The sequence below is a fragment of the Sciurus carolinensis genome, chromosome 8 (assembly GCF_902686445.1).
Source record: "Sciurus carolinensis chromosome 8, mSciCar1.2, whole genome shotgun sequence".
Lineage (NCBI taxonomy): Eukaryota > Metazoa > Chordata > Mammalia > Rodentia > Sciuridae > Sciurus > Sciurus carolinensis.
This window is the reverse complement of record NC_062220.1, coordinates 41,111,272-41,399,629: the sequence shown is the minus strand read 5'-3', so window position 1 is coordinate 41,399,629 and position 288,358 is coordinate 41,111,272. Positions and strand designations below refer to the sequence as shown.

General features: G+C 33.8%; 2 protein-coding genes and 1 non-coding gene across 6 annotated transcripts; 2 read left to right on the top strand and 1 right to left on the bottom strand.

Moving 5' to 3' along the window:
• Positions 1 to 47,341: 47,341 nt before the first annotated feature.
• Positions 47,342 to 53,356, bottom strand: Ndufa4 (NDUFA4 mitochondrial complex associated). The gene is made up of 4 exons (XM_047561724.1): positions 53,195 to 53,356; positions 52,011 to 52,099; positions 51,441 to 51,501; positions 47,342 to 47,556 (listed from the first exon to the last, which is right to left on the bottom strand). The coding sequence occupies exons 1-4, from the start codon at positions 53,234 to 53,236 to the stop codon at positions 47,500 to 47,502; spliced, it is 249 nt and encodes an 82-aa protein (XP_047417680.1). The 5' UTR covers positions 53,237 to 53,356; the 3' UTR covers positions 47,342 to 47,499.
• Positions 53,357 to 74,455: 21,099 nt separating this feature from the next.
• Phf14 (PHD finger protein 14) lies at positions 74,456 to 274,455 on the top strand. Of its 4 annotated transcripts, none has more exons than XM_047561584.1 (18): positions 74,456 to 74,628; positions 75,145 to 75,255; positions 83,071 to 83,852; positions 90,407 to 90,551; positions 110,324 to 110,483; positions 116,014 to 116,125; positions 121,386 to 121,523; positions 125,948 to 126,094; positions 126,707 to 126,977; positions 127,281 to 127,387; positions 128,467 to 128,562; positions 130,691 to 130,794; positions 132,686 to 132,817; positions 139,243 to 139,411; positions 168,423 to 168,473; positions 168,588 to 168,709; positions 218,741 to 218,858; positions 274,024 to 274,454. In XM_047561584.1, coding segments are annotated over exons 1-18 (2,841 nt in total). In that variant the 5' UTR covers positions 74,456 to 74,627; the 3' UTR covers positions 274,099 to 274,454. The 4 variants fall into 4 exon arrangements, with proteins under 4 accessions (XP_047417540.1, XP_047417541.1, XP_047417542.1 ...); XM_047561585.1 differs by lacking the exon at positions 274,024 to 274,454 and adding an exon at positions 229,852 to 230,296; XM_047561586.1 differs by lacking the exon at positions 125,948 to 126,094 and having other exon boundaries at positions 274,024 to 274,455.
• Positions 140,669 to 140,774, top strand: LOC124992094 (U6 spliceosomal RNA). Its single transcript, XR_007110089.1, has one exon. It is a non-coding gene; the product is annotated as a U6 spliceosomal RNA (small nuclear RNA).
• Positions 274,456 to 288,358: the final 13,903 nt, after the last annotated feature.

Below are 288,358 nucleotides of genomic sequence, written 5' to 3'. Positions count from 1 at the left end.
TTAAGCTAAGTACTCGGGAGATCAAAACAGCTTAAGCGTCACCGTCACCGCAGAACAGTACTACAGAGTAAAAGAACAATAAAGTCCGCAGCACCGGCTCCCAAGGACAAGGTGTGTGCGTTCTCATCAGTGCTAGCACCACGATGTTCTTTGAGACTTGAGAAGAATTCTCAGGACTGTTATTGTAAGTCTTACGTTTTGCTAAATGATAAAGGATTATATATTTTCCATCATGTTATTTGCTAACAGTCTCTGATACCCTGAAGGACAATCCATTGTTTCAATGCATGATAAAGTGTAATTCATCATACTGCAAGAACAATACTAATCACCCTTCTTGTTTGCATCAACCATCACTCTTCAAACCTCAGTGTATCTGATCTAATCTAAGCTCATTTATATTATTCATGACTTGTCTGTATAGAAAGAAGTCAACTAAATTCACAGTAATATTGTACCTCGGAAGAATAATTCACGCCCAAGGGTCTTGGATCTAAAACTCAACAATGAAGAACTTAAAAGCTTTTAAAATGTAATCTTAGGAATATGAGGTTAATATTAGGTTATCATGAATATGAAAACTTAGGTTATCTGCAAGAATAAAAATTAGCATTTTAATAAATAAAATTTGTTAGATTTTTGTAAACCTATTATTTTTAGAACAAGTTTTAAAAACTTCCAGTGTCCTGGAAAACTGAAAAAAAAATTATACCAAACCAAATGGCAAGTAAGAAACCTTTTGAAATTGTAAAAAGTCAATTTAAAAGTCAAAGTTATAAAAATAATAATATCAAGGCAAATTGTAACCCAGTTACAAGACTAATATTTTAGGGGCAATTTGATTTAGAAAATAATTTAAAATCACCCAAATGTCTGTGAATTGAAGAGTAAATAAATTATAGCAATTCACACAGCGTAATACAGGTAGATAAATTTAACAATCCGTAAGAGACTACTCTACTGCAGTTTTTGTTCCTTTTTTCCTTTTGTTAGTGATGAATATCTCTATTTACTGATATGGAAAGCTTCCCCAAATGAATTGTAAACAAAGTGGAGGATAGAACAGTGTGCATACTACATTTGTGTTTATGATTGTAATATCACATATATGTGATATATATTATGCACATACATTACAGAGAGGTATATATTAAAATATCACAATAGGAATACATGAGGAACTAGCAAGAAGTTTTGCCTTGAAAAATATAAGTAGACACAAGACTTCTTTTTTCACCGTGTATCCAGGCAAACCATCTTAATAAGAAAATTTTTCTTTTTGGTCTGCTCATGTGTGATGACAGAGACATAAAGGTATACAGTTCCTTTTACTTACTGAGATAGAAAGAATGCATAACACATGGTTCTCTCTAGATCTCAAGAGTTGCACAGGTTTATCATAAAAGACTGACTTGCAATAATAAAGCAAGGAACCAACAGAAGAAAATTAGATTATGTGATTTCCAGTCCAATCTTCCATCCACTAACCCAAATGTTAGAAAAGAGAATTAATAAGACTTCACAATATTAAAGAGTAGTACTTTATTTTGAAAGATTATTTTTCTTAGATCTGAAACCTGGCTTTTAATAATTCTAACAACAGAGGAAAATTTAATAAGTAATTACCCCAAATCAATGCAAAAAAATCAAACCTATTTTAAGTGACTTGTTATAATGCCAAAACACCATAAATGTTTCATACAATAAAGAAAGAGAGGGAGAGAGAGAAAGTGGGAGAGAGCTCTATAGCAATGCTTTCTAAAGAACACCACTCCCATTAAAAGTCACCACATTAAAAGGTTCCATGGTTGAATAAGTTAAGGATACTGTACAGTATGTTTCTAAAAAAAAGAAAAGAAGAGGAGGAGTGGGAAAGAAGGAAGGAAGGAAGGAAAGAAAGAAAAGAAAAAAAGAACAAAAGAAAGCACTAAAAAATTAGTATATATTGGAGATTCTGGGCAATTGATACAATAAAGAAATTTGAATAACTTTGACCAGAAAATCATTTTCATACATACAGCTATTAAAATTCCTACTAACTAGTACTTCATTGATTCCATCTGGGGAAAATACTGCTCTAAGAATATAAAAGGCAAATTGATGACCTTTCCAATGAGGGAAAAAAATCCCTTTTCAATGAATCAGTAAGATAAATATTAAAAAGCTATGACTAAATCAATTGGTGTGATCTCATTGGACATATTCAGTTATTTGCTAATGTGTTTAAATTAATTTTATGAATAATTAAGCTATCTTAATCTACATGCTATCATACCACTCTTTTGTTTTCATAGTATTTATAATACCAGTTTTTTAATTTATCTTTGTTATTGTCTATCTCCACTGCAACCTAGGCTCCATAAGAGTTGCTGTCTTGCCTGTCTTACTCAATGCTTCATCTTCAGTACTGTGAACAGCATTAAAATATCATTTCAGGGGCTGATGTGTAGCTTAGTGATAGAGTACCTGTCTAGCATATGCAAGGTCTTGGGTTTGATAACCAGAAGCACAAAAACCAAAAGTCATTTTGGGTTCATACCAGTTTCTCAATAAAAGCTGACAAACTATTAGAATAAATCTAATTCTTTTCCCTTTGTTATCTAAGTCAAAAGAACACATCCCACTTTGTTTCCCAAGCCATGAGTGGTTAAAAGAATATTCTATCCTGATTTACTAGCTGTGTTGCCATGAATAGGTCAACTACTTTATGTCACTTATCTCCTCAGCAATAATAAAATTGTTAAGACAATAAGTTAATATACAGAAAGTATTTAGAACAGTGGTAAGCACTTAATAATTGTTGGCAATAATAATAATAAAGTTTTCTAAGAAAAAAGTCTTTGACTCAAATGAGTTGAAGAAATGCCATACTTACAAGGTTAAACAAACATACTGCATTTTTCAGAGTTTTTAATATGCAATTAATGTGATTTTGTGAATCAATAAAATGTAGGTACAGATGGAACAGTTCTAATACTTGACCTAAACTGTTTTTCATAGAACACATATTACTCGCACATATTTCTGGCATTCCCAACAACACAGCTTGGGAAGAACTCAATTAGAAGTTCTTGCCTAACATAAACACAGAGGAGGACCTTGCTCCACCCACCCCAGCACACACATGTTCCTATGACTGATAAACCAGAAAATGAGTGGATGCAAAAGGTACTTATACCAGGACCTAATTTACTTATTACCAATCTCTTTTACCTTTAGCTCTGGAAATCGAGAATGCTTTTCATGTCACTGTTGCCTTTCCTTGAGGTTCCCTGATTTCCCTTATCACTTTAGCAGCTGAACATATTCATATGTGACCAAAACCTGAACTTGCATTTTCGGACTTCTCTACCCTGGAGCTAGTTTAGGACTGTAGCTTGAGTCTCATCTTCCAGTCACCTTGTCTTGCACAAGATCTAAGTTAATATTCTTCATCATAGTTTTTCCAGTCAATGAGACTTCAAAGGATTAAAGAGAATTTTGCCATGATCAAAAGACTAAAGTTGTAGTAAAAGAAAGAAAATGTGAAGGTCTTTCACCTAACAAGTTTCTACATAAATGAAAAGGATTAAGGGTTGATTTTTAACACCTTTTAGAGGAAAAGAGTTTTTATTTAAACATAGATCAAGGCAGAATCAGAATCCCAGGGGCAAATGAAGATACCTCCTAACAAGAGGGATAGGAGAGCAACAGAGATGAATCAGAGCATGGCAATGTGGCATAGTGAGGACAAGGGCTCTGAAGTACAGCAGACCTCAACGGGAATTTCAGCACTACCAGTGACCGGATGTGAACCCTCTCTGAGTTTCCATGTACTAATCTACAAAATTAGAAAATGCTATTAAATAATATTCATTGAGCAATAACTAGGAATCAGCTCTAATCTCAATACATTACATGGATTAACTCATTCATTTCTCATGCCCTTACCCCCTAACCAAGGACCACCAGGAACACGCTTAGAGTCAAACAAGGTTGGGTTTACTGACTTGTTGCAACAAGGAAGACAATACACCATGGAAAGCCACATGACATCTCAGAGAGTGGGTATTAGAAAGGACTAGGATTTGGACATTTGTTCAGTAATTAGGGAAAGTTCATAGAAGTGAAAAACTGCTCTGGATTTAAAAGAGGGATAATTAGGGTAATTCTATAACTGGATTTCTAATAATTCTTAACTAGAAGGCAATCAGAGTAAGACTAAATTTGTAATTAGAGACATTATAGTCACTCATTTTAATCAGGAAAGGAGAATGCTTGGTAATTTTTGTGGTTTGGGCAATGTTCTTTATTTTTCTGTGTTGAGACATGATTTTAGAATGAGTGGTCAAGTTTTTATCTTGATTCAATACAATTGCAGAGTGGCCTTGCCTAACACTGATGCTCTATGAACTTGTTTATGTCCAGCAAGCAAATACCACAACCCAGTCGCCAATGTCAGGCCAGCTTCCAGCAACACCAAGTTCTAGCTGATTACAGTCAGGTCAGATTTTGAATGCAGATGCTACTTCCTTTATCATTCATGCAATCCTGTTAGATAGTGTCTATTGATCTAGACCCTTCTATTTTAATTGACAAAATATAATGCATATTTATCACGTACAACATGATGTTTCAAAATATGCATGGATTGTAGAATAGCTAAATCAAGTTATTTAACATATGCATTAATGCATATCTTTTTGGAGGATGAGAACACTTAAAGTCTATTCTCTAAGCAATTTTCAAGAACACAATTGCTAGGCACAGCATGCCTGTAATCCCAGAGACTAGGGAGGTTGAGGCAAGACAATTGCAAGTTCAAGGCCAGCCTGGGAAAATTAGTGAGACCCTGTCTCAAAATAGAAAAGGCTGGGGTATAGTTCAGTGATAGAGCACCCCTGGGTTCTATCCCCAATACCCACCCCCCAAAAAAAAAACAATATTTCCATGTTATACAATAGATAGATAACTTGAATTTATTCTTCCTAACTGGAATTTTATTTCCTTTGACCAACATCTCTCTCACCCCCATACCAACCCCTGATCTTGCTCTATATCTAGAATTTTCAGAAGAAGAAAACAAGCCTACTCAGTCATTGAATAGCTAAAGAATAGAATTTAAATCCAGAAAGGTACCAGGCACTGTTCTAGGTGATTCTGAACCTCTGAGGTATTTGATCCATCAGTGACAGGTACCACCACCTTAAAAGATGCTTGTCACCAATTGGTAAATCTTGTCACCAATGCATGGACATACCTGACTTATCACAAGTCTGATTAAAAGGTAGGGGGGTCCCTATTATAACTAACCAGAGAAATTGAAATATTTTAAATTTAGGCTTAATTTCAATTTTCCAAAAATGTTACTTTATGAATTGAGTATCTCAGGAGGAGCAGGAAACTTGCTTCTGAGCTAGATTTTTCACTAGTCAGCTACATGAGAATGTGCTACAGCATTCTAAAAAAACCTGTGACATTCTGTTTCTTCAGAGGACTAAGTGTTTTCAGTCAAAATTAGTTCAGTTTCTTTTTTGTTTTTTTTGTTTTTTTTGTTTTTTTTTTGGTACTGGGATTGAACTCGGGGTACTTTTTGAGACAGGGTCTTGCTAAGTTGCTTAAAAACACTAAATTAATTTTTCATTAGCGATAACTGTAGTATTAAAAGCAAAGTCTAACAAAAGGGTGTCCCCGCTAGGTCAGTAGTGCTGGAGGCAGATACAAAAACATGACACTTTCAAATGATGTGTCTTTAAAGGCTTGGTTCGCCTCAGAATACAAACATTATTATCAAACCAGCCCGAGCAAAATTACAAATGAAGCAAAACTGCTTTCTGTGTCATGGCATCATCTCTCCACCAGTGCCGGTTATTTTGATTCCAACCCCAGTCTCCTGTTCCTTCACTGTCGATCAGTTGTCACTCGGGCATTCAGAGTTCCCTTATCCTTCATCTCACCACTCCTTCAAATTTGATCTTCCCTATTGCTCATCCCTGCTCTATGGTAGCTCACCTAGTTAACAAAACAGATTATGTGGACTTGGATGTGCTGATAACAAATCTCTGCGTTAACCCACCAAGATAATATTTTCACTTAATTTTTTTAAAAAATCTTTTTTGATAGAGAACTTCCAGGCACCATGGCAGGAACGGCAAGAGATAGATCTGGCTATGTATTTATAAGCAAAAAAAAATGAAAGACTCGACTCTAAATAGAAAGAGCAGATAAACAGGGCTTGTGTTACTGCTCGGTGGTAGAGCGCTTGCCTGGCACATGTGAGGCACTGGGTTCGATCTTCAGCACCACATAAAAATAATAAATAAATAAAATAAAGTTGTTTAAAAAAAAAGGAAGAGAAGATAAATAATGCTTTGCTAATTTAGGGGTACTCCAAGTAGTTTTCCTCCCTTACCTCTAAAAACTGTACCTGTATAACATGTTTATCGGCATGGACGGGGGAACTGCTTGTGTAATCAGCAAATACAGACACACAATATTGTCTTTGGCTTCTACACCATCGGAAAATCATGATTTTCTGTTTTACAAGTGAGTTAGTGTTTAATAAAGTACAAGTAATGAAATGAGAGTGACACTGACACGCTGCTAACACAAACAGATAACCTCTCAAAGAACAACCTCTCAACCATTATTCTTGAAAGATTCCAAGAAGAAAACCACAGTAAGGAACATTACTTTATAACTTGTTTTTCAGGGGGAAAAAAAAAAAAACAGAATTTAACTCTGAATCTGATTCCTGAAATATCTTCTAAACTTAGATTTGTTAATCTAAGAAAAAACAACTCAAATTTCTGGATTCACCTTTTGTGATAAATGTGAACTTAACTTCATTCATTACCATAAGTTGTAATGATTTAAGTCTAAAAAGGAGGGAAAGTCTAAAAGTAGTGTAGTTACAGCACTGGACTTGAATCAGTGAGTCTTTAAATAAGAAATTGAGTTATTGATCTGCAGATTAAGAGGGTTAAAAAAAAAAGAAGTTGCTCCTCAACTTACTTTGGAACCACCTCCTCAAAATCCACTACGTAAGCAAAAAATGCATCTAATAGCGCAAACCTGCCAAACATCATAGCTTAACAACACAGTACCTTGTAGAGTATCAGTCATTTCTCCTGTGATCACATGCTGACTGGGAGCTACAGTTGGCAGTCACTGCCCAGCGTCACAAGAAAACATGATATTGTATATCACAAACCCAGTAAAAGATCAAAATTCAAACTCTGAAGTACTGGTGCAAATTCTACTGAATGTGCATTACTTTCACTCCATCATAAGGTCAAGAAATCATAGGTGAAATCTTTGGAAGTCAGAGACTATCTGTATGTCCTCAGGCTCGGTAGGAGTCCTGGAGCTATTTTCAATTTTTCAAACTCATAATATAATTAATGTATTTATTTACAGTGAGTCTACATTAATTACTAGCATTTTTTTATTTGGTTGAAATTCATCATCTTGGGGTGGTGTTATTGCTGAACCCAAGTTACAGAGATCAGCAGTTGTATGTGTTTCCAATTAATTTAAATTGAAAAACCTAATTATCATTGAAAGAGTGGTTTTGCTGGTGAACAGTAGACAAAATTTTTACAATGCTAAATCATTAGAGAGAAAAAAATAATAATAGTTAAAAGAACTCTTGGCAGTGAAAAGGTCAAGGACTACTCATACCAGACAATGTCTATGATATTTTCCAAATTTAAAAATCAATTTGACTATGTATCACTTCTAATCATATTTTGAAATTTTTTGTATTAGATTAGATGAAAAAGCAGATTCAATTTTTATTTCCAAATAGTTTTATAGTCATTCGATACTTTTGTGTCTACATTTTACATTTCTTAATTTGTACTCATAAGAAAGTAAATTGTCAAAAAATATTTGTAGTCTAGCAATAATAAACAACCTCCTCAAATTTATTCACTAAAATATTACTGAAATGAAATTTAAATATTAATAACTCCCATTTGAATAAAGTTACAGATAAAAAGAAATTTGAAAACATAAATCAAAAATAATTTTTAATCATATAGTGATTGTTGAAGAAAAAGAAATAATGAACATTTTGACAATGTGTTTATCATGATCTAGTACTTCAGAATTCAAAACTACAAAGTCTGGTTATAGAAATCTAACATACCCCTAAGATACTTAAGATACTTTAAAAAGTTTTCCTACATCCATGATCCAAAGTGTCAACAAATAAAGATTTTAAGCTGCATTAATGATTTTTTGTAATTCTTTCACATAATCTTTAAGGACCTTACAAAAACACACCTTAGTCTATTTTTAAAAGGATCAAAGAATCCTAGAAACCTTGCTCCTTCTTTCTTTTACATGAATACACAGTATGAAATGTCAAGTATTCCGGCTTCTGTTCTTCATATATGTACAAAGACATGGCGGGTTTGCAACACTCCCAGGCAGCCACAACAGGACAATTATAGAGACTAAGCAAGGAATAACGTGGGACTTTTAACCTACTCAGTCTACACAGTTACTTGTTCATGGTTTTGATTACTAATCACAAATCAACCCAGCCATAGAATTTTCGATACCTTACCTATCTTAAAATTCATCCCACCTCCAACTCTCTAATTTTTCCAGGAAAACCAGAGGCCCAAGAAAGGGACATGACTTGCTCACAGTCATACACTAGTTTGTGGAGACTTAAAATCCACTCTAAGGACTCCTGACCAGTGTTCTACTGCCAAAAGTTAGAAACTGTCTTACTAAAATGTTGCCTCTTCCTATAGCTTTGGAACTACCCACTTTCGCATTTCCTTCCCATTTGTTGTTCCCTTGTTACCCTTCCATGTGCTCTCTTTTAATGGAGGGTCTGCTTAGATGATGTCAGAGCCATGTTTTCATACCCTTCCCACATCCCCAGTTCTTTTCAGATATCTTGCTTCTTGATCTTGACCACAAGTTGAACTCTACCCTCTCCTTCAGTAGACATCTAGTAGCCTACAGCTTTTTGTTTGCACTTGGTAATTATTCTCAGTCTTCCAAGGTTTGTTTCAGCCCTCCAAAAGGTTCAAGGGAAGAACATGTTATGCCCTTCAATCTTTGTGGCACTCTTGGTATTCATTTATCCATTGGCCTCTCGAGTTACTGAATAGAACCTTTATCGCAGACTTCTTGAACCCAAATTTCTGTCTCTGCCAGGAACAGATGGTTCCCAGGCATGGACAGTGTCTTCAATCTATTCAAGTTAATGCTTTTCCTGATTGTTCCTGGCTTCTGCTGCCCTCTAGCAGCCATTAGTAGCATAGCAGGACTGGAAACAAAGTTATATTTTCACTGAATTGAATTAACTAGATGGATTGTTTTGGCTTTATGCAACAACATCCCACAAAAAAAAAGTATATATATATATATATATATATATATATATATATATTTATAATCAGTGACATATAATCTATATATATAATCAGTGACATATAATCTGTGCCACTATTCTGTGATTCTCCTGTCCCTGTGTCTGAATCGGAATCCAGCTTTAAAGTTAGAGTTGTCACAGGGACAATAATAATGTATAGACAAGCAATAGATGAGTTTATACCTGAATTTATTTGCCCAACTCTGATGACCACCTGTGGTTCCTATCAAGATCAGTTCTTTAAGACTCCTGCCTTCACATTTGAAACCCTTGCAGAGGAAAACTTCAAAAGGAATAAATGATAAAAAAAAATCTTAAATGTTCAACTATGAGGTTACTTAAATAAATTTTGGTATGCCCTTCAATGGCATATTTTGTGGCTGTTAAAATGTTCTCAAAAGTTTCCAAAACTAGAAGGAAATTAAAATGCCATATTCAGGGCACCACTGAATGTTTTTTTAAAAGAATTATTGTAAAATATCAATAATAGAAAAGGAAGGGAAAGGGATAGTCTGAAATGTTAATGATGGTTGATATTTGTGTTATCTGATAAGCACAAGTTACTGTCCACAGTATAAAAGCTGATTCTGTGGGTACAGAACTGGGAGAGTTAGATCTCTGAAAAGAGCTGTTGTGGTCCATGCCGTTCATCACAGTGATGGCGGCATCTTCACAGCCCAGGACACAGGTCATAATAGTGTGGGAGGAAGAAATGTTACAAAGGCAAGACAAACTACAGCTATTGTTACTTTCTCTTGTTACCTAGAATTTGAAATACTATCCTTTCTGGCAAATCAAACCCACTTCATTTACCAAAAATTTATATAAAGGTAGCTCCTAAAGTGAGTTACAAAATGTCCTAATGCTTTGAGCAAGCAGAATCTTAAGTAATTTACATGAATTATATGAACTTTTTACACTAAACATGACCTTTTGTATACCAGGCTGGTGAGATTGGTCAATCTATTTATATAAACAACACTGACATTATCTTAGAGTGGAAATTATGTTGTCACTCATCATAAATATGCTTAAGGTTTCCTGTATATAGTCAATTTCCTTCTAGAAAGTTTGTACCGATTTTTACTAAGCAGTGTGAGTTGCATAAGACAGGCTTTGGGCTGTGTACATTTTCTAGCACACTCACTAAAAATCTGCTTTCTCTCTTTGAATAAAAAGGAAGAGTGTAGCCAGGCACAGCAGCACATGCCTGTAATCCTGGCTATCTAGAGTCTGAGGCAGGAGGATCACAAGTTCAGCCTGGGCTACTTAGCCAAAACTTGTCTCAAAATAAAAAAGTAAAAAGGACCGAGGATGTGGTCCATTGGAAGAGCAATGCTGGGTTTAATCCCCAATGCTGCCAAAATGGGGGGGGGCGGGGGCGGCGGGTAATTGGGATAAGAAGTCATCTCATTGTTCTTATATTATTATTCTAAGTAAATCCTACTCGAATTTTTGTTCTTTCTTATTGTGAATAACAAGTTTCTTGCATATATAATACTCTACATCAAGAAAACCACTTGCACATGTAATACAGTACATTGAAAAATTTGCTGCTCTCAGTGAGGACCAAATGCCTTCATCCAGAGCAAGTGCTGCTGCCCTGGAGTGAGCAGTGCCTGAACATAATCGGGATCCTTTAACTTTCTTTGTTTTCATTTTCAGAAATATTTTGATTTTAGAAAGTCTCGGATAAGGGCACGGCTTCCTTTTTCCTGGTGGGGCAAGGTAGAAGCAAATCAGAGAAGACTGTCCACACACTGTCACCACCAAGTATAACCACCTGCTTCCTTCTGTGTTCACATACTCTGCCTTGTCCTATACTGCTACAGATGCATTTTCTGTGTTCCTAAAATGGTTAATCCTCTCCATGTGTCTACCAGACTCTATTCCCTGTCAGCTACTAATGGCCATGGTTCCTGCTATGTTCCCCTCTCTACTGGATCTTTTCCATCCACACCAAAACATACTTTAATACCTACCATCTTAGCAAAACAAACTCTCTTAACCCCACTTTCTGTACCACACCTCACTGCCTACATCAGAAATCTTCTGAAAGATGGTCAGTACTTCTCCTTTTGCAGTGCTATTCTTCCCATTCCCACTACACAGAACCAGCTCTCTTCAGCCATGACCTCTACATTGCTATATCTCAGTTCTAATAGGAATCTTAATATCCCTACCCAACCATGCTTTTCCCATAGGCTGCCCCATTTCAGTAACAGGCAACCATCCTACCAGTCAGTGAAACTGTGGTATTAGCATTGGCTCTTTGGTTTTTATAGTCTACATCTAATGGTCACAAATCCCATCAGCTATATCCTCAAACCTAACCAGTTCTCAACACCTGTAAAGCTACCATACTTAGTCAATTTATTTTTTCCGATTATTCCTTAGTATCTTGGCCATTCTTGTTTCAACTTCCCTCTCTCCCACTCCTTGCCACCACACACACACACACACACACACAGTCTGTTCATAAGACAGAAGCCAGTATAATTCTTTAAGACCACAAAGTCAGATCATATCACTGAACTGCTCAAAATCCTCCTGTGATATTCCAAGTGAAAGCCAAGATGACAATATTTTACAAAGCTTTACAGAGTCTTGTCCCCTAGCACCTCTCTGGCCTGATCTAATTCTCACATCCTTGCTCATGGCACTTCAGCAATGGTGGCCTCCCTAATAGTTATTACATTTTTGTATTTGTTCTAATTGATTATACATGAATAGTAGAATGCGTGTTGACACATTAGCACATGGGATACCTTTATGCCTCAGGGCCCTTGCGCATGTTGTTCCCTATATCTAGAATATTCTTCCCAAATACCCACATGATCCATTCCCTCCCTCAGATCTATAACCTCAAATGTAATATTAGTGAAATGTTACCCTACTATTCCATTTAAGCTTGCAAATTCATATACTTCCTGCCTTCCTAAACAATTAAGTCTAAAAGCTCAGCAAGATAGTCATTCATGCAAAGTGGGAATGGGGAATAACAGCCTTGTGCATTGTGTCAGAGGCTACAAAATAAGGAGACCAACAGCACAGGAGAATAGGCAAAGGACGCTTGAAACAGGACATTGGAGTCTAAACAGGATAAAGCAGGCAGAAAGAAAAGAGCTCAGCCCTATGGATGAAAGGGACTGGCAGCAGAAACAGAACACTGATTCCATTCAGAGAGGATTCATCTAGTATGTAAATATGTTAGGGAAAAGTGCCAGGGTCCAGCCCTAGCAGCAGTCGGGGGTCCAAGGTGGATGAGAGGTTTCGGCGCGGTGGAGAAATAGCACACAGAGACACCAAGTGTTCTGAGGCTGGGTCTGAATCTTTATTGTTCACAGAGTCTTTTTATATGTTTTTTCTTTGGTATTGATTACATCATTTCATGGTTAATACAAGGAAATGTTAAGTAAAAAAATCTTCAAGAGTATAATTAATGATCTTATTCAAGAAACATGTTTACTGTATGATAGCTTAAATAAAAAGAAAAACAGTTCCCAGCAAGGTAAAGGGCACCATGCTCCGTTTAGTTTTAATTTCCCTGAAAGAATACATCATTAAGTTTCTATAGAAGTTACCCCTTTCAAGAATGCTAATGTTAGTTATTAACAGTGGAATGGTTTTGTTATTACTAACAGAGAATAGAGGAATCAGGTTATAGTTAATATCTATTCTATTTCACATACTCAATGATGGACTAAAACTCTAACTAGACATAGGAAGAATACAAATTGTACCTATGATTAACCTATTTATTTATTAACTGGGAAAAATATCCTTAAACTTAATCATAAACACTAAGAAAGCAATGAAGACCAAACACCACATCAAAGCTCAGAGGAATACTCTCACATGTATAACTTTTAGAGAATTTGTATACTAAAAGAAATCATAGGCTCCTTACAAATTTGAGCAAATCATAATTGCTTAATTATAATTTCATCTAAGTATTAATATTAAACTTTATTGTATGTTATTTTGTGTCCCAGCACTATGAAATCTCCCCAGTATTCTCTATAAACTAAATCTAAGAATATATTAATTATTAATATTAAAAGCAACTGCACATGGAGACATGCCATGCCTATGGCCCCCAAGAGGGAGGATGATCTTTCAACAGAACAGTGTCAAGTGTTAAATCCTCTACTCCAACCATGTCAAGTGTTGGAGTGGTAGGAAATAGATGCGGCAGGTAAGAGCAGCCAAGTTTCTCCCTGTAGGAAATGAGGGAGTTACAAATATGGAAAGAGAAAAAAAGAACGACCCCTGTGGTGCTGGATTGGAATCAGATGCTACAATTCTTAACTCATGTTTTCAGTATATTTAGCTACAAAAATGAATATGTATTTATGTATGTATGCATTCATACATATACCCCAGCTCTGTCCACCAGGAAGATATGCAAGCAGAAATAGCCTATTCATGACAAGCATGCCTAGCATTCAGAACCTGATTTCCAAGTATCAAAAATCATTTTTTGAGGTTTCAAGATGGCGGACTAGAGGGCGGATGCATTTCTTGTTGCTCCAGGACACAGGATTCAAAAGAGGAGATAGTGAGAGACTTGGGACCAACTCAAAGCCGCCAGGTGAGTCTCTCCTTTTGGGGAGGCGTCCCAGATGGGGTGGTAGCCCCGGAACGCAGGGAACTTTGTGAAATAGAGTTGCTCGGCGAGACGCCCCTCCCCCTCTGCTGGAGCGGTAAACACAGACAACTGGGAACATCGTAGAGGAGGCGGCTCAGCACAGCACTTGGACTCGGAGCAACCACTGGGGCTCCGGGCAGCTGCCTGAGGAGGAGCTGCATGGCTAGCTGTTTGGACTCAGAGCAACGACTTCTGAACACGGGGGGGGGGGGGCTTCCCGGAGGAAGAAGAGGAGAACGGCGGGTTGCTTGGTCTAGGAGTGACTGCATCAGAGCCACAGGCAGTTTCCAGAGGAGGAGCTGCATGGCGAGCTGTTTGGATTCAGAGCGACCGCTTCTGAACACCGGGGGGGGGAGGGTGCTGCCCGGAGAAAGAGGAGGAACGTGGCGGGTCGCTTGGTCTAGGAGTGACTACATCAGAGCCACAGGCGGTTGCCAGAGGAGGAGGCTAGTGGTGAGTTGTTTGGACTCAAAGCGATCGCTCCTGAACACCGGTGGCCTGCCTGGAGGAGGAGCGCGGTGGGTCGCTTGGCCTCCGAGCGACCACTCCTGAACACCCAGGGGGTTATCCAGAGGAAGAGGAGGAACAGGGCGGGTCACTTAGACTCGGAGTGACTGCCTAGGGCTACAGACGGTTGGCGGGAGGAGGAGACACAAAGTGAGTTGCTTGGACTCCTAGTGACTGCATCAGAACACCAGGCGGCTGTCCGGAGGAAGAGGTGTGTGGTGGGTCTCTGGGTCTCAGAGCTATTGTATGGGGCTCCAGGTGGCGACTCAGAGGAGGGGCCGCAAAGCCAGGTGATTAGGTGCAGAGCAGGGTCCCAGGACCTAGGCGGCTTCTTGCTGGAAGAGCCGCACAGAGACACGCCTAGGAGCGGAGTGAAGTTTCCAGGACTACGGGCAGATTCTCTGAGGAGAGGCAGCCTAAGGAGACTCGTCTGCAAAGGGTGAGGCTCCCAGGTCCAGGAGGTAGGTCCGGGCCCCTGGGAACATTGTAGAGGAAGACAGCCCAGCCCAGGCAGTAGTTGTAGATTGAGGGGAACCTCTAGGAGGGGAACTGACCAGCGAGACCTCCCCACCGGGTGAGTCTTTCCTGCCGGGTGAGGTTTTCCCACAAGGATGGTAAAACCAGAGACACAGGCCCAAACAGGCCTTGCCTCAGCCCGCAGCCTAGTTCCCCTTTGGATGACCATTGGTCAACCAGTGGAGGCACCTCTGCCCACTATCAGGGAATAAACCCCACCTGAGGGTCACCAACCCTAGAGAGGCAGCTTCCTTGTGGAGAACCGCATTATCAACTTCCTCCAAGACTTCAGGCTACTGAAGGATAAGAGGGAATATACTAGCAATCTTCAGGGACATTATAAGTCAATAGAGGAAATCTGCAATATCTTAATGATCCACTGATTCCTGAACAATATGAGAAAACAAGGGAAGAAAATGCCCCAAACAAATCTAGATGTTACACCAATGAAATCCAACGACAGCATGGCAGAAGAAATGACAGAAACGGAGTTCAGAATGTACATGATTAAAATGATCATGGAAGCAAATGAGATGAAAGAGCAAATGCAGGCATTGAATGATGAGATGAAAGAACAAACGCAGGCATTGAAAGATCGCATCAATCGACAGTTAAAAGAGCAAATACAGGAAGCAAAAATCATTTCAATAAAGAGTTAGAGATATTGAAAAAAAACAAACAGAAATCGTTGAAATGAAGGAAACAATAAACCAAATTAAGAACTCCATAGAAAGCATAACCAATATGATAGAACACCTGGAAGACAGAACCTCAGATATTGAAGACAAAATATTTAACCTTGAAAACAAAGTTGAACAAACAGAGAAGATGGTAAGAAATCATGAACAGAATCTCCAAGAACTATGAGATATCATGAAAAGGCCAAATTTCAGGAATTTTGGGACTGCTTAGAGAAACAAACCAAAGGAATGAACAATCTATTCAATGAAATAATATCAGAAACTTTCCCAAATCTGAAGAATGAAATGGAAAATCAAGTTCAAGAGGCTTATAGGACTCCAAATACACAAAATTACAACAGACCCACACCAAGGCACATTATAATGAAAATACCGAACATACAAAATAAAGACAGAATTTTAAAGGCTGTGAGAGAAAAGAAACAAATTACATTCAGGGGGAAACCAACATGGATATCAGCAGATTTTTCAATCCAGACCCTAAAAGCTAAAAGGGCCTGGAACAACATTTTTCAAGCTCTGAAAGAAAATGGATGCCAACCAAGAATCTTATACCCAGCAAAACTTACCTTCAAATTTGACGATGAAATAAAATCATTCCATGATAAACAAAAGCTAAAAGAATTTACAAAAAGAAAGCCAGCATTACAGAATATTCTCAGCAAAATATTCCATGAGGAAGAGATAAAACACAAAGAAGCAAATCAGCAAAGGGAGGAATTATCCTAAAGGAACTGTCAAATAAACGAGGAACCAAGTTGTGTCAAAAAAATAAATAAATAAATAAAATTTTAAAATGAACCAAATGACTGGGAATACAAATCATATCTCAATAATAACCCTGAATGTTAGTGGCCTGAATTCATCAATCAAAAGACATAGACTGGCAGATTGGATTAAAAAGAAAGATCCAACAATATGTTGCCTGCAAGAGACTCACCTCATAGAAAGAGATACCCATAGACTAAAGGTGAAAGGATGGGGAAAAACATACCATGCACATGGACTCAGCAAAAAAGCTGGAGTATCCATCCTCATGTCAGATAATGTGGACTTCAAGCCAAAGTTAGTCAGAAGGGATAAAGAAGGACATTTCATACTGCTTAAGGGAAGCATAAATCAGCAAGATATAACAATCATAAACATCTATGCCCCAAACAGTGGCTCATCCAAATATGTCAAACAAATCCTTCTCAATTTTAGAAACCAAATAGACCGTAACACAATAATACTAGGTGATTTTAACACGCCTCTCTCACCACTGGACAGATCTTCCAAACAAAAATTGAACAAAGAAACCATAGAGCTCAATAACACAATCAATAATTTAGACTTAACAGACCTTTATAGAATATACCATCCAACCAAGAGCGAATACACTTTCTTCTCAGCAGCACATGGATCCTTCTCTAAAATATACCATATACTATGCCACAAAGCTAATGTTAGCAAATACAAGAAGATAGAGACACTACCTTGTATTCTATCAGATCATAATGGATTGAAGTTAAAAATAAATGAAAGAGTAAAAAACAGAAACTACTCCAACACCTGGAGATTAAACAATATGCTATTATATGATGAATGGATAACAGAAGATATCAGGAAGGAAATTTAAAAATTCTTAGAGGTAAATGAGAACAAAGAAACATCATATCAAAATCTCTGGGACACTATGAAAGCAGTACTTAGAGGAAAATTTATTTCATGGAGCGCATTTAATAAAAGAAGTAACACTCAACAAATCAACGACCTAACACTACAGCTCAAAGCCCTAGAAAAAGAAGAACAGACCAACACCAAAAGTAGTAGAGGACAGGAAATAGTAAAACTCAGAGCTGAAATCAACAAAATTGAAACGAAAGAAACAATACAAAAAATTGACAAAATAAATAGTTGGTTCTTTGAAAAAATAAACAACATTGATAAACCTTTAGCCACACTAACAAAGAGAAGACGAGAGAAAACCTAAATCACTAAAATTCGGAATGAACAAGGAAATATCACAACAGACACGACTGAAATACAAAACGTAATTAGAAGTTATTTTGAAAATCTATACTCCAACAAAATAGAAAATTTTGTAGACATCAACGGGTTTCTAGAGACATATGAATTGCCTAAACTGAACGAGGAGGACATACACAATTTAAATAGACCAATTTCAAGTAAGGAAATAGAAGAAGTCATCAAAAGCCTACCAACAAAGAAAAGTCCAGGACCAGATGGGTTCTCAGCCGAGTTCTACAAAACCTTTAAAGAAGAGCTCATTCCAATACTTCTCAAAGTATTCCGTAAAATAGAAGAGGAGGGAACCCTCCCAAACTCATTCTATGAAGCCAATATTACCCTGATACCTAAACCAGACAGAGACACATTGAGGAAAGAAAATTTCAGACCAATATCCTTAATGAACATTGACGTGCAAAAATTATCAACAAAATTTTAGCAAATCACATACAAAAACGTATTAAAAAGATAGTGCACTTGGTTGGATGGTATATTCTATAAATGTCTGTTAAGTCTAAATTATTGATTGTGTTATTGAGCTCTATGGTTTCTTTGTTCAATTTTTGTTTGGAAGATCTGTCCAGTGGTGAGAGAGGCGTGTTAAAATCACCTAGTATTATTGTGTTACGGTCTATTTGGTTTCTAAAATTGAGAAGGATTTGTTTGACATATTTGGATGAGCCACTGTTTGGGGCATAGATGTTTATGATTGTTATATCTTGCTGATTTATGCTTCCCTTAAGCAGTATGAAATGTCCTTCTTTATCCCTTCTGACTAACTTTGGCTTGAAGTCCACATTATCTGACATGAGGATGGATACTCCAGCTTTTTTGCTGAGTCCATGTGCATGGTATGTTTTTCCCCATCCTTTCACCTTTAGTCTATGGGTATCTCTTTCTATGAGGTGAGTCTCTTGCAGGCAACATATTGTTGGATCTTTCTTTTTAATCCAATCTGCCAGTCTATGTCTTTTGATTGATGAATTCAGGCCATTAACATTCAGGGTTATTATTGAGATATGATTTGTGTTCCCAGTCATTTGGTTCATTTTTAAAATTTTATTTATTTATTTATTTTTTTGACACAACTTGGTTCCTCCTTTATTTGACAGTTCCTTTAGGATAATTCCTCCCTTTGCTGATTTGCTTCTTTGTGTTTTATCTCTTCCTCATGGAATATTTTGCTGAGAATATTCTGTAATGCTGGCTTTCTTTTTGTAAATTCTTTTAGCTTTTGTTTATCATGGAATGATTTTATTTCATCGTCAAATTTGAAGGTAAGTTTTGCTGGGTATAAGATTCTTGGTTGGCATCCATTTTCTTTCAGAGCTTGAAAAATGTTGTTCCAGGCCCTTTTAGCTTTTAGGGTCTGGATTGAAAAATCTGCTGATATCCATGTTGGTTTCCCCCTGAATGTAATTTGTTTCTTTTCTCTCACAGCCTTTAAAATTCTGTCTTTATTTTGTATGTTCGGTATTTTCATTATAATGTGCCTTGGTGTGGGTCTGTTGTAATTTTGTGTATTTGGAGTCCTATAAGCCTCTTGAACTTGATTTTCCATTTCATTCTTCAGATTTGGGAAAGTTTCTGATATTATTTCATTGAATAGATTGTTCATTCCTTTGGTTTGTTTCTCTAAGCAGTCCCAAAATTCCTGAAATTTGGCCTTTTCATGATATCTCATAGTTCTTGGAGATTCTGTTCATGATTTCTTACCATCTTCTCTGTTTGTTCAACTTTGTTTTCAAGGTTAAATATTTTGTCTTCAATATCTGAGGTTCTGTCTTCCAGGTGTTCTATCATATTGGTTATGCTTTCTATGGAGTTCTTAATTTGGTTTATTGTTTCCTTCATTTCAACGATTTCTGTTTGTTTTTTTTCAATATCTCTAACTCTTTATTGAAATGATTTTTGCTTCCTGTATTTGCTCTTTTAACTGTCGATTGATGCGATCTTTCAATGCCTGCGTTTGTTCTTTCATCTCATCATTCAATGCCTGCATTTGCTCTTTCATCTCATTTGCTTCCATGATCATTTTAATCATGTACATTCTGAACTCCGTTTCTGTCATTTCTTCTGCCATGCTGTCGTTGGATTTCATTGGTGTAACATCTAGATTTGTTTGGGGCATTTTCTTCCCTTGTTTTCTCATATTGTTCAGGAATCAGTGGATCATTAAGATATTGCAGATTTCCTCTATTGACTTATAATGTCCCTGAAGATTGCTAGTATATTCCCTCTTATCCTTCAGTAGCCTGAAGTCTTGGAGGAAGTTGATAATGCGGTTCTCCACAAGGAAGCTGCCTCTCTAGGGTTGGTGACCCTCAGGTGGGGTTTATTCCCTGATAGTGGGCAGAGGTGCCTCCACTGGTTGACCAATGGTCATCCAAAGGGGAACTAGGCTGCGGGCTGAGGCAAGGCCTGTTTGGGCCTGTGTCTCTGGTTTTACCATCCTTGTGGGAAAACCTCACCCGGCAGGAAAGACTCACCCGGTGGGGAGGTCTCGCTGGTCAGTTCCCCTCCTAGAGGTTCCCCTCAATCTACAACTACTGCCTGGACTGGGCTGTCTTCCTCTACAATGTTCCCAGGGGCCCGGACCTACCTCCTGGACCTGGGAGCCTCACCCTTTGCAGACGAGTCTCCTTAGGCTGCCTCTCCTCAGAGAATCTGCCCGTAGTCCTGGAAACTTCACTCCGCTCCTAGGCGTGTCTCTGTGCGGCTCTTCCAGCAAGAAGCCGCCTAGGTCCTGGGACCCTGCTCTGCACCTAATCACCTGGCTTTGCGGCCCCTCCTCTGAGTCGCCACCTGGAGCCCCATACAATAGCTCTGAGACCCAGAGACCCACCACACACCTCTTCCTCCGGACAGCCGCCCGGTGTTCTGACACAGTCACTAAGAGTCCAAGCAACTCACTTTGCGTCTCCTCCTCCCGCCAACCGCCCGTAGCCCTAGGCAGTCACTCCGAGTCCAAGTGACCCGCCCTGTTTTCCTCCTCCTTGGGGTAGCCCCCCGGGTGTTCAGGTGTGATCGCTCAGAGACCAAGGGACCCACCGCGCTCCTCCTCCAGGCAGGCCACCGGTGTTAAGGAGCGGTCGCTTTGAGTCCAAACAACTCACCACTAGCCTCCTCCTCTGGCAACCGCCTGTGGCTCTGATGTAGTCACTCCTAGACCAAGCAACCCGCCACGTTCCTCCTCTTCCTCCAGGCAGCACCCTCCCCCCCCCGGTGTTCAGAAGCGGTCGCTCTGAATCCAAACAGCTCGCCACGCAGCTCCTCCTCTGGCAACCGCCTGTGGCTCTGATGCAGTCACTCGTAGACCAAGCGACCCGCTGCACTTCTCTTCCTCCGGGCAACCCCCCGGGTGTCAGAAGCTGTCGCTCTGAGTCCAAACAGCTCGCCATGCAGCTCCTCCTCAGGCAGCCGCCCGGAGCCCCAGTGGTTGCTCCGAGTCCAAGCGCTGTGCTGAGCAGCCTCCTCTACAATGATCCCAGTTGTCCGTGTTTACCACTCCAGCGGGGGAGAGGGGCGTCTCGCTGAGCAACTCTATTTCACAAAGTTCCCTGCGTTCCGGGGCTACCATACCATCCGGGACACCTCCCCAACAGGAGAGTCTCACCCGGCGGCTTTGAGTTGGTCCCAAGTCTCTCACTATCTCCTCTTTTGAATCCTGCATCCTGGAGTAACATGAAATGCAGCCGCCCTCTAGTCAGTCATCCTCTCGAGACCTTGCATCTTATAGAAGAAAAAATAGGTCCAGAGCTTCAACATGTCAGCTTAGGACCAGACTTCCTCAACAGGACTCACATAGCACAAGAAATAAAAGCAAGAATTAATAACTGGGATAGATTCAAACTAAAGAACTTTCTCTCAGCAAAGGAAACTATCAGCAATGCAAAGAAAGAGCCTACAGAGTGGGAGAAAATCTTTGCCAATCATACTTCAGATAGAGCGCTAATCTCCAGAATCTATAAAGAACTCAAAAAACTCTACACCAAGAATGCAAATAATCCAATCGACTAATGGGCTAAGGAAATGAACAGACACTTCACAGAAGAAGATCTACAAGCAATCAACAAACATATGGAAAAATGTTCAACATCTCTAGTAATAAGAGAAATGCAAATCAAAACCACCCTAAGATTCCATCTTACCCCAATTAGAATGGCGATTATCAAGAATACAAGCAACAACAGGTATTGGCGAGGATGTGGGGAGAAAGGTACACTCATACATTGCTGGTGGGGCTGCAAACTAGTGCAGCCTCTCTGGAAAGCAGTGTGGAGACTCCTTAGAAAACTTGGAATGGAACCACCATTTGACCCAGCTATCCCACTCCTTGGCCTATACCCAAAGGACTTAAAATCAGCATATTACAGAGATACAGCCACATCAATGTTCATAGCTGCTCAGTTCACAATAACCAGATTTTGGAACCAACCTAGATGTCCTTCAATTGATGAATGGATAAAGAAAGTGTGGTATATATATACAATGGAATATTACTCAGCCATAAAGAATGATAAAATTATGGCATTTTCAGGCAAATGGGTGAAATTGGAGAATATCATGCTAAGTGAGATAAGCCAATCTCAAAAAACCAAAGGACGAATGATATCACTAATAAGTGGATGATGACACGTAATGGGGGGTGGGAACGGGTTAGTGTTAGGGTTAGAGTTTAGGGTTAGGGAGGGGGGTAAGAATGGAGGAAGGAAGGACTGTATAGAGGGAAAAGAGGGGTTGGAGGGGTGGGGGGGAAGGGAAAAAATAACAGAATGAATCAAATAACATTACCCTATGTAAATTTATGATTACACAAATGGTATGCCTTTACGCCAGGTACAAACAGAGAAACAACATGTATCCCATTTGTTTACAATTCAAAAAAAAGAATCATTTTTTACTTAAGGGATCCAGAGATTCTTGAGAAACGGCTGATTCCAGGACTAGGACAGAGATATTGCAAGCCTGATGGGTGTGCCAGAAAGGAAAAAAAAAAAGGAAGAGTTCAAAATGATACAGAATCAGTTTAAAAGGGCACCCACTGCCAAATTCAAGGAGATGTGAACCTTGAATTTAACAATACTAAAAAAATTAACCTAGTACATAAAATAAAGCCCATGAATTTAAACTGATATGAATTTTAAAATAATAAATAAAGAGAAGAGATTTTTCTCTACAGTAGAATGATGACTGATAAATGTAATGAACCATCATATACAACCAGGACATCCACAAATGCCAAAATTAGCAGACAGAGTTGACATGGCAGGGGATAGTTACATACTCTCAAAATTCCTCCCCATAAGATAATGTTTAATTGCAAAGGAAAAAACAGAGCAATTTTGCAATGGAGATAATTGATAGATACCTTTGTAATGAAGTGATCAAAGTTAATACTACCAGTTATGAGACGAGTTGAAATCGCCTATCTCTTGATAGGATGCAGAAAGAACATGGCGTCACTTAGGTGTCGTTTTTGCCTGAAATGTAGGACTGGCATCTGACTGCGAAAAACATCAGACAAACTCATATTCTACAAAATAATTGGCTAGTAATCTTCAAAATTGTCAAGGTACAGAGTCAAAGAAACACCAAAAAACTTATTTTAATGGAAAGACACTAAAAGACATGAAAATTTAATCAACATATCATCCTAGGGAGAATTCCTTTGTTATTAAGAACTTTATCGGGACAACTTTCAAAAGTGAATAAGATGACAGTGAAAAAAGAAAATCAGTGATGACTTCCTGATTTTAATGGTTGTCTGGTTACATTCAAGAAAGTCCTTGTTAGTAGTGAGCTACTCACAACTGATAACAATTTAGCTGAAAATAGTTCACGAAAACAGAAGTTTCTTAAACCATTCTTGGATTTCTTTGTAAGTTTGAAGTCATCTCTAAATAAATAAAGTGAAATTGTTAGTCCACCTTTGTTAGTCCACTTCTTTATCCTCTTCTCCACTATATTTTTCTCCAGAGTACTTACCAACATTTGATATGTTGTTGTTTTCTACCTCCCTATACTAAAATATAAACTATGTAACTTTTTATTATTTTTGTATTCTAGCATCTCCAACATGTCTGGTGCATAGATCGTGTTCACAAGTGTTTGTCCAACGAATTGACTCTTGTTGCCTTCAGGTGTAGATTGTCTGTTGCCAAGGAAGCAAGTATGCAGTCTTCAGCAAGTAGGCATCATTTCACCTTCTTACATACACAGAGAAGAATCCCTTCTCCCAAGGAAACACTTTCAGCATAAGAGCAAATATTTCCACTCCTAGACAAAAATTGACACCCAAAAGGACGGTTTAACCCCTTAGAGTTTCCAAACTCCTTCAATTGCATTGATAGTTGTACATAACAAGAGAGTCTACAGCATTTTTCCAGAACAAAGAAACTGTGTTTCTAAATCAATCCATGTTAACCCCTTTTCAAGTCTGGTTTAAAAAAAAAAGAGAAAGAAAGAAAGAAACCTTCTGGGTTTGAATGGACAATATTTCTCTCTTCTACCAAAATCATTAAAGTTTTCAACGTTCTTAGAGCAAATTGAAGACAACACATTTTATTAAATCATCTATTGATGTTTTTAAATGTACAGTGGGGGGGGGGAAGCATATAAAATTTTCATTTGAAAGAGTAGAATTAATCTTATTACTAATACAATTCTCTAGGATGTTGTTAAATGAATGTGAGAATATTATGGGAGGCAAAGGAAAATTCAGCATAAGAATTTAAGTTTACAGTTAGAAATACAACTTCATCAATTATTAGCATAATAATCTTGGGCACATTATTTAACCTTTCTAAGTCTCTGTTTTCTTATTCTACAACACAAAAATAATGATAGTCATTTTCTTATAAGCTAATTGTAAAGATTTAAAAAAGTGAAACACTTTATATGGGACCAGTAGTACATGTTTATAAATATATGTTAGCCTTCATTTTTTTAATGTAATTTAAATGTAAAATTCATCATAAAATATAAATATGCAAAGAGTTTAAACAGAAGAAAATATATAAACTTGTGGATTTTTGCTTCCAAGTTTCATTTTGGTAAAATTTTACATGTGGAATCTCATTTTCAGTAACTCATATTAATATATCATTGAAAAATAAAATCATAGCTTGATATAAATATAAACAGGCACCTTTGACTTTGAGTTGTTAATGTTTATACGAAGCTCAAATTGTGTAAAGAAATTATGTTATTTCAGTCTGAAATTGATTTGTACAATATGACATTTCATTTTTGTTTGCACACATTTTGTCTCTCACTGATTAAATAAATAATTTCCTAAATCAGCTTGAATTTGTCATCTCTGTTTATAGCTGAGGGTAACAAGCAAATTGCTTTGGACTAATTTACATAGTAAGCATACTGGAATTTTTATTCTACATAAAGTATCAAGTATAAATATTAGTTCAATAAATGCTAAAGAATTTAACAATGGGAATTACTTATATGATCTGTATACATGTGGATTTAAATCTCATTAAATGTTAAAATAACAAAAACAAAGTAATTGTTAAATTAGCTGCTCTTTTCTTATTTTTAGTTAACATGATGATAACTTATCCCTAGTCTCATACTGAATCTGGTTTGGTAAAGCTAGTTCTAGTTGTGACTAATTTGCTTCACTCTAAAGTTAGCTGATAAAATGTTTCCAATTCTCAGGCACTTTCCTGACTTACACCAAAGCCAGTTAAAGCAGGAAAGCTGAAACTGACAGATGAAATAAGTAAGGAGGGTCAGTCAGTACCTCAGAAACTACAGCTCATAGGTTCAATGCATTGTTATTTCAGTTGTGCCTCAGTTTTACACTAGAGTGTAAACATTTTTAAAGGAGTGGCTAAGCTTATAGCAAGAATGAGATTAACTTAAGTTTTTATTGTTTGTTCTATTTAGTTATACACGACAGCAGAATGCATTTTGATTCATTATACACAAATGGAGTACAATTTTTCATTTCTCTGGTTGTACACTATGTAGAGTCACACCATTTGTGTAATCATACATGTACATAGGGTAATGATGTCTGTCTCATTCCACTATCTTTCCTCCCTCCCACGCCCATCCCTCCCCTCATTTCCCCTCACACAAACCAACAATCCTCCACTCTTCCCTTACCCCTCCCCTGGTTATGTATCAGCATCCACTTATCAGTGAAAACATTTGGGCTTTAGTTATATGGGATTGGTTTGTTTCACCTAGGATGATATTCTTCAACTCCATCCATTTACCTGCAAATGCCATAATTTTATACTTCTTTATGGCTGAGTAATATTCCATTGTGCATATATACCACAGTTTCTTTATCCATTCATCAATTGAAGGGCATCTAGGTTGGTTCCTTAATGTAGCTATTGTGAATTGAGCTGCTATAAACATTGATGTGGCTGCATCACTGTAGTATGCTGATTTTATGTCCTTTGGCTATAAATCGGCGAGTAGGATAGCTGGGTCAAATGGTGGCTTCATTTCAAGTTTTCTAAGGAATCTCTATACTGCATTCCAGAGTGGCTGCACCAATTTGCAAACCCACCAGCAATGCATGAGTATAGCTTTTTCCCCACATCCTCACCAACACCTATTGTTGCTTGTATTCTTGTTAATAACCATTCTCATTGAAGTGAGATGAAATCTTAGGGTAGTTTTGATTTGCATTTCTCTAATTACTAGAGATGAACATTTTTTTCATATATTTGTTGATCAGTTGTATATATTCTTCTGTGAAGTGTCTGCTCAGTTCCTTAGCCCTCTAATTGACTGGGGTTATTTGTATTTTTGGTGTTAAGTTTTTTGAGTTCTTTATAAATTCTGGAGATTAGTGCTCTATCTGAAGTGCATGTGGTAAAGATTTTCTTCCACTCTGTAGGCTCTCTCCTCACATTATTGATTGTTTACTTTGCTGAGAATCTGTCCCATTTATTGATTCTTGATTTTATTTCTTGCACTTCAGAAGTCTTGTTAAGGAAGTCTGGTCCTAAGCCGACATAACAGAGATTGGAGCCTACTTTTTCTCCTATTGGTGCAGGGTCTCTGGTCTAATTCCTAGGTCCTTCATCCATTTTGAGTTGAGTTTTGTGCAGGGTGAGAGATAGGGGTTTAGTTTAATTTTGCTGCATATGGATTTCCAGATTTGCCAGCACCATTTGTTGAATAGGCTACCTTTTCTCCATTGCGTGTTTTTGGCACCTTCGTCTAGTATGAGATAACCATATTTATGTGGGTTTGTCTCTGTGTCTTCCATTCTGTACTTTTGATCTACTATCTACTTTGGTGCCAATACCATGCCATTTTTTTACTATTGCTCTGTAGTACAGTTTAAGGTCTGGTATTACGATACCTCCTCTTCACTCTTCCTGCTAAGATTTGCTTTGGCTATTCTGGGTCTCTTATTCTTCCAAATGAATTTCATGATTTATTTCTCTATTTCTGTGAGGTTTATCACTGGGATTTTAATTGGAATTGAATTGAATCTGTATAGCACTTTTGGTAGAATGGTCATTTTGACAATATTAATTCTGCCTATCCAGTACATGGGAGATCTTTCCATCTTTTAAGGGTTTCTTTAATTTCTTTCTTTAATGTTCTGTAGTTTTCATTGTAGAGGTCATTTACTTCTTTTGTTAGATTGATTCTCAGGTATTTTGTTTATTTTTTGAGGTTATTGTGAATGGGGTAGTTTTTCTAATTTCTCTTTCAGAGGATTCATCACTTATGAATAGAAATGCATTAGATTTATAAGTGTTGATTTTATATCCTGCTACTTTCCTGAATTAAATTATTAATTCTAGAAGTTTTCTGGGATTTTTTTGAATCCTCTAACTATAGAATCACGTCATGGACAAATAGTCATAGTTTGAGTTCTTATTTTCCTATTCGTCTACCTTTAATTTCTTTGATCTGTCTGATTGCTCTGGCTAGAATTTCAAGGATGATGTTGAATAGAAGTGTGAAAGAAGACATCCCTGTCTTGTTCCAGTTTTTAGAGTGAATGCTTTCAGTTTTTCTCTATTAAGAATGATGTTGGCCTTGGGTTTAGCCTAGATAGTCTTTACAATGTTGAGGTATGTTCCTACTATCCTTATTTTTTCTAGTGTTTTAAGCATGAAGGGGTGCTGTATTTTATTAAATTCTTTATCTGCATCTATAACTTAATTTATATATGCAGAATTTTTTTAAGTTTTCAAGAGTCACTAACCCAAAAACCATTGTTATCAGTAATGCTAGGCTAATAAGAGCAATACACTCACTGTGATTTATAGAAGGTCAGCAGGGGATGGCCCACAGAATCTGATTTCTATGTTCCAAGTCAGGAGGAAGGGAGCATTGCAAGATACACATTAACTCTCAACTTCTACCCAGAAGTGACATATTGCCACTTACATTTTATAAACAAATATAAGATAAATAGTCCCATCTAATTTCAAAGGTGTATGAAAATGCAATCCTATCATGTACCCAAAAAAGGAGTGAACTGGAAAGATTTGAACAGCATAATGACTACCATAATATAGCCTGCATTTCACAAATATCCTTCTCATTTTTCCTACACAAGCAACTTATACTCATCACCTTCCCACAGGGACAATCCAAAAGTCCTGACATGAAGCTCAAAGTTCAGGATCTCTGGGTGATATGAGTGATATGGCCATACCCCGGATTGACCTCTAGTAATTTAAGGGTTTAGCAACTACAAAGGCAAATTATCTGTCCCACAAACCCAATCTACAAGTGAAGCAGGATAGGATCACCAAAATAAATACATTCAAAAAGTGAAATAATAGAAGACATACTGTAGAAGATGCTGGTGCCTAGCAGTTAATGAAATCTGCGAGACAGATTACCTCTTTCATTAGGTAAAAGAAGTTATGGTTAATTAGGCCCTGATTTTACTTCCTGAAAGTAACACTCTTCCCATTTTTCTTCTCAGTCCCTGGCTCTACCTTCTAGGATAGTCTTCCTTCCCATAGTTTCTTCTGCCACATGCAAAGTTAACACCTGAGATGAATACCCTTCTTGAAAATCTGAGTTCCTTTCTTCTGACCATAGATGGCATTATTTCAAGTCTCAGTTAGTTATAAATGATTTTTACTCCAGGCTAATGGTTTGTCAGTACCACTTTGTTACAAACAGCAAAAATTTTAATCCATTGATTGCAGTTATTTCTGTGTGACAATAGCCATAGCCATTCTTAATTTATAGACATACTTTGTCATTTGTTTTCTTTGTTTTCTTTCATGCCACAATGCCACACCTTCTCCAATATAATTATGTATCTATGAGCCCATCAATACAAGTAGATAACCATTTTAATCTCTTTTTCCTGATCTACATTGTTCAATTTAAAGGATTTACTGAATCCTTCCTTAAGGAATTCACAAGTTTTAGCAATGACTATAATGAGCAAATACTTAATTTGATACTTATCCTATGGTTGAATTTTAATGGGCTTATCATTTTGTATTTACTAGTTGAGATTGTGAATCAGTCATCTTATCCAATCCTACATGTTTCTGCATTTCTGGACTTAATCGGTTCCTTTTAATCCCTTCTTCTAAGCAGACCAATTCTTTTCTGAGCATGCCTCTATCATGTAATACTTTGTCAAATGCAATCAATAGGAGCTATCTTGCATTTCTAATACATTGTTTAAAACCTCTTCCCTAAGTGTTACAAATTCATTTGGTTCATGATTTTATTCTAAATCACTGCATGCAAGATTTCCCCAAAGTTTTACCATAACAATATATAGATTGCTATACTTCCAATCACCAATATGCATTTTTCCAGGTTATCTTCAAATTTCTACATCAATACCACATAGTTTAGATTTCTATATTATGACAGCCCTATTTTGGTAATAATTTTTATAGGAAATACTCGATTATGCTTTGGAAACTAATATGCAGTGTCTTAGAGCAACAATGTCAATTTCTCAGTCGTGCTACACATTCACTGTGAGTAAGCTTGGGTAGAGAATAGGTAGTGATCTCTGCCCATATTGTCCTCACTCAAACCCTAGCAAGGAAAACCCACTCGCATTTTTCCATGTTCACATATCATTATCTGATGCAAGTCACCTCAAAGTACAGAACAGTACACTCCTATATGTGTCTAGAAATATTCAGGGAATAAAACTTACTACTCTCTCAAATGAGTTTAATGTGCAGGGATGTAATTGATACATTGTTTGGATATTTCCCACTTCCTTACCAACTCATCACCCACGGCTAATTCTGTTTTACAGAAAGATTCTCCTCTGTCATTCAACTTATTTCCTTCTTAAAGCTGATGTTTTCTCTTATAAACATTTATAAGATAGGAGCAAATCTTTCCTTAGTCTGCAATAGCTTCTACATAAGCATAACTATATGTATAAGATCCCAGTGTGACCTCAGAAAAGTATTTACTACTTAATCAAAACAATTCTGAAAAATTAAGAACAAAGTAGGAGGACTCACACAAACTGAACTCCAAATTATTACAAAGCAATGACATGTAAATCAAGACGTGGTATTGCAACAAAGATAAACATACATCAGTGGAATAAAATTGAGTGTAAAAGTAAACTCACCTTCATTGGGGGAACTGATTTTCAACAAGACCGCCAAGACCCTTCAGGGGGAAAGGAATAGACTCCTCAACAAATGTTGCTGGGACAACTGGAGGACCACAGGTAAAAGAATGAAGTTGGACCCAATGTCTTATAAGGTCTAACATTTTATGCACTGCCCTAACAACTTTAAACCTAAAGCCCCAAACACCTAACCATGAAATCCCTTGCTTTAGCAAGATATGTTTTCTCACTAAACAAGAAATGCTTCTCACCTGGTTATATCTTCTATCAACTGGGCCAGCTTCACCCTACCCAGTCCTCAACCTAATGGATTTTCCCTCCCTGCCAACCCAAGAAATTCAAGCAAGCCAATCATACTCACAGTTACCAGGAATCCACTCACCTTCTTGTCATTACAAAGCCTAACCCCCGTGCCTCTGCTTATTTTTTCTGTTCCTAAGTGCTGCCTCTACCTGCCCAGCGAGGCATGCTGTGTTCTCCGTTAGGTCGACTAATATTTCTAATTTATCTTACCACCTGGTGTCAGGTCTCACATATTTAGTCATCTCACAATATTTGGAGTAAGGGATCCCTCACTCAACAACAAGATGAATAGGAGACAATCAATATACCCTTATCTGGAGATAAATACTAAAATTAACTCAAAATGAATCAAAAACCTAAATCTAAAAGATAAAACTATGAAAATAAAAAAAAAAGGATATAAACATCCATGACCTTGTATTTGGCAAAGAATTCCTAGATATGATACCAAAGTCATGAAAAACAAAAGAAAAAAGATAAATTGAATTTTATCAAAATTACAATCTTTGTGTTTCAAAGGAAATCACCAAAAAAGTGAAAAGACAACTCCCAAAATGGAAGAAAATATTTGTATATCCGATAATGAACTCATATTTTAGTCAGCTTTTTTCTGCTGTGACTGAAAGACCCAATGAGAACAATTTTAGAGGAAAAGTTACTTGAGGGTTCACAGTTTTAGAGGTCTTAGTCCATAGAAGGCCAGCTCCATTCCTCGGGGTTCAAGGCAAGGTAAAACATCACGGTAGAACAGAAGCAACTCACATATTGATCAGGAAGCAGAGAGAGAGACTCCACTCTCCAAATACAAAACATATACATGATAGCCACACCCCCAATGAACCATTTCCTCCAGCCACAACCCACCTGCCTCCAGTTACCACTCAGTTAAACCCTCCCATCAGGGATTAATTCACTGATGGGGTTAAGACTCTTACAACCCAATCATTTCTTCTCTGAACATTCTTGCATCATCTCTCATGTGAGCTTTTGGGGGATACCTCACATTCAAACCATAACAACTTACATCGAGAATACAAAAAAAAAAAATCCTCACAAATTAATAATTAAAAAACAACCCAATCAAAAATGGACATATGATCTGATGAGACATTTCTTCAAGGAGGATATACAAATGGGCAAAAAGCTGGAGATATCAGAAAGCAATTGTCCCTTAGTATCTGAAACACGCAGGGATAACCAACATCCAGGAATGCTCAACTGCCCTACAAATATAAAGTGATGAAGTATTTGCATATAACCTATGCACATCCTCCTGTGTAATTTAAATCATCTCTAGATTACTTAGAATACCACATTCAAAGTTTTACATAACTATTTACTATATTATTCAGGGAATGATAACAAGGACGAAAGACGGCATGTGTTCACCAGAGACACAATTTTTTTCACAAATATCTTTAATCAGTATTTGGTTGAATCTGCAAATATACAAAACACACAGGTATAGAGAGCCAACTGTACTCCCACTGCTGGTAAGAATGTAAAATGGTACAGCCACTTTGGTAAACAATTCAACAATTCATCAAAAGTTTAAACATAAAGTTACTTTATGACCCAGCAGTTCCACTTCTAGATATATACCCAAGGGAAGTGAAAATGTATACCAACACAAAAATCTGTAGCCCAAAGAAGGAAACAATACAAATGTCCATCAACGGACAAATGGATAGCAAAATATGGTATAGCCAAACCATGAAGTATCAATTGACCATAAATAGAAATTAAGTACTGATACATGATACAGCTTAGATGAATCCTGAAAATATAGTAGATAAAAAGATTTGATATCAGAAATTTGTGTGTTAATATGATTTCATCCATGTGAAAGATCAGAATAGGAAAATTTATAGGTACGGAAAGTAAATTAGTAGTTGCTTAGGGCTAAAGAGTTAAGGGGAGTAAGCTTGTGATAGGTACAGGGTACAGATTTTCTCTTTGAGGTGATAAAAATATTCTAAAATTGACTATGGTGATAACTGAACATATCTACGAATATACAAAACACCATTGAATCCTATCCAAGTGGGTGAATTGCATGAATGGGAATCAAATCTCAGTAAAGCTGTCTCAAAACTACAGTGACTTTTACTAAGACAAGAACTGCAGTATATTTAAGAAAATTGACCTGAATGCACAGATGACTGCTCTGTAATAGATTGGTTTTTGGTTTTTTTGTTTGTTTGTTTGTTTGTTTTGGTTTGGTTTTTGTGTACTGGGGATTGAACCCAGGTGCACCTTGTCCCTGAGCTACATCCCAGTCCCTTTTGGTTTTTATTTTGAGACAGAGTCTCACTAAATTGCTGTGACTGGCTTTGAACTTGTGATCCTCCAACCTCAGCCTCACGAGTGGATGGTATTATAGGCGTGGGCCACCATGCCCAGCCGATCTGTAATAGTTTGTTAGGATAGATTAGCAAATTTGGTTTTAATTCTTGCCTTAAGAAAATTATATTGTCCTTTGAAAATATTTCTTTGTGCTAGTATCCAAAAAAAATTAGAGATAGATGATCCACTGACTAAATAGATATGGCCTTGTAATTTTTATGTGATTGATAGGAAAAAAAAAGGAATGTTTTTCAAAATTTAAGCTCTGAATTAACAAATTTGCTCTTATTCCTTATCACAACTACTTCTAGTTCTTTGAAATTGTTATCCTCTTTTTAATTTTACTGCCTCTTTATAAAACTTAAGCAGTATTCCCAGAAATTATCCTCTTTCTAACTTTAGGACAACACATTAGTTCCTGGACCTCTTAGGGTATCTTACTGTCACTACAAATTTTGCTGTGTCTGGTTGCATACTATCTTCTTTACTTGCTTCTTAGAGTGGGCGGGGAAGAAACAAAAAGCAAAAGCTTTTCCTCTCCAAAGTAATCCTTCCATCTGCAACCCTCCTACTACAACTTTCCATCAAAAATCCTTTCTCTTTCTTCCTTTCCCCCTGTTTCCTAAAGAAAGGAATTCTCTCTGATATCAAGTCACTTAAGGACACTGAATTGTTAGTAAGAAGCTTGTTTAGTAGGCAAGAAATCAAAGTAAAGAGCGATGAATAGTCTTGAAGAAATTTTTGGACAGACAACAGTGAAATCTGAAGCATTCTCCTTGCCCTTCGCTTGTCAGCTTTTAGTGATGGAAAGAGCCTTTCCCTCCAGATTCACTGTCACTCTCTGTCTGAGCCTAATGGACTAACAGCACTAGATTCCCGGACTTTAACCTCCCTTTTCTAGGTTCTATGCTATCGCCTTCTGTTAATTAATTTTCATCGAGAGATAAGTAATGTAATTATAAACTGGTAAATTTTCCATTTACTCTGATATATTAGGTTGAAATTTAATTATGTTACAACTGTTTACTTTTTAATATGATTAATTTATGCCTGGAGACCCCTATCTATACTCACTATCTTCATTTTCTTATTTTCTACTCATTCCTCAACTCACTCCACAGAAATTGCTATTGCCACAGTTTGTATGTTGCAAGATTCAGTAGTGACTTTTTTTCTTATTGAACTTTGCAGCAGCAATAGCACAATTACCTACCACCAATGACTATACCAGTGAATCAATGAATCAATGAATGAATGCTATTTGGAGACCACACCCTAGTAACTGATAGACTTAAATAGTCTTAAAGTTCATTCTCAAATACACTGAGTCCAGAGAAAGTAATTTCTGCAGGGAGCTAATTTGCATTCATCACCTTTATGTTGTCCAGAATTCCACTCTCAGAAAGTCACTGATCTTATGTACCTCTACTGCCACATGCCCATCAGCTACACTGACTAGAACCAAGAAGGCATTCGTTGCTAAGTTGATGGTTTGAAGGTAGATTCTGTTATCCTTTGGATCTAATTTATTTTCTGGATCTCCTTCTAACCATCCACTTTTATCAATTTTCATACTGATTTTATTTGTTCATTTTTTATAGGTTTTAGTAGCTTAAACCACTACAATTTATCTTATAAATACTGTGATCTGATGCATGGTTTAGCAAACCATTTTGTCTCCATCCTGGACACATGATTAGTGTGTCAGCAATAGTTTTCATTTTTAGTATTCACTGAACATCTCTGACTCATTGTCTTAAGGATGTTTGGTTTGTTGCTCTTCTCATTTTGATTTTAAGCATAGCCATTTGACTTGCATTACTAATGAAAGAAAGGGGAGGGGCAGATGTCATTATTGGATAAATGCCTTAGGAGCCAAATTTCCTTCCCACTGTTGCCATGTTTGCATAGTAGTAACTAATCATCTGAATTTTTCTATAATTGACCTAATCACAGAATGTTCTCTATCCCTAAGGAAGGGAAATTTTATAACATGGAAAGATTTTATGATCCAGAGATGATCATGTGTTTCCATTCTTTCTCTTTCTGAATGGTAGCATTTATTTGGGTTATCTTGTCCCTGTTCTACCATTAGGTATTTTGAGTATGTGGGATGTAGACAGATTGTCCTGTAGTTTTTAAGTCTTTGGATCAAAGAAGCTGAACTTGGACCTAATTTAGATTTTTTTTACATTTAGTTAATTAATTAATTAATTAATTAATTTTACAGTACTGGGGATCAAACCCAGGACTTCTGCCATGCTAGGCAAGTGCTCTACTACTAAGCTACATCCCCAGCTCCCTAATTAGAAATTATAATACATCACTCTCTGGAGTCATAGAAACCATAATGCATTACCCAGGAATTGAACACAACTTTGAAGTTAATTCCATAGCTAGACAAAAATTAGGAGGTGATCACTTTTCTTGACAGGATAATGAACCAACCCAGAGAGTGGTTTAGGAAATAAGATATCCATCTGACTGTGGAGCAGAGTGACTATAAGTAGAGCTTCCTTGATGTCCTGGTCTGGAAATGTTCTATAAATGAGATTAAACTTTAGTTAGTGAAACCAATGAGCTTTTTGGTATTGCTTTTTACCATAGCATAACCTAACTTATCTTGATTAACATGGCCAAAGTAAATATTCCAACCTCCCTTGAAATTAGTTTTGGATGTGTTAATGAATTATCGCATAAAGAGTATAACAGAAGTAATAGGAATGAATCTCTTCCAGGTATGGTCTATAAAACCTCTCATGCATGATCTTCCTTACTTTTTACCCAGTTACCGAATGAACACAGAGAACTCTAAGGCTCTATTAAAGGTAGAACAATAAAACCAAAATTTCCTGCTAATTAGGAACTCCTGTTTTGGACTTTTAATACATTTTTTTTAGGTTTAACCATGAAGATTTGGGATTACTATGGATTTAATGTCTATGTTCCTCCAAAAGTTATATGTTGAAACCCTAACCCCAATGTGATAGCATTTGAGATGAAACATTTGGAAAGTAATTTTGGTAAGATGAAATCAAGAGGATTGAGTTTTAATGAAGGGATTACTGTCCTTATAAGAGGGGACACCAGAGAGCACTCATTTGCATGCACATGTACTCTTGCACACACTTGTATGCTCACTTACTCTCTCTCGTTGGCACTTGATAGCACAAAGAAGGCGGCCATCTACAATCCAGAAAGAGAGCCCTAACCAGAAATCGCACCATCCAGGCACCTTGATCTTGGATTTCCAGTCTTGAGAACTGTGTGAAAATAAATTTCTGTTGTTTAAACCACCTAGACTATGGTAACTTTTATGGCAGTCCAAGCTAAGAAGAGGGATTAGTCTTTTAACAATTAGCATTTCCCTAATAAATATGTGTTGTGTAAGTTATTTTTCAAAAAGCCCTTCAATTGGATTTTCTATTTCCATCATTTCTTCTAATTCACCATGTACAATTATAGCAGATTAATCCCCCAAAAGTGAATCTCTATATTTGTTGTAAATATTCTTCTTCATCTACCACATAAAATTCAATTCTGTCTTTTCTTCCTTTCTTGGACTTTCCTCAACATATACTTTCAGTCTTATCTCTTACTAAGCTTATATACCTTATACTATAAATTATATACTTTATATGCCTTATATCTCTTTTTACTAATAGTAAAATACACCTTATGTTTAGGATAACAAAACTGTCTCCCACAACATACATAAAAAGCATATATAGGTCACAAAGAAGTCATCAGAGTAATGATTAAATAACTAAATTTGAGTTCCTCTTCCTTCCCATTCCTTTCAGCTCACACAAACATCTATCTCTCTATCTTTCTGCAAGCAACATAAATCACCAGGAGGTAATGAAATCTGTAGTAAAGAGGAAGAATTACATTTCCTCCTCTGTTGAGCTGGCACTTTAGCATGGTGGTTCAGTGAGTACTCTGGAGTTACCCAGCCTGGTTTCAAATCTCAGTTCATAAATATATACCCTATGCAACCAAAGGTGGTTCGCTTAACCTGAATGCTCTAGTTTCCTCAACTGTTAAAATATGTATAAAAATGGTATAAAGATGATGAAAAAAGCAAATTTAGGTGAAGTTAAGCCACTACCATCAGGGGTGCAAATTAGTAAAGCCATATCATTTTGCCAGTGACATTAGAACTCAAAATAACTGACACCACTTCATGGGCTACCCCCAAAAGCAGAGTTACAAGTAGAAAGGATCTAACCTGTCAGAGAAGAGGCATAGTGTAGTCAGATCAGAATGGATTTAGGAACTTTGTAAATCCGGATTCAGATATCTGCTTTTAGAAGCTAAAAGTATGACTTTTAATGATTTATTTAACCAGTCTCTCCAAATCTTATTTTTCCTATAGGGAAAAGAGAAAGCAGTAGCAGCTCAATAGAAGTAATGTGGGAATAAAAAGTAAGGTAACTCATATAACAGCCTTGCACATTTAAATGCAAGTCCTTTCTCTCCCTTTCCTATCCATTACAGAAGCAAGAGCAAAATTAATACCCCTAATTCCTTAAGCTTTAATTTTTTTTCTCAGCAGCCTGATTATTCAATATTTCTCCAGTTCTTTGCTTTCTAAGCATTTCTTTCCTCACATATTTCATAATGTTTGTGCTTTTAAGAAGCAGTATAATTAACTAAATATCCCTCTGTTTTCTTACCAGGGAATTAATTTTCACTATATTCTAAATTGCCCTGCATCTCTAGCACTTGTTTATGATCAGTGATCAGGTCTACATGTTGATGTACCAGTAAATGTTGTAGTAATTTTATCCTCCTGACAACATTTATTTGAAATCAAAATCATGCTTATTTGAAGCTTGAGTTCTAAACTAGAATTAAAATTATTTTTGTATCCATATTGGCCAATAATATCTTTTTGTTTGTTTCTTAATATGAAAATTATTAATGGGTAGCAAATTCTTCTATCTCCATGGTGTAACTTATTCTCCTTAACTATCAGATATTTTGTTTTATTTGCCTATAGTAAAAAAAAAACTAAAAGAGAATATTTTACACTCATAAACATTTGCTTCAATATGAAAAACAAGTCTATAAATTTATTCAAGACTGTTAGGCACTGTGGGATTCTATTTTTAAAAAGAAGGGTTATATTACCACATTATAATGATAAACTATAAATGCCTATATACTTATTTTTCTAGAGTAATTCAAATTAATAGCTTCCATCTAGAAACCTCATATAAGGTGTCCACATGGTAAACAACTGTCAGTAATTAGGATTTCTTCAACAGCTATCTCATTCCTGTTTTATATATAATCCCTCGGGTACTTATAAAAACATTTTACCCATTTTATTTTCATTTTAATAACCTATAAGTACTTGAGTCTCCACTTCTAAACATTCATTCAAAATTCAGCTATCATCTGCAAATTAAATTACACTATCACTGAGAAAGTGTCTATATATCAAAAACCTCTGCAATCACATTATGTTCAATATATTCAATCAATACTTGCAGAGCTATTACATACTAAACACTCTGAATCCCTGGAGATATAATGATGAGCAAAAGAGAACTAGACCCTGTTGTTATGGATGTACAAAAAAACCTAAGTACAGCACTCAAGACGTGTGTAAGAGGCAAGTAAGATTTGCACATTTTTATAGGCATCATAAATAGTAAATCCATGGCCATGTGCTTTGGGAGGTGCAAGTAGGGGAAGTTCCAGATAGGCTGGAAGTCAAACTCTGAATTTCAAAAACAAAAAAACCATATTACTCAGTTCATATATTCCCTCTCCTTATCCCTCTACTTTTTCACAGCATATATGGAATTTCTGAATTAAAAATAATTAAAAGTGAATATCATTTTTCTCTCTCTCTGCTGGATAAATGTCCCAAGATATGTATCCTTCTGCCAGAGAATTGCTTCTAACCCTAATGACCAGATATCTCAGTTCAATTAAACCTAACATATCAGCATACTTATTCAATGCACATTTTTCTAATGGAAAATTTTTATGTAATATATATGGATTGTGTGATCTTTTAATGGCAATTTTAGTTCAGGTTGACTATCCAGCAAATGTACCAAAATGACATATATTGACATATTCAAAATGGTTTAAATAAATTTCAAGACTATAGATTCACAATAGTACATTAAAAAGTTAGAATTTCTTAGAGTGAAACCACAGGAAACACTTCATTTCCCAACAAAAATGCAGCTTTTGTGAGTGTAATGGTCAATCTTGTCAACTTGATTAGATTAAGAGATGCCTAAGATTGAGGCTTCTGGGTGTGTCAATGAAGATGTGTCTAGGAATCATCGATGTGTGGGATAGTGAACTGAAGTAGAGGCTCTCCCTCAGCACCCTCCAATTGGTTGGAGGCATGGATGGAATAAAAATTGGAAGAACAAGGAAGCAGCAGCAGATGTAAACTCTATTCTTCTTAAACAGGTTCTTAATTGCTGCTGGGATCACCTTAGGACATCAGACTCCAGCTCCTTCACTCTTCCAAAGGGGACTCTGCCAGTGATTCTCCAGGGAGTTTCTAGAAGCCGTTGGTCCCAGGTTGGGGTAGCATTGTTGATCCCTCTTGTTCTGAGGCTTCAGCGTCTTGAACTGCACAACTACTGGTTCCTCCAGCTCTCCAACCTGCATCCAGTCATTGTGGACTATCCAGTTTTTGATTGTGTAAACTAGTCTAATAAATGCCCTTTTTAAAAAATCAGATATATATGATCTTACATATTTTACATCTCGTTTGTTCTGTTCCTTGAGAGAACCCTAATATAGTAATGTAATACAAGACAAATTAGATCATTGATGTGGCTAAGCATGGCCAGTCTTATTTTATATTTACTTAGGCAACACACATACCCCCACAGAATCAGAATATAAAGCAATGAAATTAAAGGAAAATAAAGCAAACTGTCATTGACTGGCTATTCATTTTCAGGCACTTCGATCATTTTTTAAAATTCTAACAGGAAACAATCACTAAGTATCCATGGGAGACAAGGTAGATTGTGAAGGAGTATATACCCAGATCAAGAGGAAAACAAGGACTAAGGATCCTTAAAATGTAGGAAAAGAAACTTTCAAGAAAGAGTTCTATAGTACCACCTGTGGCAGAAATATGAAAACACACAAGAACCACAAAATGAATGAGGAACATTAGATTTAGAAATAAGGAGATTAATAATGACCTCAGGGAGAGCAGTTTCAATGGGGTGAGAGGGGCACCACAAGGGCCTCATGAGTTAAAAGTAAATGTGAGTGAGGAAGTGCAGAAAAAAATACAGGCAACTCTTTTAAGATTCACACATATTAATTCACTTAATATTGCCATTACAAATTTGTGAGACAGGTACAATCATACAGATATTGAGAAGGATTTCAAAATCAAGTAAAATACCTATAATCAGACACCTCTAGGATGTCCCTTCAAATTCTCTCAGTTTTGTGTTGTTTTTCAGTCACTGCTGCAGCAACCAATTCCAGGCAAGCTGCAAACAGCCTTGTACATGTGCAAACTGACAGCATCTTGTGCTTCTTACCTTGGACAGGGGTTAAGCACCCCTGACTTCTTTAATCCTATGAAAGGCCTAAGAAAGTGCACTTGGCTCACATGCCCAACTCAGAAGAGTAGAGGAATTAATGCCTATGATGCCATCTTTGCACAATGATGGGGCAGGAGCCAAGGGATAAATATTTATATGCCCTTCATTCTCTAGGTGGAGTTTTGTGGTGCACTTACATGACTTCTCAGAAGTCTTGTAACATTAAGTGCCAGTCACCCCAGTGATAAACAACACAATTATTGTCCTGTTTCAATACCCCTCCCGATCCCAAATGAACTACCTTGCCTATAAACTCTGACTCAGAGTCTATTTTCCAGAGAGTTCTGACAAGGTACTACTAAAGATAAACACCTAATAACTTCACAAAGACTCAAACCATGTTTTATCTTCCTTGATGTTCATTTTTTAATTAAGAAAATTATTTTCTAGTCAAAAATGTTTTCAAATCTCAGTAAAGGGCAGCAGCTTTCATATTTGTGTTAAAATCTAAAACCATATTGGAGATATATTATACTCAACTCTGTGGATGTTTGTACCATTGTCTACATGAAAAGTCCTCCTCAAGAGTTTTCAACTGATGAGGATGGCCCTGTACCGGTTTTTTCCCCTCCCTACTTGCTCACTTCCTACCTTCCAGCTGCCTTAGATTTAAAAAAAAATTTTAAGTGAATTCCAGAAAATAGTTTAATTGTAATCATTTTTTTTAAACCTAGCTTGTATGCTACTGAAACAAAAGTGAAAAACGAAAAGAACTTCTTATTTGACTCCATCTAGTGGTGTGCTGGATTCAGCTAACACCAGCTCTCAAGAATTAGTTATTCTTATCTTTTCCAACCTGTGGTCCCAACAGGATAGTACCTTGAGAGTGGTCAACCCTTGAATATATTAGTTTCCTACTCCATAACAAATTACCCTAAATTTAATGGTTTAAAACAGCAAATTTGTTATCTTATATTTCCATAGATTAAAGGCTATCTCAAATTTCATTGAGCTAAACTACTTTCTGGAAGCTCTAGGGGAAAACCATTTCAAGTCTTTTCAGCTTCTGGAGGCCTCTCGCATTCTTTAGTCCATGGTCATCTTTCTCTATCTTCAAAGTCAGCAGTAATGTATTTCTTTGACCACTCTTCCATAATCACACCTCTGACTTCTTCAGCTTCCCTCTTCTACTTTCAAGGATCTTTCTGATACATGAGGCTCATCTAGATAATCCAGGACAATCTTATTAAAGTCAGATGATTAGCAACATTAATTTCATCTGCAAACTTTTGCCATATAACGTAATATAATATCAGGTTCCAAAGATTAGAACATGGACATTTTGAGAAGAAAGCCAACTATTGTGGGAATATTAAATACCACAAAAAATGGCAAATACTAAAAATCAAGGGTTTTCTTTTTCCCCTGAAGAGCTAGCTATTAAATGCTTACCAGCACACCACCACCTATGAGTAATCACAAGAGAAAATCACACAAATTTCTTATTAGAATTATAGAATTAAAGAGATAAAAGGAGTTTTAACAGCATTCGTCAAACAATGCTTTGTAATTTAAATTGTTTAAATATAGTGTGTAACAGGGAAGGATAAATGACTCATTGACCAGTTTAAAACAAATAAGTTAGCAATGTATCTTCACTTAGGATGGGGGTATAAAAATCTTGCATTGCATTAACTCACTTCTTTTTCTGGTCAGGGACAAAAGGGGAGTGGAGAGTTATACAGTATACAAGCTACTGGTTTTTAAGATTAAAACGACAAGGGAAGAGATGTAAGATCAATTTTTCCAGATGTTGTCATTCACATAGCATCAAGGAAGTCTTTCAATATTAGGCATGGTTTAATATAGTACTGCTTTCAAACTAGGAGAGATGACCTACATAAAAATATTTTAATTCACTAAGTCATAATGCAAATCAAAGAGGGTGGAACATTATTATGGCAAGCTATGTGGGCAGATTACTTTAACAAACCTAGAGAGAAATGTCAGTCACAACACTTCTTAGACTTACAGCTCAGGAGTAAAAGCTGTCAGCTTGTCCAGTTGTTAAAATCTATGATATTTACATGAAAAGATCATTTAATTGGATTGTTGATATGAATAAGCTTTTATCAAATTGTCCTTTTCTTTCCTCAAAGTTTTATATAACTTTTAGAAGGTTTCTATTACAGTTATGAAGGAAGAGAGGAAAGAAATACAAGTTTAATAATTATGATAGCTAAAGTTTAAATAATGCTTATTCTGCCAGGAGATATACAAGGTCTCTTAAATATATGATCTCATCTAATTATAAAGAAAACTTTATGAGATAATTCTAGAGGGTTCAGGGCATGAACTCTGAAGTTAGATTCTTGGATCCAAGTCCTGGTTCTACCATTCCCTAGTTATTTGACTTTAAGCATATTTTTATACTTTTTCTTACGTGATTGAAAAAAAAGGAAGTAAACACTATATGCCTTAAAACACTGTAATTTGTAGTAAGGGATATATGTAAAGAGCTTAGTGAGGTGCTTGGCTCAAAAAATCGTATTTATAACTTTTTTTAATGAAATTATACCTTTTGTCTATTATAAATTTCTGTATATTTCTCCCTATTATGTAACTAGGTGGAGATTTCCTCTGAAGATGACTTCTACCAATCATCCTAGAAGGGACAGCCAATGAAAATATTAAAGTATGTTAAAATAATTTTATATATGTGCATATAATATGTGTCTGATAGATTTGACTTGGCTTAAATTTCAAATTAGCATATAATCTGTCTTGCTCAAGGTTCCTAAATGCCACACTTGAACATTTTAAAAAACATTATAATAGCATTCTAACATATCCTTCAAACTACCACAAGACTTGTATACATTTTTTAAAAATGCTTTCTATGAATTATCTTAGTTTTTTTTGAGTATGCACTGTTTTTATGCATGGAAAGAAAAGAAAAAAATGGGAACAAAATAAAATTGATAGTTTTGACAATGATGACCATGGTATTGTAGAAGTTGAACTTTTTTTTTCTTAAATAAATGGAAGGCCTTTATGGTTTAATTTCTGCCTGTATTTCTCTGCTTTAATTAACTCATATACATCTGATAAAAATTCTGAGATTTTAAAAAATGACCAGCCTTCAAAATCCAGTGTAGATGTCCTTAGTGCAAATTTAATGCTCTACTTGAAAAATAAAAGGTCCATTTAAAAACTATCAAGCAGGAGTGGTGAGAGAATACAGCTAAGACCTTTCATAGAAGACCTTCCAACATCTCCAATTATCATTCTCTATCCCTAGTCAAGAATCATTTGTAGATTTGAGACTAGGTACTACATTCTCGTCACTTGATGAATTGGTCCTTTATTCAACAAAATGTTTATTAAACACCAACTATGTGTTACGTGCCATCTTAGCTGTCCAGTATATATCCATTTGCAAACACATTTAACCTTTGGAACTTACAGTTTAGTGGGACAATATTTTTTCAAAAATAAGCAAGCTGATCATGCTATTTGTTCACTGAAGTGAAAATAGAGGGGAATGGGGATAAAAAGTGATAAAAAGTGAGGCAGGGTATGAAATTTTGAACAAAGGTCTCATTGAAAGGTGACACTGAAATGAACTAGAAAAAAATGAAAGTGAAACATGCCTCTATTTGGGAAAGAAAATTCCAAGCGGAGGGAAAGTCAAATATGCAAAACCCTGATGCAGGAACATGCTCCTGTGTGGAAGATCTAAGTCTACGTGGTAGAAATGTGTGAGCCAATTGGATAATAGAAGAAAGTGGGGACAAAAGGCAATTAGTAGTGGGGAGGCAGCAGATTCTGTAGGGACTTCCTTAATACTTCACTTTTATCGAGCAAAATGGAAAAATATTGGTGGGTATTAAGCAAAGATCATTCTGGCTATGTTGAGAAGATACTGTATGCAGAGACAAGTCGAGTGGTTATTTTAACAAGGAGGCTAGATGATAGTGGTTTAAAAACGTCAGTAATTTGAAGGTAGAGTGCGACAGTTTGAAAGTACCCTTCAAGGTTTGTGTGTGAAACTTAATCCCAATGCAACCATTGAGAGACGAGACCTTTAAGTGGTCATTAGGTCATGAGGGTTCTGCATTCATCAATGGATTCATTATTGTGGGAGTGGGTTCATTATCTCTAGAGTGTACATTTTATAAAAGCTCATTCAGCCCTCTTGTCCACTCTTTGTCCTTCCACCATGAGATGACACAGCAAAAAGGCTGTTGCCAGACATTAGATCTTCAGTCTTTAACTTCTTGGCTTCCAGAACCATGAGCTAGTAAATTTTTGTTCAGTATATTCAGTCTGTGATATTCTATTATGGCAGCAAAAATCATACTAAAATATACTGAATATTTGTGAAAAAAATAGTTAATAAGGATTCTGAAGTTTTTAGCCTGAGTTCCTGCAAGACTGGTGTTCTCATTAAGAGTTTTGACTGAAGATTGTGAGTACGGCAAGCTTGGGGAAATGTAGATGAGACTTTCACAAGTTCAGAATTAGACATGTTAGAGTTAAGACACATATGCATTAGAGGTGAAGTAGATTAAAGAGGTGAAAATTTATCTTTGTGTCTATGTGTGTTTGTATGGAAGACCTGATAAATTACTTTGGCCATTAAAAGCATGGTACTTTAGGATATGAATCTAGATAAAGGGATTGCAGATAGTGAAAAGATCCAAAGAATTTCTCCTTTGGGTGGAACATTCCACCATTAGGAGGTCAAGGAGATGAAGAGCGCCAGCAAGATACTGAGTAGAAAAACTAAGGATGTAGAAGGAAAATAAGGTGTTCCAGAGATCAAGGGAGCAAATGTTTTAAGAATGAACTGTGTCAACAATTACTTTTGAGTACTGAAAACTGATTTGAATTCAGAAACATGCTGGTTACTAATGACCTTAATAGAAGTCATTTTTAGTGGAATGATAGGGGTAAAATCTGATCAGAGTGAGTTACTAAATTTGAAAGAAGTGAAATTCAGTATAATTTTGGCTTTTTTTGAAGTACCTACTGGGAAGCTTTGTAAATTCTGAAAACTTCAACTTTCAACTTTCCAAACACATAAATGCTAACCTAAGATATCTATATTTAAATATGGCTTTATCTGGGGACCTAACATAAGGAAGTGACAGTCTATTTTCTGATTAAATAAGCAATACAGTAAAAGCACAATTCTAAATAAATGTATTTCAGTTATAGGGTAAAAGCGCTATCTTCCTTGGCAGCATTTAGGTCTGATGAATTCCTAAGTGACAATTTACTTCTATTATAACTGTAGCTTCTTGAACAGCAGTGAATGCAGTTTCTCCTTTAAGGCATATACTACTTCATATCAAACTTAACATTTATCCTTACATATCCAAGATGACATCAAATATAAAAATGCTATTTTAAAAAATCTTATGGATCCATAAAATTATTCAATACTAGAAAATGCTATTAACTAATTAATATTGCATTTATTTGGAAATGCTTAAAAGCTTTTAAGTTACTTTACTACCTGTAACAGGCAACTATTTCTTTACACAATTTTAAGCTTTGATGTTAGTGATTTATACCAAAGTGTTCTTGATTAGTGAGAATTTTGCCGACCAGGGGACATTTGGTAAGGGTCTAGAACCATTTTTATTTATATAAACTGGGGAGGAAGAGGGAAGAAGTGCTACTGGTCTTTAGTGGAGGAGGACATGGTCACTACTAATGCAAAGAACAGTCCACGACAATGAAGAACTGGCTAAAAAAGTCAATAATGGCAAGGCTAAGAAACCCTACTCTAGAGACTGAGATTATGCAAAGACATGGGAGCTTAAAGTACAGAAAGTAGGATAAGCAAAAATGTACACCCTCTAAATTCAGAGTACATGGGTTTGGTATCTACCACAATTTTTAGTAATCAAAGTCTTAATTTCCTTGACTGGTTAAACATATATAAATATTAGAGAAAATACATATAGTTCAAGTGCTTAGATCAGGTCTTGGCATGTTAAATGTACTGATTACCTTATAAACAATAATTATATACTTATACATTAAAATCAAAATTATATAAGGTCCTTAAGTTTCTAAGATACTATGATTGACACTCACCTATTCTTAATTAGCCACCACTGTTGAGCTGTTTAACAAATAACGTCAAAATATACATTTACTATTTCTCTAACCTAATTCCAAATCCAAAGCTCATATTTAAAAGATAACTGTCCCAAATTTTCCCTACCATAAAATTGCTACTACTGAACTTCCTGGCCTTTGGAGACCTGCCAAGACTCAGCAGCAGAAATTCTCAAAGTCTCTGGGCCAGCAATGCCAGACACACAATCCAACTCTAATCCTAGTGCTACAGCAAATGATAACCCTGAAAACCTTCAGCAAAAATGATTTACAACTACACACACTTCTACATCAACCAGTAACATAAATCCAGGTCTCCATTTTGCCAATGCAGAGGCTTGAAAAAGTTTTCCCATTCTCCCTCTGTATAATTTCCAGTTTTCATTGTTAAATACATTCCAGTGAAGTTACCAATGACCTATATGCAAAATGAAACCTTTATTAAAGCAGTTTCAATTATATAAGTATATATTCAAGAAATTCTTGGGCTGGGGAGATAGCTCAGCTGGTAGAGTTCTTGCCTCACAAGCACAAGGCCCTGAGTTCGATCCCCAGTACCTTAAAAAAAAAAAAAAAAAAAAGAAATTCTTTAAATTTTAATCGTTTATTTCTTATACTCAATAAAGGTCTAAAATGTTCTACATTAAATAGTGACACATATCAAGTTTCACAGATTTATTCATCAGTGTAATAAACTCTAATAAATCAACATGATTTCATGCATTTAAAGGGGAAGTATTTCCTGGTTAAGTGGAAAACTGTGCGGATGGCTTCTTAAAGACCTTCATTCTAAGCAGCTTTATAGTGAAATATTTCAGTTAGAAGTCTGGACCTTCTTTCTTCAGTTTGCTGTAATCCACATTCACTGAGTAGAACTTGGAAAAGAAAAATAATATTTTAGTTAACCTACTAAATACAGAGAGATGGCACAGAAGTTTTAGAATTTTTTATTCAGTTTTCTACAGTAACAAGTACAGATATAAATTTTCAAGAATAGTTATCGATATAAAAATAATTTTAAAAAGATAATATGTGTGAAATTTCTGTCATTTAGTGATGGTTTTGGTAAGTAAAAATATTCAATCTATCTCAGAAGAGCAGTACTAGTACACTTCTAGTTAGAATATATTAAAAAAAATCCTACTTCAAACTGAACGAAGAACTCCTTCTGATATATACTTAAAATTCTATAAACTTTCACTTCATCTTCACTAAGTACATGGAAGAATCTCCAAAACAATAGAGGAATACTGAGAACTACTGTTCCTACTTTGTAAAAGTATTACAATTTTAATGAGAAAGATCTGGCAACCGAGAGATATACTAATATTAATAAGGTAATGACTTGTTTGTGGTTTATGTAACTTTTCAGACACAAACTGGTTTGCCTTAGTAGCTTTTCTACTTTCTGTCTCTGTCAAAGATTTTAATTTCCTAACCCAGACTGTACCTATATCAAAACTGACACTTAGATCACTTCTGGGGATAGCCCTAAACACTGCATTTTTGCAGGTTTGAAATTTCCAAAAAATTCCTTATATTCAATTAAAATTAAGGTTAGAAATAAATTTCACTATGATCGTTTCAAAATAAACTGTCTCTAACTCTACTTTGTAAGAAATGATTTACATTTGATACTTGTCCAGAACTTCTACTGAAAAAGTATTAAGATTTGCACATCAGTCCAAATAAGGGTATAATCTTGGGTTTACTCATTCTTGTGTCAAAGAATACTAAAGAGGTTGTGCTTGTAATTACTTGAAAACACTATCTCTAAAAGAAAAAAATTGCAGAATCATCATCAATATTTTCTTCATAGGTGTTTATTAAATAAGAAGTTCAGGGCTGGTGGCAGAGCTCAGTGGTAGGGTGCTTGCTTACAATGTTTGAAACCCTAGATTCTATTCTCAGAGCCACACACAAAAAAAGTGCTCACCAGTCTGTATTATTTCTTCAAACCCTTTTATTTCTTCATACATACTGTTCTTTATCTCTAATTCAAAACCCCATTTTACTCAATTTTTTTTTTAAAGAAAAAATCTCCAGGTTATAAAGCATATTACCAAGTTATCCTTGATATAAAGATTTTATGGATAGAAAATTATGAATAAGACACAAAGCAATATTCTTTGTTCTAAGAGTTTTCTCTTAAGAAGCATTAACTTAAGCAATAAGACTTTAAAAAAGAAAACTAATTATGCTATCGTCTAATGTTATCAAAATGGTAGAAAGAATATTTACAGAAGGGTCTGCAGATATATACTAAGGAAAATAAAACAAAGATTTACTGGACTTTTCTATAGATGTCAGGCATTGACCAAGTGCTTTTTAATCTTAATCATCACAATCCTACTCATTCTTTATAAAAAAGGGCAACTGAAGACCAAGTTGTATGATTTGCCAAACACTTAAAAAGCAGGTTCAAGTCCCTACACCCATGCACAATGAAAAGTTTGTGTAATCTTTGTCATTCTTCTCAGAACTAAGCAGGCTTCTGATGTATTTGCTTTGTATTCAAATTTTTCCCTTAAAAGTAATTTTTAAATTCTGCTTTACTTTATGACTTTCATGCCCCTATTGTTTTTCCAATTTAATAGTGCTTTCTTTAGAGCCTCTGGAATAACTATCTCTGATTTTGGCTTTGGGGCATTTTATTTACTGAAGAAGTATTGCTGGGACTTTAAAGTTTAAATCTACTTCAGTTCCATCTCTTCCTATTTGTATTAGCTTTTGTTATTTGGCAACAAACAACCCTCTGTTATGAATAAATATTTATGTCCTCCTGAAATTCATGTTGAAATCTGAATTCCCAAAGTGATGATGGTATTTGGAAAGTGGGACACTGGAAGGTAATTAGGTCATGAAGGCGGGAACTTCCTAATTGGATTAGTGCCTTTACAAGGAAGAAACAGTTTCTCTGCCTTGTGAAAACATAATATGGAAGAGAGCCTTCCTTAAAAACAAAACAGAGCTATTCTTGGCAGCACACCTGTAATCCCAGTTATTCAGGAACTCATGGAGGATCTCCAATGTGCTTAATGAGACCATGTCTCAGATAAAATGGCTGGGGGTGTAGATCAGTGGTAGAGCTCCCCTGGGTTCAATCCCCAACACCACAAAACACAAACACCCTAGAATTGACTGGCATCTTGCACTTCTCCAGCCTCCAGAACAGATTTTCATTGTTTCAGCTACCCTATGATATCTTGTTATAACCACCTCAAATCTCAGGGGTTTACAACAATAAAGTTTTATTTTTCATTCACATTATATGTTGCTTATTATTTGACTGTTCCATGTTCTCTTCATTGCAATCCTGGGTCAATGAGTAGTCCTTATCTATCAATTTTGGTCTCATGAGACATGGAAAAGTACCACAAAGGAACCACATAAAGACTCAGAAGTGACAGATATAAATGTAGTCTACCTTACTGTTTTGAGTTTAGAAGCAGTAGTAAGTAAGATTAAGATTAATTCACTACTGGATCTCAGGGTTCCAGATTTACTCCTTTTCATTTCATTAGATCAAATGGCTGATTCAGCTTAGCCAGTGCATTTTTATTTGCTTCTTGGAGGGAGATCTGTTTAAAAACTTAAAAGCCAAATTATAATCAGGTTAAGAGGAAAGCTTGGAACCAGCAAAGGGGTACTGTATGGATGTGTATCTCCTAAGGAGTCCTGGACACACACTAGTCAGGTCAACTCTTCTTGATAGCATTAAAGCAAATTTCCAGTTATTCTCTGTTAATGAAAACAGTTTGTTACTTCACATTAGTAGAAAGTACATGGGGGAATTAAACACTTTAACCAGATGAACCATATGATATGTGAATTATACCTAAATACAGCAATAGTTTTGACACTCTAAGGGTTTGAAAGAAATTTTTACACATTAGGAAGGTTATATTTGGGAAATCGATAAATAGCCCCAATATATGAAATCATTTTTTCAAATAGTAGTTATACAGACCACTTTTCAGGAAAGATGTTAAAAAGATTAAGAGGTTCATGGTAAAATTTAAGTTTCATGTGACTTTAATTTCTTCCTATTAATCCTCACTTAGAATATCTCAATTATACCAATAACAAAAAACAACCAACCAAACTAGCCAATAGCTTATTGCTACTCAGAGTGTAATACATGGATCAAAGCATCAGCATCATCTGAAATGGCACTAGAAATGAAAATTCTCAGTCCCCACGCCAATCAACTGAATCAGAACCTCTGCAGGTGGAATAAAGAATTTGTATTCACAAACTCTATGTACTACAAAATTTGACAACTACTGGGCACACGCCTATGATCTCAAGAACTGAGAAGGCAGAGCCAGGAGGATCACAAGTCTGAGGCCAGCATGGACAACTTCGTAAGACTTTGTCTCAAAAACAAACAAAAAAGAGGTAGGGGGATGAGGATGAGCGAATGTAGCTCAGTGATAAGAGTGCCCCTGGATTCCATCGCTGGTCCTGCAGAGGAGCGGGGAGCGGTATGAAATACAGTAAACAAGCCTATCTAAGAAAAGAAAATAATAAATGATGGTTGTCCAACTTTCTAAGTCAAATCAGTATAGTTTAGACATTATCTTAACTTCACATCAGTCTAAAAATCCCTAGGAAAAATATATTTAGAACAATACAGCTCTTCAAAGTTCATCAGAATGGAATTCTACTTGTATATCCAATTTTAAGAAAAACTACACTATGATCAAACTCATTATAATACACTTCTCAACAATTTGTAAACAATTTTGCATCTTACCTTGTATTGATCATTGGGACCCAGTTTGTTCCAGGGTTCTGGGTTATTCTTCCTGTCCCAACTAAAAGGAATAAAATATTACAATTTCTATAGTAATAAAAAACTATTTTAAATAGTGTTAAGAAACTAATATTTTGACTATATCAATCTCATTTTCTACTAGGTGGAATACAGTATTTCTCTCATTATGGAGTTAAAACAGAATTGATCACAAGCAGTCCCATGTAATCAATTAGGAAAAAAGTAGAACATAGAGCCTCTTGGGACAGTTGTCCTTGTCCCTATCCCCATTCCAGGAGAATTTATACACAGTCTTTATGAAAGTTTTCTATTTTATCATTGAAGTGTTACATTTAAAATTTTTTTTTTTTTACTGTTGAATCAACCTTCTCTTGCTTATCATTTTCCAACTGCAAAAAGAAACATTTCCTTAGTGGGGAAACAGAAACCATGATTAAGTGTTATATAAAAACAATTAGTTCTACTACTTAATGTCACTACCCCTAGAAAGACTGTGGCTCCTAAATCAGCTTGACAAACCACCAGTATTAAACATTTTTAAGGACCTACCTGACATCTGGATTGAACAATGCCAGACGCATCACATACAGTGCTGCTCCAGTCCCTCCTGCTCCAATAAATACGAAGAGGGGAATCAACTAGAATCAAACATAAAATAAGAATAACCATTCGAATTCCTTATATTGATCAGAGAGGCTACAGTAGTTTATACACATTAATTTCAAGTCTCAAACTGCTGTTTTGTTAACTTTAAAACTTAAAGGCAGAACTTAGAGGTTAAGACTGCTTATAACTGTGTTCTAAAGAAACAATTTGAAAAGGATGTCAAGATGGTTCTGCCTTAAGTCTCACTTCTTAATGTGGATAAAATTATATGTAAGTTCTTAAATTTCCTAGAAAATGCATCAAGTGTTATTCATCTCTATAACATTTACACGTAATTCCTGTTATATTCCTTTTAAGTCAAGGCTGGGGGGTAGTTCTTGGCAAATTAAAACTTAGATGTGCCTCCAAATAGATGTACTAAAAACACCAACTCTGTAAAATGAGTCTAAAAACCATACAGAAATAAAAGTACTAAAAATAGTCAAACAGTGGCTTTAAGCATAAATTGAAAACTACTGGTACCAATTCTTGTTAAGTATTTAAGGAACTGGGTTTAAGACAAAGACAGTGTAATTGTTAGGTCCACGGCACACTGCGGAGCTGGGGGAAATGAGATATTAAAAATCCTTAAATGCAATTGAATTCTGCACTACCAAATTCCCAAAATGTCAGGGCGTCCAGGCAAAACGTGGATTCCAACATCAAGAACCTCTTACATTCCAGAAGTCCTGGGTGGTGCAATGCGGTGAACACAAGATCCTCAAGAGGCAGCACAACAAATAGGGACGCTGTCCTTTTTGTGTCTCTAATCAACACAATGTACACCTACCCTTCTTGGACCCACTAATGTGCAAGAAAGCGCGGTCTCCAAATTGTCCCAAAACTATGTTGTCTTCCTCGCAGAAATCCCTCACCTTCAGCCTGCCAACCAAAACTCCACAATATATGTCGCAGAAGGTCACAGGCCAAGGGCCTGGGGCAATCAAGACAACGCAAGGAGAGGCAGGGCCCAGTCTGAAGGGACAGTATACAGCTGTGAAAGGAGAACGCTCACAGGGGACAGTGGTAGCCGCCTCACCACACAAGATGGACGTGGGAGAATACTGGGAAAGGAGTCATGAACTTACGCTTGGATGCTTCTTGGCCTGACCGATGATCTGGCGGAGCATGTTTGCAACTGAGGGCTCCGGCCCCAAAAGCGATAAAAATAACTCTGCGGGGCCCAAGATCAAGCAGCTTCTTCTGCACCCAACCTGTGCCGACGCTCAAAGTCACCCAGAACCTCCTACCTGAAGGACCCCTGGCTTGGAAGGCAGCCTGCGGCAGGAGGGCCCGGATGAGGCTGTCCTCAACAGTGCCTGCCTTGATCCAGCTCCTCACGCGTCCTCTCTAACCTGGCTCGACCATCGCCATTCCATTAAAAAGTGAAATATCCTTCATTTCTATATTACAAATATTTCTTACAGGGAAATTTTGGCGTCGAAATTAAAACAATTTGATTGACCAAACAGGCACTCTCCCACGAGGCCACTTGGCGGGCGGGCGCGCCGCGCGCTGAGTGGATGGGGCCTCTCGCGCGGCGCCTGAGCGCCCGGGTCGCGCGCCGGCGCGTTTCGGGGCACGCGTGTTGGGCGCGCGCCGGCCGGCCTGGACAGCTGCTGAGGGATCGGCGCGGCGCCTCTGGCAGCCCAGAGCATAGCGCCTGGAGGACAGGTCAGGTCTCTGGTCACCAAGGTCAGTGGTTGCGGTTTAAAAAGACTGCAGCTGCTTCCTGTTATAGACTGTCGCTTACGGGCGGAAGTTAAAAACTAGTAAATGACTTCAAAGAAGGCAATAGCCTTGTCAGTGTGATCTCTAAACCCTTGGGCCACAAAGAACTTGGCGACATGTCACCATGCCCTCTCCGTGGTCCCGAAATTACATTCTTAAAATATTTTCAGTGGTAGTTTCCTATACCCCAATTCAATATTTTTTGATTTTATCCAAAGTCTTCCGTGGAAGAGGTTTTATGGGCATTTGTGGTTACCGCCAACTATCTGAACCCTCCAACCTCATACGTAATTTAAAGCATAGATCAAACGATAAAGCAAATGAGAACTAAGAAGAGTAGGACAAGGCTCCTCAAAAAAAAAAAAAAAAAAACCACCAGACTTGAAGAAGTAGACTTAACCAAGTGAAAAGAGTATGTCCAGATGGTCAGAGGGGAGACAAATCCTGTGAAGGTCTGAGACTCAAGAGAACCGTTGAGCTGAATTGGAGGTGTAAGATGGCTGGAACTTGCAGAACCAGGACCTCCTGAACCAGTGGCCACTTCCATGTGGGCTTTATGTTCGGAACTTTGGGAAACTCACCAAATAGAAGTTGCTGCACTTTTATGTGGAATAATTTTTTCTTATGAAGAATGGATTGGAAAGAATAAGTGTGAAAGGGGCGGGACCTGTTAAGAGGCTATTGCAATAGCCCATGGAAGAGACAATGATAGTTTGGACTTCAAAGTGTGGAATGTAATGATGTGGGGTGGGGTGAGAAGATTCCAGAGATATTTAGGTGGTTCACCAACAGGACTTAGTGGTTAGTTGAATATGGGCAAGAAAGGAGAGGAGTCAGAATAACTTCAGTGGTTTGATTTTGACTAGCTATGTGAATGTTTATGTCAATTGTTGATATTCCAAAACAGAATGCTGGATAGGTACCTATGTAAAATTTAAGTGCATTTCCATAGGACAGAACAGAACTTGATTTGCAGAATAAATTTAGAACTCAATTTGTTAATGAGAAATGAACCATATGACTAAAGGGGAATGCTTAGAGAAGGTTGAGTAAGAAGAAAGAGGACATGGAACTGAGGAATGAACACATGGGACACAGTGGAGGATATATGGCCAGCAGGTAGGAAAAAAATACATGATTATTGTTAAGATGATATGTCACAAAGTTGATGAAGTTTCATCCATTCAGCAAATCTTTGTCAAGTACCTACTCTGCACCAGGCATTTTTCTATATGCTGGGGATATAGCAGTGCAGTAAAAAATTGTTCTGTTCTAAGGAAGCTTACAAACAATAAATAAATAAGATAATTTTACATACTATAATCCAGTAGAACAGAATGAGAAAATCAGAAGGGTGAAAGAAAAAAGATTACAGTGGACAAGGAAAGATCTCTTTGAGGATATTTGAGCTAAAACAAATGAAAAGGTGGGAGCTGAGGTTGTGACTCAGTGGCAAAACACTTGCCTAGCATGTGTGAGGCACTGGGTTTGATCCTCAGCACCACATAGAATAAATAAATAAATAAAATAAAGTTATAAAAGAAATCCTTTAACAAAAAAAGGTGGTAAGAAGATCTAGGGAGGACATTTTAATTGGCAAGAGAAATAGCATTGAGATTTTCAAAAACAACAACAGAAGAAAGAATGCACTAAAAGAGTTCGGTGTGGCTGATTCTTAACAAAGGAAAACAGAAAAATGAGACCAGTGAGGCAGTAAAGATTTCTCTGACATTTTATAGATTGTAGTATGGAACATGACTATATTAAAAGTTCAGCACAGGGGCTGGGGAGATAGCTCAGTCGGTAGAGTGCTTGCCTTGTAAGCACAAGGCCCTGGGTTCGATCCCCAGCACCCAAAAAAAAAAAAAAGTTCAGCACAAAAAGACATAGAAAGAAATGAACGTGGAAGATAGGCTATCAGCAAAGAAATTAGAAAGGTAGAGATCTCTTCTTGGTATTTAATTTTGAATGATAACTGGTTGGTAGTAAAATAAGTAAGTAGGTATATAAGAATGTATTTTTCATAAGAAATTAAAATTCAGTGACTTACTTTTATGTCACTGACCTGGCTTGTAGAGGTAACAATAATATAATCAAGTGATATCTTTGGAAATGTTAACAAAGCAGAGTTACAAAATATAAATTTTACTAAATATTAGTCAGCATGTCAAATTGTAAAACTTTAAATTTTTCACATTGAAGTTAGTGGAAAGAGCAGGTGACCTACATTTCATGCAGTAGATAGTAGTGGTGACAGTTTAGAAGAAGAAACCATGATAGAGGAAATATAGTGCAACATTCAATGTGAGCCTCAGAAATAGGTTTGGTATATGTGATAGATTATATTGTATGCAAATATCTACTACCACTGCCTAGGATAATCTTTTGTTTTCCTCATTAATATAGGGCTTAATAAAATGGCTTACTTTATTAGCAAATGAGATATGACCAGTGGTGTATCTTATAAAAGCAGAAGTTTTAAGAGCCTACTACATGTAATGTGTCCTCTTTTCCCTTTGCCACCTGATCAAGCAATGTTCTAGATAGAGGTTGTTCTACCAGCTTGGTGTCAGGATGAACACTACTTGGATCAGTGTTGATTTGCAGTTGGCATATATTAAGAATGAGGAGTAAGCCTTTATTGTTGCAAGTCACCAGATTTGGGATTAGTGGTTTGTTAATGTGGCATAATATGTCTCAAAAAAATTACAGGTGTGGCCATTGGTACATGGTGTTGACTGGGATCAAATCGAAGAGAAGACCACATACTGTTAAAAGGAATATCAACCTTGGATTAAAGAGACTGTTTGATATGTGAAATGTAGTCCCCCTAATCTTCTGGAGGGAAGAAGCAAATACAAAGAGGTGCTTATATTACAAGGAGGTTCAATTTCCTAATGTCCTCCTTATATGGAATTAAGGCAAGACTCCCCAGAATATAAGGCAAGCGCCACAGAGCAGAATGGACTAATCTCCAGATGACAAAATTAGGGCCTAACCAAAAAACTGTCCCCTACCTTCACTCAGCAGCAATCTACCCAGTAAAATTTCAGGACTAGCATATATCTGCCATTCTTTCTCTTTCTGAATAGAATCATTAATTTTAGTTATCCAATCTTAATTCCACCTCATATTTTGGGTATTGTGGAATAAATGATTTCACTTTTTTATTATAGATCTCCAGATTAGGAGGCAACATACCAAGAACAAACATAGTGACTACAGCATTGGGTTAGGGGTATAGCTCAGTGCTAGAATGAATGCATAGTAGGATAGGGATGAGGCCCTGGGTTTGATCCCCAGCACAAGGAGAAGAGAAAGAGAAAGAAAGAGAAAGAGAAAAGGGAGGGAAGGAAGGAAGTATGGGAAGGAGAGAGAAAAGAGACTACAACTTTATCCTTAGATCATGGGCTTTAAGTTGGAATTAATGATAGAACTTTTAGATCTTCTCCCATTGTGAGTGTAATCTTCAGAGAGGACAAGTGACATTTGAATGTCAAAAATAGACCTGAATAAATGTAATCAGGACAGATTTTGCAAGATTGTCTTTTTCTTCACAGATAGTTAATGTCTTTCCTAGGGAAAAATTATTTCCTTAATGATATCAGACTTAACCAGGTGACTTTATTTGGGCAATGAAGAATATGAAAGTCAAAATTCAAATAATACAGAAAGAATTAAGTCTGTGAAGAACTTAGTGAAGACTGACAGGTATGCTAGTATACACCTGTAATTCTAGCAACTTGGGAGACTGAGATCAGAGGATCACAAATTTGAGGCCAACCTCAGCAATATTTTGAGACCCTGACTCAAAATTAAAAAATAAAAGGGATGGGGGTATAGCTCAGTGGTAGACTGCCCATGAGTTCAATTCCCAGTACCTGGGTTGGCAGGGATCCTACACATGGTATCATTAGCACCCAAGATAAAATGTTTCTCTTATGTAGTTTCTGTGAAGATTCATGACTAGAAAATTCTGGAAGCTATGTGATTATGTGTTGTTATTAGTGTGTGACAGTAAAGAAATAGCTTCTTTAGAGAGAAATAATTTGATAAGTGAGCCATGGAGTGTGATTATATTAATATAAATTGAAGACAGAATCTTATATTTTTATTCTGTTTGCATTTAGGCTTTTAATTATTTTTCTAATGGATAAATTGACAACTGGAATTGTTTTTGTGATAGCACAAATGCAAATTATACCTTCACTTGTTAATAAAGATTCTTGTTAATAAAGCTATCCTTAATCTAAAAACAAATGTTTTTCTACTAGTAAAATTATTTAGCATAGACTGTAATTATTATAAAATTTCTATTAGAAAATGAAAACATTTTTGGTTTGTAAAAGTTTACTTCCACTATTATAAATCTCAAAGCTTCACTGTCATCAGTTTAAATACTGGAAGCACTTTGTGTACAAAATTCAATGAATACTAAAAAGCAGAGAAACTAGTAATTTAAAGTAGTAATACCTCTTTCCAGTGAAATCTTTCAGCTAAAGAATATTTTAGGGAAAGTACATATTTGTATTTTTTTGGAATATTATATCAAACACCTAGATCTGCCAATAATAGCCTTTTTTATATTACCTATATTCCTTTCCTCTTCTGTTTATTATTTATTATTTCTCTTCAATTTTTTGTCTTTTGTATGAATCCCTTAGTTCGTTCAGTTATTTGCTCATTCACTTATTCATTAATTAAACTTATATTGAGTGCATACTAAGTATTGTTCGTTGTGCTAAGTTCTTAGGATAAGAAGATTAATACGCTGGTGTCGTCCTTCAACACTTTATAGTCTAGTGGAGCTGACAGATACATAATTATGAGACTTTATGTATGATAAGTGCAGCAGTAGACACTGGTATATGGTTTCACTTACTGGGTATATATTAATGCCATTTAGCAGGATTAGGAATATGAACTAATTTTTGGAAATGTTGAATCTAGTACACCTAAGGAATATCTCCTATTTTGAGACACATAAAGCATGGAGAAACCCCACTTTTGAAATGGGGAAGAGTTTGGAAATAAAGGGCCGGTAGATCAGACTTAATACAAAGAAAATTGATAAACTTATCTACAAAGAATATGTCATAAGGAAAGTATAAGGGTCAATGCTAAAACTTTAGAGAATGTGGGAAAAAATGAGGACTAGAACAGGAGTAGGGAAATCAGTAAAGAAAAGTTAAAGCAAGTCACAAATGTTGGCAGATATATTAGTCAGGGCTCCACCAGAAAAGCAGGAGTAGTAGGATATATATTTGTGTAAAAAGAATTATTATGCAGCTTGTAGAAGCTGTGTTTCCTTTGACACTGAAGTCAGCAAGGGAGGCAGTGAAGAAAAGAAGAGGGACATGAAGCAGAGAAACAAAAATCCCATCAGAACCTGTGTGATTAAGTAGAAACTACGAAGACACAAATAAACTCTTGGTCTCTTATTGCTTCCAAACTCCCGATTTCAATTTTGTGAGTGTTGTGCTGAATAAGCTAGAGACCTTTTTCTCAGAATTAAATATATAAACATAGTCCAGAAGTATAGAAATGGAAGAAAGTTGTTAAGAATAGGAGTTAGTAAAATGTAACCTATAGCACCTTGTGCATTCCAGCATACTCCTCTTTAACCCCATTGAATTGTATTCCCCAGTGTCCCCTGAATGTAACTGACTGTTCTATTGGGAGGTGGTTAAAGCTATAGGAGGTAGAGCCTAGATGAAAGTAGTGGATCATTGGAGACTACCTTTTCCCCAGTCCCTTTTCTACCCTCCCCTATCCTCCCTTCCCTTCCTTTCCCTTCTCTCTTTCCCAGCTTCTCCTTTTCCCCGACTTCTTCTCTTCCTTCCTTCCTTCCTCCCTCCTTCTCCTTCCTTGCTGCCATGTCTTTCTACTGTGAAGTATTCCTCATCACAGGCCTGGAAACAATGGAGCCAACCAACCAAGGACTGAAACCTCTGAAGCTATGAGCCAAAATAAATGTGTCCTCCCCTAGGTTGATTTTCTCAGTTATTTTTGTCCCACTGACAAAAAGTTGACTAACACATGAGTCGAAGTGACCAGGTGGTGATTTCAACTTTTGGTTTAATGGAATTGTTGCCAGATTTCCTAATAGCAGCATTCCTCCCTTGAAATTAAGACTTTTATTTATTTATTTATTTATTTTTTATTTTTTTGGCAAGTCAAAATTTATTTTAACCATATTGGGAAAACTACATAAATAAAGGTATTTTGGTTTATCCTTTATGATTTCAAACAAAGCAAACCCACCAATATTTCATTTCTTTAAAGTTTAGTATATCCACACTTTCATATATTGGCTTTACATATTTATTTACCTGTTAACAAGAAAGAGAAAAAGCCCAAACAATATTGTACATCAGTGAGTACCAAGTGGAATACAGTAAGACAGCAAAGTGAATACCTGAGTACTGAGAAGCTGAGGAACAGTGCGTAACTCAGATCCAAGTGGGGTTAATGAGGGAGAGCTGCATCCCTGGCATGCGCTGCTCTCTGCAACACCACACAATACATCGTCCTAGGATGCAGACTTTTAAATAAGTAAAATTAAAAGTTGCCAGGGCGAGAGGTAAAAAATGTACTAGTGAATCACAGGAATCATAGAAGAGCCACTCTTATACATACCCCTTGAGTAACATACATTGTTCACCAATTTAGGAAATATACCTTATCCTAGAGGAATTATTCCAATCTACTATGGTGTTGCTCCCAAATGGCACTACAACTCATTCATCAAAAGTCAATTCCACCTATTATAATAGAGCATATGGTAAGATCAGTGAATTCCAATAGTATAAACCCATTGCCATATTTCATTTGTTATAAAATGAATGTATTGATCATAAGCAATACTATGCAGAATATCATTATTGTAAGGCATTTTGTAAGTCCACAGAAGCACTGCAGGCAAGGAAATCAAACCCATACCTATAGTGTCTATATCATTCATTAAAACAAAAAAAGCACAAATAGTACTCCTTCCATGATTATTCATATCCTCCTCTACTTAGCTCTTTAATGATCATCCATTTGAAACACAAATATTTTTACACTCTCTGCCAATTTTGGAGACTTTATTCACAAAATTTTTTCCCCAGGTATTCTTGTCACCAACGTTCCAGTTATGTTCCTTTCATATCCCTGGTTATGCAACCAAAACACTTGACACACTTAAATCAGCATATAGCCATACTTCTGGCCATCTTATGTGCCAAATTAAATCAATATTAAGGTAAATTCCTAAAAGTCCTACCCCCTGGGAAGATGATTTTTCATTACTATCTTTTAGGGACAACCCAGAATGGCACAGTACTGCTACAGCTATCTACTTGACAGGTATTGACAGCATGGTATACAGAACTATCTGTAGATCAGGTTCTAATAGTTCCTACTCAGATAACTGGAAATGGGGGTTGTGGCTCAATGGGTAGATCATATGCTTAGCATGCACAAGGCCCTGGAGTCAATCCTGAGGGCATGTGTGCATGCACATGCTTGCACACACACACACACACACACACACACACACACACACATACACACACACACACACACATACACAAACACAAAACTGGAAATGGGGAACTCTCCATAGAGCCGTGTATGCAAGAAGATTGGTGAGAAGGAGGCACTACTGCAGTAGTATGGACCATGGTCAGCTCCAACACTTGCTGGTACAAGTTACTTATGCTTTTAAGAACTGTCCAAACCCATTTGGCTTCTCCTGTTTCCATTTGGTGATGGAATGCATCTGTTCACATACAATCTTATGACTTTTTTGTCATATAATACCCAGTTCATAATGAATAACTCAGGAAGCATAGTAACAAGCTTTAAGAACTAAAAACTATGTCGAGTTAGTTAAAGAGCAATATGCCTGTCAGCCTAGACCTGCTGCAGAATCTTCTCTTCTTTGGGGCCCTACTGAAAACCAGAAACTCTGTAAATAGCTGATCTGTAAATGGGTCATAATAGTATACTGAAATTAGACAAATGCCACCTCAATACAAAGAGACCCACATAGTTTTCTGCTTCACAAGAGAAGACAGAAGCAGTAACATGTTCTTCACTTTGAAAGAGATCTCTTGATATGTTCCAGACCTAAGGAACCCTACCAGTTTCACTAAGGTGACAGAAACTTGACTTATCTTTGTCGGATTTATTTTCTACAAATTGACCTCCACATTTCTTACCAATATGTCTGGAGTAGTTGTTAATTCTCTGTTAGCAGCTCCAAGTAATATGATACTATCAATGATACTGACCAATGTGATTCCCTGTGGAATATAGATCTGAGCAAGACCTTTTCAGGAGTGCTGGAGAATTGACATAGCCCTAAGATAAGACAGTTAAGATAAGACATATTATTAGCAAACAGCAAGCAAACTACTTTCAATGGGCTTTAATAACATGTATAGCTACACAAGCAGTAGCCAGTGCAAAGGTTAAATACCAGGATCCAGGGTATATATTGATTTCTTCAGCAACAATCTAGAACTGTAGCTGCAATTAAAATCACCACCTCATTAGGTTTTCAATATTCATTGTTATTCTCCAAGATCCATCTTTCTTTTCCACAGTCCCAATAGATAAGTTGAATGGGGTCATGATAAAAATTACCACCCCTGTGTCTTTTAAATCCATGTTGTTGGCACTAGCCCATTTCATCTCCACTGAAGTTATCTACCCATTAAGCAATAATTTTCCATTTCTTCCTCCCCTTATCCCTCCCTACACAACCACCATTCCACTTTCTGTCTCTATGATTTTGTTTACTCTAGGTACCTAGAATAAGCAGAATTATACAGTTTTGGTGTTTTGTAGCTAATTTATTTCACTTCACATAATGTTTTCAAGTTTCATTCATAGTGTATGTCAGAATTTCCTTCTTTTTTAAGAATGAATAATATTCCATTAAATATGTATACCATGTTATCTTTATTTTTTTCAGTAATGGACATTTAGTTTTCTCTCCCCTCTTGGCTATTGTGAATAATTCTATAAATAAAACCTTTTTTTGGCATGGGGGAAGGAGAGTGATATGAACACCTGATTTTGCCACGAACCCCAGTTCTGGGTTGGTCTGTTCCAGTGAACCCTAGAGCCAGCTGTTTCTGTGTTCACAGGCTTCAGGCTGGTCCTTGAGGCCCTAGGCTTCAGGATTACTAAAACTACATACTCACTCCAGGAGACACAGACTCCAACTTACCCACCCACTCCACTGAATTGGGCACCAGATGGATCTGCCAAAGGACTCCGGTAGCAGGGCTATCCTTGGGCCCACCAGATGGTCCATTCAGAAACTGTGGACAGGCTGAGTGGGAAGGAGTTGTTGCCCTGCTGAATCCAGTCTGTAAAAGTTAGAAGAGGTGCCTACTTCTTCAAATGTACAGACACCAACACAAGTCCACAGGATCATACATGCTCAGGGGAAAATATTACTGAAGGCATAAAATAAGGCCTCAATTATTGACCTGAAGGAAATGGAGATTTATAAACTTCCATGAAAAGAATTCAAACTCTAGAGGTTGAGAAGAGGTTGGTAATTTCCAGGGGCCAAAGAATGGGGAAATGGGGCTGGGGTTGTGACTCAGTGGTACAGTACTTGCAAGAGTGAGGCAAGTGGGTTCAATTCTCAGCACTGCATATAAATAAATGAATAAAAAAAGGGTCTATCAACATCTAAAAAATAATTTTAAAAAAGAATTGGGGAGATGGGAAGAGCAAAATGGGAGCAAAGGGGACAAAGTTTCAGTTATGCAAGACAGAGAAGTTTTAGAGATCTAAGATATAGTTTGGTGACTCTTGGTGACTCTTGTTAATAATACTGATTTTCTTTTATTTCTTTTTTTTTTTTTTTTTTTTTTTTTTTTTGACCAAGGATTGAACCCAGAGGCACTTAACCACTGAGCCACATCCCCGGCCCATACATTTTGAGTAGTACTGACATCTTAGCAATATTAAGTCTTCTAATCCATGAATGTGAAATATATATATATATATGTATTATATTTTATATTTATATTATATATTATATATATATATATATATATTATTTAGAGACAGGTTCTTGCTGAGTTGCTTAGGGCCTCACTAAGTTGCTGAGGCTGGCTTTGAACTCATCCTTCTGCCTCAGCCTTCCAAGCTGCTGGGATTACAGGTATACTGAATTTTATATTTGAATTTACTAAAAAATTAAATTTTATATGTTCTCACTACAAAAAAGAAAAGGTGATATGAGGTAATGACTGATAGTTAGCTTGACTACAATAATAATTTCAGTGTTTTATAAAAGCATCACATTGTACACTATAAATATATACAATTTTTAACTTGTCCGTTACATCTTAATAAAGCTTCATAAAAAACTGGGTGAAGAGTTTAAATAAGAAAGGAAAAGGCAATCCTAGGCCCACATATGTGAGAGTTTATTTCTAAGCTTTCTACTCTAGTCCACTGGTTTATATGTCTATTTTTGTGCTACACACTGTTTTGATTACACACAATTGGGTTTTTAATAAGTTTTGAAATCAGGCAATGTGAATTCTCCAACTTTTTTTTTTTAAGATTGTTTTGGGTAATCAGGAGATATTGAGTTTCCATATAAATTTCAGGATAGATTTTTCTATTTCTGCAAAACACATCATTGAGATTTTAAGAATGAATCTGTAGATCATTTTGAGTGGTATTGACATCTTAGTAATATTGTCTTCTAATCCATGAACGTGAAACTTCTTTCCACTTATTTACATCTTCTTTAATTTCTTTGAGTAATGTTTCATAATATTCATTGTTCAGGTCTTTTATCTCCTTGATTAAGTTAATTACTATGTATTTTATTCCTTTTGATGCCATTATAAATGGAATTGCTTTCTTTATTTCCTATTCAGATAGTTATGTGTAAAAACACAACTAATTTTCGTATGTTGACTTTGTATTCTGATACATTGATGAATCTATTTATTAGTTGTAACTTTTTATGTCTTTTTAAAAAAGATAATCATTTAGGTTTTTCTAATATGAATTTATTGAATTTATATCATATGCAAATGGAAATGATTTTGTTTTTCTTTCAATTTGGATACATTTTCTTTTTCTTTTTTTTATTCATTTTTGTTGTAAACAAATGGGATACATCTTGTTTCTCTGTTTGTACATGAAGTAGAGGCATACCATTTTTGTGATCATACATTTACCTAGGGCAATAGTTTTTGATTCATTCTGTTATGTTTTTTTCTTCCCCCCCCACCCCACCCACCCCTTTTATCCCTCTATACAGTCCCTCCTTCCTCCATTCTTGCCCTCCTCCCACCCCCCATTATGTGTCATCATCCGCTTATCAGCGAGATCATTCGTCCTTTTGTTTTTTGAGATTGGCTTATCTCACTTAGCATGATATTTTTCTTGACCAATTGATTTGGTTAGAACTTTCAATATTATGTTGTATAAAAAAGGCAAAGTAAGCATTCTTACCTTTTTCCTACTCTTAGAGGAAAAATTTTCAGTCTTTTGCTGTTAAGTATTATATTCACTGTAGGTTTTTCTTATATGACTTTTGTTATATTAAAGTAGTTTCCTTTTTAAGTTTGCATGTTTCTTTGTTTATTGTTTTTATCATGAAAATGCATTGAATATTATCAAATGATTTTTCTGCAATAATTGTGATGATCATATAGTTTTTCCATTATTCTTTCAATGTGTTATATTGCATCAATTTTCATATGTTGAACCATCCTTGCATTCCAGGAATAAATCCCACTGGGTCATGGTGTATAGTACTTTTAATATGCTGCCCAGTTCAGCTTATTAGTATTCTTTTGTTCAGGATCCTTAAGTCAATATTTATAAGGGATAAATATTTATTTTGCATGTAGTATTGAGATAAAGTCATCAAAATATGCATACGCAGTCATGTCTAGGACTTGGAGATTCTCAGCCTGGAGTACTTCCCCAGTTGCATTCCCTGGCCTATAATTATGAGAAGCTGAAGATGGATATCCAGTGGGAAATGCCCAGTGACTACAAGGTAAATCACCACCTCAATGACAACATTCACGAATTGCCACATACCTAGTAACTTGAACCAATATTCTTAGCATATGTTTTAGTCAGCTTTTTTGCTACTGTGACTTAAAGACCTGACCAGAACAACGTTAGAGGAGGAAAAGTTTATTCGAGGGCTCACAGTCTCAGAGTTCTTAGTTCATAGAAGGCCAACTCTTTTCCTCGGGGCTTGAGGTGAGGCAGGACATAATGGCGGAAGATTGTGATGGAGGGTAGCAACACACATCATGGTGATTAGGTAGCAGAGAGAGAGTCTACTTGCCAAATATAATTGTATACCCCAAAACCATGCCCTGATTCTTACCTCCTCCAGCCACACCCTACCACTTCAGTTACCACTCAGTTAATTCCTATCAGGGGATTAATTTACTGATTGGGTTAAGACTCTTAACAACCCAATTGTTTTTCATCTGAACCTTCTTGCATTGACTTACACGTGAGCTTTTAGGGGACACCACACATTCAAACCACACAGCATAACAAGAATGTATCTTCAGGTTCCTTTCTGTCAGCTGAATCTCAAGCAAGATCACCTGGTCCATGCTCTACTCTATGCAGAAAGGAGTTCCTGCTCACAACAGTGTATCTCCAACAATATGCAAGAGTTCTGCTTGCTCTACATCCTCACCAATATTTTTTATCATTAGTTGCACTGATTAATAAGCTATTGTCTTTGAAATTCTTACTTTCTCCCTATCTCAGGTATATGTTTTCTGTGTTCTGTTTTCATGATGCTGGGTTTGGGATTCAGCAACCACATTTCTACTTTGCCAGCTAACTCCCAGTTATGCTCTGCTAATAGGAGAATTAGAAACTGAAAGGAGGGATAAAGGATATGATACTTTTTGTTTTGTTCTCTGTTCCTGTGATCATTATCCCAGAAACACTTCACCCTAGAAGCAGCAATTTTTCAGCAGCAGTAGTTGTTTCCTGCTTGCAGTTTTTTAAATACTCCCATATGTAGCTTTGCCATAATTTCTTGAATTCTTCAGTATAGCCAGTTACAGACTCCTCTTTATAAAATGAATTTCAGCTTCATGGAACCTATTCCAAATTCCCTAGGCATTGGCACCAGTGACCAGTACCCTTTCTTTAGAGACTTGAGTCCAATTTCCATGGTTTCCTTCCCCATATTTTGCAAATTACAGCAGCTACCTGAAGTTACTTACTATGTTTGTGATATAGTCTCTATTAACTATAAGGAAGACTAGTTCAAATAAGGTAAGGATAGTAACATCAATAATGACACATCAAGGAAAGAAAACTTCAAATCAATATCCCTGATGAATATAGATTCAATTTTTCTTAATAAAATAGTAAGAAATCACATACAGAAATACATTAAAAAGATAGTGCACCATGATCAAGTGGTTTTAATTCCAGGGATGCAAGGTTGTTTCAACATACAGAAATCAATAAATGTAATTCACCACATAAATAGACTTAAAGACAAGAATCACATGAATTATCTCAATAGATGTAGAATAGCACTTGGCAAAATACAGCATCCATTCACGTTCAAAACACTAAAAACACTGGGTGCTGTGGAGCATGCCTGTAATCCCAGCTGCTCAGCAGGTGGAGGCAGGAGGATTGTGGGTTCAAAGTCAGCCTTAGCAACTTAGTGAGGCCCTAAGCAACTCAGCAAGACCTCGTCTCTAAAAAAATACAAAAAAGGTCTGGGGGTATGGCTCAGTGGTTACTCACCCCTGGTTTCATTCCCTGGTTAAAAAAAAAATACCCTAGAAAACCTAAAGATAGTATGAACAGTAGGAACATATCTCAACTGTGTAAGAGCTATATATGTGAAACCCAAGGCCATCATGCTAAGTGGAGTAAATCTGAAAGCATTCCCTATAAAAACTGGAATAAGACAGGGGTGCCCTCTTTCACAACTTCTATTCAACATAGTCCTTAAAACTCTAGCCAGAGCAATTAGGCAAAAGAAAGATATTAAAGGAATACAAATAGAAAAAGAAGAGCCCAAAGTATCTCTATTTGCTGAAGATATATACTATATTTAGAAAACCCAAAAATCTCTGCCATAAAACTTCTAGAACTCATAAATGAATCCAGCAAAAAATCAGAATATAAAATTAACACCCATAAATCATTTGCATTCCTGTATGCCAATGACAAATAAACTGAAAGCTAAATTAGGAACACTATTGTATTCATAATAGACTCAAAAAATAAATTAAAATACTTGGAAATCAATCTAACAAAAAAGTTGAATGACCTCTACAAAGAATAGTATACAACACTAAAGAAAGAAATTGAAGAAGAGCTTAGAAGATGGGAAGAACTCTCATATTCTTGGATAGGCAGAATTAATATTGTCAAAATGACCATGCTACCAAAAGTGCAATACAGATTTCATGCAATCCTATTAAAACTCCATGACATTCTTCAAGGAAATTAAAAAAAAAAGCAATCAGGAAATTCATTTGGAAAATGAAGAAGTCCAGCCAAAATAGCCAAAGAAATCCTTAGTGACAAAAGTGAATCAGGAAGCATCACAATATCAGACCTTAAATTTTACTAAAGAGCTATAGTAACAAAAACGGCATGGTATTTGGCACCAAAACAGACATTAAGACCAATGGAAGAAAATAGAAGACACACTGAGAAATCCATATAAATACAGTTATCTCATACTAGACAAAGACACCAAAAATATACTTTGGAGAAAAGATGGCCTCTTCAACAAATGGTGTTGGGAAAACTGGACATCCATATGTAACAGAATGAAATTGAACTATGATCTCTTAGCCTGCACAAAATAACTCAAAGTGGATCAAATTCTTAGGTATCAGACCAGAAACCCTGCAGTTATTAGAAGAAAAACTAGACCCAACACTCCAATGTGTCCGTTTAGGAATGGACTTCCCCAACAAGACTCCTAAAGTGCAAGAAGTAAAACCAAGAATCAACAAATGGGATGGTCTCAAACTTATAAGCTTCTTCACGGCAAAGGAAACAATCAAGAGCATGAAGAGAGAACCTACAGAAAGAAAGATAACCTTTACTGCCTACACCTCAGAAAATGCATTAATTTACAGAATATACAAAGAACTCAAAACACTTAACACCACCATCACTAACAACAACAACAACAAAACCCTCAAATAACCCAATCAATAAATGAGCAAAGGAACCAAATAGAAATTTCTCAAAAGAATAAATACAAATGGTTAATGAATATTTGAAAAAATATTCAACATCTCTAGCAATTAGAGAAATGTAAATTAAAACTACACTGAGATTTCATCTCACTACAATCAGAATGACAATTATGAAGAAAGAAGTAACAATAAATGTTGGTGAGGATGTGGGAAAAGGGTACACTCATACATTGCTGGTGGGATTGCAAATCTGTGCAACCACTCTGAAGAGCAGTATGCAGTTCCTCAAAAAACTTGGAATGGAACCACTTTTCACTTTTGTCTTTTCTTCCTACAGAATACTGATAGCATTTAACATTATTATGTTAGTTAAAGACAAGTTATCTTAAATAGATGGATGAGCCTTGATAATGTTATGCTTAGTGAAAGAATTCAGACACGTAAGATGGCATATTTTTTGTTTTATTTATATGAAATGTCTGGAACAGGCAATTCCGCAGAGACAGAAAGTAGATTGTGATTGCCAGGGTTTAGGTTTGGGAGAATGAGGATTAATTGCTAATGGATGTGGGATTTCTTTTAGGGGCAAATAAATGTTCTAAAATTAGAGTGGTGATACAACTCTTTGAATATACTAAATCCCACTGAATTTGACACTAGAAAAGACTGAATTTTAGGGTATGGAATTGTATCTCTATGAAGATGTTATAAAAACTCAGCTCTGAGCTGAGCAACTTTTTAAAAAAGTTAATCTTGTTATGTCTAGAGAGATGACTGGCCAGAGCATAAAGATAGGATGAAAATTTAGTTTTTGTGGTATTGTTTGTGCATTTACAATTTTTGTACCATATATACACACTATCTATGGAAATTTAGTTGATAAACTTAAAAAATATTTTTCAGTATTATTCATTTTATACATATGTGAATAATTTTTACTCATGTAATACTAGAGTAGACATACTATTTAAGTACTATAAATAATTTTGTAGTAAGTATATTTAACACAATTCAAAAATGGTCACTGAGCACTGTGGCACACACCAGCTACTGGTAGGCTGAAGCAGGAGGATCACCAGTTCAAGGCCAGCATGGACTATTTAATTAGACATCTCAAAATAAAATTTAAAAAAAGGGATGTACTTCAATGGTATAGTTCTTGCCTAGCACACTGAAGGACCTGGGTTCAATCCCAAGTACAAACACAAAACAAAAGAAAAAGGTGACCATCAATGAAATTTTCATTAGAAAACATTGAAGTGATTTTAGAAGTTTTTAGCTTTCCAGAGTTGAAGTTGAGAATTTTTACTTGGAACTAATTTTTGTTTCTTTGTAGAGATACTTTTTTCTCAAATATTTTGTTTCTTTGTTGAGATATTTTTTTCTCAAATGTTCTCAGAACATTCTTGAAGTTTAGAAATTTTAGCACAAGCTTTTTCTACTTCATCAACATTGTTTTCTCTTGAATACCTCTGAAAATACTAACTAGAGCAAGATAAAAATCAGCCATGGATTTTCTGCAAAGGATTTATGATCTCCTTAAGGGATTATAAATGACAGCTGTTTGACCAGCTGCTGTGCTTTGGGATTGCCAAGTTAACATTACTAGGTGAAGGGAAGAGAATTGTTCTGGACAACATACAAGTTTTTTTTTTTTTTTTTAAGAGTTTGCATATCAGTCAAGGTACAGTGCGCTAGAAACAGAAAGCATTGTATGTTTTCAAGCAGAAAATAATTTAATAACTGAAACTTGATGTCTATAAGATCAAAGATGCCCAGAAAAGAATTAAGGGGACATTTCTAGAAATATGACTGCAAGACTGCCAACTGTATTTATGATCCAGTTGTCAGGAAGCTGGTACTCTTACTGCTTTTGTGGCTGCCGATAATAAAGCCACCTCACATCACAACACTCCTACATAGGCAGTAGAATAAGTTGTCTGGTAGCTCCATGTTGGAGCTCATGCCTATTGGAGTTCGCTGCCAGAACTGTAGGAAATGGGATACTGCCTTTTTTCGACTTTCAAACCTTAGAAATTCATCTTATTGGCAGAACCTAAATCGCATCTATAATCCGATTTCTAGGGGAGTCTGAGAAATGTAGTTTTTAATTTTAACAAACCTTTAATATAGACTAAGATGTGGTATGATTAAAAGTTGAGTGCCAGGGGACAATATCTAGCACACTGTTCTTCTTGGTATACTCAGCAGCTACACAAAGCCTTCTACACATATATTTCCTCATAATAAAAATAGCAAAAAAGTCATGCTACCATCAACTTAGGGTCCCTATTCCTAATATAAATGAAAATACTGTCTCCTTCAGGGTCAGAATTTGTCCTTGTCCCTTGGAGCACATTGGGAACTGACTCTAGTTATAAGATGCAGGAAGAGGATGCAATAGAGATGAACATGAGGAGAATCAGCATACAGACTTGCCTAAAATCTCAACTTCGTGGGTTCTGATTGACTGTCGGCTATATCCGTTCTATGATTTCATGGGATGAGATTCTTTTAGAGCAGCGTTTCTCTGTGGAGGTGTGCGTGGGTGGGCAGTGACAGTGATTTTTCTTTCCAAGGGACATGTGGCAATGTCTGGATACATTTTTAGTTGTTACCATTTGGGTGAGGGCGAGCTGTTACTGGAATACAGTGGGTAGAGGCAAGAGAAGCTGGAACATCCTATAAAGCACAGGACAGACTTCCACAAACAAATTATCTGGCTCAAAAGATCCCTATTGCCAAACTTGAAAAATCCTGTTTTTGAGCAATCAGAGAAACTATATTTTTTTTTGGAACAAGTCAGGAATTTCAAACTCTGAAATTATTCTCATTATTCTCATATGTCTCAAAGACTGTTAGAGTTGTTACCCCAATCCAGCCTATTTATTTTTCATTGCTTTCTTTTTGTTCCCATACTTTTTATTGGTTCATTATAATTATACATAAAAGGGGGGATTCATTATTACATTTTGGTACATGCACAATGTAATATTGTATAATCTGGTCCATTTCCTTCTCCAGTGTCTATCTTCTCTTTCCCTCCATTCTTCTCTACCCCTCTTCCTTTCCTCCATTATATTGATCTTCCTTCATAAGATACCTCCTCCTCCTCTTCCTCTTTCTTCTTTTTTTATCCTTCTTCTCTCTAACTTCCACATATGAGAGAAAACACGTGACCCTTTACTTTCTGAATTTGGCTTTATTTCTCTTAACATAACGTTCTCAAGTTTCATCTATTTTCCTGCAGATGACATAATTTTATTCTTCTTCATGGCTGAATTATTTCTCATTTTGATCTTTTTTTTTTTTCTGTTTTCTTTTGCAGTACTAGACAATGAACCCAGTGGCATTCTACCACTGAACTATTTTATCCCTGGCCCCTTTTATTTTTTATTTTGAGACAAGGTCTCACTAAGTTTTTGAGGATGGCCTTGAACTTGTGATCCTACTGTCTCGGCATCCCAAGTGACTGGAATTTCAGGGGTGTGCCACTGTGCCTGGCCAATATCTCATATTCTACTGGTAGTGTGGTCCTCTCTGAATTCAGATCCAAACTATGACAAAAATACATTTCAAATTTCCAGTGTTGAAATTTTCATTCTTTCTTTCTTTTTCTCTTTTTCTCTCTTTCTTTCCCTCCCTCCCTCCTTCTCCTTCCCTCCCCTCCCCTCCTCTCCTCTCTCTCTCTCTCTTTCCCTCCCTCTCTCCCTCCCTTCCTTCTCTCTCTCTCTCTCTCTCTCTCTCTCTCTCTCTCTCTCTCTCTCTCTCTCTCTCTCTCTCTCTTTCTCTCTAACATCTTTATGTACCCAATCAGATACTCAGTCTCAACAGGCTCTCTTAGCCTTGTGCATTTGCACATATCCTTTCCTTGGTCTGGAGCACCTCTGTCTCCTTTCCCTGCTTCCCTAATTCAGATACTTTACATCTGTGAATATAACTTTCTGCAGGATGCTTTTCCTGAGTGCTTCCTCCACTATTAACATGTGTACTTTTTTTCTGGTAGACCTATACACAATATATAGTAATTTACCTAATTGAATCTTCAATCATACCTTAAGCTCTGGCAAAGAAAACACAATAACTATTTGCAGAAGGTACATCCTATAAATTGCTCTACGTAAGTATTTACTAAATATTGTTTGAGTTTAATATTATACAATTAAATTCCAGGTTACTTTTGCAAATAATTCAACACATTTCTTTAAAGAATAAACACCACCACTGCATTTTATGATTTGATTCCTGAGAATTTAGTCTTTCATAACACTGTATTATATATTTGAATGAACTGAATTAGCTTCATCCAAACTTTTTTCTATCCTTTATATTTTAAAAACTATTAGAACTGCTTCATATTCTAACATTTTAATAACATTTAAAAAACATGATTAACTTGTTTGTGAACAAATGTAACATGAAATGGTTGAAAGATTGCCATATCTGGTTGTACATATTGTCCTTATGTTTTCATGGTTTTAAAGAGTCACCTTGAAAAATAAATTCCCTAACTGGATTCAAGACATTCATGTGGACACACATTCTGAGAAAATATACACTATTCTTGTGAGAAGGAATTTTCCCCTGCATGTATTCTTTCTTTTTCTCTTAGCCAAGTAAAATACTGTGTATACTTTATGTGGAAATGATGGTCCACAGTTCAATATATGTATCGAATATAATATAATTAAGTGAATACTCTTTTTTCTCTTAGTAATACTTTTCACAGCAGCAATTCTTACATTATGCTTTTGCAATAAATAACCTTTTGTACATTCCAAGATACTCTATTGAAGCAGCAGGTAGTGTAGTATCACTTATGGTTTTTGGTAGAGGGTTAAGGTAGCAAACGTTCTTTTGTGCTAAGTTTACTCCACGGAAATCCTTAAATAACAAAAACCATAAAAAGAAATTGCTCTTCCATAGATTTGGACTGAGAGGCGGGCTCGGGTTCGGGACGGGCGGGGTCTTGTTGTTATGGGCGGAGCTTCACGGGATCTGAGTGGGCTATCTTCTGCTCGGCACTACTCGGCTACACTCGGCTCGGTTCGGCTCCTACACCCTGGGAGGGGGCGCGGCAGTGAGTACCGCGCACGCGCTCTCAGCTCCTGTTGGCCTCAGGGCCGCACTTAGCCTTGCGTTTTCACTTCCTTCCTCTCAGAGCTGTATCCGGGTCGTTGCTTTCCCTATTGTTTCAGGCGTTCGGCCTCAGACTGCAAATTTTGGGTCTTTTGTTGCTTCTGGTGCAGGCTAATAAAGATTTTCTTTATTTTTTTCTATTGGTTTTAACCGGGGGAAGTTAACTCCCCAGGGCCAGCGGGTTGGCCGGGCTCTCCGGCCAGGGAGCGCCGTGGGAAGGGGCGCGAGCGGCGGGGGCCGGGCGAGAACTGGGGGGGCGGGGGGCGGGAGTGACGGTGGGGCTGCTCTTGGGAGCGTCCCTGTACGGGCGGCGGCGCCGCAGGTTTTAAGTAGCATCTTTCGGACTTGTCTCCGTCGCCCCAGTCCCGACCTCGGCGGTGACCGGGCTGCTTGTGCTCCCGCAGCCTCTCCCTAGGTATTCTCCAAACGACCACCTCACGGATTCCTTAGTAAGTGTATCCAAGGCCTCTGTGGGGAAAGAGATCCGTTTCAGCCCTTCCAAAAGTCAGGGCTTTGGGAGAGCCGGGAGGGGGTGGGCGGGAACTGCTGGAACCTGGAAGGTTCTTGGACGCTACCCTCCTTGGTCCTTAGGAAGGTACCCGACTTTTATTCCCTGGGCTTGGCGTTTTCTGTTGACTGTTATGGTGTTTTAATGAAGGATTACTAGGGAGTCGCAAAAACCTCTCTGTAAGGTGTGCAAGGAGAGGGCCAGCTTTGATTTTGGTCGGCCTGCATTGGCGTTGGCCGTACGGCGGGGCTGGAGGTGCTCATCTTGGCAACTCCTCTTAGGGGGCTGAAGCCTCCCCGGCCCGCTTCCCCACTCCTACCTTTCCCCGACGCCTATTGCCCAGACAGTAGACAAAAGATTCCCTTCACGAGGTTATCTTTACCTTCCCTCAGCATCACAGCTCTCGCCTGTGTTTGCTGTGATGATGAATGACGATGTAATGTTTTTCTCTTAACAGTGGATCGCAGCTCCAAGAGGAGGCAGGTGAAGCCTTTGGCAGCTTCTCTCCTAGAAGCCCTCGATTATGATAGTTCAGATGACAGTGATTTTAAAGTTGGAGATGCTTCAGGTAAATACTTCCTTTCTCTTTCCCTTTCCCAGCTTTCTAGAGTTGGACATATTTAGACATTAAAAAAAAAATCAGTTTTGATTAAAATGCCAATTTAAAGTGAAAGCACATACCTTCATTTATTTTGTCCATTTAATTTACCACATTTCCCCAAGATCCTATCAGTAGAGCCTATCATTGCTTCTGTTTTCCTTGATACTTATACAGAGATAATGAACAGGCAGGGAAAGACTTTTTCCAAAGATGCAAAAGCATTTCCTTTATTCTACACCTAAAATATATTTATGCTTATTTTATGGACAGAGGAAAATGTCTAGAGATACATCAGAGTAGAATAATACCATTAGAGTAATGTGGACTGTGAATAACTGCACAGGGTTCTTTTCAACTCTCTTTGCCTTCTGTGAGGGAAGTTTTGCTTTTTTCTGTTAGCTCTCTTGCAAGAATAAAATTGACCAGAGGAAAAACTGTACTTGAAATTGTAGCTGGACCTTGTGGATTCTACTTTTCAGAAATCTTTGAGGCATTAAATCATGCATGCTTGCTCACTCATTATATTTAGTGATTTTAAAAACAAAACTTAAGAAGGTCATGCATTCATATTATACAAGATTGAAAAACAAAAGTATGGTTTTCCTTTTTATCTTTTGTTCAGTGTGATTTCATGTATATTTATAAAGTTTTGATTGAAGGAATTTCAGAAATAAATTATTCTAAATGAAAAATATTATATGTTATTTGAAATTCTGCCCTTTTTGATATAAGTTTAGGTAAAGTGAAAAATAAATCAATTTCATCCCTTTAATGCCCCCCCCCCCCTTTCCTTTGTGGTGCTGGCAACCAAACTCAGGGCCTCCTACATGCAAGGCAAGCACTTTCTCACTTAGCTACACAGGTTCAGCCCCTTTAACAGTTTTTAGCCATCCTTCCAGAAAGTTTGCTTTGCTTAGCCATATCTTGCTCCTTTCCTCTGGTTTTTCTTTGTTTTTTTAATTTTAATTTTTTCTGGTAGGTATGAAAAAAGGGATGAAATTAGGTTGTGTTGTGTTGTGTTGCTGTTACTTTTAATATTATCAGCAAACAATTTGCATTATTATTGAGAAGTTTTTGTTTGCATATTTCATTTAACTTTTATGATAACTCTGTGAAGGATATAGTATTTTACAGGTAACTGTTGTACTGAGTTTAAGGAACATCTGAGGTCACTGAGGCAGAGAGGGAATGACTTCAGAATTTACAATCCCTCATTGTTTGGATCCCAAGAGTGGATAGATGTAATCTTAAACTAAAAGCATTTGGATATTGTATTTACTAATTGAGTTCACTCCCAACAATTACAAATTGTTAAGTTTATCTTTCTTCACTTTTTTTAACCTTTGTCTCCCATTTAGTTAAGTCTGATGTTTTTGGTACTTTCAAAACAAAACAAAAAAAGGGAAAGTAAATAAAGTTCAACTGTCTTCTCTTTCTGAAGCTTTTTTTTAAATTTATTTTTTAAAATATTTTTTTAGATGTTGATAGAACTTTATTTTATTCATTTATTTATACGTGGTGCTCAGAATCAAACCTAGTGCTTCACACATGCTAGGCAAGGGCTGTACCACTGAGCCACAACTCCAGCCCCTCTTTGTAAAGCTCTTGACAGATAAAAATATTCTTGCTAGAGTATGGTTTTGGTTGTTAACCAGATTGAAAACTGAGGCAAAAATAGTTAAGTCTCAGAAAGTTAGTTCTGAATCAATTCTTTGAATATTATGTGATAAAGTCCAAAGCTTAAGTATTCCTCAATTATTTCTGTGACAGTAAATCCTGATTTTTTTTTTTTGTTGTTGTTGTGCTGAAGATTGAACGTAGGGCCTCGTGCATGTGTGGCAAGCATTCTACCAATGGAGCTTTATCCCCCCAGCCCATAAATCCTGATTTTATAGATACTTTTTTCTTTTCGTTTATTGAAATGGAGTCATTCTCAGGTATTATTTTTCTTTACAAGGGATAAAAAAAATCTTTATCAAACATAAACTTCCTTAGCAAAATAATTTGTGGTATCAAACTTAAGTAGATTTTCATGACCTTGTTAAATCCTAATCAGAGGTGAAGAAAAATATTATACTAGTCTGTTGCACTCATAATTCATCTCCCTGGCCCCTGGGCAGTTTAAATTTGTGATCTAAGGACACAAATTTCTCTGTGTAGTTCTTGGTTTATTATTGTAGAAGGGAAATTAGTAGAAAATAATTTTGTTTAAAATAATTAATAACAAATCGAATTGTATTTCCCCCTTTTGATTTAGGTACATTGACACTCCCCATAGCTGAGGTGTTGTCTTATTCTGTATTACCATTGCTTCCTCTGCAAATTCTTTCTGTTCTCTTCCTGAGGTAGTCTATTTATTAGACTCTTAAGAAAAAAGACCCTAGATGTTTTGCATATGTCCAACTAGTGGAATCCCAGTTCAGCGTATAAATAGGAAATTAAACTAGAAGTGAAGAAACAGTAGATAAACATTTGTCTGGTCATGTCTTTTTCCATGACCTCTAGAATGACTTATTGAATGAACTACTGATTTCCTTAGAACTTAATATTAAAATGATTAGATTGATTGGGCCTCAGTTTTTACTAATTGTACTCCGCACATCAGTTTCTTTTTATTTTCATCTTAAAATCTGAAATTCTGATTATAAAACTTTTTGTATTTCTGTTAGGCTTTAAGAATAAGTACAAATATTATGTGCATGTACAAATACGTAACAACAAATTTCATCAATGTGTATAAATAAAATACACCAATAAAAACTGGGGAAAAAAGAATAAAAATAAAAAATTCTTAAAGGTTATTAACATCGTCATAGCTAAACAAACTTACTCATGTGCTTCTCAGATGATAAAAAAGGAAAACAAATTGCTGTAGCATGACCTGCCAGTAAGATTGGCAAGTGGTTCTTGACAAAGTTAATAATTATAAACCTCTATGTACAAAACTGAATTTATCTTTTATCTCTAATGTGAAAGCAGAGCTTTCTCATTTTTGATTGAGGACAGTCAGTAAATAAGGTTAAAAATGAATTCATCTTAAAACAGGGTATGTGTATATTTGAATTATGCTGATAGCCACCAGAAGAACCATATGTGGAAGTGTTAGGTGGAACCATATGAAATTACCAGTTTTATAGGTCTAATACCATCACTGTTGATGATTTCATGGTTCAGTCTAGTCATAGTGGTTGTATTTGAGACTGGGGCCTAGGACTGATGATAGTTATGAGACTTGCTTACATTTATTACTTACTAAATGAATGGTTTAAATGATATGTGTTATTTTTATCAAAGAAGACAAACTAGCAATGCTATGTCCTGGCTTCCTCCTCCACTGTTCCACCACCCAAAGTACTTTGCACACAGAGAATGCTTAACTCTCCCCGTCTGCTGCCCCACCCCTCCACAGGGATTGAATCCAGGGGAGCTTTACTACTGTCCACATCTCCAGCCTTTTTTATTTTTTACTTTGAGACAGGATTTCACTAAGTTACCTAGGGCCTTAGTAAGTTACTGTGACTGGCCTCAAATTTGTGATTCCTGTCTTAGCTTCCATAGTTGCTGGATTTTCAGGCATGAGCCATCATGCCTAACTTAACTTTATTTCTTGTTGCATGTTTAGTTTAGTTAGAATATATTGCCAGAAAATAGTTTAACTTGAGAGTCAGACTGATACTTGTATTTTGCTTTGGTTATATTTTGTGCTTAGTCTGACTTTGGTTAAATGAATGAAGATATATTCATTGACCAACTATAGTTTGGTTTGGCACTTAACTAGATGTTTTGGTGAATTCATAACAAAATTATAATCCTATTAAAATAAAATAGATGACACAAAGTTGTGTCAGTTGTGTAGTTCAAGTTTTTAAGAGGATATGAGATTACTTTAGATCTAGAATAATTTCACTGAAATAAAAGTTGACCTATGAACTAAAAGAGAAGATTTAGATAAACAGCATTCTTCATGAAGGAAAAATTAAATGTTAAAGGTGTGGTGGTTTGGAAATGATGGACAAGGACTGAATAAAAGAACAGTTGAAGAGATAAACCCGGAAAAGTTGCATGAGGCAGATTCAGACCTTATATACTATGAGAATTTCTGAAACTCAGCCCTGTTGACATTTTGTGTTGGTTGATTCTTTGTTATGGAGGACTATCCTATACATTTAGGATATTTGGCAGCATTGCTGTCCTTTACTTGCATGTAGCATCTTCTCAACCTGCCACCATTACCTTGTAACCACTGTTTCCAGTGGCACCAGACATTGGCAGATATCTTTGGGGGAAAAACTGTTCCCCCTTCAGAATCACTGGATTTGATTTACCCAGAAAAGGTAAGATGATACAACTGGAACTAGAGTCAAAAGTAAAGGATGAGCTTAATGAGTTAAAAATAGCTCTAAGATGGTAATTCTGAATAAGCAATACATAGTGATCTGTTATTTATTTTATATACTTATGATACTAATCCCTGTTGTACTGTATTGATGAATAGAATAAGGTTGATGAAACTGAATAAAAAAAATTATTTATATTGCAAAATTAAATCTCCAAATTGAATTGTAATGCTTTTATTGGTTATATTTATTATGAGCAAAACTTAAGCATTGGTTATAATGGTATTGACAACTGTCATTAGTTAAAATAGTTTTAATTTTATTGAATATTATGAAGGTATTCTTGAAGTTTCATTTATTAAATTGTTAAAAATCCTTAATTATCTGTTAGTTAATAGATATTTGTTGGCGATATTCTGATATTGTGTGTTTGAGAAAGGTTACTTTTTAGTTAACCAAATGGGAAGTAGAATTTGGATTTAAAAGTTTTTTAATACAAAAAGTTTTTTATAGGCTTATAAGTAATTCTGTCCTTATGCCTAAGATAGCTTTATTTGAAATATGTAACTCATTTCTCATTTCTTCACTGTTATTTCTTTTTTTGGTGTTTGAAGTATAGGGATGGTAGATTTGGAGCGTGTTGTAGAGTTGTTCTTTGATTTTGTAGTAATAGGAAGTTTTATCTTTTCAACCTCTAAAAATATAGGCAGCCGAGTATCTTGTTTTCTCATTATTACCCGTCTTTGCTTATAAATACTGTTTATCTCCATCTCTGAACTACATATGTACCAAAAAGAAGTGGTGACTAATCAGCTGAGGAAGTTATTTTTCAGATAGCAAAGAAAGATAAAATTTGATACATTTCTGATTTCTGCAGTTGGAGTATGACTAATGTTATATTTGGTGAATAAAGAATTGGACATACTACTAGGATTTCAATCTATGGAAAAATTCCATATTCTTCTAATAATGTATTAACAAATATAAAATATTATAAAAATTTTATTTTTTAAATAAAAATTTTTGATTATAAAATAAAACAAAATGAAAGATTATCAGTGTACCTCTACATTTAGAAGTAATTAATAATTGGCAGTGGCAGTGGAAAAGAAAACAAATTCACAAAAATCCCTGATAATTGACCAAGTAATAAAATAGTTGTATTGGTCAAGTACCCATACTTCTGTGCCAGTTAATCTTCACTTTTGTGTCCAACGTTGGGTTTTTATTGCTGAAAAGACTTCTAGAAAATTGATCTAGAAGAAGGAGATTCTTCTCTGCCTTTATTTAATCAACTGCTTATTATTTATTGGGTCCTTATTTAAAAACATAGAAATTCTGACTTTTTTATATCAGAGGTGATTCTTCTGGGTTAGATTGTGTTGAATTTTGTTACTGATTTGTAAAATTGAACTGAAAAGAAGTCGCTTATTTGTTAGTGATATCAGGCCCATACTCTTTAAAATCCAAGAAACTAAAAAATTCAAAAGTATTTACTAAATTTGGTACAACCTTATTTAATGGCAAAATCACAGATCATTTGTAGTGTTTATTTCTCATACCCTGCAAATATTCATCCTCTGTGCTGCAGAAATATTGTAATTGATTATAGGACAATAACACCTTTTTGGGAGTATATGGTACATATGCCATGTTACCCTCCGAAAATCTGCAAAATTCTGAAATTTGAAAGACATCTGGTTCTAAAGATTTAAGATAGGAAATTGTTAATCTGCATGATATTGCTTGTTTATGATATTGCTATGCAAGGATTGTTTAGGATGAGTGTTTTTCAGAACACTCCTGAGTAAGCTGTGTATACTTACATGTTATTCTTGAGATTGATGTTGATTTCATAAGGTCAGTTAACATTTGTTACTTTTAATTTTTTTATTTTTTATATTTTTGAAGACATATGTGTTTTAATTTGTTGTGACCAGAAATGCATTTTGCAGTGTGAATTGTTTTGTTTGGTGAGGGTTTTTATTTTTTTGGTATCTATTTTTTTATTCTAATCAGTTATACATGACAGTAGAATGCACTCTGACATATCATACATAAATGGAGCATTTGCAGGATTTTAAAAAATATTTTTAGTTGTAGATGGATGCAATACCTTTATTTACTTATTTTTATATGGTGCTGAGAATCTACCTCAGTGCCTCACACATGCAAGGCAAGTGTTCTGCTACTGAGCTACAACCCTAACCCTGCTGGATATTTTTTTTATCAGGCATTTGTATAGTACTTCTGAGGGGCTTTAGATACTAGATACTAATTACGGACAACTTTTTTCACCTTTAATGCCCAGTTAATTATAGAGACTAAGGCAAGTTGAGTTCATAGGAATTCAAATGGTGTGGAAATACCGACTTTTTACACTAATTCATCATTATTATTTTCTTGTTTTTAGGCACAAACAATTCATTTTCCTTTGGTATAAACTCTCTCTCCTTTTTTTTTTTTTCCCACTTCCATTTATCCTTCCCTTCAAATATTTTAGATTTTTATTTATTTGATTGGGTGAAAAGAGGATTAGATGATTATGGAGTAGTGCTGAATGGGGGACTTAACTGCCCTAGGCAAGAATGGAAGAAACTTGCTAGAAAGTTTGTAGGTCTGCATGAGCTCTTTGTTGTTTATTGCTTATCTTTTCAGTAACTATCATGATGTCTCATTTCTAGGATGGATTCATTTCTTCATCACTTTCTTCTTTCTAGAGCCTAGAATTTTTGAAAGTTTAGGTAATTTTATTATTAAAAATAGCATCTTAAAACTAGGAAAATCAATAATCTCTTTTGCAGTTTCCATTTTCTGTGCCATTGCTATTGTGTCATCATCTGTGTACTTGATCTAAAATTGATTTGGTCTGTTAGGGATGTGGTACAAGTTTATGTATAAATATCTATGCTCATTTGCTAAGGAAGGGTAAAATAAATGAAACAAAACTTTGTGGGGTCAGATTTATCTTGTTTTGGATGTGACGCTTTTGCTACTTCTAAGTCCATATAGTTTATAAAAGGAATATGTAAGGGAGGAAGAATTTTGTCTACGTAATATTATAATTCAGTTAAAATCAAGTGCCCAATTTTTTAAAAAAGTACTTTTACTTTTAGAAAACTATTGCCTCTGGGATACCAAGTATGGCATGAACTATATAACCATATGACACAAAATAGTACTCCTCTTTTTAAAGTATATTTTAATTTATAGTTACATATATTCATCTTCATTAGTGCTATATTGAATTAAAACCATTATATCAACTTCATTGATTTATTATTTAATCAGGTTGGGAATGTCTACCATTCTTTGACTTAAATTTGTTTATATTGTTTTGCAAGTTATTCACAAATTTTGGTGGTTTCATTTGTGTCAGCGTTGTGTGTGTGTGTGTGTATGTATATACATATGTGTGGTTTTTTTTTTCTCATATTTTCAACAGATTCTGAAGGGAGTGGTAATGGAAGTGAAGATCCTTCAAAGGACAGTGGAGAAGGTTCCTGTAGTGATTCTGAGGAAAATATTTTAGAGGAAGAGCTGAATGACGATGTTAAAGTAAAAGAAGAACAACTTAAAAATTCTGCTGAGGAAGAAATACTGTCTTCCGACAAACAGTTAATTAAAATGGAAAAGAAGGATGAAGAAGAAAATGGAGAGAGACCTAGAAAGAAAAAAGACAAAGAGAAGGAGAAAGAGAGAGAGAAAGAAAAAGAGAAAGAGAAGGAAAAAGAAAAAGCAACAGTATCTGATACTGTGGCTGCTTCTGCTGTGGCCACCACACCAGCCACAAGCCCTCCTGCTGTTAATGCATCCCCTTCTGCCCCCACAACGACCAGCACTGCAGAGGAACAAGTCAGTGAGCCAAAAAAGTGGAATCTTCGTCGAAACCGACCCCTTTTGGATTTTGTCTCCATGGAAGAGCTGAATGACATGGATGACTATGACAGTGAAGATGATAATGATTGGCGGCCTACTGTAGTGAAGAGGAAAGGAAGATCAGCATCTCAGAAAGAGGGAAGTGATGGAGACAATGAGGATGATGAAGATGAGGGAAGTGGAAGTGATGAAGATGAGAATGATGAGGGCAATGATGAAGACCATAGCAGCCCTGCTAGTGAAGGGGGTTGCAAGAAGAAGAAGAGTAAAGTTCTTAGCAGAAACAGTGCTGATGATGAGGAACTGACCAATGATAGCCTGACACTATCTCAAAGCAAGAGTAATGAGGTAGATCCACCCAATTTTTATGATATCTGTCTGTCTGGGGAAAAGGGAATTCTTCTCTAAATCACTCATTATATTAAGTGGCTTCCTTGAAATTCTGTTTAACTGTGGGAGTGAATGAGCTTCCTAAATGTAGCATGTATTCATTTGGTCAACAAACCTCTATTGACTATCTACTATTTGTCACCGTTCTCAAGGAGCTCACAATCTCCATCCTCAAGGAGGAACATTTAGAGAAAAATGTTTTAATTGTAAACTTGGGAACGGTGGTTTCCATTCCCATTTTTTATCCCCTCTCCCTGTTCGTAGGACTGCTGGGTGGTGCTGAGTGGATTATGAAAAAAAAAGGTCACCTTTTTAACTACTTAGTTTTGTTCATATCCACATAAAAATGTAGGGTTTTAGAATAGTTTAGAGCAGAACAGAAAAGCAGCATAATTATTTTCTCAGACTCTAGAGATTCATTTTAAAGGTTTTTTTTTTTTTTTTTTTTTTTAAACAGTTGTAGCACCCATCATCAGTATAGTTACCAGATCTTTGGTCAATATGTATGGGAGTAAATATGAAGTATGCTTACATATATTTAGTGAATAAATAATCTCTGCAAAGAAATGAGAAAAAAAAAGCAAACATTTTCATCATAGAACAAACTTTTCTATCATAAAACTACAGTAATGGCTCAGTTCTTCCACTTTCAAGTTCTACTACTGAAAGCTAGGTTTATGCATTGGGTCCAGAGATGCAACATTCAAGATTCTTCAAACACATTTGTGTCCCTTTGTCTGTGTGTTTATGTATATGTATATGTTCTTTTCTTCAAAAGAAAGATTGAGTTGTTGTCTTACATGTAGATGTATCTGTTACATCACATGTAGAACTACTATAATTAATTCTGTCATTTCTGTTAATGTCATCAGAGTTTACTTCTTTACCAAACACTTATTTTTGTTTTTTCATATCACTGAAGTTGCTTCAACTGTAGATTTTCTTTATGCTTTATATGTTTCTTCACATTTTCCTGCTTATAACATTTACATAGCAGTGATTATTTAATTAAGTTTCATGTAAAATTTGGTGATTTTTCTTACCAAAATAATGTTTAGCAAGCTGTCAGGGGTTATATGTTAGCAAAAATGAAACTGCAGCTTCTATGTTGTATTATAAACATTGCTTAACTCCTAGGTTGCCCACTTTGCTATGAAGAATGTTGCCTGCCTCCAATGCCATTCTAATTCTTATCTTTAGGTAAAGGAGAATTGTCATTTGGGAGATTGTAGTAATAGTATTTTTTAATGGTATGGCATAAGCTATTCCATTAATAATGCTTTGGAGGAAGTGGAAGTATGGAAATCTAATTGATTATATTTGGTTTAGGCATGCATTCAGTTTATTTTCTAACATTTAATACTCATTTTTGTCTTTTCAATAAGTTTCCTTTTTTCAATATCTTTGCTTCATTTTTATATTAGGTTGATATTCACAAAAGTAGTCTGGTTAATGATAGAGGCAGTGTGGATTAGATTTGTGGTAAGGTATATGGAATACCTACATATATTTAGAAATGTTTCATAAAATGTATATATAATCTGATTATTAATAACCTGTAATTGATAACGTAACGCTTTAGTGGTTTTAGACCACATTGCATTTAAAGGACATGTGCTGTTTAGTTTTTTTTTTTTTATTTTTCCTAGTAGAAGAGACATTAGTAAATAAAGGGACCTTATAAGTTTAAATTAATAATACCTGAAGGTATTTCAGGAATGAAATTCTAAAGCACATCTTGGAAAAGTACCTCATGTAAAACAATTCATAGAAAGTTAATTTCCCTCACAGTAACATTCTACCTAAAACTTGATAATGGTGTTTGTTCCCCATACACAATAATTTTTAATGATTCTAGTTCTCTTTAAATTATGTCACTCAAAGTAGACATTAAATTTTAATTTAAAAAGTAGTCAATTTAGACCATTACTTTTACTACTGAATTTTCTCTTCATATGATATTGATTTTTTTTTTAAAAAGATGACTGAAGTTAATCCTTGTTGCCTTGTAGCTACTGTTTATGTTTTCATCTTTCTGGTTATCTTAGGTAGTGGTAATTGCTAAATATTCATTAGATAGTTAATAAATACATAGCTGGTATTTGAAGTTTTATTTTTCTCTGCTTTTATTTTTAAGTTTTCAGATACCATTTTGTAGTAGACATAGCTGAAAATGTGTCTTTGGAAATATAAAATAGAATACTATATTTAGTTTATATGCAGGCAGACTTTCTCTTGGCTGCTGTATCAAGTGCATTTTTAGAGAAATGTTTGTGGCCATCATTTGTGCATAAATTATGTCCTGAATTTTTCACAATTTTGAAGTTTCCTAGGGGAACTTAACATTTTTTTGAGCAGGGCCTTCTTAATGCCTTAATATGCCTGTGCCTCAGGCCCTAAAATACTGTAGAGCAGGTTCTCAAAAGTTTTGATCTCAGAACCCCTTTATACTCTTAAAAATTATTGAGGAACCCTATTATTATTTGTTTAGATTTTATCTTTTGATGTTTACTCTTTCAAATTAGAACTTAGAAATTTCAAAAAACAATATGTAGACGTATACAGATTGTCATACTAGTGACAACGTTCCTCTTCACATAGCTTATGGAAAACTTCATACAACTGTGAGAGGAGTGAAAATGGCAGCTAACACCTTAGTGTTGTTAGGAAAAAGCAGCCTTCACCTTCTACACCCCCTGAAAATGAGTTTCCAGGATGACACCTTGAGGACTGCTGCTCCAGAATTGAGTATTGCTTGCACTAAAGAATTTCCTTGAAATATATATGTTCATTAAATAGAGTGTCCTTTTCAGTGTTTTACCTTGAATCATATGAGATTCATTACAATTAAATGATTCTTATTTTTAAGACTTTGAAACTAGAATTTTGGATGAGAATTAATGTAAGAGAAAAATCATGCCAATAGAAATGGAAGGTTTTTGTTTTGTTTGGCAAAAGGAAGAAAATCTCTTCTCCCAAAGAATATTTAGCTTTAGAGATGGCTTGGATTGTAGATTACTTACGGTCCTGTAAATGTAACCTTGTATTCTTTGCTTAGTAGATTTTTTTTTTTTTGTTATAAAAGACTGTTATCTTTAATGGCGATTGTCACCAGATTTTTGCTAATTAATACATATAAAATTTGCCAAAATATATCAGTAGCTGCTTTTATTTGGAATGTCTTACTTCTTGATCAATTGCCTTTTTACAAATTTCAGAGTAAAACAAATTGCTCCAAGTCACATAATAAAAATCAGTTTTGTAACAGTGTACGAATTTTTTTGGGTTTCTTAAGAATTTATCTTTCTTTGAGACTTTGAGAAAGAATTATTGGTTAGGCTTTTGATATATTAATTTTTTTCTCAACTTTTAATTATGGTTTTACACAAAGTATGTTGGAATTTCCTTCCATTAAGCATTAGTTCCCCCCCAGATTAGCCCATTGTATCATTTAATCATTTACATCATCTCTTTAGAATACATGTATAAATGAACAGAAAACATTTAAAGCCTGTGTGGAACACTGGGCAGTATTATAATTTTTGGAATAAATTTTAAATGCCAGTGGAAGAAAATGGAATTAGTAGTCACTGATTTATTACTATAGTGTCCCATTTACTCTTTTCATATAGTAATTATATTCTATTAAATTATTCTATTAGAATTATTTTTTATTTTTTATTTTTAAAATTTTTTATTTTTATTTTTTTTAGGCGAGTTATTGATTTTATTTTATTTATTTATTTTTCTATTGTAAACAAATGGGATACATGTTGTTTCTCTGCACATGGCGTAAAGGCATACCATTTGTGTAATCATAAATTTACATAGGGTAATGTTGTTTGATTCATTCTGTTATTTTTTCCCTTTCCCCCCACCCCTCCCACCCCTCTTTTCCCTCTATACAGTTAGAATTATTTTTTAGATTATACTCTTTTGCTGTCAATATCCACTTTCCTGATTTCTATTTTTATGTAAAGCCATTTTATAAAAATTTTGCATTAAAAATTTTAGCTTACCTATTTTCTCTAGAATCTTGAAAGAGGATAGCTATATTCAGAAAGATGCTGACAGAAACTGGTTTGGTGGAGCATACCTGTAATCCCAGTAACTTAGGAAGCTGATGCAGGAGGATCACAAGTTTGAAACCAGCCTCTGATTTACTGAAGACCCTGTCTCAAAGAAAAAAAAAAAAGCCTAACAGAAATTGAAAATAAGTTGGATTTTATATTCATTTGCTCATAAAAGTGTGCTTAAATTTATATTTGATGCTTTAAATAAAAGGTCATATTTTTTTAGGAGGATATATTTAGCTTTTCTTATGGAACCATTGTCTGCCAGCTATTTGTTTAATTAATATTGTAGGATTCTGGTTTTCTCTTTGCATTACAGTTCTGGTAAGAATCCACCTGATAGTCGTCAGAGGACCAGAAATACCAGTTACTTTTGTTTTCTCTAAGTGACAATGTGAGTAGAGAGAAAGTTGGTGTAGATTTATAATTTGGATGTTTACTGTTTTTTGAGCAAAACAGGAAAATAGAGGAATTAGAGCTGCCCATTAATGGTGTTTTTTCTGACTTCAGAAATTTACTTCTTTGCCATATGAGCAATCCATTTTTTTCAGGGCTGATTATTTGTTGTAAGTCCACCAGAAAAATGTTGTCAGACTTTATTAACATGAATAGCCTCTTGGTTATCAAAATGATTATTTGTTAGGTTGTTTCTTAGTCTGTGATTTTTAAAAATCTCTATGTGATAGTCTAAGAAAAACATTATTTTGTACTTAGCATGGAGATGATATTTTGAATTAGCAGTGCTCTGTGAGGCTTGTACATTTTTTTGGGGGGGGTGGTTCTAAGAGACATCCCAGTGTAATAAATTGTCAGTTCATATTTCTGTTTTTGAACCTACTGAAGAATAGAAGTGCAGAGGACAGGAGGAAAGGAATAAACATTTACTGAGTGTCTAATATGTGCCTAAAATGTTTTTGTTACATATTGCTTTGTTCATTCTCATAACAGCCTCACAAGGTCTTATTTTTATCATCCTCATTTTAAGATGGTAAAATTGCAACTTTTTTGGTTCAATAGCTATTAAGAGAGCTGAGGATGAAACCCAAGAATGTTTTACTTTTTAAGTTGAATGATGTTACCTTTGAAGCATGCTAATGATATGAAAATTTAGTTTTGCTTGTTTATTGTGCCAAAGTACTATAAAACACATCAATTTTCTTCATGAACTTTTTTCACCTTTCTTAGCCATTTGTTAGCTCCAACTTATTTGTTGGGATTTATAAAATGAAATACAAAATTTTGAATTACTGAAATTCTTAAGGAAAATGACATTGCCTCCTTGTTGACTTTTGCGTTCTTTTCTGATTTGTTTTACAGATCAGCTGCAATTTTAGATGTTATGCACAAAATATATTGGAATAATTATTGTGACCTTTCAAGTGTTTTTAAATTATCTCTTAAATTGTTGTTAAAATTCCAAATGTTACCTCTGAATGTTGTTTGGCAGAGTTTAAAAGAATTTAAAAATATTAATATAAACCAAATATATTTAGTGGATGCATGATATGGAACTAATTTTTTAATGATGTTTTTTAATATAGTTAGGTTCATAAATAAAATATATAAAGCAAAGTTCCATCTTTTATTATATGTAATGTTAAGCTCAGTCTATTAATATGAATAGAAGCTTTTCTTATTAAAGTTTAAATCCATAATGCAAAAGATTTAAAAGTTACAGACTCTGCTGCTTCTTGGAATTTTATCTTTTTGTATTCATCTACTATTAAATCTTCCTTTCTCCTTTGTATTATAATTAACCAGGTGTCTTTATTACCAGTTTGCACTAGATATTTCTTGACAAAAACTTAGTAGACTACTGAGTTTTGTAGTAGCTAGTCACCCTGGATCCTTTTTCAGATATTTTTTTGTATCAATATCTATCCAGATATACCTATGTAGGCTCTGATTGACACAGTACAATAATCCTGGAACTTCTGAATTCCCTAGTAGTAATGGAGTATGGACTATAACTTAGTCATCACATGCATACTTGCTTATATGTTACCTTTAACTTATTTCTTCCTGTTTCATATGTTTGTCTTGTCTTTCCTAGGCAGAGTTAAAAACTCCCAAAGTATAGGAACTATTTCTTATACTTTTAAAATCACTGTATAGGATTAATAATCACTTGTGAATTAATTTTCCTTTCTTCTAGTTTAAGGGGAAAAGCAGAATGACAAAGCAGATGAATTGTTTGTATGCCTGCTTTTTCATTTCTTAGAGGAGAGAGAATAATGGAACTTTAAAGCAGGAAACTAAGTGAGAGGGTACTTACAGGGTCCTTTGACAAAGAGGTATATGATTCAACTATAGCATACTTTGAAGTTACTAAAAGAATGGAGAATGTAACATAAATTTGAAACTGAAAAAATAATGTTTTAAAATAAAATGAGAATTTTATTAAAATTGTGATTTTTTTCTGATATATTTTAATATTAGGACTCGCTGATTCTTGAGAAGAGTCAAAACTGGAGTTCTCAAAAAATGGACCATATTCTGATTTGCTGTGTTTGTCTTGGAGATAATAGTGAAGATGCTGATGAAATAATTCAGTGTGACAATTGTGGCATTACAGTCCATGAAGGTAATTTTTCTTCCTTTTCTCTTTTTTCTTTTAAGAAATGACTGACGCTATTTAAATAGCTAAAATCAGCTCTTTTACATTTATACTATTCAAAGGTTTTTCTATAATATTTTGTGATGATTCAGTTGAAATAATACATACTGAATCCTTGAAGCATGTTAGATGTTATTTTTGTGATAATCTTAATTTAAAATGTTTTAAAAATAATTAAAATTAATTAAAATAGAAATATGGAAATATCTGTATTTTTTAAAGTCTAGTGTTATGATATTTTCCTTAGTGGTATTTCCTAAGTAAAATTTAAAAGTAGAAAAAAATACATTAGTTCAATAGAAAGTATTAAAAATTTGCATTCTAAATCTGTCAGTATTTTCTTCTTTCATAGTCATAACTTTTTAATTTTGAACTTGGAAGCTCTAGATCATTTTTAAACTCTGATATAGGGACTACTGTAATTTATCGAAATTGTTCTTTTCCCCATTATAATTTTTGAAACTTTTTAATTTATTTGTTCCTGAAAAATTTTATTTTGACATGAAAAATTTTATTTTTACATAATTATTGCATGGAATAAGATAAAAAACTCCCATGAATTTTTCTGATTTCCTAAATGGTAACATTTTAGTCTATTTATTTTATCTTTTCTCTCATGCAATTTTTTTTCTCATTTCTAAGAGAGTAAACTGCAGACATAATATCCTCTTCTCCCCCTAGTATTTCAGTATTTGAAATTTCTCAATAAGGACATTCTCTTACATTATCAAAATCAGAAAATTAGCATTGATTCAATAGTGCTATCTAATTTACAGACTATATGCAATTGGCTCAGTACTATCATTTCTGACAAAATAATGCCGCAGAAGTTGTTTTCTTAGTGTATTATGTTAGGAAGTATATAATATTTTTATTTATGGAATTACTAGTGATATTGATCAGTTGAGAGAGTATTTTTTTTGTTTTTCTGTGGCAAAGCTTTTTTTCTTATCGGTTAATTTTGTCTTATCAGGACCATTAATTACTACCTTGAACCAGTAATTCTGTGGCTTTGCCCTTATCTGCCTTTCTGGTATTATAGCCCTCTTCTCAAAAAGTTCCTTTTGCCTTCATATGGAGCCATGGAACTGAAGCTGACTGTGAGAATGTGTCCTGTTACTATTATTTACTCATTTATTTTTTCAGTAATGTTTGTTCAATATCTTCAGGGTGCTTGGAATCCTGTAAATTGTATGCACATTAAATAAATAGCATGTACAAATAGCATATACAAATTGCTGACCTTATGGACAGCAAACAAATAAACCAATAAATAAATATCAGGTAGTAGTGTGGACTGGAGAAAAATAAAGCAGGACAAGGGGTATAGAGAATGCTATGGATGGGAGTGGTTGTGTGGATTGAAAGGAGTTTGTATTTATAAAAGGCAATAAGGAAAGTCTGACAAAGTGATAGATGAATAGTGACCTGAAGGAAGTGAAGGAGCAAATATGTGAGTATTTGGGGAAAGAGCAATCCAAGCAGAGAGTAGTGTAAAGGTCTTGAGAAGTGGGAACATTCTTGAAGTTTTTGTTTAATGGTACAGAGGTTAGTAAGGCTGGAACTGAGAGGGCGAGCTGGTTAGTGATGGGAGTAGGGATAAGCATAAACCAGATGGGACCTTGCAGGTTGTGGTACTGATTTTAGATTTTACTATGATAGATAGTTTTGAACAGAGATTAACAGGTTTGATTTGTTTTGCAAGGATCACTCTTGACTGCTGGGTTGAAAGTAGACTGAAGTGGATTTAAGATTGGAATCTGGGGGGCTATGTAGGTGACCCTTCTAGTGACCCAAGAGAGGGATAGTAGATAGTAAATTTTAATTTTAAACAATGTGGAATTTAGGTAAAAGTTAGGACTAGAGATAAAAGTTTGGGACTCATCAACCTGCCAGATATACATAAAGTTGTAAGACTGAATGTGATATTTAGGGAGTGAGTGTATATAACAAAGTAATCCTCTTCAGAGGATATGGGAAACACATGGCCATAAGGAGAACCATGAATGATGAACAGAGAAAAATGTTTCAAAAGGAGAAAGAGAGTAACTGTGTCTAATAATGTTTTTAGAGTCAGATGAGGGACTCCATCATTTGAGAAATTGCCCTAATACAATGGTAGACTTTAAGTACACCAACAGGCAAACTGTCTCAAGAGGTTATGGGAAAGCAGATTTAGTCACAAAATGCCTATTTCACATGGCTTAAAAAATAAATGTAAAATACACATAAAGAATCAAGGGAAAGATGGGAGTAAATTAACCCACTTAGGGTATGATACCAGTAGTTGTAGAAAAATCATGCTACCTAAATCCTGGGGTATACAGTGTTTGGATGCCCCACTTTTTTTCTGCCTAATCAGCCTTCCTTGCTGATGATGTGTAAGGGTCAGAACCCAGTGTATCCTGGGTAGATACATACTGTCAGGGATATACAGGGACAAGTATGTCTGACCACAGCTTTGACTCTCATTAACGTGCTGTACAGCCTTGAGTTTTATTTGTTTCTTAGGCAGTGGACACATGATTCCAAGAATAGATAGCTATCACTGATGGATAGCTAGCTTAGTATCTTATAAATATGAGGTTCTTCATATGTTCCACGCATATTTAATCCTAACTCTTTGGGGCCTTTTGTGTATTTAGTAGTTTCTATGATAAATTTTTCTGTAAAACAGAAGCAAGGAAAGGGGATCTTAGCTAAAGGGGATATGAAATCAAGGGAGGGTTTTTCCTTCTTATGTTGCATTTGTTATCAGTTGCTGTGTAACAAATTATCCCCTAATACAGTAACTTAACAAGCATTCATTACTTGTGTGAGCAGTTAGTTGGGTGGTTCTGGCATAGGATCTCTCACAGAGTTTCATGTAAAAGCCATCAGTTCAGGCTGCAGTCATTTTAGGACTTAATGGAGCTGATGGATTTGCATTTAGTCTCAGTTATATAGTTTGTAGACCTCAATTCTTTGGTGACTGTTGGCCAGAGACCTCAGTTCTGCACCATGTTTGCTTCTTCAGATGCTGCTTGAATGTCTTCACGACAGGGCTGTTGGCTTCCGAATTGAGTGATCAAAGAGAGAAAGAGGCGGAAGTAATTGTGTGAGAGAGCTAGTATCTTTTGTGATGTCATTTTGGAAGTATATACTATCATTATATATTGATGTGTTTTATTGTTCACACAAATAAACCCTAATCAAATGTGGGAGAAGACATTCCAAGAGTGCAAATGCCAGGAGGTGCTAATCATTGAGGCCTATCCTAGACACTGCCTGCCACATGCAGAGACTGTATAGCTTATTGTGTACTGATGGAGATGACCCAGTGGAAAGGGAAAGTTGATAATTGATGTAGGAAAGAAAAAGGATTAATTGCTGAAGCAAGGACTTTTTTGATACTGGGGATTGAATTTAGAAACTCTACATCCCCTGCCTTTCCCCCCCCCACCCCCCCCAGGGGGAGGGCAGAATTTTGCTAAATTGTAGAGGCCGGCCTTGAAATAGTGATCTTCCCACCTCAGCCTCCCGAGTTGCTGGGATACAGGCATGTTCCACCACACCCAACTATGTAGCAAGGGTTTTGAGTACAAGGGTAGAGGGGATGAGATCCAGCCCCAAGTGGAGTGATTGAATAGACAGATTGAGTAGTCACGGTAATTCCAGGGAAAAGAGGGTATATGGGTACAGATATAGGTTGTTAGATGTGATGGTTGGAGCATGTGAAGTTTTTATTTGAATGTTTCTTATTTTCTCAGTGAAATAGCCAAGCTGTTAGCAGATAATGACATGGGGAGGAGTTGGGGATTTGTAAAGAGGTAGGGTAGTGTAAAATATTTATTTGGGAGAGTAGATGACTAAGGAAATATACAAATATTTTTATATGTACACACAAACATATATAGGTACATACATGTACAAGTAGGTTTGTATAAATATATGTACCTGTACATAGCAGCCATAAGGGTTCATTTGATATTAGTAGTGAATCTAAACTGAGAATGGTCAACATTACTGTGTATATATGTGTATTATGGTCTGGGTACAGTTTGTCCCACAAGGTTCCTGTGCTGGAAGTTGGTCCACAGTGTAGCAGAGTTGCAGTGGTGGAACTGTTAAGAAGTGAGCCCTAGTAGAAGTAATTGGTTCATGAGCACTTCATTCTTACGAATGGGTTCATGTTATCATGCTAGAGGGGTCAGATCTTGTGTGACTGGATCAGTTCTCCTGAGAATGGGTTGTTACAAAGCAAGTTTGGCTCTCATTTAAATTGGAGTCTTATTTTTATGAAAGAAGGAAGAAAGGAAGACAAAACTGATGCTTCTAAGTGTAATGCTTTTAAGCTTTTTGAGAGCTGTCTGATATGTGACTCTTAAATAAGGAAATAGAATAGGTTTTCATCTTTTTAGGTGATTGTGTTGTATAATCAATTTGTTGGTAGTATAGTTGACATCACTTATCTGTAAATTCCAAATATTTCAAATGCTCTGAAATATTTTTCATTTTATTTATTTTATTATTAGCACATATAAATTGTATACATTAATGGGATTCACTCTAATATTTTTACACAGGCATCAATTGTTAAATTGATCATGTTCCCTGACCCTTCTTCTACCCTTATTTCCTTTGCAACCTCCCCCTCCTCCCTGCACCCTTCCTTGTCCCTAGTAGTAATCCCTCTTCTAATTTCAGGTCACCCCCCTTGTCCCTGCTGCATACAAATATGAGAAATAACATACGATACTTGTCTTTCTGTGTCTGATTTGTTTACTTAACATCCTATTCCATCCATTTTGCTGCATATGATAGGATTTCATTCTCATTTATGGTTGAATAATACTCCCCTGTGTTGTATTTATACACCATGTTTTCTTTATCTATACATCTGTTAACAAGCTGATTCCATATCTTGTGTGTTGTGAACTGTGCTGCAATAAACGCAGGCATTCAGGTATCTATTTTGTGTGCTGACTTCATTTCCTTTAGATATATACCAGGAGTGGACTAGTTAGAAAAATGGGAGTTTTCTTTTTAAGTTTTTGAGGAACCTCTATAGTGTTCTGTTTTCCTTTCTTTTTTTCTTTACTATGTATTTTTTTTCTTTGTAGCATTGGGGATTGAACCCAGGTCTCACACATGCTACACCAAATACTCTACCACCGAGCTATATCTCCAGGCTCTATACTGTTTTCTGTAGTGATTTTATTAATTTATATTCCCAATTATATTATATAAGGGTTTCCTTTTTTCTACTTCCTCACCAGCACTTGGTGGTTTCAGTTCTTTTTGATAATAGCTGTTCTTACTGGAGTGAGATAACTCATTGAAGTATTAATGTGTACTTTTCTAATGATCAATGATGTTGAATATTTTTCCATATACTTGATGACTATTTATATATCTTCTTGTGAGAAATGTACATTTAAATCTGTTGCTCATTTTAAATTTTTTAAATTTTAATTTTGAATTTTTGCTATTGACGTTTTAGAATTCCATTAGTATCCTGGATATCAACCCCATGTCAGAAGTATAATTTGCAAATATTTTCTTCTGTTCTGTAGGTTGTTTCTTCACCTTGTTGATTGTTTTTTTCATTTGTTGTAATTCCATTTTGTCAATTTTTGCTTTTGCTTCTCATGCTTTTGGAGTCCTATTTGGAAAATCATTGTGTCAGTATCTTGAAGTATTTCCACTATGATTTCCTCTAGTTTTCTTCAGAGTTTTAGGTCTTATGTTAAAGTCTTTGATCCATTGTGAGTTAATTTTTGCATAAAGCAAGAGGTTAAGTTTTAGTCTTCTGCATGTAGATGTCCAGTTTTTCGAGCACCATTTGTTAAAGAGGCTGTCCTTTCTCTAATGTATGTTTTTGACATATTTGTTGAGAATCAATTACTGGACACATGAAATTTTTTCTGGATATTTAATTGTTCCATTGGTCCCACATCTATTTTTACAACAATAACATGCTGATTTTTGCTACTATAACTTTGTAGTATGTTTTGAAATCAGGTATTGTAGTATCTCCAACTTTGCTCTTTTTGCTCAAATTTGCTTTGTCTATTCAGGGTCTTTTATGCTTCTGTATGAATTTTAGGTTTGTTCTTTCTAGTTCTGTGAAGAATGTCATTGGTATTTTGATGGGGATTGTGTTGAATCTTTGTGGATTGCTTTGAGTAGTATGGTAGTATGGACATTTTAACTATTCATTCTTCCAATACATGAACATGGGAAGTTTTTCTATCCTTTAGTGTTTTCTTCAGTTTCTTGCTTTAATGTTTTGTTATTTTACTTCTTTGGTTAATTTTACTACTAGGGTTTTTTTTTTTTTTATGGGCAGCTATTGTGAATGGGATTATTTTCATTGTTTCTTTCTTATTAGATTTATTATTGGTATATAGAAAAGCTACTGAAATTTTTATGTTGATTTTTTTGTCATGCTGTTTTACTGAATCTCTTTTATCATTTCTAATAATCTTTTGGTAGAATCTTTAGGTTTTTCTGTGTATAGAATCATCTGCAAACATGGGTAATTTGAGTTCTCCCTTTCTTATGTGATTACCTCGTGTATTTCTCTTGCCTAATTATTCTTGCTAAAATTTCTAGTACCATCTTGAATAAAAGCAGTGAGAAGGGACACCCTTGTCTTGTTCCTGATCTTAGAGGAAATGCTTTCAGTTTTTTCCCCATTTGGTGTGAAGTTTGGCTACAGATCTGTCATAAAATAGACTTTATTATGTTGAAGTATGACCTGACTTTTCCTAACCTTTTTAGGGCTTTTAACATAAAGGGCTGTTGGATTTTGTTGCATCTGTTAAGATGATATCATTTTTATCTTACATTTTATTTATGTGATGTTTTACATTTATTGATTAGCATAGGTTGAATCATCCTTGCATCCCTGGAATGAAACCAACTTGATCATGATGTATGATTTTGTTTCATTTTTTTGATGTCCTTTTGAATTTTGAATTTAATTTTCTAGTATTAGTATTTTGTTGAGGATTTTTGCATCTATGTTAATCAGGGATATTGATCTGTAGTTTTCTGTTTTTGTTGTGTCCTTGTCATATTAGCTTTGTACAGTGAGTTTAGAAGATTCTTTTTCCTTTCAATTTCTGTGAAATAGTTTGAGAAGCATTGGTGTTTGTTAGTTCTTTAAAAGTTTGGTAGAATTTATCAGTGAAGTCATCTAGTCCTGGGCTTTTCTTTGAGAGAGACTTTTTGTTACTGCTTCAGTCTCATTACGTGTTAGACTATTCAGGTCCCCCTTTGGTTCAGTCTTTGGTAGGTCACAAGTGTCTCCAGAAATTTGGCCAGTTCTTCTAGATTTTCCAGTATATTAGCATATTATTTTAGAAGAGAATTGCGTCCTTTGGATTTCTGTGGCATCAGTTCTCATGTCTCCTTTTTCATCTCTAATTTTATTTGAATCTTCTTTCTTTCTGTTTTGTTTTTGCTAGCTAAGGTTTGTCTGTTTTATCTTTACAAAGATCCAACTGTTTTATTGATCCTTTGTATTGTTTTTAGACCGTATTTCATTTATTTCTATTCTTATAATTTCTTTCCTTCTACTAATTTTAGATTTGGGTTGTTCTTTTCTAAGACGTTGAGAATATACTGTTAGGTTGTTTATTTGAAATCCTTTTTTTTTTTTTTTTTTTTAAATATAGGCATTCATTGCTATTTCTCTCTTACTCCTGCTTTTGTTGCATCTCACAGGTTTTTGTATGTTTTGTTTTCATTTTTTTTGTTGTTTTAAGGAATTTTCAGATTTCCTTCTAACTTCCTCAGTGACCCACCCTTTTCATTCATAGAGTTGTTTAGTCTCCATATATTGTGTGATCCCTAACATTTCTCTTGCTTTGATTTATGGTTTAATTCCATTGTAAACAGAAAAGACACAGGACATGATTTCATTTTTTAAAAAATTTGTTCAGACGTGTTTTGTGGCTTTAAAGTATGATCTTTTCTAGAGAACATCCCAAGTGCTGATGAAAATAGTGTGTATTCTGTGGCTGTTGGGTGGAGTATTCTGTGAATGTCTGTTAAGTCCATTTAATACATCATGTAGTCCCAACTTTGATATTTTATTGTTATTGCTGGTTTTGTTTTTTGTCTGTATGATCTATCTATCCAGTGGTGAAATCCCCCACCGTTGTCTGTATTGGAGTTTGTCTCCCCCTTTAGTATTATTAATAAAATTAGGTGCTCTGATCTTATGTATTTATAGATTTATAGTCATTATGTCTTCTGGATAAATTGATCCCTGGTTCATTATATAATGGCTGCCTTTGTCTCTTATTATTTTTATCTTAATATCTATTTTCTCAGCTATAAGTATGGCTACTCCTGCTTGTGTTCAGATTCCATTTGCTTGGAGCATCATTTTACCCTTTCAGCTTTGAGTCTGTGCGCCCTCACTGGTGAGATGATTTTCTTGTGGGCAATATATTGTTGGGTCTTAAACTATGTTTTTAAATTGGAGAATTAAGAATTAAGACCATTTACATTCATTTATTAATGAAGGTATGGATTTCTGCCTGTCATTTTCTTGATTTTCTTCTAGGTTTGAATATTCTTTATTTCTTCCTTTATTATTTTTCTTTGTGTTTTGATGGTTTATGGTATAGCAAATGGTTTATTCTTTTTTGTTTTTTATTTGTGTAACTAGTCTTTTAATGGAATTTATATTTTTTAATTTTTAAATTTAAATTTTTTATTTTTTTAGTTATACATGACTGTAGAGTGTATTTTGACATTTTGACAGTTGACAAACATGAAATACATCTTACTCTAATTAGGGTCCCAGTCTGTCTTTGTACATGATGTGAAGATTTACAAATGTTTATAGGAAAGTTACGTCAGAATCGTTCCACTGTCTTTCCTATTCTGGTCCCCCTTCCCTTCCCTTCATTTCACTTTGTCTAATCTACTGAGCCTCTATTCTTCCTTTCCCCTGCTTGTTGTGTGTTAGCATCTATACTTTTAACATGGTAGTTACCTTTTTTTCCATTTCTAGATGTGGGACTCCATTAAATGTCTTTTGTAAGACTAGTCTGATGGTCATGAATTTCCTTAATTTTTGTTTATCTTAGAAGGTCTTTATTTGATTTTTGATTCTAAAGGATAACTTTGCTGGGTATATTAATCTTAGTTGGTAATTATTTTCTTTGAGGAATTCAAATATGTCATTCTGTGTCCTTTTGGCCTGTAGGGTTTCTGATGAGAAATCTGCTGTCAGTCTAATGTTGCTGCTCTTAAATGTGCCATGGTGTTTTTCTCTTGCAAATTTTAAAATTAATTTTCATTCTGTACCTTTAACAGTTTGACTACATAATGTGTCTTGCTGAGCATCTTTTCTAGTCACATGTATTTGGGATTCTATAGACTTGCTGGATATCCATATCTTGCCCAAGATTAGGAAGTTTTCTGCTATTATTTCATTTAATAGATTTTTTTAATGTTCTTAACCTGTGTTTCTTTCCTTTTGGGTATGTTGATGATGTGGATGTTTGATTTTTAATGGTTTCCCAAAGATCTTCAATGTTCTTTTCATTTCATTCTTATTGTTTTTTTTTTTTTTTTTTAATTTGTCACCTACCTTCAAGCCCTGATATTCTTCGTTCCACTTAATCCAGACTATTATTGAAACTTTTAACTGAATTTTTTATCTGACTTATTGAGCTCTTCATTTTCAAGATTTCTGATTGGTTGTTGTTTTAGAATCTGTCTCTGTTGATTTTCTTGTTCATAGTCTGCATTGTCTTACTAATCTATTTGTATGTGCTCTCTTGGTTTATCATTTAACTTTTAAAAATCATTCTTTTAAATTCTTTATCAGATATTTTGTCCACATTAATAGATTTGGAGTCCGTTTCTAAAGAGTTAGGATCTTTAGGAGGTATCAAATTACCTTGTTTTATTTATTTATTTATTTTGTGTGTGTGTGTGTGTGTGTGTGTGTGTGTGTGTGTGTATGTTTCTTGTGGTCCTATGTTGAGACTTGTGCATCTGTGGATTGACTATGCTGCTTTTATAGAATGATCTTCATAATCTGCTTCCTCTGGAAGATTTCTTGGTATCAATTCTTCACTTATTTTAATATTTAAAGTGCTTTACACCATGTAACTGAACTGTTATTGCATCCAAAGTACATAAGGTTTTTAAAAATGTTCTAGACTTCATTTACTATTTCAGTTTAAATCTCATTCTTCCCTATTTCAGTAGACATCTGTGTAGGATATCTTATCTTAGACATCTGTTTAAGGTGGCTGTAAGGAGTCACCCTGACATAGAAGCTTTGTCCTGCACAGGAGTCAGCCTACTTTTCAGCAGTTCCATATGCTTATGTACTAAAAGACATACCCCTCTAGAGTCACTACATTTAGGGAATTCCAAATTATGTGTGTATAAATAAGAGCAAAGAATACAGTTTTATAAGTAAATTACAGATTCTTTGCTATGGGTATATTTTTCTATAGAACATACAGTTGGGACAAAACTGTCAGAAGGTTATGAAGGCTAATTTGGTGGCAGAGATGAAAAGTGCTATAATATTTATATTTGTTTTCCTAAAAGATAAATAGTGAAACTTACTTCATTGGTAAAAATAAGTGATTCATGAGTTAATTGCATGTTCTCTTTTGAGCTACAGAAGGATAGAATAGGCTATTTATCTTTGCTCTAAAATATTTATTTTGAATATTGCATATTTTATTGCTTTTTAGTTCTTTGAAATTTTTTTTTTTTTTATTTTTAGTGCTATAGGTATTTATTGAGAGCACTACAAAATAAGCCAGGACTAAAAACGGCTATTTAACAGGAACAGATATTGGTGTAAATCAAACGTGGACTGTATTATACCTATTAATAGAAAAAATGCTAAAGGCAAAATGAGATGTTTACAAACTGTTTTGTAAGCAAACAAAAACCTAAAACTAATCCTAAAATTTTAGGACATAGAATATAGATATAACATGAAAATTTAAAATTTTGCAAGATAAAATTTTTTTACATTAGCAAAAATTTGTTCTTCACTGTGCTTGTACTATAATTACGTGCTTGTTACTTATACACTACACAAAGTCAGTAGTTATCACCAACAGTACAATATAAGTAGATCTGAACAAAACTTCAAAGTCACTGCTCCACTCAAATGAAGAAAATTCAATCCAGGATTAATAACACCTTTTGATTTTAGAGCCAGTGCGCTCGCTCGCTCTCTTTTTCTCATGTCATATTAAATTATTAACATTTCCCACCCATAAATTACAAGGCATATCTACCACCATCTTTTTCTGACACTTTAAAATTAATTTGTAGTAATTGCAGAAACAGTGAAATTGTACTTTCAATTCCTGTAATCAGATTCCTGCTTTGATGCAAAACATACTCCTCTGCAGTGTATCCCACCAGCACAGGGATCTCCTTTCTTTCTCTCTGTTCCTTTCCCTGAAGTCATTTCTGGATTGCTTAATACATGCTCTTTGACTGCCTAGACAGTCAGGACAACTATGTCCATTTGAATTAATCACTCTCTCCTCCTCCTTTTCTATGGCTGTTGCCTCTTTCCTCCTTTCTTTATGTTGCTGAATCTGCAGAGTTGGTGTTGTCATCAGCAGAGACAAAGTTGATTGTGGCTTTGAGCACCTGGTTGATAAAGCTGCATTGCTGGACAATCCTTGTTTCTTATGCAGTCTCTCTTAACCACTTCCTCTTTCTTTTCAGATTTTTCTGAGCTTTCATTCTTCTTTTCTTTATCATGAAATGCTTCTTTCTCTTTTTAAATTCCCTCTTTTCTTTTAAAAAAAGTCTCTTTCTCGCAGAGCTCTTTCTGCTTTAGGCCCTCTTTTTGTCACTTCATTCTCTCTCACAGGCTGTGCTTCTGATCACATTCCTAATCACATTTCCTCTCCCTAGTCTCTGCATCTCTCATCTTCAGGTCACTTTGCCTTTTTGTCTTTAAATTCGCCCTCAGAACACTTGGGCAGTGTACAACTTTGCCCACTGGATCTTTCAGCATTCAGATTCTCTTTGTCCAGTTTCTTGGTTTTTTCTCTTTTGTTCAACTCTTTTTCATCTCCTTTTCTGGTTTCTTGAGCAGCATAATATTTGATTCATCCTAGTTCTGTGAAATTTTAAGGAATTTATGGTTTAACCATCTTTTACTCTAGTAAATTCATTTTTAGTCTGTTAATGAAAATTATTGTTTAAATTTAGGAATCACACTTGTTTAAGGCTACCTTTTATATTCTTGTCTTCATAAAAACAAGCTTGTCTATACAGAGATTATTTTGGATATGTAGATACAAATATAATTCTTGTGAAAAATCTTTTCAGCACACAATTATTAACTTTATTTTTAGAAATCAGAGAATTTTATATTTTACTTATGTATAAATATATATAATCTGATTTATAAAGAGAAGGTGAACTAAAACCTTGATGTATTTGAGAATAGTTCTTTTAGTAGACTTCTACGAAGTTGTTACACAAAATTAGAACGAAGTTGTTACACAAAATTAGAAGTAATATCTTAGAATTGTAACATTTTAAATGGCTCCACAACTTCTTTGCCAGTTATGCTGACACATGATGGTATCAGTGATCCACTTTATTGATGTTCAGCATCCTCCTCTGTAGCATTTGGTGTTATCAGTGTTCTAGAGTTTGGCCAGTGTAACAGGTGTGTAGTGGTATCTTGTTATTATTTTAATTTTTATTTCCCTGGTGACATATGACCTGGAACATCTTGTTATATGCTTATTTGCCTTCTGTATACCTTTGGAGAAGTGGTCTGTTTAGGTCTTTGGCTCATTTTAATTGGATTATTTGTTTTCTTATTGTTGAGTAAAGATCATTGTATATTTTGGATAACAGTTTCTTATCAGATATGTCTTTTACAAATATTTTCTTGCAGTCTGTGGCTTGTCCTTTCATTCTCTTGAGAATGTCTTCTGAAAAGCAGAAGTCTGCATTTTAATGAAATCCAATTTATGAATTATTTCTTCCATAGATCCTGCCTTTGGTGTCATATCTGAAGAGTCATCATCACACTTGAGGTCATCTAGGTTGAGGTCTCCTGTGCTCTTTTCTTGGAGTTTTATAACTCCAAGAAAGCCATTTTACGTTTGGCTGTATGATCCATTTTGAATTAATTTTTGTTAAAAAATTAATAAAGTATAAGGTCTGTCTCTGGATTCATTTTTTCCCATCAGTATGTTCAGTGGGGGACTGCAGTTGAGTCAAATCAAGTTGAGAGGAATTGACATTTGACAATATTGAGTTTTCCTATCTATGATCATATCTCTATTTTTTTGTTGGTCTTTCATCATAGTTTTATAGTTTTCTTCTTATAGATCTTGGCAGTATTTTGTTTGATTTGTATCTGAGTATATGATGTAAAATTTTTTTTTTTGTTTAATTTCAAATTCTACTTGTTCATTGCTGGTGTATAGGAAAGCTGTTTGCCTTTGTATATTAACCTTCTGCAGTTCTGCAGTAATCACTTATTAGATCCAGGATATGTTTTTTATACATTATTTATTTTTATTGCCTATTCTTCCAGATTTTCTACATAGGTAAAAACTAAGCAAATCTGAAAACTAAGACTTTTATTTCTTCCTTTTCAATTTGTTTTTGTCTCATTTCCCTTTCTTGTCTTACATTACCTGATATTGAAAAGCAGTAGATAGAGAGTACATTCTTTTCTTGTTCCTGATCTTAGCAGGAAAGCTTCTGGAGGTTTTTTTTTTTTTTTTTAAAGATGTTCTTTACGCTGCTGAGGAAGTTACCCTTTCTTCCTAATTTGCTGAGTTTTAAAACCATGAATTGGTGTTGGATTTGTCAAAAGCGTTGCTGCATCTATTGGTATGATCACTTGACTTTTGTTCTTTAGCCTGTTTTTGTGATGTATTATATTAGTTGATATTTTGCTATTGAGCACCTTGCCTATTTGAAATAAATCATACTTGGTTATGGTGTATGTTTCTTTATATACATTTTAGATTCAGTTTTCTCATACTAAGGATTTTTTACATCAATGTCCATGAGACAATTGGTCTGTGGTTTACTTTTCTTGCGATGTTTTTATGTGGTTTTGGTATTGGGTTAATGCTGGCTTCATAGAATGAATTAGGCTGCATTCCCTAATTCCAGTGACCCCATCAGGATCTGGGGCTTTCAGTTTTGGAAGATTATAAATTGGTGATTTAATTTCTTTATTAGTTTTAAACCTATTCAGAACGTCTGTTTCTTCTTGTATGACTTCTGTTAGATTGTGTCTTTTAAGGAATTGGTTGCTTTCAGCTCAGTTATCAAAGTTGTTGGTGTAGGGTAGTTCATAGAACTCTTTGATTATCCTTTATGTCTGTGAGGTCTATACTGATGCTCCCTCTTTATTCTTGGTTTTAGTAAGTTTGGTCATCTCTCTTTTATTCTAAATTATTCTAGCTAGAGGTTAGTCAATTTTTTTGATTCTTTGCACAAAAATCAGTTTGGGCTTATTGATTTCCTCCATTGTCCTATTTTCAATTTTGTTTTTCTGCTGTAGTTTTTATTATTTCTTCTGATTACTTTGTTCTTTTTCTAGTTTCTAAGTGTGAAAGCTTAGATGATTGATTTTTAGATCTAATATATACAGTAATTTATTATAGCTAATAAGTGCTGTCAATTTCTCCCTACGCATTGCTGTATCTGACACATTTTGATAAATTATTTATTTTCATTTACTTTAAAATTTCTCTTGTGACTTCTTTGACCCATGTATAGAAGCATGCTATTTAATCTCATTAATTTTTTTTCTGCTTTCTGTTTTTGATTTCTAAATTAATTTCATGCAGTACTAGAGACTTAGAGTTCACATATATTTTTTCAAGTTCTGGAAAATCTTCTTCAATTAAGATTTTTATTATCTTTTTATTTAATTTTTTTTTCCTTTAGGAACTTCTTGATGATTGACTTTTAAGTTTTTGTCATATTTTCTTACTTTTTTTTGTTCTTTGTAATTTCTTTAGTTTTTTAATTCTGTCCTTATACTGATTGATTCTCTTGAGCATGAGCCATTGATTTATCTTGTTAAAGAAATTGTCTCAATGTATTTTTGTTTTATTTGTAACATTCCATTTTGTTTCTGTCAACAAGAGTTCATAGCTATTTTTTCAGGCAAATGATCTAGTTTAGAGATCAGTGTCAATCATCATCAACTGTTTTTAGCTTTTCTCTCTTTTTCTTCTTTACTCAAATGATTACTCCATATCATCATTTTTGTTTGGTTATTGTTCTTTATAAAATGTTTGTTTTTCCTAAAAGAACAAGCTAAAGGGAAGTTGCTTTAAAAATTATTAAATTTATTGTTATTTCCATTGTTGTTATTGTGAGACATTGCCTTGAAAGTATTGAAGTTTTTTGGTGCTTGGTATTATGGTACTTCTTGAACTGGAGATGTAATGAAATATTGAAGGAAGAAGATTCTTGTTGTGATGTATAGTAATTATAGTAATTGTTACAAATTCTGCAAAATGGAGTTCAGAAAACATGATTAGACAATAATATATAATGTGCATTCATGAGTTTTTTTATGAGTTTTTGTTATCACATTTTATTGCATAATCATCACCACCACTTAATGTATATTCATAAATATACATTACATATATATTACATGCGTCCTGCTCTTGTATCAAAGACAGTTTAGTAGTAAATAATTTTTAAGTAATACTGTCACATTTTTTTAAAGAACTTCACATAATGATTGCACCCCACTTTTTTGCAAAAGCAATTTAGGCATAAAATCTGTGCTCATTATGTGGGTGAAATATGGTAATTAAGCTCCTTGCTTTTTCTTATATTAAATATTTACTTTCAGAGGAGATTGGTCTTAGAAAATAAATGTAATTGTTTTTTAATTTTCCACTTTTATCCATATAGCTTTTAAGAATAGAGACTTAAAAAATTTGGGGTGCTTTTTATATGCATCCTTTTATATATGAGAATGATATTCATGTTTTCACAAAAGTACAGAAACTGTATGAAGAATTTGTCTTTCTTTTGGTAAGTAATGCAACTTTATTTTAAGTATTTATATTTTTTATGGTGCTGGGAATTGAACTCAGGGCCTCACACACAGTAGGCAAGTACTCTACCACTGAGCTCTATCTTCAGTCCCCTACATACTACTTGATATCTTGCATTTTAGTATTCTTTTACTCTTTTGGATACTGTCTCTATTAAAATGTTCACTGACCTTATTATGGATGAGATTTAGAATTTTGTGACCATTACATTTTATATTCTGTCAGTTGCCTATGTGTTTCCTATGTAGTTTTTTTTTTTTTTTTTTTCTCTCTCTCTCTTTTCTTTCTGTACTGGGTAGTGAATCCAGGGCATGGTACCATTGAGATAGATCCCTTTTTATATTTATTTTGAGATAGGGTCTCATTAAGTTACTGAGGCTGGCCTTGAACTTGTGATCCTACTGCCTCAGCTTCCTGAATTGCTGGGATTTTACATGTGTGTCTCCTTGCCCAGACCTATGTAATTTCTTAACAGGTTCTATTTGTCTTCTCATTGATTTACTGAAATTCTTTTTCTTCTTCTTCTTTTTTTTTTTTTTTAATGTTAGTCTCTTGTTTTATCTATAATACCAGTATTTTGTGTTTTTTGCAAATATTTTTTGCCATCCTATCCTGTACCTTTTAACTTTGTGGTATTTTCATTGTTTAGAACTTCTTATATAGTCAATACTCATGGATCTTTCCTTATTGCTTTTTAAGTTTCAAGGTGGATTTTCATCTAATGTTAATCCAGAGAAAGGGAAATTTTCTGAAGCAAAACAGGTCATAGTGTTTGCTAGGGTTTTTTGTTTGAAATTTAGGTGCTTAAAGTCATAGACTTCCATCTTGTAATTTAGGCATATAACTTTTCCTTTAACTGCTCGTGGTTGAATATGAACTTCTTGAATGCTTTAGAGAAAATTCTTTGTCCATTGTAATATAATGCAGGAATACTCAATGAAATATGGGAACTATGTAGCAGAGAGAAGAAAAATGATCTTTAAAATTTTTATTTACTTATTAATTTATTTATTGGTACTAGGGATTGAACCTGGAGTATGCTACCATTAAGCTACATCCCTGGCCCTTTTAATTTTTTGTTTAAATTTTTTTATTTTAAGACTGGGTCTCCCTGTGTTACTATGAGACTGGCTAGGAACTTGGGATCCTCCTGCCTTAGTTAGGATTATAGGCATGTGCCACCTTGCCCAGCAGAAAAAAAGCATTTGTAATGCAGATGTTCCTTGAGTTACATTGGGTTACCTCCTATATAAATCATTTTAAGTTAGAAATGTGGCACATTGAAAATGCAATGAATATACCACAGCTTCCAAACATTGCAGTTTAGCAACATTATATTGTGGAGTATGGATTGTTTATCCTCATGATTGCATGGCTGTCTGGGAGCCATGATTCATTATGCTGCCTAGCAGTGATAAAGAGTATTGTACAGTGCATTACTACCCTGGGGAATGATCAAAATTCAGAATTGAAGGGTGATTCTTACTAAATGCCTATGACTTTTTTACCATTCTGAAGTGGAAAATTGTAAATGAAACCCTCATAAGTCAGAGCTGGTCTGTACTCCTAATATCTAGGTAACAGCAATGTTCTGATAGTTTATCTTTGTTCCTTTTATTAAAAAAATAAGAGAAAATTTTTGAGATTTTACTTGCTAAAGATATTGCTCCAAAATGCTTATTAAATTGTGTAATTACTTTTTAGAGTGCTTAATTAATCTAAATATGGGTAAATCTCTTTTCTCTGAACACTGAGGCCTACATTTTGTCACTTGGTATAAACTGTCTTTGTGGCAAGATCTTTCAGCTGACTTGTTACCCTGAACGTGATGTCACTTATTCTGATGTACTGATTGCAGCATGTCTTAAGAAAATGTTGGGTGTGTATCATTGTACGTGACAGAACATTATGGCATATTAACCCCCCACCACCACTGGTGCCCCCAGTTTGTTTAGTATTTTATTTTTATTAGTCTAGTCCTGGGTCATTTTCATTTTTTATTTTATGCCAAAGTATATCCTCATAATGTAGTAAAGCATATTCAAGTTATAACCATTTGGATTTTATAAGTTATTTGACATTGTGGTTCTTTTATGTTTTAGAAAGTATTTCTTACAGGTATGATATATGTTATAGGTACTTTAAAAATTTAATTATTTTAAAATCTATTTTGTGTGGTATGTTTTATAATTAAAGATCTAATGATAGGATGTTAGGTATGGGAAAAGTGTTACAGGTTTTTTAATGTTCTTTTTTATGTTCCTATTTTTTCCTTTATATATCAAGAGGTATTAGGATATATATTGTTAAACACATATTGCAGATAAGTTAACTAAGCCTCAGAGATTGTTTCTCTAAACTTATAAAGCAAAAAAGTATAGATCTTTTGGTCTCTTCTGAAACGCTGAATAGGGAAAATTTCCACTGATTGAGATCCATACCTTTGTAACATTCAAAATAATTGTAAACACATTTTACATTTTTCCTTTCAATATGATTTGTGTAGATTACAAGTGTTATTCAGAGGTTTATTTTAATTACACAGTGATAGGAACATATTTTCTGTATTTACTCATTTGAAAACAATGTGTCAAATAAAGGGCTTTATTTGAATATGTTTCTTATTTTACGTGTTTACCCATGTGAAAAAAATCTTTTTTTCCCATACTTGTATTTATGGAAGAAAGGTTTTAAGATGTACTTGGTCGTTGATTAAAATGGATTAGAATGTATAAAAAGTACTAGAACTTGGTCTAGAGCTTAGTAAACTGAACTATTTCTCCGTGGGGCCAAGAAATATGAAAGAAGTGGAAGGTGAAAGGGGCAAGTGAAGAACTTTATAAAGGTAACAATGTAGTGTGGGTCATTTTTCAGGGGTGGAGAAACTAAAGAAAAAATTCTCATTCACTTACTGGTTGTTCTTTGAACTGGACAATACTGGTATTTGGGGTTCAGGAATATCCTGAAGTAGAGTTCAGAAATCATTCATAAGGTTGTTTGTAAGTGATCTAAAACTCTGTGTAAATATTTGCCATTTGCTTTGTATATTCTTTAAAAGTGAAACTGAAATTTTGCTTTCTTTTAAACAATGAACTGCTGTGATTTGCCCTGGATTTTGCTGAATAAAGTTAATAAATTTGATAGTCCCTTGGAGCCTTTATTATTTTGGTAATTGTTTATCTTATGTGGGTAAAGATTTTATCAGTTTTAAAGAATTTGTTTTAAAGAAACATAGATTCCCCACGGGGGGAGTGTGGAGGGTGGGCATATTGGGTAGCCCATTGAGAAACTTGGATGACTATGTATTTGGTTTGTATATACCATGTTGGTGGGAAAGTATTTAAATTTTCTTTTTTTTTTTTTTTTTTTAGTTGTAGATGAACACACCTTTTATTTTATTTATTTATTTTTATGTGGTGCTGAGGATCAAACCCAGTGCCTCACATGTACTAGGCAAGCACTGTAACACTGAGCCACAAACCCAGTCCTGGGAAAATATTTTTATAAAATGGTTTTACTGGGTTTCAATATCATTCTTATAAACCACTTTTTTTTTTTTTTAAAGAATTTTTCCTTATTTCTCCTCTCTCTTTTGTAATTTTATAAACACAAGTTTAAAAAATTAACCCTATTCAGTCATAACTGGTTTTCTTTTTCTTTTTCCTGTTTTAGGTTGTTATGGAGTTGATGGAGAGAGTGACTCTATTATGAGTTCAGCTTCTGAAAACTCCACTGAACCTTGGTTTTGTGATGCCTGTAAATGTGGTGTTTCTCCCAGCTGTGAACTGTGTCCTAATCAGGATGGGATTTTCAAGGAGACAGATGCTGGAAGGTTGATGTCTTAATTATGTTGGGTTCATATGCCTGCTTTATAACATGTCTGATTTGTATTTTTCTCTTCTTTTATTCATGATTTCCTGAATTTCACACTTCATTTGATTGCTTCTTTGCATCCTCTTTGAGTAGAATAAATGGCCATCAGGCTACAGATGGAGGGGAGGAAGAAAGACCATTTTGGGGTATTTGATGTATTGGTCTTTGTATCATCCCATTTATTTATTTATTTATTTATTTATTTATTTGGTGCTGGAGATTGAACCCAGGGGCATTTTACCACTGAGCTATATCTCCAGTCCTTTTTCCTGAGTTGCTGAGGATCTCTTGCTAAACTGCCCAGACTAGCCTTGAATTTGGTGATCCTCCTGCCTCAGTCTCCATAGTTGTTGGGATTATAGGTGTGCTCCATGGCACCCGACTTCCCATTTAATTTCATTAATGACCTTATGAAGAGACAAGTAGTAGAGTTTCCCAAATTATAGGGATAGTACTTGAGGCCTTATTAGCTCAAGGTCATAAGCTGGTGAATAGTCAGACTTGAGCTCAGATATGTCTCACTGCAGAATATACTATGCAGTGACTTAAAAGGGGAAAATTTAATGTAAAGAATTGTTAAACTATGATAAAAGAGTAAGTGTAAGATTAAAAGAACGCTAAAGAAACCCTGTGGGGCAGGGGTTGTGACTCAGTGGTAAAGTGCTTGCTTCACACGAATGAGTTACTGAGTTTGATCCTCAGTACCACATAAAAATAGATAAATAAAATAAAGGTATTATGTCCATCTATGACTTAAAAAAAATATATATATGTATATATATATGTGTGTGTGTGTGTATATATACACACACACACACACACACACACACACACACACACATCTAGAATACTCTGTGGATGGATGGAAGAGATTATCTAAGGATTAAATTTGAAAAATGATAAAATTGGAAAAATAAGATCAGACTTTTTTTGGAGAAACTGTAGTGATAGTCTCCTGGATGCCAGAAAAATTTCCTCCTTTGCCTGTTGGTTTTCAGTTCTCGGCAAGTGTGTGGCTAGGTGCAAGTTGCAGGGGGAGCTGCACTGTTTGAAAACCTGGGTCATATGGTATCTGTTAGGAGAACCACAGAAGAGTGATCTCCATGTTGGGTCAGGGCTGTGGGACTGAGGAGTGGTTGGGGCAAAGCAGATGTGTTATACCTATTCCTGCTGAGAAGCTGCTTCCTCCCATACTCTCTACCTTTTGAGTTATGGTCACTACCATTGAACTCTCTATAAAAGAGAACCAGAGCAGGTATCGAAGTATGAATTTGAAACTGAAAGGAAGTAACTTGATATCTGGCACATTTAGTCTCTTACGCTTTTTTCTCTTCAGCCACACTCAAGATTATTATCACGTTTGTGCAGTTGTCATCAAAATAGTGTTGACATCATTTGTGTTTTTTTCCCCCAGGAGGTTGTCATTTGTGTCATGTGACTTAAATATGAGACTAATTCTCAACCTTTTGTGTTTTGTAGATCACATTTTTCTTCCTTCCCTTCCCCCACAATATGAGAGGGGGTGCTTAAGTTTTTATATTTTTGTCAAATAAGTTATATTTCAATATTTTTATTAAATATGGTTAATATTTTAACAATAAAACAGTATATAAAAATTGTCACTAAAACATTGAAAAGGGTATTACACATTTTGTCCTAATAAAGGATAGACTTCAATAAATTATACCTTAATAAAAAATATTTTTCTCATTTTAACACTAATTGGTGGGCAGATCCCTGAGAAATGTTGTCATGTAAGATTCCTGGGATAGCCTAGGATCTACCATGGGATCTTGGGAAACCCTATGTATTAATGTCTGGAAAAAAATGATAAAAAATCTTACTGTCCTTCATCACATCCAAAATTAAAAGATAAATGTTTGACATTGACATGAATTTGTGGTCTGTGTCAGAGAAATGGGCATGATTTTATGTTTGGTCTGACTTTGGCCTAGATTTGGGGACTTAAGTAAGCATTGAAACTATATGCTTTTAAATTGGAGTACCTATATTTGGATTCTGATTTTTTTTTTTTAAACTAACTGTGGTATTAGGCAAGTTCTTTAACCTTTTTAGCCTCAGTTTCCTAAACCCTGTTGTAAGGATTAAATGAGATGATTTATGTAAAACAACAGTTTCTGGAGCATAAGTGGTCAATAAATGTCTTCTTACTCCTCCTACTCTTGCTGCTGCCTGCTCTTAGTGCTTCCTTGTTAGCAGTATTACTCCACTTTTTTAAGGTAATTAGCTACTGCATAAATTGTTTCTGGTTACTCTTCTACTCCTGAGAATTGAAAGTTTGGCAACAAATTGTGAAAAATTAAGGCAGCTTTGGAAAATACAGACCTGCTTCTTGGGGAAGAGAATTTGTGTTATTATGTACTTTTTTTCTTGTTAACAGTTTAAAAGTTTTATTGAAGAGCTGCCTTTTCATGCTTTCATAATCCACAAAATTTATAAAGTCCCTTCTGATGTGGAAAAGGGAAACCTCTTCAGCCATTGAGATTTATGAGAAATATTTGTATTAGCTGTTGTGAATATTACATGTTTAAACACCTACCTTGATTTGCAGCCTGGCAAAAATTCTTGTATATATATTATTTGAACACTTTGTATTGATGTCTATATTCACATATAAGCTACAGTGGAAATTGTAGTCCTTTATGTATTTTGTATGATGTAATATCAATTTGATGCAGAACATAAAAAGCCAGGAAATTGAACATACCTTTTGATCTTCTACCTTTAAATGGAAAGCAGGAGCAAAGAAGAGTAATGTGTAGAAAGAATGAAAAAGGCTTTGGAATTGACTTCTATTACATGGCCTTAATAAGACCTTTTCCTTCTCTGTTCTTGTTGGGAGCCATAAGTTCTGCATACAAAATGATGTGATATAATGTGAGAAAACCATCAGAACATTCTAGTTATTAAATTTTTATTTCATTTTCTAGGGAGAGCATTTTACCCCTTCTTAAATGATCTTATATTATTGATTTTCAGAAATATTAGACATACTTCCCTTCTTTAAGTCTTTTGTTAGTTGTCTTCTCATCTATTATGAAATGAAAATACCACTCTGAGCCCCATTCCTTGATTTTTAAAATAATTGTTGTGGTGCAGAAGACAGTATTGAATTCTTTAGGTCTTAATTCTATTACTTACTAACCTTGTTATATTTTGAAATCATTTAATTCTTTTGAATCCAGTTTTTTTTTTTTATTAAACCTTTATTTTTGCTTACTTAGTTTTATGTGGTGCTGGGGATTGAACTCGTTGCCTTACGCTAGGCAAGTGCTCTACCATTGAGCTATAACCCTAGCCCCTTGAACCCAGTTTTTGATATGCAAAATGAGATCAGTCTGCTAGTCATAGGAAACTTTTTTTTTTGTGCGCACACATGCATGTGTGTATGTGTGTGTGTGTGTGTGTGTGTGTAACTAGTGTTCTCTGAGAGAAGACAACAAGCCAGACACTGTGCTGCAAGAATCACATGCATGTTTATAATTTTCAAACTGCTTATGGACTGCTCTGTGCCTGATAGACACTTACTAATTGATTATTGAATGAAGGAATGAAAATAACACACTGGAAATGAATTTATTTTATATACTAAAAAGATACTACATATAAAAAGTATTTAAAAATCATTTGATTAATATAGTTTATGGTCAGAAATGAATCTTTTGAGAAACATTTCTACTTAGTCTGACTTATTAAAATATATGCGTTTAAAGGATCTAGTAATGGTTTGTTTAGAATGACAATTTTTATTATTTTTTGGTGATTCATGTGGTGCTTATTTTCTGCTCTTTTCACTAATCAACATCTGTCATCGTAGCTCCAAGCAAAGGAATGGTAAAGTAACAAGAAAGATTTTTATGTTTTGATTTTATTTGTTTTAATTGCAAAGTATATGCTGCTAAACACACGAATAAACAGTACTTACTGATATTAAGAAGAACTAAAATTGTCTTAGTGATTTTTCACTGACTTTGATATGTACTTTAATAAGGACTCAAGTTGGTATCCTCACATGAGTGGTTGAGTGAAATGGTACACTTTTATGCCAATCACACTGAAATGGCAGTGTAAAATCTGTAGTACTTGTGTGACTTGTTCTAAAACATTTTAAGGTCAGTATGAAGCAGGCAGCCAGCTGTTGAGTTTATCAAAGATAAACTCCTACAGAGTACAGCAACATTTAATGCATCAGCGGAGCATGAAAAAACTGTACAAATTAAATTGAGAAAGCAGCTGCTTGTTGAAGATGTGTATCTTCATATTGAACTCCACAGGGTGCATTTGGGAGGTTGGATTAAAATCAAGAAAATCTCAAAGCCTTGATTTTTTTTCCTAATAAAATAATATTTTTAAAGATTTGTAATTATTTTTCTCAGTGTATCTATAGAATGATTCTTAGTCCTTAAAACTCATAGTGTACCACACAACCAGACCATGTAGTATTCACAGACTCTCAAAGTATGGTAAAGCAGAATTTGTTAATATAATCACAAGGTTAGTAGAGATTTGCCATCTCATTTGTACCCTTTTTCTTACAGAACTGATATAGATATAGATATGCTACCTAAATTTCAAAGATGTTGATTCAACATTTTGTTTGGCAAAACGAAGCAAATGAAGGATACTTAATATATTAAAAATGCTTCAGGGTAGTTTAAAAAATGAAATCAGAACCAACTCTGATTTTTTTCATTGTATTGAAACAACATTTTTTTAAATGCTACAGCATCATTAAAAATACACAATGGGGCATATACATTTTAGTACAAAAATATGTAACGGGGCATATACATTTTAGTATATAGGTGGTATAGTGAACTGATGAGCTGAGTGAAAATGTGACTTCCTTATGTTGTTATAATTTTGTTCTGTACCTTGTTCTAATAGTGAACTTTAACCTGGCAAGAAAGTCACATTGTAAACCAAAACTGTTTCAAAGAGTGTCCTTAAGGATTACCCAAGATCATTTGGAAAAGAGTAATATTAGAGAGCAATTTCATCTAATTACTTCAGAAGAGCTTCACAGTTCTTCAATTAGTATCTTTAATTCTTAAATTAGGATCCTTAATTCTCCAAATGCTTATAGTAATGAATGTGAATATCTTTCCATACATATGAAAGCCATGTTTTGTTTCATTTGAATGCTAGTTTTATGCAAATATTTAAGATAAGTGCAAAGTACAGTGAATTTTAAGTGAAAGGTAATTATAGTTGTTAAATCTAACTTTTGGCTGAGCTGCTGGAAAAGTAGTGCTTATTGCAGTAATTTTTTTGTTGTTCCCCAACCGCTATTATTCTGTAGATGTTCTTTATTCTTCAGTTATGCGTCTGAAATTAAGATTTTTAACATCTGATCACAGATTTCTTTTCAGTAGTATTTTAAGATGGCACATATTTTATATGTTTTTTTCCATGTGAGAATTTCATGAAAGGATTTGATAGCAAAATCATATTTTCTCTCCTTATAGATGGGTTCACATTGTTTGTGCTCTGTATGTTCCTGGGGTAGCCTTTGGAGATATTGACAAATTACGGCCAGTAACACTAACAGAAATGAACTATTCTAAATATGGTGCCAAGGTAAGAAAAAATATTTTGATTATCTAAATGAGAAGATTTTTACTTGTTAGTTTCCATGGTTTTTTATTTATGTTATTGCTGACTTCAAAAGTGCCTATTAGCAGTCATGCTACATGATGAGCCCTTAACTGCAAATCATTTATTATTGATAGTACTTTCCCACCAAAACTAATAATGTATTAATTCTTCCATGTATTGTTAACTTAGAATAACCTGTGTGATAAAATGATAACTGATACTACTACTGTTTCACTGGCACATGACATACTTCCTAGTTCACAGACCACAGTGTTTATAATCAGTTGGATCAAATGTAATCTTAATTTCTGACTACTTTTGAAGTGAAATTTATCAAAATTATGTAAAAGAAATAAGCACCCTTTTTAATTTAGGTTTCAAGAATTTATTTTATCTTTATTACCTCATAACCTTCTGCTTAGTATAACTCTCAGCCTTGATAGTTTATAAAATGACTTTTGTTAATCAGACTCTAGGATTAAGATCAAAGTGCCTACAGATGGAGTCTGGTGAGGGCTTGTTCTCTGCTTCAGAGATGGTGTCTTGTTGCTGCCTCCTTCTATGGCAGAAAGGGGCATTCATGTGGGCTTCTCAGAAGTCTCCACCTTTTATACTACATTGGATATTGGGTTTCTACATATGAATTTTGAGGGGACACCAACCTTCAGATCATAGCAGGACTTATGAATTGTTAAATTTTGGAAATAGTGAAAATTCAGAAATTTGACAGTTTCTGATATTATATCTGGAATATCCTCCTTGGGCTGTAACCCTTCTTGCAGTCTCTACTCCCTTTATTCTGTCTCCATTCCTATCCCAGTATTTTTGTTCTTCAGTTTAGGTAATTGGGATAGTTCAAAAACTATCCCAGAATTAAACCACCAAACCCTGAATTCACTTCTATGGGTGTCAGTATAAAATTACTGTCACTTCTATGGGTGACAGTATAAAATTATTGTCATGTTACTTCTTTGATGCATTTAAGCTATAGTTCAAAAAACAAAACAACAACAACAAAACAACATTTTGTTCAGATTATCTAGTTAATGAGCATTTCTACACATTGTCTAGTTCACTCAGCTTGCAAGTTGAAGTACTACTTTCTTTTTGATAGCACCCTAGAAAAGACTGGTTTAAGTAATTTTCAATAGTCCCATATTTTACTATAAATATAAATCTAGAAGTGATAAAAAACCCTCAAATTTGAAGATCATTCTTTATTTGACAATACTTCCTATGCCGATTTAACATTTCCAATAAACCTAATCAGTTTGATTCCCTCTCTCTCTCTTTTCTCCTCCTCTTCCTCCTCCTCCTCCTCTTTCTCCTCTCCTCCTCCTTCGTCTTCCCCCCTCCTCCTCCTCCTCCTCCTCCTCCTCCTCCTCCTTCTTCTTCTTCTTCTTCTTCTTCTTCTTCTTCTTCTTCTTCTTCTTCCTTCTTCTTCTTCCTCCTCCTCCTCCTCCTCCTCCTTCTTCTTCTTCCTCCTCCTCTTCCTCCCCCCCCCTCTATCTCTCTCTCTCTCTCTCTCTCTCTCTCTCTCTCTCTCTCTCTCTCTCTCTCGACTTTGGGAACCTCCTGCCTCAGCCTCTTGAGTAACTTGGATTATAGGTGTATGCTACCATACCTGGCAGATCTCTCTCTTTTTATAAGGAAAGAGAACAAATTGTTATGGAGTATTTCAGGGGCCCTTTGGGATATCCCAAAGTTAGTTCAAGGCCAGAAGAACTTAATTTAGAATTTCATTTTGGTAAGTTGTCAAAATGCCAGAAGTAAAACACTTGAGTAAATAGGATCACAGATTACTTTGAAGTAATACCTAGTCATCCAAAGGGATAAAAGATTTTATGTGCACATACAGAAAGTTACATAACTGTAAAAAAAAAAAGTCTTGGTTCTTTTAATAGATTGCTCAATTTTTAAAATCAAAGACCTGTTAAAAGACAATGTGAAAGGGAATTATTTTGATGAGACTAAATTTTTTTGGTTTCCTAGGTAGATTACTGGAACCGTGAAGAAAAATCTTTCATAATTTCATTATTTTTTTCATAATTTCTTATTAAGTACAAACTGCTACTCCAAGAAAACCTTTTTGATTTAACAAAGAAAAACTAATTCTAGTTTTGCATCATGATATTGTATTTTTATATGGATGCTCAATTTGAAAAACTTTTAAGGAATTTCCTTCAAATCTGAATAAACTTGATCACATATAAAATTCCTTTCCCAAAATATGTCTTCTACAAACCTACAATTTTCTTAAATCCATTCAATTTTTGTCCTGTTCTTTGCCTCCTTTTCACTGTAGAATAGTCATTCCAACAGTAGTACAAAACTTAATTTCCTTAATAAAACATATTCCTTACAAAAACACATCTTTCATACCTCATAGGTTCACATAACTAAAGCAGTTTCTTATTATTTCTAGTTGTAATTATCACAGATTCATTAGAATTCTTAATTAACTTTAATTTCTAGTGTAAACCAGAAAGTAAGCAATTGTGAATTTCCTGTCACATACCAACATTCTTCAGCTTAACACTCATAATTTCTAGTAGCATGTGCTTCCTCATAATGTAGTTTTTCAGTGTGGCATGGCATATGTTTACTTATAGACCCACATATTTTTAGTTTCATTATACTAAAAACCAAAAGTAGATGCATTCATGTTTGACAATTAGTATTTTAGTATTTTATCTTATCCAGAAATATCTAGATATTTTGTGAATATTCATCATTTAACTCCAAGGGTCTAAGTTACCAAAGAGATTTGTGAAGCCATTTTTAAGTCGATTTATGACATCAAACAGTGACAGCCATGTTCAAGTTATTTTCCAGTTAGCTATCTTTACAGCCACTTTCAGGAAAGCAAACATTTAAAATGTTAAATACATGCAATTTTTGTTTTCCTGCTGTGCTTTAATTACTGATAGCTGTTAAAAGACTCTTGCCTTTTGTAAGGAGTCTTTTAGAAACGTAGTTTTTGATTCATTTAATCTTTTAGATGTTTTCTCATACTGATCAACAATAGCATCCCAGTGTTTTTGAGTCTTTTTGAATCATTACTTTTCTAATGCATCTTGCTAGTGAATAATTTTGTCAAGATTACTATCATTCTAAATTGCCCTTAATAAGGAAAACACACCTATTTTTCCAAATATACTTAGGTTCTAGGCTTGTTACTTTTGTAAATAAAATTAGCTGGTATCTCAATTTGACTCCCAGACTCCTTAGATTCAGAACCCATTTTCAGAAGGTACCTAACTGGGACCTTAACTAGACCCATTTTCTTTGGATTCAATCTGATTCTGAATCTAGTCTGATTAATGAAATTCATAAAGTTAAAGAGGTTGAAAACTCCTTTGCAGAGCCTAAATCTGAAAGGAATTCACCTATAATCTCCAGTTACAAACAAGAGAACAGTGGATATGCTTGTCTGTCTTTCCTCTTTGCTCATTCTTTCTGGGAATTGCTAGAGGTTTTCTTTAGATCCCACTTCAGACAATAAAAATCATTAAAAATATCTGGATAAAATAAGTTTCACCTGGTATATTTGAGCATTAAAGATTTATGAATTAGGCAGCATCGAAAACTGGAAGCGGTTTGGAGAGCTCTGTTTTAGCATTGTGAGCTGAAGGCTTAATGAGGAAGCAAAAGAATTACTTAATGGATTGTAGCTGTGCTTACTAAATGGATGTGAATGGGATCTAGTAGAAAAACCCCAAGTTATATAACTAAAGATTAGTTTTCTTTTTGGTGATTGACTAAAACTCTTTTTTTTTTTAAAATCTGTTTACAAGGACTTTCTCTAAATTTCTCTTTACTTGGGTAAGGATTTGGGATACAGAAACAACTCAAGCTTAATGATCTCTCTTGCTTATTTTGCTTTAAGAAAGTATCATTGGAAAATGAAATTGAAAATTATGTACTCTCTAGCTTATCAATAAAATCAAACACTTTGTTGTTCACATCTATATCCAGAGCCTTGTTCTTATTTTTATATATTGCTAAATGTTTAGCCTGTTGCTTCTACCTAGTGAGTAGTCACTATTATTTTTTTCAAACAATACATTTACTATATGATGAAACTTTATTTTCATCTTTGCATGTTTCCTTCATATTTAGTTTACTTAGAATATATACACTCTGAACACTTCTTTGTCTATTGGCAGTTTTTCGTGGTTTAGCAGGGTTTTTTTTTTTTTTTTTTTTTTTGTACTGGGGATTGAACCAAGCCACATCCTCAGCTCTGTTTTGTATTTTATTTAGAGACAGGGTCTCGCTGACTTGCTTAGGATCTTGCTGGGTTGCTGAGGCTTGCTTTAAATCTGGATCCTACTGCCTCAGTTTCCTGAGCTGCTGGGATTACAGGTGTGTGCTGAGGTGCCCAGTTTAGCAGGTTTTTTAAAATGAAGATTTTTGTTACTAGAGCAGTTTATATTTTGAGACTAGTTTCCTTTCTTTTGTTAAGATAGTTAAAAGTATAAAAAATAAATTTGATCAGAGGATTTTTAATAATTTAGTATTTAATACTTTTTATGGTTTTCCATCTATATAGAAATAAAGTATATATAGAAATAAATTTTCTGTGTTGTATATCACTATTTCACCATATTATCTAAGATTACATTTAGTTCTTTTAAAGGTGTTTTAAAAAGTTCATCATTTGTTTGATTGCACTTGGTTAGTGCTTTTGATGAATAGTCTCTTAATTATTTTCATTTTTCAAGCAAGATTCTGTTAAAAGTTAGTATAGGTTAATGGTAGGCTTTGAAGTAATATCTTCTTGGTTTGAAGCTTGACTCCCAGTTATTTTCTTTGTTATATGGGCAGTTGACTGAACCCATGTCCATCTTAATTTTCCTATGGGTGATAGCAGATATCTATTTCCTATGGGTAATAGAGGAGTAATTATAATTCACTTCTTCAATGTAATAGTTGTGTTAAGTGATTATATATATTAATATATATAAAGTGTTTAGAATAGTGCCTGACACATATTAAGTCCTCATTTTGTTAATTGTTGTCACTGTATTATTGTTATATAAGTTGAATTTTGGTTTATTAAGACTGTATGGCAAATTACCTTTTTCATAAACTCTTGGCTTGCCTAGAGTTGTGGTACTCTGTTGGTTCACTATTAGTATTTCTTTAGCATTTTAAATATTTAGTGGATATTTCAAATGAGAAGTATCTTTGTTTTGGAAATATTTTTGCTGTGAGTTTTCCTATTGTTCTCTTGTAGGAATGTAGCTTTTGTGAAGACCCTCGTTTTGCTAGAACTGGAGTTTGCATTAGCTGTGATGCAGGGATGTGCAGAGCTTATTTTCATGTGACCTGTGCCCAGAAGGAAGGTCTACTTTCAGAGGCAGCAGCGGAAGAGGTTTGTTTATTTAAACTGTAGATGGTGAATATATTTATAAGACTTCTCATGACTCTGTTCTGTTCTATAACAAGGTATAAAGCATAAAAGAAATTTGAAAATTTATTTTTAAAATCTTTCTTACATCACTATTATAAACTATTATTACTATTTAAGAGTAAATATCTGAGTTTTTGAAAACATTAAATTTTTTATGGTGAGATCTAACAGATAACATGATGCATAATCCCAGGTGTTTTAAAGCATTGAAATGTCAGCTTATTTTATATGAGAATCTGTAGATGTATTTGGGTAATTATCTCCTTTGGGTATTGTTACCTTTTTACCATTACTTTTAGTTCTGTTGTATTCCTTAAAGGTTTACTGGCATTGGATTAGGCAATTATTTGTTTTTGAAGTATATTTTGGAAACCTCTTAAGATTCTCTCAAGGAGTGTGAGATTAACACTATATTTATAACAATATGAAAACATTATTTGCTTTTTTAAATTCTGCATGAGTAGTAGAGATTTCCAGAGATTACTCACAGCATAACAAAATAGTATCATGAATATAGAAACAGTTTTGAGAATCCAGTTATCTTTTATGTCATCCATGTAGACATTAACAAGCATTGCAAAAATAAAAAAGTGCTTCTCAATTTTTTATGTAAGTTATAGTTATTTTAATAAAATATGTATTTATGGTAAGAGACTTATTTTAAAATTAATGAACATTAAAACATTTCTCAGTTTTAATTTCTCATATGATAACTATCTAAAAGTATAACTCACATAAATTTTAGGGGGTCTGTAGTAGTTTTTAAGTGTTTCGGAGTCCAGTTGAATTTTTAAGCAGTTTATACAGTCAAGTGCTTGATTGTTTATTTAGTAATTTTTACTGTGTATTCATGATAATATGTAACATGTAATATGTAAATCTATTCTCTTTTTTTTTTGGTTGTAAATGGACACAATACCTTTATTTTATTTATTTATGTGGTACTGAGGATTAAACCCAGTGCCTCACGCATGTGAGGCAGGCACTCTACCACTGAGCCACAACCCCAGCCCATGTAAACTTATTTTTGTTACATTCCTCCTTTCATTAGGTGAATTTTCAATGTCAAATAAAAATATTTGTTATGCTTGGCTTTTTATTAGTACATTTCTTTCATATTCAGGAAACAAGCAAAGATAATCTGATGAAGAAAGTTTATTGAAAAATAATTAGAGGAAGCTATTTATATTTTATTTTTATTTAAGTGGATCTTATGGGAATATTTTATTTTTAATACATGTATCTGTCTTAATTCCAAGCTCTGATTCTGAGACGTTGTAACTTGATTAATTGATGAAGGATACTGGATGAACATAGTATTTTCACAGCTACTGGGCAGAACAGAGTTGTGATTCTACAATAAGTTTGTGTGGATTAGTCATGGCTATTGCTTTCGATGATGGACAAAAGTACAGAAAGGTTTAGTGCAGCATAAGACTCAGATACCAGATAAATTCCCATTGAATACCAGTATCAGAGAATTCGCAGGTTAAGTTTAGTTGTCTACTGGAAAGTTGAGCTTTGTGTTACAACAATTCTTTTGTAGTCATTTCTTTTCAGACTTACTGAGAACGTAACTTTTTATACTGTGGTGGTTTGGGTCCCTTTGCATTGAGCCATATATAACTCTTTTTGGGAAGACAAAGATCTTTTGAGGGAAATGATTTAGAACATATTTACATTTATTTTTGGTTTGTGTTATGCAGAGAATTGGAAAATAATAAAGGTTTCTCAAAATTGTTTTAAGAAAGTCAAGACTTTGAATTAATATCAATGAAGTTTGCTTTTGACAGTAATATTTCTGTTAAAAGGAAAATCATGGTTGTTTGTACATAGTTGTAGATCTGTACATTGGGATTCATGGGATGTAAAAGTATTTTTTAATTAAGAAACATTTTAGGACAGGGGTGTAGCTCAGTGATAGAGTGCTTGCCAAGTATGCACAAAGCCCAGGGTTCCATCTCTAACATCACAACAAAAGTGAAAAAGGAAAGAAGAAAAAGAAACTTTCATATTAAAATGGATATATTGCTTGTGAGCATATCTTGCTTTCTCTGTCAGTTTTATATTCCCTTTATCCTTTCTAGGAGGCAGTTTTATTTTTAGAGACTTACCAAATTGGATTTCTTACTTTTTCCATGGCAGTTTTATACAAGCAATTTAAAGAAAGGTTGAAAAAATAGTATGAATACCTCAGGTTCATCTGATGATATTGTATACCTTACCACAGTTTTTATGACTTTTCATAGCCTCCTGCCATAGTGTTTTATCACAACAGTGAGGAACCATTTTAAATCTTTATTCTTTTTGACCCACTTTGTAAATATTCCAGATTATTTTAGAAGAATAATAGTCAAATCATGTTATGACACAACCTGTATTACTGAAAGCTGTTGAAACCATGTTATGACACATGTTATTTTAAAAACTGTATTATAGCACAGGTTTAGTTGTGATGCCTGGAATTTATAATACTCTGTAGGTAGTCTTAACTTATGGTACCATGTAGTTAGTCTTAAAGTTACCTGCATTCTATCTAAACCTACATGCCGCTTGTCGCCGACCAGCGGGACAAATGACACATACTCTTCAGAAGTTCATGAAGCAGCTCCCGCTTTATTCGGATAACACCCTCAATATATAAGCAGTCTCATGCATAAGCAATTGTAATCAGATATGTCAATCCAATCCTATTAAAGGTCAAGCGATCATGAGCTCAAGCATACATGTAAGATATATCTGTCCACGCGCTAAGCAACTGAACTAATTATCATACAGCCAATGGTAAACCTTCCTGTTTTTCTCAAGGCGCATTCAGCACGCCCTTTGGCTCTCTGCCAGTCGCCATCTTGGATGCATGTGGTGAAACCCTGGGCCCTGGGTCTCGCCTACCACACCTACATAGTAATTTCTTCTGTGATTAAAGTACAATTTTGCTACTATTGAATAGTTGTACTGTTATGTAGAAAATTTTCTATGAAAGTTTTATTGATTTTTTTTCCCACAAACATTGAAATCATTCATGAACTAAATTTTTAGGGCTCAATGTCAACTGTTGAACTGATGCCTCAATACTGCTAGGAGAACTAGGATTGGTAGGAATGAACTCTTGGTGGGGTTAAAAAGTGAAAGGTAGAATTGGATATTTTAAAAGTGTTTTACAATTATTGATTTATACATATTTTGTATGAAAGATATGTCAACTTTTAATAAGTCTGATTTCTAATACTTTTTTTGTAAAATCTGATGCCAAAGATTAATTTTGTTGTCTTGGATAAACCTTATTCGCTAGACTTATTATTATTTGTTAAGATAAAAGATAAATATAAATATAGTATTTTCATGAAAGTCAAAGAAACTGCTAGATGTTTAGTCAGAGGGCAGCTTTTCAAGGTCCTGACTGGGAAGTCCCTGGCAGAACCTCTTCTCCATAGGTGAGACTCCAAAGTCTTATTCTCAGTGGGATTCTTTAAATACAAGTTAAAACACAGAAGTCTTTCTAACAATCTATGTGACCTAGTGAACTCCTCAAGGACACTTCATCCCCCAAAGGACTGACCAAATCCCTGAAGGGAGGGAGTAATAGCCTTGAGATAAGAATGTCTCTTGAGTTCTCCCGAGTGAGCCAAATCCACCTAGAAGTCAGCATTCTTTAGATGTTCCATCAAGGGTGTACAAAGGTCATGACAGACACATGGACAGGAAAGATCTTTAATATTTTCCTTAGTCCTTTACCCTGAAAGAGAGCTGTGTTCCTATTCAAGATTTTGTAAAAGATATAAGGGTATCCCCAGATATTTTATTGATAGGGTCTGGCCTTTTTAATCTGTTTTTGCACTGGGTAAGATCTGCCCACTTAATCTGTGTTGATTAGTCCTATATTGTTGGCATTTATTGTTTTATAGTATTTATCTATATAACTTTAATGTTTACTGATGGTTTCCACCTAAATTTATTAAAATCTTGTTTGTTTTAAACAGTGATTTTTTGGTAAAGAATATACAAATATACCCAATAATATGTAAGATTTGATTTCAACATTTTTTAAATCCATAAGGTTCTTTATTTTTTGTGGTGTTGGGGATCAAACCCAGGTCCTTGTGCATGTAAGGCAAGTGCTCTAATACTGAGTAATACCCCCAGTCCTCCACAAGACCCTTTAAATAAAAAAAATGTTAATTTGAAGTCAATAATTTGAAGTGATATATTGGCTTAAGTATCTAAAGCAATAATCTTTATCATAGTGTATGAAAATTACTTCCACAATTTATTACAGAAGTAACCAACACTAGTAGATTCTTCATAAAGGAAGTATTGTTCTTTTGTGTTTTTTTTTAAGTGACCCATTGGAGTAAAACTGTTCATCCCTCCCCCTTTTTTAATAGGATATAGCAGATCCATTTTTTGCTTATTGTAAGCAACATGCAGATAGGCTAGACAGAAAGTGGAAGAGAAAAAACTATTTGGCTCTGCAATCTTATTGTAAAATGTCTTTGCAAGAGAGAGAGAAACAACTATCACCAGAAGCACAGGTATGGGAATCATGCCAAAGGCATTTTGTTCCTTTTACCATTATAAATTTCAGATCTTGTGTACATTTACCAATGATATGTAACGTATAATTTTGAATTCAGTTAGTTATTTAGTGATCTGTGATTTAAGGTAAATGGTGAGTAGAGTTAGTTGCTGAAGATTTTGCTCTTCATCTTGTCAACACAGCTGCCATTCTAAAGTATATTTCCTAAAGAAAAATGTGGCAAAAATTATTCTATCAGTGCAATTTGCTTTTTCAGTCTGTTCGAATGTGCATTTATGCATATGATTTGATCAGTTTGCCCATTATTTAAAATATATTTTTTTGTACTTTAAGTAAATCTGTGGAGACTATTGCTGTTATTGAGGAGAGAAACTTCAGCTTAATCAAATTTGTTTCTTACAATTCTGATCATAAATTAGAACTGTATTTACTAGATGACTGTATTTAACTTAAGAATCAGACTATACTTTAAGGACCATTGATACATATAATTTACCTTGAATAGGAGTTTTAGTTATCTTTACTTTCTCTAAACATAGAAGTTAAAATCATAAGGAGTATGTTCTATTTTTTTATCTTTTAAAATTTGTGTGCCTTTCTTTTGTAGGCAAGGATCAATGCCCGGCTTCAGCAATATCGTGCCAAGGCAGAACTGGCTCGATCCACCAGACCCCAAGCATGGGTTCCAAGGGAAAAATTGCCCAGACCACTCACTAGTAGTGCTTCAGCCATTCGTAAACTGATGCGGAAAGCAGAACTAATGGGGATCAGTACAGATATATTTCCAGTGGACAATTCAGATACTAGTTCTAGTGTGGATGGAAGGAGAAAACATAAGCAACCAGCTCTCACAGCTGATTTTGTGAATTATTATTTTGGTCAGTATAGACAATGACACACGTACATTTTCACTGAGAAAAGTATACTAATGCAAGTTTTTTTATACTGTTCATTAAAAAAATTCATTAGCTATGTTACTATATCAAAATAAAGGCATATTTATTTTTATAAGTGATATGTTTTTGTAAAAATCTAGGTTCATGTTGTTTTCTGTGTACTTAAAAGTTTTTAAATAATGCAGGTTTATGTGACCATCTCTATAGCTAGTTTCTTTCTTTGTGTATTATTTATAACAGTTTTTACTTTGTACTGAAGTAAAATTGGATATTTAATTTAAATAGAGAGAAATATGCGCATGATTCAAATTCAGGAAAATATGGCTGAACAGAAGAATATAAAGGATAAATTAGAGAATGAGCAAGAAAAACTTCATGTGGAATATAATAAGGTAAGTTGACTCCAAAACGCACAGCAGAGTATAGGAGATCTTAGGATTTCTTTTCTGATTCTGTAGGAATTCTATTTATGTCTCAGTTTGAGATTCTAGAGCTTTGAGGCTCTTCTCTCCTTAGTTCTTCTATTATCATCCCTCTCTCTTAGTACTTTCTGTGTGTCAGGCGTAATTCTGATCTTTTTATACCTCCCAACTCATTTTTTCTTCACCTTAATTTTATAGTATAGATAATGATTATTGCTCACATTTTCGGGGAGGAAACTGAGTCCTGAAAAGTTTAGGTAATTTTCCCAGACTCACATAGTAGTCAAGTGCTAGAGTTGAAGTTTGAAACTCATGCATCTGATTTCATTCCTCATTCCTAACATTCACACAGTACCACTGAAAGCTTTACTAAGTTTGTAGAAAATTTTGAAACTTATTTTTAAATTATTGTTTTTAACTTGAGTTGTATTGTAATATTTTGATATGAAAATACTTCCCAATTTAAATTTTCAGTGTACTTTTCCATTCTAATGAGGCAGGAAATAAAAAAAAAAAAAAAAAAGCAAGGTGTGACTAGTGTCAAGTACTTAGTAACCTAAGTAAAAAAAACTAGTATTAACTTATTGTTAGAGATTTAAAAAAAATGATAAGTGATTTAAAAAAAAAAAATGATAGGAAGTAAGTTTCAGTAGTAGTTAACCACACTGTAGTGAAAAGATTTGGTTAGACTCAGAAGACCTGGGGATTCTTAGTAGTTCTATGATGTTGGCCAATTCACAAAACCCTGTGATTCTTAGCTCTCTCATGGTGAAAATTATGGAAATAATTCTTGTTGGAAACAAGAATTAATTAGCAGAGTATTATGAAATTATATAGCATACTATAATGAAATATATAAATGTGTGTCATAAGACAAAATGCTTACATTCTGTTGATGCTTGTAATTAATTGGATAGCCTTGTCTCTCAGAGGTTTTATGATTTTAATATATTAAAAAATATGAAACATAAATGTAGATATTGCATATTTATTGATAAATTATTTAAATTTCCACATAAAGAGTTTTACTAATTTGACTTACTTTGTAGCTATGTGAATCTTTAGAAGAACTACAAAACTTGAATGGAAAACTTCGAAGTGAAGGGCAAGGAATTTGGGCCTTACTAGGCAGAATCACAGGGCAGGTTAGTTTCTTTCCAATTGCTTTCTTCAATTCTTGTGCACTATGATTTTCAAAGATCAGGTTTCTGACATGACTGTCACTGAACTAACTGAAGAATTTTCTTTGATCAGAGCCTCATCCTCTTGGATAATGATTTCTGCCTGAAATACATCTAGAGCATTGGAAGCTGCCTACTGAAACCTGTAGCTTAATTTTATTGTTTCAACGCTATCTTGTTTGCAAAATTTTTGCTTTTGCTCAAACTGATTGACCTGTCATTTATGATGAACTAAGATTTGTAGCATGAGTTCTACCACGTTCTTTTTTCCTTTAGTTGTATCAGTTTTGGATTCTTTGCCATATTTTTTCTTTCCTGTTTTTGTGCTATATTCAGTTCTTTATTTGGGTGTAAAATGTAAATGTAAAAAGGAAACTGCAGAGTTTCATTTTCATGTTAATTTGCTTTTGAGTTGTATAAAGGATAGTTTTTGAAACTTTAATGTTTAAGTGTAGTTTTTCCCTTCCAACAGTAGCTGTTATTGTAGTTGTGAGAAAAAAGTTCTTTATCCTCAAATACTTTTAGCCCGTTAAAGGTCTTGGTGTTGAAAAGAAAAATAATACTAAGTGAAATTTTTGAAATGCCATTTTTACTACCATGTATATAATTAATAAATTAAGAATTTTTTCCCTTTTTTTTTTTTTTTTTGGTGTCAGGGATTGAACCCAGGGTTGCTTAACCACTGAGCCACATCCCCAGCCCTTTTCTTTTTCTTTTTTTATTTTTGTGTTTTGAGACTGGGTCTCACTGTGTTGCTTAGGGCCTCACTAAATTGCTGAGGCTGACTTTGAACTTGCAGTCCTTCTGCCTCAGCCTTCCAAATCACTGGAATTATAGGCATGTACCGCCATGCCCAGCAATATATACATTTTTTGAGGATGATAGAGACCCACTACTTTCAATACAGAAGTAGTTTTAGGACTGGGGATGAAGCTCAGTGGTAGAGTGAGTGCTTGCTTAGCATGTGGGAGAACCTGGTTTCAAACCCCAGTACTATCAAAATAAATAAATAAATAAAGTTTTATTTGTGGAGACTTTTCAAAAAAGTATATATTTTCACTATTTTTTAGAGGTTTACAAAGAGTCAAATTGATCACACAATTTGCGTAGATGTATTATTTAATGAACTAATTTATTCGGGTTTTTATTGTTGAAAGTACTCTTTTTGTGAACAGAGTTATTCGTGACTTGTATTATCAAGAATAATTTATTTTTAAAGATAAGAATGAGGAATTGGCTCTGGAAGAACTAATCTTTGTTCCTGCTGATAGGTCGTTGATGGATTTTTGAAGATTATAGTGTGTTTTTATATTTGATATTTAGAGAAGGTAATGTCGAGTTCAAGGCTTTAGTTTATTTGCCAAGTTAGCATTGTCTTTTGACTAGATTTGCAAGTTTGTCTCAAAAGACCCTCTTATTTAACATAAAATATTATTTGTTATAAAAGACATTTTCATGTAGTAAATGAGTTTTCACAGAGTTTGCAAATTTCCTCATGCAAATATACAATGCACAACAGAAACAGAATTCATTTGTACTGTTTGCATGACACTTTTTTTTCCAGTTGGCTGAACAGACGTGGACCCACCGGGCCACTAAGAAATGACTTTGATAGATGGTTGCTGTCTGAGAAGCCAGCATTCTACAGATTAGTAGAAACCCAAAGAGAATCTCATCCGCCTTTGTTGAAGAGTTTGGTCCAATAAGATACTTTTTAAAATTAATCTGTGGAGCACCAGTGTTGCTGGGATGTTGAGGAAAATAATCAGCCTCAATATTCTTTTTTGTCAAGTGTATTGTTATTTTTTTTAAACCTTTTGTACACTTATCCTCATATTTCACTTTTTCAAAATAAAGTAGCTTAGTTTTCATAATGTTTTCATATACCACTGAAAATGTATCAAAGTATGTAATTATAGGTTTCTAATGGAAGTAATTGTTAGACAAAAACCCATTTTATTTCTTTTTGTCAATGTGAGGTTTCCCCTCACAATCCTAGGACATTTAGTTGGCTCTAGTGGCTTATAGAGGAAAATGTTGCTTTATATTTCATCTTTAAAACAATATATACTGCATTTGTTCAAATCAATAGAAGTTGAATATACCGGCAATTTTGAGAGCACCCAAGGAGAGAAAACCAAGTAAAAAAGAAGGAGGCACACAAAAGACATCTACTCTTCCTACAGTACTTTATAGGCAAGTAATAAAATTATGATAGGATAATGTTTTGTATTTTTTTAACTAATATTTGTAAAAAAATTACTTCAAATATTTGAGTGAATTATCTCCCTACAAGAATTTAAATTAAATGCATATGAAGTTCATTTGATCAAAGATGATTTCTTGGTTTAGTGATTTTTGTTTTTCTTAATAAGAAATGACTTTTTGTATCTTTTAAGTAATTGGGGATATATCTACATAAGCTCTATGTAAATGAGTTCTATTTTGGGAATTGGAAAGATGCTTAGAAAATGTGATTATTGTCTTAAATGATTAAAGCAATGCACTAAATAAATGGACATTTATATTTTATTTTCCTTGAATGAACTGTGAAGTTTTGTGTTTTTAAATAGTGATAGATATCATGTAGTCTGAATCTACTGTCTTTGTAGGGAGTGGATAATGAAGGTAAATTTTAATTTTGAGGCTGGCTGTACTTTTTTCACTCTATGCTTGGTTGCAATAATTTTGTTTCCAGAAGTGTTTTTGTTCTTTACTTTCTGTGCTCAGTATTTTTACAGTGTTCACCATTATAGTAATTTTACATAGTGAAGACTTGTTTCTAAATTGGGTATGAGCTAACTTTTTTTGGTGTAACATATTTATTACATTAAGTGAGAGCAGTTTAGAAAATGCTATTGTTTATATGTGTATGTGTGCATACAGGTGCTCATATACATACACATAGATTACCTGTTTGTGTGTATGTTGTGTACACACGTCTATATAAATACATAAATGGGCTTCTCAGAACTTCTTTCTTGGAAATAGCAATAGTAGCAACAGTATCAGTCTCCTTATATATTTTCCATTAATTTTTGGAGACTTTCTCCACAGGTAATAGCAAATAGTTTCCCTGAAATATGGAAAGAGCCCACTGTTGTCTTAATGTACAACATAAAACTTAGCCCAAACGTTGCTGATTCATTTGAAACCATCAGGCATGTTACCATACTTATGACTTTTGTTTTAGAGTATATTTTCTATTATTATTATTTTTTTTCTGAGATGAGATACTGGTTTTGGTTTTTCTTTTGACTTTTTTCCCTGGGTGTATTAAAAAAGAATCCAAACATCATGATTTTTATTAATTTTTTTTTTTTGCTTTCTCTATGAATGGATGATTCTTTTAGGTTCTTAACTTTTTCCTTTAACTCCATACATTCCCAGTATAAATTCTAAAATATACACTGAATTTTCAGGTCATGCTGCTTGTGTTCTCAGAAGTAAATTACCTTTTCTACAAGAAAAATTAGATTCCTGAAAAACAAGCAGACGAAACAATGAAGTCTAAAATATCAGTAACAACACTTGTGAAACTCTTAATATTTGCAGAGCATATTAGTTGGTATTTTTTAAAATTCAAAATCTGATTTGAAAAGAGACTTACTTACATATGTAGCTTATTTGTATAATGAAGGCTCTTTGAAAGGTTTACAGTTAATGGCTGAAAATAAACAAGAGTTTTGTTTGTGAAGTAATTTCTCTTGTTTTAGAGAAGTTTTTAAAAATTATAAAACTCTTGTTTCAAAATTTGTTTTTATAGAAAAATTAAACTAATATTAAATAGTCTTTAAGTAATAATTAAAATTAAGATGATGTTAAATAATGAGCTTATGTACCATTTTGAAAGACTTGACTCATTTAAGTTTATACTAGATCCAAGCTATTTTTTAACATTCTTGAAAGTATTTAGAACTAACGGTTAACTGTCATTGTAAAAAGATCTGTGATATTAAAAAAAAGCTTCTCATAACAGAAAAAATATTGTTAATTAAGATGAAAATTTAAAATTTAAAAAATGTTATAGGTAAATTGTTTCAATATGACAATTAGACTAATTCTTATTTACTGACTTTATTTAAAGTTGTGGAATCTGTAAGAAGAACCATGATCAACATCTTCTTTTATTATGTGATACTTGTAAACTCCATTACCATCTTGGATGTCTAGATCCTCCTCTTACAAGGATGCCAAGGAAGACTAAAAACAGTTACTGGTGAGTTAAGTGGAGGAGAGCTAGATGTTAAAGCCAGTTAACTTTTTGTTTCAGCTCTACAAGAAAGGAAATACTTTATCTGATGAATAATATAAAGAATTTCACATATTTTTTAAATCTGTACTTTCATAAATAGTTATTATGATATTACATGAATAAAATTGTTGTAACAGTGTTTGAGAAATGAATTTTCAGATGATTTTGGCTATTTTGTTATCAGTAGTGGATTCCTATTTAAGGGATGAATTCTGTCTGGTGAGTTTATAATTTTCTTTTGGTTTATTGTTAGAAGTTTCTCAAATGATTTATTTTTATTTTGAAATTGAATGAATTTATTAAAAAGTTGCCTCCGTATACATGCTTTTGCTTGGAATTATCTTATTTCTGAATTAGTACCACCAATACTAATGTTATCATTTGTGCTAGTTAAATTAAGTTCACCCAGCCATTCTTTGGAGATATAGATACATTTCACAGATGTTTTTGAATTTTTTTCATTTATTTTGCAACTACTGAATCACTACAGATGTTTGATAAAAACTTTTGATATATAAAGAGTTTCATCCTTTCCTTAAGTCCAAGAGAGAGACTAATGTTCAAATTTTAAAACATTGATTTATATGAAAGAGAATATAAGGAAAGACAAACTTTGTAATGAACATGAATGTTCTTTTTATACAAAATGTGTTTCTAGTTTTAGTAAAGACCCAACCCCAGATCCTTAAATTGTTATCTGTTCAAAAAGTTTTGTGTCTTCCTCTAACACATTTAAGTGTGTTTCATATCTTCAGGCCACTTGCGTTCATTTTATTAGGAAACTGTAGCTGTGCTCTGGAGGTTAGTATCTGTGTTATTGTAGGAAAACTGTACAATGATTGCAACCATTCATATTTCCCCTCTCCATATTCTTTGATGCCAATGTTGGTAGTCTGAAATTGCCATGGTTGGGAGTATTCATATTCATATCATGGAAATTAGCAGATACTTTATATTAAAGCTTTTCCCCCAGAGAGTCCTTTGTTGGACATATACTAGCATATTACTGACTGACTGTTGCTTTAGTCCCTATTTAGTTCTTGGTAATTCTTTTATTAGAGAAAGATTCCTGTTACTGTTCTCTTATTTGGTAACTGTGCCCTAGTGTTTGGCTTAAACTTCTGAAAATCCCATTGGTATACGTTGTGAATGTTACCAGTTTCTATGTTTGCTTGCCTTATGCTCTTCATGCCTGTGGTAACACCCTTACGGCTAAATCCCCATTATGCTAACTTTAGCTAGAATTATTATAACATGTGTTATCTTATGTCTCAGATCCCATATTCTGCTTGAATGACTGTTTCTTTTAAGGACTTGCTCTCTGGTCTTTTTCTGTCAGTACTAGTTCTAATTTCTTGGAGATTCTAGCTGTAGATTTGAGTGCTTTCTGTTTATTCCTCCCATGGTAGTCAATGGACTTTGCTAGACTGATTTGAGACATGTGATAGGAAAGAAGAGGTAGATAGAGAAGTAATTACTAGTGAAGGATAGGGAAGAGGAGTGAGTTAATGTTAGATAGGCTCAGACATTTCAGTGAAAGAGAAGTCTGTTCTAACTGTTGAGGGGGAAATGACCTAGGAAGATGATGGGTCCTGAGAAGACAGCAAATGACTTGTGACAGCTAATGAGGAAAAATATCAAAAACTGATTTGCTGCGGCTATATAGCACGAATGATCAGTGAATAAGTAAATGTTGTGATTGTTTTATTTTTCTCAAGTAATACTCAGCTGCTCAGGGGAAGAAGAGGGAAAAACCCAGGGATTTCTCAAGTTGGGCTGGGGATGGGCAAAACAGATGAATAATAATATTAGGGACTGGTGACAATGATATATAAGTTCTATTTTATTTGCATTTCTCCCTTGTTTTAAAAATGTATTTTATATTACTTTTAGTTTATGTTATTTTGCCTTTTGTTATTAAAAAATATGTATATATGTAATCTGCACAGCCTTATATTCTTTTTTTATTTTTATTTTTATTTTTTAATTTAATTTTGTTTTTATTTAGATTCATTGTACACGAATGGGGTACAACTTTCATTTCTCTGGTTGTACACGAATTAGAGTCATATTATGTAATTGTACATGTTCATAGGGTAATGATGTTTATTTCATTCTATTATCTTTCCTTCCCTACTGCCCCCTCCCCACCCCTCATTTTCTTCTACACAGTCTATCCTTCCTCCATTCTTGCTTCCCCCCATTATGTATCATTATTCACTTATCAGAGAAATCATTTGGTCTTCGGTTTATTGGGATTGACTTGTTTCACTTAGCATGATATTCTCCAACCCCATCCAGTTACCTGCAAATGCCATAATTTTATTCTTTTTTATGGCTGAGTAATATTTCATTGTGTATATATACCACAGTTTGTTTATCCATTCAGCAATTGAAGGACATCTAAGTTGGTTCCACAATGTAGCTATTGTGAATTGAGCAGCTGTAAACATTGTTGTAGCTGCCTCACTGTAGTATGCCTAGGAGTGGGATAGCTGGGTCTGCCATAAATTCTAAGACAAGCCTGGTAAGATATAAATAAATAGTAAGGAATTTATTTGAGTAGCTCAAATAGTTAGTGATTCTTTTAATTTGAGAGTACTAAGGTTGTATTTCTATCACCCATCTGATCAGAATTTAACTTACATTTTCTAATTATTTGAAGGATATTGTTTAAAAGGTGATATCCTTTTATTCTCTGGACATGTCTTTGTTTATTCTTTTAATATAAAAAAATGCAGACCCTTCTATGAAGAGTTTGCAATTTGTTTTAACCTTGTTTTTCTTGAAATTGTCCATTTATAGTATTTTTTCTTCATTCTCTACCATCATTAACTCTTGATAGGAATTGCAGCTTTGTGATGGGGCACTTATTGCATATTAAATAACACACATAGACACACACACACACCTTCAATTAATTTAAAGGTTTTTTTTTTCAGATTTAATAACTACACAAAAGACAAAATTTAGACATTGAGTTAAATTTTTCTTCTTGCTCTTCAGAGAAACACTCCTATCATTCCTCAGTAGGAGGGACTAGGGTGTGACTGGACTAAGGAGATATTTGTTCAAAGTCTTAAGAGTTTTATGTAGGCAGCTGTCTCCTCTAAAAAGAGGGGAGCCGATGTAAGAAAAAAAATGTGGTATGGAATCCTCAGTTCTTATTGAGGACTGAAAGAGGTAATTTGAGGAAAGGAAGGAGGTAAAGTTTGAATTATCTCTAGTATTTGGAAAACGGAGCATTGCTGAAAATTTTCCATTGAAAGATTCATAAAATCTTTTTTTATGTTATTTGACTTACAAAAATAAAATTCTCTAAGTTAAATTAGTATACTTTCTTACCTTAACACTCTTGTATAGTAAAATTACATTTAATTAAGTAATTAACATTCTGAACACAAGTTGCTCTGTGGTACTGGAGATGAAAGTATAGCATATTGAAATCTTTTGGTATTTTAGCATAAAGGTAAAGGTTATTCTTTTGGATAAATTCCTCACATGATTTTTTCATTGTTTATACTTTAAAAATCCATTTTAGTTGATTGACTTTTTTTCTTTTTTACCTAGGTTATCTTTAATATTTTGCCTGAATATTTAAAATTTTGACTTTAATAGAATGTATTAAGAAAAAATATAGAGGCCTAAAGTGAGTTTAGCTAAATTCAAGGATAATAGCAGTATAGTGGATTATTGAAAGAAACCCAAGTGAAGACTTTTCCACAAAATATCATCTGATTGTATCACACAGTAATAGCTGTAACTTTTTTGTAGATTGTTATTTCTTGGTATCTGATGTCATAGCAGAGATACTTTTGTATCTTAAAGGATACATATATATTATATATATGTATCATATACATATGATATCATGTGGCACTTGTCTTGAAATAGGAATAGATGCATTAAGCATCAGCAGTTACAAAACTCTTGATTTTCCGAATTGATCAGTGTTTTGTGGGTTCAGAGCACATTTCTATTATCTGGGTGCTCCAGGGCAAATTTCCTTGACATCTAAAGTGAATTATAAGTTTTAGTAGGAATTTTTGATATGAGCATAATTAAATAATGTCCTCATAATAGCAACAAAAAGAAAATGAAAAAGAAAAAAAAAGAGAAAGAGAGAGAAAATATTTTACTTAAAAAAAATCATTCAAAAAGATGTTTGTTTTTATACCTCAGGGATTCATGTATTTTAAAAATGAATTGGAACTGTTTGAGCAACTTCGACTAAATTTCATTCAACTAATTGAAATGAACTCTCAGCATTAAGATTATATATTTTAAGACTATAAAAGCAAGCATTTTGGTCCTTATTTGTAATATAATTTGATATCTCTTATAATCATATCAGTTTAAATGACTGTGGTATTTATTATTATTTATTAGTATGATCTACAATTCTGTGAAGTTTTCATTTGGACAAATACAGGAACAATTAGTTTATTTTAGTTACCTTTTTATTTTGGTGGTAATTTGTGAGTCTCAGTAATAAAGAGCTTGGTTGCTCTAGCAATAGATATTAAGAATTTCCTCAGTAACATAGTAAGGTATATCTTTATTTTCTCATTAGTTTTTTGTGTTAAAATTTTTGCTAGCCTACTACGCTTAAATAATAAATATTTTTATTAATAAAAATAATAAATTAATATCTTAGTATTGATTTGTATTTTAGCAATTAATGTTTTTGTGTTAAAAAAACAAATGAACTTTGAATTTTTCTATGTTGCCAGAGTTCAGAATTTAAAGCTATCACTTTTAAAACTAAGTATTAGTTTAAGTTGAGCGTGGTGTTGCACACCCGGGATCCAGCAACTCTGATGACTGAGGCAGGAGGATCACAAGTTCAAGGCCAGCCTCAGAAACTAAGCGAGGCCCCCTAAGCAATTTATTTATTTTGAGACTTTGTCTAAAAAGAAAAAAAATAAACAGTAAAATAGGGATGAAGATATATAGTTCAGTGGTTAAGCCCACCTGGGCTCAATCACTGGTTCTAAAAAAAAACCAAGAAAAATTCCCCCACCTATTAGGTTAATACTGACTTTACAGTATTAATGAGGGAGAGATATAAATTTTGATGGAGCATAAATTGAGAAATCTTTAAAAATATTTGATGAATTATAAGTTACATTAAGGATACTACTATAAACACATGTAAATATATGATTTTATGTATTATAATCCTATTTATGAAGAGAATACTGTTACAATTCAGATTGTCATAAATTAGTTTTGATCATTCTTTTAAGTTTGAAGAAAAATTTACTTTTAATAATTGGTTTCAAATTTTTTTTGTTTTAAGTTTTTGAAGTGGGATTTTATAATTGACAACATAAAGATTTTTAGCAGTCATTGACTAGGTTTCTGTGTTCAAATGTTGATCACTAGACACATGTGGCTTTTAAAATTAAATGAATTAAATTATAAATTTAAAATTCAATTTCCTAGTGGCTACTATTCTGGAGTGTGCAGATGGTTAATTCTACCATCATGGAAAGTTCTACTGGGAAGTCTAGGATAGATCTAAGTTTCAATCTAAATTATCTTCTTTATTTTCTTTTTTTATTTTTACAGACTACATTTTGATTCATTAGTTTCAATCTCAATTATCTTCTTTTTTATTTTCTTTTTTTATTTTTACAGACTACATTTTGATTCATTAGACACAAATGGGGTACAACTTTTCATTTCTGTGGTTGTACACAGTGTGTATTCACACCATTCGTGTAATCATATACGTATCTAGGGTAATAATGTCTGTCTCAGTCCACTATCTCAGTCATCTCCTAATGCTACATACATTGCAAATGCTTCATAAATGGTGCTTTACCAAATTCCTTTTATAGGTGAATTTATGTTTCTTCTTTTATAAGTAGCATAGACCACCAATGAAAATTACCATTTATTTTTCTTCAACTTTTCTTAGAGTTTGTTTCTGTTGTTTTCTTTATATGTTTAACACAGCTTGTCATTTACTATAATTGAAAGCTATGATAACTGAGGCAAGAAGTAGAATCAGGGTCCAGGAAGAATTGTGATTTTCAAATGTCATAGTATATATCACTTAAGGAAAAGTTATGATTTCCCAAGGGAAATTACCATTTTTAACTAGTGTTGAATCTCTTATGTTGGTTCATTTAGACATATATAGTATTGTTGTGTGTTTTCTTATGAGACTTACAAGTATACATGTAATTAGTTATATATTTGAGTCATGCTAGTCACTCTGAGAAGAATACATGTATTTCTATATGTTTAGCCTTATCACACTACCTTATGGATATATATTCTTCACATATATCTGGATTTTGTGTTTACAGAATATATAGCTAAAGCTAGAAGATGATAAACATATTATTCTATTTATTTATTCATTTAAATTTATGTAGGCAGTGCTCAGAATGTGACCAGGCAGGGAGCAGTGACATGGAAGCAGACATGGCCATGGAGACTTTACCAGATGGGACCAAACGATCAAGGAGGCAGATTAAGGAACCAGTGAAATTTGTTCCACAGGATGTGCCACCAGAACCCAAGAAAATTCCAATAAGAAATACGGTAATTTATTACTTATTTATCATAACATAACATTCTGAGGTTGAAAGTTAAGAGGGAGAAAAAAAACAAAGTGTAAATATATACTCGGGGGTCAAAGAAAGAATATGACTATTGGTTATTTTTAAGAATTTGTTTTTCTGTATCATGAAATATACCATATTTGCCTGAGAGTTTGTAGTTAATGTGTTCAGTTGAAATTATAATAATAAGGAATTATATCTATCACTCAGCTTAAAAGAGAACATTATCAACACCTTGAAAGTCCCCTGTAAAATCCTTTGGCAATCTCATCCCCGTCTGTCTAGCCCAGAGATCACCTCTCTTTAATTTCATATTCTCATTCTGTAATCTTTTTCTTTATAATTACATTTCAAACCTATTTACTCATAATAATATATAGTTTAGTCTTGCAGGTTTTAAATTTTAGATGACTGGAGTCAAATTTCTTTCTTCTATAACTTGATATTTTTTCCAACATGTTGATTTAATTTATACATATCCACTCATACAGTTGTACTTTATTTCACTAATGTATAGTTTTGCATTGAAAGAATAGACTATTATTGAGTTTTTTCCTTTGTCCTGTTTTCATGTTTTTCCATTAATAATGATTTTCTATAAATATTTTTGTTAACGTTTCTTGCAGCATGGTAACAAGAAGATAGGGTGTGTACTGAAGTGTATATTTGCTAAGTTATAGACTATCTTGGGTTTAACATATGTAGCTTTTACAATGTTGAGGTATATTCCTACTAGTTTTTCTAGTGTTTGAACATGAATGGATGCTGTATTTTTGTCAACTGCCTTTTCTGCATCTCTTGAGATAATCATGTGATTCTTGTCTTCAGGTCTATTGATGTGATAAATTATGTTTATTGATTTGTTTGTTGAATCAACTTTGCATGAAAGACATTTTTTTGCTTTCAAAATCTATCTTTCCTTGAGGGAAATATAAAAATATTTTTAGGATTTGCTGTCATTGTTTTATTACCTATTTCATTTTAGAGTGCCTTTAATTTTTCTCCTTTAAATTAATATTAAAAGTAAGAGTTTTCATAAAAGTTCTTTAAAAAATGCATAATAATTTCTAGATTGTTATCACTTAAAAGATCTTACCTAAAAGAAGTCACTTAGATTATTTTATTTACCTTTTTTTATGAATTCAAGTGAAATTGATGATGCAAATCGCTCTTAGATAATTACTCTCTCTTAGATAACTGAAATAGTTTATTCTCAATGTTCTAAAAAGAGCAACTTGTACTGACTTTGACAGCACATATACTAAAATTGCAAGGATACAGAGAACACTAGCATGACCCTGTGCAAGGACAACATGCAAATTTGTTAAGAGTTACCTTTGTTTTTTTTTTTTTTTTTTTTTGGTATGGCAGAGATCACCTATCCTGATTATTCAATAAATAAAAATAATAAATAGAGCAACTTCAAATAGTCTTGTTTGTAATCCCCACTAGTTTAAAACATTTTTTATGCTTTGAAAATATATCTTATTTATGAAGGAACTAGAGAGGATTTTCCTTTTTAAAAAGACCTGCTAGTTTCTATTTGTAAAATATTTTTGGTAACTGATGCTAGTATCTACAGTTATTAGAAAGGCTCTTAATACTTCCTGTCTTTGTCTACTAAATATTTCCTTCTACAAAACATTTTTCCAACTTTTTATTATTAACGAAATGCTTTTGACCCGTATTACCATCTTTAGAGTTATATATATAGTTACATATAGTTATATAAAGAGTTTTATATCTATATAGATAGAAATTATGCTTGTAATAGTGTTATTTATGTTCCAATAGTGCTCTGTATAACTTAAGATTAAAGAAGACCTTTTAGTAATTTAAAGGATCCTTCTGGATTTTTTTCCCCCTTTACCTGTTTGGTTTGCTGTCTCAGAATTATTGGGAAGTTCTTAAGTTGTCTAATTTAATCATAATGCTTTCATATTATTCATTGTCTCTAGTTTCCTTGTTTAAACATTTTTAGACCTTGTAGATACTGGTAAATGTTACACCAAAGAAAGGATGCCAGTACCAGTTACTTTTAGTATATGCAATATGATTTTTTCCTTATTTGTGGGAATTCAAATGTATATTGAGTCTCCAAAAAAATCTTCACTATTTAGAAACATGATCACTTTTGTTTACTTCTTTTTCTTGTTTAATCAAAGGGGATTTTATTTCAAGTCATTTTTTATTGTAGCATTGAGTACTGTGTGGTGCACCACGTTTGGAAGTGGTACTCTAGAGGCCTTCGATTACTTGGAGTAGGATTTTTTGGAGTGTTTGTGGAAATCTAGACTTTTACCCATTGTAGAACTAATGAATTAGAATTCATGGGGTTAGGATAAAGCAAATTTCTTGGGTGTTATAATTATGTAGAATAAAGTAAATAATTAGATAACATTTATGATTATTACATTTTTTTCTTTCTCTCCAGTCTGTTCTTCCTTTCCCCCAGCAGTTCATTGAGAAAGTCTTTGATTGGCGTGTTTATCTGGTCAGGTAGCATACCAAGCTGATCAAGGAACATGAGAATGAGAGAGAGAGAGAAGATAATTATCAGTCATCTGGTTCTTGATCTTACCATTTCAGCTGAGTTTCTATTGTTACCTTAATTATTTTTATCATTTTTATTTCAGTCATATTAACCTTGTTACATTTATAGGTGCTATTAATTAAAACTGAAGTGCTCTAGTTTCTTTTTTTTAGCAGTGTTAATTATGTGAACCTGGGCCTATAATCACTTACTAAATTGTATAGTGAAGTATATATGCTATAAATAACTAATTTATCTTTTCCTTTGCTATATTTTTATTTGTTGTTTTTAGTATTCTTCCACTTATACTTTTTATTTTATACTTATTTTATTCTCCTACTTATACTTTTTATCCTTCAACTTATTGTTAATTTTAGTGCAGTTTGGGATATTCTATTTTTAAATATAATAGTTCTATTTTTATAATTTTTTCATTTTTCTCTATTATTGAACAAAGTATGGTTTATTTTCACATTAATTTTTTCTCTCAAAATTTTACAGAAAAATTTACCTTCATGACATACTTAGGATAATCATAACATATCCTAAGCTTCAGTCTTCTATTTCAAAATAATACATCTCTCATTAGATTTTTTTTTCCTCATTCTTTTTTTTTTATTGTAAACAAATGGGATACATGTTGTTTCTCTATTTGTACATGGAATCAAGGCATACCATTCTTGTAATCATAAATTTACATAGGGTAATATTGTTTGATTCATTCTGTTATTTTTTTCCCCTTCTCCCCACCCCTCCCACCCCTCTTTTCCCTCTATACAGTCCTTTCTTCCTCCATTCTTACCACCCTCCTTATCCCTAACCCTGTACCAAACCCTAACTCTAACGCTAACCCCACCCACCCCCCATTATATGTCCTCATCCGCTTATCAGCGAGATCATTCATCCTTTAGTTTTTTGAGATTGGCTTATCTCACTTAGCATGATATTCTCCAATTTCATCCATTTGCCAGCAAATGCCATAATTTTATCATTCTTCATGGTGCAGTAATATTCCATTGTATATATATGCCACAGTTTCTTTATCCACTCATCAACTAAAGGGCATCTAGGTTGGTTCCACAATCTGGCTATGGCGAATTGAGCAGCAGTGAACATTGATGTGTCTGTATCTCTGTAGTATGCTGATTTTAAGTCCTTTGGGTATAGGCCAAGGAGTGGGATAGCTGGGTCAGATGGTGGTTCCATTCCAAGCTTTCTGAGGAATCTCCATACTGCTTTCCAGAGTGGCTGCACTAATTTGCAACCCCACCAGCAATGTATGAGTGTACCTTTTTCCCCACATCCTCACCAACACCTGTTGTTGCTTGGGTTCTTGATAATCACTATTCTAATTGGGGTGAGATAGAATCTTAGGGTAGTTTTGATTTGCATTTCTCTTATTACTAGAGATGTTGAACATTTTTCATATCTGTTGATTACTTGTACATCTTCTTCTGTGAAGTGTCTGTTGATATCCTTAGCCCATTTTTTGATTGGATTATTTGTATTCTTGGTGTAGAGTTTTTTGAGTTCTTTATAGATTCTGGAAATTAGCGCTCTATCTGAAGTATGAGTGGCAAAGATATTCTCCCACTCTGTAGGCTCTTTTTTCACATTACTTACTGATAGTTTCCTTTGCTGAGAGAAAGCTTTTTAGTTTGAATCTATCCCAGTTATTAATTCTTGCTTTTATTTCTTGTGCTATGGGAGTCCTGTCAAGGAAGTCTGATCCTAAGCCAACAAGTTGAAGATTTGGACCTACTTTTTCTTCTATAAGATGCAGGGTCTCTGGTCTGATTCCAAGGTCCTTGATCCATTTTGAGTTGATTTTTGTGCAGGGTGAGAGATAGGGGTTTAATTTCATTCTGTTGCATATGGTTTTCCAGTTTTCCCAGCATCATTTGTTGAAGAGGCTATCTTTTCTCCATTGCATATTTTTGGCCCTTTTGTGTAGTATGAGAAAATTGTATTTATTTGGGTTTGTGTCCATGTCCTCTTTTCTGTACCATTGATCTACCTGCCTATTTTGGTACCAATACCATGCCGTTTTTGTTACTATTGCTTTGTAATAGAGTTGAAGATCTGGTATTGCGATATCCCCTGCTTCGCTCTTTCTACTGAGGATTGCTTTAGCTATTCTGGGTTTCTTATTCTTCCAGATGAATTTCATGATTGCTTGTTCTATTTCTGTAAGGTACATCATTGGAATTTTAATTGGAATTGCATTGAATCTGTATAGCACTTTAGGTAAAACGGCCATTTTGACAATATTAATTCTGCCTATCCAAGAACATGGGAGATCTTTCCATCTTCTAAGGTTTTCTTTAATTTCTTTCTTTAGTGTTCTGTAGTTCTCATTGTAGAGGTCTTTCACCTCTTTTGTGAGATTGATTCCCAAGTATTTTATTTTTTTCGATGTTATTCTGAATGGGGTAGTTTTCCTAATTTCTCTTTCTGAAGATTCATCACTTATGTATAAAAATGCATTGGATTTATGAGCATTGATCTTGTAACCTGCTACTTTACTGAATTCACTTATGAGTTCTAAAAGTTTTCTGGTGGAATTTCCAGGTTCCTCTAAATATATAATCATGTCATCAGCGAACAGGGAGTGTTTGAGTTCTTGTTTTCCAGTTCATATCCCTTTAATTTCTTTGGTCTGTCTAATTGCTCTGGCTAGAGTCTCAAGGACAGTGTTGAATAGAAGGGGTGAAAGAGGGCATCCCTGCCTTGTTCCAGTTTTTAGGGGGAATGCTTTCAGTTTTTCACCATTTAGAATGATAATGGCCATGGGCTTAGCGTAGATGGCCTTTACAATGTTAAGGAATGTTCCCACTATCCCTGTTTTTTCTAGTGTTCTGAGCATGAAGGGATGCTGTATTTTATTGAATGCTTTTTCTGCATGTATCGAAATAATCATGTGATTCTTAACTTTAAGTCTGTTGATATGGTGAATGATATTTATTGATTTCCAGATGTTGAACCAACCTTGCATCCCTGGGATAAAACCCACTTAATCGTGGTGCACTATCTTTTTAATATATTTTTGGATGTGATTTGCTAAAATTTTGTTGAGAATTTTTGTGTCGATGTTCATTAAGGATATTGGTCTGAAATTTTCTTTCCTCGATGTGTCTCTGTCTGGTTTAGGTATCAGGGTGATATTGGTTTCATAGAATGAGTTTGGGAGGTTTCCCTCCTTCTATTTCATGAAATACTTCGAGGAGCATTGGAATGAGCTCTTCTTTAAAGGTTTTGTAGAACTTGGCTGAGAACCCATCTGGTCCCGGACTTTTCTTTGTTGGTAGGCTTTTGATGACCTCTTCTATTTCATTGCTTGAAATTGATCTATTTAAGTTGTGCATGTCCTCCTCGTTCAGTTTAGGTAATTCATATGTCTCTAGAAACTTGTTGATGTATTCGAGGTTTTCTGTTTTGTTGGAGTATAGATTTTCAAAATAGCTTCTAATTATGTTTTGTATTTCACTCATGTCTGTTGTGACATTTCCTTGTTCATTCCGAATTTTAGTAATTTGAGTTTTCTCCCTCTTTCTCTTTGTTAGTGTGGCTAAGGGTTTATCAATTTTTTTTATTTTTTCAAAGAACCAACTATTTATTTTGTTAATTTTTCCGATTGTTTCTTTTGTTTCAATTTCGTTGATTTCGGCTCTGATTTTAACTATTTCCTGTCTTCTACTACTTTTGGTGTTGGTCTGCTCTTCTTTTTCTAGGGCTTTGAGCTGTAGTGTTAAGTCGTTTGTTGATTTCTACTTCTTTTGTTGAATGTGCACCACGAAATTATTCTTCCTCTAAGTACTGCTTTCATAGTGTCCCAGAGATTTTGATATGATGTGTCTTTGTTCTCGTTTACTTCTAAGAATTTTATTTCCCTCCTGATGTCTTCTGTTATCCATTCATCATATAATAGTGTCTTATTTAATCTGCAGGTATTGGAGAAGTTTCTGTTTTTTATTCTGTCATTTATTTCTAATTTCAATTCATTATGATCTGATAGAGTATAAGATAGTATCTCTATCTTCTTGTATTTGCTAACAGTAGCTTTGTGGCATAAAATATGGTCTATTTTAGAGAAGGATCCATGTGCTGCTGAGAAGAAAGTGTATTCGTTCTTTGTTGGATGGTATATTCTATAAATGTCCGTTAAGTCTAAATTGTTGATTGTGTTATTGAGATCTATGGTTTCTTTATTCAGTTTTTGTTTGGAAGATCTATCCAGTGGTGAGAGAGGTGTGTTAAAATCACCAAGTATTATTGTGTTGTGGTCTATTTGATTTCTGGAATTGAGAAGGATTTGTTTAACGTACATGGATGAGACATTGTTCGGGGCATAGATATTTATGATTGTTATGTCTTGCTGATTTATACTTCCCTTAAGCAGCATGTAATGTCCTTCTTTATCCCTTCTGACTAATTTTGGCTTGAAGTCCACATTATCTGAAATGAGGATGGATAGTCCAGCTTTTTTGCTGTGTCCTTGTGCATGGTATGTTTTTTCCCATCCTTTCACCTTTAGTCTATGGATATCTCTTTCTATGATATGAGTGTCTTGCAGGCAGCATATTGTTGGATTTTTCTTTTTAATCCAATCTGCCAGTCTGTGTCTTTTGATTGATGAGTTAAGGCTATTAACATTCAGGGTTATTATTGTGATATGATTTGTATTCCCAGTCATTTGACTCATATTTGTTTTTTGACATGATTTGGTTTCTTCTTTATTTGGCTATTCCTTTAGGCTAGTTTCTCCCGTTGCTGATTTGCATCGTTGTTTTTCATCTCTTCCTCATGGAATATTTTCCTGAGAATGTTCTGTAATGCCGGCTTTCTTTTTGTAAATTCGTTTAGCTTTTGTTTATCATGGAAGGATCTTATTTCGTTGTCAAATCTGAAAGTAAGTTTTGCTGGGTATAAGATTCTTTGTTGGCATCCATTTTCTTTCAGGGCTTGGTAAATGTTGTTCCAGGCCCTTCTAACTTTTAGGGTCTCGATTGAAAACTCTGCTGATATTCTTATTGGTTTCCCCCTGAATGTAATTTGATTCTTTTCTCTCGCGGCCTTTAAAATTCTGTCTTTATTTTGTATGTTAGGTATTTTCATAATAATGTGCCTTGGTGTGGGTCTGTTGTAATTTTGTATATTTGGAGTCCTAGAAGCCTCTTGTACTTGGTTTTCCATTTCATTCTTCAGATTTGGGAAATTTTCTGATATTATTTCTTCAAATAGATTGTTCATTCCTTTGGTTTGTTTCTCTAAGCCTTCCTCAATCCCAATAATTCCTAAGTTTGGTCTTTTCATGATATCCCATAATTCTTGTAGATTCTGTTCATGATTTCTTACCATCTTCTCTGTTTGTTCAACTTTGTTTTCAAGATTAAATATTTTGTCTTCAATGTCTGAGGTTCTGTCTTCCAGGTGTTCTATCCTATTGGTTATGCTTTCTATGGAGTTTTTAACTTGGTTTATTGTTTCCTTCATTTCAAGGATTTCTGTTTGTTTTTTTTTTCAGTATCTCTAACTCTTTATTGAAATGATCTCTTGCTTCCCGTATTTGCTCTTTTACCTGTTGATTGGTGTGATCATTTAATGCCTGCATTTGCTCTTTCATCTCCTCCTTCAATGCCTGCATTTGCTTTTTTATCTCCTCGTTTGCTACCCTGATTGTTTTAATTATGTACATTCTGAACTCCCTGACATTTCTTCTGCTGTGCTGTCATTGGGTTTTATTGATATTGTATCTAGGTTTGTTTGGGACATTTTCTTCCCTTGTTTTCTCATATTGGTCAGATGTCAGTGGGACTCTGAGATATTGCAGATTTCCTCTATTGGCTTATAGTGTCCCTATAGATTTCCAGTGTATCACCTCCCAGCCTTCAGTAGCCTGAAGTCTTGGAGGAACTTGATAATGCAGTGCTTCCGAAGAAAGCTGCCCCTAGTGCGCTACTGGTTCCAGGGCTTGGAGCTGGTTCTGTCCGGAAAGGCTCTCATTGGGTGGCCTGCTCTGAGAAGCTGGCCATGTGGGTGGAGCCCACCTCGGGAGTGAGCAGGGCTTCCTGGTGGAGACTCTAGCTGCCCTTCCCTTCTCTGATAAGCCGCCCATATCCAGGCCTGCTCCCCAGTCCGAGCTTCACCCAGTGGGGGAGACTCACCCCGTGGCTCTATTTTAGTCCAAGTCTCTCAATGCCTCCCCTGTTTGAATCCTGGGTTCTGGAGTGAATGGAGATGCAGTCACCCTCTAGTCTGCCACCTTGGATCGGGAAGGAGCCTGGGGCTGGAGGGGGCAGGGCGCCTGGAGAAGTCTTTGGCTGCCCTGCCCTGATCCCAGAGGCTGCCTGTGGGTTGGAGCTCTCCGCTGGGCTCCGGGACTTGTGGCTGGCTCTGTGTAGAAAGGCTCTCACTGGGCGGTCTGCTCTGAGGAGCTAGCCTTGAAAGGCGCCTCCTGTTGGAGGTAGCCGGGCTTCTTGGGGAAGTCCCTGGCTGCCCTGTCCTGGTCCCTGAAGCTGCCTGCGGGCCAGAGCTCTCCGCTGGCGGGACTTGGAGCTGGTTCTGTGCAGAAAGGCTCTCACTGGGTGGCCTGCTCTGAGAAGCTGGCCGTGTGGGAGGAGCCCACTGCTGGAGTGAGCAGGGCTACCTGGAAAAGACTCTAGCTGCCCTGCCCTGCTCTGATAAGCCGCTTGTATCGGGCCTGCCGCCCAGGCCAAGCTTCACCCAGTGGGGGAGACTTACCCCGTGGCTCTGTTTTAGTCTGAGTCTCTCAATGCCTCCCCTTCTTGAATCCTGGGTTCTGGAGCGACTGGAGATGCAGTCACCCTCTAGTCCACCATCTTGGATCGCCCCGTCTCTCATTAGATTTTAAAGGAGTATTTGTTCTGTAACTTTGTGTTAATTTCCATCAAATTTGTTGTTAGGTTTCTTTAAAATAATTCCACAACTTAGAGAAATAGCTTATAGGGTATTTCACCTACTTAAAATGATCTTTCTTGTAGTTTAGCAGTCCATTTTTTTGTGGGATGTATGAATTTAATATTTTCTTAAAATAGTATTTTTAAAAATTCAGTCTGTTTTAATCAGCTTTTCTCCCACCTTGACTAAATAAGCCTACAAGCACAAATGTAGAGGAGGAAAGGTTTATATATTGGGGCTTGCAGTTTCAGAGGTCTTAATCCCTAGACAGCAGGCTCCATGCCTTGGGGCTCAAGGTGAGGCAGAACATCATGGCAGAAGAGTGTAGCAGAGGAAAGCAGCTCACATTATTAGGAAGCAGAGAGAGGTCTCCATTTGCCAAACACAAATATATACCCCATAGCCATGCCCCCATTTCCCAAATCCTCCAGCTACACCCTACCACTTTAATTACCACTTATTTAATCTCTACCAGGGGATTAATTCACTGATTGGGTTAAGATTCTCACAACTTGATCATTTCTCCTCTGAACCTTCTTGCATTGTCTCTCACATGAGCTTTTGGGGGACACCTCACATCCAAAACATAAGACAGTCTTTGCATCTTTATAGCACTTTAATCTCATTATTGAAAAACTTACATCTGTGGAGTTGCTCAGAAATCATCAAAAATATAAAATGATTAGGGTGCTTTATATCGAAGTCCCATTAACAAAATTTTTTTTGTAGTTGTAATATGGACAGAATGCCTTCATTTTATTTATTTTTATGTGGTACTGAGGATTCAGCCTACTGCCTCACACATGATAGGCAAGCACTCTGCCACTGAGCTACAGCCTCAGCCCTGAAGTCTCATTTTTATTGAGTAGTTTTCCTTATCCCCTGCTATTACCTTCTCACTTTTTGTATTTTTTGTCTTTATATTTAAAAATAATATGGAGTTGGAAGGAAGTGAAAGGGCAAAGGAAGAAATTCACATGCTAAAATATTTGCATATTTAAAATATTTGCATAGTTCTGGTATGTTCCTACTACTACTAAATCCAACAATTTTATTTTGTATCTCTTACTATTGCTTGTGTTTTGACTTCATTTCCAGAGGTAGTTAATTCAGAAAAAATGGGGCAGGATGGGAAGAGAATTAGTTTACTTTTACGTAAAATGGTTTAATAATAGTAATTCTCACCTAAAATTAATTGAGGGCTCATTATATGCCAGTGTACCAAAATTTTGCAGTTTGCTTCCCTTCTTTAGGTGAATTTAATTATTATAACTCCTGTTTTACATGTAAAGAAACTGAGGCTCAGAAAACTTGAGTAACTTACTTTTGATCTTCCAGAGAGTAAATAGCACAAAAGGAATCAAACCCAGATAGCCTGAATTAACTCTTATCCTTTTTGAAATCTGTAGGTGAACATTTGTGGAGGCATGAATGGAGCTTTGTCAAATGTTTGATTACTGAGCAGCATACTTAATAACTATGGTCTTTATCTTAATGACACTATAATCTGATTCTGGAATATTCCTTTTTCTTTCCTTAACACGGTGTCATTGGTGGCAAGCCTGGCATAACTGAGTTCATTCTCATTCAATATTAGATTCAGCATAACTTTTCTTTTTACTTTCAATTGTTATTAATATTCCTTGTCAAGTTCATGCAAGAGCATTGACATCACTGTCATTCACAGTGAAGTAGTGTTAAAGTTAATAAAATCTTTGAAGGTTATTCTACCTTGAGGAAGTTGGTAGTAAAAAAGAAAAGAAAAAAATAAGGAGCGATATATCAACAAGCTTGTTGTTGGAATGTGTATATAAGAACTACTAGTATATATTTGTTTTGATATTCTTATAGTTTGCTTCTTTATCTCCAAATTGTGAATACGATGAAACCTGCTGTGGGGAAATTATATAATTTTGAATTGAGAATGAAAATGGAGTAGTGTGTAGTAGTTTTCTTACCCATTTTTTCTTTTTCTTATCTAGTCACTCCAAATCCACTCAAGTATTTGCCTGATTGCATTTCAGCTTTTTTGATTAAGCCGCAAGGATCCTTAGATCTGTTCAGTTGATTTGATCAGTGTTAAGGGAGAGGCCCATAGACTCTATTTGCATACTGTAATGCCTGCTTTGTGTCAAACAAAGTTGGTGTTAGAAGAACAGCATCTACTTTTTCCTGCTGACAGGCAGTTTTCCATTTATCATGTCCAGAGAGTTCAACAGGGAATAGAATACTTCAGCAAGGCACCCTATTCTTGTATTGTTTGGATACTGAGAAAACTCATTTTTCATTTCATTCTACTCTGGTTTCCTTAATAAAGATTTATAGGAATCTGAAAGAGTGGAGCATATTTTGAGACAGTAGTTTCAATAAGATATAGATGGTTTTCAAGGTGAGCAGGCCTGGTATTACTTTTTATTCTACATTTTTTCTATCCAAAGGTGACAAAAAGATTAGCCAGAAAAGTTAGTTGAAAAAAATTATAGTACTGAAGATTTAGTATTAAAAATAATGATTTAAAAGAATTATTGCAAGTGAAAGAATGAAAACGTATATTCAGAGAGTACCCTTTCAGTGCAAACATATATGCTGTCTCTGCTTCTTATTTTAACATTACTTCATGTTTAATTGTTAGGGTACCCTCAGATTTTTATTGTCATTTGTCATTCTGAGCAATTAAATTATTTTTGATTTTTTAAAATTAAAGTAATACATGAATACTTTTTTGTTGTAAGAAATTTAAGAATATAAAGACAAAAGTCTCTTGATTTTCCTTCCTCAATTCATGTGCTTCTTTTATGAATATACATATCTTGAACTTTGAAGAACTTATATTTCTTTTGATCTATCTGTCAAAAGTAAAGGCAAGAAAAAATTATTAGTGAGACATATGGAATAGTAATAAAGAAATAATGATAATGTTGATAAGTAAAAGAGAAGGAATCTGGTTTTAGAAAATTCTTTTTAAACTGTTTCTTGCTCCAGAGACTTGATTTTCTAGTAGCTTAGATTGGTTCTGAAAATACCACATCTCTAGTTATATCATTGTCTCCGTAACTGTTATTCTCTTTTATTACTGGATACAAATAAGAGGACTAGTCTAAAGTAAAGACAGGATTGCAAAGTTTATTTTTATATAAGCTTTATCTGGTATTTACTGTTTACATTCTATTAATTGTCATAACTACCCTGTAAAGTTGACACTAATATTCTTGCCATTTTACAGATGAGAAACTGAGGCAAAAAGTTTGAGTAATTTGTCTTAGACATACAGAATCTAAGTGGCAGAACTGGGGTTCACACTTGGTTAGCCTCAGCCCATTCTTTCACTTCATTGTTCTAATATTCTAGACAAGATTACTACTAATTGTTCCAGGTTCTTCTCCATGGGCCAGAATCACAGATACTACATATTTGCAGTGGCTTAATATACCACTGATGGTTTGATCAGGAAAATTGGTAATTCTGTGGGGAATGAAGGGCTTATACAGTGATGGGCATGTGGGGAATGTTGGTGTCAGGAAAACTATCTGTGTAGGTCAGAGGAGTTTTGCTGAATATCAGAGAAATTGTCAATGAAATATCTCACCCTGAAACACCAAGTAAGTGTTAAGAGATGGCATTAGGACAGAGAATTTGATGGTGACGATTTCAGCCTGAAGAACAGTGTTGAGTAGCTGAAAAAATAGGAATTCATGGGGAAGTCTGTAGAGGGACTTGGACTATAAGTGGGAATTGATGGAAAGATCTCTAAAGCCACAGTATCTAGAAAGCAATATGTCCTTCTGAGATAAATGGCCTTCACTTTACTTACCCATTTCAAATATAAGGTCATTAACCTGAGAGAAGGGAATTATAGGAAATGTGGTTTCCAGCCTTAGATAAGAGAGGTGGTTATAGTAGTGATGGTAGAGGTGTATTGCCAAAACAACTACAGATAATCTAGCAGAGTAACCAAATACATAATCAAGTGCTTGTTTGGCCCATGGCAGGTCCTTGTGAAGTAAGACTTTCAGACTCCTTTGTCCTTCCCCTTTCTCTCTCTCTCTTTTTAAATTCATTTTTATTGTAAAGAAATGGAATACATCTTGTTTCTCTGTACATGAAGTAGAGGCATACCATTTGTGTAATCATACTTTTAGCTAGGGTAATAGTTTTCTCTTCTCTTTGAGGATTAGGATATTGCCTTTTTTATTCCTGTTTTCCATCCTTGAGTATTGGGCAAAACATGCAATAAGTTCTTAATTATAGATGGTTAAATGAATCACTGGTAGCAAAAATCCAGGCAGTGACTGGAAGAGTTATAAAATGCCAAGAGGATAGATCAAAGAAGGTAGACCTGGAGTTTTTACTGGCTCAGCAGTATTTAAAACTGAGAGATTTAATTCCTTCTTGGCTTGCTGGATATCTCTCTGAGTCCTCACAATGTTTGCCATTTAAAGGGAATGAGTCAGGTTCCCTCCTTTCTTTTATGTTTGTCTGTTTTAAAAATTAGTGGAAGAAAGTAATATGAGTGAAGGAAAACATATTAACATTAAGGGTCTCCTGCAAGATGGTATGTTGTTAACCCATTTCGACCCAGTCATTTTCTTCCTTTTTTCCTCTTATTTATAGAAGCTAGGGAATTTCTTTGTAGAACATAGGGATTTTCTTATTAGACACTTTGACAAGGAAAACCCCCTTTATTTTGATTGCATTAAGCATTTTTTCCTTTTAGAATGCTGTGATTTAAACTGTCTATTGTCAATGTCTGTTTCAAAGGTCAACTTTTTAAAAATTTTTCTCTGTGAATATTTTTATTATTAAAACTGACATAATAGCGACTGGGTTTGTGGCTCAGTGGTAGAGAACTTGCCTAGCATATATGAGGCACTGGGTTCAATCCTCAGCACCACACAAAAATAAATAAATAAAGGTATTGTGTCCATCTACAAATTAAAAATATTTTTTTAAAAACCAACATAGTAATATCTACATTAAGGGTTGATGTGAGATTAAGTAAATGAATCAAACCACAGTAAATGGTATTTTCTTTCTTTCTCTTTGTTAGTGTGGCTAAGGGTTTATCTATTTTATTTTACTTTTTCAAAGAACCAACTTTTATTTTGTCAATTTTTTGAATTGTTTCTTTTGTTTCAATTTCATTGATTTCAGCTCTCATTTTAATTGTTTCCTGTCTTCTATTACTTTTGGTGTTGTTCTGTTCTTCTTTTTCTAGGACTTTGAGATGCAATGTTAGGTCATTTAGTTGTTGACTTTTTATTCTTTTCTTAAATGTGCTCCATGCAATGAATTTTCCTTATAATACTGCTTTCATAGTGTCCCAGAGATTTTGATATGTTGTGTTGTTGTTCTCATTTGCTTCAAAGGTCAACTTTAATGTAATTTATTTACTTGTTAATTGTTGAGCCTATGCTTCGGATTTCTACATCCAGTTTATATGATAATATCATCCTACAAAATAACAACTTTCAGATATATAATTGTATATTCTGGAAAAAAAATTGAAAATTTACTAGTAATTTTACATACTGATAGCCAGTTAATAATAATTAGGGATAATTTTTTCATATATTTGTTCATTTATTATAGAAATGAAAATGTTTAACTTTGGGACTGGAATCTGATTTATCATAATATATATAGCTTCTTTTATATTGGGGGAATTGCTTTTCTTCTACATAAAAGCCTGTGTATAGGACAGTGAGGTCTTGTATATATCTTGCTTACTGTTAAATGTAAAGTGACCATATTTTATATATAGTGCATTCCTCTATTTATTGGGTTAAAAAATCTTTTTCTTGAATTTAGTAATATTATATGGTTCTAATCATTCAACTGTGAATTTTTATTATAATACTTCTTTCTACTAGTTTCAAGTAATACTTCTTTTGACATTTTCAGGATCATTACTTTGGCATTGAACCAAAACAACATTGTAATCCATTGACCTTGGGATTACTGTTTCATTGATCTGTACTGCATTCACTATCTATAGATAACATCACAGTCCATTTTATCATTCCATAATACTCTACTTCTAGCATCTCATTGTTTTATTTTTCTTAACTTTGAAGTTATCAGTAATTTTGCAGTTATTTCACCTACTTTGATTTTTTTAATGTTCGGCTTTCTCTCACACCACTTTAAGGGTATATCATGACTTTTGATGCATGTAACTCCATTCTCAGCCTTAGTGATTTGATCTTTAACCTATTCTGTCCTCTTGGGTAAACCTGCAGGGTCCAGTAGTGGGTACAGAATATTTTAAAATGAACTTTTATTTATTATATATGAACACGAGTTTCCATTTTCTTCACAATTTTCAAAACTGGGGGAAATTTTTCTTTTGCATGAGTGTTTTTGACCATATTTATTCCTGAGGTGAATGGTTCTCCATGTCCAAGAATAAAAATTGATTGTCCGGGAATCCAGGTCTTTTAGTGTTCTCTGATCTTTGCTTTGACCCCTTGTCCTACTTGTGAATCTTCTTCAGGTTTATATTTTTCTGTGCCTATCTACTGAGCAACTAATAATGTAAGGCACTAGGCTAGATGATGTATAGGACATTAAAATGAAAATGGGCTGTATGCCCTCAAGGTAAAGTTGACTCAAATAAATGTCATGTAAATTAGAAGTGCAGTTGTCCATTTGGGAGGTATTGTTAAATATATTGTTAAATTGCCCCAGCAGGTAACATGATTGTTATGAAGTGGAATAGAATGACAAAAGATTGAAGTGAGTCACTAAGACTTACAACTTGACTTTTCCTCAGGAAATTTTCTGCTGGATGAGAAAGTATTAATTTGCATCTCAAAACCTGGGTTTTGATCAATTGAAATTTTTAAAATAATGGCAAACTGGATACTAGTAAAAGCATTGGTGCTTCATATAAAATTGCTTGTAAAATTTTTGAACCTCATTTAGGTATCATGATATTTTTAGCTGTTTTACTTATACCTCTGTTTTTATGCTATGCATCTTACATTTTAATTGTAAACAAATGGGATACATCTTGATTCTCTGTTTGTACGTGGAGTAGAGGCATACCATTTGTGTAATCATACATTTACATAGGGTAATAGTTTTTGATTCATTCTGTTATTTTTCCTTCCTCCCACACCTCCCACCCCTCTTCTCTTTCTATACAATCCCTCCATCCTCCATTCTTGACCCCCTCCCACCCCCCATTATGTGGCATCATCCGCTTATCAGCGAGATCATTCGTCCTTTGGTTTTTTGAAATTTGCTTATCTCACTTAGCACGATATTCTCCAATTTCATCCATTTGCCTGCAATGTCATAATTTTATTATTATTTATGGCTGAGTAATATTCCATTGTATATATATACCACAGTTTCTTTATTCATTCAATTGAAGGGCATCTAGGTTGGTTCCACAATCTGGCTATTGTGAATTGGGCAGCTATGAACATTGATGTGGGTGACAACAGCCTTTTTACATTATTAACTTGGCAACCATTTAAAGAAGTTAATTGGGTGAAATTATAATAATAATCTAGTTTTTTTGTAATAAATCTTTTGAATTTTATTTTTTCTGAAAATTTTTTATTTTATTTTTTTATTTTTACTTTTTACAGGCTGCATTTTGATTCATTGTACACAAATGGGGTACATCATTTCGTGTCTGTGGTTGTGCACGATGTAGATTCATACTATTCATGTAATCATACATGTACATAGGGTAATGATGTCTGTTTTATTCCACCATTTTTCGTACCCAACCTCCCTCTACGTAATCTAAAGTTCCTCAGTTCTTCTCTCACCCCACAACCTCCCACCCCATTATATATCCTCATCCACTTATCAGGGAAAACATTAGGCCTTTTGTTTTTTGGTAGTGGCTTACTTCACTTAGCATGATATTCTCTAGTCCCATCCATTTATCTGCAAATGCCATAATATATTCAACATCTGTAGTAATTAGAGAAATGCAAATTAAAACAACTCTAAGATTTCATCTTACTTCAATTAGAATGTCTATTATCAAGAACACAAACAATAATAGATGTTGGCGTGGATGTGGGGAGAAAGGCACACTTTTATATTGCTGGTGAAGTTGCAAATTGGTGCAGCCACTCTGGAAAGCAGTGTGGAGAGTCCTCAGAAAACTTGGAATGGACCTACCTTTTGACCCAGTTATCCCATTCCTCAGTTTATACTCAAAGGACTTAAAATCAACATACTACAGTGACGTAGCTACATCAATGTTTTTAGCAGCTCAATTCACAATAGCTAGATTGTGGAACCAACCTAGATGCCCTTCAACAGATGAATGGATAAAGAAACTGTGTATATATACACAATGAAATATTATTCAGCCATAAAGAAGAAGAATAATCTAATTTTAACACAGGCTCATTTATTAAAGTTATTCATGAGTTTAGCATACCTTCAGCAAAATTTTATTTAATATTTAATTTTTTAAGATAAGTAAGTGAATTTTTTTAGGATCTTTTAATTATTTCTGTGCTAAGGAAACTTTAATCATTAGTGTAATTGACTTTTGCATATAGGCTGATTAAAGGGTCTTTTTAAAACTTAAATTATTTTCTTGTGGTTATACACTTAGAAATATTTGGTGACTGTGGATGTAGCTCAGTGGTGAAGAGATTGCCAAGTATGCTTGAGGACTTGGGTTTCAATTCCCAGCACTGGAAAAAAAATTGTATGTGTATGATTTTTAATTATACCTTAAAATGAACATTTACAATGTAATATTATTTTCATAAAATAATTTTTTGTAACATTATTCCCTTTAGAGGACAAATTGTACAAAATCAAGTTCTTGAGCATTTTGGGTGGCATCAAAAACTGGTTAGCAGCATAGTATAGTGGAAATACCTGGAGTGGGTTTGAATTCTAGTCCACAATCTGCCAGTAACCTTTTATGTGGCCTTTGATAAGTATGCTTAATTTACCTTGTATGTTAGCTTTCTGTCACTCTGACACATTGATTAAGATAATCAACTTAAAGAAGGAAAGAGTAATTTTTGCTCAGTTTTAAAGGTTTCAGTTCATGATTGGCTGGCTGTGTTCTTTTCAGACCTGTGAGAAGGCAAATTATAATGGCAGGGAATGTGTGGTAGAGCTAACCTATTCACCTTATGATGGCTGGAAAGCAAAAAGAGAGAGAAAGGGTCCATGATACTAATATCACCTTCAAGGGCACATCCCTAACAACCTAACCTCTTTCCTCTAGGTTCTACCTCCTGAATGTTTTACCAACACTCAGTAGCACTACAGGCCAATGACCACACCTTTGACACATGACCTTGGGGGACATTTAATATCCAAACAACAACACTTTGTTTGCATATAGTATCCTCATGTATAAAATGAATTAGATGATCTCTAGTCCTTTCTAGAACTGTTGTTCTAAATTTCACTGTTTTATTTATTTTGTCCCTAAGTTAGAAGGTTAACATATGTACATTAAAATTCAGAGATAGGGGGCTGGAGATATAGCTCAGTTGGTAGAGTGCCTGCCTCACAAGCACAAGGCCCTGGGTTCAATCTCCAGCACCGCAAAAAAAAAAAAAAAAAAACAAACAAACAGAGACAGGGAGATAATTAAACTATATAATTAGGCTTTCAGGGTTTTATTTTATTTTTAAAGACCACATTTGTTGGTAATCTTTACTTTTTCCCTTTCTGTCATATACCCCTATTAAAATCATTGTTCTTATTTCTAAAAAATTACCTGCATGATATACTTTTCAACAAATGGATTACTAGTTGTGTACTGCAGTTTGACTTGTTTCCAAATTGTTATTTTCTTTTGAAAAATTCCCTTTGTGCCTTTTATAAAGTGGCATTTAATTGTTTTATGTAGTGAATTTGATATTGACTTCTTAATGATAGTAGCTGTCCAAAGATAAACAGGGTTTATGAATAGTAGAAATATTATAATAGAATAATATAAATATGTTTTCTTACCTTATGAACATTAGCAGCATACTTTCACCCTATTATTGTTTGAAGAACAATTGTAGTAAGTTCAGGTACAAGGATATTAAAGGAGAGAATACAGATAAACTAAATTTTGAGACTTTTAATTCATAAAATTTCCAACTATTTTATTAAACATCTAATTTAGGGAGCACATTTTCTTTTTTTTTTATATTTATTCACTATGATTATACATAGTGACAGGATTTGTTGTTACATACACATAAACATATAACAACATAACATGATAAGTATCCTTCCCCAGTATTTCTCCTTTCCCTTCCCTCCTTTTTCTCCCTGGTTGCCCTTTACTCTACTGGTTGCCCTTCCATTTTCATGAAATCCCCATTGCCCTTTCTTTTCCTTTTTCCTCTCTAGCTCTCACATGTGAAATACACAACCCTCTTTACTTTCTGAGTTTGACTGTTTTTCTCTTAATATGTTCTCAAGTTCTATCCATTTTCCTGAAAATGGCACAGTTTCATTCTTCTTTATGGGTGAATAAAATTCCGTTGTGTATATATCCACATTTTCTGTATTTATGCCTTAATTAATAGACACCTAGGCTGTTTCCATAATGAGGATATTGTGAATTGTGCTGCTTTAAACATAGGTGTATGTATATAGCTATAGTATGCTGACTTTAATTCTTTAGAATAAATACTGAGTAGTGGTATGGCAGGTTCATATGATGGTTCCATTTCTTGTCTTTTGAGGAACCACAATACTGACTTGCATAGTGGTTGTATTAATTTATAATCTCACCAACAATGTTCCTCATTTTCCCCACCTCTTCAGCCTTTATTTTTTGTATTCTTGATGACTGCTATTCTGAGACAGAATCTCAGTGTAGTTTTGATTTGCATTTTCCTAATTGCTAAAAATGTTGAACATTTTTTCATGTATTTGTTGAACATTTGTATTCTTTTGAGAAGTGTCTATTTAGTTCATTTGCCTGTTGATTGATTGGATTAATTGAATTTTTGGTAAGTTTTTTGAGTTCTTTTTATATTCTGAGCATTAATACCCTGTCAGAGGAGCAGCTGGCAAAAATCTCCTGTTTTGTTAGTTCTCTCTTCACACTTTTATTTTCTTTGCTGAGCAGAAGCCTTTTAATTTTATGCTATCAACATTTATTAATTCTTACCATTTCTTGAGCTTTAGGGAATGCTATTGAGGAAATCATAGCCTGCACTTCTGTGTTGGAGTGTTGACCCTACATTTTCTTGGAGTTGCAAAGGCTGTGGTCTGATTCTTAGGTCTTTGATCCATTTTGAGTTGAATTTCATGTAGGGTGAGAGGGTTCTACATATTAATAACCAGTTTTCCAAGCTCCATTTGTTAAAAAGACTGTCATTTCTCTAGTATGTTTCTGATTCCTTGGTCAAGGATCAGATGACTGTATTGTGGGTTCATCTCTGTGTCTTCTGTTCTGTTCCATTGGTCTATGTGTCTGTTTTTATGCCAGCACCATGCCTTTTTTTTTTTTTTTACAGTAGCTCTGTAGTGTATGTAATTTGAAGTCTAGATACCTCCAGCATTGCTTCATTGGCTTATAATTGCTTTGACTAATCTTGGTGTTTTATTATTCCAAATGAATTTTGGGATTGTTTTTTGTAGTTCCTATGAAGAATGTCATTGGCATTTTGATCAAATCTGTACATTGCATTGAATCTGTATATTGTTTTTTGGTAATATGGACATATTAATGATGTTAATCCTGCATATCCATGAACTTGGGAGGACTTTCCATTTTCTAGTGTCTTTTTCAGTTTCTTCCTTCAGTGTTCTGTAGTTTTCATTGCAGAGGTCTTCAACTTCTTGGTTAGGTTTATTCTTAGGTATTTCTTTTTTTTTTCTTTTTCTTTTTTGAGACTATTGAAAATGGGTTTGTTTTCCTGATTTCTTTTGTAGCCCACTTAGTATTGCTGTGTAGGAAAGCTATTGATTATTTTGTGTTGATTTTGTAAGCTGTTTTGCTGAATTTGTTTATTAGCTTTAGCAGTCTTCTGGTGGAACTCTTTGGATCTTTTAAATATGGGATCAATGTAAACAATGATAACTTGACTTATTCCTTTGTCTATTTCTATCCTTTTTATTTTCTTCTCTTGCCTGATTGCTCTGTCTAGGATTTCTGGTTGAAAGCACTTTTTCAAGATTGCTTGAATCTTGAAACATGCTTGAATCTGTGAGTTTTTTGTTTATTTGTTCATTTTTGTTTTTTAAAGACAGGATTTTACTATGTTTTCCAGGATAGTTTCAGATTCCTGGACTCAAGTGATCCTCATGCTTCAACTTTCCAAGTGCTGGGACTATGGGCGTGTGCCACTGCACGTGGCTAATTTTCTTTGGGAAAAAAATAATTTGGTATATGTATGTATTTTATTATTCTTTATTTCCTTTAATAGTAAATATTCTTATTTCCATACTGTTAAGATTTTTATTTCTCTAGGATATTTCTTTTCACTTTTTTTTTTTTTTCTGTCTTGTACTGTTTCCTCTGAGTTCCTTCTTTGCTTTTTTTTTTTTTTTTTTTGGTTACCAGGGATTGAAACTAGGGGTGTTTAACCACTGAGCCACATTCCCAGCCCTTTTTAATATTTTATTTAGAGACTGGGTCTCACTGAGTTGCCAAGTGCCTCAGCCTCCCTAGTTGCTGGGATTAAATAGGCATGCACCACACGCTCATCTGAGTTCCTTATTCCTGCTCATGTTTATCTCTGTCTTAGGTTGAAGCATTCAAATGCCAGGGATGCTTGAATGTCCACTCTTATATTTTAAAAATAACTAAGTTTGTGTGGAATTTGTATATTCATTGTGCTCTCTGGAGGGTAATTTTAGGCTTTTTCTTTGAGGAAACTCCCTTGATATTGATATTTTAGATTATTTTTTCCACAGTATTTCAGTAGAAGTATTCTCTCACCTCCTAACATTTAGATATATTCTTGGGTGTCAGACTTCTGAACATGTAAGTAGGGCACAATGGAAAGCCAAAATTGAATGTTAACTTGCTGGTTACTGTTGGCTACCTCACTCCTCTCTTTTCTGGGTCTGGTACCCACTTTCAGGATCCATTTGGTTATTTTTCTTGAGAGAATATGTTTTTTGTGTCTGGTGGGAGAGTGGTAGTCTCTTGACAGTATGGGAAGGAATGAAATTCCTCATATCTTTATGAATTTTAACACAAAGTCGCACTTTTATTGTGATGACTGTGGAATTTCTTATCTATATGAGTTTGCATGATTTTTATAAACTTAGAAATTTTGTATTTCATTGTTACTTTTGTTTTCAAAAAGTCAGTCACACTGCCCATCTCAGTCTATAATATATGCATTTGATTTCCCACAGTGTGGTAGGCAGAAAACTGGTGCCACAAACATGTCTGTATCCTAATCCTCAGAACCTGTGAACACGTTACCTTTACCAAAAGGACTTTACACTTATAATTAAAGTTATGGATGTTGAGGTGGGACGATTAATCAGAAATACCCATGTGGTCTTCATCTAATCAGAGGACTTTTAAAAGTGGAGGACCTTTCCTTTCTGTAGTCAGTAGAGGGAAATGTGACTACAGATAGTGGAATAGAGATTGGCAGAAATTTACCTTTTAAGGTGTAAGAATGAAGTTCTAAGGAAAGAGCTAAGGAATGTGGGTAACTTCTAGGAGCTGCAAAAGTTAAGATAAATTTCCTCCCGTAGTGCATCCAAATACTTTATATTATTAAAAGATATTGAGTCAGTAGATGGATTTTATAGTCTACTTAGTTTATTTCATCATTAATACATATTGAACTTGCTTTATAAGTGGCATTTTAACTTTACTTACATATAACTTAAATATTAAATTTAATCATATAAGCAATAATGGGAAAATTTGTTGTATTTTAAAAGTTGCCGCAATTAAAATTAACTCTTTATTATGGCTGATGATGCTTTTTTTAAAGAATAGCTTTATTGAGATATAATTCACATATCATACAATCCACCCATTTGAAGTATATAATTCAGTGGTATTAGTGTGCTTATAAAGTTGTATAGCCATTATCACAATGTTTTCTTCAATAGCTCCCAAATCCCATACCTGTTAGCATCCCTATTCCTCACTTCTCACCCTCAAACCTTTGTAGCCACTAGAGTACTTTCTGTCACTGTAGATTAGCCTAATCAGATCACTTCATATAAATGGAATTACATCATAAATTTGTTTCTTAGCAATATATCTTCAAGGTTTATGCATTTGGTAGCATGTATCAGTACTTTTTTTTTCTTTTATTGTTATATAAAACTCCATTTTTAAAACTCTAATCTGCATATGCCAGATTTTATTTACCTCTTCATTAGTTAATGGTCATTTGGGTTGTTTTCACTTTTGGGCTCATACAAATCATGCTGCTATGAATATTGATGTACAAGTTTTTAGGTGAACAAAGGCTATCACTTCCCCTGAATATATACTTAGAAATACTGGCTCATGGTATTTCTGTGTTTAAAAGTTTCGATAAATGCATTTTAGTTGGGATTTTGAAAGATCTGAGCAGCATATCACTTTATTTTTATATTTCTCCTTAGTTGTACTCATATTTATAATAAGTATTTCTGTAAATAAATATTAGCTTGATACCTAATGTCCACATGGGCCTAAACTCCATGTGGACAGGAGTAGTCCTGTTTATCAAAGGGAGTTGGTCCTATTCTCCTTGTAAATGTATCATATTTCATTGATGAAAATATAGAATTTTTGTAAAGGCAGATCATTTAAGACATTTTCTCTGCATTATTTTTTATGTGGAAAATTTTCCTTTTAGGAAAGGAAATTACTTTTGAAGAAAATATAAATTAGTTTGTTTATGTCCCTTTTGAAGTTACTTTAAAGTTGATGTTTATACTTTTGGGCATATTTTCTAACAACTTTAATGTAACTTGAAAGCTTTCAGGTTTTCTTTTCATTTTTTTCCCCATTATACATCATCTGATATCTTTTCATCTTTTATACAAGTGCCAAAGGACTTACTGGGACCTTTCTTTCTAGTCTCTCTCTCTCACACACACACACACATACACACACAAACACCACATCTACTTTCTTTGATCTTTCTTCCTGACTTACAAATTTTTATTGTCTTATATATATCATTTTTTTTTGCAAAATAAATGCAATAAGTAGTCAAAGTACTTGTTAGCAGCTTTGACTGAAAATTGTGTTGTTTTCCAGGATGGACTATTTCTTTTAGATCATTATTTTGGAAAAGAACTTAAACACATTTAATCTGTTTCATGTCTTAACACTGAGCTACTAAGTGTTTTCCAAATGACAGACTTTGAGAGATAATCAGATTTCATAGAGTCTACCTTCATTACACTTATGGTATAACTAGTTATTACACATATGCAAATAGCTACTTAATACTGCTGGGGATGAAATCTTAAGAATCTGAAAATATGGAATATGTTTCACATATTATATATAAATATATATAATAGATACATGTATATATATATTTAGATTCTTATTTAGAAAAAATGTTCAAACATTTGGATTTTATTCTGTTGAAATGTCTAAAGTTTGCTGTGCATTTTGTCTCATTTGTCTTATTTTACTTATCTTTATACTAATCACTTAAATGATTACAGTTCTGTGAAAGAAATGCAATTTATGAAGGTTTAGCTAGCAGAGTTCAATGTTATCAGATTCAAGGAGTCCTTTGACTACTAAACAAATGATTAGAATAAACCTCACAAACAATCCTGTTATGAACTAGAGTGTACTTTAATTTATTTTGTTCACCTGGATGAGATCCGGGCATCTTTAGCTAAAGTAATCTTATTCAGAACCTGAAGGCTTCGGTTTTGACTTTTGCCTGTTGAAAATATGTCAGTTTTATTTATTTCTAGGAATATGAAATAAAATGAAGAACAGATGGCACTTCAAGGTTTTACTTGTATATACCATTATCTATGAGAAGGGTTTTTATAGGAACATTTATCATAAAACATATACATTTTATTTTATATATTTAGTTCTAACATTATTTTAATTTATAGTACTTAAGCCAAATTGATGATGATTTTGTTTTTATAATTCCACTTTTTTTTCCATAATCCTGTTATTAAAATCCACTCTACAGCCAATTGACCAGAAGGGAAACACTCACTTTTGGTGATCACTGTTCCATCTGTTGTTTGTTGATAGCCAACAAAAACAGATGGTACTTTATTCACACCTTGTTTTCACATATACATAGCATTTTTCTTTGAATATTTCATGAACTTTAATTTATGATTTGTTTTTAAGTTAGTTTCATAATTGAAAAACAAATTTGGAGGGAATTATATATACACACATACACGTGAATAAACTTTAGTTTGACGCGGTTTGAACAGCTGCCAGAAAGCTACTGGCATTTATTCCACACCATAACTCTGACAATATGTAGTTTAACAGAGGTTTTTGAGGCTTGACTTAAGTTGTCCTAAATTAACATTGAAGATGGGATTTTGCTCATGCATAAGCATGTTGTTTTTATATGGAAATATGTAGGGAGGCATTTCTTATTCATCTAACCATATATTGCTTACATATTGCTATTTGTATAAATGTTGATTTTTTTTCATCAAAAAGATGTGTTAAATTCAGTTCATGAGTGAGTATGTAAAACCCAGTTTAGTGATATCAAAGATGTTGAAGCACTTACTATCTTTTATTTTTAAAGTTAGTTCATTTGTCAAATCATTCTAAGCTTAGGAAAATCATCTTGCATTTTACTTAATTGGAAATTAAAATAATCCCAACTTCAAAGAATTAAAACTGAAATATTTAATTATTTGTTTCAGATTAATAAACTATTAAAATAATGCTGGTAACTAAAATAATTTTGTTCTTTTACATTGTCTCTAATACCTTTCTAATCTCTTCTGTGGATGTTTTTATTACCTCTTTTCAGGAAAATGTACCATAGACAGATTGAGTCAGGCAATATAAGTAGTTCAGATCATCATTATTCCCTAAGTAAATCAAGTTCTTAAAAAAAATAACAAAAAAATGGAATATGCCAAGATTTGGAATGAGTTTAAAACTTATCATTTACTTTTAATACCTTAATAATTACTTTCAAGATTAAGTGTGATTTAGAATCCCTTAAATGGTTAATCATTTGGAACTTGTAGATAATGTGTCTGTTCTACATTCTAAAGGGCATAATTAAGTAAACTTCTTTCTTCTACACATGGTTCTCATCCAACTGCTTTATTTATTTTGTTTCTAATGCAGTATGTATCAGCCACAACATATAACGTAACTATCCTATTATGAATACTTCTATACTTCTGAGTTTGATAATTATAATTTGATAGATGAGTCAAATGTTTTTATTTTATTTCCATTTGCTTTTTTGTACCATTTCTCTGTCTTATAAACTCCTCTTATGATTCATTTAGGGACACCATATTTAAATACCTTGCTTGTTGTGATCATAGGCAGCTAATGAGTTTTTATGCTTGTAGTTACTGTCAGTTTATTAAAAGCAGAAAAAGAAATTCAAGATTTCAACATTTTCTCATTCTTTCTTTTTTTTACCTTTTTAGAAGTCAAAACATTTCTTTCTTTATTTTGTTTTTTTGACTGTGCTGCAGATCCAACCCAGGACCTCACACATGTTAAGCAAACAGTCTACCACTGAGCCTAGCTTCTCAAGCATTTTCCTGATTGGAGGACTTGGTATTTTGAGTAGCTGTGTTTGCATTAAATCCTCTCTTTAAAAAAAAAAAATTAGTAATTTGACAAATGCTAAGAAATTCCTGTAATTACCTTGGTGATAAGTGATGTTAATCGTTGTACTATATGGGGCTAACAGTTTAGGTAAGAATAGAGTGAGAATTTGTATGTCCTCTCTGTTGGATATCATTCTCTAATTTACTCCTTTTGAAATGTGAAAAATCTTCATGGTGCATTGTGGTGCTATTGTTTATTTAAGTAATGAAGCAGAATAAGAAATTTGCTTTGTAGAAAATTTTACTCATCTCTACTTATGATTAAATTGTTAATCTTGGATTTGACATAAAGGAAAAGTCACTTAAGAGACTGGGGTTTGAGGTTTACCTCTGTCACTTACTGATGTTGCGACATCAGAAATTCATTTCTTTGGGCTGCTTTTTTCAGAGCTCTGAGATGGTGTGATACCATGTTTTTTAAACAACCTTATTTTCCTAGCCAGAATTTTGTTACTTTTGTTTAATTACTACATGAATACATCAGTGATTATCATTTGGTAATTAATGAATTTAATTTAAAAGGACTGTTTTAGATAACTATAAATATACTTGTTCATTTTTAAAATAACACTTTAATAGATGTAGAAAAGGCAATATATGAATATAAGAGTAATGTAAGTACATCATTCAGCAATAGAACTGTCAATTGGTGTTTTACCATATGATACAAATTGCAGTGTAGGTATGAAAGAAGTTTCAGTCAATGGAATGATATCATATGTTAAAGATTTGATGGTTTTTCACAAATAGTAAATACAGGTTGATTGTCTCCAATCCAAAAATATAAAATTGTTGAATGCTCTCAAATTTGAAACTTCCTGAACATCAGCACCCAGAAAGTTTCTAATTTTTGCCATTTCCAATTTTAGATTTTCAGATAGGAAAAACCAACTGGTAACATACATGCAAGTATTATGAAATCTGTATTATTTCTGGTCTCAAGCATTTTGGATAAGGGATACTCAGCTTGTTTTTAAATTTCTTTCAAAGAATTGAAAACATGAAATTGGCGGTTAACATGTGTACTTGAAAATTAATTCAAAACTAAATAATACATTTGCTACTTCATTACCTAAGATGGGTTGAATGAAAAGTATGTGGAAATGTTTGAAGTCCTTTTGAGTATTCTGTTCTGAAGTTCATAGAACCAAAATGAATAATTTGAATACTTTCTCATTGACAGTTTATTCTTCTGAAATTGTCCTATACATTTAAATTATGGAAATTGGATAATAGATTGACATAGAAAGAAAAAAATAATTTAAACTTTTTGTCATTTATATTAGATAGTATAATTGGTTTATGTGACCACTTATAATTTATTTTATTAAAACAAAATTTTAAAACCTTTACATAATAAGCATTATACCAAATTTGACTGGGTATAGAAATATAATATGACATAGTCTTTACCAATGTGGAGATGAATTGTTTCAGGGACAAAAATTAAAGCATTAAATAACAAGAGTATCACATAAAGGAAAGAGATGAATATAGAAATAACTAGCCCTGAGTATTCATTTGGGACTTATTAATAAATACTGTCTCTATTAAGGGCACTTCTACACTGTTGTTCTTCAACTTAAGGTGTATATACCTTAATAGGAATTTTTGTTAAAAGCCAAATTTTCATTCAGTTTGTTGGAATGAACCTAAGATTCTGCATTTCTAAAGGTGCCCCAGATTATGCGAGTACTTAAGGGTCATGGCTGATCTTTTGAAGATCAAGGCAATAACATTTAACAGAGGAAATTTATTTTTATCATTATTTAAACATTAGATATTTTTGTGGATTTTCTTTTAGAGAACCAGAGGACGGAAACGAAGCTTCGTTCCTGAGGAAGAAAAACATGAGGTTGGAATAAGTTAAGCACTTTTTATACAGTTCAAACTTTTAAGAAATTTTCTTCTTAAAATTGTTTTCATTATATCCTGATTTTGTTTTGATTTATTCTCCCTTGTATGTCAGGAAAGAGTTCCCAGAGAAAGAAGACAGAGGCAGTCTGTATTGCAAAAGAAACCCAAAGCTGAAGATTTAAGAACTGAATGCGCAACTTGCAAAGGAACGGGAGACAATGAAAATCTTGTCAGGTAAATTGGATGCTAAGACCTTTCTTTTGGGGATTAAAGTCCCATGTTCATCATTTTCTCATCACAGATAAAATGAAAAAAACAAAAAGAAAAAGAAAAACTGAAAAGAATGTTTATAAAAATCTTATTTAGTGAGAACAATGCTTCAGAAACAGATTTTTTTTCTACTGATTAATCTTCCACACATGGTTATACTCTGGATTTAGACGTAAATAAGAGTGATAATTTGGATCTTGAGCACAAGAGAATTTTCTCTTTACAAGAGAAGTTGACAATGTTTTGTATAAAAAGGCCACCAAAATAATTAATCCAAACACTTTGTACTAAGATTATTGTTTTATCTCATAAGACCATAAAGTTACTAAGCTCTTAGCTTATTATAAATGTTGAAGTTTATGGGCAATGATGATAAGGCAGACTTTATTTTATTGGCAAGAACTTCATTAGCACTTCCTTATTGCCTACTAAAATGAATGTGTTAAATGCTTCTCTCTTATGAAATAAAGAAAGGTGAAAAGATGGCCTAGATAGATTTTGTTTTGTTTTGTTTTTTTCTGTTTCTTTGTTTTGTTTGGGTGCTTTTTTATTTTTAAATCAAGCATAATACTAATCAGGAAGCTAAGCTCATGCTGTAGAATGGCTATACCTGAGGGCTCTGAGATTTCTAATTTTAGTCATTTGCCTCTTTTGCTGAAATGAAGTGCTCAGTGTGGGTGGTTAAAAAAAGGGTTCATTTCAAAGAGGCATCAGTCTTTCCAAAGGACAATGGCAGAGTTCCTGTAGCATGATGAAGGAACTCTGATTTCTTTCAAAAATTGTCTTTGTAAAGCTCTATTAAGTTAACTGAGGACAGAAAAATTAAACACTTGAAAGAAGAATAAATTTATGTTGATGAAATAAATATATTAGTATAATTATGTGATTTTAAATATTTACTTTAAAAATGATGTCATTTGTTTTAGTCATTAAGAATATAATTTCTTTTGTCTTGATCAAATAAAGGCAGGAAGTTTTAAAATTTATTAAGTTTTTATATTATCATTAAGGAAGATGAGGAGAAAGTAAAAATTCCAGTGAAGAAATACAAAGTGCTTCAACAAAGTAAGAAAGCCTGTAATATTTGACTAATTTTTTTGAAGTAATTCTTGTAGAATCTTATGGGAATTGTGAAGATGAAATTCATTTATTTTTAGTTGAATTTGTTCTGAATTCAGGAGATATATAGGAATCATTCTGATCATACTATGAAGAATGTCTGACCATACTATGAAGAATGAAATCCTAAGCTAAGCATAATTTAATGGTATATATAAAATTACAAAAATAAATAAATTCTAAAAATAACAATCTTACATAATAAAAATTCAATCAAGGGAAATGCCATTGAGGTTGGGGATGGGATTGAGGAACATGATTAATTTGAAATCACAGTTAAAAACTTAAAGAACCTGTGATCTTCTTTTCAGTTATTTGAACCTATACCAGTATCTAGTCTCAATTCATTTTTTCGAGATACTAAATTGATTCAGGTGCTTTTACTATGGAATCTAAACATTTTTACCAGATTTTATTTTATTTTTTGCTTATATTTGATGTAACCTAAGAAATGAATATAGCTTATATTTCAAAAGTCACTTTATAATAGGGCATTTCCAACCCACTATATTTTAGGTGTCTTGAAAAGAAGTAGGTACTCTTTTTCTTATAATCTTTATAAGGTTTGAGTAATATTTGCCTTTCTTATTTATTTTATTAGTTTCTGTTGTAAAATTTTCATTCCTAATTGCATGATCACAACATATCAGTATCTGGAGTTTTGTGAAAGTCTTCTTGGAAGGTAAAGATATTTTTATTACTCTAGAAATGATGGATATACAGAGTCCCTTTCCTTGGTTACCTCATAAAAAGGATAGCATCATAAATTTTTAGCGAAGATTTTTAAAGGTAATGAAGAGGAAGTTAAGTGTTTTTATTTTAATATTTTTGAGGAAAAGAGAAGATAGATATAAAACAATGCCATAAAATGTTTTATGGTTATAATATGATTTTTCTTTAAAACTATATATATTTAATTTAAGCACTATTGCTCTTGGATTAAAGAAGAATTTTATTTTGCATAGAATTTCATGTGTTTAATAAAAACAATAGTATAGCTAATATCTGCTGTTTTCCCTGATGTCTCATATCATTTGAAATTGGCACCATCATTATTTGAAAATAGTCCCTCTAAATGTCACATTTTTATGATTACATTGTATCTTAAGTATTATGTATACATGTTCTTTTTTAATTTTAAGATATTTTAAATAAGGCTTTCTTCTCTTTTTTAAAAATTTTTTTTAGTTGTTACTGGACCTTTATTTTATTTATTTATATGCAGTGCCGAGAATCGAACACAGTGTCTCACACGTGCTAGGCAAGTGCTCTACCACTGAACCACAACCCCACACCTAAGGTTTTATTTTCTATAAATGTATATTTCAGTGGTTGATCAGAGATACCAGATACTCATTTTGTTCATCTGTTAGGGTGCTCCTTTAAAAAACTTTTTGAAACATAATAATCTTCTATTGAATATGTTTTGTGTGTTTCCTCGAGTTCCTTTAAACTGATGTCTGCAACTCAGGAGAACCTTTTTTTTAGCATCTTTGAGTTTGAAACCACACTTCTCTATGTAATTCAGGCTATATGGAAAATTTCTATTGATTAATATTATTGCTGTTTCAGTTATTTGTATATGTTTATATGTGAATTTTTTATATAAGAAACATTTTGAGGTTAGGAAATGATCTGTGAAGGTATTCACTTTTACAACTAATTCCACACTATTAAATGCTTGCTAGATTCTCCTTATTTGAGAAATTGTATGCAGTTTTTCAGTAAACTGTAATTTGTAGGATCCAGCTGTTATTTTCTGCTTTGTCTGTAAGTTTTTCTCAGGTCTTTGACAAAGAATTTAGCATTTCTGTGCCTCAGTTTTTCCCTGTGTTGTATGTGATCAAAATCATACTTTGCTCCGTAGATTTTTGTGAATAATGCTAAGTGATGGTAAAATTGTTTCTTTGTAAAATATTTGGACCCATGGTATTGGGAACACAAAGGATACATATATGCCTGTGTTGAAATGTGAGTCATAACTGGTTAATAGACTTCCATTAGTAATAAATAACTACTTTTAACCTTGCAGAAATTGTATGTATCCTGTTTTTGTATAAACTTATTTCTAGCATTTAGAGAACCAAAGAGACTTTTGAATACATCCTTACATGTTCTCTAAAATATGGTTTCCACTGGATGTGGGAATTATGAAAATTATCAAGGTCATTAAGAGAAAGATGGTTTTTATAATGTCTTGTAGAATTTTTAAAAAATATTGTTTCATTTTTTTCCATCTGCTTTTTAAATTTAATTAAAAATTTTCTGTGAAGTTTTCCATTAAAAACATATTCCTTTATGTCCTCATAAATGTGCAATTTAAACGCTAAAGGCCAAATTGATGCTGTGTCTTAGAATTGTGAGATATTTTTCAGGCATTTATTTGTTTCAAGAGAGGTGTTCATTGTGGGAAGTAGTTATGACCCACCCCACTTAGTGATACCTTATTTTTGTTTCCACATTTAATGCTCAATAAGTCCTTGATAAATGAATGATAAATGCTTAATAAATAAACCCCATATGAATAATGACCAATTATTTGCTTCATGAATCCCAAAAAGTTTTACAATTCAATCACTAAATACAAGTTTTTCATGAAATATTTGAAAGACTTTTATACTGTCACCAAGGTCTATTGGTGTTTTTTCCTTTGACAAGATAAAATAGACACAGATTTGAAATTAATTCATGCGTCTCTGCAAAAGTAGAAATGAAGTGATTACTCTCTTTGAATAGTTTTAATTTTCAAAAGATAGATTTTAAAGATAGGTAGATAGATAGGCCTTTCTTCATAAATTTTTATTAAGATATCATATTAGGAATAAGACTAAACTTTTAAACCTCAAATTTTATATTAATTATGTAAATTCAATGTGACAAATTTTATTACTTAAAATAAAGAGAGGTAGGATAGAGAAAGAAGGGTTCCTAAAATTAAGAACTCTAGAATCAGTGAGCCTTCTCACATAGTATCTTTAATTTTGTTTGTGTTGTAGCCATTATTCAGAAATATTGAGGCTAGGAAATGATGTGTGAAGCTATTCACTTTTACAACTAATTCCACACTATTATAATGCTTGCTAGAGTCTCCTTATTTGAGTATATGACAAATTATATAGATACTGAACCATTTTGGTTACAAGGTTAGCATGTCAATTTGTTCTCTACGCAATGTGGTTAGAACTTGAATTTATTTCATATTTTAAATATCTGACTTCTTAATGCTTTCCCCCAAAACTAAATTTTGTGTCATAAACTATTAGAAGCACCAACAAGAAATAGTATATACCAGATTTTTATTTCAAAAATTAGTCTCTATTCTGATTTTTTTATTAATTAATTTTTCTATTCTAATTGGTAAAGATATTTTTAAATGAGCTGGGTCATAATTAGAGGGTTTTACTTCCTGAGATTTGATTAGATTGATAGTAAAGCTAAAATTGGTCATAAATTTCCTTACTGTTTTCATGGAACTGCAGATCACTAAAGAAGAATATTTAAATGACTTTGTAAATGAAGCCGGTGTGCATGCCTTTAACATCAGTCTCTGTGGCGGCTAAGGCTGGGATGTTGCAAGTTCAAGGCCAGCTTTGGCAACTTAGCAAGAGCCTGTCTCAAAAAAGAACTGGGAGCATAGCTCAGTGATAGATTACACTGGGTTAAATCCCCAGTACCACAAAAACAAAGAAAAAATGGAACCTAGCTTTATCTATTTTAAGAACACTTAGGAATACATTTGGTAGAATTTTTAAAGTTATTTTATTTTGACTATAGACTTGCTAGATTACTATTATTCATATAGTTTACCATATGGTAATCACTTTTTAAAAAATAATTCATTTTGCAGTGCTGAAGATTGAATCCAGAACTTCATGCATGTTAGGCAAGTGCTGTACCACTGAGCTGTATCTCCAGTCCCAGTAATCACTCTTAATATGATATATAATAAGACAGTGTATTCCTATGATTATAAATTAATGCTACAAATATATATTATTTGGATACTAATAATTTCAAACTAAGAAACAAATATAGGTCTTAAAATGATTTATATCTGCTAATAAATTTCTTATGCATTAAAAATATATATTTCCTGCACATAGACTATTTGGGATAAACTTATTTCTCTTCATTACCTCTATTTACAATTTCTAGGATAGGTTTTTTTTCTTTTGGTGTTTTGGCTCAGTGGTTAAGTACCCCTGGGTTCAATCCCTGGCATGCTTGCATAAATAAACAAAGCAAACCTCTGGGTCCAATTCCTGGTATAAACAAACAAACAAATAAATAATGCCCCTGGGTTCAGTCTCTGGTAGGAAAAAAGGAAGAAATTACCTTGTGGGATATCTTTAGTTTGGAGGGCTTATTTTATTATTGTTTTTGAAAATCTGCCCATTTGATTGTATTAACTTTTAAAAGTTGTACTTTTTAATTGAATCAACTTAATAACAATTAAAACTCTAAGAATGCCAATATTTCACATGTCATCAGTGGTAGAATGTGTAAACAAATCAGTCTGTGCAGGGAGTAGCAAAGGTTTTTTCCCCCTATTTTAATCAAAGACGAGTAGGGAAAATGAACAAATATTATAGCTACTTTGACTTATAGTATGTTATCCTTGGAGATACACTTTTAAAAATGGTATTTTCATGAACTAGGGACTGACTAGTTTATATCTAGATAATAAAAGATTAAATCAGTTAAAAAATACCAAGGGTGAACCTTTAAAATTTCATCATTTGTACTTGGTTTGAATTTTTAAACCTAGACAACATAAATTAATTAGGAAAACAAAACATAAAACAGTTCAATGTCTCTAAAATTATGATAAAATGACAAAACATACATAAACAGTTTTAAGGGAATATTGTTTCCACTTATTTATTTGTGAATTATCTTATCTAGTGTTCTCTAACTTTTAGATCTCAAGGCAATATATTTACCTATTTCCCCAAATTTAAAATACACCAAAAGTAATTTCAAAATTGCCAACCCAAACCACTGCAAAGAGTAAGTTTACTAAGTTCAATAGTTCTGTGTGTATGTGTTAAAAGTTACATATAGGGCTAGGGAGATAGCTCAGTTAGTAGAATGCTTGCCTTGCAAGTACAAGGCCCTGGGTTCAATCCCCAGCACCGCAAAAAAAAAAAAAAAAAAAAAAAGAAAAGAAAAGAAAAAAAAGTTACATAGAATGAATAACATAAAATTAAGGGAATAAACTAGTCAATATTGACAAAAACATGCACTTTCATAGCCTTCATCCTCCTCCCTATCCTCTCCCAGGGAGGTTTCAAAAGTTGAATCAACCTTGCAACACTGGGATAAACTTCCTTCTGGTCATGTGTTTAGATTTTCTTTACTAATATTTTGATAAGGTTTTTGCATCTCTTTTCCTGCAAGTATTGTTCTACTGATTTCTTCTCTTTTAAAGTCTCTGCCAAGGTTTGTCTGTGAAGTAATACTGGCCTTTTAAAAGACTTTGGAAATTATTCCACCTAATAATTTGATTTTAAAACATTTGTTAAAAATATTATTTCTTTAAATTTTTCTTTAAATTTGGATAGAATTCTCCAATGAAAACTTCTGGACTTGGAGTTTTATGGAGAGGGTTTCAGTGAATCTTTTTTAAAAAATAGATACTGAGTTTTTTTTTCCCCCTCATCTTGTGTCAGTTTCAATAAATTGTAATTTTCAAAGAATTAATTTATTTTTATCCAATTTGTCAGTTGCTTCTTTCCTGTGTATCAATATCATTGTCTTTTCTTTAAACATGACCCTTTCTTGGGTGTACCCTACAATTATTTGCTTAAGACTTTTCTGCTTAATACGTTTTGGAGTATGTTTCCTTCTAAGATTACGTCAGTATTTACTTCTTTAATTATTCTTTTCTTACTTATATGACCTCATGTTGGTCTTCTTTTTGATTAATTAATAATTCCTTGTTTTTGTAGTATTGTTTACTTCACTGAGAATTAAGGAGATCTCAAGTAGTTCAAGGTTGTCGTATGCCATTTCTGTTATTTTAAGCAAGTCTCTTAATCCCTGTGCATCTGTTTTCTTATTAGGAGAGAACTTCAGACTAAATCATCTCTAAAGTCTATTATACCAGCTCTTATATTGAAAGATTATATGCTATTCCAGGTTCCCAAGGTCACATTACCTGTTTGTTTATATTTGGTCATAAGCTCTTGTATGAAATCATACTTTCAGTTGTATATCTTTCCAGGCTGCTTATGTGACCCCATATAATGATGTAGAATGTGATTCTTTTTCTTGATTAAATCTGTTAGAATAAGCCACTTTTCTAGTTGCTGTGTCTCATTTAGCTAGGACAGTAAAAGCAAGTCAGTTCAGAACACATACTTTCTTTGATAAATAGAAAGTTGTTTTGTTTTGTTTTTCATATTAACTCCATTGGGATCTAATTTGCATACCATAAAATTTCACCAGTTTCAACTGTGGAGCTTAATGATTTTTAGTAAATTTATAGTTGTTCAGCTGTGAGTATAATTCAGTTTTAGAGTATTTCCATCACCTACTTGCTATTAGTCCTCATGTCATCTCCAACTCCAGCAATCATTGCATGTGTCCTTTTTCACAGGTCCCTCACCACCTGTTTTTTTTCCTGATCCCCTTTTTGTCTTCCTAGTAATGATAAAGTGTGATTGCCTTGTATTTTATACTGTAAATGTTTTGAATTATCTATAAATTACATTTGTTCAAAGAATTCCCTCAAATTTAATAAGGGAGCTTCTAATTAAATAAATGTTAAAGTGGATCTTTTCTTGTAATGTCAAAAAATTATCCCATCTTATTCCTTCTTGAACTTGATATTTCTAAAAAGACATTAAACAGATTGCCTGTTAAGTCTGTACAAAGAGTCTAGATTTTATTCAATTTTAAATTATCTTTTAGTATTGAGAAGCAATATTGTGTATAAATGATTAAGTATAAGGATTATAATCAATCTTCTGGGTTTAAAACCTGTATTTGTTATTTGTGAACTCTGTGTTTATCTTCCCTGTATCTTAATTTCCTTACCCATAAAATACCAATAAATATTAATTCTTATTGCATAGGTTGTGTGAAGGATTAAATAAGACAATATAAGTAAAGGGTATGGCATAGTGGTTAGGAAATGGTAAATGTTCTACATACATAAAGAAGAATAATAAAATTGATGTAATAACTGTGTAATTCATATAATGCTTACAATGTATCAGGCATGTTATCTGTATATCTTAAGTCATCTAGGTACTCAGGGAGGTAGACAGCATTGTTAATACCATTGAATTGATGAGGAAATTAATGTATAGAGATATTAAGTATCTTCCCCAAAGTTGCATAGCCAGAAAATGACTGAACTGGAATTTAAACTTGGGCAGTGTAGCTCCACATTCTGATCTCAGCATAATATACATTTCAGCATAATATACATTTCATTTGCTTGGTTGGATATGACTTGCCTCTATAAATGTACTTGTTTTGGACTAATCAATGACATCCTTTTCATGATCATATCTGATATTGTTATTTTCTTAATAATGGCTTTCCATACTGTTTGATGTTCTTCAGTGCTATAATCTTTATTCTTTCAAGCATGCTATTTGATTTGTTTTGGTACTAAAGATATATTAAAATGTTTTAACTATTTACCTGTTTTAACTTTAGATATCATTGAATTATTCTTTATTATGTTTTATATTGAATAAGGATCACAGCCCTAATAACAGAACTTCTTTGTAGATACTTACCTGTGGGATGTTTTTTGGCAAAATTATACCTTTTTCAGATAATTTAAGATACATTAATATTTCAGTGGTATATGAATATAGTTACATTGTGTTTACATCATATGCTATAATTAAAATGGCACATGTGTACATATTTTATTGATGTGCAATATATTTAATGTCAGATATATTTATTAAATATGCTATTGGGGAAATCTGTGATTTCATGTACTTTTTTGCTCATTGGTAATTTTAATTGTAGTCATCTATTTACTAAATATTCTTGTAGTCCTTTTGTCTTGTCTTGAAGAATGACACATCATTGCTTTAATTGTAGATTGAAAAAATTCTGAACATACAGGATTAATGATGGGAAAATTTAGAGAAGTGAATATTTGAATTAACTTTTAGTTGTACAAAAAAAGCCAGATTACAAACACACTGTATTTGCATTTTGTCAGTAAAATTTTTAGAACCAGTGTACCTCACGTATATTCAGCCTTTTGATTACCTGTGATCTGAGGGGTCACTATTATTAGTAGTATTTTTGGAGAAAAGAGGTCATTGAAATGAATGGAACAATGCAAGGCAATAGGAATTTTGAAATTTAGTAAGCTTAGCAAATAAGAACATTGTCTGTTTGAGAATCCTCATAAAGTAAATGTCAGTTTGTTCCTCAGTTGAGAAGTTTTACACATTAAATTGATTCTGTTTTCAGCATACAGAAACTGAGAATGTAAATCTCTGGAAGGTATAACCTTAGAGTTACATAACCCTTAGGGTGATCTTGTTCAGGTATTAAAATGCTTCCTGTGTGTGGTATATTTTAGTTAACACTATGATATTTGAACAGACACTTTTACATTTCTGTTTTCTCATTAGAATAGAAAAGAGAATTTATCAAATCTTAATTTTTTCCTCACATTGCATCTTATTCACTCATTCTCTAGATGCAGAGTATGTCATTTAGTATAACACTAATTTTCTCCTTCGTATCATTAATACATATGGAGAGGTTGTTAATTTATGAAACTAGGATGATCATTTTCTAGCTTTTTAAGTCTCTCTCTCTTCCCCACCCTTGTCTTTAGGTCAGTGGTAGTATGTAATATTTATCTTAATAGTAAAGAACAAAAAGTGAACCTCACTTGAAAACTTAATTAACAACCAAGTAGGAGCTGGGCACTGTGGTGCAGGCCTGTAATCCCAACTGCTCAGGAATCTGTGGTAGGATTGCCAATTTGAAGGCAGCCTCACCAACTTAGTGAGACTGTCTCAAAAATGAAAATATGGCTAGAGATATAGCTCAGTGGTAGAATACTCCTGGGTTCAATCCCCAGTATTGCAAAAGAACAACAAGAATGACAACAACCACCACCAATTAGGATAAGATGTGAGGAGAAGGCATAGGGTTAAAATTGAGAGGTTAGGGGCGGAGGGGTGGCTTAAGGATAAGTACTTAGCAGTCTTGTGTAAGGCCTTGGGTTCCATCTCGAGCACCACAATCAGTTAGTCAATAAATAAATATGAGTTTGAAATTTTTGGTAAGACTCTGTAGCAATTCTGTGTAACTGTGAGGAATGTACATAAACTTTCTGGGAACCTGTTATCTCATTTATAAAATGTACAATGCAAGCTGGGCATGGTGGCACATGCCTATAATTCCAGTGACTCAGGAGGCTGAGGTAGGAGAATCATAAGTTCAGAGCCAGCCTCAGCAACTTAGTATTGCCCTAAGTTAGTGAGACCAGTCTCAAAATAGAAAATAAAAAGGACTAGGGATGTGACTCAGTGGTTAAGCACCTCTGGTTCAACCCCTAGTACAAAAAAAAAAAAAAAAACTCAATGCATTAGATTTATTTAATAATCTCTTAATTCTCATTGCATGGTTTTGTAATATTATAGGGATAAGGAAGAGAAAGAAATATGAAAAGATAAAACATTATCCAGATATAAGTAATTCTGAATAATTTATCACATAAACCTTTTACCAGTAGTGATATTTTTAATAATATTAACTTGAAATATATTTCTAATTTTGATTTTAGTTATACTTTTATAGAAAAATGTTTTAATAATAAGGCAGTCACTTTTATTTATTACTAATGAGTCTTATGTTTATGAGAAATGGTTTATAGTAAAAGATGTTTTATTTTCATTTGGGAAGTTTGTCATTTTTAACAAAACAAAATAAATTGAGCTTTTAAATAGAATACATTTGTAGATAAACTTGACTTACATTGTCTGGATGAACATTTATAACATTTCTCATATTTGTATAACTATTATTTTAAGTATGTGACAAGGTTGCTTTTCATTTTAGTTCTTAAGTGTGAAACAGTTTCAAGGAGCAGTTAAATTCATCTTGAACTGAACTGAATCAGAGTTATCAGTTGCTGAGTTAGCTCTTTATATTGCCATGTACTTAATAGAATTTAAAGCTAAATATAGTGTATCTAAATATATAGCAAACTCCCTTTCAAAAGGAGTTTCCTCTAATTCTGTTCTCTTTAGAGTGACCTTATGTTTTATTAAGAAAATACATAACCAGTATTATGGCATTTTCAGGAAACCACAGTGCAGTGATTTTAGTGGTTATCTGACTGAAAGTAGCTTGCTTTTACCACTGCACATAAACAGAGCAGTTATTCTAAATCTCAGCGTCACTTTCAGTCAGATAACCACTAAAATCACTGCACTGTGGTTTCCTGAAAATGCCATAATCCTTCAAATGCCACATTAAGCTGAGAGAGAAAGCCATCAGTAGTGCCTGCACAGTTATATAGAAAGATGAACCATGAACCAAGTGAAAAGATATTCTGGAAGAACAGTAACCTTTCTCTTGATGTGTGCATTTCCCATTACATTTTTGACACAAAATGTTGCAGAATGATTTAATGGTGGCATTTTGTTTTGCTGACTTTCCCTTTTTTCATTAAAAAGAAACCAAAGTTAGGATAGGAATGTAGGGGAAGAGTGACCAAGCACTGAATTTGATAATAAGAATCTGCTTTCAAAGTAGATTAATAAATATATTTTAGAAGCATACCTTTCCTCTTTTGCATTATATGTTAACTAATATACAAATCATGCAGTTCTGTTGTCAAAAATGTTCTTTAAAGTTAATTTTTTCTCTAATGTTCTCATCTCTTTTTTCTTTCTGGTATGCCTTTATTATAAATGACATGCCAGTAGATCGGGAAAGCTTTGTTTTAGTTATTTTATAGACTACATATGTAATGAAGAAAACATTTATGTACTACATAAAAAAGTACACAGAAAGTATGTACTTTTGATTTTTCACTTTGGATATATATTACAAGAGCTGACTATACTAGGAAACAAAGTATGAATAGGCCCAGTGTAAAAAAATGAATGCCTCTTAACTTTGAGAGGAAGAAATAATTGTCAAAAACTTGTCCAACAGCAGCTAGTGCAGAGCTTATTTGTATTATAAGTATAGCTAGTTCTGGATAGAGAAAGTATCTTGTCCAAATACATTTGGGAAACTTTTGCAGCATTAGATTTTCAGTTTAATTGTTGATGGGGAGTTCCTGGGTATGACCCACACAGTTTATTTTAAAAAGCAAATACTTGAGAATTTATTTTGCATGTGCATATTTGATATCTCACTTTTTCACAGAGTGCATCAGATAGTGTTTGACTAAATATTATTATGGTGTTTTCCCCCTTAGAATTTTATGACTATTCTTAAAAGTTGCAGTTTTATTTAAGGAATTGAAAATTTCTCAGTCAGTGTGCCATCAGTTGTTCAGTATCACTCAGTGGAGTAAATTTTTCAATAGGAGATTGTTACTCCTTATGAACTGTATAGGAATAATTAGAGTTAATTTTTTGACATTGACTTCCGTTTTTTTCTCTCAGATGTCCCAAATAGAAGGGTTTATACTTTGTTTAGGAATCCTTTATCTTTTTAAAATTTTATTTAATTCCTTAGAAACAGCTGTTCTGTGGATCATTAAAACTAATTAGGACAGCATACAGTGAGGATGTATGTCCTCTTTGAACTACAAATGACATAAGGGCTTGCTAGTTATGGTGAAAACATGCCCTGCTAAACAAGTAAACATGCCCTGCTAAACCATGTAGGAAGTCTTAAATACAGAAGAAATTTCTAAAGAGTTGGGCAATATACTTTCATTTATCTCATTTATCTCATTGAATAGCTTGTTATTGTAATCTATTTCATGTGCTAACGGTGCTGCAACATTGATCAAGGTAATGTCTAAGAGACAGTTATGCCTTGTTGCTTTAGTTATGGCACTAGTAGAAAATACAAAAGAAGTAGTTGCAAGAAATTTATCACTTAGCTTAGAAAATGAGATAAGTGCATGGAAAATTAATTGTACATTCACACCCTAGTAGTAGAAAATTAAAGTGGTATAACTTTTCTAGAAAAATAGTTTAACAATGTAAATCAAAGGCATTAAACATGAGAATACTGTTTCTGAAGGTCAGTACTTGTAGGAATCTTTCCAAGAAACATTCAAAAGTTAGCACAGTTTTTATAGAAGAATGTCCATTACTATAGTAAAAAATATTGGGAACCAACATAAATGCCTAGAATTAGAAAAATTAAATGAATTATGATAAACTATGCATTTATTTTCTCTTACTTGATCAGTTACTTTATTTAAAAAAGTATTTATGATGTGGAGAAAGCTTCATGTAAGTTGAAGTTTAAAAAATTTATTTTTCTTTAGGATGCATAAATCGAATTAAAGATCTTTTAAAAGCTTATATATGTTTATAGATTTTTATAATGAATATTTTTTACTTTTATAACTAGAAGAAAATAGTTTTTAATAAGCTCATAGTGTACATATAATTTGGAAGGACACTTTGGGGGTTAGGTAAGAGGACAAATCAGATTGGGAAAATTGAGAGTACAGGTGAACCATGGAATCTCTTATGACTGCCTTAGGAAAAAAACATAAGTTTAATGAAATTGTAATGGAAAGGTAAGAAATAAAGTGAATGCTATTTTACTTTGTTTATCCTAAATTAGCATAATGAGTTCATGAATTCTCTTTTCTTACAATTTCAATGCAAATTTGGTGTTGTTTGCAGATAATATACATACTAAGATGTATTTTTCTTTTTTATTCAGTTATTCAGTATTCTTTGCCTTTCCGATTTAATCATTATTAATTCTTGGCTTCTACTTCTCAGTCTTCCTTATATCACAAGTATCAGGAGTAACTGGAGAATTTAAAGTTTGGGATAACTAAACACACTCAGCCGATCCTGGCTGAATAGGTATTTCTCAGTATCCTTCTGAATCACACATGGTAGCTCTACCCATCTATGTCAGGATTTACTCTTTAGGCTTAGTCTGCTTGCTTTGTAGAATTTTCAAGACTTTTGTTTTTCTCTTCCAAGAATTATAGTTCAGACTTGTTATTTTATGTTCTGCTTTACCTTGTAGGTGCATACGTGCCCCTCTCCTTCCTGCTTTTCCTCCCATTTCCTCTCTCCCTTAAATTCCCCTACCCATCTTCAAGACTGGAGAGCTACAGGAAGCTGTTACATAGAAATAATCTCTGTTTCTCCAAGAATCTTGGTGGGTTTAGAATTACCTAGTAAAATAATTGTAAGGATGAGTGATAGCTAATAAAACAAGTGGGGCTCTAAAAAGAATAGGTGGTGTTAAATTTAAGAGGAAGGAATGGAATAATGCATTACAGAAGAGAAGAGGGGCTCTATGAGCATAGGTGGGAAGACAGAAAATCTTTATGGGGCAATAGGTAGATTCAAGCAGAGGTTTTGGAGAGTTATTTTATATGAAACAACATAATTTATGATTGGTTTTACTGACTGTAACATTACATAAATAAGATATAAAAAGGTACTCTAAGATACTATTTTGGCTGGGCATTGTGGCTTATCCCTATAATCCTAATGACTCACGTGGCTGAGGCAAGAGGATCACAAGTTTGAGGCCAGCCTCAGCAATTTAGCAAGGCCTTGAGCAACTTAGTGAAACTCTTTGTCTCAAATTAACAATTAAAAGAACTTGGAGATATAGCTCAGTGGTAAAGTGCCCTGGGTTCAAGCCCAAGGATACTATTTTTATAAACTGTTGTTATTTGCTAAAACTCTCATAGACATAATTATAGAACTCAAACTTCAAAATGTTAAGGGGAGATATATACAGATGTGTGTTCTGAAAAACATTTTAAAATACTAGTGAAATATTTTAAGTTATCAAGATTTTCTTTTATTTTAAAGATGTTTAATGACATGCTGGATTAGAACACATATATTAACTTATTTATTTGATACAAAGTATCACCTATCATTTTTTCTCACTTATTCTAAACCTGCTTCTTTTAATAAATTAATCTATGGTAGTCCCCTTTATCTTTACTTTCAATTACCTGCAATCAGCTGTGATCTGAAAATATAGAATGGGAAATTCCAGAAATCCAGTTCCTAAGTTTTAAATTAACTGCCATTCCAAATAGTGTGATAAAATCTTGTGCTATCCTGACCAGGATGTGGATCATCACTTTCTCCAGCATATCCACCCTCCATGCCCTGCCAGACCATTGGTCACTTAGTAGCAGTCTCAGTTATCATATTAACTCTTGGAGTGTCACAGTACATGTGTTCAAGTAACCCATATTTAATGACCCCAAATGGCAAGAGTAGTGATGCAAAAGAGGCAGTGGCATAAAATGGAAGGTACTATGTGGCAACACTACTGGACAGATAGGAGAAAATATAGTACACAGAGGGTTCAGCACTACCCACACTTTCAGGCATCCAATGGGTATCCGGAACATATCCCCTAAGGACATGAGGGACTACTCTACAACATACATTCTTCTTTCCTCTTAAGTACAAGCAAAATATTCAGGGCTGGTTGGCTGACCTTCTCTTCCTTTCCATTATAGCTATTACCCTGAGACTTTTTATTCCCCCCAAACTTGATTACAAAACATGGTCTTTTTCTCAGTAAATATAGAAAGAAACCAGTTTTTAAAATAGATATAATAGTGTGGATGTACCATAATTTACTGGAATATTTCCTTATTAAGAAAATTGTTTTTCTCCTTAATTTCTTACCCAAAGCGAGTGTGCTAGGTCAACCTGTATGCAAATTTTACATTTTAATACATAATAATATTTCATCTCCCACTCAGCCTGAATGTGTAATGATGTCATAGCAAAGATTTTTGTTAATCTGATAGGTAGAAATTAACATTTTGATGGCATTTTGTAACTATGAGGGTGAACATTTATTTATATATTTATTAGCTATTTGGGTTTTCTTAACTGAATTGTCTTTCCATACTCAGTGCCTCTCTCTAGAGATTTTTGAAAAAATGAATTTAAAATGTCTTTGAATAAGTTGCACATATTTTCTTCCAGACTGTTCAGTTTTTCTTGCTTTGTTTTTGCTTTGTTTGCTAATGCTACTTTTTGCCAAACTGAAATTTAAATTTTTGTTTTATGTACATCTAAAAAAACTAATTCGATGTATTATTATGAAATAGCCAACTAATATTTTATTCATTGCTTAGGCAGTAAATGTATATTATTCATCTTTGCCCATTTAATGATCATGTACAGCTTTATTGGCAATATTCTTAAAGATCTGCTGAAATATTATATCATTTAAGAATAATATGAATAATATGATACATCATGGCATTACCTTAATATAAAAATGCTGTTTTCTTTAATAGTATATGTCATATTCTTGTGTCAATTTAAAAATAATTTATGTTTTCAGAGACTTATTTTTTGATGTTTAAATATTAGGACTGATAATTTTAGAATATGGCAAAGCTGCATGTGAATGTTGTAATCTTTTGCGTAGTATTTTGTTCTGTGGGGTTGTTACTTATATGTTTGGTGATTGATTCCAAAGACAAAATCAGTTTCCACTTGTGAACTCCAAAATTGCTAGATTTAATGGCCTTTTTATTTTTAACTACTCATCCTATTTGCTTCATTTTATCATTAAACTTTTCTTTCCCTTTTTTCCCCTACATTTTTAAATTGGTATGTTATTGTTGTATATATTGATGGGATTTGTTGTTACATATTCTTGCACACAATTTAAAACCTTTCTTGATTTCATAGTGCAATTTTTTATGCTAATTCTTATCAGTAGTAAAACATGGCACATTAAAAAACAAACAGAATAAACAACTACATTAACAACCAAAAACCAGAGTGGTTAAATGCTTAAATTCTGAAGCCAGGTTTTTTTAGTCTCAGATCCTTGTCCAGGGCTTACTGGGTGTGACTCTGAGCTTTGAGCTGACATATCTTTTTGCTTTAGTTTTCTTATCTGTGAACTGGGGGTAATATTTCTATCTCCAGAACTTTTGAGAATTAAATGAATAGAAATACATAGTGCTTATGTACCTTCATCAGCTTTTTCCTGCACTATTGCAATTACTAACACCTCTAGTTTGAATGTTTCTAGTTTTTATACAGTTGTCCTACTAAAAAAAGGAATTTATCTGAGTGGACTTAAATTTGCCTAGGGTCTTCTCATTTCTTGGAAGATAAACCCAGACTTTATAGCATGAGTTAAAAGGTCCCCCAACCTGGCCTCAGTTTATCTTTTTGTCTTCATTTCCAGCCATTCATAAATTTAGGTGATCTATATTTAGACCATGTTGGGTTATTTCCCAAAACTGTCCTTGTATGCCATCTTGATTTTATGTCATATGTTATGTCTTCTTTGTGAAATAACCTCTCCCTGTTCTCTGAGATGGGTGCTTTTCAATTATTTATACTAAGTTCTATGTCTTAGCCCATAAATCTTGAGGGTATAAGTACTATGTCTTAATAGTTAAATTAATTTTAATATTGATGTCCCAAATTAATACTTAGTACATATCTGAAAAGAAAAAGGAGTCTGTGGATTCTAATTAAGGTGCTTCTTACTTAATTTTTTTTTAAATTTTAGATGTTGATAGACCTTTATTTTATTCATTGATTTATATGTGGTGCTGAGACTCGAACCCAGTGCCTCATACATTCTAGGCAAGTACTCTACCACTGAGCCACAACCCCAGCCCCTTACCTAATATTTTCAGTTACAGTGATCATATACTCATGGTAATTTGGCTGACCTATTATTTTTTATATAAAATATTAGAATTCTTGATTAGGTTGGGTTTTTGTTCTTTTTATTTTAATATAGGTTGTATTCAGTTTAGTTTTATAGCTATGTTGCTGTATGAGTTATGGTACATTTTAAATACTTAAATGAGTTTTATTATCCATAATATTCTTCTTGTGTTTTCAAAGGATAATACCTCTTTTATTGAAATAATTATCATTACTTTTTATTACCGTTACTTTTTTTATTATATTGGAAATATAGAGTCAGTTAAATTGTATCTAATTATATCTTAATCTAATTTTGGTCAGCATTAAAGAAATAAGGCTATATTTTGTTTTGTAATGTGCAACTGTCTTTGTCTACTTTACATGCTAATCTGAAAGATATTAGTTAACACGTTGAAAGCTCCTGATTTGGCTTGCTAGGGTGATTCTATGACAAGTGAAAGCAGAGCTTTTCTTTCTTTACCTTGTTATTGTTATTTTATATGTAGGTACTTAGCTATAGAGCCATATTTTTCAACTTCACTCTGGTGATTGACTTCTAAGAAGTGTTTATGCATGCACTTATTCCTTTCAGTGTCTCTTGCTGATTTGGATTATTTTATTTTTTTAAATTTATTTTTATTGTAAACAAATGGGATACATGTTTTTCCTGTTTGTACATGGAGTAACAGCATACCATTTGTGTAATCATACATTTACATAGGGTAATGATGTTTGATTCATTCTGTTATTGTTTCCTTCCCCCCCACCCCTCCCACCCCTCTTTTCCCTCTATACAGTCCCTCCTTCCTCCATTCTTGCCCCCTTCCCACCCCCCCATTATGTGTCATCATCTGCTTATAAGCGAGATCATTCATCCTTTGGTTTTTTGAGATTGGCTTATCTCACTTAGCATGATATTCTCCAATTTCATCCATTTGCCTGCAAATGCCATAATTTTATTATTCTTTATAGCTGAGTAATATTCCATTGTGTATATATATATATATATATATATATATATATATATATATATCAGAGTTTCTTTATCCATTCATCAATTGAAGGACATCTAGGTTGGTTTCACAGCCTGGCTATTGTGAATTGAGCAGCTATGAACATTGATGTAGCTGTATCTCTGTAGTATGCTGATTTTAAGTCCTTTGGGTATAGGCCGAGAAGTGGGATAGCTGGGTCAAATGGTGATTCTTTTTTTTTTTTTTTTTTTTTTGGGTGCTGGGGATCGAACCTAGGACCTTGTGTTTGCAAGGCAAGCACTCTACCGATTGAGCTATCTCCCCAGCCCCTCAAATGGTGATTCTATTCCAAGTTTTCTAAGGAATCTCCACACTGCTTTCCAGAGTGGCTGCACTAATTTGCATCCCCACCAGCAATGTATGAGTGTACCTTTTTCCCCACATCCTCTACAACACCTATTGTTGCTTGTATTCTCGATAATTGCCATGCTAATTGGGGTGAGATGGAATCTTAGTGTAGTTTTGATTTGCCCATTTCTCTTATTACTAAAGATGGTGAACATTTTTTCATATGTTTGTTGATTGCTTGTAGATCTTCTTCTGTGAAGCATTTGTTCATATCCTTAGCCCATTTGTTGATTGGGTTATTTGTATTCTTGGTGTAGAGTTTTTTGAGTTCTTTATATATTCTGGAAATTAGTGCTCTATCTGAAATATGAGTGGCAAAGATATTCTCCCACTCTGTAGGCTCCCTCTTCGCATTGTTGATAGTTTCCTTTGCTGAGAGAAAGCTTTTTGAAGTTTGAATCTATCCCAGTTATTGATTCTTGCTTTTATTTCTTGTGCTCTGGGAGTCCTGTTAAGGAAGTCTGATCCTAAGCTGACATGTTGAAGATTTGGACCTATTTTTTCTTCTGTAAGATGCAGGGTCTTTGGTCTGATTTCAAGGTCCTTGATCCATTGTGAGTTAATTTTTGTGCAGGGTGAGAGATAGGGGTTTAGTTTCATTCTGTTGCATATGGATTTCCAGTTTTCCCAGCACCATTTGTTGAAGAGGCTATCTTTTCTCCAATGCATATTTTTGGCCCCTTTGTGTAGTATGAGAAAATTGTATTTATTTGGGTTTGTGTCCATGTCCTCTATTCTGTACCATTGATCTACCTGTCTATTTTGGTGCCAATACTATGCCGTTTTTGTTACTTTTGCTTTGTAGTATAGTTGAACTTCTGGTATTGAGATACCCCCGGTTTCATTCTTCCTGCTAAGGATTGCCTTAGCTATTCTGGGTTTCTTATTCTTCCAGATGAATTTCATGATTGCTTGTTCTATTTCTGTAAGGTACATCATTGGGATTTTAATTGGAATTGCATTAATTCTGTATAGCACTTTTGGTAGTATGGCCATTTTGACAATATTAATTCTGCCTATCCAAGAACATGGGAGATCTTTCCATCTTCTAAGGTCTTCCTCAATTTCTTTCTTCAGTGTTTTATAGTTTTCATTGTAGAGATCTTTTACCTCTTTGGTTAGATTGATTCCCAAGTATTTTATTTTTTTTTGAGGCTATTGCAAATGGAGTTGTTTTCCTCATTTCCCTTTCAGCTGTTTCGTCACTTGCGCATAAAAATGCTTTAGATTTATGCGTGTTGATTTTATAGCCTGCTATTTTGCTGAATTCATTGATGAGGTCTAGAAGTTTTCTGGAGGAGGTTTTTGGATTCTCTAAATATAGAATCATGTCATCAGCAAATAATGACAGCTTAAGTTCCTCTTTTCCTGTTCGTATTCCTTAAATTTCTTTAGTCTGTCTAATTGCTCTGGCTAGAGTTTCAAGGACAATGTTGAATAGAAGTGGTGAAAGAGGACATCCCTTTCTTGTTCCCATTTTTAAAGGGAATGGTTTCAGTTTTTCTCCATTAAGAATGATATTGGCCATGGGCTTAGCATAAATAGCCTTTACAATGTTCAGGTATGTTCCTACTATCCCTATTTTTTCTAGAGTTTTGAGCATGAAGGGGTGTTGTATTTTGTTGAGCACTTTTTCTGTGTCAATTGAAATAACCATATGATTCTTATCCTTAAGTCTATTGACATAATGGATTACGTTTATTGATTTATGGATGTTAAACCGTTCTTGCATTCCAGGGATGAATCCCACTTGATTGTGGTGCATATGTCTCTAGAAATTTGTCAGTGTCTTCGGTAGTTTCTATTTTGTTGGAATACAGATTTTCAAAGTAGCTTCTGATTTTGTTCTGTATCTCAGTGGTATCTGCCGTGATATTTCCTTTTTCATCACGAATTTTAGTAATTTTAGTTTTCTCTCTCCTTCTCTTTGTTAGTGTGGCTAAGGGTTTGTCTATTTTGTTTACTTTCTCAAAGAACCAACTTTTTGTTTTGTCAATTTTTTGAATTGTTTCTTTTGTTTCAACTTCATTGATTTCAGCTCTGATTTTAATTATTTCCTGTCTTCTACTACCTTTGCTGTTATTCTGTTCTTCTTTTTCTAGGGCTTTGAGCTGTAATGTTAGGTCATTTAGTCGTTGACTTTTCATTCTTTTCTGGAATGTGCTCCATGCAATGAATTTTCCTTTTAGTACCGATTTCATAGTGTCTCAGAAATTTTGATATGTTGTATCATCGTTCTCATTGACCTCTAAGAATTTTTTTATCTCCTCCCTGACGTTTTTTTTTATCCAAGTTTCATTCAATAGCATATTATTTAGTCTCCAGGTGTTGGAGTAATTTCTGTTTTTTATTTTGTCATTGATTTCTATTCTCAGTCCATTATGATCTGATAGAACACAAGGCAGTATCTCTGTTTTTTTGCATTTCCTAAGGGCTGCTTTGTGGCATAACATATGGTCTATTTTCGAAAAAGTTCATGTGCTGCTGAGAAGAAAGTGAATCTGCTCGTTGATGGATGGAATATTCTATATATGTCTATTAAGTCTAGGTTATTGATTGTGTTGTTGAGTTCTATGGTTTCTTTGGTTGTTTTTTGTTTGGAAGATCTATCTAGTGGTGACAGCAGTGCATTAAAGTCACCCAGAATTATTGTGTTGTGGTCTGTGTGATTCCTGAAATTGAGAAGGATTTGTTTGATGAACAGGGATTAACCATTGTTTGGGGCATAAATATTTACTATCGTTATGTCTTCCTGATTTATGGTTCCCTTAAGCAGTATGAAATGTCCTTCTTTATCCCTTCTGACTAACTTTGGCTTGAAGTCCACTTTATCTGATATAAGGATGGAAACTCCCGCTTTTTTACTGAGTCCATGTGCGTGGTAGGTTTTTTCCCATCCTTTCACCTTTAGTCTGTGGATGTCTTTTTCTATGAGATGAGTCTCTTGCAGGCAGCATATTGTTGGGTCTTTCTTTTTAATCCATTCTGCCAGTCTATATCATTTGATTGATAAGTTTAGGCCATTAACGTTCAGGGTTATTATTGAGATATGATTTGTATTCCCAGTCATTTGGCTTATTTTTGGTTTTTAAGTTGGCTTGGTTTCTCCTTTGAGTGGTTTTTCTCTAAGGTAGTTCCTCCCTTTGCTGACTTCCATTGTTGTTTTTCATTTCCTCCTCATAGAATATTTTGTTGAGAACATTCTGTAGCGCAGGCTTTCTATTTGTAAATTCTTTTAACTTTTGTTTATCATGGAAGGATTTTATTTCATCTTCAAATCTGAAGGTTAGTTTTGCTGGGTATAGGATTCTTGGTTGGCAACCATGTTCTTTCAGAGCTTGAAATATGTTGTTCCAGGCCCTTCTAGCTTCTAGAATCTGGGTTGAGAAGTCGGCTACTATCCGTATTTGTCTCCCCCTATATGTAATGTGATGCTTTTCTCTCGCGGCCTTCAAAATCCTATCTTTATTTTGAATGTTAGGCATTTTCATTATAATGTGCCTTGGTGTGGACCTGTTGTGATTTTGTTCATTTGATGTTCTGTAAGCCTCTTTTATTTGATTTTCTATTTCATTCTTCAGGTTTGGGAAATTTTCTGATATTATTTCATTGAATAGGTTGTTCATTCCTTTGTTTTGTATCTCTGTGCCTTCCTCAATCTCAATAATTCTTAAATTTGGTCTTTTCATGATGTCCCATAGTTCTTGGAGATTCTGTTCATGATTTCTTAACATCTTCTCTGTTTGGATAACTTTAATTTCAAGATAAATATTTTGTCTTCATTGTCTGAGGTTCTGTCTTCCAAGTGGTCTAGTCTTTTGGTGATGCTTTCCATTGAGTTTTTTATTTGGTTTATTGTTTCCTTCATTTCAAGGATTTCTGTTTTTTTTTTTTTTTTTTTTTTTTTTTGAGAATCTCTATGTCTTTGTTGAAATGATCTTTTCCTTCCTGTACTTGCTCTTTCAGCTTATTGGTATTATCATTCATTGCCTGCATTTGCTCTCTTATCTCATCCTTTGCTTCGCGAATCACCTTAATCATGTATAATCTGAAGTCCTTTTCTGACATTTCTTCTAACATACTGTCATTGGATTCTATTAATATAGAATCTAGGTTTGTTTGGATCATTTTCTTCCCTTGTTTTTTCATGTTGTTCATGTATCTTCCCCTCTAGCAGTGCAGATCTGGGGTATTGCAGATTTCCCCCATAGGCTTATAGTGACCCTATAGGTTTCCAAAACCCTTTCTTTAAGGGGAGATAAATATTAGCAGCGTCCAATTCAGACACTATGCAATCCTAGACCAAATATCCCCTATGAAGACAATAACAAAATTGTCATAATAAACAGAGTGAGTTCAAATATTATCTTCAGTAAAACAAATAGATTTGCAATAAGGTCTGCAGTTTCAAATGGAGGACAAAGATGCAGAGGGATGTAGAATGTGGCTGTTAATGGGATAAGAAAAGAATATACAGAAGTTTTAGATAATAGAAAGGGTGAGAGTGTAATCAAAAGAAATTGGATGTTAGCATGCAAAAAAGGGAGAAAGAGACTCTGAGGGAACAGGTAAACAAAAAGAAAAGGGAGCAAGAAAAGTAAAGAAATAAAAACTTAAATTTTTTCAATAAGGAGAAAAAAGAAAATCTATAGTATAACAGTTATATATTAATGAAACCTCTGAGTTCAGTAGCCTGATGCATGAGAGGTACCTGACAATGAGCTTCAAGCCTCCAGCAGGCGTCTCAGTATGGGTTTTGCCCCATTTAAAGATTGGAGCTAAGGCTTCCAGGATTATCCAAGATGGCCGCTCTGGCTTTGAAATGTGTTGGCAAATGGGGAGCTGCAGTTCAGGGGTGTGGCCGTGGTCAGCAGGAGGTCCTGGAGGCGGGATGCGGTTGGTCAGGCAGGAGTCCTGGAGGTCCGGTGTGTTTGGTGTGGTTGTGGGATCCTGGAGGCCGGTTGCAATCAGTTGGTCTGGGTTCCCGGTGATAGGGCGCAGTCAGTTGGTCTGGGGGTCCTGGTGGCAGGGTGCAGTCAATTCATGTGAGAGCCCCAGAGGCAGGGAATGATCGGTCAGGCTGCGGGATCCTGGAGATGGGGCTGAGTCAGTCTGGCCAGGGGTCCTACGGGGCCTGACTGTTGTCTCAAAATGGCGGCAGCCACGGGTAATCAAACCTGCAGGTACTGTAACAGTGAACTTCCAGGCAACAGCAGGCAGCTGGTGCTCCACTAGCAGTCGGTGATCAGTTTGCTGACTGTTGTAGGTCGATCGGGAGGTGAACCTCGTGTGTTGGGTGATGGATAGGTGTAAGGCAGGCGATGGACAGGCGAGAGGCAGGCAAATGGCGGATGATAGGTGCCTGACAGTGAGCAATCAAGAAAGTGCTGATTTGGATTATAGCCACAAGCTATCCATTGGACTCCTAGTACGCTTCTTACTTGATAATTAATCTCAAGGTGATTTCCATTTATGCAGTTGGCTTCATTACATTTTCTGTCTCTGTGTGCATATGTGTTTGACGCACACAGACACATATGTGAGACTAATTCTCCCATCATTTCTTGCATTAGATAGGAATTTTACAGGTGTAGGAAGAAATGAATAATTTAGGAAAATTATAATTTTCATAAGTTGAATGGAGTCAAAAGATGAAATAAATTTAAAACTAACATAAAAATTAATTACCTATGGTAATCACCATTATTGGGACATAATATATATAAATATATATATTTATAGTTCTAACAGTTTTTTAACCTCATTTCTTTCAGTATAAAAATTTAATTTCGCATGATTGTTCACTTCAGAAAGAAATGTTTTTTCCTCACATATCTGTGCCCATGTTGACTTATTTTCTTTCATAAGTATTATACAAATTTCCAAATGGTTTGTAAAATAATGAAAAATAATACAATATTTTGGGTCTTCAGGAACTTTAAAAGTATCTATAAATTAATTTATTCCATATATAAGTCTACTTTTCCATTTTAAAAAGAAATTTCAATTTTCTTATTTTGGTTTTGTTAGTTATATAAATATTCTTTATTAAAGATTATAACCCTCTTCCCATTAGTTCATCACAAGGAAATATTCAAAGAAAGAAGTGCTGTGCTACAGAGAAGGACAATGTGTAACATTGATATATTGTAGAGGAAAATTAGCACCACCAGATAAGCACAAATCCCAAAATTAAAAAAAAAAAAAAAAAGAGCTAAAAACATTGTAGAGGAGTGAGATAATAAACTGTAGCAAATCAGTATAATTATGTATCTCTTATAGATTCCATGATAATTACAAAGGAATGAAAACATTTTAGTTCATAAGTGTATGCTACAGAATTGTTACATTTGTATATTGTGTTTAGATAGAAACCAAAAGGGAACTAGGAATGAGCATGGTATTATTTTAGTGTGGTAGATGAGTAAAACATGAAATATTTCACAAAAATTTTAATTGTTATTTCATGAATTTAGAGTTTTGTTTTGACCATACACACAAATATTAAAAACACAGTTATTTTCAGTTCACCATAACAAATAAAAATCTAAGATAAACCTTTGCTCAGAACTACCATTAACTTGGGAAATTTGTATGTAAATGAAATAAACCTCAAATCTCCTCCTCAAAAATGACATTAAAGCCATCAAAAAATAATTTTAAGCCAGTTACATAATTTAAACCAGTTAAGCCATGAAATACTACCTGATACCAATAAATCACACAGTGCCACTACATATTGTCTTCGGAATCAAAACAAGAAGATCTAAGAAATTTATAAGGGTAACACTTTGGTTTTTTTTTTTTTTTTTTACTGAGTATTCAACTCAGGGGCACTTCACCACTGAACCACATCCCCAGCCCTTTTTTCTATTTTATGTGTGGACAGGATCTCACTTAGTGGCTTAGGGCCTCGCCAAGTTGCTGAGACTGGATTTGAACTCAGCTCCTCCTGTCTCATCCTCTTCCAAGAAGCTGGGATTACATGTGTGCCCCACCGTGTCCGGCAAGGCTAACACTTTTATATACAGAATGTGGTAGTACTGATATGTTGGAGTAGAATTTAAAATATGACTATGAAGATGGAAAGTCAAGAAACATATCAGGAACTGATCACCAGTAATACCAAACTGACCAGACTAAATGAATAAAATGTCAAAGAATGTAATTAGCTGTCACAGAAAGGAAATGTGCAAATCGTCACCTGTAGCAAAGTGACTCTGCCGAAGACTAGTATTCATATACTTAAACAATTAAGAGACTTCACAATTAAAGTACACAAAGTCATTCTTTCTAAACAACAACTAAAATAACGAGTGAATACACTAGAAAAAGTGTTTAGAAAGTATATATACTCAAAAGGATTGTTCATAGAACAAGTGAAGATAAAACTGTGCATTCTAAGAGTCCCTTTTAAAGACTAAAATTTTGTAAAAACTTAATAACATAATCTCTAGAAACAGTATGGTATGATATGAACATGAATTCAAGAGGTCTGCATTCCAAGCCTCTCACTAACTCTGTGATCTTTTACACACTATCCCTTCAAAAGATTACAGAAAACCTATATAGTATGCCAACAATTATCCTGACTATTGAGATACAAAACTTATTAAACTCCACTAAGTTCAGGTGAGGGGACTGAAAAAACTTTTAGGACTCTAAAATAGAGATTCAATATAGTGCTACAGGGATCATCACAGAGTCCAACACTACTATGTGCAGTGAAGTCAGAGGTAGAGAAGACTAAAAAAGAATTATCTTGTTAGATAGAATATCTGGGAAAATGGCATGTCTGAGAGTCAAGGGAAGGAATCAGTGAAGAAGGAGCAGCTGAAGATACAGAAGAGTAAGAAAAGAATCAGAGTCAAGGAGGACAGATCCACAAGACTGGTAAAAAAAAAACGCTTTAGCACCAAGTGAGGTGAAACCTGTGGTCAAAGAGTTGCTTGGAGATGCTGGCAAGTTTATAGGTTGTGTTAGAAAGTTTATGTGTTTCTGTCTAATGGCTTCTGTCTTCTGTGCAAAGTGAGGTTATCTGCTAAAGAAAGGAGGAAGAAAAAAGACGATGGAGTCAGAAACATGAGAATGAAAAGAGGTGCTGTTAGGAATCGAAGATCAAGTTGCCTGGGAGAACGTGGAAGGATTACCTGATAATATTGAGGCCTAATTTATGATTATATCTATTTAAAAATAAATACATAGATAAATTAATGAAGTGCTTGTGCCTTCATCACAGTTTTATTTTTGTTTTCATTCATAGATAGATAGATAGACCGATGAGGGTACTGGGGATTGAATGCAGAGGCATTGTACCACTGAGAAACATCCCTGGGCCCCTCCCCTCTTTTTCAGAATTTTAAGACAGGGTCTCACTAAGTTGTCTAGGGCCTTGCTAAGTTGCTGAGGCTGGCCTCGAATTTGTGATCCTCCTGCCTCAGGCTCCCAAGATGGTGGGATTACAAGCATGTACCACTGTGCCAGGCAAATATTTCATTTATTGATCAATAGTCTATCCCTTAATTTGCTTAATGTGACAAACTGCCTAAGTGGGACAGTTGGCAGGACAGCTGTTTTAATGCTTGTATGGGGTTAGCCATTAAATATTTTTGATAGCACATCACAGTTTGAAAACAAATTCATATATATGTGTGTATATATATTTACATATACCTAATATTACTCCTTTTATTCTTTTATATTTCATTGCTTATTCTATAGGTCCATAGGATAAGAAGTAGATTTGGGGTGAGATTGTCTCCTCTATGATTATTTTTATCAGTTACAACTTTGGATTACATTTACTTTATTAGTAGAACTAGAGTTAGAAACAAACAGAAATAAGTGAAATGACTTTCAGAAATTTCAAAATATTTATTTACTATGAAATATGGATTTTATCTTGAAAAGTCTTGCATATTTTCCCAAAAAGGGTTCTCATTAACTTTGTTCCCTTGGGTGTATTGTTACCTACAATTAAAAGTCTGAATTTCAGAATTTATTATCTCTCCCCAAAACAATACTTTCTTTTCATTTACCCAAATTGGTTCTCATAGTATTCATTTTTATCCTAGACGGGGGTACCCTGTTATTTAACCAAAGTTTGTTTCATTGTACCCTAACTTTAGTTTTTTATTGAAAGAAACAAAATTTATAAAAACATTAAAAATGAATAGCTACATTTCCTCTGCTTTCTGTAGATACTATGTCAGTCCTTTAATTTTTATGATTTTCCTGTGAACCTTATTGACTACTCCATAATTTATTTAAGAGATGTAATTCAGAACTCTGGAAACATTTTTTATTAAGTACTTAACATGTCTGAATTCCTAAAATACTTAGGTAAGTTTGAGAAAAATAGTGTGGGGTGAATAGAAGAAGGGGAATTTAAAGACATTAATTATCTTTTCATAACTACATTCTTAATTTGTAGCCTTATGTGTTTTAGTGTAGAATTCTTTTCATGCATTCTTTATGTGTGTACATGTTACTTTCTATTACTGAGTGAATGCATGAAGTCAAGGACTGTGTGATTTAGTTCATAAATCACAACCAGCTGAAATCTGTGAGAATTGATTGATTAAACTACATGAAAGTAATTCTTTAAGAATGTTCTCTACAACTAATAGCAGGCAGAGTAGTTCTGCTTTAAATGAAACTGTTAGGGCACTCTCTGTAATTGCCCAGTGAATCAGATCAACACAGCTGCACATGGAAGATAGGCTCAGGAAGGTCTAAATCAATGGCATTCGGTTACATCCTAGTGAAATTACATCAATCAATAACTTTCCTTTTAAGTGACTGAAATCTTTCACTCCCATACTTCTCCTCTCAGGTTACTCATTTGTGTCAGTTTTTAAAGAATCAGAAAATTGACTGATTATATCAAGGACCTTCTTGTGACATGTTCTGTGAGTGTTGTCTTTTTTAAAAAGAAGCTGAGTTTCATGTAGAGCATACTGACTGAAGAATTCTTTGACTATTCCTCTGAGGCTTTTATTTGTAAAGAAATTACATTTCTTTCTGTAAAAAATGACACTCCTGTATTTGTTCTCACTAGAATTATATTCTAATCAGTCACATTTAAAAAAAATCTGTTTGTTCATGTATTAAATTGTTATGTAGAGGGTATATAAAAGTCATAAGAATTTAGATGATCAAGAAATTACCTAAAAGAATGGTGAAGTCTTTCTAAGGTGACATTTGAGTTGGAGTCTGAAGAGTGAGTTTTAGGAGGTTGAGAAGGGAGGTGGAAGTCCTTCAAGAGGGTGAGTGAACATGAATAAAGACACAGGGTGGGACTACAGGAGTGATGTGTTCACTGCGTTTAAGAGAACAAGGTGGGGGCTTGGGTTCTGGCTAAAATTTTAAGAGGCCTCTTGGAGATTCATCGAAGGTAAGGGTTCATACAAAATGTAGCACTTTGGAGAACTGATAGTGTAGTGGCTTATGTGATGAAAGAATGGATACCTAGAGGTAGTTCAGTATGAGTACCAGACCCTAGACTGGTGGAATTAGAAATTGAAAGGATTGAAGGGTTCCAGGAAACAACCCTACTCTGAGTTACAGCAGATAATTAACCAAAAATGAGGAGGCAAGGAAGAATGGGGAGTGTTAAACTTTGAGCTGAATAATTGGAGAGAATGGTAGACCAATAACATAAAGGGGAGCAGCTGGGTTTTTTTGTGAGAAATAACAGGCAAATGTTGTCATAGAGCATTGTGAGGTTTGTTTTTAAGCCTGTCAAATTAGAAATTTCTAGAAGCACTTAATGTTATGGAATTATAAATATTAGAGGAATAAAACTCCAGAAATAGATTTGGTAACTTAACAGATTTGGTATTTGCCCTTTACCTTTCAAGTATTCAATTCTAATTTTCCTACCTTTACCCTATATATAAAGAACTACCTCCAAGTGGATAGTAAAGGTTGGTATAACATTGTGGGTTCTGTCAGAAAAGAGGAACTGAAAGGCTTTTTGGTTTAGTTGAGCCACAGGCTGACTCTGTGTTTAAATACCAAGTTGTAGATCCTAAAGATGAGGTTATTCGATACTTTGCTATTTGTTTTTAAGCTTTATTTTGCCAAACAAAATGTCTGTGATTACAAATAATACTTCTGCTTAGTTAAATGTCAACTGAACTACCTATATAAAGTAGTGAAACAGTTTATTTTTTACTCACCCCTCCCTTAAATTTTTGTTTTCCTAATTTTTGACTTTTGTTTCCATACCTTTTTCTTGGTGTTATCTTCATACCAACTGAACTTGCTTTACTTAAATGCTCTTTAAAGTTTAGTTCTTAAACTTTAGAATATATTCACATCACTGGAAAGGCTTATTGAAAGTTTCTGTTTTGGAAGTTCTGCAGTAATGACCTAAAATTTGTATTTCTAACAAGTTCCTAGTTGAAGAAGATCTGCTGGCTTGTAGACTTTGAGAACCACTGCTTTTTGTGGAAAGCCATTTAGGCCAATGTTTGTATTCCCATTTAGATTTCATCTTTCTTTATATGCCTGCAGTGCTAAGGAAGCCCTACTCTATACTCTTTCATCTGTCTTTCATTTTTCTCTTTGTAATACTTTAGTGTTTCTCAGCTTGGTTAGATGCAAACAAATCACCTGTAGAAGGAATTATCAAAACAAAACAAACAAACAAAAAACAAAACCGAGAAGAAGAACCAAGAACCAGTTAAATCAAATCAAATCAAAACAAAACAAATAGGCCTGGGGAGGTTCCAAATAAGTCAGTTCTGTTTCTTTGGGGTTTGGACTACTATGACTTTATAAAGCTTCATAGGTAGTAGGCACCACCTATCATATCAGTTTCATCTCTGCTCTTGGATTCTCCCTTTCCTGATGTTAAGTTTCAATTGTTTTGTGAAAATTTTAGAAAAGTATTCATTCATTCTGCAAATAATTATTGTATATTCCACAAAATAGTATTATAAAAAGTTGTCACAGGGATGCTGATAAACAGAATCATTTAACCTTTGCAAGCAAGATAAAAGATCAGTGAAAAAGTTTGTTTTCCCCTTATAATAGTGATCCTTGGACTAGATAGCAGTGCCTCTAGATAGCTCAAAATGATACAATATCTGACAAACTCAGGGGCCATCAAATGTTATTTAAGACCTCTGTTTTTGCTGTAGTCAGAATGTGTGATACAGTCCTGCTCAGCAAAACTAACTTCCAGGTTTAAATTCTAAACATCTAACATTTCTCTTTAGCTCATGAGTTATTTAGAAATGTAGGCTTTTTTTTCCCAAAAAATTTTGAGATATTTTCCATATATTTTTTCTATAATGATTTCTTCTTTAATTTCATTATGGTCAGAGAACATATTCCAATATCCCTGTCATCCCAAACTGTGTTCTGTGGATTGCTTTTTCCTTGACAATGGTCTCTTCCTTGTTCCCTCCCATCTTCCTCTTCTCCTTCTTTTCCTTCCTTGTGTTCCTCCTTCTCTCCCCCCATTCCTCCATCCATCCCTTTCCCCTTCCTTCCTTTTTTCATTTTGTGTGTCTCATAACTTTGGATTGGAATTCTGGACATCATGAGTTGAACAGCAGAGTATTTATGCCTGGAAACAGGTATATCTGTTCTTTTTTTATGCTGTTAGTGTAGGGCTTATATTTTCTTACTGCTTTGCTTACCTCATGTGTACCAAACATTTCAGGTTTCTCTATTATGCTTATGCTTGAGGTTACAGTGCCAAAAGGTTTTTTTGTCAGTGTTTTTGCTCTGTCTTAGATTTCATCTTTTTCTGCATGCTGGTCATATTGAGGAAACCATACCCTACTCATTCCTCTCTCCTAGAAGTAGATTACAGGCACTTGTTGTAAGTACTTGCTAGGTAGTTCTCAGTTTTCCTTATTCAAACTCAGCCTTAAGACTCCAGAGACCCAAAGCTGTGTTTTAGTCAGCTTTTTTTTTTTGCCTCCATGACCAAAAAGACCTGCCAAGAACAATTTTAGAGGAGGAAAAATTTTATTTGTCATGCAGTGTTTCAAAATTTTTAGTCCATAGGTGGCTGACTCCATTATTCTAGACCTGAAGTGAGTCAGAATATCATGGTGGAAAAGTGTGGAAGAGGAAAGCAGCTCAAGACATGGGAATCAGGAAATAGAGAGAGCTCCGCTCACCAGGGACAAAATATAAACCCCAAAGGCACACCCCCAGTGACCTACCTCCTCTAGGCACACCCTATCCTGCCATCAATTACCACCCAGTTAATCTATATCAATGAATCAACCCACTGATTAGGTTAAGATTTATCATAATCCAATCATTTCAACTCTGAAAATTCTTGCATTGTCTAACACAAGAACTTTTGAGGGACACCTTATATTTAAACCATGTCAGCTTGCTTTCTGAATGTGGAACTTTTTCACTGATTTAGCCTCCTTTTCTTACAGCAACCATATCCTCCCTTGAATTCTGAAGATCTTGTATGGGAATTTTCTTCCCCACCTGTGGTGGTAGGAGTTCTTTAAAGATATTTGTGTTAGTCATCTTTCTTTTGCTGTGTCCAAAATACCTGATAAGAACAATTTAGAGGAGAAAAACTTTCTTTAATTTGGGTTTACAGTTTCAGAGGGTATAGTCTATAGTTGACTGGTTCCATTGCTATGGGCCGGAAGGGAGGCAGAAAATCATGGCTGAAGGGTACAGTGGGAGAAAGCTGCTCAGCTCATGGGAGCAAGGGAAGAGGAAGAGCAGACATGCGAATAACTGGGAGCCAGGGACAGTTTATAATCCCAGGGCATACCCCCAGTGAACTACTTCCTTCAACCTGTGGTTACCACCCTGTAGCCAATTCAGATTATTAATCCATCAAATAAATTAATTTACTGATGAGGTTACAGTTCTCATCAGTGACTAAAAGCCCTACTTCTGAACCTTCCTGCATTGGGTGATAATGCTCAAAATGTGAGATTTTCATGTGACACTGAAGATTCAGACCATATCTATGGGTAGTATGTCTTGAGACCAGGACTGCTTCTTATCACTTCTTTAGGAGTAGAAGTTTTTTTTTCTTTCTTCTCTCCACAGTGAGATTTTCTGTGCATCGTGTGGCAGTGGGGTTAAAGCCTTTATAGTATTTATTTATTAAGGGAGAAGGGTCTAGCTGAGGCTTTGTGTCTTTCCCAATATGGTGGCTGCTCCTCTTCTTCAGGCCTATATCAGTAGGCCTGCAATTTTTCTAATCTCCTCCTTTGCCTAAATGTTTTTCTTAAGTAGCTGATTAAGGTCTGTACTGGTTTTCTAAAACTGCTGTGACAAGTCACCATAAAATTTGTGGCTTCAAATAGCACAAATTTTTTTCTCTTGCAATTCTGGAGGACAAAAGTCCAAAATCAGTTTCACTTGATCAAGATGTTAGAAGGGCTAGAGTGTTTTTTTGCTTGTTTTGTTTTTGTTTTTTATCCTTATTGCCTTTGAAACTGGAAATTGATGTATTTCTAGTAGTTCTGTGGTCAAGGGAACTATTTGTGCCTATGTATAAAATATTAGTGTTGGGGCCATAGTCTGAATTCACTTGGAATTCTGTTTTAGGATGCTGTCTAGTGTTTAGCCTTTACTACTGAGCATTCCCAAAGAGTTTTATATCTTTGTCAGAATGCTAACTCTCTAAGATATGTTTCTAATAAGAAGGTCTTCCTTAATAAAAGGATTTTCCTAGTAATGCAAAGTCCATATTGTTGCTCTTTTTTTTGCTCAGTACTTGAATACATGCATCATTAACATGTGCATGTAACCTTCAACTGGGATTAGAGCCCTCTGGTGCCACCCATCTTTCCTATAAAGAGGATCAGGATTTTGCATTATTACTTCTCATCATTAACTTCTCTCAAATATGTTTTTATTCACTCATATCTCAAAAGTTTTTGAGTGCTTATAGGGATATGACAGTTCCATTTTATGAGAGAAATAGAATTGGATCCCATTTTCTGTTTTATATGTAGATATTTCTTATAGTATGTAGCTTCTAACCTTGGGCAGAACTCAACAGCCCTTTAATATGTCCCAAAAGCTCTGTTTGCTGCAGTGCCTCAAAGGAGCAAATTATATGATAAATTTGAGAAGTGAACCTATATCTAAGTATTGTTCAGATATGTGAAGTTTTTCAACCATTTAAAATGAATATAATATGAACTTCCTGCAAGATAGCCATGGTGGTTAATAGCGAACTATTTAGGAGGTAAAGTCTCTTGAGTTTATCAATTTCAGCTGACATTTTTGTCCAGGGGTTTTCTGAAATACTGACTTATCATCATACTACTGAAAAAATCTTCATCTTCACATTATTTCAGCCAATTCATTAGTTTTCATATTGGTACCTATTTATTTCACTGATGGCATTTACCCCAACAATAATAAACCTCAAACTTTTCTTCTGTTTTATTGATATTACCACATCATGGCTATGGAGAATTATTATGACACCTAGAAGAGATAATAATATTTTAGCAATAAAAGTTAATGTTAGTAGATTCAAAGTGACTCTTAAAAGCAGCCTGGTATCTAATCTTTTAAAGGTATTTATAGCTGAATTTCTTGGATTTCTAAATTACTACTTAGAATTACCAATAGGCATAGTAGATTTATTATTTTTCCCAGTTTAATTTCTTTGCAACTTAGAAATTCAGGGCTAGGAAAAACGTTGTAAAAAAAAAAAAAACACCAAAAACAAAACTTAACCTAACTTTTGAAACTCTTCAGCAATATTCTAATATCTCATATTGTTCTTCAGCTATTGTTTTAATACTTTCTCTTACCAGGGATGCTAGCCTAGGGAGAGCAAAATATGCATACTAAGTATAATACACTTCTCAGAATATTCATCTCTTCACATTCTCAAAGTTCATCATCTATACCCATTGTATCCAACTCACTGACTTGTTCAGTATCATTGTGTTGAATAAGAATCAGTGAAGTATGAACATTTCTAAATCATAGCATGTTTGTCTCTTCTTCTATTTCCGTGTGTCTTCTTCATTAGGGATCCCTGAGCTATCAGAGGACTCATGGGGTGAAAATGAACCCTTTAAGATTTAAATTTTAAAGGAATTTTGTGTACATGTGTAAGAGAGAGTATATGAAAATCTGTGTCTTAATTCCAATTGTTTACATAAACCTAAAATTATCATTAAAATAAAGTCTGTTAGTTTAGAGATATCTAAAGGGCAGTGAGTACAAATTTTCATTTTTTAAAAGTTTTGTTCATTATAAAAATATGTTTACAAAAAATACAAAAATGTAAAAAGTAAGCTTAGATCACCTATAATCATATAGCTTCTTAGTATATTTACCTTTATTCACAATTTGTAATGATTGTTTTGAAGTGATTTTAAAAAACTTTAGCCATTGGACATTAATTGAAGCTGACAATATTAGGATATTTGGGCAGCAAGTTTCCACCATAACATTTCCTAATATCTATTCTTTCCCTTTTCCTTTTTTGGGGGGGGTTTTCTTTGAGACCTTTCTCAATGGCCAGTCTCCATTCTCCACTAGGTTACTCTGGTCTGCCTTAGCTGCTTCACTGTTGATCTTGCCATCTTTCTGTTTTTCACTGCTGCTTCTCCTCATGTTTATTGCTAGTGTGTCACTAAGTCTGTGGTTCTGCTGTATGGATTCCTCCAACCTCTCAATCTATCTCTTGCCCAATTTAATAGCCAGAACTTGAACTCCAATCTGAGGAAAGTCCACCAGCATCTTCACTAGTATTCAGATCCTGTCCTCCCCTACCTGCCTCCCCCTGTGTCCTGCTATTCTGTTAATTATGTCAAATCCATTATTCTAGAACTGTCTTTAATGTTAACAGCACATTTTTGTGCAACAGAGGCTTTACAGCACAGAACAATATACAATTTAAAGTTATATGCTTTGTATCATTGTTCTTAAAAGTTACTTGGACATCCCTTCCACCAAGAGTGTTTCCTGCAAGAATGGAGGAAGGAAGGACTGTATAGAGGGAAAAGAGGGGTGGGAGGGGAGGGAGGGAAAGGAAAAAATAACAGAATGAATCAAACAACATTACCCTATGTAAATTTATGATTACACAAATGGTATGCCTTTACGCCATGTACAAACAGAGAAACAACATGTATCCCATTTAAAAAAAAAAAAAAAAGAAGTTGGGAAGACATGCTCTGAGGAAAATTAAGGGAAACTGTAGTCAGGTAAAGAACTATAGCAAAACAGCAAGGATTAAGATCCGGAGAGATTTTCTCCACGACAGATGAGGAAATAGGAAGAAGACTAAATGAGATGCAAACGACTACTATCTCCAACTCTTTGACCCCTCTGGGCTGAGTTTTAGTAAAGAGGGCAGCTAATCTATCTCCTTCTAAGCACCAAGATATTAGTATAATATGGGAGACTAGAACTGCCTCCTATCTTGAGATAGAATAGATAACAACTGATCTCTGAAGGAGAAGGCAGCATAAATATATATAGTCAACCCTTGGTATCCACTAGAGATTGGTTCTAGGACCCCCCTGGATAACAAAAGCCAAGGATGCTCAGGCACCTTATGTAAAATGGTTAAGTATTTGCATTTAACTTACACTCATCCTTCAATACACGTCAAATGATTTCTAGATTACTTATAATATCTAATACAATGTAAATTTAAGTAGTTGTTATACTGTATTGTATAGGGAATAATGACAAGAAAAGTATCTGTATATGTTCAAAAAAAAAAAAAGAGTGTTTCCTTTTTGCCATAGACTTGTTTTATAAAAAACAATGATAAGTGATTTAAGCTAAATATCTGCAAAATTGCAATGATGCTTCATTGTATATTATAAAACCATGATTCTAAAGGAGTTAGAAAACACCTGGATTTTGTGATTGAAACTTTTCTTTAAAGTACTTTTTAAGGAATTATTCTATTAGTAAAGATTGGGGAAGAGATATTTAATTTTCACAATACTCGTATTTAGATAATCAAAGTAGACCAACTGCTACTGACTTTTTCTTACCAAAATGGTGTTTTGATAAAACTTTGATATACACAGTGGAGTATTAGCCATAAAGAAGAATGACTGTATTGCATTTTCTAGTAAATGGATGGAGCTATCATGCAAAGTGAAATGTCAATCCCCAAAAGTCAAAGGTTGAATGTTCTTTCTGATATGTGAAAGCTAACCCAAAAGGTGGGGATAAAAAATAGAAATAGAAGATCATTGGAATAGACCAAGGGGAATGAAGGGAAGGGAGGAGAAATGAGATAGGGAAAGACAGTGGAATGAATCTGACTTAACTTTCCTATGAACATATATGAATATACCACAGTGGATTTCACCATTTTATACATCCACAAGACACTAATTTAAAAAAGAAACCATAAGTAAATAGCAGAAAGATCAGTAGAGTAGAGGGAAGGGAGCAGGATGAGGGAGAAGGGGAGGGAAAAGAGAAGACTTGGGGACAGTAGTAGAACAAATTATATTTGCTGCTTTTATAATTATGTCAAAACAAATCCTATTAAGCTAAATATCTTCAGTCCTGTATAACTGAAAGGAACCAATAAAAATAAATAAAATGCTTATTTTGTATATTTTCCTTCTATCATTAAGTTGATTTGATGATTTTGTGACATGTGGAATGGCTAACCTGCCTCATATATGTACTCTTTACTATATAACATTTTTTATTTTAAATTCTACTTTAAAACACTAAACCTTTAAGTAACTTTGTGTGATTCACAGATATTTTTGTCATATGCTATTAATATTTAAATTTAAAAATTTTCTCTTTATTTTTTAAATAAATGCTGTTTAGACACATAATTTATATTTGAAGAACAGAAGCCTGAAGCTAATATACATTACATAGTGAAGTGTGGTATTTCTGGTTTATTCAGTTCTAGAGTAAACGTAAGTTTCCAGACATGTGGAATGAAATCTTTCTTGTTTCACTCATTTATTTTCATTAAGGTTTATTTTTGAAAAATATTTTTCCTATTTTCCATTGCAGTGTGTTAATACAAAGCAAAGATTATTTCTTGCATACATTAGTGATTACATTAATCACTTGATAAGACCAAGACTCTTACCACAGTTCTGCTAATCACTAGATGAATGACCTTGAATTAGTGACTTCTAAAGACGTCATCTTCCATAAAATTAAGGAATTTAACCTAATTTTTTCTCAAATTTTATAACGCAGAGATTCCAAAAAAAATAATACACAGTTCTGAAAAGGATACTCAAGTGTGTCATCTCACCATTCATTAGATGCTTGAATTGTCTTCCTGGCATCCCTACTAAGCCACAAAGGGACAAACTTCTGCTGGAGGCAGAGGTGTAAGTCACTTCCTTCTGGAGGCAGTTTTGTTCAAAAATTGGTGATTTCTTTTTCCAAGTAAGCTGACATCTTTCCTTAAAAATTTCAACCCTTGGAGTCACACAAAGCAAGGATAACCCAACTTTTAGTATTAGAAGCCAACTATACAGTTTTCCTTTTTTTTTTTTTTTTTTTTTAAATTAAACACCTTGTTTTATCTGTTATTCTTCTAATAAGGTTTTGATTTATATTGGACTTATGAAATATATAATATTAATGGAATAAGAGATGAAATAAGTTTGTAAATAAAATTGGATACAAATTTGGAGTTGATGGATTTTAGAATCTAGGGAATAATGTATAAAAATCTGTATTTTTTTTTTTTAACAATTGTAATTGAACCACAGAGAAATGTTATTTTTGGCCTGGGCATTATAATTCTAATATTAGATTATCACTAGGTCCTGGACTCTGTTGTCTAAATATATTATTTCATTTCATTCTTCTTAACAGTCCAATGAGTTATGCATATCTCCATTTTAGATATAAGGTAACTGAAGTACTAAACAATATGGAGTAGAAATTGTTCCAATTACATGTTAAAATCACATTACACAAGTTGTTATTTATTAAAATGCAATTTCTTTCCTTCCACAAAAGTACTACCATATTGTTTGACAAAGCTACTGGCTTTCACATTAGTTGTCAAGATTTATTGAGGGCTTCTTATATTCAGTCATTATACTGGAGTGTTTCATATTTTATATCATTTAATCTTTACAACAACCCTGTAATGTTGCATATTAAAAAATATTCTGTAAGATAGATACTGACTTTATTTATGTTTTATGGGTAAGGAAAATAACAAGAATTTTCACAGCTAGAGATAGAACTGCAGATGAAATCTAGGTTGTCTTGACTATAGAGCTCATTTGGTAATTAGGCCTGCTAACTCATTACAACGCTACTTTGACCCATTTGGCTTTCTTGGGGCAAAAGTAGTAGATAATGTCCTTTTGGCCTATAATTCCAGATACACAGGTGAAGAATTCATTGATAGTTATTGGTACATGCATGACTGAAGCCCTTTGAAAGTACTTAATTTTCTTTTTTCTACATTATTTTTAACGAATGCTTACTAGGAATAAATACAAAACCAACTTCATTTTTTATTTAAAATACTACACCATCTTTTGTCCTGGGAAGATATGAGCCAAGACAAGTCACACTGCTTATCCTGACATTAAGAGAGATTTGGAATATTAATTGAAATTTAAGATGGAAGAGCATTAAAATAATTCTTTAGTTTTCTTAAACTTCAACTTGGATTTAATAGAGGTTTAAAGCAGATTTTCACGATCTCTAATGTCTCTATATTCAACTTTAAAAATACAAATTTTTTTTTGCAATTGTCTACTCCTCTCCATTATTTGTGCATGTAATTAAGAGTTAATTGCACTTCTTTTATTAATGATGTGGTTGCTTCCTCTTGCATTATGCTTTTCCAGTGGTGCTTAACCTGTAGAAAAGCACTTGCCAAAATACCAGCTTAAGAAAGTGCTCAGAGCATTTAGAGATTGCTTAGAGATTGAAGCAAAGAGAACAGTTAGCATGTATCACCTTACTATTCAAGAGAATCAGTTCTGTTATTTTTCATAAATTGATAAATACAGCATTTCTCTGAAAAGTGTGTTTCACATTATATTCTTTTTTCTTGTACAGTTTTGTTTTCACTTTCTTTGGAGGTTATTCTGTTAAGTGTGGTAGCTCTCCTCAATAGTGCTTTATTTTTCTGTGTGCCACTTTTCACTTTCTTTTTCTCAGCAGAACTTAGAAGCATTCAACACATCTCTCTAATAGTTAAATATTTTAAAAAAGGAACTTTTTCTATTATTTGACTACTTGGCAATTTCCCCTCATCTACACAGATTTAAGTATACGAAGGAAATGACAAATTCTTATATTTACTACAGTCAAAAAAATGTTCTTATCACTAAGCTCTTAAAATTTCTCCTTTGAATATAAAGACACAAAGGTAGTTAATGATGGTAACCCAGTATTTCTAATAAAGTCTTAGAAAGGAAGGCAGTGCAGGCACAGGGGATAAAAATCATTTTGAAAATTTCTTCCCTAAGAGTACTTGAGTATAACCAGCCCAGTAACATACTGATTAGATTTGCTAGTTTTCAGCACAGTTGCATGCTTTCTCAAGCATTGTTAAAATTGCCATATTTGGTGAAAAAAATAGCAAACTGCTATTTGTCAAAAAAACTTATTGATCAAAATGTTTCCCTTTATAAATATAAGCACTTCATCTTTTTACACTTTTTAATTTTAGTAAAACAGGTTTAGTTTGATAATCAAAAGTAATAATAATACAAGAGGAGGCAACTCAGTGTTTCAAAAGATAAAAAAGTTCAGTCATAAGCAATGAGAATTTATGCAAGATCATGGCATTTAGGTTTAGGTTATCTATATCTTTGGATCAGATCATATGTTATTTGAATCTACTGTGGTATTATTAGTATGTTTCTTAAGACGTAGTACAGCGCTGCTATGATCTTTAAATGTTAATGTTCTTTTCTTATCACTTTACTGTGTAGATACCCTTCATGAGACCCAACTCTGCCACAGCTCATCCTCGGAGGCAATCCCGGAAACCTCTTTTATAAGTGTGATTTTAAAATGTGGATAAAACTCTCAATAGAGTACATAAAGTAAAGGAGAACAGCTATCTTGTCCTTTCCATAAGCTTATCACTGCAAAAAGTTGCCTTTGCTTGTCAGGTTTGAATAGTATGTAATTGATTGGTTTGTTACTTGGACTGACAAGGCAGTTAATTTGCTGTGTGGAATTTTTTCTTCCTATCTTCTCTCTCTCTCTCTCTCTTCCTTTCTTTTTCATTTTTTTTTTGCACTAATCAGAAATATTTGATATGTGCATTGTTGAAAAATATTGGATAAATGTCTTGTCAGAATTGTCCTATTAAGTAAATGTCTTTCCCTCTTGCTTCTTTGGCAATTGATGATATACAGTGTTTGGACTCACTGAAGAGTTACAGAAGCCCGTGGGACTTAAATGCATTATGTTCTCCTTGTTGTTGAACAATATCATTAACAAGCAAGAAAGACAATGCTTTCTATTAGTCTGCTGATCTGCTTCGTCCAACTTAATTCATATATTCATAATGTGAAATACTGCTACATTGGGGAACAACTGTAGACTCTTATATTAAACATTATTTCTATTTATAATATTCAGCAAAAGTGAAAGACTTGTGAAGCATATGATGTTCTATTTTTGACTCATTAGTCCTAGTGTGAAAGTACTAATATTATTAGCATGAATTTTTACAATTTTAGATTTTAAGCTCATGAATAAAAAATATGTCTGTTAGTCTGTAGGTTATTTTTAGAAATACCCAAATTTATTCAGTCCTTATTGTTTAATTTAATATGAACTTTCTGTGTTCAGTATAACTTAATATTTTTCAATCCTTAATATGACATTATGAAATAAGGAGGGAAATACAAAGCTTGTTGACTGTACAACCTGCCAGCTGGAAGATCTTCAACAACTATCTTTCCAGAGGTTTACAGATTTAAAATTTGATCTTCAACTTTTAATGATCGTTTTAAGCCAACGACAGAAATATGTTGAATATTCCACCACTCAATCTTGAACTGATTTAGAAGAGACTTTTTGCTGAAATTGAAATGCACATATACATGTAAATTGTGAACATGTCTCTTGGAATTTCTTGATTTATAAATGTGATTTTGGACTTCTTTTCAGGTATAGTGTCAAATGAAAATAGTTTAAACTTTAGGAATAGAATAGGCAGTGTTATAGATATTCAAATGCAAGTATAAGTATAAAGTTGCTATATGCTAGTAATCTATAGTAATAGGAATCATATGATTAGATAAAATGTTTAATAGAAGTAAAACATGTATGAAATTACATATATACAGATTGTTATTGAAAAATCTCATAACAATGAAGGAAAATATTAATAATCTTTTGGAAAACCCATAGGCTTTTTTTTTAAGAATAAGAAAAGACTATCACTACTTAAGTTTAAGAAAAAGTTGGTAATTATTACTATTGCTGACTTCCAGCTCATTTTAAGAAACATGAAAGATTACCATGTTCTGAATGAACTGTGCTAATATATTTTGCCCTCACTGTCTTTTAATATATGGTGAGAAAATACTAATGATTATTTTGTTTATTTATTTGCTTGTTTTTTGAGAAATCATTAGGTGTTGTGGTTTTGGTGTCACACCGTTAATCAAAATTCTTTTCACTTTAGTTTTAATTAAAATACTCTGAAATTGTCATTCTTCATCTTGCAATTTTCAATAGTGGATATTCTCTTCTGTGTTTGGTGCTAACCCTAAGAATCTTTGTCATGTTACAAATATAAACTGCATAATTTATAAGATGATAGGTTGTATAAAAGATTAGAAGAACTTTTGAAGGTAATGGAATGAAGCATTTTCTCATAATAATCTCCTAAACACTCATATATCTGTAGTACAAAATTAACCCCTGTCTGTAATTGGTCCAGTTGTAGGTCAAAGAAAAATTTAATGTGTACTGAGGGTTAATGGTTAATCTTTCACAAATATGTGTAAGAGAAAATGAGAAATCAGTTAAATGACAGTTACTTGCCACAGAATAGGGAAAGAAGGAAACACTAAAATATTGGGAAGGAAACTAAATGTTCTGAAACACAAGAATGACTTAGTAGTAAATAGTAGTGCTTTTCAGATTTTATTATCATGTGTCATTATCAGGAAGGATTTGTTAGAACTCATTTGGCTCCTCTTTTCTCCTCTTGCCCTCCTGTCTCCACCTACTCTTTTCTCTGTCTCCCTGGAGTTTCTGATTCAGTAAGTCTGGAATTAGGCCTGAAAATTTGCATTTGTGACAATTTCCCAGGTGATGGTGATTTTAGCTTGTTAGGAACCTCACTTTGACACCCAGTCATACTTTTTAAAAATCATGTTGTGCTCAACATTGATTAATTGTGGCTTTAATGTCCTTCAAAGTTCCCTTAGTTTTGTAAAACTATTTATTTCTAGATACAAGGGTTTGTAGTAGTTTCAGTTACAACACATAAAATGCAGTTTCCTTTATAAGTTCAGATAGATGTTTATTTTACACTGGAAACACCACTGTTTTATACACATGGAATCAAGGAACATTTTTTCACAATTACTAATTCTTTTGTTTAAAAAAAAAAAAGAGACAGCTTGAAATTAGGGTTATGTTTAAGCACAAAAAGAAAATTTAGCCTTAGCCTTCCACTATAAGTTCAGAAATTATATTTATTCTTCATTTATATGTCATTGTCATTTGTGTGTTTATTGAATACTTATCTGATTTTACACTTATGATGTTAAAAAGATTGTTGACCAATAAACATTACCTTCATTATCCCAGATCCCTGTTTTTATATCCTATTACTTAATAAAACCATTCTTTAAATATTTAAAGTTCCTTCTGTGATAAAATTCACCAGCGTTTTTTTACTTGATTCACAACATGAGACTATTTCATGAGTATTTCACCAAAATCTACTCAAGAAATTCTGAAGGTCTTTTGTAGTAGAGTGGAATATTTATATTCTTCAAAAGACTTTTAAATTTTCTGATACTGTTTTTGCCAATTGAAACTTAAGAGACAACTTAGAATTACATGTTATATGGAGGCAGAATTTTTTTCCTATCCATCTGAATCAGCACTTTGTAAATTTATATAACATTAAGGATTGTGATCTGAGATGGGTATGCTATGCAAATAATTCCTTGTAAAAATGTAGGTCTCTTTCTCTTAGTGCTCACTCTAAGGTTTTCTCTTAGGCCTGCCAATAATATTCACTGCTGTTCAGGTACATAAGATTTAATGAAATTGGGTGCTCATGCTGAGCTTTGTAAATAAAATGAGATTGACCCCTAGCCATTATCTCATTTATCTGATTTACATTGTAAAATCAGGATCTACACTATTGATTAGAGCATAATTAGTTAATTATAAACAGGGAAATACAAAGTTATGTGGAGCTTTAACACAGCAGGTTGTACTGCTGAAAATTTTCCAAGGGCATGAGCAGATGGAGATCAGATTATTAAAGAACAAAACAGACGTGTTTCAGGTATGGAAATGTATACTCATTCCCTCATGCTGTGAAGAGATACTTGACCTTATTTTGTATTTTTATATCAATTATTATTTCATGTTTTATTTTTTCATTTCATTTTTAATCTTGTAACCTGCACATGTAACTGACTGAATTGATACCATTATTTAGCTATTAAATAAAGATTTTGATTTGGATAATTTTCTAAAAATTATTTCAATTAATTTACTTTTATGCATAGAGAATATTTCCCTTACATTTCTTACTACCCATTCATTTAGTATTGTCTGTGATAGAAGTCTGTAGTTCAGTTTTTCCACATTAGTTTGATATTTGTGAAATATTGAAAAGACATTTCTAATTATTTTATATAATTATAAAATTAGGTGATTTGCACTAAAATAGTAACTTATAAGGAATAAAATATTGTATTTATTGATATTACATGTTATTCTGATATTGTTAATTCTAGAAAGGAAAATTTTGTGCAAGTCTGTATTGTTTTAAAAGTGATTTAATGGGCCACAATCCATTTTTTTCTCCATCTATTAAGATGTGTAGTAGAAATAATTGGCCACTGTTCAGTGAAGAAATCCATCACTACTGGTTAATAGATTTGTGTGTTTGAGTTGCTAAAGAGGTTTTAAGTAATGCTAATATCCAAGACTAATGTTTAAAATTTTTTCTTTATGAATTTTTACATAGAAATGATGAAAAAAATCAGAAAAATCCAACCCATCAATTCTCTTGATATTTATTTTTTTTTAAGTGAACAGGTGTAATAGTGTCTATTTTCAGCATCAGTTGTTTTCTTTAGCCTTATATAGACTAAACAAAATGTTCATTGATGTGAAAAAATAGCTATGATTATCAAGAGAAGCTTGCTCATAAGAAATGTGCATCTCTTTAAGTCCATACTATGAATTTTGCTTCTTCTTGAAATTTAGCTTATTATGTGGCTATAAATTATTTGCATAGAAGCTGTACTTGTTTTAGTTTTTGAAAAGTAATTACTTAGTTTATTCCCCTAATGAACATACCAAATGGAAATAAAGGGAGTTAAAACCTTTTGAAGACTGACTGTTAGCCTATCTCCTATGCAAAGAAAGAAGTAAATCAGTTCTTTCTTTTTATTTGCATATTGTCCGTAGTCAATGAACCCAATTAATTACTTGTGTGGATCATATATAGCACATATGAAGATAAATCGCTTTCTTCCTCTTCTTTGTCTAGGGTGCTATCGTAATCATATGCTAAGTAAGTATTTTAAATACATAGAGAACTGTGTTTATTTGGTCACTGCATTTTGTTGAATCATTGTGTAAAAGATCATATGAAGCTGCTGTATGAATCTAATATTAGGAAATTGTCTTCAGTAAAAATCAAATTAAAAATTCAGTTTTATTTTATCATATAAATGGAATTCATTTTATTACACTTACATTTTTAATTTAGAATGCCCCATAGCATTAATGTGCACAAGATGCACAAAAACTTTAAAAATGGTTCAAGTGTCCATTTCCATCTTATTTAGAAAATTCAGGGTTTTTTTTTGTAGGTTAGTTTTATATTCTCTTTTAGTATTTCAAGACATTGCCTTCCTATTTCATAATGTGCTCTTGTTATATTTTTATCATCTAGACATTTGTGTTATTTAATAAAGTCTTTTGTGCTCTATCACTATGTTTTTGTGGGTCAATTAATCCTTTTGCAAACTTTTTAAAAACATTTTGTTCACTTTATCTTGATAAATACATGCTATAGTATATGTTACAATTTATGTTTTCAAATATATTGTAGAAATAGAGATAGAAGCCATAAGTAAAATTGATCATTAACTACTTTATCTCTGTTACAGCTTTTAGGTAGTAGATGATTACAGATTCATATATAAGAATTCTGTTCATATTTTTAAACTGACCTAATTTGCAACATAGCCAGAATTTGTTGGCTAACAGAGTGGTGTATGTGTGTGTGAAGTAAACCGTGCACTATTTTGATCATCTGCATGGTTCTTTAGTTTCTAGGACTCTTAATGATATCTCTTATATTCATCTATGGTATATTAACTAACAAATTCTGCTAGAGTTCACTTCTATAATTCAGAATATTGTTACCAGCCCTTAAAGCTATGAATTTTTTTTTCAATTTAATATTCTAGGGTGTAGAAACAGTTAAATTTTTCCTGCCTTGAAATAATTTTAGAAATCTCTACAAAGAGCTTATATTTTATAGCTATTTATCAACAAAGCAATTGACTTAAGATTGGGTTATTTCCTCCCCCTTCCCCCCTTTTTTTGGATTTTGGGTGTTACTAAGAATATTAACTACTCTTTTTTACTGTTCAGTCTTGGAGTTTCAGTTTTTACTTGCTGGTGAGTAAGCTAGAATTTTAGAGCATTTCCCTATCACCCCTAATCTCCAGATGCATGAAAATACATTAGGGTTCCACTTATCAACTAAGTCATTCTGAAAGGTATTCTAATTAAGAATCAGTCGGTAAGGATTAGGTCATTTCTAGATAGCATATACTTCAGTTTACCCTCTGACAGAACTAGCATATAGAACTTTTTTTTCCCCTTTTTATTCGTTCTTTAGTTGATTTTACAAGTAATTAAAGCCAGCGGCAGATTGGAGCCATATAAATGTTCTTAACTTTTTAAGTGGAAATTCATAGCAATGCCAACAGAAATCACCTTTGTACATGAAGGAGACAATGAATCATAATTCTCTGTTACATTCACTGTGTGTTTGCCTTGAGTTATGCACTAGAAATGACTTGTAAATTGATAGTTTTAAAGCAAATATACAGTAATTAGATTTTAATTTTATATGAAGTAGGACAGTATTACTTCTGTAACTCTCCATTTTATAAGAACTAGGATTCTTATCAGTCTGAACTATGTGGAACATTGCCCACCAACATGAATTTAAGGAAAAAGGACTACAGTTAATAACTAAAATTGAATGTGTGTGCTTAATTCAGTAGAGGTTTTCATTTTCATATCTTGTTACTGTCATTTCTATAGTCTTAATAGTTTTAGTGTTCTGGTTCCCATATCTACAAGTTTGTATCGGGAAAAATTATGCTTAGACAAATACACTGATACAGGACCTGGTCATTTTCCAGCAAGTAAGGACCCTGTTGAACATAAGAATTAAAACAAGATAGTAGACTAATGGCATTCACTCCAAGTATTAGAAGCTGACAGAAATGTAGCAGCATTTGTTATTCACACTGGTGCCCCTAAGATAACAGAGATAAACCATGTTTAATATAGTCTCTTGATGATGCAAATAATTGTGATTCTTTTTAAATTTCCCATCAAAGATTAGTGAATTATTAGTTTCATGTTTGAATCACTGTACCCTCAGCTGAGTAGAAATCTCAACCTTTTCATAAACTCAGAAGCACTTATACTCTGAAGGTTTCTGTGACCCTTATGTTTAATGTTAAAATTTTAGCAATTGGAAAATGAATAAATTATATTAAGAAAGAACATGAAATTGTGTGGGTTTGCCATTTAATCTCTTTATTTTACGTTTGAAGTTAACTATATATTATTTTTTCTTAATACCAGAACAACAGATATTTGAAAAATTTGACTACTTTTAAATCAATTGTTGGGTGGTTTTATTGGCATAGTAAATAAAGTACTTAGTGCTATTTGATTTTATCTATTCTTATAGCTAGAATTATAGTAAATGTTGTTTTTCAAGTTCATTTTTTGAGTCTAAAAGGTTTCAGAAAAGCATGTATATTTACTTTGTTCATAAGGAAAATGTAGAGAAAAAAGTGTATAAACATATGACATGTGTGTTTTAAACTTCTTTATACCCAAAAAAACTTTGGCTAGCTTGCTTGCCTATTCTGAAACTCTTGATTCCCAAAATGGGTCTTTGGGAATTGTTCGTGTGTGTGTGTGTGTGTGTGTGTGTGTGTGTTTGTTTTGCATGACGTGAGATATTTACTAAAACCAGGGATTCATACTTTTTCTTTATTGTGATGATTCCTTAAATTCAGTTGTTTTTCTTCATGTGGTTTTTGTTTAAGAATAGCTCTTTTCCCTGTTTTCCTAATAAAGATTACTGAGTTGTAATTTTGTAATATATTTAGTAATAAATGTTTTATAAAATTTTCCCCTGGCTCCTAGTTGTAGATCCCCTGGCTTTTCAATTCTTAAATCAGTAAGAGATAAGAAATAAAGAGAATCTGACAGATTGATTGACAAAGTATTTTTAATTAAAAAAAAAGCACAAAGAAAATGATGACTATAACTCATTCTATAAGATGTATACATCTTTGTGATTTGTTGTTAAATTTTGGTCTTGTTATTCCAATTGATGCAAAATTCTTACAAAGCACTGGAATAATGCAGATTTTTCTTCATTGTCAGCAGGATGAGATTGTCTGAAACGAAGAATAGGTATGATAGTTTTTTTAGATTTTGTACATCATAGGTGACAAGACACTATCAAAACATTTCTTAATAAGTTTTAAAATGTATTAGATAATACTTTGAAAAACCACATGCACTGAAAAAGTGACAGGTAATTTTGAGAGAATAATATTAAATTCTTAAAGTGGTTTCTTACCTCTTTATATAATTTAGAATTCTATTATTTGACATGTAAGGATTGTTTTTATTTGTTGTAGATTGTGTTAGCATGCTATAAATTTTGTAAAGTTCATTTACACCCCACTTTAACTTAGAGAAACAGAAATGAGGTATAAATTGTGCAGCATTGATTGTAGCCTAGTGTAATTCTGTAGAGTTCCAAAAGTCTTAAAATAATGAAAATGTATTATTGAATTCATAACCTTGAATTATAGGTATCTTTTATTAGTAAATATTTTTAAAACTATCCAGTGGACAAATGATGAATTATTTTAAGTTCAAAACTGAAATTGTTGTGATTTTTAGTTTGGAGCACCTATAATTTATATATATTTATTCATATGTCTTATCATTTCTGCTATTGTAATGTTCTGAATGATATTTGTTTTGTCAGTTTTATTAATGTTGCATTTTTTTTCCCTAAAACATTTATTTCAGGTTTAGTTTGCCTTTGTGATAAATATTAATTTAATAATCTTAGGAGCAAAGGATAGCATTCACACTGTTAACATTAAAATGTATAATAGTTTATTTTTCTATCTTTGAAACAGTCGTTTTTCAGATTATTTAGATATCCCATAAATCTGTTTATCCTGCAGGTGTGATGAATGCAGACTCTGTTACCATTTTGGCTGTTTGGATCCTCCTTTGAAAAAGTCTCCTAAACAAACAGGCTATGGATGGATATGTCAGGAATGCGATTCTTCATCTTCTAAGGTAAGGGGTTTAAGCAAAAATAATCAACATGGTTTAGGCACCATAATGAAAATACTAATAACAAAGATGGAAGCAGACCTCAAATGAGCCAGCAAACTTTTCTTTATTCTGCAGCAGAGTCAATCAGTCAGGCATGGGATGGCTCATTTCTGGGTATAGAGATGGTCCACAGGTTACAAGAGTCTGGGTTTCTAGGTTACAATGAGGGTGAATTAATTATTGGACACTGAGGTAGGACGTGTTGTTTGGGACAGTCAGAAAAGAGGCTATAAAATGTCCAAAACTCATAGTCACTGGGAAGAGCTCAGAACTCGGTGTTCACTGCTTATCTTTTTCCTCTGGGACCCATTGTCACCTAGAGCTTCACTACTTTTCTCCTTCTAGGACTCACTGGCAACAGGAAAGGGTAAAAGTCCAGGGCTGAGCATTTCAGTATTCACCTCTTCCCTTCAAGACCCATTGTGGTTAGGAAGGGGTGAGGTTTGCTTTTGGTGGAGATGCTGGGGATGAACCCATGAAGGGATGAAAGTTTGCTTTTTCCCTTGGGGCCCATCGTTACTGGGAAAGAATCTACTGGGAGAGGTTTAATGTTTGGCTAATTTCCCTCCCTTTTCCTGAGCCACAAATGTCTTTCTGTTTCTCCTGGGTGCTATCTTGCAGGAATAGTATTTTTCATAACCCTGCAAGGGGGAACAAAACCTATAAGAGAAAGAATTGTTTCCCTTCATTTTGACAGCTTTTCCAAATCATACCATAAGCTTCCTAACATTAAAAAGAACTGAAATATGAGGGATTAACATTTTCATATAATTTACAGTAAGAATATATTATTGCATTGATTTTATTGCCCTTAAATTAAGGAAATTAACGACTCTACTAAACGATGTAAATTCCCTCTGTGACATAGTTAGCTGTATTTGTATTCTCTGTATCACTTCAACATATTAAATAGTGTTCCAGTACCCCCCAAAAGTAACTCTGCTAATTTGCCTAATGGAAGGAATGGCAGGAAAATTCCATCCTGAGTCATAAAAAATTGTTAGCCATCAGACCAGCCAGTAAAATTGAATTTATTTTACTGATGATTCATTTTAAAATATATAAAGTCTGTTCATTAAAAAAAAAAATGTGTTTTTATATCCTAAATCTTACTTCTGATATTTATTGTAGCTGAGTAGAAAGGATAAAATTCCAATAATGTTCAATAGTTTATTCCCTAAAATAAACTCTGAAATTATTGCTTTAGGATATCAACATTTTAAATTATGATAACCTATAATTTAAGATTATTGTGTTTATTTAAAGTTTGTCAACCAATAGCTATACTCTTAATGCTTTGACTCATTTGAATGAAGATACTCTGGTCAGTTGTGAACTAATCAAATTATTTTTAGGAAAAAACAATGGAAATTGAATGTCTGTTGTTAGTATGAACATCAAAATTTTCTTCAGTGCCACTTAATGAATAATGAATGTTTCTAGCCCAGAATAAATTAAAATAAGTATAGAATTCCTGTCCGATTGTGGACTCAAACTATTCATTTTCTCAGTTGTTAAATTAATTTGCTTCAACTTGTCTTTTTAAAAACCACAAAAATTCATTTGGGTATAGGAAAGCAAAAGTTTTGTTTTTTTTAATAACCTGAATTTATTTAAAATTCTACATGTTTGTATAATGATTACTAAAAGATAATGTTCTATATATTTTATTAATAATAAATCATGTTACTCAAGATTGTAAAGTATGCAATAGCAGGAATTATTAATACCAGATTAAAGAAATAATTTTTTTGTTGTTGCTGGAGATTGAACTCAGGGGTACTCTACCTCTGAGCTACATTCTCAGCTCTTTTTAAAAATCTTATTTTGAGACAGGAACTCACTAAGTTTCCCAGATTGGCCTTGAACTTGTGATCTTCTTGTCTCAAACTGACATTATAGGCGTGGACCATCAAACCCAGCAAGAAGGAGCATATTTAATATCAGAAAGTTTTTTATGGCATAATTAGAAATGCATTCCAGAAGTTGTATTTAAATGAGAAAAATAGTGAAATACAATAGATATTAAGTAGTTGTCTTTTAGGACTCTATAGTATAATATAGTTTTTCTCAGTGCATATTTTGTTTGAGGTTCCCTCTTTCCCCTAACAAACAAGAAAACAATTTTTGAAAAAGAATTATCTCTTTTATAAATATGCACATTTGCATGTTTTTAGAAAGCTCTATCTGACTCTTAAGTATATAGCATTTTTTAAAGTTCACAGGGTAGCTTTATTAAGTTATGAGTATTAGAAAGGTAAGGGGGCATACTTCTTATTTTTGGAGAGTACCTATATTCTCTACATGCAAGGGGACAGATACCCATTAAATAAGGGTTTGTGTTTATTCTCCTACTAGAGAATGGGTCTTTGGCAATGTATTTGGAAAGCACTTTGTTAGAAAATGTGCATTTTATTTGCTGTACCCTGTTTGACCTGCAGTCCACTCTCTGTAAATAACTTAATATTTTCAAAATTTTATTTAAATATTTTATCTAATTTGTAGAGTATCAAAGAAGTTTACTATAAGGATTTTAACAATCAAATGGATTTGTATTTTTATCACACCAAAATGATTATAATATATTTCTACTTTTCTTCAATAAAATTATCAGTTTAATGTAATACTTAAGCTGAAAGTTAGGGAGACAGTTTATTCCCTTGAATATTTGTTACATTAATTTTGTTTGCCTGCTTTTAAAGACCAGCAAGTAGTACTTTTTTATTTGTATTTTCTTTTGAAAGATTTTTGCTAGAGTTAGGTCCTAAGAAGATAGTGTTCATAGATAATGTTATGGTTTACAATTCAATGGATTGCTTCAGAAACTTTTAAATTTAGAAAATTTATATTATTAATATCCAAGTGAAGAAAATTATTATCATCTCAGGACCTGAAAGAAACATAGAATGAAAGTTAATATATTTTTCTTATTTTTTATTTTGTTCAGTTGCCTTGATGAAATATTCGTTAGGTAATATGGGTATATTTGCCATGATAATATATGTTAATATGAAAAGCTAAGAGAAAAATACTAATTGCTATTAGAATGGAAGTGAATCAGTTGCCAACAAACTTAGATAGGGAAAATGAGTGTAAAATCATTTTATATTCTACACATCTCCAACTTCCTTTCTCTGTGGGAGGTTAAATCCAACAAGTCTTTTATTATAAAATTTTGATTCCTATATAGAAATTATTTTGTAAATACAAAACAAGAGTATATTGTTGAATTGTTTGCCTGAAAATACATCACTCTTTAAACATTATTTAACTGTTAACATTTTGTCTAATTTCTGTGTACCCAGGGGAACCCTAAAATGTTTCCAGGTACACTCAGCAGTATTCCTCTTATTTATATATGACTTTATCTTTCAAGTAATAGGCTTCTTTTCTGTGGGCTTCATGAGAACAGAATTTTTTCTCTGTCAAGTATAATACTGTTTTAATAACAGTTTACCTTAAAGTAGAATGATTTTTTATTCTAGCAAACCCTTACAGTATGACATGTTAGGACTCTCTTTGCTTCTTCAACTCTTAAATCTAGGTAATTTTAAGTTTAATGAAAATTGGCTAGATAAGGGACACAGACATGTACACACATGGAGATCCATTAATGTGTACAGCAGATATGTAGAAACAAATTTGCACTCATACACAAACCTGTCTTCTCCCATAGGTCTGCTTTAAATCATGTAAGGCAGCAGCCATCTAGGCAGTGCACTGTACTTATAATCAATGGAACTAGTATTCAGTGGAACTGATAGGTAGCAAGGTAGCAGTGGCTATCTATTCACCATGCATTAGGGCATTTTCTCCCCTGCTCTTTACAGCTTTGTAAAAATCCTGTTGTTAATGAGTGCTATATGTCTGGAAAATCAGTATATTTTCTTTTTCTTCCTCTACATCATCTGTCGCCTGTTTTTTTTTTCATCTCTACCTTCATCCACTCACCCAAGCCATATACCTAGAATCATTCTTATGCCTCACCCATCATTATCTCACATACCAAGTCACTGAATCCTGTAAAAGATTTCTTTCTTTTTCCAGTCTAGTCTTAGCTACTCGTCCCCCATACCTTACTGCTTTGATTGTCTCACTGTTTCTCCTTCTATTACAGTTTTAGAAGTTATCTAAATAGGTCTTTCAACTCATTCACCTTTGATCCAGTCTTTTCACTAGAGGCCTCCAAATGAAGTGTTTTACAAAGTGACATTAACTTAATTCTGTATAAAATCCCACTTTTAATTTCCATGTCTGGGTAAGTTTTATGTTTTAGTACTTAAGAACAGTTATCTAAAAGGAGTCAGTGTAAAATCATACATTGGATTTAGTTTTCATGCTTCTCTAGTACCTAATCTGGACTGTTCCTTAATTTTTCCTTAATTTCAATTACTTTAGAAAATTATAGAGCAGTTACTTTGTAGAATGCCTTTCACTTTGCATTTTTCTGATGTTTTCTTGTGGTTGGATTAATTTTATGTATCTTTGATTAGATTAAAACAGATAAAATGCTGTTTGCATTGTACATGTGATATTGATTATAAATGATGATATTAACTTAAATCACTTGACTAAGTTGTTTGCCAGTGTTCTGTATTCACTTACCTTTTCTAATTAGTAAGTAGTTTGTGGGAAAGAACCTTGAAATTGTAAATATCCTATTCTTCATTAAATTTTAATTTGTGTTTTCTCAGTGGGTTATATCAGTTATTATCATTGTTCGTTTTTAAAAATTTTTTTTAGTTGTCAATGGACCTTTATTTTATTGATTTTTATGTGGTGCTGAGAATCAAACCCAGTGCCTCACACATGCTAGGCAAGCACTCTGTCACTGAGCCACACCCCTGCCCTCATTGTTCATTTTGAAGTTCAAATTGTCCTAGATTTGACTGATGAAAGAATGCCACTTTAAGATAGCTTTTGGGTCCTTTGTACATGATTCCACCAATCTTTGAGAACTTTGTTATTGAAGGTATTTCTGGCTTGACTCGTAATTTCTCCCTATCCCTATTCTTGGAATCTTGGAATCAGCTGTTTCTCCAAGGAACCCTGTTTGCTTTTAATGGAGAATGGTATTTAGAAACAAAATCTGATGTGCCCATTGTTACTGGGATGATGCTCTTCCTAATTTTTCTTGATAGACCTAAAGACTAAGATGTATATACATACATTCATACATACACGTATTTAGATATATACTTCTGTTTTACAGATATTGAAAACCATTTCATTTTTCTTCTTTTTCTTCTTTTTAATTCCTTTTCTGACCAGAAAATAAAAAAAGAAAAAGAAAAAGAAATTGACTCCCATTGTCCTTACTATGTAATCCCGTCAAGGGAAACAGTGTCTTGTTACATCCTATCCCTAGCCCACATGGACACCTATTTTGTTTATGTTCGATGACTTTTTGACTTTTGAAAAGTTCAGAGAGGATATATACTTTTACTAGCTCTATAGGTGATTTTTATAAGCAGTCAGGAATATGAACCATTATTATACCTGCTTTATAAAATTTTTAGTTAACAGTTTTGAAGCTAAAATATAACTTTTTAGAACTTTAAAATATATACACAATGCATATTAATCTAAGCTAATTTTTAACAATTGGTGTTTTAAAATTATATTGTGTATTTTCACATAAGATGTAAAGTAGATTTTATATTGTATTTTTTTAAAATAGAGCATAGTTCAACATTCAGTCTTTTTGAGGATATACTTGATATAGAGCCCCGCAACTTGTATCTGCTGAAGAAACTCCCAAAATGAAGATAACTTGTCTTGAAGTGGTTAAGTGAACATGTATAAATTTATTTTTTAAAGGGTTTCCTCCAAATCAAGTATATTCACTGGTGCCACTGAGGATTTAAGTACATGTCATGTACTTTACAGTGACTGTGTCAGATACTATTCTAGCTTTCATCCTGGCTTTTGAAGAGTCATCAAATAAACATGACAGGTTATTACTTGACTACTACAAAACAAGTTGTCTTAGTTTGGAGACTTCGATTTGATTCTCTTATTTGATCTTTCTAGTGTGCTACCCTTTTTGAGCAGTAATAAATTATGAATTTAAATGCATAGAAATCCCATCTAAATCTCTTATGGAAGACTTTCTGGAACTACAAATGCATCTCATACCAGCTGAAGCAAGTGGTATTTCTTGATAATAATTTGTGTTAGGAATCTCTGCGTAACAGCAGTATAATTTCTAAAATTTTGTTTTACTTTCCACATTTCTGCCTTGAGCAATTAGAATTCTATAACTGATATATCAAAATAATATGTGTATATTTATTTTCAAGTAAAACAGCCATTGAGAATTATGTCTCTTTAAGAACTAAGCAGACAATCTCTCTAAGGAGTATCTTGCCACAATACATTAAACAAGCACATTTAATTGAACCTGGTAATATTGGAAATTGAATGTCTCAGTTTTATGTATTGTGAAGATTTATGAAAAATATAAAATTAAAATGAATTATCCTTTAAAAGTTCATTCAAATTTGAAGCATATAACTGACCCATAAAAAAGAACTTTTTAATATTTTAACTATTCATTTGACCTCTGGGATTTTATGTGACAGTAGGTTGAATTTGAAGTTTCTGAATTGATCATGGTTGACAGAGAAATTATTTGCAGGTAAAACTCATACTGTTTAACTGTCTAAATTTACTACTTACCTAGAATTTGTATAATAAGCCTTAGAGCTTACAAAACATGCTTTATTAAGTTTTGATTTACCTTTTTATTGTAAAATTCTGGAAAAAACATTCTTTGTACCATTTCCTACATTAGAATCCCATAGAACAAATCTTTTAACTAAAAGTCTAAGAAATAAAACTGAAGTGGTTATCCTTAGTCATGGCTACAGTTTTGTACTTAAGCTTTAGATTTCTTCCTTGCTATTGAGTAGGATAAAGCCCACAAAATTCCAGTTGATCTTCTAGTCTAGGCTCTTGTGCTAGACTAAATCAGCCTGTTGTCAGTTGCTCTCACATTTTCCCTGGGAGGTAAAATTGTATAAATGTCTTTTAATTCCTTAGTTTCTAATTGAGTGGCTGTATTTTGAGGCTAGTAATAGTGATCTGCCATTAATAATCCAACTAATTATACTCAGTACTGTGCAGTTAAAAAAAATAGTAGAGTGTGTTGTTAAACTGAACATTTATGTACTGGACTGAACTTATTTGTCATTATTTCCTATTCACCTTGCATTTTTTCTGATGTTTTGTGGTTAGATTCATTATCCTGGACATGTTTTCTGAAACCTCTTCCTACATAATTTTGTCAAGTAACAATTTTCTGCAAAACTGATTGTTCACGGGCCATTTTTTGTAATAGAATCAGAAATAGTACTGATCTGTTTATACATCAGTTCTATAACCTAAGATTTTTCACGAGCACCATACAATATCTATTAATTGCATTTCAAAATAAGTCATGGTCAGGTATTCCTTAAGGATCTTTTTGAAAATTTGATTTCTTTCTTCCAGATAAAGATTATCAATGCTTATGACATATGTACTCTTATATTCAGAGAAAAAGGAAAAATCTTTAAACCTCTAAAAAGACAAATCCTTTCTAAATTATTCAATAAATAATTTACAGAATTGAGAAATTAAATTACTTTCTAAGTTACACTTACTATCAACTTGAAAAACCAAGTCATTTTCTAAGTTAGGTTTCATTCGGGCTTGATGCATTTATATAGCATGCTGTGGAATACCATATGTGATGAGAAGCTTAATCATAACTGAGATAATTAGTCAAAGTATACAGTAGGGTGCCATGCATGCAAATGCCTATTAAAAGTAACCAACTTCATATTGTCCTGTAGTTTAAAATGGCATTTTGTGTTTTTAAGTTTTATTATAGAGAAATAAAGTTACCTATAGAAAATCTGAGTGTGAAGCTAAAAAATTATTTTATTACCGTTCTTAAAAAAGTTAATACAAAGAATATTGTAACCTTTTTAACCTATCACTTGAAGTATTAAAATTGGTTTGTTTAGTAAACCAGTAAATCTTGATCATAGTCTTATAAAATTCAGCGAGAATGTGGAATATACTAATTATGTAAAATTGTTATTCCAGTATTTATATGTAGCGTAAGAAACACATTCACTGTGAAGAACTGGTTGGTCCTAATTGAAATAAGCTAGCCCATTCTCAGAGTTGTGAAAGTGACACTTGAATAGTAAAAAAGGCTAAGATTTAGCTTCAAAAATCAGAGAGATTTCACATATTCTAGACATAGATATACTTAATTTGTCCCTTCTAATTTAGTAAACATTTAATTATTTCATCATATTGTAGAATTTCTTAGCTGTTAAATTTTTTTGTTGTTCTAACTCACTGTGGTTTAGGAAGCATGTACCTTTTTGTCTGTAACTAAGATAGGCTTCTTTAAATCTTCAAATCTAAGCTAAGAAAATTTAAAGAATGAAATCCGATAGTTAATGGAACTGCATTCTCAAGTCAAATATACTTAAACATTGTAATCTTCATTTTCTAAAAGCATTTTTATGAATATATGGAATTGTAGATTGGGGTTAGAGACATAGTGAAACTGCATTGTGCTATTATGTTACATTTTCTGTTCATTTTTTGACATTTCTGAAATTAGGATGTATATCTCTAAGCAGTTTGTATCTTTAAGTGAAAATAATTATTTTTCCTTAAAACTCTGCCATTAAATTGATGGATAATCTGAGGCATTGTATAGTAGGAAAATTAGAGTAATTTATCTAGAAAATCAAAGTTTGCAACCTGGTATAGAGGAAAGTTTTATGATCTCGGGGAAAAAAACAGACTGGGTCCAGATCTGAACCATTTACAGTGCTTGTGACCTTGAGCAAGTTGCTTCAGTAACTGAACTTACAGTTATTCTTTGTAAAAGTCTGGATGGCAATACACAGAGTAATAAATGTGCTCAGTACATGACAAGCAGTTTAGCCACAGAGAGAGAAGAGTTCACATTAGTGATGAGTTCTGATTTCCAAATGTAAGAAATGTTTTTAAAAAGTAATATACTGAGAAATTCTGTTCTATTTTTTGCCTTCACCCACATGAAATAAAAATCTTTCCTATCTCTTTCAGCGTTTCACATTAAATAGAGTTAGTCATATTTAACTTTTTCATGCAGAAAAATGTCCATTTGTTTTAATTTCTTGCTAGAGTTAAGAGGCAATGAAAGCTATCTTTACAATTAATAATTTTTATACCAGGGCATTCATGGTTCTCTAGACTTTCAAAATCATATACTATTCCATCAGGTATTATTTTCTAAATTGATTGTGTATCATTAGTACAGAGTTGAAACTTTTTATATGGATAGTAATTCATATTCACTTATGGAATTATAGTCTTCTGTGAATCACATATATTTATTTTATAAGTAGAATGTATGATATTTAGAAACTAAAATATGCCTTCATATTTATCTCCTAGCTCTGTCAGGCTTCCAATAAAAAGAATAATAGGAAAAGATCCAACTGATAGGACATAAAAGGAAAACTTGTTTTAAACTGAAGTCATGTTTTAGTAACAGATGAAGAACTATCCAAGACATTTCCTATAGAATATGAAAGGGTATTATTTCCTTGTCAGTTATTGAAAATATAAAGTTGAAACTGACATGAAAATATAAAGTACATTAAAGATAATAAACCATCCAAGAGAGCTGTAAGATAATTAAAGAGTCTACTTTGTCAAGGTATATGCAGTTTCTGATAAAAGTCTTCAAACCCAACAATGGCATTTAGAAAATAGGCATATATCAGCAACACATTCTTTATTGTATACAGATTTCAATACATGTAAAGATGGAAATGTGGGATTCTTCAAGCCTAGCACATATACATTATGTGTGGACCCTGGAAATTAAGGTTACAGAGTATATTGTGTAAACATGTAGAATGTCAGAACACGATTATGTGCTTTCAATATACTTATGGCATTTATGCCAAGAGAAAGCATCACTTTTAAATAAGGAAAGTTGCACTTATTCTCAGATGCTGTTCTTTTCTTTTAGGAAGGTAGAATCCCTATAAGTGTTTTATACATGTGATTTAAAGAACACTGATTTATATATGTAAATTCTTCAGAATCTGCCTGTACGCCCTATAGTTGTATCCTTCTCTGCCACTGCCCTAATTCCCAGTGGAAAGGATCATTATAACATACTTCCTTAATGGTATTGTTTATCTCCATGTTACTTTAAAAACTGAATCCTCTCTCTCTCTGTCTCTCTCTCTCTGAATACTGGTTATGCAATTCTTGACACATTTTCCCTTGGAAAAATGCTAAGTAAAACATATTTTAAGACTATGATCCACACTCCTTTTAGTTCCAGCTTAGTCCAGTCCTGCTTCATGTTAAGTTATTCTCTTCACTTCTCATTGACAAGGCCCTTAAAACCATCTTTAACAGGTTAGGTGAACTCTACTCTCAAGAATAACAGTTCTTTCTGTGCTTTATCAGAAATAAAAAGAATCATCTAATTTTAGCATACTTTGATATATTCTTTACTTGTCAGTCAACATACCAAGTGCCCGTGATTTTTTCCTTTAAAGTGATTAATCTGCAAACCACTTGTACTTGGGTCTTCTAAATTTTTGCACTAAATGTGCAATATGGAAAGCCCCACAGTGACCTGCTAAATCAGTATCTCTGGAATGGTGCTTGGGAATAAGCATTTTTATAAGCAACACAGGTGATTATGAAAGTTTAAGAACTACTGCTTTTGACTCTGATCTCCTTTAAATGTCTTGTACTTGGTTTTGTCTGTACTTGAAGTATTAACTTATCATACCTAAAGATAACATTCTCATCCTTCACTGTTCCATAACCAGATTGTCTTTCAGTCTCACTGGCAAATTAAAGATATATTGATGATCCAGATTGAATGTACTGATTTCCTGGGTTACCAACATATTTCCTTTCTTCTTTTCAGTCCTGAAATTGCCCAGCAAGATCACCAAGGATCTCCTCTAAGCTCTAAATTGTTTGTTTCCATCAAGAATCTTCCTCCATTACCCTGCTTCATCTTTCATCCACTTTGTAATTTACCCACCTTTTAAAAAACTCCTTCCTTGCCTTCAGTATTTTGCCATCTTCTTAGTAGACCATTTCTTTGGTCTTTTTGCTAGGCTTCACAGTCTGTTTTTCTTAGTGCTGCCTGCATCTATTATTAAGGTCCAATAAGACACCCACTTTCCTACAGGAAAATTTGGAATTTAGGATTTAATGGTCCATCTATTTCTTTGAGTGCAAGCTTCTCAGAAAAGAGACTTTCTGCCTCTTAAAATATTACATTTTGTGTAATAATTATGATATACTGTAGCAATAAATTTACCCAAAAATTTTGGTTGACTATTTCCTCTATCTGAATACAGAGTTTAAATGATATTTATTTGAATAAGAGAATACCTATCAACTTGCTCTCCAAGTAAAATATTATTATGAAGATATGGTTAAATATGCTATATTTGTGGCATCAGACTTTCAGTTTTAACTTTAAAGCTAAAATAATAATTCAAAATAGGAATTTTATTTAATATAACAAATTAATATTATTTACTTAAAAGCCTGCTTTAAAAAATATCTACTTCTTACTCTTTTTCTCCTTTTTTTTTTCTTTCCTTTTCTCTGACCCACTTTTTTAAAGAAGTTGGAATCAGGAAAAAAAAATCACATATATTTTGATTTTGATCCATAAGATTACTTATAAAGATAAATCATTGTGGAAAATTTGAAATTTTTTAAATAAAATAATTATTTTAAATTATCTGCAATTAAAGCACCTAGAGATGACATTTCTGTTCATGATTTGATAATTTATCCTACTGTAAACTACTTTTTAATAATTGTTTTCACATTATGCTGTTATATAGTAGCCTTTGTTCATAAAATTGCATATATGACAATTTTCCACGTTCTTAAGTACTCTTTTCTTATCCAATTTTTAAGTGCTGTACAATATTCCTTTATGGACAATATTCCTTTATGTCAGTGTAATTGCTTGGTCAAACAAATAAAATACCGTACTACTATTAATGGCAGTTAACATTTATTGAGTACCACCATCCACATGGCATTATCAAAGCACATAAAATATATAATCCAATTTAATCTTCAGCAAAACCTTCAGGTTAGTTACTGTTTTTATCTCCTTTGTGCAGATGGAAAAAAAAAAAAAAAAGGAGGTTCAGAGAAGTTAAGGATTACATAGCTAAGAAGTGGTATATCATGATTGAAACCCAGGGTTGTCTGCTTCCAGAGCCTGTGTAGAAGCTACTTTTCACATATACTGAAATAGATATTTTTCTATTCATTATTGCAAGGGATTCTCAGATTTTGTCCTAAAACCATTCTAGATTTTCATAATGTAGAAACTTGAATAATTGTTCTATTATAAACAAACACCACTAGTAATAGGAAAAGGAAAAGGAAAAATATTATGTGGAATTGTGGGATTTTTCTAACAGATAAGGGAATAAAACCTAGAGATATTTCTAAAACAAATAAATTTAGTAAAGTTGATCCTAGTCAAGGTGTAGGAAGATGAATATGGAAGATAATACAACTCAAGGTCCTTTCCTCATAAAATTCAGTGAAATAATTATCTGTGTTAAGGGAGGTGCCACCTGACACTTACAGATGATTTATGTAGACCCAGCAGAAACTAATCTGTTGAACTTTGAGGGAGGTGAGAGGAAGGGATCTAAAAATGATTGGGGGTAGGGAGTGAGCTAGGCACTAAACATTGTATTTTTGCAGAATCAAATCTTTCTCTTTAATGGTTGCCCTGAGTTATGATGTTTGTAAACATGTATTAAAGGAACTAAAGCCAGCTGTGTTTTGTTTCTTTGCAAAGATAGTTTTAAGAATATTCTGATTTGTCAGTGTCAGCCACTTTGTGTACACATGTGAAGATTTTTGTTTCTTTTTTTCTCCCAATGTCAGCGTTCCTTTACAGTAAAAATTCCTCTTATTTGAGAACAATGGCTTGTTTATACCATAGTATGTATGAAATACAGTACAATTTAGAACCATTTGGTTTAATTCTTTTGCTGACAATTTTGGTGTTAATTCTTTGGTTTAATCAGAGTATGAAATTATTATCTCACTTACAAAAAGTTAAAAAATTGATTCCCACCTCACTGACAAAGGTCCTTGCATGAAACTGTTTTTTGTTGTATTTTCACGTGACCTCGCTCAACCATCTTCTTTTGTGATTCCTGACTTCTGTAAGTTTTTGTAGGTTCAATATATTGCTCTTCTTTTTCCCCCTTTGACTATATTCATATACTAAATCCAATCTCATATCACCTAACATGCAAGTTATTTTAATGTTTTCTCTGAAGGTTCTTAAAAGGTTTATGTTGTAGTATTATACCTTCCTTGAAGTTAAGTTGGTTTTTTGTTAAATGTACCTTCAATAATGGCTACAAATGATTATCTGCTTCACTGGTTCGAAAACTCTTAAAGTATGCCTACAGAAGTTAAAATTTTTTAGAATCACTTTGAAAAGTTCAGCTTGAATCAAAGCGTTTTTGTCAGCAATTGTTCACTTCTGTGTTCTTGCGGGGGTGAACTATTCTCTCAAATTTTAAAGAGAAGTACTATTCTTTATATTCTATATCTAAAGTCAGATTTATAAATTTAGATTATCGGATATATTTGCAAATCAATTTGAGATGTATAAGGAGCTTAAAGATTGTTTCAATGCAGCAGTTTCAACAAGTCACAACAGGAAATCATTACTTAATAACTCAGTTTGAAATTTCTCCTAGTATCCAATTGTCTGTTTAATTATTATTAATTAAATTTTCCCACTCTTTAGTCAGTTTACAAGAGTGTGAATGAGGTAAATATTTTCAGGAAACACTGTTTAATCTTTTACAAGAAGACAAAGTGCTATGTGAGAACAATATTGTCATCTTTATCTTTCTTTTCTGAGTTCTTCCAAATCTTCTACACAAGTATCTGGTTTTTGCAATGAGATGAACTTGCTTTCTTCTTGACTTAATTTTTCCAAAATCTCCAGATTTTCTCTTCCTTCCAGTCTTTCTTTCCTCCTTCACATTTCCAAGCAACATATGGCATGTGATATTCATATGGCAGGTATGTTTGTGTTCCTTTACCAGTAAAAAGTTTTCCTAAGATAGGAACCTGCTTAATAGACTCAAATACAGTTAGTTGTATTTTTTAAATTTACTTAAACCGTGTGAAAAAAAAAGAAAAATTTGCAGTCCAAATTTGACAGCTTTAAACAAAAAGTCTTCAAATTATTTTAAAGAGGATGAAACGATATAATAAAAAGTCAAATGCCTATCACCATGATTCAAATCATGATCATTGTTAGCCCTCTTTCTTAAATTATCATTTTTTTTTAATTTTAAAAACATTTTGTATCAGTTCTTCATCTTTTCTCAAGATCTCCAGGCAACCATCCTTCTGCTGACTTTCTTCTTCTCTTTTAAAACTTGTGACTTAGCATTTTAACCTTACCATTAGAAACATTAGAATCCCCTACCATAACTCACTTCTGCAATTATAACAAGGGACTCTATGGATCCTCTGTATTGGTTTATCTCAACTGTTTTTTTAGCCAGAAATAAATGGAGAAAATTATGAACTTAGGATTACTACAAATTCATTCCTCCTGGTTTAAACCAGCCTTCATTGCCCTCTTTTGTGAGCTTTCTATAAATTTTTTTTTATAGCAGATATTTTAAATCTTTGTCACATACATATCTCAACTCTTTGGTTTTATTCTCAGGAACCTCACTTTTTCAAGATTATCTTGTCTCTTACTTCACTTGGAAAATGGGGCCATATCTTTATTTTTCTCCTCTCAACTAAAAAAATTAGTCTTTCCCTAAATCAGTCTTATTTCCTGTCCCAAAGGAAAAAAAGGTCACTTTTTTCTCTTCAGTACTTAGATTTCTATTCCCATTGAGTCATCCTTTAAACTTTTCCCCAGTCATTCGAAAGATCACTGTTCACATTTCCAGATCAGAAAATTCAAGGAAGAAAAATAAGAGAGCCATTTATTTCCTTCTCCCTCACCTTCTAGCCCCGCTTTTACAAAAAAGCCTCATCTGGATTTGTTGTTGTTTTTAAATTAAATGTTCAATGTATTAATTCATTTATGGTACTATAATAGAGTATCTGAGGCAGGGTTTTCATAAAGAAAAGAGGTTTGTTGAGGTCACCAGTTTTTGATGTTTAGGGGCCTGGCACTGGCATTTGCTCTGCTTGTGGTAGGGATCTTTGGCATCATAGTGGCTGGAACATGTGCTAAAGAGAGATACCACATAGTAAAACAGGAAGCCAGAGATTCAAGAGTTAATCTTTCTCTTTGAAACAACCCTCTCATAAGAACTAGCCAGGGTCCCAGGAGAACTACGTCAATTTCCTCCCAGAACAGTGCCCCAGTGTCCTAAGGACCTTCCATTAGACCCTGCCTCTTAAGGGTTCCACCCAGCACTACCACATTGAGGTCCAGATCTCTAAACACATGAACTCTTGGAAACAAACCACATTCAAATCATAGTCAACTTTTTTCTGTGCTGTGACTAAAGGATCTGACCAGAACAGTTGTAGATGACGAAAAGTTTATTTGAAGGCTCATGGTTTCAGAGGTCTTAGTCCATGGACAGCTGGCTCCATTCTTCAGGGCGCGAGGTGAAGCAGGACATCATAGCAGAAGAGCATAGCAGAGGTAAACAGCTCACATGATGATCAGAAAGCTGAAAGAGAGTCTACTTAATCCAAACATATACCCAAAGCCACACTCCAATTCCCACCTCCTCCAGCCACACCCTACCACTTCAATTACCTCTCAGTTAATCCCCATCAGGAATTAATTCACCGATTGGGTTAAGACTCCCACAACCCAATCATTTCTCCTCTGAACCTTCTTGCATTATTTGACACGTGAGCTTTTTGGGGGACACCTCACATCCAGACCATAACATCAGGACTAGACTAAATTTAGTTTGCAACTGTTTTTGTTAAATCGTTCACTTGGCTTTTAACAGATATTCCTTAGTACTATTCTCTTTTTGTGTCTAGGTTCTTTTTACCAGCTGGATTACAGATTCTATCCTGACAGAATTTATCTCTTATATTCCTTTGAAGATAGGGAACCTGGATGTTGCACATAATTTTTTCTAAGATTTAAAATATTTAGCTCTTTCCTGCTACCCTATCTCCTGTTTAGTTATTGAAATTATTTTTTAAGCCTACATTTTGCTGAAAGGGAGTGAAGTAGTGCAGTTTCTAGTTTTGCCTTATAGGCCCAAGGCTATTTATTGAAATATAGATGTCAAAAGCACAAATTTCTGCAAGCTATGACCCAAATATGCAAAAAAGACAGAGAATAAGAGATAAGAAAATATCTGTTCAGCAAGTTTAAAATCATATCCTTCTTTAGAATAGTTTCTATTTCTACCTAGTTCACTCAGCATTTCTGTTAACATTTAATAATAACTCTTGATTATAGCAGATATTTTTGGAATAGAGCTGTAGTTCTAAATCTTTTTTAAAAAAAAGTTTGCTTCTCCAGATTGAAGAACATTTGGGTTGTTTAGGAGTATAAAGTTAATCTGAAATAAAAGATCTGTTTTTAGTTTTTCTATGTAAAATTTTAGAAGTAGCCCTTATATACTAGTACTTTCTTTGTTATCTACCATGTATCTGCAATAGGTATATAATTTATTGAGAAAATCTGGATAATGTTCATAAGATGTGCCACATAGTCTTCTAGGTGCTTGACATATACTAAAATAATAAGACATAACTCTTGCCCTTAAAAAACTTGGTAATATTGGTAAAATTCATATGTGTATATAATTAAGATACAAGATTTAAAATGTTTTAAATAAGATACAGATAAGTACTATGGAAATTGAAAGAGTAGAAAGATTGCTTTCAGCTCTAAGAATCAAAGAGATTTTGGATAATATTGTCATTTGAATGAAATTGTGAAAGCTAGGAGGTATTTGATAGAAATATCAATTAGGATTTACTAGATTAGGCAACAAACACAAAGAATCCCAAACTTTTAGTGGATTAACACAATACAAATTGATTTCTTATTCATGTATCATGTCAATATAGGTAGCCAGAGCAGCGCTGCTTACCATAGTCACTTGGGAATTCGAGCAGATGGAGGTTTTATTTCACCGTATGTAGTCTATAGCACTGTAGCAAGAAATATGGTAGATTGTACACTGACTTTTAAAGTCATATTTGGAAATTGTTACATAGCACTCCAGGCCACATAAACAAAACTTTAAGAAACCAGGAAATTATAATTGCTACTTGCCATGTACTACCATACTTCCAAGGTCTTTCTCATGTTTGAAGCACAAGGAAATCCGTGAAGAGAGAATGTGTATGCAATTGAATAGAGAAAACTGCATAATAGATTAAAAAGTAGCAAATATAGTAAAAATGTGTTTTCTTAATTTCTTTTTTTAATGGCCTTTTGGTTTTTTTCTAAATGAGGCATTTTAGTTTTTACAGAAAAATAGAATTAAAAATACAGAGTTCCCATATGCCCCTTATTCTTCCTTCTGTCTCCTTAAATTTCTCTTATCATCTTGCATTAGAATGGTAAATTTATTAAACTGAGGAGCCAATATTAATATAGTATTAATTCAAGTCTGTCATTTGTATTAGGATGTACTCTTTTGTTAATCATTCTTTGGGTTTTGACAAATGTATAATGACATGTATACAACATTATGATATCATACAAAATTGTATTAGTGCCCTAATAGTCTCTTGTGATCCACCTATTCTGTCCTCCTTCCTGACCCTCAAACCCCTGTAAATCACAAATCTTTTTAAAGTTCCCTATTCTAAGAGGCATGTCATAGTATCTCATTATTATTTACAGTTCTCTAATGACGTGATGTTGAGTATCTTTTCACATGCTTCATTGACAGGTGTTTGTTATCTTTGGTGAGGTAGCACTTCAGATCTTTTGTTTGTTTTTAATTGATTGGGTTATTTTCTTATTGTTGGATTTGCATTCTTTGTATATTTTGAATGCCAGTCCTGTATTGATATGTAGTTTGTAGATATTTTCCCCAATTCAATAACTTCTTGTTTTATCTTCTGAACACTGTCTTTTGTAAAGCATAATGTTTAAATTCCAGTGAAGTCCAACCTGACATTTTTTCTTCATGATTCATACTTTGGGTATTAAGCAGTTATCAGCAATCCCCAGCCACCTTGATTTTTCCTATATTATGTTCTAGGTGTTTTTTAAAATTTTGCTAGAATTTTTTTTTTGACACATGAGTGTTTTGGTGATCTAGCAACATTTTTTTTGTTTCAGTTTTTATGTTTTTATTGGGGTGTTATAATTATACATATTGGTGCATTATATAATAGTGGGGTACCATTTGTTAAAATTTAAAATTAGTTTGCTTATAAGTGAGCAATTAAAATTTTTGTTTTTATTGGAATTGTTTTGTTCTCTTTAAAAAATAAATTTTGTTGTGTATATTTAAGGTATACAGTGTGGTATTATGGGATATATGTTGGTAATAAAAAGGTTACTTTAGTAAAACAGATTAATTTATCCATCGTCTCACATAGTTTATTACTATTTTGTTTTATTGTGTTTATTTTGGGGTGGGGTGTATGTGTGATAAGAGCACCTAAACTAAAAATTAGCATGAACTCAAATATAGTACAAATTTATTACCTGTAGTCTTCCTGTTGTCCATTAGATCTCTAGACTTGTTCATCTTTCATATCTGCTACTTTGAATCTTCTGCACCTCCTATTTCACTTCCATTCCAACCTTCTCTTCCTCCCCTGGTAGCTATTGTTTTGTTTTTCTATGTCTGCATTTAAAAAAAAATTTTTTTTAAGTCCACAGTGAGATCATGCAATAGTTTCCTTTCTGTATCTGGATTATTTAACTTAGCATGATGTCCTCTAGGCCTATCCATATTGTGGTAGATGGCTAGATCTCATTCTTTCTTAGAGTTTGATTCTTTATGCATTTGTTTGTGAAAGGAATGTTTAAATATTAGTATCTAATGATTTCTAAAAGTTGATTCATCTTGTTATTTTTGTTGAAATGATAATTTGAATATGTAATTCAGTGGCAGAATGAACAAACTGTGCTTTCAATTTTTTTTCTTTATTTGAAAACCTTTTAAAATTACATTAATAAGCTGGCTTAACTATAATTGTTAGAAATGCTCTTCTATTTTAATTTAGGTTTATCCAAATATAAATATTTTGTATAGTTTTCACAGAAAAGAAATGTCTTTTTTTCTTCACTGAAAACTCCAGCTTTGTTAAAGAGTAACAATTTCCTGCATTGGCAATGTTAAATGTAACCTTAGCTTTCAATTCATTGCTGCAGTTATGTTCCCCATGCCTGGTGTAGGAGATAAACCCATTGCAAATGAAGACAGCATTCATTTTCCTTCCACCTCAGGCCACACAGAATTGATTGGGGTAATAAAATGACAGCACCTGGTAATATACTGAAGGCTCTTTAATTTGAAAACCAGTTCGAGCCTGATTCAGAGCTTGTTTAAAGCTAATTTATAGCTTACATAATTTTCAGCTGGCCGACCAAGGTAAAGGATGATGTATGAAAACTGATAAAGAATTAACTTATGATGCATTCAGACATGTCTTATTAAAATCAACTGGATTAAAAAACAGAATGGTAGGAAGAAATAGTAAGTTGTTTTAACTTAACATTTTTAACAATAGTTTAAATTTCTCATCATCTTGTTTCAAAACTAACTTCTTACTTTTCTGTGTAAAATCAGTTGTATTTGCATTTCTTATATTTAAAATCCTTCAGTTTTCATCACATTAAGTGAAAGACTGGATACAGTTAGCAGCTGTTGGTTTCACAGTGCCAAATCTGTTGTTATATGCCATGGTGGCAGTACTGCTGCTAAATAGTTCTGGCCTGTCAGCATTTTAATTACAAATAATCTTTTCAACATGCAGGCCGAAAGAATTTAGAGCTCTTTATATTTAGAGCTGAAAAATTGGTGTTAGGCTTTTTGCCTTTGCAGCCCATTTTTATCCCTTGATTCTAGCATATTTAATCATTTTTTAACCCACAAATATTACTACTCTAGTAATGTAATCTGTGTTGTGAATGAATCCAGATTTTCAGAAATTCTGCCAGCATTCACAAGCAAAACATAGATCACATCTTCCTTTTTTATATATAAGCCATTTCCATGGTTATTACTTTTTACCTTAAAGAGAGTTTCAGAGGGGCATGTCTTTTGCCATATTATATCAATATAATATCCTTTTGTGTCAAAATTTTCAGCAATGCATTTATTCTTGACTACATGTACTGTATGTAATATGCTGGAAATGTTCAGGATATCTGCATTAAAGAAAAAAAGTGAAACAACATGTATCCCATTTGTGTACAATAAAAAAAAAAAAGTGAATAACTAGCGCATGTAAATATCAGATTAGAAATTGGGGACTGAAAAATAACTGTTGTTTCTCCAGTGAAGCCTCTCCAGCTCTTTAGTCAGGCATAAATTCAAAAGACTATGATATGATGTCTAGAATAAACATATCCATGATATTTTTAATAACTTCAAACACTATAAAGTAGTATATGCTTATTGTAGAAAACTTGGAGAACAAATATAAAGATGACAAATATTATTCAAAAATAACTACTGCTAACATTTTGTTATGTGTTCTATGTGTATCTTTTAAGACCTTAATATCATACGACGTATGCCATGTGTTTTTGTCAGCTTTTTGTTGCTGTGATCACAATACCTGACGTGAACTAAGAGTGGGAAAAGTTTATTTTGGGCTCACAATTTCAGAGGTTCAGGCCATTGTTAGCTGACTTCGTCACTTTGAGCCTGAGGTGAGGCAGAACATCATGGTGGAAGGCTATGGCAGAAGAAAGCTACTTAACTCTTGGCAACTGGGAAGCAGAGAGAGAGAGAGCTAGGAACCAGGGACAAGTTATAATCCCTCAAGGGCATGCCCCCAGTGACCACCTTTTTCCCAATCATACCCCACCTGCTCATAGTTCCCATGCAGTTGTCCATTCTAATTATTAATCCATCAAATGGATTACTTTACTGAGGGAGGGTATAGTTCTCATAAACCAGTCATTTCACCTGCATTATCTAACACATGAACTTTTGGGAGGATAACTCATATATAATCTGTAACATTTATCTAACCTGTAACAAGTCATTCAATAGGGGCACACTGATTCTTGCAGGGGCCCCCCAAAAAAAAATGTTTTGTAACTCTTGACAGCTCAACTTGTCCTGACAAAATCTTATTCTTAGTATTTAGTTTTTCTTAGATTTTCTTGGATATTCCACAAATATTAGTGACATTGAGTTAATGGAAAGTACACAAATATTTATAAGATCAGTGCCAGAAAACATGATGGTGTGAAAGCAGTATATCCAATAGAAGCCTTTCTTTGAAATTTGAATCTTCATCTCTTCACAGAGTAATATGCTATGAAATCCTCCCTTGGTGCTGGGCAGAAGCAGTGAGCGGCAGCTGGGAGCCCCCAGATAGCACTTACTAGAGTAGACAGTGGAGTCGCAGCTGGGAGCCCCCAGATAGCACTTACTAGAGTAGACAGTGGACCCTATGCTGGTTGCTGTGCTCCTGAGCTTTGATGTTCAGCAGGTTAGGAATATTAGGTGCATTTTTCAACTTACAGTATTATCAATTTACTCCTTGTGATACAAAAAGGACCATTTTTAATCCATAGATACCAAATAAAGTATCAGTTCATTTTATGATTGTTTAAGAAAGAAAACTGTGAATATCAATTTAGAGATTTAAGTATCCATATAATTAAATGTAAGTCTCAGCAGTATTTTCTTTGTAACATTATTTGTATTACCCTGTAAGATCTTTTGAATGATGTGACCTTTGCATTTCCCAATGTCCTTTCAGTTTTTGTATGTGTTCCTTTCTGTTGTATAATTCTAAAATTATGTTTCTACCCATTCACAAACATTAATTCAGCACCTTCATCATGGCCACCATTAGGCTATGAAGATTCAAAAAACTAATAAGACAGAATTCTTCCTTTTAAGCAACTTTTTGTCATTAGGGAGATAGGAGTATGAATTGGAAAACAGGTTTTATTACTACTTAAAAAATGCAAGTTATAAATAGTGAAACTGTAGAAATAAGCCATTCTTTAATTGAGTTAGGCAAGTATATGTTTAAGAGTGAAATATGACAATAAATGATAATATATGTAAATCAAATGCTATTACACTGTTACGCCAAGTAATATTTTAATTTCTAAAATATCTCACTTGTGTATAATTTTTGCTAGTTTGAGCACAGTATGTAAGTGGGGGAGGAAGACTGTGAAAGATAAACACTCTTAAATCTTAGGATAAGGAGTGGGACTGGTGTATTTTTAATTGTATTTTCCCTTTTTTTTTTAATTATTATTGTAAACAAATGGGATACATGTTGTTTCTCTGTACATGGCGTAAAGGTATACCATTTGTGTAATCATAAATTTACATAGGGTAATGTTGTTTGATTCATTCTGCCATTTTTTCCCTTCCCCCCCACCCCTCCCCTCCCTCTATACAGTTCTTCCTTCCTCCATTCCTGCCCCCCTCCCTAAACCCAACTCCAACCCCAACACTAACCCCTCCCACCCCCCATTATGTGTCATCATCCACTTATTAGCGATATCATTCTTCCTTTGGTTTTTTGAGATTGGCTTATCTCACTTAGCATGATATTCTCCAGTTTCATCCATTTGCCTGTAAATGCCATAATTTTATCATTCTTTATGGCTGAGTAATATTCCATTGTATATATATACCACACTTTCTTTATCCATTCATCAATTGAAGGACATCTAGGTTGGTTCCACAATCTGGCTATTGTGAACTGAGCAGCTATGAACATTGATGTGGCTGTATCTCTGTAATATGCTGATTTTAAGTCCTTTGGGTATAGGCCAAGGAGTGGGATAGCTGGGTCAAATGGTGGTTCCATTCCAAGTTTTCTAAGGAGTCTCCATACTGCTTTCCAGAGTGGCTGCACTAATTTGCAGCCCCACCAGCAATGTATGAGTGTACCTTTCTCCCCACATCCTCGCCAACACCTGTTGTTGCTTGTATTCTTGATAATTGCCATTCTAATTGGGGTGAGATGGAATCTTAGGGTGGTTTTGATTTGCATTTCTCTTATTACTAGAGATGTTGAACATTTTTCCATGTGTTTGTTGATTGCTTGTAGATCTTCTTCTGTGAAGTGTCTATTCATTTCCTTAGCCCATTTGTCGATTGGATTATTTGCATTCTTGGTGTAGAGTTTTTTGAGTTCTTTATAGATTCTGGAGATTAGTGCTCTATCTGAAGTATGATTGGCAAAGATTTTCTCCCACTCTGTAGGCTCTTTCTTCGCATTGCTGATAGTTTCCTTTGCTGAGAGAAAACTTTTTAGTTTGAATCTATCCCAGTTATTAATTCTTGCTTTTATTTCTTGTGCTATGGGAGTCCTGTTGAGGAAGTCTGGTCCTAAGCCGACATGTTGAAGCTCTGGACCTACTTTTTCTTCTATAAGATGCAAGGTCTCTGGTCTGATTCCGAGATCCTTAATCCATTTTGAGTTTAGTTTCGTGCATGGTGAGAGATATGGGTTTAGTTTCATTCTGTTGCATATGGATTTCCAATTCTCCCAGCACCATTTGTTGAAGAGGCTATCTTTTCTCCATTGCATATTTTTGGCCCCTTTGTCTAGTATGAGAAAATTGTATTTATTTGGGTTTGTGTCCGTGTCCTCTATTCTGTACCATTGATCCACCTTTCTATTTTGGTAACAATATCATGCCGTTTTTGTTACTATTGCTTTGTAGAAGAGTTGAAGATCTGGTATTGTGATACCCCCTGCTTCACTCTTTCTGCCAAGGGTTGCTTTAGCTATTCTGGGTTTTTTATTCTTCCAGATGAACTTCATAATTGCTTGCTCTATTTCTGTAAGGTACATCATTGGGATTTTAATTGGAAATGCATTGAATCTGTATAGCACTTTTGGTAGTATGGCCATTTTGACAATATTAATTCTTCCTATCCAAGAACATGGGAGATCTTTCCATCTTCTAAGGTTTTCTTTAATTTCTTTCTTTAGTGTTCTGTAGTTCTCATTGTAGAGGTCTTTCACCTCTTTTGTGAGATTGATTCCCAAGTATTTTGTTTTTTTTCGATGCTATTGTGAATGGGGTAGTTTTCCTAATTTCTCTTTCTGAAGATTCATCACTTATGTATAAAAATGCCTTAGATTTATGTGCATTGATCTTATATCCCGCTACTTTACTGAATTCACTTATGAGATCTAAAAGTTTTCTGGTGGAATTTCCAGGTTCCTCTAAATATATAATCATGTCATCAGCGAACAGGGATAGTTTGAGTTCTTCTTTTCCAATTCGTATCCCTTTAATTTCTTTGGTTTGTCTAATTGCTCTGGCCAGAGTCTCAAGGATGATGTTGAATAGAAGTGGTGAAAGAGGGCATCCCTGCCTTGTTCCAGTTTTTAGGGGGAATGCTTTCAGTTTTTCACCATTTAGAATGATATTGGCCATGGGCTTAGCGTAGATGGCCTTTACAATGTTAAGGAATGTTCCCACTATCCCTATTTTTTCTAGTGTTTTGAGCATGAAGGGATGCTGTATTTTATCAAATGCTTTTTCTGCATCTATCGAAATAATCATGTGATTCTTAACTTTAAGTCTGTTGATATGGTGAATGACATTTATTGATTTCCGGATGTTGAACCAACCTTGCATCCCTGGGATAAAACCCACTTGATTGTGGTGCACTATCTTTTTAATATATTTTTGTATGCAATTTGCTAAAATTTTGTTGAGAATTCTTGCGTCGATGTTCATTAAGGATATTGGTCTGAAATTTTCTTTCCTCGATGTGTCTCTGTCTGGTTTAGGTATCAGGGTGATATTGGCTTCATAGAATGAGTTTGGGAGGGTTCCCTCCTCTTCTATTTCATGGAATACTTTGAGGAGTATTGGAATGAGCTCTTCTTTAAAGGTTTTGTAGAACTCGGTTGAGAACCCATCTGGTCCTGGACTTTTCTTTGTTGGTAGGCTTTTGATGACCTCTTCTATTTCATTGCTTGAAATTGATTTATTTAAGTTGTGTATGTCCTTCTCTTTCAATTTAGGTAATTCATATGTCTCTAGAAACTTGTTGATGTCTTCGAGGTTTTCTGTTTTGTTGGAGTATAGATTTTCAAAATAGCTTCTAATTATGTTTTGTATTTCACTCATGTCTGTTGTGATATTATCTTGTTCATTCCGAATTTTAGTAATCTGAGTTTTCTCCCTCTTTCTCTTTGTTAGTGTGGCTAAGGGTTTATCAATTTTGTTTATTTTTTCGAAGAACCAACTATTTATTTTGTCAATTTTTTGTATTGTTTCTTTCGTTTCAATTTCGTTGATTTCAGCTCTGAGTTTAACTATTTCCTGTCTTCTACTACTTTTGGTGTTGGTCTGTTCTTCTCTTTCTAGGGCTTTGAGCTGTAGTGTTAGGTCATTTATTTTTTGAGTTTTACTTCTTTTATTAAATGCGCTCCATGAAATAAATCTTCCTCTAAGTACTGCTTTCATAGTGTCCCAGAGATTTTGATATGATGTTTCTTTGTTCTCGTTTACCTCTAAGAATTTTTTAATTTCCTTCCTAATATCTTCTGTTATCCATTCATCATATAATAGCATATTGTTTAATCTCCAGGTGTTGGAGTAGTTTCTGTTTTTTACTCTTTCATTTATTTCTAACTTCAATCCATTATGATCTGATAGAATACAAGGCAGTGTCTCTATCTTCTTGTATTTGCTGACATTAGCTTTGTGGCATAATATATGGTCTATTTTAGAGAAGGATCCATGTGCTGCTGAGAAGAAAGTGTATTCGCTGTTGGTTGGATGCCCTTTTGTTTTTATAGTTTGAAGACTTTAAGGTTTTTTATGCTAAGCTTCATTTTCATGAAAATGTCACTGTCACTAAAACAAACTCCTTGCCTTGAATCATATTACATTTTTAAAGTTCTTTTTAAATTTTTACTTCTATTAAAGTGAATTTGGAATCCACTTGACTTTAGTGAGCTTGAAACCCAAATAACCTATCCAAACACAAACAAATAAATGATTGTTATATTTTTTATGCTTTTACCTTAGGTTAGAATGTTTCTAAAACAAAAAAAATTTTTTTTCTGCTTTATGACTTTTTAAAAGAATCTCTAATAAAAGTGAGAACTCTAAAAATGTTCTTATTACAAAATTCTCTGGGATCAGGGAGGTCTACAAAAGGTATTATGTATTCATGTGCACAATATTTTTATACATATGAAAAATTTCATTGTATAGCAGAAATTCTTACATGTTTTCCTGGTTTCACTGATTTGACAGTAGAAAGCAGTTAATTATGAATAATTTAAAGCAAAATTTACCTATAACATTGAATTACATCATTTAAAAATTTATTGATTAACAAGATATATTGAGAGAAAGGTGTTATAGTTTTTATTATTACCCTCATTAAATTTTAGGCATTCATCCACTTAACCTTTCAAAATCAGTATATTTATTTCTGTGTGTACTCACTCGTTTCTTTTGATAGTTGGAGTATATTTAATACATGTTTTAGTGTCATTTGCATTTATATAAAAGATTAATTTATAAACCTTGTTCTCAATTTGCATGACTTTACATATTGATCTAAAAATATATATAATCAGGTTAGCCAAATTAATTTAACTAATTGTCACTCACTGATGAATTTCATAATGAAAGGAAATTAAACACAAATAGAAATCATTAGCCTTTTGTTTTTAAGTCAAATTTAAAGGATTTTACATAGTTGTATTGTACTTAAATGAAGAATGCATTTCACACTAACCCTCAAATACTGGTAATTTAAAATGTTAAATTATCTAGAGTCTGCAAGCAGCTAGCTGTGTTTCTGAAATAAATGAAAAATAAATGACAAAAAATGGAAAATGTAATATAAGTAACTTTTGATATCCTCCAAGATACAAACTTATGGTAAATGTTTATAGGATTGATGAGGAATTGCATAAACTTTTCTATAGAGTATGACAATATATGTACTATTTCTAGTATTGTTTCAATGTATATTTGTGATCAGTTCATCCTTATAATATTGACATTGATTTCTGGATTCTTGTCCGAGTAGTAGGAATGACCTGGCCATTTAGGCTTTTCTTTTTTTCTTCTTTTCTTTTTGGGGTGTTGGGGATTGAACTCATGGCCTCACACATGCTAGGCAAGCCCTCAGAGCAGTAACTCAGGATGTTTGGGACTTGCAATAAGAAATGCGTGGACCCTGCAAACTCCTACACATTCCCACACACTATACATAGACCTACATATACCCCTACACATATCCCTGTATACAACTACACATAGCTCTACATCAGGTTTTTTTGTACCCTTGGGCACACATCTCTAATTATAGCTCTACACACAGTCCTACACACACCTGCACACCTACATAGCCCATCAGCCAACCCTGCTGTATGCATACTGAAATACAGCTCACCTTCTTATCCTTACCATGTACAGTGTACCCATTTCATTCTTTTCTATTGATTTTACATTTAAAACAAATCTTCACAACTCACTAATCCTCATTTCATCAAGACTCAAGTGTTCTGACTATCATAATATGTCTTGTAAGTCTGTAATGTTTTTTTTTCCCCCATAGGAGTCGAGGTATATAAGTGAAGATACAGAAGCAGGTATACATAATCTAGGAGAAAATAATATTTTTGCTTACATTGAAAATTTTGCGTAGGAATTTTATGTGGTCTTTCATTGTTCAGTAACAATGAACTACAATTACATCTACATGTAAATTTTTTTACCATATTATATACAAACTACAAGACACTTCTATGCAGAAACATGTAGAAACTAGCAGTTCAAGCAGAGTTTGAAATCATAGGATTCAAATGAAGATCAACTAATAGAATTGAAATTTCTCTACTGTTTATGATAAAATGAAGAACTTCTTCACACTATTCGAAGGGTAGGTTACAAATGCTGGCATTACATAAAATTGTTCCCAGTTACTTAATGAAATTGAGAGAGGTTTAATTCCTGAATAGCATCTTTGAAATAAGATCAGTCTTGTTATGTAAATATCAAGAATATAACACTTTATTATCTGTGAGGTAACCTCTGTTAAAATGCTTATTTCTATAATATTGTGATGTGAAATATATTTGAGAAGCATGAGGTTTGTAGTCCATCAGACCTGGAGTTGCACATCTAGAATACATAGCCAGTCATCCCATCCTGAGCAAATTCCTTAACCTTTGTGAGTTAAAGTTTCCTTATCAGAGAAAGAATTGATTCCTCACGGCTTTTTTTTTTTTTTTAAGGAAAATGCCAATCATATTTGTCATTTATTTAGCATAGTTAGAATCTTAGAATTTAAATCTAGAAGTGACTTAATAGATCAACTGGTCAAATTCCTTTAGCTCTTGATTTCCTCAGGGTTATTTCTACAGTTAAGAAATCCAGAGTTTAGGATTGTGAATGAATTATCTGAAAACCCATGATAAATGTTGGTAGGTCCAAGATAATGGACTTCAACACAACTCCTTTGATCTTTTCCTTGTGCCAATATTACTATCCAGTACTCATGATCTGCATTTATTGTTAAATTTCTTACAGTACCACACAATTCCCAAATAGTTCATCATTTCCATGATTGGGCTAGTTGGGCTTATTATTTGGCATATGTAGATAAAGTAAATTTTTTTCTTATTGTTTTGATACAAAATAAATATTTTGAAATTATCTTTGCATTGTTTTATATGATAATCTGAGTTTCATCAGAAGTAAAATTTGATATTTGACTCCCATAGGGAAGTTAATCTGATATACAGCTTTTATTCTTAGAAATTAGTTTTTTGTTGCATCAGTATAGTATGTAAATTTCTTCATAATTATTTATTAGTTTTCATTTCACTTTGAAATGATTTTGAACTTGTTTCTAGCACCTATGAGTTTTTAATACTTATATGACTTTATGATTTAGATTTTTTTGATACTTGATACTTCTTTTTCTTCCTGTGTTGTTTGCCAAAATTGAAAGATTTGGCTTCCTGAAAGGGAAAAAGTAAACTACTGGCATGTTTTCCTGAAATTATCAGACCGTGAGAATTATTTGCCTATATAGTTTTAAGTGGCCATTTTTTAAATATCTAACTATCAAAAATGGCAAATAAAATGAATAATTAAGCAGATAGCTTCACTGGTTATTATTTTTACATTAGAATTCTTTTTTTTTTTCTCTGAGGCTTCCGGTGCTCCTCCATTAAGGCAAATAGTTTTATTGAGCTTTCTCCAGATTGTATATAGACAACAGTGTTAAATTTATTCATCAGTGAAAAATCATGAACCACAAACACAAATTGGCCTAACCACATAAGATAACAGAATTTTTATTCTTTTTAACCTTAATTCTCCTCATATTTAAAGCCAGTTGAAATATTTCATGCCCTTTTCTGTTCTTATAGTACTACACTATAGTGCTACACTATAAGAACATAGCAATTAATCACTGGTCCATAATGGATCATTTTTATCTGAATCTTATGTCTGTTCTATTTATATAGAATAAATATTTATGTTTTCTCATTTTTTTCTGGAGTAGGAGATACAGATAAAATAGGCTTGACCTATCAGCTATAATTCATTGTTTGAAAAGAAAGCCTATACTAATACTCTGTGGAAAAGAAAACTAAATCATTTCAGCAGCAAGCTTATAACCAAGATAATATCAACATTTTCCTTCTTGAAAATATATCTTCCTTCTTGAAAATGTGTTCTCCATATATTAAACTAAATATATTAAAGTAAAAACAGTATTTTATTTAAAATGTTATGACATATTTAACCTATCATTATCACAAACCTAGCTTAAAGAGGATTCTGGTGTGTTTGATAGGGAAAAATATAATGGTAAGATTTTATTTTATTCACATGTTCACGTGTTAATAGCCACAAAACTAATATGTATGTTAATAGTTCATAATTTTCTACTTTAAGTTCTCAAAAACAGGTTATTGTCCTATCTAAATATACAGTGAAAATACCACTTTAGCAACCTAATGGCTATTTGGCTAATGTCATACAAATTATCATTTGAAAAATCTAGAATTTTTTTTCTGTTCACAGAAATTGTAGCCCTATAATTTAGTGCTACTTGGATTTTTGTTATATAGTTAATATTTGTGTAGGATAAGAATTAGGAATATAAAAGATTTTTATTATGTCAGAAGTATTTATCTTACTTTGGGAATCTAGCTTTACGTTTCTTGACATTGGCTTAGTATTGGCTTTTCCAGTAACGAAAACCAAAATATTATTGAACTGTATCTGTGCACTAAAATGTGTTCCTAAAGTTCCTAAATCATTCTTCTAAGATAGTATACTATAATAATTTGTAAATACAGTATATAAACTTTATTTAGCATTAATTTTTTCCATCAGTAACCAGACAATATTAATTTATTCTAAATATTTTTCATATTGTTCCTTATCTGTGGTTTATTTAATAAGGCATTAAGCTACATTTAAAAATATATTATTTTGTTCTCAGTACGCAAACAATAGATGTTCATTATAAATATTTTGGAAAATGCAGAAAAAATAGGTAAAGAAAATGAAAGTCATAACCTTCCTCCTAGAGAATGCCACTGCTATGGTTTGAATGTGTCCCTCAAAGTTCATGTGTTGGAAACTTCATCTCCAATGCAACAGAATTGGGAGGTAGGGCCAAAGAAGAGATGATAATGGTCATGAGGTCTCTGCCACTATGAATTGGTGTTGTTAATTATAGGAGTGGGTTATCATGAGAGAGGACTTGTTAATACGAGCAAGCTTCATTCCCATTTGCTTTCTTGCTCTCGTGCACGCTTTCCACTATAGGATGTCACAGCATAAAGGCCCCACCAAATGTGGGCCCCTTGATTTTGTACTTCCCAGCCTCCAGAGCTTTAAGAAATAAGTTTATTTTCTTTATAAATTATTCAGTCTATGGTATTATTATAGCAACAGAGAATAGACTAAGACAACTACTGTTCATACATTGGTTTATTTTTTTCAAGCTTTTCTTCTCTTGATTTAACCAAGATTTTCTGAGCATCCTATAAGTGAAAGGCTCCATGATAATAGTTGGGGATACCATAGTATCCCTTTCAAGACATACACCTGACCTCTTGATAGCTGTCAGATATATATGTGCATGAAATCTCTGAAAGAAGAACCCAAAGTGCTATATAGCAACTAACCTGGTTTGATAGGTCCTAGCAGATATTCTTTATAGAATGCAGTTGGGAGTTTTTCCATGATTTTAGTACTATTGCTGATGTATATCCATACTCGCTTTCTCTCTCTCTCTCTCTTTTTTTTTTTTTTTTTGTAGTGCTGGGGATTGAACCCAGGGCCTTGTACTTGTGAGGCAAATACTCTACCAACTGAGCTATATCCCCAGCACTCTCTCCCTCTCCCCGCCTCCCCCCTCCCCGATTTTCTCTCTCATTTTTTAAATTCTGTTGGCCATTCAATGAAACTATAAGAGGAAGCCAGTCTTGTCTATATATAACTGTCATATCTAAAAAGCTCACATTTTTTAAAAGCTACTATGGTATCATTATTGCTGCTATAAACTTAAATGGACTGAAAATGAACAAATATCCAAAATGTTGATTAGCCAGGTACTTTACTAGTGGCAGAAAAATTAGCATTTCCAAATTATTCTTATGATAATATAAAGCCGCTGATTCAGATGTGATAATTTATGAAGCATTGGAAGTATTTTTCCTGTTTTAACATTAGGGTTACCTACAGCACAGTTTTGTACCAATTTTATAACAATAATTTATATTAATATACTTAATTTCATCAAACTATTTAAACAGCTACTTTTCTAATCAAGTAACTCATGTTTTGTTTGTACCATAATGAAATATATAAAAGAACATGAAAACTAATGTGCATTATAAATATATAGAATATTACTATAATCCTATTTAATTAAAACAGTAAATTAACATTATAGAATGCTCAGCCTTTTAATTTTCTCTCCTTTACTTCTGTTGTATGCATTAGACATTACCATATTTTAAACTTATTGGATTAATGCTAGAAAGTAAACTGAGGAAAATATGAAAGCATATTTCATATTCAGATTGACTTTTTAAAAAAGCAATGACAGATAAACTCTTAAATCATATTAAAATGAGTATTGGAAAATCTAGATTTTTGGCAGTGTGTTTTATGACATAGTTTCTAGCACTTTGTAGTCAAAATGTGAATTCCTTCAATAGAATATTTATTTACATGTTATAAAATAATATTTTGAAATCCTATATTATTATGATCTAAGACTTTTTGAGACTATCACCACAAGAGTGTAAGATGGAAATAATTTTGTTCCTTCAAAAGGAATCTCTTCATCTGTTTAATATTACCTTTATAAACATGTTTTCATTTCTCACATTCTTTCATAGACTAACCTTCTGTTATTACTTCATATTTTTGTACCATAGCAGTATTTCTCCTCAGTTGTCTATATTCAAGACTTTCATTTGTTCATCTCCATTTCTTCTTTTTTCCTCCCCAAATGGAAATGTTTATAAGTGAAAGAGTACAACGTATTATATACTTCCTGATTATAACCATGAAGAAATAATCCTCAGATCACTAAATTCAAGTTGGGAAAAGAATATTGATTCATCTATCTGTCTCTGCAGATATAAGTCAACATACATGCACATTTTTTCAGAAATGTTCATAGAAGTCTTCTGTATGTAATAAGACTCTTTTCATGCATACATTCACATACATAGGTCTTTTCCAGCATAATTAGGACTTACAAAACTAAAACGAGATGCCGAAAGAGGTTCTGTTTACAATAAGTACAGTTGACTTACTCTGTGCAGATCAGTGCCACAGCTCTTCTTTTCCTATTTGATTTTATCCAAACTGAAAGCTGCTAGACCAGGATAGAGGACTTATACTCTGTTTGGGGTGGGAAGTATATGTTTTTGCTGCAAGAAAAGTTTGATTAAATATAGGAGATATAGGAAAACAACTAGATATAGGAAAACAATAGCTCAGAGGCAGTGTTGTAAAGCAGCTCAAGGGTATCGGAGTGATTTCACTTTTGGTCTTTCCATGTGGTTCAAACATTGTGGTTACATCTCCAGTTGTAACTCTTTCAGCCAGGCTTTGGTTCTTGTTACTCCACTGAAATGACTCTTGTTAATATCACTTACAGTCTTTCTCATCAAACCCAGTATTTATACCTTTGTCTGAATCACCCTTGATCTGTCAACATCACTTGACAACATTAATCATTCCCTGTTTTTTTTTTTTCTTTTCTTGATTTCTGTGATCTCTATGGTATCTTGATTTTATTTCTTCTCAGTCTTAGCTGAATTTTCCACCTGTGCTCAAATTCTGTTCCTAGGACTTGGTCCTTGGGGCCCCTCTCTATTTTTATATGTATCTGGATGACTATGTGCAGTTGGGAACTTCCAACTTTGTAATACCATCCCTGAACTCTTCCCCTAAAAGTCTCAATTTATATATTCAGATGTTTACCTGACATTCCCATTGACTACCTAAAGATCAGCTCAAACTTAATGTTCTCCACCCTCATCAAATTTACTTCTCCCCTAGTCTCTCCCAACTCACTTCCACCATTTCAGAGATTCAAAAGGAGAGGAATCATTCCAGTTACTTTCCTTTTTATTCCTCACATCTGTCTGCCCTAATTCCAAAGCATATCATACTTCTTCTATTTTCATTACTATCCGCAATCCTCCTTATTTCCACTATTCCTGATCTGAGTATTGCCATAGTCTGCTTCCTTGTTTCTGTATTTGTACTTTTACCTAACATCTACCCTTGATTCTCTGTCCTATGGGCAGAATAAACTTAAAACTCAAAATCAAATCATATCACTTAATTCATAAACCTTCCAAGAAGGCTTCTCAATGCAAATTAAATAACCAGTGTTGGGAGGTGTGATCACATCTAACCATCTCTTGTCAGGTGCCCTGTCCTTTCTGATACTTGTAGACACCAAGCTCGTTTCTACTTCAGTGCCTTAACCCTTTTTTTCCTGTGCCTATGCATTCTTTTCTCATGAATTAGTACATGACTGGATCCTTCAAATCATTCAAGTCTCAGCCGAAATGTTTCCTCCTTCACAGAGGGGCTTCTCTGACTACTACACCTAGGAAAAAGTATGTTGCCACAATCTCTTCTTCCTTTTTTTTTTTTTCTACTTATAAAAAATGAAAGTATTTATCAATTAATATTTATTGCCTATTTCTCCCTAATAGAATTTAAGATTCCTAAAGACAAAGATATGTTTTGCTCATCACTCTTTGCTCATCTAGATGCTATAACAACCTAGCACATAGTAGACAGAGATTTATATTTAACAAATAGGAAACATTTATATATTACAAGTTTAAGCAATTCTTGAAAGTATAATAATTTTCATTTGTTATGGCAATAATAAAATTATAGTTTAGAATAGGAAGCAAAAATGGTCATGCTTATTTTACTTAGAGGAAAAATTACTTTCTCTAACCTTGTGAATCTGAATTCAACTTTGGACTACAATTTTTGGAAATATGTTTTAAATTTTATAACAACACTGAACACTGTTTTGAATATAAATTGTTACAAATATTTTACTAGCATAATTTGCACACATACTTATATGTTTTTCTTTGTTTAAACTCAAAGTTCAAACAGATTTTGAGGTTGGGTTCTTCCTTTTTTTTTTTTTTAATTTTATAACTAAGGAAACAGACTGAAGACCATTTACCTTTCCTAAGGTTGTACCAATAGTACATGTAAAGCAGATTTTAAATACGTTTGTCTGACATCAAATCATGAGCATTTTTCTGCTGCTGTCATGTAGATGTTTCAGATAAGAAAACAGTTGTTTTCCTATATAATATCTATTCACTTAAGAAAACAATTGTTTTCCTATATAATATCAATTTACTTATAGGATACCCTCTTACCTACATACACACACATTTTTGGTTCTTGCTCTTTTTATCATTACTTGATTTAAAGTAATACTGATTAACCATAGTATTGACTCACTGTGGCAGACAGTTCTAGACTTCAGTTTAGGAAACATGAATTCTGATTTCATCTCGACCATTAATTAGTTGTAAGACCTTGGGGAAGTCAGTCATCTCAGAAGGACTTATCCGTCTGCACGGTATAAAGAGTGGGTCAAATGAGCTTTAAATATGAGATTTTCTCACTCCAAAATCTCATGATTTTTATTAGAGAAGTGTAATCTAGAAAAGATACCTGCTGAAAATGTGTTGTAATTTGCCTTGGCATTGGATTTATCATTTGAATGTGAATGTTCATTTAATATCAATTTACTCTTCCTGGAAATACGTGGAGTGGGTAGTATTCTTACTTTAATCTTTCTTGAAATTAAGGGAGATAATTTAAAAATACTGATATATAATTTAAAAGTTGTCTTAAATCCATTGTTTTATTGTTTATTTACCATTGATTTTCCTCATCTTACCAATAGAAATTCTCACTGTGAACTATATAGTGAACTGAATGTTTATTACACTCTTTCAGTTGATTCTCTTGAATTTTTTAAGGAAAGGAAATGAATTTAACACTTTTACAACTTTTATATTTCTTGTCTCTTTTCTGGTTGCACTGATCATCTCCAAAACAGGTTAAATTATAGTGCTATCCTTATTGTAACCTTGATTTTGTCTCCAGTGTTGTAATGCCAGTTTCTGAGCAAGTATGTTACCAAGTTTTCTACAGCTTTCCACAGTCAGCATATTATTAAATACTTATTGTACTGCTTGCATCTGTGTGAAATATGTAATACAAACTATAAGATACTGAGTCCTAACAATGATTCAGGCCACCTACATTCGGGGGATCAAATAATATCATAGTCCCAAGTGCTTGCTATTGCTCAATTGTATTCCGGCTTTAGACAGTCTTTTGAAGTTCAGTATGTCAACAAAACATTTCAAATACTGATGAAAATTTAAAATATATAAATAATTCAGTTACAGTTTATTTTCTATTTTTAAAACCAGAGTAAAAGAGCTACACTCAATGTATTTTCTATGAAAATTATTCCAGTAATTAAAAAATAAGTAAAATAGTATCTTAGAAAAATTCTTCCCATAAACAGTAGAGGTTTATAAATTTAAATTTTCTAAGGGGAGCTGAAGAAATAACTCATGTTGGAGAGCGCTTACCTAGCATGCACAAGGACACCAGTTCGGATCCCCGGCCCCTCAGAGGGGACAAAAACAAAACAAAACAAAAACCACTTTTCTAAGTAATCCTTGAACATCAGTATGAAAAATTGCACTTTTTAAACATTTAACATATTTTTGACTGAACAGTACAGTTGCCACGTACCAGCACTATGAAATCATTGACTTGAATATTTTCTCCTTTTTATATATTTAAATACACAACTTAATGTTTTCCTTAAATGCATCAGAGTTTTATATTAGACTTAATAGCATACTTGGATTTTGCTTTAAGAATCTTGAGTTTGAACTGAACATTCCCAAGTGCCCCAAGACCTGGGGGGTCTCTACAGTGGACCTGGCATTGTAGAGACTTAGGATTTTTCCTAACAGGGTTATTTTTTTTCTGGAGTATGAACTTTTATATTAGTAGCTATGAAAGAATTAAGAAAGCCTTTGTGGACCCTGAGAGTAAATCCTCCTTTACATGAGTTTTTTTTAGGACCTATAAGCAGTCATTCCAAGAATGTTGAATATTAGGTTACTCAGTGACTGATCCTTGTAACATTTTTTCAGTACACCTTTTTTCCTCTCCTATTTTTGTATCTTCATGAGATTTAGTAAATATACCAGAAGAAATCCTAAATATTGTCAGAATATAGTAGTCGCCCTTAATTCTTAATTCCTAGTTTCACTTTCTGCAGTTTCACTTCCCTAAGGTCTGAAAATATTAAATGGAAAGTTCCAGAATAACAATTCATAGTTTTAAATTTAGCACCATTTTGAGTATCAGATGAAATCTTGCACCATACTATTCCATCCTTAATGGGACTTGGATTATCTCTTTGTCCAGTGTACCCACACTGTATATACTAACCACTTGTTAGTTTTTAGTAGCTGCCTTGGTTGTCCAGTCTACTGTCTTAGTTTTACACTGCCTGCATTCAAGTAACCCTTATATAGTGACCTAATTCTACATCACAGTGACAATGTCTACATCTTTTACCTCACTCCATTCATCATGAAGACATTGTATTGTCTCTCATCATTATCATAAGAAGGAGGCTACAGCACATAAGATATTTTGAGAAAGAGAGAGACAGCATTCACATAACTTTTATTACAGTGTATTCTTTTATTATTTTTTGATATTTTATTAACAAATTATTAATTTATAATTAAATAATAAATCTATAAATTATTGATTTATTTATTAATAATTAATAATTTATTAGTAATTCTGTTTTGTTATTAATTATTATTGTTAATCTTATTTTGCCTACTTTATATATTAAGCTTTATAATTGGTATATATGTATAGGAAAAAACACAGTATATATAAACTGCAGGCATCCACTGCAGGTATTGGGATGTGTCCCCTGTAAATAAAGGGATTTACTGTCCTTGGAAAAGCTACAAATATAGTTGGTAAGTTTATCATAGTTTTCATAAATAATCTTGGGGAAGCAGAATTGTCAAACTGTTTTGAAGATTACTTTTTAATCAGTTTTGTGCCATTCTGATTGTGTGTTTTAGTCAGCTTTTTTGCTGCCTTGACTAAAAGATCTGACCAGAACAATCATAAGGGAGGAGAGTTTTATTTGAAGACTCATGTTTTCAGAGGCTTATTCCATAGACAACCGGCTCCATCCTTGGGGCTCGAGGTGAGGCAGAACAACGTGGTGGAAGAGTATGGTAGAGGGAAGCGACTCCTATGATGATCAGGAAAGAGAGACTTCACTCACCAAATACAAATATGTACCCCAAAGCTACACTCCTCCCCCTCAGTGCTCCACCTCCTCCAGCCATGCCTCACCTACCTTCAGTTACTATTCAGTTCCATTAGGTAATTAATTCACTGATTGGGTTTAAGACTCTCATAACCCAGTCATTTCTCCTTCAAACCTTCTTGCATTGTCTCACACATGAGCTTTTGGGGGACACCTCACATCCAAACCATAACACATGATATATTGCAAATAGACAGACAGAGCTGAGTTTGAACCTGGCTCTTGTAATTTTAGATGCATGACAAAGGGCTGTTCCTCAGTGACACCAATCCTTAGTTTCCTCATAGGGTAATGGAAATGATATTACTTACCTTCTCTGGCTTTTGTGAGGATTACAGGTAATGCATGTAAATTCCTATTTAGAAAACACACAGAAAGTCAAAATTATTTATTTGAGTCCCATACCTCTATATAGAAAGTTTATTCAAATAGTCAAGAAATACCTATTGAGAGCCTGTAAGAATAATACTAGTTCCTGAGGATACTGTGGTAGGCAAGACCAAGGAAATCTGCTGCAACGAAGCTTACATTTGAGCAAAGGAAGACATATGTAAACTTCCAAAAAAATTGATTAGCAGGCCTAATAGCAATGCTTAAAGTTAGGGAACTCTTCACATGAGACCTGCATGATAAGAAAAACTAACCATACAAAATCATGGTCAGAGGAAAGAGGTAGTGCAGTTTATTCAGGAATCAGAGGGAAGACCAATGTGTTTGGAGCCATTGAGCAAGTTGAAATGTACAAGATGATACTACACAAGTGGGAGGGGCCAGGCAATGCAGTCCTGCTTTCTGGGTCATGGTAGAAGTCTAGATTTTACTCTAAATACAGTGCTGCTAGAGTGTTAAGCAAGTGTCTTACATAGAGTACTGCCTCCTACATGGAGAATGGGAGTGCAAGTATAAAATGGAAGCAGAGGCTGGTTTGGAAGCTATTGTAATAATCTAGGTAGGAAACAGCTTCAACTAGGATGATTACAATGGAATGGTAAACACTAGCCATATCTTAGAAACCCTTTGGTGATAAACACAACAGGAGTTAGTTATAGGATCTGAGGGAAACATAATAATTAAGGAAAGATCCTAGAGTTTGTATTTGAGCAATGGCATATTATAGACCAAGGAAGATACACAGCCTTTTGGGGAGTGGGGTGGAGTTGAAGAAGGGGAATCGAGTTTACCTTTGGACAGGGTATGTTTGAGGTCCCTGATAATAACTCAGTGAAGACTTTAGTAGTAGTTGAATGTAGTTTAAAGCTTGCTAAAGATGTGAGGGCTAAAGAATTTAAGCGGGAGTCATCAAAATAGCTTACAGAAAGGACTTTGAATACTCCCTATGCACACACACACACACACACAAAATGATGTTTGAGATGATGGATGTGCCAGTTACCCTGATCTGATCATTACATGTTATATACATGAATCGAAACATTATTATGTACCCCCATGACTTTGTACAATTTAAAAAGAAAAGAGAAAAACTCAACTGGAAGAAATTTTAAAAAGATGCCAGTGTTGTGTTGATAAGGGTTCTTAAACACAAAACTCCACTGCTTATATTTCATTTCATACTGTGTATATTCAGAAATGAGAAGATGAGTTGGTTTTGGGGTTAATTAGTAAAGAAGACACTTTTGTCTTCTAACAGTGTCAATCTGTTAACTTTGAAAGTTAGACCTTTCCTCCATCCTCACCAGAGAGCTGCAGGAGCTCTGAGAATTGTGTCCTCACATCATAATACACAGACAAAAGCCAGTGGAAGTTTTTCCTTCTTGTTTTATTCTTTTTAAAAATGAGAAAGACTTTCCCGGAAGCTCTCTGGTAGGCTTCAATACATATCCAGAACAAGTTCATGTATCCAATAGGGTCTATGATAATGATAGTCAAACACATTTGAAAGAAACAAATATATTTGACCAGGTTATTTGCATGGAATTTATATTGCAATGAAGCTTCATTTCTATGATTTATAGAATTTACAGTATATAATAATTACTATTTATATAAAAATAACAATATTTCCATATAGTTATATAGACATCCTCAATTTAAAGTATTGTCCATTTGAGTATCTGTATGCATCTGTTCATTTATGTATGTTGGAGGGAACAAAGTTTAAACTTGACTTCAAGAAGGTGAATTAAATTATTTTCAATTTCTCTTTCAATTCTGATATTCAGCATTTCTAAATATCTAAGAATGCTTTTTATCATAGAGTTAGGGTTAGGGTTAGGGTTAAAAGGGATTTTAAGTCAGTTCAATAAAACAATATTTTTTCAGCTTCTACACCCAATCATGATTTACTGTTTTTATATATTGGCTCTACCTAGGTTCACAAGATTGATTGCATTTCATTTGGACCACTATACTAAGAATGTAATTTTATTCAGGGAGAAAAAGCATGATTTTACATTCATCCCCACTGACAACCTCATGCAGACTAATAGAGCAACTTGGAGATGAACTACAATCAAAACTGCTAATTGGTGGCTCGTGGTGTATTGAGGGATTATTTAATATCTTAACTATGATTCTTTTTTCTTTTTTGTTGGTTCCTTTTAGTTATACATCACATTCGGATTCATTTCAACATAATTATAAAAGCATCAAATATAATTTGTTCTAATTCAGGTCCCAGTGCTTCCCCTTTCTCTCTCTTCCTCTCACCACCTGTTCTCCTCCCTCTACTGATATTTCTGCTGTTTACTTATAGTTTTTTAAAATTATTGTCTTGTGGATATACATGATGATGAGATTCACTGTGGTATATTCATACATGTACATAGGAAAGTTAGGTCAGATTGATTCCACTGTCCTCTAACCCATCATTCCTCCCTTCCCTTCATTCCCCTTCTTCTCCACTATTATTTCTTCTGTTTTTTTTTTTTTAATTCCTGATTGACTTCTGCATATCAGAAATCATTTGAACTTTGACTTTTTAGGATTGGCTTGTTTCACTTAGCATGATAGTCTCCAGTTCCATCCATTTCGTGGCAAACATCATGGAAAGTCATTCTCTATGGCTGAGTAATATTCCATCATGTATATATATAACACATTTTCTTTATCCAGTCGTCTGTTGAAGGGCATCTAGGTTGGCTCCATAGCTTAGCTATTGTGAACTGTGCTGCTGTTAACACTGATGTGGCTGTGTCACTGTAGTGTGTGATTTTAAATCTTTTGGAGCTATATTGAAGAATGGGATAGCTGTTGTTTTTTGAGGAATCTCCCTACTGCTTTCCAGAGTGGTTGCACCAATTTGCAGTCCCACCAGCAATACATGAGCATACTTTTTTACATCCTCGCCAACATTTATCATTTCTTGTATTCTTGATAATTGCCATTCTGACTGGAGTGTGATGAAGTCTCAATGTAGTTTAATTTGCATTTCCCTAATTTCTAGATGTTAAATAGTCTTAAAAATATCTGTTGACCATTTGTATTTCTTCTTTTGAAAAAGTGTCTGTTTAGTTCTTTTGCCCATTTATTGTTTCGGTTTTTTTATTGTGTGTTAAATTTTTTCTGTTCTTTTTATATCCTGGATATTAATGCCCTATCTGAGGAGCAGGTGGCAAAGATTTTCTCCCATTCTGTAGACTCTCTCTTCACACTAATTATTTCCTTTGCTATGAAGAAACTTTTTAACTTGATGCCATCCCATTTATCAATTTTAAGAAAGCTCTGTTTCAGGAGAGTATTCCTGCGACCTACATGCATATCAGTAGTCCATTGATGATTAAAACCTCTTACAGTTACCCTGGAAAGAGGATGGAATAGAGTTAACTGTGCTTTCTTTAGGCCAGAATTTGTATGAGGGCCCTCAGTTTTATTTCATTTAATACCTTCACCCATCAGAAACAGTTATAACTGTTTTATAGATGAGAAAAATAAGACCCAAAAAGTTTTTAAGTGATTTCTTTGAAGTAGCTTTGGATAGTATGTGTATCAGAATTAGGTTTTGAATCTAGATTTGCCAGTCACTGACCACAAATCCTAAGATTCCCTGTCTATATAATTGTGTAGAAGAAATAGGAGAAACATTGTCTGTCTGAAGAAATAGGAGAAATAAAAAGTTCACCCATGAGTGTTATATAGCATCTCTTACTCCTTTTTCACGTCATCTCTCACTACCTTCCTCTTTCTTACTAGTCTTCAACCGACTTACCTCCATTCTTTGTCTGACCAACTTCTTATCCTTCAAGTCTCAATGTATTTGTTAGTCATTTTTGGAGCATTGGGGACTTCCCTGAAACCTATAGATCTTTCTACTAAAAGACTAATATTCCTATATAATTCTTTCATTGAATGTATCATAATTTAGCAATTTAGTTCCTTAGTAATTAATTGTTTTAGTCAAAGACTGTAAGATCCTTAAGTCAGGAACTGTGTCTATCTTATATACCTGAAATTTTTTTAGCACCTAGTACAGTGCCTGACACATAGTTGATGCTCAATCAGGAAGAAATGGGTAGGTAGGTTGCTGGGTGACATCTTTTTTCAACTAGAATACTTTAAAATGTCATTATATAATATTTTCCTAATAGTCTTATAGCCTACATTAAGAAATATTGCAAAATACTTAATATTTACGGAAACATTAGCTGATTATAGAAACCATTGGTTAAATGAACACAATTTTAGACAAACTCTTTGATTTGAGACTTGCCAAGTGACCTGCTTTTGTGAGTCACTTAAATACATGCCAATCATGGTATAATTTAATATAAATAGTTTAAAATATTTAGTCATTTTTTAAGAAAAACAAAGTAATACCTAAGAAATAGTCTGTAAATTCAGCATATGGAAATTTAATTGTTATTTTTGACACTGATTATAAAGTGGCACTTTTGGGGAATTTTGCATGTGTGTGGTTTTCTAAAATACTATTTTTCATTTTTCTTGAAGCAAAATTCACTTTTTTAAAACTGAAAAATTAATGTGCCATAGGAAATGTATTACTTGAATATCTAATGAGCTATTAAGTTCTAATAAAACAATGAAGATTAATGGGTTCACTCTGGGGAAAATAGCATTCAACTTGAAATAGAATACTTGAAACATTTAATCTCTGCACTTGAGTAAAGTTTTAAAAATTCACTTCCCAATAGATTTATTTCTGAAAGGCATAGTCCTTGATGTTGTGTTTATCATAGTAGACGTCTCAGTTACATTGAGAAATGTTTTGAAGATACTAATCTTTGGACTTGAGTAAGGGTATATGATTTGGATGTCATAGCCCAACTTTGTTTAGTATTAGTCATTAAAATACAAACTCTTCTTATAAATTGTTTTGGCCAATTTTCTATATCACATTTATATACCTTATGTACTTACACTTTCTCCATTGCATTATCATTATTTACATGCCTGTTTACCACACTGGAGCATGAAATCCTCTAGGCAGTAAAACATTTTATTCTCTTTGTATCTCCCACACCTTGCTCAGTATCTAACATGCAATCATTGTTTAGTCAGTTTTTGTGGGAGGAAGAGAGGAGTTGGGGAAGGGAAGTTATTTCAAGAGTTAATATCATCTTAAAAAGATAAAGATAAAATATTTAATATGAGCAGAGGGACAATATCTACTCTAGACTGCTCAAAAATGAGAAAATTATTTAATCAATACAATCTAGTGTGTCCGTGACACACACAAAGAAGACAGAATGGTTCTTTAAGTATTGATTGGCTAACATTTTCACTTTGCTTTAGTATTTTATACACATTTAAGCCAGTCTAAAATCAGATGGTGCTTTTGTGGGAGGAATTTATTTGGTTAAGCAAAAGTACCTCTTTTCCTCTTGATCTTATTGAATGTCATTTTGAAACCCCTAATTAAAGGTACTGACATAAAATGTCAATATTCATAAGACCATTTCCTACCTGAAGAAACTATAGTTGAAAAAATAAAAACCAATTATATTACTTTTTGCAGTATTACAGTAGATTCATATTCTAATGGTTCTTAAACTGCAAGAATTTTTTTAAACATGATAATGAATTTCATTGGTGAAACATCACCCAGTGTTGCTGAATAACAGTTTAATTTTTCTAGCAGTAAGTGTTGATTTATAGTGTAGAGTTTGTAATGAGTTATCCACATTATAGAAATGCAGAAACCCCATTATCCATAACTGATTACTTTCTGCATATTAATTTTGGCACGTAACCTTATAGTACTTGAAACCAAAGTATACTTATTTCTTAATCATCTAACAAACTCTTTGTTATTTGCTTGCTTTTACTTTTTATGTTAAAATAAGTTTACATTTTAAAGGAGTTGTAAAAACAAGGTAAAAACTTGTGATAAACCCTTTTCCATCATCTTAGAACAATTTATGTAAACATAGAAAAAATTATCAAACCTAGCCAGCCGTGGTGAGAATGCCTATAGTAATTGGGAGGCTGAGGCAGGAGAATTTGGCAGGAGATAGAGGCAAGCCCAGGCAACTTAGCCAGCTACGGTCCCAAGGAAAAAAAGGGTGGGGGGCAGGTGGCCGGGGCTGGCACCTATGTAGCTCAGTGGTAGAGCACCCCTGGGTTTAATCCCCAGTATCAAAAAGAGAAGAAAGGAAAGAAAAAACGATAAGACCTAAGAAATAAATCTTAATGCAACTTATTAAACTAGAATTTATTGAATTTATACCAGTTTTGCCATTCGTGCCCTTCTTTTCTAGTTCATGATTCAATCTAGAATCTGTTTAATAGTGTTGATCTTCTGTCCTGAATCTATTCCAGTCTGTGGAGATTCCTTACTGTTTTTCCTTGCCCTTCATGACCCTGACACTTTCAAAGTATACTCTTCAGTTATTTTGTAGAACGTCCCTCAAGTCAGCTTTACCAGATATTTTCTCATGATTAGACTGAGGTTGTGCGTTAACGGGAAGGTGACCACAGACCAGAGGTGTTGTTACTTCTCAGGGTACCACATCAGGAAAATGTGATGTCAGTATGTATTATTAGTGATGTTGATCTTGATCAGCTAATTAAGGTGGTGTTTTTGTTGCCCTGAACCCAGCTCTTGGGTCTCTTAGAACTCTTTCAACTTTAAGTAGTCTATGAATTGATGACTTTAAGGAGAAATACAAGAGAACAAGGCATGGGCTGGGGAGATAGCTTGGTTGGTAGAGTGCTTGCGGCCCTGGGTTCGATCCCCAGCACCAAAAAAAAAAAAAAAAGAGAGAGAACAAGGTAGATGTCCTATACATATAGTTGCCTCCAGCTTAGCCTAAAATCCATCTTTGAATTTGTGGTAGTTTTTGAAATGAAGGGTATATGATTTGGATGTCATAGCCCAGCTACCTCCTTAAAAAGGATATTGTATATGGAAGCTATCCTAAATTGAGAAAAAGTTTGAATTTCCTCATCAAAAATTTATTAGGTAGATGCTAAGTACTTAGTAAATACTAACTCTTAGTCTCAAAATTGAAATGAAGTATTTATAGTTTATTTAGTCTCAGAAATAATACTATTAGAAGAATTTTAAATATAAAGAGAGAGGGAAAAAAGAACAAGCCAGGGACAAAATAACCCTTTTCCTGAGCTTTTCCCCCAGTGAGCTACTTCTCCACATAAGCCCAGCCAACCTACAGCAGTTTCTACCATCTCCCACTAAGGTCATCAAATTATTAATCCATGACTGAATTAATGCACTGATAAGGTCAGAGTTCTCATGATCCAGTCTCTTCCCAATAGTTCCACCTTTGATGATTGCTACATTGGAGACCACACTTCAGTACATGAGTCTTTGTGGGGCATTCCAGATCCAAACCATAACATTCCTCCCCTGCCCCCCAAAGCCTTATGTCTAAAAAATACATTTATCCTATCTCCAAGAGTCCCCAAAGTCTCAACAGTTCCAGCATTGTTCGAACTTTCAAGTCCAATGTCATCTTTGAGACTCAAGGCAACTTAACCTCTAAGAAAAAAATTTTTAAAGTTACATATTTACCATATAAAACAGAATGGTGAGACAGGCACAAACTAAACATTTCAGAAGGAGAAATACATAGAAAGGGAGGGACCAAAGCAAGACCAAAACCTAGAAGGGAAAACATTGAATCTGTAGTTCCAGGTCTGGCATCCAGGGCACATGGTGGTGAAATGTGGACTCCAAAGGGCTAGACAGCCCTGCCCCCTGCATTTACTAGTTGTAAACCATGTGACCCCTCCATTGGGCTGACTGTGCTTGCTGCCTGCAGCTTTCCCAGGCAGACATTCCACATTTCCTGGCATCTCTTACTGCCTGGGGTCTCCATTGCTGTCTCCACTTCACTTTCATAACTTTATGTATTGACCTTTCCTACCCTGACACACATTACCTGGTAGCTCTGGCCTTCCTTTGAAGTTTGGATGGAAGCCTGCCTGACCCAGCATTCTCCTTACCCACTACACCAGCATCATGTGGGTAAATGCCAGAGAACCAGCTCAAGCAGTAGTTGGGCCCACTTGGGCCACTGCTACATTAGCTTCTGAGTTCCTTGGGAGACTATACATGGTGAAATGAATCCTGGGAAAATAACTTTCTTGCTCCTGGGACTAGGGCACCTTGTGTTCTCAAAGTCTTTCAAGTGAGCTTTCACTTTTATACCCTTAAACCTGTGATGGGTGTGTTCTGGCCACTTCCTGAGATACCCTCAAGGCATCTTTCCTATTGTCCAGGTACAAATTACTTGATTTCTTTTTGTCCTTAATCTCTTCAACAACCACACCTGCATCGGCCCCAACTTCAGAGTACTCATTTTCTGTCCAAACTTTTTAAGTTTTTCAGATATTTTGCTCTGCCTTTTGTCCCTGATCATCACATAAACCTGGCTAAAATCCACCCAGGAATACCCATGCCAGTGCCTAAAGGTTGTGCTACCTTGAAATTTCCTCCACCAAATTTAGTCCATCTTGTTTAAATTGAGCCCTACAAAAAGTCTCAGGATATGGACAGAATGCAGATAAGTTTTTTGGCAGAGTGCAACACAAGTGGCCTCTAGTACATTTCCCAGGAAGAGTCCTCATTTCCATCTGAAACCTCATGAGCAAAGTCTGTTTGTGCACATTCCTATCAGCATTTTAGTCTTCCATTCTCACAGTGGAATTGCCCATTGAACTCTGATTACAACATTCTATGACTTTGTAGCCTATAGTTTCAAAATTTTCTAAATTCCTTCCACAAACCAGTTCCAAAGTGCTCTAAACAACATGATGAGGTACAGTTCCAGCAATGGTCCTTCTCCAAGTATAGTTTTCTTTGTTAGCTTTTCATAATTGTGATCAAAATACCTGGCATAAGCAACTTGTGGAAGGAAAGATTTATTTTGGCTCATGGTTTCAGAATGTGATCAGCTGGCTACATTGCTTTGGACTCGAGGTGAAGCAGAACATCATGGCAAAAGGGCATAGCATAGAAAGATGTTCAGCTCATGGCAGTCAATAAACACAGAGAGAGGGGAAGGGACTGGGGACAAGATATACCCGTCTAGGGCTTGTCCCAGTGATCTTATTCCAACTAGGCACCACCTCCTGAAATTTCCAAGTTTCCACCACTGCCCACTAATGTCATTATTATTAATCCATGACTGGATTAATCCACTGGTGAGATCAGAGCCCTCATGATCTAATGTCTTACCCAAGTCCCCCTTCTGAACATTTCTTCATTAGGGATCAAGACTTCAACATGTGAGGCTTTGGGCGACATTTCAGAACTAAACTGTTACATTCTTTATGGAATTTAATTTGGTTTGGTTTGGTTTTTTCGCATTTTTTTTTCTATAATTGGTGCTAACTGTGCACCAACTTATCAACCTAAAAACTTCAAAAACAGGTAATATATTTTAAAACAAGACAAAAATGTTATAAATGAAGGAAAGTAACCAATTTAGCACCCTCTCATGTAGATCTCTGCATACACTGCCATTCCTGTTTTCCAAGTGTTAGAAGTCTGCAAGAGACAAGAATTTTCTATCTTTAAGATCCTTAGCAGTTATTAGACATCAAACAAGACTCATCTGTCAGAAGAAGAAAAGACTATTATTCTTAGGCCCTGTAGGTTAGCACCATATTGTAAATACCTAAAAACCACATTGTAAAAGTTGAGTTTTTATATTTGTGGGAAGATCTAATCTTACAGAATTGGGTCTGTGCTTATTAAGAGGCTTCCCTAACTTGCAATTGTGATCCATCATTCATTTCCTTTCCTTTCCTTTCTTTTATCCTACCTTTTATGTTAGACTCATCCTTCCACTAAGTGATTTTCATTTCCTTTAGTCTAAATTTGCCCTCCTGAGATGACTATGCCAATCTTTAGGGCCTTTCTTCCCTTGTCAGATAGATCTCTTCTTGATCACAAATCATATGTGAGAAATCCAGAGTCTTATATTTAACTGTCTTATTTCATTGCTCTCAAAAACTACCACAAAGAAGTAGGAGTAAACAGTAACAGGAGAACAGGAGGTACTAAAGACTTAGAAAAACAAATTTACTGCACTAGATTGGCTCAACAAAAAAAATTGTTTTCATGTATTTTCATACAAGAAATTAGAAATGTGTTACTGTTCTTTTTCCGTCTTGTTTGCTTTAAAATAAAGGATAAAATTTTGTGATATTAAATGAAAGGTGACTCCTTTGATTAACTATTTTTTGCTTGAATCAATAAGTAGAGAGAAAGAAGATAAAAATTTATAAAATAGCTCCATTCTACTTAAAGGTATTTCTATTTGAGCTCGATTTTACTGAGCACTCCCAAGTTAATTTTATAATATAGACCTAGAGTCTTTAATTAAATATGCAACTTATGTCATAGGAAAAAAATTTCATACACTTTTTATAGTAGATTTAATTAAGCATTTCTTGTAAGTTCATTTCAGTATCTATCATGGCCCACTAAAGTTGGAATTCAGTTGTAAGATGGTAGATTAATTGTCTTTTGTATTAAAGAATCTCGAATATGCAAAGTCAGGAAATTTAATTGTGGTCTTCAATTGCTTATTCAGTGCATTGGAAAACTGAATGCAGAAGTACAGGGGAAAGGGCCAAAGGTTGTTAAATGTAGCACATCACACACATTTTGCACTTTACTTAATGATCCAAGTGTTTATTACTATGAAGTAAATGCACCATTTAAAGAATTATAGTGGAATTATAAAATGTTAAAAAACTCTAATTAATTTTAGTCTGAAGCATGAAGTGTTCTCATTTTGCCTAAAACATTTTCATTATCATCAGTATTTTTCCAGTTATTAAGATAAACTTTTTTTTCTTGTTGTGCAGCACTAGCATATTTTCTGTACTAAAGCACAGTCTTAAATACTGGTTGAGTTATATCTGATTATGTTTTAAATGAAGGAGAGAAGATAGTCTATGACGACAGTGTGTTATATATTGCTTCTCTTCACCTGGTCAGTACTACCAACACTTATAACAGATTGTCTACATATTTTTTTTAAATAATTTATTTATTCTGATTGATTATACACAAACGGGGTAAAACATTTCTGTGGTTGTACATGAAGTAGAGTCATACCATTTGTGTAATCATACATGTACATAGGGAAATGATGTTATTTTTTAATTTTTATTTTCTTTTTTTGGTACTGGGGATTGAACAGGGGCTCTTAACCACTGAGCATATTCTCTAGCCCTTTTTAGTTTGAGATAGGGTCTCACTAAGTTGCTAAAGGCTGTCCTTAAGTTTGAAATCCTCCTGCCTCGCCTCCTGAGTCTCTGGTATTATAGGCATGGACCACTGAGCTGGTACATACTTATATTTTTTAAAGGACCATTATTAAAGCATGTGGGTAATTTTGACTGTTAATTTGATTCCAATATCAATAAATGTTACTTCTCTGATTAGTCAAATATTTAAAATCCAAGGAAATATTTTAAGAAAAAAGAAACATTTTAAACTAGTGCTTAAAATTAAGTACCTTTGTTCATTTTACTGTCGTAACCCCAACAAGGGAACTTGGTAAAGTAAAAGCAGTACCATCATTCTCTTTGTAAATGTAGGTCCCATTATTCTTACTCAGTAGTAGTTCATAATTATGAAACCAAGCCAGGATTACAGTGGAAAATAGGAAAATACAGAAAAGCACAAACAAAATAAAAATCAATAGCATTACCATTGTGAACATTTTAGGTACTTAGGAAAGGAATTTTATGTAGAAATATGGAAAAAAGTCGATTTTGGCTGCATATTTCACAGGTGGTACTGGTGCCTTAAATTTTTTCCTTTGTAAAATCTGTACCTATATATCTTACTTCATTTGAATTTAGAAAACATCCATTAAGTAGCCATGTTTATTTTGTGTTTTTTAGTCTTTTTATTTTGAAATAATTTTAAACTTACAGAAAAGTTGCAAAAAATAGTGCAGGGAATTCTCATTTGCTCTACATTAAGTTTCCTGGAATATCATCATCTTATATAAGAATTATACTATTACTGAGACCAGAAAATTAATATTAAAATTATTCTGTTAACTATTTTATGGACCATGTTCAAATTTTTAGATTTCACACTAATTTACTTTTTATGGTCTAGCATTCTACACTGCATTTAGTCATCACGTCCCCTTAGTCTCTAGTTTGTGATAGTTCCAAGTCGTGTCATTTGTGACCTTGACACTTATGGAGATTATTGTTTAATTATTTTGGAGGGTGTGTTTCAGATGTTTTCTCATGATTTGTTTGATTTACATATTATGGGAAAGATACTACAGACAGGTGATACCACAACAGGTGATTTGCTCTTTTTTAGCCAAGCGTTTAATGTTAATATGTATTCTCGATGATGTTAACCTTGAACACTTGGTTAAGGGGCTTGTTTTTCTCAGCTTTTTCACTGTTGTAATCGAAAGATCCAAAAAGAACAATTTTAAAGTAGGAAAAGTTTATTTGGGGGCCCATAGTTTCAAAGGTCTCAACCCATAGACAGCTTTTTATTGTGGGCCCAAGGTATAGCAGAACATTAGTAGAAGAGTGGGGTGGAGGAAGGCAGCTTAGGACATGGCCACAAGAAAAGAGAGAGAGAGAATCTAAATTCTAACAGTGGTGTTTCTGGATTTATTGACTATAAAGGCACTTACATAGCCATTTTAACAGATGTAAAGAAACAGTAAGGAATATTGTTCCTTTGTATAATCCTAACTTTAAAAAAAATCATTTAAAATGTGGCAGTCCACAAGGTAAATAATCATGTATAATTGCAGACTACAATTTGAATTCAGATATTAGCTGTGCAGTAGAAATTCCAGATGCTAAAATAATTGACCATTGCTTGGACTTGCTTAAAGTGAAAGAAAGAGGATAGATGGGTTCTATTAATTAGCATCAATTCTTTGAATTTTTATGACGATGGAATAATATTTGTGTACCTTAATTCCAAATTAATGGTATAAGCTGAATAATATTTAAACAAAATCGTGTAAGTTTTATTCAGTGTTAAGAGGGATTTAGCTTAGATAAACTTGGCAGTGATTTTATCAGTTTCTCTGTTAGAATAATTCTTTTAGGCTCATACTGCCACCCGGAGCATTAGACCATTATTACATGTTCCATGCCCACCTAGAAATTACCATTCTCCTCACCACAATTCTGTCCAAGTAAAAAGGGAGGGAAGGCTAAGACCAAGTTAGTTATTTGGTGTTATTGTGAGTGTGCCTTCTTGAAATTTCCCATATAACTGGCAGATCTGTAACAAGTTTGTTACAGTCAGCAGTTTTCTGGAGTATGAATTAACAAGCTGAAACATTAAGAGGTAAGCCTGTCTGCCTTCCAGTACCCTCAAAGGGTATGTTTTCTTGCTGGTTGTTTCAGAACACATTGTGAAACAAATGTCAAACTTGTCAGGGCTGTCACTAAGAAAATGATCCGTGCAGCAAGGGTCTTCTTTTGTTGGGAAACAAACAGATGTCTTATCTCAGCAGAGTGAAAAAATCCTGCCATCTATCAGAAGAAATTTTTACTTCCCTTTAATATCTAGTAGTAAAAAAAATGCTTTGGTAAAAAGCTTCCTTTCTTTGCAGTTTTATTTATTATTTATTTATTTATTATGCAGTCATTACCTACTTTAATGATTTGTTAATCTTAAACTGCATTAAAGTTCTTAATGAAAATTGACCTACAATATTAAATACACAAATCAGCACAATTCCAAAAATAAATTCCTTCTGGAGCTTTATTGGATCAAATTCTAATGCTTTTATTTCCAGTAAAACCTGTTACTATTATTTTGATGATATTATACCATAGCAATTTTAATGCTGTACTCTTACAATTAGCGTTTTTTGCCTTTTCCCCTTCTCCATAATCCTTTTCTTCATCTAGATCACAGCTATCTTTGTATAAAAGAAGAAAGAGATTGACTCTTATGGGTTATGCAAGTGATTTAAAAATATTAAAGGGTAAAATATTTATAGACAAATACTCAACATAAAGAAAGGTACAAAACAGTTATGTACCTGGCCTAAAAAAAGGCCATGCTAGAAGAGAAAAATTATTTATAAAATATACTTTATTACTGTTTTAGTCAACTTTTTTTCCTGCTGTAACTAAAAGGATCTGACCTGCACAATTATAGAGAAGTGAAAGTTTATTTGACGGCTCACGGTTTCAGAGGTCCTATTCCATAGAATGCTGGCTCCATTCCTTGGGGCTCAAGGTGAGGCTGAACATTAAACATTATGGCGGAAGAGTGTGGCAAGGGAAGCAGTTCACATCATCAGGAATCAGAGAGAGGTTCCACTCTCCAGATACAAAACATATACCCCATAGTCATACCCCTAATTAACCACTTCCTCCAGCCACACCCCACCTGCCTCTAGTTACCACTCGGTTAATCCCATCAGGGATTAATTCACTGATTAGGTTAAGATTTCACAACCCAATCATTTCTTCTCTGAACCTTGCACTGTCTCACGTGAGCTTTTGGGGGACACCTCATATCCAAACCATAACACTTAGAAAAATTCAACAAAAAGATTAACATTATACTTATAATGTTAATATCTTCATGTATCTTATTCATATATTAAACCATATCCTCATCAGTGGAAGTTGCAAAATTTTATTTCATGTAACAGTATGGTTCTACAGTTTGTATTCATAGTTAAATAGGAAACAAAGTGTATATATAGATACCTGCTGGTTCTCAGGTGTATAGTCAAACCTTTACATTTCTATTTTGATTTGGGGTAGCACTCAGGGTTTGTGTTTTTGTTTTTGCTTGTTTCTGCTTTCCGTGCTGTCACAAGTCAAAAGTGATGAAGTGTGACTCCAGGATAAGAAACGATACTGAGCTTTTCCAAATTACGTGTTAGTTCAGACAGACCTCTCATATTTGGTTTTACTCCATTGTTTCACATAGTTCAGAAAACATTAATTGGATTGCAATTGTATACTCAACAGTTCCCTGTTAGATGGTAGTAGTTCCAAACAAAGATGAAACCTTGCCTCAAGGAAGATCTCGACAGATTCAGTGCTACCTAACAAAAATGTCTTGCTGACTTAACACTGACAGTGTCTCACCTGAAGATGACAGTGGAAAGTATAGAGTAAGATGTGATTTTAAAAGAATGAAACTAAAATCTGGTCTCTAGGAACTTTTATCTAAAAGTGGCACCCACCTATTCATGAGCAAATCTTCAAGAGTCTATTAAGCAAATGTAGTATCTCTACTCACTAAAGATATTTGGGGAAAAGTTAAATGATATACAGTAGCTCTTATGCTTTGAAAAATATATAAAGTTACATTGCTAAAATGATATTCAGAACCTCGGCCCTCATGTCTTACATCTGTAATGATTTAGATTGGTTGGTAATATTTATAATTTTTCTCCTTTCCTGATGTTGACAAAGTGAAAAATCACAGATACTTTTGAGTTCAGAGAAACACCATGTATAAATGAAGTTTTCTCCAACTTTATACGCAAGGGTTATACCTTTTTATATAAATAAAATTGAGGTATATAAATATATATATATATACACACACACACACATACATACATATATATATAATTGAGGTATAGAAAGATGATAAACACAGGATAATGTTTGGTGATATCATTATTGTTAGTATCTAGAGAAACCTAAGAAATTGCTGCTCATGCTTTAATTAATTCAGTAAAGAGTTAGACAATGCCTTTTATTTCAGTTAATAAAAATGAAAATTTTTACATGATAAATCAGAAGTAACAGAAAAGCAGGACTTGGGTATTGTTGAAGGAACATGTATAATGAGATGGGTTACAAATTGTAAGATGAAATATTTTTCCAGACTGTCATTATTTATACTTTGAAGGTCACCACTTAATATTAAACACAAGATGCATTTCATTGCTGTGGTAGCAGACATTATGATGTCACTTCTTTTATTCACCATGTTTCACAGGAACCTGATGTGAATTATGAGGCTACCACTTAGAATGGAAACTGTAGAAGATTGTAAGCGCTCTACACCCTGACATGTCCATGTTTCCTATTTTAGACCTGACTGATCTTCAGATAACATATGGTGGTACAAGTAATTGGAAAATTGACAGACCTGTCAAGAAAGTATGCTAGATGGGACCAAAATGCCATGCTGGAGCACATAAAGTGTCTTAGAAGTTAAATTTATTGTTTTTTATCAAAGAGTGAAGTAAAAATATCTGGTTCATCCCCTACAAAGAACACTTTTTAGTAGCAGGTGTTTTCAAAAGTAATTCTTGGAGTATTTGATAAAATTGGTTGCTTTTAAAATGATATCATAGAAAATTTTAGTCAATATATAATATAAAATAGCTCATACTGTAATTATTTAAATTAATATAATTTTACCCTGTGTGTTTATAATCTTTTCCTTAGGATTCCTGGAATCACAGTAGATCATACTCCTGTAGATACAAAGCAATTAAAATGTGTTAAGTATATCTGAAAAAAATGCCCTAAAGTTTATATTTTAATGTTTTTTAAAATTTATTTCACAGGAAGATGAAAATGAAGCTGAAAGAAAAAATATATCTCAGGAGCTCGGCATGGAACAGAAAAATCCAAAGAAATAAAGGATTTTCTGTAGTGTTTTGAAAAGTTTGCAACTTATGTAGTAGCAGATAAAATTTCTAATTTGTAAAATGTTAAATTGTAAAATCTAATTTGCAAAACGTTCTCAATAAAGTTGTTGAAATAGGAGTTTATATTTGAAATTTTGTACTTGTTTGCAATTCAAATTTGGACCTTTGGAATATTTGTATTTTATTTTATAGTGGCACTGGGAATTGCTAGACAGGTGCTCTAGCTCTGAGCTCTGTGCCCAGCCTTGGAATGTTTTTAACAGGAGGAAAATTCTCAACTGAAATTTGAGACTAGAGATAGGATTTTCTTTTATCTGTAACCAAAGTGTTAACATATCTGGATGACCTAAAAGAAAAGAAAACTCTCAGAGTCTTTTTTTTTTTTTTTTACCAGAATTCCAATTATAAATATAAAGAAAAAACAGCATAATTTTTAAAAAAATGAACAGAAAATGCTTACACATGAAAACACTTAAAACTCAGTGTGTGAATGGATGAAATATCTTTCTGATTTTATCAACTCATGTATCATGATATTAGAATTGCAAGAAAGGATAAAAAATGATAAATGAACATCATCTATGGCAGAAAGTGTCATGATTTTTAATTTATAAAATATTTACTAAGGACCTACTATGTGCATGAACCTACTCCCCAGACATTTCAAGAATTCCATATTCAAGAATTTCCATGTGTTCCCTTGGCTTAGGAATTTTCCAAAATTTCTCGATCCTTATCTTTATTAAAGTTCTTAGTAACCAGTCATTTTATTCTCTCTGGTTACTAAGCTGTCACTTGCCAGCTACAGCAGGAGCAGTGAATCTACTTGTTATTTGGAGAGTCAAATGTTTTTGGCAGTTGTCTCTGATTATCTAAGGTGGAGGTTCTTAAAATGAGAGGCAGGACTTTGGGAGACTTATAAGAGTATGCCAGCATCCAGCTTCCTCCCTGTGAAAATGAAGTCAATATATTTGCCCTGGAGCCATATTTTCATCACATTGCCTCTGACAAACTCAATAAATGTGTAGCAGGAAGACATGTTCACAACTATGATACAGTGGGCTGAAATGGAAAAAAGAAAACAGAACTGCAAGTAGGTAAAACAGAAAATTCATTGAAGGATATCCTCTAAACCTAGATTCAGAAAAGCAACTATAGCCACAGAACAGACTCCCTGAATGAATTTTGGAGCAAAGACTTTGAGCCAAAGAGAAGGCCGAATGGGCAGTTCATACTCTACAGGGGGGCTTTGCACTATTGCAAATGCAGAAATTAATTTGACATTTTTCCCCATATCAACCTATTTTGAAATACTCATTCACAAAGATGGGCATTATATATCATTAGTGCCATTTTTTAAAAGAAGCAATAATACATGATTCATATCATAGCATTATTATGCCAAATAATTGTCCCTATGGACAGATTGATCCTATTGCTTTTCCCATTTTAGCAATAATCAGTCTGAGGCTTAGATGGCGAATAAATTATCCAAGGTTATATAATTTGTTGTATAATCTTAGGTAATTTAATTGGCAGAGCAAGAGTTCAAATCCAGTCTTAGCCCAGAATATTGGTTAATAATTTTGTAATACTAATATCATACTTCTTTTGATCTACTATCTTCCCTAAATATGCAATCTTTCTTACATTTAATTCATCGCCTACTGCTTCTCTCCTTTTTCTTTGCTATACTTTATTTTAAATACTTTGGTTTAAATGAAATAAGTGAAACCATTATTACTACCATTCTTCTCCCCAAAAATGGAAATGCTGCTTGTAATGGAGCCAATCTGAAAGCACCTATTGCTTATGATTTTTTGAGAAATCTTTGGTCCTATTGTTTAATTATCCATTTACTCAGTTATTGTCATTTGATTTATAAATGACATCTTTAACCATTTAAAACCCTTCAAGTGGTCTTTTATGAAAAGCTTTTCAAATGTACATACACCTCTTGTTTTAGGATAAAGTAGAATTGCCTTAGACTTCTTTTAGGAAAAATTTGTGTATGAGTTACTCAAATTTTTAAGGTTCATACCTTCACATTCTTTGTGTATATATATATACATATATATATATATATATACACACACACATATATATATATGAAAGACTATACATTTCAGGGATCATTTCTATAATTTGTTACTATGTGCATACATAGGAGACTTACGATGCTGCAAGTTTATTATGTGACTGTCATTAAACCAGTCACTTTATTTGAATCAAATTGTGCACATTATTGATTTTCTATATTACATAGAATGTTACATTTTAGCTCAGGCTGTCATGATGAGATACCCAAGGCTGCATGACTGAAAACAAAATTTACTTTCTCACAGTTTAGGAATCTAGAAGTTTCAGATCAAAGTTCAGCAGAGCTCAGTTTCTGGTGGTGTGCTCTTCCTTCTTGCAGATGACCTTTCCTTTGTGTATGTACATTCAGAGAGATAGGGCACCAGTGTGTGAGCTACCAGCTACCTGGTATCTTCTTATAGGGACACAAATTCTATTGAATTAGAATCTCACTGGGAATTAGGGCTTCAACATGAATCTGAGAAGGTGGGGAAGGACACATTTAGTCTGTAATGCGTTTAAATAAAACCCAAGTACCTCTGTTTGCAACAATTCTGAACTACGTTTAGGAGCACTGGAACAGAGTCCCACAGAAATGTCTGTGGCAAGGTAGATTATATATGCTCAGGGAAAGTCCTTATAAAGATTAATAATTGGGGTATAATCTATAAGTTGATGTTTGAAGAAAATAAACTCCTATACAATTAAATGTACCTGCTTGGTTATCTTTTCATCCTTATTATTTGGCTCACTTCTTGACCCATAGTAGGTGTAAGCAACACTGTCAATGTAAATCAGATGGGACCCACCAATGTGGAATGTCTGGAGATTAAGAATTCCTTTATGCTTCATGATGCTTTTGCATAACCCACCCACGGAATCAAATTGTATTCTCTTCATGTTAGCTGTTGAATTGTATTTCTTCATATCTTCCAAGAATTTAAAAATAAAACAACTCGGAATCTGTATTTGTCTCTATCACACCTAGGAAAGCATTTTTTACTGTATTCAAGATTTTATTTCCTCAGGTCTAGGGAGTGAACAACAGAAACAAGAAAGGTGTTGCACTACACTGCTGTCAGATGGAAACTGCCGGACAGTAAGCAAGTTTATAAATCCGTTCATTAAAGCTGATGAGACCACCCATGTGCCACCACACATCACAGGATCTGATGACAAACATACTCTCTCTGCAGTTACTGTCTTGAGATTCTTAATAATTTTTGAATAAAGGGTCCCATAATTGTACTTTGTACTAGGCTTGTGGACAAGATAGCAGATACTACTGTGGTATTTTAATCAACTTAATTTGAGTATAATCAAATTATAATCAATTCTATTTGAGTATTCTATTTGAGTATAATTTACATAAAATACACCCATTTAAAATATGCAGTTCAATAAATTTGAACAAATGTATATATCCATATAACTTCCAATCTAATACAGATACAAGAGCATTTCCATCACTCCAAAAAGTTCTTTCTTGTCATTTTGCTATCATACACCCTATCATGTTTTGGTTCAGCTTTTTCACTGCTGTGACTAAATGACCCGACCAGCACAATTGTAAAGGAGGAAAGGTTTATTTGAGGGCTCACGGTTTCAGAGGTCTTAGTCCACAGAAGGCCAGCTCCATTCCTCACGCTTAATGTAAGGCATCATGGTGGAAGAGTGTGGTAGAGGGAAGCAACTCACATCATCAGGAAGCAAAGAGAGAGACTCCACTCGCCAGATACAAATACAAATACACACACACACAGTCATACACATACATATATATGTATATATCCCAAAGCCACGCCCCAATCCCCACCTCCTCCAGTCACATCCTCGTTACTACCCACTTAATCCCATCAGGGATCAATTCACTGATTAGGTCAAGACTCTCAAAACCCAATCATTTCTCCTTGGAACCTAATTACATTGTCTCACACATGAGCTCTTGGGAGAGACACCTCCCAAACCATAACACTGATCTACCTTCTTTTTTGCCTGTTCTAAAATTTTATACAAATGGACTCACATCATACATATCTTTTGTACCTCACTTGCTTCACTCATCATAATGTTTTGAGATTCATCCAGATAAATCTGTAATTTATTTTTCTTGCTGAGTAATTTTTCAAAATATGAATACACCACAATTTGTATATTCCTTCACCTGTTGGTAGACATTTGAGCAGTCATCAATAGAAGATATATGAAATAACCAACAAGCACATGAAAATATCATTAGTCATTAGGAAAAGGCAAAACAATGAGTTACTATTCTATGTCCACTAAAATGTCTGTAACTGTTATCCAATCCAGTTGCCATTAGCCACATGTAGCTACTGAACCCTTGAAATAAGGCTAGACCAAATTGATGTGCTATGAGCATACAATACATACCAGACTTTGCTGATTTGGTTCAAATTAAAGAACATTAAACATCTCAATTTCTGTTCCAATGGCATGTTAAAATAATAGTTTGAATAGATTAGATAAAATAATTATTAAAATTTCAACTATTTTTACTTTCCAAGTAAAAATTTGAGTTTACATTTTTGGATCCTATTGTATTTCTACTTGTCAGTCCACCTGGTTATAATTTTAAGTTTAAAAATGGAATGTTATGTTATAAAGCAACTGGAACTCTCATATATTGTTGAAAGAAGAATAGAATAGTACATCATGTTGCAAAAGAATTTGGGAATTTCCTGTGAGGTTAAAAATTCTCTTAGGATATGATCCAGTAATGCTGCTACTAGGAATGTTTACAAAAGAAATGAAATATACCTATATAGAAATTTGTATTTGTATACAGAGATGAATTATTTTTTAATGACTTCATAATAGCCCCAAACTACTAATTTTTCTTTTTAAATGAAAGTCACACTTCATACCAGTTGTTCTTTTCAGGAACCATTTGTCTCACTAAGCTGTGTAGCATGGTTCACAAAATATGTATAAACTATAATGCACTAATAAAAACCAAAAATGTTCACAAAAGATTTAAAAGAAATCTTAAACAATATAAAAAACTTTTATAAATCTTGACATTCAAAAATGGTGATGCTATTCATTATTTGAAAATGTTCAATGTAGTTAAAGCTTTTCAATGACTTTATGTTCAATTTTAATGATTTTTGAGTGATCTTTTTGGTTAAAAATACATCTAAACCCAACTTTTTTTTAATTAATTTTTTTTAATTTTTAGACACATTTTGATTCATTATACACAAATGGGGTACAACTTTTCATTTCTATGGTTGTATTCAAGTAATCATATATATATATATAGGGTTTCATTCTACTGTTTTTCTATTCCCACCCCCTCCCACCCCTTTTTCCTCTACACCATCAAAAGTTCCTTCATTCTTCTCTTCCCCCCATCACCCCCATTTGTTATATATTGTCATGCACTTATCAGAGAAAACATTCGGCCTTTGGTTTTTTGGGCTTGGTCTATTTCACTTAGCATGGTATTTTCCAACTTCATTCATTTACCAGCAAATGCCATAATTTTACTCTTCTTTATGGCTGAGTAATATTCCATTGTGTATATATACCACAGTTTCTTTATCCATTTGTCAATTGAAGGGCATCTAGGTTGGTTCCACAATCTGGCTATTGTGAATTGAGCTGCTATAAACATTGATGTGGCTGCATCACTATAGTATGCTGATTTTAAGTCCTTTGGCTATAAACTGGGGAGTGGGATAGCTGGGTCAAATGGTGGGTTCATTCCAAGCTTTCTGAGGAATCTCCATACTGCTTTCCAGAGTGGCTGTACCAATTTACAACTCCACCAGCAATGTATAAGTGTACCTTTTTCCCCACATCCATGCCAATGCTTATTATTGCTTGTATTCTTGATAATAGACATTCTAATTAGAATTAGATGAAATCTTTGGTGGTTTTAATTTGCATTTCTCTAATTACTAGGGATGATGAGCACTTTTTCATATATTTGTTGATCACCTGTATCTTCTTCTGTGAAGTGTCTGCCCAGTTCCTTAGTTCATTTATTGATTGGGTTCTTTGTATTTTGGGTGTAACAACTTTAAGACTTTAAATCATGACTCTATCTTCCAGTTTAATTCTATCCAATTTCCCTTGGATTGAAAAGTTTGAGGGGAAAAGCAGAGATGTGCACACAGACCAACTTTAAATGTCTGAATTGCTTTGAGTTTTATTTCCACAAACATCATACCAAATACAACACAATATTTCCAGGGTATAGTGATTTTTCATTGGCAAATTTCTGATCATCCAGATGCAATGAGGTGAGTCTAGGTAGTTTGTGTCTCTAAAAATTTTTGAAAACTAGTAGTAGTACTCTTATTACTCAGTTAACGTATCTATATTCTTTCTGTAAAATAATCACTAATCATTTTCCTCTAAGCTTAAAGAGTTGGAAACAATTGATAAATTTGTACTCTCCACATCCATTATAATTTTTCTTGTTTTTCTCTGATGCAACAAACTGTGACTCTTTAAATTGAATACATACAAAAGAGACTTTTTCCTATAAATGCATCGCTCACATGGCTACATTAGGTTTATTTCAAAGCTTATTGAGAGAGAAGAAATAAGTTCCATTAATAGTTTGACATTTCCCCAGTGCCTTGGGTTCCTGAGGCCATCACACATTTCTACTGGTTTTGTGCTAACACTGTTTTGGACTGAAGAACTGACACCTGGAATTAGGCTAAATAAGATCCACAGTGAATAGTGAAAGTTGATTAGGAAACTATTCCATTTCACATTACCTCAAGAAAACAATTTTTGCATAGCCATGAATAAACAAATTTTATCCCCATCCCAGACTATCCTGAACAATCATAGCAGGTAATAAACGTCTCCTGTGGTGAATTCAATGTGGAGTCCACAGCTTTGTTATCCAGAGGAGAAGTTAAGTGCTAACAGCAACAGCATGAAAACATAGACAACTATGGTATAATTCTGATTTGTTTTAGAAAAACTATTAATTTCCTGGTTACGAAGCCAAGTAAAAACAACCCTTTAAAACTGTTGAGCCATGGAAGCCATTTTCCTTAAGGGTTTTAAATTGGGGAACAGACTCATGAAATTTATAGCTTTGATGAGATATTCTTTTGCCCGCAGTCAAGATGAGAGCTAGATCATTGGTTTCCCAGCTTGACACCTATGTGTTCTTGTGCGCACTGGATTTCACTGGGCTCATAATAAATGACATTAATGTTTTGTCTCTTAGTTTACGTCTTTCATTTACACCTACAACATGCTAAATATCTCACTCTAGATAATAAGACACACTCTAGCTGTCTACAGTTAGTGATGTTGAAAAAAGTCAGTATTCTCATATCCATGTCATTCAAGCCACAAACAGTCGAAAGATGTGTCTTACACAAACAATAGATAATTGAATCAGATGTATGTATAAATCCGAATATGATAACCTTACTGGTTGATACAAGAGAAGCAGAAAATGGGGATCTTCCTGATGTATGTTAATTCCAACCATTATCATTTATAAAACAGTTTAATTCTAAAATTGATGCAAGCTAATTACTGTTTCTTTTTTTCTTGGTAGTAGGTATTGAACCCAGGGTTGCTTAATCACTGAGCCACATTCCCAGGCTTAGTCTGTATTTTATTTAGGGACAGGATCTCACTGACTTGGCTAGGGCCTCACTAAGTTGCTGAGGCTCAGTTTGAACTTTTGTTCCTGTCTCAACCTCCTGAGCCTCTGTGATTATAGGCGTGAACCACTGCACCCAGATTATTGTTACTTTTAAAGATAAACTATTTCAGGACTTTCAGATTTCAGGACAATGGGATAATTTATCAAGTAGCACCTAATGACCAACAGAGCTAAGCATCACCACAGGAACCTGTCATTCTGTGTTCCATGATGAAATAACATATGGTAAAGAGCTCTGAAGAAGGAAACCTGCAATTGACCAAATATCATTATGTTTTGATACTAGGCAATGAAATTCTGTGATTAAGGAATCTAGTTCTATAATCTGTGTTGTCCTTAAATTTGTGCAAATGTTTGAAGGTATTTTATCTGTATATTTATGATCCCTCTGCCATTTATTTTTAACATTTTCAGCAATGCCCAAGACTAGAGAGATGAGTATAATGAATTCCCATGTAGTCAAAAGTGAGATGCAACAATGACTAATATTTTTGTCATGGTTATTTTATATAACTCTTTTTTCTCTCTCTCTGCCAATTTATCTTAGAGCAGATCTTAAAGCTATACGTTTTTTGGCATGTTTTTCTGCTCTTAACAGTTCATTTGTGATTGGATATGCTTAATGTATGCATATTTTCTATGACACATGTACATTCTGTGTTGTTTTTTAATAATGTGCAACAGTAGATTAGTTTATTAATGAAAGATTGGATGACAATATATTCTGCCTCATGCATTTCAGACTACATTTTTAGTGAGAATCAAAAGAAGATATGTGTTTTGATTTTTTTTTTAATGATGATGGTATAAGAACCAGAAATTACAGAGGCTCTTAGTTCATATTTGCATTTTTGCACCTTAGGCAGAAAAATAGAACTAATCAGAGCTGCAAATCATAAAGGAGAACACATTTCAATGCTCCAGAGCATTGTTGAACCAAGATATCTTTCTGATTATACTAACAAGGGACAAAACTGGTACATTCAGCAATGCCTTCAAAAATGTTATCTTGTTAGTTAAAATTAAATTAACAAATGGAACATCTGTTCAGGGTTATGATTCTTTCTCCCAGGGAATGCTTTATTTTTTTGAGACTATATCTTTTTGGCATGTATTGATTTGGGATTTATATTTGAATATATCTAATTCAAGTCAGGAATGGTTTTATGGAAAATGTTTTAGTTGGCTCTCTGCTTCAAGTAGCCCTGTACATGTCTAATTTGGGAGTTCCTTCTTTCCTCATTGCAGCTTCCATCTGCATTCCCTGGGGGAAAAAATTCTGCTCAAGATCCTTCCTTCATATCCGCATCTTTCCTAGACTCCTCTAAAGTCAAGCTCTCCTGCCCCCTCCCTTGAAGCCCCATGGAATTTCCATGGAAACTTCCCATGGAATTTCACATCTCCTTTTGATTTTCTCATAGGGAAATAGCCGATGAATAAGGTGAGTGAATTGTTCTTAAGTATACTAGTCAAGCTAGACTAGGATGTGCTGTGAAAACAGATTGTAATCTCAGTGGCTTAAATCAACAAAAGTTTACTTCTTCTCTGTCAAATACAGAGCAATGACTCTTCTTGGCAGTTCTTGGAGACAGAGTGCCTCATGGATTCTCATGTACATGTTGCAACTTCAGCATATGTGTATTCTTTGCAGAGGGCCATGGGGAGCAAGGAGGAGAAATTAAGAAAGTGGAGAATCAGCTCACACTCCATTGCTTATGATTCTAGGCACTCTATCACTTCATTCACGTTTGTAGTGACAAGAAATGGGTTTCATGGGGGCAACCTAAGGACAAGGGAGGCTAAGAAAGGACAGGGAGACTGAGAAAGGTAAGGAAGTCTTGGCTGGGCACCCAGTAACAGGCAACCCTCTGCTGAAGGCAGAGCGTGCAATATGCCTCAGTTCACTTTTCTCTTAGTTATTGGAAACCCATCCACATTTCCCCTTCTGCCTAGAAGCACTTTAAAGCATAGCATAGCTCTTAGGAGCATAGGTTTTGAATTAGTCAACCCGATTTCTATTCCTAACTTCAACACGCTAAATTGGTGAAATGCGTGATGTGTGAATTATATTTCAATAATGCTTTTTCAAAAAAAATAAATCTTACAAAAATTAAATCACATGGGTAACTTTTAAAAACCTATCTCCATCCTCTGGTCAATTAAATCAGAATCCCTGGTGGTAGACTGAGGAGCATCCAGCGACTCTTAACGTGCTCAGGTGATTCCGACGTGTAGTCACGGTGCAGTATCATGGCTGTAGGCAATAAGGAACCAGTGAAGAATTTTAATTGGGGGAGCAACATGATCAGATTTGCATTTAGGAAATCTACTCTGTCAGTTGTGTGGAACACAGGTCATTGACTTTTCTGCTGAGTGGTTGAGGATCCACATGGATGTTGATAGAGACTTCATCCATAGTAGTCAAATTTATTTGTTACTTACTACAATTTAACTAAATCTTGGAGAGCAAAGGAAAACACAAGTTCAGTGTTTTTCAAATAAAAATCACTCCTAAGTTTTAAATACAATTTTCAGAGGATTCTGAAATTTCTTAGTTTGTTTGTAAGAAGCAAAATCCACTCAAGTCTCTTTAAATCATAAGATCAGATTTATGAGCAAGGAGATGCCTTACAAAATCCCAACATTCCTCTCTGTAGACTCTCAGCGATTTATTTGCTTTTTAATAGAGTGTAATTAAAATGTGATCTTTAGGAAACTTTGTCTAAAAGTGGAAACCACCTATTTATTAATAAATCTTCAAGAATCAAACATAATGGACTCTCTATTCACTAGAGGTCAATTGGGGGGAAAAATCAAACCAGAACTTATTTAAAATATGTCCCTTCTCTCCCTCCCTGGAAATCCTTTTTCTGATTACTCGTCAACATATTGTTCTATATTAACTGTAACTGGCCTCTGATCTTCTAACTCCAAAACTTTTACTAATTCTAATTCTTCAGTCACTTGTTTTGCCCAATTCAATGAACTTAGGGCAGAGAGTGGTCACATAGTGACAGCTGGGACTTCCAATCCAACCAGCATCACAAAGACCTTTTGATTAAATACATAGTGGACAGGACAGTGTCATGGTAGATATTAAATTACTTCATATTTTCAAATAATTACATATTTATAAATTTTTTTATTAAAGCACTTTACTCCTAAACGAGTTTAAACTTATAAGCTACTAAGAAAATTAAATGAAAGTTCATCCTATTAGCCAAGTGACTCAGAGGGGCTGCACATGGTGATGGGAACTCAAGTCATGAAGAGCAGGACTGTCTGTGCAGGCCCTGGATGTGGGGTGGTGGAGGTACCAGGTCTGAGCCAGAGCCACCACCAACTCCACAACAAACAGAGCAAGACCTGAAGCTTCTTAATGCAGCCAGGACGATGTTAAAGTGAAGAATCCAGAACCAAACCACCAGTGAGTTAAAAATATAAATGAGGCTGTCCACATGTAAAAAATAGTCCTATTGAAAACTGGGCCCAAATCTCAAAGGGGAGAAATTCAATGTAAAAAAAGGAGACAAATCTGTACACATTCAGGAAGACATTTCTCTGATTTATAAAGTCTTGCATTTTCCTGCATTTTACTGAAGAGGCAAAAACTCAAAAGGAGATGTCAGCTCATGGTATCCATAGATTATATTATAGAATATAATAGCTCAGAGCTTTGCTAAAAAATAAAACAAAACACCTCCACAAAACCTAACAAAATCTTCTTGCTCTGCATTCATTTAGCACCTGTTCTGATTTTCCCTCCTGGATTAGTGTGTCATGATCTGTGCACCACATTTGCCTCTGAGGAGCTGAGCTGCAGGGACAGGCTTGGGAGGGAAGCAGAGGGATTGGTCCTACAGGGCCAGAGGAGAGACATCTACAGTCTCCTTGCAAAAAGCCACCAGCTGGAGGGAACACAGATGCTGCTGCCTCTCTGCTCCAACACTATTTCTGAGGGGTTCTTTAACAAAAGGGATCCAATAAATATCCTAAAACCATATGTGCCTTTTTTGGCAAGCTTGCTTCCTTCCAATTCAGACCTGCCTTATATTTGATCAGTTCCTCTACCTCAGGCTTTTAGAGGTGAATGTTTTCTACTTAGGATCTTCCTGATGTCTTAAGGAGAAAAGAATGAACTCCCATTGAGAGGTTGTAGAGGCAGGAATGGTGTTACTTACACTCAGTTTCTCTTTCAGCAAGGCTGAGACCTTTTTTCCTCTCCTAAAGTGCCTACAAGTAATTACACCTCACCACCAAGAAAATTCATGTTTACACTAATCATCCATGATAGTCTATGGGACAAAACCAGAGTTCCACACCAGCCCACACCCCTCCAGGTTGTGCTTCTTTGACTGTAGATTTCTACCTGCAGTTCTTTTACATATCAAAGTCCCCTAGTGCTTCGAATTTGTTAGTTTATTTTAAAATATATGCCACTATTCATGATCATGTCTATTAAGGGAGAGAGGTACCCAAGTGACTTTACAAACATATCATCCACAAACACTTGTGAGGCTTAACTTGTGAGGCTTGTGGACTGAGTTGGGATGGAGATCACAGGGATACCAAACCTCCAAAAGTGAGTCGGCAAACTCGTAAGGCTGCCCCCATCAAAGGGAAAGAGAGTGGGTATTTGTTAAAGGTGGAAGAGAGATGTGATTCAGGCTGGTGCAGTAGAGAAGAGAGTTCAACTCCATTGAAACAAAAAGCAGGAGGCCTTTTAAATTCTAGGCTATGCTAAAGGAAAGGTACTGAAGGATGCTGTGAGGGGAGGCTGTCAGTCAGAACGATTAGGCCATCTGTGTCTGCTAACTGGTGCTTATCAAAGTTAGTTTCCTGCTGTCCTGTAGAGACTGGGGCGCCTTTTTTTTTTTTTTTTTTTTTTCTTTTCTTTTTTGGTGGTTCCATCTCCCTGGGATGGCTCTCAGGTCTTGTTAAAGACATTCCTGAGTTGTAGATGTATGTCTCAAAGGGACAGATAAATAATGTTATGGTTTGGATGTGAGTTGTCTCCCAAAGCTCCTGTGTTAATGAAGGAATATTGAGAGGTGGAATGATTAGATTATGAAAGCTATAACCTAACCAGTCCACCCTGGTTTTAACAGACTAACTGTAGGCAGGTAGGGAATGGCTGGAGGAGGAGGGTTCATGGGGCATGTCCTACAAGGGTTCATCTTCCCAGTGGCCACTTCCCCTTTCCCTCTCTGCTTCCTGGTTGCCATGATTGGGCAGCTTCTCTCAGCCATGCCCTTCCACCATGATGTTCTGCCTTACCCTGGACCCAGACCAAAGGAGTCAGCTGTCCATGGGCTAAATCTCTAAAACCGTGAAGCAAAATTAACTTTCCTTCCTTTAAGTGGTTCTTGTCAGGTGTTTTGGTCACAGTATCACGAAGCTGACTAACAAATAATTTACAAGTTTTCCAAAGTACGTGCACGAAGGGAGATCAAAGCTCTGAAGCCAGGTTTTAGCTGGAAGAAAGAGTAAATTCCTTTGGCAGTTTGAGTTTTCTCGGGCAGACATTTTAAGGGCTTAGGGTCACATCCTACAGACATAACCTTCAACAGAAAGAAGCCATGCTAATGTTTGTTCAGGTCTCTTATTCTGGTGTTGGCAGAGTTGTTTGTATCGAGCTTTACAGTTCTTGCTCTTGTGTTTCCTGCCTCAGGAAACACACCTTTGTTGAATCCCTTCTCTTTGAGTGTGGGTGAGGCCTATGGCTTGCTTCTGATTATGATCATACTGAAAGGATTAGCATGGCTCCATTTATGTAATTGTGTTACATAGCATCCATCTTATGAAGGAACTTGCTATGGTCTGAGTGTTTGTGTCCTAAAAGTTGTAAGTTGAAATTCTAATTCCCAAGGTGATGGTATTAAAAAGTGAGGCTGTTGGGAAGTGATTAGGTCATGAGAATGTAGTCCTAATGAATATGAATGGGATTAGCGCCCTTATGAAAGAGGCCCCTGAGAGCTGCCTGGCCCCACCCCTCCCACCATGAGGACACAGTGAGAAGGCTCTGGGATGGGAGGAGTTGAAATGGCCATCTTTGGAAAACATGGTCTGCCACAAATGGGCAAATACATGCATAAATGAAAGCCTCCTCATGGACAAGACTATGAAAGAAATTATGTCCAAACATAAGTCTTGCCCCCAGGACGGTGTGAAGTCTAATTCTCTGAGCTTCTGTTGCTGAAGGCTGCTGGAGAGTGGCATCCAGTCTTGAGAAAGGAGGCTCAATAAGCCTCATGGTTCATACAAACACTGAGTTAATTCTCACTGCAAAGCAGTAAGGGAGTCAATGATCAGGAAACCCAGTTCAATGCCAAATGCATTCACACTGAATCCTCACAACCAATCTAAAGGTTAGGTGAATTATTGCCCATGCTTCATAGATATAGGAAATTACACTGTAATGAGCTGCAAACTAGATCTTGAACCCAGATTTAGGGCTCCAAGTCAAGTGTGTTTTCAATTCCAGAGCGTCAGTGAGTCTTC

Excerpts from the sequence above, each read along its gene's own strand:
- Ndufa4 (XM_047561724.1), bottom strand. The coding sequence starts at position 53,236 with ATGCTCCGCCAGATCATCGGTCAGGCCAAGAAGCATCCAAGC. Across the intron at positions 52,100-53,194 it reads AGGCCAAGAAGCATCCAAGC|TTGATTCCCCTCTTCGTATT; the intron begins GTAAGTTCATGA and ends GTTTGATTCTAG. Across the intron at positions 47,557-51,440 it reads GTCCCAATGATCAATACAAG|TTCTACTCAGTGAATGTGGA; the intron begins GTAAGATGCAAA and ends TTCTTTTCCAAG.
- Phf14 (XM_047561584.1), top strand. Across the intron at positions 75,256-83,070 it reads TAAAGTTGGAGATGCTTCAG|ATTCTGAAGGGAGTGGTAAT; the intron begins GTAAATACTTCC and ends TATTTTCAACAG. Across the intron at positions 127,388-128,466 it reads TTCATGTGGAATATAATAAG|CTATGTGAATCTTTAGAAGA; the intron begins GTAAGTTGACTC and ends CTTACTTTGTAG.